General features: G+C 39.4%; 1 protein-coding gene across 1 annotated transcript; it reads left to right on the top strand.

Annotated features, from left to right (window-relative positions):
- Window positions 1-69,600: 69,600 nt before the first annotated feature.
- MCTP2 (multiple C2 and transmembrane domain containing 2) lies at window positions 69,601-235,761 on the top strand (the record flags this gene model as incomplete). Its single annotated transcript, XM_080913856.1, has 22 exons — window positions 69,601-70,065; window positions 81,847-81,909; window positions 83,437-83,545; window positions 98,341-98,483; window positions 99,255-99,331; window positions 99,697-99,808; window positions 103,597-103,632; window positions 113,479-113,643; window positions 115,799-115,929; window positions 123,884-124,070; window positions 125,768-125,861; window positions 140,424-140,526; window positions 142,414-142,516; window positions 160,703-160,804; window positions 162,053-162,127; window positions 164,065-164,184; window positions 193,161-193,283; window positions 196,331-196,372; window positions 213,612-213,721; window positions 226,308-226,417; window positions 233,429-233,526; window positions 235,693-235,761. The coding sequence occupies 22 exons, from the start codon at window positions 69,601-69,603 to the stop codon at window positions 235,759-235,761; spliced, it is 2,637 nt and encodes an 878-aa protein (XP_080769982.1).
- Between the last annotated feature and the right edge of the window lie 52,597 nt (window positions 235,762-288,358).

Raw genomic sequence — 288,358 nt, 5'->3', positions numbered from 1 at the left:
GCTTTTGTGTTTTTATCTACTTAGGAAAGAATAAGATAATATAAGACTGCCTACATGGGAAGGTGTCAACCGTGCTGGGGAGTCTGCGGAAATGAACAAGGCTGCCGAGGAGAGCAGAACAGCACATTCATTTCCATCAACTGGAAACACTGGTGGAGAGATGCAAATATTCACATGTATCTCTACAATTAAACCAGACACTCAGAACAATGAAAATTACAGAAGCCACTCTGCGTGATCAACACAGAGATAATGGGAGAAAATAGGTGTGCCGAATGTTCAGGAGCTGCTTCTGTGGCCTTTGGATGAGGGCTTGAGCATCAAATAAGATGGATGGATTTATCTGGTCCCCATTTATTGTGAATTCCTGATGTGCTCCTGTTGCAGAACTCTTCAATTCTCAGTCTCCTTTTAACAGCAAATGAAGAATGGCACCATTTACTCCTGAAGTTGTTAAAATTTGGAAATGCAAATGATGCTGGGCACAAAGACTCCGGGAACTGTGGGTAATATCATAATTCCCACTCTTCTGAAATCTTCATTGCCACCTTAGCAAAAGATGTAATTTTTCTTGCCTAGAAAGAAACAGTAGCTAATAAAAGCCCCACTCCATACATTTGCAAATGATGTATAACTTATTAGATGTGCATTTTAAAACAAGTTTCTGCAATATTCCATTCAGAATTTCAAACCAATTTGTACTTTTAAATTGAGAAGGATTGAGTTATTAAGCAGGGCTTTGGTGTCATTCAGCAGGTGCTACAGTACCAGCAAGCTGTAGCTCTCTTTCATAAGTCACATTCCCTTTTATGTCAAAATACCTCCAGGTCTAGTACTTTGCTAGAAAGGTCTTAAGGTGCATTCATATTTGTGGCTCTAATTTATAGAAGCTATGGACACAATTCTAAAGCATCAAAAGGGGCCAGTTTATGGATAAAAGTACAGAACAAACTGAGCATGAGGATCCAAGATACCCCCACCCCCAGTTCAAGTGTAGTCACAAAGGATGCTTTTAATTTTCTGGCAAAATACTATAAAGGAGCATGTGACATTACCTAAGATGGACTCAGCATTGAGGAGGGTATGGTGGTTTGATTAAGAATAGACCCCAAAGGCTCATACATTTGAATGCTTAATCATCAGTGAGTAGCACTTTTTGAGAAGGATTAGAAGGATTATCAGGTGTGGCTTTGTTAGAGGAAGTGTGTCACTGAGGGTGGGCTTTGAGGTTTCATAAAACCACAGTGATTGCTCCAGCAACATGCCTATTAGATGGCATCTCTGAAACTGTAAGAAATCTCACAACTAAATTTGTTCTTTTGCAAGAGTTGCCATGGCTTTGGTGTTTTTTTCCAGCAAGAAAACTGGGACTAGGACAGGGGTTCACTAGGGACTAATATTCCTGTACATCTCTAACCAGTACCCAGCCTGTCTTTCACAAAGGACAAGGATGGTAGTCAATAATGTAGTCAAGATTTTTTTTTCTTTCACTGATATTCCCTGAACAGAATCTCTACATGAAAAATTAAAGGTTCCCTGACACGTGTCATATTTTTGATATGAACAGCTCATTCACAGTGAACCATTATTAGTAATTAGAAAATTTCAGCAAAGCTCCCAAATCTGCATTTTCCATCTTGGTTTTGCACCAATGTCATAAAAAACCTTTCTGCTATGTTATATTTTTGATGCTATGCTTTGTGGGCAAAATAGTAAAGGATTATACTTTAAAGGTCAAACAAAGACCATAGCCATACCATGTTTTTCCACTAATGAGCTTTGATTAGGTATTACAATAGCAAATCACCTCATAAAAATTATGTTTGTCAAAGCTTCTTGGATTGTTGAATTTTGAGTAAGGAGTTACAGTAGTAACTCTTCCTCTCTTCCTCTCACTCTTAGTCTTTCCTCTGTTCTCTTCCTTTTATTCTCTTTTTCATTTAATTTCTTCCTGTCCTTTCCTTGCCTTTTTCTCAGTTTTATTAAGTATAACACAGAACAATCACAGAAAATCAAACAAGTGTAAGTAAAAGCATATCCTTACCCCAAGGTCATTATTCAAGGCACTTATAAAGTGATATGTATCTTGACCATTGATGATAAGTTAGAATCAAATCCTAAAGCAATGCTTCAAGTCACAAAACAAACAGCACAGCCAGTAAACTTTCATGGAAAAAGGAAGACAAAATGGAGTCATGATAATATGTACAAATAGCCACAAGGAAGATGTAAAAGGAAGAAATGAAATAAAAACAGAACCCAAGACTATAAATGAAAAATAAAAGGCAAGGTGGTAGATTTAAACTTATACTGTGAGTAATCACATTAAATATAGAGGACCTAAACAGACCAAGAAAAGTACCACATTGCATAGAGAAAAGAAGACCCCTTTTATAGCCATGCAGTCAGCTGTCACTCGGTCCAAACAAGCAAAGGAAGATAAGAGAAGAGGCTTCTTTGGAAAAAGAAGAAGAAAATTATTTCAGCCAGAGAGAGGGAGATAAAAGAAATTAATGAGAGACAAAAATGCCTTAAACACAGTGGGTTCATGGACTAAATTGTCAAGGAATAAATAAAATGATTTTTTTTTTAAACTTGAAGAACAAATTTAATCTAAGTGAAATGAAAGAGAGCAAATTATGGATATTAGAAGAAAAATCAATAGAATAGAAAACAAAACCAAGAATAATAGAGAAAATAAATGAGGCTAACATATTTGTTATAGTTAGTATCCCTGTTACCTTGACACAAACGAAGATGTACCTGGGAAAGAAAACCTCTACTGAAAAATTGCCTGCATTTGTATGGTCATGTCTGTGAGGCTTTTAATTCATTGCTAATTGATGTAGGATGGTTCAGCCCACTGTGAGTAGTTCCATCCCTAGGCAGGTGAGCCTGGGCTATATATGAAAATTATGTGAGCAATCCAGAGGGAAAAAACCAGTAAGCAGCAGTGCACAGTGGTTTGTATTTCCTCCTCGAGTTGATTTGGTCATGGTGTTTATCACAGTAAGAGAAAACAAACTAGGAAATAAATTGGTAGAAAGAGTAGGATTTTGTTGTGTTAGACTTCACCATGCAATTTTTAGGAAAGTTCGTGGAACTATTTAGAACTTTGAGCTAGAAAAGCTTAATGTTCAGAGCTTAATGGGCTGTCATGAGAACTTGAAAGATAAGAATCCTGAGAGAAATGCAGGCAATAAACATCTGGTTTGTGAGATTTCATAGGAAAGCAAAAAAAAAAAAAAAAAATTCTACAAAGGCTGTTTAGGTAATATATTGGATTAAGAATCTGTGGAAGTGAAATCTTTGCTTACAGATCAAGGCTGGTTAGTTGGGGGCTGAAGAACCTGCAATAATTAATGAGAGACCAGCATCACTGGTGCAAAATTTTCTGGGAAGGATTTTCTAGATTCAGCACTCAGAAGCTGTGATTCAAGTGGGTAAGAGTGGCCTTTGGCGACCAGAATTAGTAGTGTGTAAGAATCTATCATGTGGTACTGGTTTTGGTGGCTTGAAGGGTATTTGGTTGTTGGAGAACATGACTACTATGTAAGTGTTATCATGCTAGTCTATCAGATACAAGCAGGACAATTAAATTACAAATCATTGAAAGAACAATGACAAAGTCTATAGCTTTCAGAGTATCAGAAGACCTTTATAAACAATCACATCAGCAATTTCAACACTGAAGATGAGTTTGTTAATTCCTTGGAAGAAAAAAAAATATAGCTCATTCAAGAAGCAAGGGATGATTTACATGACTAAATGTATTAAGTAAATTGACAATTTTATTGACAAATTACTGGAAAAAAATCCTTAGCAGCTCAAAAGACCACTGATGACTGCTAATACACACTTAAGGAAGAAACAATATAAGTTAAGCACAATGACCTACAAGGTCTATAGCCAGTAACACAGTAATGGGACTCCAGATATTTCCAGCACAGGGTGTAGGCACACCTACTTTTAGGCATTCAAGAAAATGTTCATCTCGATGTTAGTATGAATGAATTAAATCTATAAATTAACAGGAAGGCTCTTTGCATTGGCCAACTCTGGTCTGATGAACCCTTTGACAATGGGAGTGTTCTCCAGCAGGTGACAGAGGAGACAATTAAGAATTAAAGCACAATGGATGTGAATGGTTGTCCTAAAGATGGGAGGCAGAAAGTAACAAGGTATGTGCAGACTTTAGGAGCTGAGCATGACACTGTGCTAAGGGAACAAGGGAACAGCTCTCTCTAGAAGAGAGCCAGCTAATGTATCACTTGTAACCTTACAGCATTCTGAGCAAGGGCCTTACCCAATTACTTGTTGGATAGCAATGGGAACTAATACACTTGTACCAACTCAGTCTGCACAGCTGGTGTTGCCATAGTGATAAAATAAGGCAGGAGGGGTCCAGGAACTCACAGAGAATGGTATGAAAATTCTAAACATAATGTCAATAAACTGAACCTAACAATGTCTAAGAAGAGCATGGCCAAGCAAATGGAAGCTGTATGTAAATTGGGCCTGGTTCCTCATGCCAAAGAAATGAACACAGTGAGTTGTGCCAACAAACTGAAAAGTTCATCTGTAATAATCTTGTTAGATGCAAAAAGTTATTTTACAAAAGATCAACTCAGTGCTTGAACCATGAAACTCAGTAAATGGACTAGAATGGACTGACTGCCTGATCCTGGGATGATATAATACATATCATGTTTAATAGTAAAAGTCTAAATGTCATTTCCTGAAGATTGAAGAAAATTAAAGAACCCTGTGATGCCATTTTCATTCCACACTATTTTTGACCACTAATATATTTGTTTATATTAAACACAATTGATGTCCTTTATTCCTAGAGCTCAGGGTGTATTGCTGTGTAACAATGGCTGGCCTCACATCTGTGTTCAACACAGGGCTGGAGAGTCTTCCTAGTGCCAAAGGCAAAATCAAAGGAAAAACTGACCCCATTTCAAATGCTAAGGGAAGGGCTGTTCCCTTCTTGGAAAATAGGAAGTTTTATGTAAAATTCTATTCTAGCAGAGCTACAAAAATGAAGTTTAACAAGATGTGTGTGTGTGTGTGTGTGTGTGTGTGTGTGTGTGTGTGTATCCTGGCAAGAAATAGTCAGGAATTAAAAATTTAAAAGAAATATTAAGTGCAATGTTAAATGAAAAATCTGGGTGGCCATGCATGTTATTAGGAATATAAAATACTAAACCAGTTTGGAAATTCTCTTTTCTTTTGTTTTATTTTTCTGCCTCTAAGCCATCATTTATTGATTTATAGAGCACCCATCCCATAATTAAGGTGCCTTACAGTACAGAAAACATCTCTCTCTCTCTCTCTCTCTCTCTCTCACACACACACACACACACACACATATGCCTTACATAGTTAATACAGTCAAGAAATTTCAGAACTAAAAACAAAAAGCCAAAAAAATGGAATGAAGCATCATTATGTCAAACTTAAAATGTTAAGAAGTGGAAGTACAGAGCAGGGAAACTCCACCATCTAGGGACCAAAAATAACAGGCACCAAGACCCAAAGAAAGCAGGCTTGTAGAGAATGAAAGAGCATGTAAATAAAGTTTCACAACTGAGACCAAGGGCCATTAAAAGATAATTATCACATCAGGTATCATAGAATCAAAAAATCAAATGTTCAGTATTATCTTCTATTGACAAGGAAACCAACTCCATGCAGATTTTAAACTCAAGAGATTTTAGCGCCACCAATATTATCCCAGTACAAAAACTGTCTAAAATTTGCAAACCTTACAAGAACTTGGGCAAATTTAGGCAACAGCCAACAATTCTATAATCTAAAGGATTCTGGGTATCTGATGGTTGGAAGACGTAGCAGGGGTTTGCGGTAGTGGTGGGACTCTTGGAAAATACTGAAATGTCTGACACCAGATGTGTGGGGGTCTCTTTAAATAGATGAAGTGCTGTGCTTCTGCTCCGAGCATACCAGTGCATATACAAATGCCCATACAAATAAGCATAGTGCAAGAAACTAGATCTTAGGAAAGCAGATTTCATTTACCTAAATGCATGGTAAGGGGAGAAAGCTTGGGAGAGCACGCCCCGAGGCCCTGGGAAACTTTGAAGAATGATGCCAGTGTGCTTGAAAAATATGCATTTCTATAATACTGCAGATGTTGAAGCACATATTTATTTATAAGAGCGTTATTCTTCCACAATATTTTTAAGTAAGTATGATAAATGCCACAGCGCAAGATTCATTCCTGGCAGAACCATCTTTAAATGAAATGACACTTGTTCTCAATGATATTGGTGTGAAGATCTCTAGCATTCAATAAAGAAGTATACTGACAGTGCTCTCCAGATTTGTCTATCTAGTTGAAACTGAATTCAACCAATCAGTATGATTGTTAAAACTACCTGACTTTTAGGATCTGGTTCCTGGGGAGTCATCCATGAGAGCCCTCCTAGTCTTCATTTAAGACTTTAAACATAGTAAAAGTCTATCTGTGGATAGCAGCAGGCAAATTACCATCCAACCTCTTGTAATTCTTAGAGGCACACCTCAGCTGCTGATGTATGCATGAGTGTCAGTTTATGAGGCACTGATACAGGGGAAAGCCAGTCTGATGCCACGCCTGACTTACACATGCCTGTACCTGCAACTGTACCTGTAACACGGGCAGTCATTTCCCGTAGCGTCTCTCCTAAAAGAAATTTTCTGTAGCTCTATTTAAAGGGGCTAGAAATTTTTAAAAGAAAAATAAAGCACACGGCATTTTCTTCTGTTTTTAATCCTTTCTGAAACTCACCCAAGGATAAAGAGTTGTGTTTTGTGCATCAAACTCCAAGCAGACATATTTCCTCCTTAAAAATCCGAGTATTTATATAGATGGTCTTCCCGTAGTGAGGCTTTCTGAGTGAAGAGAAAATCTCTATTTTTAGGCCATTGTTTATCTACCCTAGAATCTAGCACCTGCAGGAGGGCATTTTGGATAGTAGGTAGTCTCTTCCTTTAGGGAATCGTACAGCAGAGACTGTGTAAAACCCACAACGCTGGCTGGGCCCATCTGAAAGGCTTGAGTCCTTGCCTTCCAGTACAATCCTTGTCATTTCAAATCTTCGCTGTAGAGTTTGCATGATTACAATAGGTTATCTTCCCAGGAAGTCCTCTCCCACTCCGCAGAGCTTGCTGTAAGAGGCTGAGGCATGACTTAGCAAATTACCAGAAGCCAACAAGTTTGTTCGTCCAGCTCTGCCCTGGGCAGGTACAAACCAAACACTGTTTGTTAAGCTTGGTGACTTCACATGTCCGTTCCTGTTTGGAGAAGAGCATTGCCTAATGAAAGAGCCAGGTACCTGAATCAGGAGCTTGAAAAACTGTCAGAGGGCAAGGCAGAGGACCTGGGACTAAACTCTTAGACAGGTTCCTAAGTCTTCAAGGAAAATGTGAGCATCTACAGTGTGATCAAGGTGGATGTTACCAGCAGTATCCTATGAATGCCTTGGAGCTCCAGTCTACTGTGACATGAAGTCACCTCACTTGTACAATTTGTATGACACCTATTCAGGGTAAGATTGGACTTTCAAGTTTAATCATACTTTGAAAATGTGACAGAGCAATTCAAATAATTAACACATTCTACCAGACGTGTAGTTAGTCTTATTCAAAAGTGGGGAGGGCTTCGACAACAAGGAATGACAAAGACATGCTTCTAAACCAGAAGAGACCAGGGAACCTGACAACTAAGCAGAAGGCATCATCCTGCATAAGATCTTTATATATAAAGTGCTGCAGTGAGGGGGGAAATGGCATTCAAACAGAAACTAGCATTTAATTCATAGCAACTACCAGTGTCTCTTTCTTCATTGTGACTAATGTATCATGACATCTTAAGATATTAACAAGGGGGAAGAAATTGGAGAGGTGGCTTAGTGGATAAGAGGGCTTGCTGAACAGGCATGAAAACCAAAGTTCAAATACCCAGCATATAAATATAGCTCTAGAATGGGTTGAGTTGGGAATAAGCAATACATTGAGTATTCTCAGGGGCTGAAATGAGAAGGAAAACAAGGGAGCTGAGCAACATCATTCACTGGCTTCTCCTTCCTTGCTGCAGACAGAATGAGATCAGCTGTCTCATGTACTGGCTTCTGTGCCTTCCTTGCCCTCTTTGGTGATACCTTTAAGCTATGGCCCAAAAAAACTAGCTTTCTGTCCCAGCCATGAGAAACAGCAATGAAAGTATCCATCCCTGGAGTACATGTATTAGATGTTCATGGAGTAGAAGCAAGTCTGGGCTTCAAACACGTGGACAAGTAGAAGAAGGACATCTTATAATCTTGAGAAGAAGTGCCAAAAGAAAGACACTAAACTCTAGACTGAAGTTTTCCTGGAACTGTAGAGAAAAGAGAATTTTCTAGTGCAAAGTCAACAATATTTTTTTTTTTTAAGAGGCAGTTGTGGCCTCATCCATTAGGGCCCAGAGGCCAGCATCCCTAATCGCACCTCACTTAGGAGGAAATGCAGTAGCTTTGTGGCTGTGTAGCCAAAGGACATCTCTGCCATTTACAGGATGCTGGGAGGCTCTGGGCGGAGATGGTTCACCATTAGCTCATTAGTGGTGCTTCCTTCATGAGCTCTTACCCACCCACCCCCAATTACTCATGAAGTTCATGCTGTCAGTGTGTCTGTGTGAAGTACTGAAGACTGCAGCCTTTTCATGTCAGACCAAGTGTGGTATGTGCTGCTGGTTGCAGATCTTGGAAATCACCTTCATTAGATACAACCAGTAGTTACATTAGATTGCAACTACTCAGGGAATTGATACTAAAATTCTAGGAGCTCAAGAATTATGAGAAAATGCAATAAAAGACAACACAGATGTAGTGTATTTGTTTTAACAAGCATAATATTCTAAAATTCCCTTCCATTAATTAACACGATGTGCCAGCAGGCATCAAGTCCCTTCGTTCATGATACCACTAGAAGGAGAAACTTCTGACTCACCAAGGGGCTTTCCTACAACCATGAAACTTCCATCATTAGGCCCAGATGAATGGCGTCTAGACAGTTTTCTGGTTCAAATCTGTCTCAGCACTTTAAGAACATGGGTTTTAAGAACATTTAAGAACAAAGTGAAAAGACTAGAAGACACTGTATGTGTGATTTGTACTCTTAATAGAAATCCCTAAAGGTTTTTACAGTGCTACCTAGATTTCAGTGGTCTTAAAGGTGCAGACTTTTTAACACCTTGAATGTTTAGGCAAAATGTTTTAACTGAGCAGTAAAAAAAAAAAAAAAAAAAAAAAAAAAAAAAAGAATCACCATGCTCCACAAAATAATTGTGAGTTTCTAATCACAGTTCATTCCAGGAAAATGACTGTAATCATTTCACAAAAATTGCAGGGGTGGGTGAGGTAGCACACTGTGACATTTCTGCTGTTAATCATCAATATGGGAACAAAGCAATGGATCACTTTTACTACATTCATTTGGTGAAATTATTGTTCTGTGCTCTCTCTCTCTCTCTCTCTCTCTCTCTCTCTCTCTCTCTCTCTCTCTCTCTATCTATCTCTATCTCAGGCAGGGGGTGGGAGTGGGGGTGGGAATCAGTTACCTTTCAACTGCTGTGAAGAGATAAAATGTATGCTGGCTGGTTTTATGTTAACTTGACACAAGCTAGAGTCATCCATCATAAAGGAAGGATCCTCAATTGAGATGCAAGGCATTTTCTTATTTAGTGAATGGTAAGGGAAGGGCTCAGCCCATTGCACCACCCTGGGCTTGTGGCCCTAAGTTCTCTAAGAAAGCAGGCTGAGTAAGCCGCGTGAAATAAGCCAGTTAGAAACCAGTTAGCAGCACTCCTTCATAGATTCTACATCAGCTCCTTCCTCTAAGTTCCTGCCCCATTTGAGTTCCTGTCCTGACTTGATTTGTTCATGACCAGCAATATGGAAGTGTAAGCCAAATCAAGCCCTTCCTCCCCAACTTGCTTTTTGACCACAGTGTTTCTTGCAGCAATAGTGTTTTGTTGCACCCTAACTAAAACAGCATGACCAACGCAACTTTAAAAAAAGCATTTAATTTGGTGCCCACAATTCTAGAAGGTGGTAGAGACCACGATCATTATAGTAAGCAGCATGGCAGCAGACATGCAGGCATGGCTGTATATCAGTAGCTGAAAGTCAGAGAAAAAGTAAGAGAGACTGGGAAGCAGAGACAGACAGACAGACATACACACATACAGACAGACAGACACACACACACACATAAACACACACAGACACAGAGACACATATGTCAATACACTAGAGCAGTAATTTCACCAAATGAACAGAACACCCCTGCCAATTTTGTGAAATGATTGCAGTCATATTCCTGGAACAAGCTGAGATAAGAGACTCACAATTATTTTGCTGAGCACCGTGCTTCCTTTTCTATTGCTTAGCTAATACGTTTTGTGTGAACATCCAAGGTGTTAAAATGTCTGCAATTTTAAGACCACTGAAAGCTCAAAGCCCATTACCAGTGCTCCTAATCCCTCCCAGACAGCTTCACCAACTGCAGACTAAGAATTCAAGCACATTAACCTATGTGGCTATTCTCATTCAAAGCACTACATTGTGTAAGAGTCTTTATTTATAGGTCAAAAATTCAGAGTAGGTATATGGAGCTAGGAGAGAGACAAGGGTAAACAATCAGTTCCCATGACTCAACACCCATCAAAAGTACATATTGTTCTACGGACAAGGCTAATCTAAAAATGTTCTTAACAACTTTATTCATAACACCTCCTAGTGGGAAAAGTTACCTGTCTATCAATAGAATGGACAAATCATAAAATAGAATAGCATCAAGCAGAAAAAGAACACAATGAAAAAAGAGAAAAAAGTCAGCCTTACATAATAGAGTATAAAGGTGTTGTCCTATTTATTTGAAGTTCCAGAATAGGCAAACTAAATTGTGATGTAAAATATCAGAAATGTAATTAATACACTGTGAGCATGAGTCTCTTATTGTTTCTGTTTCTGTCTCTCTCTCTCTCTCTGTGTGTGTGTGTGTGTGTGTGTGTGTAGTGTGTATGTGTGCACGTGTGTGTATACAGACACTGACTTGATAGAAATGGATTAAGTAACTCTGGAGGGTAAAGAAAATGTCTTAATAGTTTAGAATTATACCTGTGCTTATCAGTTAAACAGTGAACTCTTTATTTTAGATTTATAAGTATGTATCATATGCAAAGAAAAAAATAAAGCTGACTCCAAATAATGGGATGATGGATGTTGTGCAAAGATACCTTCTGTTTAATGTGTCAAAAACTAAATAGAGTTGTAAAGAGTACAATTGGTATGGCACAAAATGCATAAGAGAATAAAAGTGGTGAATACACAGGTTAATGATCTTATAGGAGCTGCATGTTTAATAATTTTCTTAATAAATGCTGTAAAGATGAAATAAAATTAGGACTTGGGGAAAACAGCATGAACTTTATTCTTATCTTTAATGTTATCATTGCCTTATCCATGTGTTTAATTAATAAGGATCTGGGATCAGATGTGTTCAGATTCTCCTTACCCAGTCTTGATCAAGGGCAGCATGCTCACGTGTCAGGTGTGCTGTGTTCATTTATTTGCCTATTAATGGTTGCTTTTGCTTTTATTATAATTATACTAGATTCCCTGTGTGTGTGTGTCAGAATAATGAAAACAGTACAGAGTCTGGAGAGTCATTTTTGAAATCACCTTTGCTCAGATGATCACGTATAACAAACAAGCAAGGAGAAAATGATCATGTAAAAACTCGAAGAATAATAACTCTCTCCAAATACGTGGATGAATAGGAAATAGAACTCCTGGGACAATGACATTGCCATGACTGAATTTTTCTTTTAATGCCATAGATGGCAGTAGACATATGGAGGCCATATTGTTTGACAAGAGATATGATGTCATGATGTCGGAGCTGGGAAGGACAAGAGTGTCATCAGTCAGTAACAGTTTGGGTCCAAGGCATAACTCTTCTGAGGACAGGAATAAAGACACTTTGATGCTGACATATTTTCATCTTTCTCCTCACAAAGGAAAGATGCAGCGGGGAGCTTTGGACCATGAATCATAACTTTGTTTGCTTGCCAGTCACCTGGGGAGGCAATGTTGCTTAGCAACTCCATCCCCAAGGCCATAATAATAAAAACTGCAGGGAGATCTTGTCCAAGTAGAGAGAGGGAAAGAGAGAGAGAGAGAGAGAGAGAGAGAGAGAGAGAGAGAGAGAGAGAGAGAGAGAGAGAGAGAGAATCCGTTGCATTCTCATTATATTTAAAAGAGCAACTTCATGTGACCTAGAAAATTTGCTGGCTGTCATTGAGAAGTGTAAATTTCCCTGTGTGATATTTCAAGGATGGGTGACAATCAGGGTGAGGAGACTTGTAAGAGGTCTTAAGTATTATCACAACTGTAGAAAGATTCTTCTCATCTTTTCAGTACCAAGGAGAGGGCTTATAAAATTTAAGTGATAGACCCATAAGGCTTATTCTTAATGGAGAATGCCTACTGCTCAGCAAGTTTTTTTAGTATGTGGTTGTTTTACTCTGTCTGGAATTGTATTAATAGCGAGTTAATAGGGATAATTTCCTATCCATCAGATGACTAAGTGTTGGTAACATGACAAGAATTTGGAGTCTGGACCTTCTCATTAGAACAGGCAATAAGATATTCAGTGTCACTAGTTGGAAAAATAATAATAGTAATTACTGGCTGGAAACCACTAAAAAGGTTTGATATGGTTAAATTTCTTCATCAAACAGCCTGAGAAATGGCACTGTGACTGGCTGAAGACTGAAGTTAGGAACTCAGATGCCTCTTTTCTAGTGCACTTCTTTTGACTATTTTTAATTGATTTTTGTTTGTTTGTTTTCACCTAGTATCAATGTCACAATAGACATGGTTGAGGTTCAGTCAGATGCCTATAGGCTTAGACTTCCTTTCCTGGCAATAATAAGATAAGAAGGAAACTGTGCCTGTTCACCTCCACATTTAAGAGCAGCAATATTTACTTACATTAGATAGTACATAGTGCTAATCTCAGAAAAGGAAAGATACCCCAAGCTGCCTCATTGCTGACAGACCATTGCAGCACAATACTTACAGGACGCAATTTGTAATGGCCGTACATAGTCTGTGTTAACCCAGTAATGGTCTGTGCTTACCCAGTTGGGAACAACAGTGGAGTCTCCTAGGTTTGCAATGGTTCCCAGTCTCCGGTGTATCTAAGTATCACTGATACACTGCTGGGAGCTGGGAGCAGGAGTCTCTGGTCCCTGCTTCCCTTCAGGGCATCACACTCCAGGCAGGAGGGGGAAGGTAGAAGCTGGGATGGGAGTGGAACCGGGTCTGTTTCATGTGTGGAGATGAAGGAAGGGCTAGGAGACAGAACTCTGCTCCACACTCTTTGATGAAAAGATGGTTGTTGCTTGCTTAAACTGTTTTGTTAGATGGTGAATGCAAATGCAGATACCTTTCTCAGAGTGAACCAGATATTAAACACCTTTTGCATGAAGGGGTGCTCAGGATGGGAGTCTCATTGGCTGATTACTGGGGCCATCTAGATACCTCATTAGCATGGAGAACTCCGGGTTTAAATGCTTCTTGACTGATTGCCATGGTCTGCTCAGTGGGATGTCATGGTTCTGTGTTTCAAAGCAGGTAGAGGCTGGCAGTGAGTGGCCCCACTCCTACCTTTCTCTTATATTTTTGGTTGTGAGCCTAGCCTTTAACAGCTGAGCATCTCTCCATTTCTCCTCTTGCCTTCCTCAATTCTGAGATTCACTGGTTTTTTGGGTTCATGCAACCTTACCAGTTCTTTTGCCTGATGGAATGGTCCACTTGCCCCACTAAAGATGGCGGCTTTCTGGTCTTCCTTTACTTTAGAGCCTGGGGTGAATACATTTTGCAGTTCAGTGGTGGGGACATCAAGCAGAGCCTGTTGGCTTTCCTGAGCTCAGAGAAAATTCCTCAGGATACGATAGCTTTATGTTGTAAGGGAGAGTAGAGAAAGGGAAATGTAGGCAAACAAAAGGACTCAGAGATTGGATGAAACATGAAAAGATTGCTCTCAATGTATAATTAAAAACTAATTAGGTCAGGTGTCTTAGCCAACAGCTGTCAACAGTCTTAGAAGTTCAAACAGCAACTAGGCAGAGTTCAACACAATATCTACTGAAGAGTCTTAGTCGGGGTTTCTATGGCTGTGGGAACTGTCATGGCTAAAAGAGACATGAGAAGAAAACAGTTAATTTAACCTTACATCTTATAATCATTTATGAACGGAAGTCAAACCAGGAATTGAAGTAGAGGCCATGGAAGTAGACTGCTTACTGGCTTACTCACCATGGACTGGTCAGTCTGTTTTCTGATACCCCAGGAAACAGGGCTGGCTTCATTTATAGTGGGATGGCTCCTTCTACATTAATGTTTAATCAAAAAGTGTCTCACAGATTGGTCTACAGGCCAATCTGATGGGAACATTTTTCATTGAGATTTTTCTCTTCTTTAATGACTCTAGTTTGCATCCAATTCACAAAATTCTAACCCAATCATTATAGAAACAAGACCTAATGTATGAAGTAGGATCCCTCAGGGGTGTAACTCAGAGAAAGACTAGCTATAGAATCACTCAACAGGGCTCCCAAAACAAGCCTCAAGAGAAACTATTTTCAAGTAATGTCTTGGTCCTGTATTATAGAAAGAAGACCCTCACCATTTAAAGAAATGATCTCTTTAGAAAGTAAGCATTCAGCTGGAGAGATGGCTCAGTGGTAAGAACACCGACTGCTCTTCCACAGGTCCAGAGATCAATTTCCACCAACCACATGGTGGCTCACAACCATATGTAATGGGATTCAATGTGTTCTTCTGCTACAGTGTGTATTTTATATACATAAAATAAATAAGTAAATATTTTAAAAAATTTAGTCTTAGACCCCTTAAAAAAGTAAACGTGCAAAAGCAAAAAAAAAAAAATCATATTATATGGCCCCTCGTCAAGATACACTCTGCAATGAAGTTGAGGAAAGGAATTGTAAGAGGAAGAATAATTCATCTTCTGAACTAAATCCAGAAATGAAATGATAGGATTAGGAGATGGTGAAACCAAGACTACATGGTCAATATACTGTTCACTTTCACCAAAGTAGAGAAAATTATTAGAACAAAGAGAAAAATAAAGGTGAGGAAGAGACCCAGTCTAACTTTTAAAAATCAAAGTGTCTGAGATTCAAATTACACAGTGTGACGAAAATAAGAAAAGATGTTTCAAAACATGAATGAATCCCTCTGATTTCACAGGAATGTAACTATTCAAAATGAAACAGGAATTTGAGAAGAAAAGAACTGGCAGTTCCTGGGTGTTCAGTCAATATGCGATGTCCAACACTCTACTAGCATCTATCTATGATGGCTCTCTGAACAGAAATAAAGAAAGGGATGTAGAAGTATCAGGACAAATAATGCTTTTAACACTTCTCAGTCAACCTGGATTTGGTAATGATGATAAACCCAGATTCAAGATCTTTAATAAACTGTAAGCAGAGCTGTATCCCTTGGACGTTCATTGTGTGTCTCTCCTACTAATGGTATAGCCATCTCTGGGCTGGTGCCCTGCTGGTGCTCAATGCTACCCCTCCCCCTTGAACATTAGAGGAACTATCGACGTGAATGTAATGATTAGACTATGACAGACAGAACTGATTTCTAAGATTGTGTAACAAAGTTATGACTCTCCCTCTCTGTCTTGTACATTAAACGTGGGCTTCCCTGTGGGGAGGTCCTGGTAGCCAGGAATCCTGTTGTGCAGTCAACTAAGTGTATGAGTTTAGGGTCTTCAAACTTATTTTTAGACTCTAGGTGGACAATAACGATAGAACAAAACAAACAAACAAACAAAAAAACCAAAACAAACCAACAAAAAACCAGATTTATGTCCTTTTCAGTAAGAGGACAATCCTGAATTCCTGTTTCCCTGGTGACCTGTGTGTACAAGGACTTTCATGTTCCCAACATATATACATGAAGTTTTGAAAACCCTTATTTTTTTATAGGCTGTCTAGAACTGAGTTGATAGTCTAGGACTATATCTTAGAACTAAGAAAATCACAAGAGGTATCAACACAGCCATTTCACAACAATGGAAGTGGCTGCTCTCTATTAAGATGTTTTATAAGGTCACAGAATATATAAGTGCTTTGGAGCTTCTTGCATGAGAAGAATTGATTCTCGTTAGTTGAGGAGTAAGAGAATTATGGATGGAAAAATACAGTGATGAGTTTGGGTGTTGGAGGGGACCGAATCTCTTAATTTGTATTTAGCTTTTTTTCTCCTAACTCTGAATGTGACAGAATTATGTGGTGGTCAAGAGGCAGAGAGTCAAGGGCTTTGTGTGGGAAAGCAGAGAAAGAGACAGCGATGTGAGAAACAGGAAGAAAGACCAAGCAAAGACGCTATTTAAACCACAGAGACTATTGCAACTTTTATGTTTGGCTCGTGTTAGGTACTGTGGGTTGAAACAAAACACTGATTCGTACACATATTTCCTTGTAACATTTACCCTGCTCTGCACGAATGAGCATTTGCCTCTGAGCTGAAGTTAAAGAGATGAGCTACTGAGTGTCCAGAGCCTTAGAGAACAACACAGTCAAATAAAGGTGTTGTGGTAGCTCTAAGTCACTTCACTAAGCACAGGATTAGAGCACTTTGGAGTGTCAACCACAGGCAAAGTCTGAGGAAGACGTGATCTCAATGGAAAACCCACTGTCTTTTCAGACATTTTACAGCCTTGCACAGGATGAACTTTGATCTTATTGGGCCCAGTTCCTTCACTAGAGACATAAGCTGACCATTCCTTTTGGCTTACTTGTCTATCTTGTAATCTTCCCCTCTCCAGTGCTCTGCCTAAGAGTCACATAAACAAGCAGCTCCTTTACCTAGATCATTTAAAGTCTTGTTTGCTTTTCCTTGCTGCTCACTGCTCACTGTCTTTTTCTGTGGTTAATTTTCCTCCCTTTGTCTTCTACTTTGTAGTGCTGAGAATAAAACCATCTCCTGCCCCACCTTACACTGCCTTCATTTTGTAGAACTTCCTGTCCAGAGGACACAAGCCCCCTGCTGAGCACATCTTGCTAAAACAGTCTCAGATGACATTTTCATCAGCATTTCAAAGGGTTCTCTGACCTGCATTCAAATTCTCAGAGAATTAATTACCCTGTTATCTAAGGCCAAGCCATTTCTGCAATACACTAAAACAGCCTGCATGGGTGAAATAGGCTTGAGTTTTCTGGAGCTGCCCAAAGGATCACTAGGCTGTCGTTACTGGAGGAGAAAGATGGTTTGAAAACAGTGAGCGAGGCATTGAAGGTGATACAGACTTCCTAGAGGTCTGCATGAGCATGCAGCCTGCATTCCCTTCTAATGTGGTGTCCAGAGTATCTTTCAGCAACAAATGCTTATGTGTGAAGCATGTGCAGCCTTAACTATAGCCTGGGAATTTCAGTGAGAGGCACGGAAGGAGAACAACATCTTGAAAATTCATTAAAAGGGGATTCATTTCACTTAAAATCCATCAGGAAAAAGGATACAGGTAACAATGTGTGTGCGTATGTGTGTGTGTGTGTTTGTACACAGCAGGTCATATTTAGTAAAAACTAGATGACAAACTCTTCTCTCCAAATCATTTCAAGTGTATGTTGTGCTTGATTGACTAGGAATGTCTTCATTGCTCTTCAAAAGCAGCTGAACAAAAAGTTCAAATTAATCAAAGGTGCTTCTTAAAAAGAATATACCCTTTATAAAATACACTTTTCCCTTTAGTTAGATGTTTTCAGATAGGGAAGTGATGGAGTATTTATATGATGGTTAATCTGGTCAAATTCTTTGGGTTTTATTTTTAGATTACAATATAATTCCAACATTTATCCCCTTTCTTTCTTTCCTCTAAAGCCTCCCATATACCTCCGTACTGTTTGTCGAATGAATGGCCTCTTTTTTTTTTTTATTATTAGCTGTGATATCCTTCTCAACTATAAGCTGCTTAGTCTATATAATGTTCCTCTATATGTTTTCAGGACTGACCATTTGGTATTGAATAACAAATTGGTATGCTCTTCCCTGGGGAAGACTATTTATCCCACCCTCTGTGGTGCTTAGTCACTTGTAATTCTTTATGTGGAATTAAAGCCTTGTGGGTTTTTCTCATACACTTTGGCATGTCTGTTGGTTGTGCCCTATTCAAATCATGTTTAGGCATTTATGTTGTGTGAGGATTTTTGAGTGTAGCATCTGACATTACTAGAAGAGACAATCTCCAAGACAACTCCCCAAACTTCTGACTCTTAGAGTATTTCTGCCCTCTCTTCTGCCTTTGGCATGGGAGTATCCACTGGGACTGGGTAACACAACTCTAAATATTGATTGGTTGTCATTTTGTGCCATGATCCATCTGTTACAAAGACAAGTTCCCCTTGATGGGACTATGCTTATTGTGGCATAAGAAGTATTTTTAAATTGCTGTTAGGGGTTATGCAGGTTTAGTAAAATAATGGGTGAAGGTTCTCTCCTACAATCCCCACGACTTGACCATGACTGAGCAGTTAGCTAGGTTTCGTGAGCCAGCCTTGTCTCGCTCTTGCATAGCAGATCTTAAATCCAGCTAGAGAGCTGTTGGTAACTACCAAGGTATATGTGCCACCACTGCACCCACACATCCAGTGTTCCATGCTGCTTGTTTATGTGACTATTAGGCATCATAGTTTCCTAGGACCTTCTGTTACCATGAGAACTTGTCCCCAGAGAGGAGTTCTTCAGGTTAGTTCCACCTTAGGGGCCTCTAGGGTTTGCAGTCCACGAGTATCTTCAGCAATAGAAACTCAACTTTTACCTCTTGGGGGCAAACAAAGGCCTAGAAATAGGTTCTATGTTCGGAGGCTAAGGTTAGCCCTGAATAACAAATCAAAAAGAGGGTTTCTTGTCTCTAGTATTGGGTATTTTGTTAGGTGACCTTTCATTGTTAAAGGGAGCATTGTCATCCTCAATGAGAAAAATTCACTACATACTTATACACAGATTATATGTCAGAAGTATAATTCCTTATGACTTTGGAACATACTTATTGTTATTTTTACCATCCTTCCCTTCCTTTTGTGTTTTCCTCCCTCTCTATAAAGCCTAAGCCCTTTCTTATTTCCCTGATTGTCAACCTGATCGTACTGGAAAATGCAAAAGAGGCAAATAAAGCATGTTTCTGGGCCTGTCTCTGTGTGAGGAAATGTTCTGACATTATGTGTGAGACATTAGGCATGAGGATTGTACTTGAGGGGGGCTGTGGAGAAATTTCCTGAACATAGACTTACCCATCCCATAGGCAGAAAGGCCATGTGAAATAAAAGGAGGAAGGAGAATGCCAGCTGATACAGACATCCTCTATCCAGACACTCTCTACACACATCCTCTGCCTTTGAGTCCAAGTTCTTGTGATGTGAGCAGATACATCCGGCCCCTCTCTACCAGGATGCACTGAAGTCTTCATAAGTTAAAATAAATCTTCTCTGCCTTTAGCTGCTGGTTCATCTTTTGAGTGAGAGTGGTAGGTATTTGGAAATGTCAGGAAAGCTTGATAAGCCCAATCTAAATACTAGAAACTAATTTAGTTTAAGATGAAACTTCTATTTCATTTCATATTTTTGGTTCATCTTTTCTCAAGTTGTGACAACATTAGTTATTGTAAATCTACGCCTAAACATTTACTAAGAAAGTAATTGTACGCTGGGCTTGCTTAGAAATATTGTTATTATACACTTAATAAGGCTCCATGAATTTCCACACTACTTTATAATCACTAATTAGTGAATCTGTACTTTCTTTGTAGGTCAACATTCCAGCCAGTAATTGGAGGTTAGATACATTAAAACTTCCACAAATTACATGTCCTATCTAGGCAGGAAGGCGGACTGATGATATATGTCCAACATTTGTTAGTGTCTTTAGTTATGTTTGTTCATGTATACCCATGAATCTATATTTAAATGTTTTAATTTCTTGAGAACAGGTTATGGAGACATTCCTAGACAGTTCTGGCTTCATCTCATGCCTCTTGTTTGTCTGCCACCAGCTGTCTCAGTGAGGTTCTGTCCCTCATGGTCTTTTCAACAGCATCTGAGGCTGTCTGGAGTTCCTCCCTACAAATTCTCTCAACAGTGTTTTCTACATATTCTCTTGAACTTGATTCGGGGTATGCACTTTCTAGCCTTTTCAGGCTTTTGCACCAGAACTGTGTCCCTTCCACACACTCTATCTGATCATTTGATAATATATTCCACCTTCAGGCCAAGCTCTAGGGCTCAGAGGACAAAAGCCATTGTGGTTTTTTCTTTCTTCTTTTTTCTTATGTTCATAGCATTGATAATAGGCCTTGAATCACTAGCAGCACAGACTAGTCACCTGGCTTCTGTAGCCAGAACTCCAGATTTAGGAATGTGTGAACTTGAATGCTTTTGCCTGGGCATGCACTGCTTTGAGACTACATCAGTGATTATGTTGTTTATTGATGGAGGATTGGCTATCATGGAGGGCTGCTCATCACCCTGCTATTCCAGTCTAGAGACTTCTGCTTGCTCCATCTCAGACATCAGAAGATAAATACAGCCAGTAGTGGCTCCTCTGGACAATAAGAAAGGCCACATTCTTGTGAGATTGCTAGGAGTAGTGCACTCTGAGTCAGAGAGGACATCAAAGTCAATTGCTTCATTATAGAATCTATAGGATGCAAACAAGCTGGGCCCAGCTTAAGACTTTTGCTCCTTTAATAAGTGACAGCTTACACTTTGGATCACCTTAAAAGAGTCATCGAAGTTTGAATATATTGACCCTGACAAGCAGTCCAGCTATAAAGTCAACAGCCCATTTATCAAGGGTCACTTGTCACATGTCCCACAGCAAGGTTGGCAACATACTATCACAAGCCAGTAAAACTGAACAGGGACCAATTCTGTGAAGCCTGCAACCCTCTCTTGGTATGTTGGATTTTGAACAGTTAGCTAACTGGATGGGATTTAGTCACGAGATATGAAACCAGTGGAGGAGTTTTGGGCAAGGCCCGAAAATGGTAAGTTTGGTTCTGTATTACGGACCTGAGTAAGCTGATAAGTACATCTAAAGCTACGGCTATGCTTTCCGTAATTCCTTCCCTTGTCAGCCATCACTGGACACCCATCTTGTCCATCAAATTCTCATTCACACCATCCATAAAGTCTGATTTTGAGCAGCGTATCACCTGTGAACACTTTTAGTTAATCATCTTGCCTCGGTAGTCGAGATAATTTGCTATATAGAATGATTGTAAATTCAATTGGTGGGTTCAGGAGAAAAGTTTGGTGCTATGCTTTGTAAGCAATTCATTTTCTGTGAGGGTTCCTCCTTTACCCCATGAGGAGTGAAGCTTCAGGGGAAAACACAGCTGTGGAGGGCTGGAGCTAGCTAGGAGTGACCTGCTAAAAGTAAGGTCCACACCTGGCACTGGGGAAAGAGGATTAAATGACCATTATACAATAGACCAACGTCCTTGAGTAAATAGAGTAACAAACACTGTGTGCATTAGCCTTAAAAAGTTGCCACTTTCTTAGTACCATGTAACAAAGTGAAGTATTCCCTTGTTATACATCTTGGACAACAGAATAAATTTTTCTATGGTCTGCATCCTGACAGAGGCCAAGGGCTACTCACTGATAGCATGGGTAGCAGAACCAAGAAAGCTTTCTATTGGACAGGAAAGGGATTTGAACTCCGAACATCAGCAGCCTTGGCCTTCCCTCTAGATGCACAATGGTTTCTCCGGGGCAGGGAAGAGTCAAAGTTCTAGATTTTCCGATTACATTGCTTGTTGACTCTTTCTAAGAAGGATAAACTTTTTCCCACATTCAGCATTCTCCATTCTGGATAACTATCAATTATAACTTACCCCTTTAAATAGTTTTGCATCCTTCAGATCTGCACATCACACGGCTAAGGTTCTTTCTCTGCAGTGCTGTCTATGGACGGTACGTGATAGATGGTGGAAATATCCTTTTGGTTATGCATTCAAAGTCATACCTGGGCCCTACACAACGTGCATTTGCATTGAACATTTAAAAGACCATGAGCTGTTATGAGACTGTACTGCAGCCAGGCATTTAACGCCTAAGGGAGGAAAAAAGTGTATCTAGAAGTGGGAAATCTCCACTTCAGCAATCTCATTGACCACAAGGGGCTATTTCTTGAGAAACTGTGCATCTTATTGTGGCTATGAATTATGAAGGCCAGAGAGAACAGGCTGCCTATTATAAACTCAGGAGGTTTTACTTTTTTTTTTTTTTAAGTAACAACAATTACATCATTGACCAGTACCCATAAAGTAAGACTCCGTTCACAACCTGCTTAAACCAAGAAATTCAAAATAACAACAGTGAATTAAAAATTGATCAGCCGCATACAGTTTTAACTGTGGCCATGATTGGAGCAGTCGGAAAGCTCAAGTAGTGAAACAACAGAACCATTCTCAGAGAGAATCAAGACCAAAGGGAGGCAAGTAATACCTTCGGACAGATAAAGACAAAGCCAACATCAGAAGGCTCTGTAGATGTTCCACGTTCTACAGCATTTAATGATTGCAAAACATTTTCAACATGCGGTTGGGTTGCGGGAACCACAGAGCAGGAATTTCACTGGGACAGGAGGTAGAAACAAAAGTTTCTTGTGAGGCTTTCCTAGTGTTTTAATTCATGTGTATCTTTAGCCAGCTTTAAAGGAACCATTGCTGCTTTTTGCAGGATGTTGTCCTCTTGATTTTACCCCATTAACTTTGCTCTCTAGAGGGCACAGGACCTTCAAGGTAGTGGATACGCCACATTTTGCTTGTCGGATTCTTCTGGAAACTCCATCCGGGCTTTCAAGCAGATTATCTCATGAGTCTGGGCCAGTATCTTTGTTTTTAAATCAGAAATATTACGACCTGTCTCAAAGGTTTGTAAACATTAAATATGGTCAAGTATCTCATTACAAACGTCAAGAGAAGGACGAAGTTGACTTCCTCAGTGCTAGCTCTTGAGTTAAGCGGGCTTTTCAAGTGCAGGCATGCACTTGAAATGGTTTTCACTATTTCTTCCTACACCCCAACACTTTCTTTTTCACCCCTCCTCTCTTCTAGGAGACACAGACATTACCGTGTCTTTACTGAATGACTACCAAAGACCAGAGGTTTGGCATTAGCTTTAGAATTTCTCAGACCCTATGAGATAGCTATGTTCAAATTGAGATTTACTCGAGGGAGCGTTGGGTGATCTGCCTTGCCACAATTAGTGTTTTGGGGTCAGGATTTGATTTCAGAGCTTCCTGAGTTCAGAGCTCAGAATTGCGCCAATCACAGTCTGGTATGAATGCTAAATCTGGCTCACACTCAAGTTACCGGGTCTGGAACTCTTGTATCTAATTTCAAAACTGCTGTTTCCAGGAAAGGGGAGTCCCTGGTCGTCCCAGAGTCCTCTGTAGCCAACCATAGGCTCTCGGGAGCACAGGATGGAAATGCGGGTGGGGGGGGTGCGGGTGGGGGGGTGGAGGGGCAGCAAAATGGACAAAGCAAAGAAACACAGCCAGAAGGGACCAAGGGGAGCAAGGGGGAACACAAAGGAAAGAAACAAAAGGCAAGTATTTACTGAGGACCAGAGGATCAAAATCTCAGAGGAGTGTCTTTATGTTTCAGAGTCAGGATAGCTCCCAGACCATAGAGCGTCCTTGGAGAAGGCGGCAAGTCCCAGCAGATGTGGGTGACTGACTTCCATCCACCACCGCATCTACATGGCACAGGTTTCCTAGGTTTGATCCCTTGGGTAGCTAGCTCTTCCCAGGGTGTGGTAGTGAATACGGAAGCTGTTCTCTGCTTGGTGTTTTTTTTTCGGGAGAGACTAGGAGCACCGTGAGGTCTTCTGAGCCTCGGCGAAGAAAAAGTGTTTAGTAACTGCAAGTTTGCAAGACACACTCATCCTCTTTCCTTCCCTTGGACTTTTAGGACACACCTACCTTCCCCGTGAGCCAATCCAAAGAAATGATTTCAGAGTAATCGCACTCGGCACGCCCAGCTAGCCCAGCGAGCAGCCCAAATTCCTTCCTGTCACACCTGGGAGAGCCACCCGCAGCAGCCTCCGCACTAACTGGGAGGCGGCTCCGAGGTGACGCGACCGTCTCCTCCCCTTTAAGGCGGGGTTCACAAGGGGGCCGGCAGAGGAAGTCCCGCGGCTTTCGGGACGCTCCTGTGTCCTTTTCATCACGGCTACTTGGTGTTCTCCGGAGCAGCCACCACAGCCACAAGGAACAGCAACGGTGGATCCCACGCAAGTGAGGGGCGCGCGCCCTCCGCGCTGTGCTGGCCCGGGGACTCAGCCTAAGACAGGTAAGGGTGGTGGGTCACCTGGTCACGCGCTTAGGCCGGGTAGCAGGGTCCTGAACAGTGATACTGAGGATGGACATCGTTCTGTTTTAAATCCAAATGGGACGTTACCGATTAGGGGGCCCGATGGGATTTAATGACATATCTAACCCGTGGTTGCGGGCTCAGGGTTAAGAAGTGTCTTTTGGCCCAGAGACAGGCATGAAGTGTTGGTGAACTTGAGAGGGCAGTTTGACACAGCGTTTCTTAATATTTTAAAGGCCGCACAGCCAGGCTTCCCGGAGTCCAGTGGAGTTAGCACCCCATTGCTTCTCCAATCTGGACTTCGCAGAGGTCAGTCTTTGGATTGGATGGGCTCTGGTGCATTCCGAGTTCCTGAAGATGTTGTCTCCCGTTTCGCTTTGCGCTGACATTTGCTTACTTATAGGACCTTGGAAGCCTTCGAGTAAGCATAGGTTATGGGCTCTCAGCCACATTACCAAACAGCAAAAGTGATGACGACCTTAGTGAATTTGCAAAACGAATGTTTCTGCAGTTAGTTCCCTAACGTTGTTTATGCTGTCCGGTTGTTAAATAGAGGTCGGGTTTCACAAGATGCGTTTTCTCTGTAAGTGAACTAGCTCCTCTGCAGTATGAGGATCCCAGCTTCACCTGGCGGCTGGATCCTGTGTGCCCGGGAAGCTACAAGCCTTCAGACACTTCAGGTGCTAAAGAGAACTGCTCCACGAACCCTGGGACATCAATTAGAACTCTGGTTACTCCAGACATATGACAGTGCCGTCACCATTTATTCTGTGTGGTCTTTGGATGATGATACCATTAGTATTCAGGCCCTGATTGGGTCAGGAGCAATTCACTTAAACAAATATTGTGCACCTGCTAAAGGCAAGCCTTCTAAAGAACAGGCTGAGCTAGTGTTTGCTAGCCAGGTGTTGAGACAAAGGAAGGGAGGGTCTTAGAAAGTCTATAACTTACAGGTGGTGTTTAAAGCCTAGGGCCACATTTATGATTGCTTCAGCCTGGTCTCCTCAGATAAAAGGTGCCATAGAGGGACAATGCAAGTCTTAGAGGAGTGTGCCATAAGGCACATTGAAAATAACGATGAAACCTGTCAGTAAATAAAGTTAAGAATCGATGAGGACCAGTTATATGAAGGGCTCTGTAGATAAATAGGGCCAATTATATAAATAGACACTTTGTCTTGTGGCATGAAATAGTAGAGATTAATTCCCCCAATGCATATGAGAAACGGAGGCAGAGAATAAGCCAGTGATTTGGACAAGGAGGTGGACGTAGAAATGGAACGTGGATTCAGCTGTGTGCTGTTTTGACAGCTCATGCTGTAGTAAGATCAGGTGATGAAGACCTCAAAGATTGGCTGGAAAGGAGAATTCGGTTGTGTTCCCAAAATCTGCTGCCTCAGGTTAAAGTAGGCTGAAGTGAAAACCCAGTGGTTTTGTTGTTTTCAGTGTGTGACTTCTTTAGTCTATCTTAAAAGGACTAATACGTACAAGTGAGGCAGGCTGCTTCGTATGTATTCTTTCTATGACATGTATTGACACACTTCGACAATTTAGGTTCATTTCTTTCCTCAGCTGGGAAGTGAAAAAAGGTACCATTGTTCCTTGGGAAAGACCTTGTGTTTGTATGTAAATCCATCTCCTATTAGTAGGTGAATACCATTAATAGACTTCGTCTGTCTTTCCTCCAGCCTGTCTCAGGAACATGGTGCAGACCTGGAAAAGAATCCTTAGCGTCCTCACGTCTCCCTGTGGAGAATCTGTGACACCTCTGCTGACCACATCTCATAGTGCGTGCAACACGGAGCCTCTCGTTAAAGCGATTATGCTCTGTAAAATAAGTCAAACTAGAACATAGAATCCTCTTCATTTCCTGTCAAAGACAATGTTTGCATTCCTAAAACCTCTTCTGCAATTACTGTTGGCTAAGCACAGCAATCAAAGGTGTCCACAGTTTAATTAGTTTTAAGGTGTTGCCAGTTAACCTATGAGAAAGGGCTTCTGCCTTCATGGAAAGATCAGATCACACATTCTGCCTGGCTCCCATGGGTTTGGTTTCTCTATTTTCAGTGAAGTGGACAGGGTACCCTGAATTCCTCTTTATGAATCTTTTAACATCATCTGCAGGAGGTGTGTATAAACCCACACTTAGTTTGGTTACAGACCAATGGGGGATAGAGCCGGACCAGTGACAAGATGGAGAAATTTCCAGAATATCCAAAGGGCCAAGCATGTCCGGAAAGTGAGGCTGAGGGGGCTGAGGGTTCTGTGTATCCTGAAGGGCAATGCATTTGAGCACCCTCTTGGAGAAAAATCAATACAAAATTCGAGCATGAAGGTGAATATTTAAATGAAGATGAAATAGACAAGAACACTCCCTCCCCGTCTCCCCCCCCCACCGTTGCAATCTTATTGGGTAATTTATCAGAAATGTTTACAGAGCAATCCTTCCTGTTTGTAGTCTGGCTTCCTCTCTCCAGAGACTATTTAGCATCTACCAGCTGCTTGGACCACAGAGGCCTATAAAGTTCATAGGCTGAAGCTCTTGTATATGAGTGAGGGGTGACTTTGTGTTTGGGGGCCAAGGAATTCTAGACCCTTGAACAGAGAAGAAAGAGATGGCTGGGTGGAGTGGCAGAGACTCCTGGATTGTTGGAGACTCTTAGCGCCTCTGCCTAGTGAACAATCCAGATATGACCTCTAAGGTCTTCCAGGGGTCTATTGTCTGTTTAGTTACTATTCACTAAGAATTTCCTGTATCTTAAAGTGAGCTAAGGGCTTCAGTGCTCAACTCTCCTTGTCTCCAGGACAGGGCTTCACTGATCACAGTGCAGCTGGTGCCTTCATGAAGGATTTATGGGAGCCTTTGCATGTCTTCAGCGGACTGGACTGAGTGTGCAGTTGGTGGCATTACGGAGTCTAGGAAGGATTGTGTAGGTGTGCAGAAGGCTACAGGAAGCCTGAAGGTCTGTTGTTCCATGCTGTTTTCATTGACATAATGCTGTACCTTAGACAGTTCTCCCAGTATCCTTTCAGACCATCAGCAGGAGCATCCCTGAGAGCACTAGATGTGCGTGTGCTCAGGCCCTACTCCAGGCTTGGGAATCAGCAGCTCTGTCTACAGTCATGGAGGTTTTTATTGAAACACCTACCTGGTGATCTCAGGCATGCTGAAGATTATGAACCACTAGAGAATTTCAGACCAGAGAGCAGGCAAGAGATCCCTTTTGATTAAGAGTCAGAGGGAAGTTAATAGTAATGTAGATGGATTATTGCTGTAAAATGGGTTAAATATCTTCATTCTGAAGATGTTAAGCCAAGAAGGTTCCAGTATCTGTAACTTTTGAGAATTGACATGATGCTTCAAGGAGAAAATTACACACCACACGACTTTTTTATTGTCCAGGATTATTTAAAACGTTGTATAAGATTCCATGTACTGGGTACAAGTGAAACCCAATGAACTTATGGATGAACCTGAGTTCAATCTATAAGTTGTCTCACTGTACATGTGCAAATATTATAGTGTCTGAGAAATTATCAAATCACAAACTCTTCTGGCCCGAAGCCTTTAAAATAACTCTTACCAGAGATAAATAATATTGGACCATGTATTGTTTATGTGTATCACATACTTATACATTACGCCATTCATGCACATGTTTAAAGTCATTAAAGCACATGTCCAAGCCCAGGGTCCTTGTTTTAATGCAAAGACCGGGAAGCTTAAGAAAAGAGCAAAAAAGGCTTTTCTCTGCTCACAAAAGTATGAAAAGCAGTTACCATAGAATTCAGGGGAAGGCAGACTGGATCCAGAACCACCTTTCTCATCCTGCCTCAGAGAAAATTTAAAGTATGTCACTGTGTTGCATTGGTATTATTAAGAAAATTTGAAAGGCAGGTTCACACACACAAGAGAACAAAACAAACAAAAAACCAAAATCACCCTCATTGGGTCACACCTTTTAAAACAACTCTTTTTTGATGAGTACCTTGGGTTCCCATGAATTTATTTTTAAGGAGATTTTTTTTTTGGGGGGGGGGTCAGATTCCCATATTGGAAAAGTTCATCTAATTTATTCCTCTTGCAGATGATTAAAGTTTAAATGCATAAGTTACTTTCTTGTCACTGCTTGAAAACAGTGGGAAGAAGCAACTAAAGAGAAGACTTTGGTTTGATGAGGGTACAACCTATCCTGGCAGGGAAGGGATGCTCACTGGACTCTGAGCAGGCATCCAGTATCAGCAGACAGTTTGGGTAGAACAGAGTCAGCTTTAACTCTTAAGAGTTAAGGTTGCCACCAACCTAGGCAGCAACCCACTTCTTCCAGTTAGGTGCCACTTCCAAATATATTATACAATCTCCCAAAACAGTGCCACCAACTTGAGATCAGGTGCTCAAACATAATTGTATGCGGAATATTTTACACTCATGCCCCAATAGGAGTGCATGGGCATAATTGCATAATGTGAGAAAGCCCCTTCCCAGAGCCACATTATAGACAGTACATGCTCAGTGAGTTTACTTAGGACGGTCGTGGTTATAGAGGTTGGGCTTGTTCAGAGATGCTAAGATCTGGGCCTGGATTTGGGCTGGGCATACAACTAGGGGCTTCCTGCTGATGGGGCAAGCTTTTGATTTTAGACCCTTTTTAATATCAAGCCCTCTCCCCAGGCTGTAGAAGGCTTGACGATGAGGTAGTACACAACCATTGCTCATTGTAAGTTGGACAGAAGAGTCGTGCCTTCTGTACACACCTGAAAATAAATATTCATATTTAATCTCAAGAGATCTCATATTATCAGGCCGTATAAGCAAGAACATATAGCTACAGATGTAAGGATATTGAGAATGTTTAGATGTTTTGCCCTTGAGTTTGAACATCTGGTTACCTGTCTTTACCTCCGGCTTCAAAGATTGAGTTTACAATGAATAGCAACATCTAATTTGGATAGCTGCAGCGCTTCATGCGTGAATTTCCCATTGCATGTGCTCGCGTATTGCTTATCGTATTGTTAGGCAACTATGAGGTAAGGAGGAGACCAGGTCGAACATAATAACCTTTCTGGACCAACCAACAAATTTTGTCTCTTCAATGCCTCTTGTTCTGACACCATGAAATGACATGTCATTGTCATTCAGCGTTTCAGGCTATTTGCTTAGCCTAAGGCAGTGGGTAATATTGGAGGTGTGGGTAGATTTGTGAGACAAGTCCTTATAAAGGATGATCAAGTGAATGGGGGTGATAAGGACCTGGGAGGTCTTGGCCTCAGGAAGGGATTTGTACCAGTTTAGAGAGAACTATGAATTCCATGAACCTTGTATTTGAAATGACTGTTTGATTCTGAGGTAAAGGATTGGGACCATATAAAAGTCTGTTGTCTATAAGAGAGTTGGATAATGTAGAGATTTGGGAGCATAGCTGTTTAGGAAATAGCTTGATCCTTGACTAATTATCATTTGATTTAATAATGCACTCTCAGTGACAACTGAGTGAACAGATTGTATATAATCTACAACGAAATGATAGAAAGTGGGCAAATTAGAAGACCGTTGCAGAGGACAGGGGCATTCCTCCCTCTGGCTAGGAAAGATGCTACACAGTTCATTTCCTTTGAAGTTAGGGTGGAAGATGTTTTCTCCTGCCTTTCCTTTAGAAACCTGGAATGAATATTCTCACTGACCTTTAATGCATTCCAAAGCCTGAGATGTAGCTGGGGAGGAAACTCTCTTAAAGGAAAAGTAAAACAGAGGTGGCCAAAGCAGTGGTTGAAGGCTAAGTCTCAGAACCTGACTTTATAAAAATTTCATATGCAAATCCTATTTCTCTCTCTCTCTCTCTCTCTCTCTCTCTCTCTCTCTCTCTCTCTCTTTCTCTCTCTTTCACACACACACACACACACTCACACATAAATCATCTGTTTCGTAAAAGTGTATTTTTTATGCGACACGGATTGAACAGTGACAATTTATGATGGCTACTAACACATTTTAGCTCAACTGTTTAAACACAGAATGCATAGATTATCTTAGGTGCAGAAGTAGAAGTAAAAGACTGTTTGAAATATTCTAAGAATAAAATCCTGAAATAAGTATTTGTTCTCATTGGATCCTGTATACTAGAGTTTTAACTGTGACTGAAACAAATAGCTCTCCATCCCTTTCAAGATTATAGCACTGGAGGGGAGCCAGACATTTCTAACTGAGTGAACTTCAAGTGCTATTCAAGATAAGGGGCAGGTGCCATGGAAGCTAGTGGGGAAGAACAACCACTAGGCAGAACTACTGACCATGGCAGGAAACAACAGGAGGGGTGGTTAGGCAGGGACCAAAGGAGGAAGTTTGCAGGGCACACTGGATGGATGCTTTTGAGGAACTGCCAGCCACAGTCACTCAGTTTCAGCATTGTTAACAAAAGGAAGCAAATGAAAAACAATGTCCGTGAGAGATCAGTGAACTAACCAATGAAGCCCGAAAGGAAACTAAGTGAATTGTTGCGGTGAAGGCCATGTTCTGAGAAATGCTGCAAAGAGACTTTTCAGCTCCAAGAGACCACGGAGAGGGTAATAGATACTATAATCTCCTAAAAAGCAATAACAGAACCCCACAAAATCCTTCAAACCCAAACCCATACTGACAGCAACTGAATAATGATCATAAAACACGTTTGGGTTGGTGCATGTTAAGCTCTTTCTCAGCATTATAAAATATGCTGGCTGGCATTTTAGATCGAAAACCTCTTGATGTATCACTTATGAACATTATATTTCTTGAATCGCAATAAGCCACACTATTCCTATAGTAGCTTTGCTCAGAGTAATACATATGCATCTATTGATATAAATACATGAGCTCAGCTTCCTAGATGATGTTCTGGGTATGCTCTCCATGGTCAGCTCTTGTACCAGCTGTAGCTGTCCCATGAGTGACAGCCCAGAGGCAATGTAATTGTTTTCCTCCAATGTGGTTAGTTGCTGACAGAGCCTGTTTGGTAGAATTGCATCTGAACTTCTCAGTTTGCACGTCTGTCATTCTGTGCTCAAATGTCTCCTTCGTCTTGCCTTAGCATGCCCCATGATGATCTTGCTCTGCCTCTCCTTCCCTCCTTATCTTCTTTCTGGTATATAGGCATTCTGATTTTGTTTCACAAAGCCGAGTGTTTTGAATGCTGTAGCAATCCTTGGTAGAATTCACTCGCAGCATTTGGGACTCGTCTGACCAGGTAGAATTGTCTGGCACATCTTTGCTCCTCTTAAATCTTAGGCTCCCCGGAAGTTTTCTTTGTTAATATTTAATAAGATATGGGAGGGTTAGGAAGGTACATTATTGTTTTTAAACCCTGTTGACTTTTAAAGCGTAAAACAACAAAAAAGTTTGAACAAGCAGGTGTGAGTCCGGTCATTGCTAACAGATGGGCAAGTCTGATTTCGTCATCATCTACTTCCTCTCTGACATCCAGCCTTATTTCTGTTTCTAGCTTCATTGCAAATCCAGAATACCACCTCACTATTTGATCACGTGGCTTCCATGTTTCCTTGCCAATACATACTTTTCATTGGCAGGTTTCACATTTGTACATGGTGGGAGAAGTTACTTGTTTTTTTATGGATTCCCATACTGCATAGAGTCAGCTGGTGTGTTTTGCATTTCGTGTAATCACTCGCCAAAGCCTCTGCCAGGTGCAGCATTTTATTAGTCTTTCTACTCTGTAGGATACCTACTTATTAGGAACCTAATTATTTTCTCATTTGACTGAAGAGGAAACGTGTACAACTTACAGGTACAAAAGACCAAGTTGGTTGGTGTCCAGGCCAATATTTGCTTGTTCAAATATTTCTCCATCATCACATTTCCAAATTAGCTCTACTTTAGTCCTTCCCTGTCTTGCTTCTTACTGGAGTTCAGGATCCATAAAGGCTAATCACAAGACTTCCATGTCACCAAGACTCATTCCAACAAATATGTTAGTATTTCCTCTGCTTGTTGGATTTTGAAGAGGTTGGTTGGTCCATTCATTTTCAGGTTCAGTACCAAGGTGAGACTTTTCAAAGCATGAGAGATAGTGATGAAAAGGGTACCTTGGGCATCCTGCTGACTCTGTTATAGAGATGGGTATACGGGCCTTTGATTTTACACAACACACTCAAATGTGTATGTGCCTTTGTGCACATATGCATGTGCACACACACACACACACACACACACAAACAAACACATTTTTAGATTATTTTCCTTCTAGATTGTGGACACAGAAAGGTAAATATTTTTCAATAATCTCTTTTCTTAATCTGACCCAATGGATGTCATGATTCATGATTATTCAAATGAGTTTGTGTACACTGTAGTTATCTTCAGAAACACCAGAGGAGGGGGAGCAGGATCCCATTACAAATAATTGTGACTCACTATGTAATTCCTGGGAATTGAACTAAGTACCTCTCTGGGAGAATATAGTCAGTGCTCTTAACCACTGAGCCGTCTCTAGTTCCTCCATTGTTTTATTCTTGATTGTTTATGTAAGATCAGGTAACTCTCTGGTTTTCTTTTAGATGATATACACTTTTAAGTATGAACAGAGGCTGACATTTCAAAACTCTGAAAATATCTTTGCCATTGATTAGATTTCAGTGCTTATTTCTATATCCAGAAGTGTACGGGTGCATTTATCAAATGAGCCTTTTCAGTGCCTACAGTACACAGTTATGGTTGATGTTCTAGTCTTTCCAGTCTTAGAGGGTGGGCACTTATTCTCAGAGAGGCTTTGGAGACATAGCTCCAGATCCTTCCATTTTTGTGTCTTTGGAGACATAGTCTATAGCTTTTTAGGAAGCGGTGGCTAATAGAATTTAATGGGAAGTGAGATAAAATTAAAGCACCCACAACCCACACTTCAGCCTTGGTGTGACTTTGAGAAGGGCACAGCTTGCGGTTTGTAGTTCCTCCAATAAGAAGCCAGGTCACCTTATGGTGCGTTATGAGGGGCTGGAGAGGTGACTCCGAAGGGAAAGTGCTTGGTGTGCAAGCAGATGAGGACAAGAGGAACCCTGGATGTCATGTAAAGGCCAGGTGTGATGGTCCGTGTTTACACTTCTAGTGCTAGGGAGGTAGAGACAGGCAGGTCCTGGCAGCTGACTAGTCAAACAAACTTGTCCAAAGGATGAACCTCATGTTGAGTGAAAGACCTGGTCCTGAAAAAGAACAGACACTAAAGGAAGACACCAGCACTGACATTTGACCTTCACAGACAAATGCATGCATGTGTACATGCACACACACATGCACACACACTTTGAACTCTGCTTTACCCTCAACCTAAAACTAAGACCCTTTTTACCACCATGCTGTGGTAAAGTTAAAGGGGCACAGACAGTATGAGCCTCTATAACTGGCTCCCTGGGGTAGAAGTTTTTTAACTTGTCTACCCCATGTCTACCTTGGAGAACATTGACTTAAAGACACATTGAACTGAGAGAAACTTATTATTTATTATTATTATTAACATCATCATCATTATTATTATTACATAGCTATGGTTGATGGTAACCTTTTCTTTGAAATTTGTTTTACCAAACAGAGATGATAGACGTATGTTTGTGGGAGTCTGGAAGTTTTCCTTGGTTTTAACTGACCACCTGAATCTGACATGAGACATAGTCTATAGCTTTTTAGGAAGCTATGGATAATATAATTTATTGGGAAGTGAGATAAAATTAAAGCACCCACAAAAAAGCCATTTTTTCCTGTCAATTATTCTGTCCTGCCTGTGGCTGTGGGTGAGCACCGAGCTAGTGTCCATGAAACATTTGGCAGTATGTTGATTTCTTGATGCATGGCAAAGCATGGTTTAAAACGGCAAACAGTGTGCCCGCCTTTATACAGGTCTCCATACTGTTGGCTGGGGTATGCATATACAAACTCCTTTTCCTTTTTTCCAGATGTGAGCATTGGAAAATGTGTGCTTGTCCCTTTAAGGAGAAGGACTAGTTTGGGCTGAGTCACAGTTCATTGCGCACTTCCATGCACAATAACCATTTCCTTAGGCATGCCTTTCAAATAAATGTGCTCACTGTTAAATGGGCAGAGAGGTAATAGGCCATTTTTGCTGTCATTAATGTGTCATTTTAAAAAATACTTCCGGGGACTGGAGAGAAGGCTCAGTGTGGTTAAGAGCACGTATTGCTCTTTCAGAGAGGTTTTGTATTTGTTTTCCAGCACGGCTGGCTTCATGCACACACTTCACGTAGCTAACTAAAGCCTGTAACTCCAGACCCAAGAGATCTTTGCTCTCTGGCCTCCTCGGGCCTCTGGACTCATATGAACATACCTGCAAACGAACACCCATATGTGTACATAGTTTGAAAATAAAATAAGAAAAAAATCTGTGTCTGAATAAGTGTATAGTTAAAAAAAAAAACTTGGAATTTGATTAACATTTTAAAGCCTGAAAATGTCTGACATTTACTATCACATTCTAAGAGATTCGCTGAAGTCAGTAAAACTTGACCAGCTATGTCTGTTTAAAATAGAGGGGAAAAAAAATGTCTCCAGATTCTCTCTCAGCTCAATGTGTCTTTCAGATGGTGCTCTCTGATGTAGATAGGCATGGGGTAGACAAGATATAAAACTTCTACCCCAGGAAGCGGGTTATAGAGACTCACATTGTGCGTAAGCCCCTTGCATTCACCACCAGCATGGGGGAGTGGGAGAAGAGTCTTAGTTTTGGGCTGAGGGTAAATCAGGGTTCAACTGTCAACTATGGCAGGAAGTCAGTGTAGACATGACTGTGTAAACATTTCGTTCATAAATTAGTGCAGGAAGCACGTGGTGGTGGTGGCATCAGTAATGGCAGGTGGGATAGTATCTCGGGTTTGCTGCTTACTGCCTCTGCTCCTCTAGCACATGGGAGTTGGGGAGTCAGCTCCTCAGCGTTGAGCAGCATACAGAGACCCGGTGTCCCCGAAGCTTCTCCTCTAAGCTTAGAGATGTGTGAACCAGGGTTTTATCCTATGCCATTTTCTAATGCCACTAAATTATTGTTTTAAAGCTATAGCAACAGCAACACCAGACTTAGCTCCCTCCTAGGAGGCCAAAGTGAAAAGTTAAATTCAGTCCATAAACTCACCTTGAGGCCACCATTTTTGAAGATGAAGTGCTGGCTGCTGCTCTCCTAAGAACCTACCCAAACCTTTTAGATGGTTACCTTACTTTTAAGATTATATATATGACCACTGATGGCAGACATGAGCATCTTATCTAAAGTGCTGGATCTGGTGTCTTCTTGCTGAGTAACATATAATTTGGGGAAAGCTAGAGTCTACCCAAGCCAAACTGACCATTTCCTGGAAGATTAAACTGAGTCAGTAGCTTTGTTGGACACATACGCTTATTTCCCTAAATTCCAGGAAAGGCTTGATTGGCCACCCTTTTATGTTTGATGTGGGGCAAAAGTGAAAATAGAAATATCTCTTAGTCTCAACAGGTCTGTCTCAGATGGATCTGATGATTCAGCTGTGGTCCCACGTACGCAGGGGTGGGAAGCTGAGGCAGGAGGATTAAACTTTCAAAATATGTCTGGACAACTCAGTGAGACTGTGTCTCAAAATTCAAGCTCTTCAATGAGTCGAGGATAGCTCAGTGTTCCAGCATTGGTGGAATGCATACAATCCTCAGGTGAAATTCAGAAAGGAGAGTATGTTTCCCTAGAAAATTAGGACTCCTCTTATGACAGGCTAACCCATGGTACAGTCCTGAGGTGCAGAGAGATCTTTAAAGGCAAGTAAGCTGCTTAGACCAGAGAAGAGAGGAAATGGGTCCTGCTGGGCAGGATAGGAGGAAGGAAATGACACCCATAGGGGTTGCTGGAAGAGCCCTTTACTGTCCACCTGTCCCTTCCACAGCCGGCCTGGGCTGTACTGTAGAGAGCTTTGCTATGCCGTATGTGTTAGGGAAACACAATGCAAAAGATGATGTGTCACCTCCCAGGATCCAGGACCTTAGGTGATGGAGACCTAGAAAAAAGGCAGCATTATGATTAGGAATACAGAGCTGTGTGGCTGAGCCTAGATCTTGTCTGTGTGCCACTCAGCAAGTTCCTTATGGCTCTCTGTGCTTCAGTTAGCTAATCAGTGAGGTAGAGGCTGCTAACTGAGTCATGATTATATGACAGTATCCCTAAGTGATGCCAGAGGCATCATTTGCTCAGTGTGAGTGGTTTCTGCAGTCACTACAATTTCCCATTCTCATGATAAGAGGCTTATTTTAGCATTAATGAACCATCATGTGTCCTGTTGGCTTACATCAATAGATCCTAATAATTGCTTCATATTTAAAACTCATTTACAGCAGCATATCTCAGTGAGAAGATTTCTTGGTATGCTGCTAATTACTCCCAGATTTTTCCATGTGGATCCTCTCAGGGGCATTGCAAAATGCACACTTGGGAGTTATCAGTTGAAGCTGTTACATGAGAGGGTCCTCTTCATTGAACTGACAGCCACACTGATGGAATCTGAGTAGTACGGGAAATCAATGTGACCTTTCTGAATGATAAGTGCTTTTAATGTGGAGGACAGCATTCTACAACTTATTCCAAGAGATGCTGCTATAACAGGAAGCCATATAAATACTGTTCTGGAGGACCCACCACAAGCCTTGCTACTGAGTAGCTCCTTTGGTTGTTGGGGAACAGGTGACACGATCTTGACAAATGTCACTTGAATTGGCCTCTGTCAAATTGAGATTTGTCAGTGAACCACGATTCATATAAGCATAAGGCATATTCCCTAACTTGTATTTTAGAAAGTTTGGTGTATATGTACAGGTGGAGTGTAAGTCTTTATGTGTATGTGTGCAAGTGTGTGGGCACACACATGTGCATGTATATATACATGATTTATTTGAATCTATTTTCAGGCATTTTCTGGGAGGAGAGTAGAAGGTGTGTGCTTTTAGATTTTGTCATCATCATCTAGAAACTTCCTGCTTTCAGCTAAGAGTCTCTGCAGTTGGTCACCTGCAGAGGTAACCTTACTGTTGGGTGCCTTACCCTATTAAGGAAGTCAAGAACTCTGTGGCCCGCCTGTTGAGACTGCAATTGTGTACTGGCAAAACTGGGAATAGAGTGTTCAGTATTAAATGATTTGGAAAAATGCATGTTGGATGTGCAGTGGGTAAAACACACTCTACCCTTACATAACTACTGCAGTTCCTCCTGGGCATCTAATAGGGCTTTTAGAGAGATAATAACCGGTGTTGATCTAATGTCCTTAGATGTGTGCACAAATATACCCACACTGCTTATCACAGAGAAATGCCCTTTTCTGCAGTCTGTGATTTTAAAAGGTCTAATGGTTATGACACCTGCTAGGTGGATGCCATGCACTGGTCTCTAGGCAGGCTTGAATTTTATTTATGGTAAATACATGACACAAGTAGATCTAATTGTTGTCTGGATACACTCACCCCTCCATCCTTTTACCCCATCCATCTATCTATCCATCTGTCTAATTGAAGCATACCTCTGATGCACCAAGTACTCATGTGGACCAACACAATTCATTCTTTAGGTTCATATTTCCCTGGGATGGCAAGTAGATTGGGAGATTAAGCAGAGTATGTGATGATTTTGGAAATCAGGTCCATAGTAGATATCAGCAGGCATTTTAAGAGAAATTATTGGGCAGAAGTACTGCTTTATACTGGAAGGTGGGGTTTGGTGTTTGGCCTATGGGAGGGCACTCTAGGGATAGAAAGCTTTTTTTTTCTAAGACCTCAGAGAGCCAGTGTTTGATCTGTGCCTGTGACATGTAATCTAACCACAGAATCCTGTGACCATGACTTCAAAGATTTGCGCTTATGTTCTCTTTATTTCAGTACCACAGCATTCTTCTTGTGGGTAGGAGAGGACTGGGTTGGACTGGGTAGGGCTGGATAGGACTGGATAGGACTAGTAAAAATTGGAGTTTCTGAATCTGCCAAGCAAGGTCTTTGCCATGGGTCAGTGGAACCTTCTTCTCAGGTATAGCCAATGTCAACTGAACTTTGTACCTCCTGGGACCTCATGTGTGTTTACTCTCAAATGACAATGCTTGGGTAGGTGAAGCGTGAGCTGGGGTCAGGCTTGTGCTCACTTACCTGCCTGCCTAACACGTGGATGCTCCTGCCTGGCGCTCTCAGCTCTGTGCAAAAGTAGCATTGTCAGTCATGGGCTGTCAATTTCTCTTCCTCACATCAAGACACCTGCTAGAAATGAGAGCTCCCTCTATGTCCATTTTGTGCTTGTCAATTAGAGAGTTCTTTCTAGCCATTTCTATTATTAATGAAGTTTGAGTCATAGCATGTGTCTTTGGTTGAAGCTTGGTAAAAGGGCAAGAGTCTGAATTAAAAATCCTTTGGGACCTGTCAGTGAAGGAAACTCACCCTTTGTTATACATTGTGTTTTCAATGGTTTGGGAAGTTCTCTGTATTTTCTTAATTGATTAACTTTGTGTACGGAACATCATAATATGATTTTTTTTAAAACGGGAAGAAGTACATAGATTTATAGCTTTACAAGGAAGAAAAATTTACTTCAGGACTGAAATTCAACTTCTGCCTTATTTGAGCCTTTGAACTGTACAGATAATGTTTAGTTTGGGTCTTGCTGTGTTTCTGGATGGAGACAAATTGTAACACTTTCTTGCAAATAAGTCAGAATTATAGCAGGTTCATGATGAAACAGTTTAAGTAGGTTATATTCACCTTCCAGCTACATATCTGTATGTTGTTAGTAGCAATATTTTTATGAGCATCTTGTTCATTAGAATATGAAAATCTCAGATGATATACATGGACATCTCTGTCTTGGCTGTGGAAATAAAAAACTCATGAAATATGTTATGTTTTAATCACCAGTGTTTCTTACATTGACGGTTTTGTAAAAAAAAAAAAAAAAACCAGAATATTCTTGTTTTTTTTTAAATCAAAAGGATCTTTATTTTATGAAATAAATAATATGCAGTAGGAACAATTATGAAACAATTTTGAAAACTGTTAGGTAAGAATTACATTCATAATGTCCAATCCTTTTATATTTAACAACTTAAAGTATTCTATTATCTATACAATCTTGGTAAGCTCAGAATTTTATTCTTGATTTTTGTATAAAATCTATTTCAGTACTATTGAAAATAGATCCAGGCCACTTGACAGCTTCATGTCCTTGAAGTCACACTTCCTACTGAGCCCTGGAACACACTGACACGTAGCACCTTACACAGCGGCTTCATACCTCCCCATATACACATCACTGTGTCCTAATGGTTTTTATTTGTTTAAGATATGATTTACACACACACACACACACACACACACACACACACACACACCTGTACTAAAAAGAACAAAAGTCAGAGTGGAAAAAAAAAATCAAATATTCTCTTTTGGCAAGGAGTTAGCCATTATCAGGGGTTCCATATTTGTTTGCAGCTGAGCCTTGCTGGACAGCCTCTCACAGAATTGTAAATAGTGTTTAGTTGGGGCTTTGTGTGCTTTCCATTTGTAAATGTCATTAGTGGTTTTTCAAGTGGCTTCCTAGCACCTGAGGACACTTTCTAATGGCTGGCTTGAGAAGTGGACCAAGAACTTTTCTGTGTCTATTCGGGAGCCTGTCTCTAAGATAGTGCCACACACTCTTCAACCCAGACCAGGTCTCATTTGTCGTCTTGAGCAAACGCAGAAAGACATCCTAATCTTCACCCCTGACTGTGGAAGCCTATAAAGGTTCACATGGAGAGTGTGTATTGGGGTTTGGAACAGATGTTAGGAACTGGGCACTTTCATGCAGATTAAAAAAATTAATCTAAATATTTAAAAAAATTAATGTAAAACTGGTGTCTGCAGAGTCAACACTGGAACTATTTGGGGAACAAAATTTGGCTAAATAACATTTCCTTAATACTACTGAGATGTGAGGTTGTCCGTCTTTGGTTGTATTTCCCAGGGAGGGGCTTTTTCTCATATACATGAGATGCTGTGTAGATACTGTGTTTCCTGGAAGGGGAAATTACTCAGAAAATTAAAAGCAAAATGGCCTTAATTAATGCATGGGAATTTTATGCTTTTTAATAAAATTCAGCACAGCTGAACGGAGTTAGCAAATCCACAGCAGAGCCCATCTTTATAATAAAGATGACTCATCAAAACTGTCTCCATTGTGCTATGAAATGTGAATTGGAGTAGATTGATAATGTAGAGACCAGCAAAAATGTCTTTGTCATCTTGTTTAGGAAAACATTGAAATGAGCAACGCTGCATTGACTTGTCCTCTAATGTAAAGATGCCTGTGAGGCACATTAGGAAATAGTGGTCCTGTGGTCTACAAAGATGAAATACCTGTTGTATAAGCAAGGGGACCTGAGTTTGCTTCCTTATTACCCAAAAGCCAGGTGCCTCCGCATAGGTCTGTAACCTCAGTGTTAGGGCACAGAGACTGGCTGATACTGGTCCCTTTCTGGTCAGTCAGACAAGGCAGCACAGCAGTGATGACTAGATACAGTGAAAGCCATGGGCTCAAAACCAACCAACCAACAATCATAGAGGGTGATAGAAGAGGTGTCCTGACATTGACCTCTGACCTCTGGACACATGGAGAGGTTAAAAACATCCACATACAGGTGAACACAGAGAGGGAGAGAGAGAGAGAGAGAGAGAGAGAGAGAGAGAGAGAGAGAGAGAGAGAGAGAGAGAGAGAGAGGGAGGGAGGGAGGGAGGGAGGGAGGGAGGGAGAGAGAGACAGAAACAGAGACAGACAGAGACAGAGAGAAAAGGAGGGAGGAAAGGAGGGAGGAAGGACAGGAGGGAAGGAGGGACAGAGGAAGGGAGGAAGGGAGGGACAGAAAGTGGTAGCCAATGGTAGCCAGCCTCATTTGGGTGACACTTTTATGCCATGAGAAATTGAGACGCATGCTAATTAGAAGATGGGACATAGCTGTAGATAGAAATGTCTTGTTGTTTAACCAAATGCTCCCTCTTTTAAAGGTGTCATTGTCTAGATCTAGACATTCACCTCAGTTTAGCTTAAAAAAATCAACATGATAATTTCAGAATTTGAATGGAGATAAAGTTCCCACAGCATAAAATGTACTATGTTAAGTGCACTGCTCAGTGACTGGACATCTATATGGTCCGAGGACCACAGCATCTGTCTCTAAAATCCACACCTAGCATAATTGCAACATCTTGAAGGACCAACACCTTGGACCTTTCTTCCCTGCCCCCAAATTTTCTATTCCACTCTCTGTTTCTTGTATCTGACTACTCTATGCATCTCATCCAAAGAACTCAACACACGTTTGTGGGAGGGGTGGGGCCTGGTGTATGCTTTTCTTTTCTTCGAATATTTTTAAATTTAATATATTTTGATTATATTTCCTTCCCTGTATCCTGGGAAAGTAGAGCCATCTCCTGTAAGCTTTACTGTCAACCACTTCTTTCTGGTTTTCTCCACACCTTTACAGAGCTTTTGTATTTGTCTTTCATACAGAACCCCAAATGACTTAGGACATCAAACTGTGTATTTTATTCTTTCTTCCAATACCCAGGAAGGAATGAGGTCTTCCTTACCCTTACACTTCCTTTCCTTTCCTTTCCTTTCCTTTCCTTTCCTTTCCTTTCCTTTCCTTTCCTTTCCTTTCCTTTCCTTTCCTTTCCTTCCCTTCCCTTCCCTTCCCTTCCCTTCCCTTCCCTTCCCTTCCCTTCCCTTCCCTTCCCTTCCCTTCCTCTCCTCCCCTTCCCTTTCCTCCCCTCCCCTTCCCTTTCCTCCCCTCCCCTTCCCTTTCCTCCCCTCCCTCCCCTCCCCTCCCCTCTCCTCTCCTCTCCTACCCTCCCCCTTCCCTTCTCCTCCCTTCCCTTCCCTTTCTTTTCTCTTTCCCTTAACCTTTTCTTTCTTCTGCAAAACAGAAAATGGAAGAATAAAAAGCATGTGAAGGTTCCACATCTTTGCCTGTCACAGACGGACATGTCTAATATGTTTATATTATATTACATATATAATATAATATAACTCAACCAATAGATATAAAGGGCTGGAAAAGCAAGTCTTCTTGGGTTAAGATGACGAGGTGTTGCTGTAAGCAATGGTGGGTCCAACTGGCGTCTCTCAGACATTTGGCTCCTGCTCCCGAGCATGCTGCTTACCATCACCTTTGGAGATTCCAGTTTACAAGTATTGATGAGGTAAGGCTAAAGAGGCATATCTGATGAGGATGGGACAATGGTGACTGGTTAGAAAGCTCTGAATATCTTATTGGTACTTGGCAAGCGACGGCGACCTGTTTTTCTTCATAGGGCTTGGACATTCTTGAAGTCACTGCCTGTTCACTTCTGTTTATGTTGCTATTTTTCCCGTGGTAGGGGTCTTCAGTCCTATCACCTTGTGACTGGTGTTTGCACATTTCAGCCTGTACACATTTCCCCTCTAACCCCCTAAAATCGAGCCCCAAGTAATCCATTAGACCCAGGGTGACTTCCTCCAGCTAGAGATGTCTATGGATCCTAAAATGTAGCTAGAGATACTGAGGTAGGCAAACAAGGGAAATCCTGTCCTGGTACTTACCAGCTGATGACTTGTTTAACATTTCTAATCTAGATTTGGTCCCACATGAAACCAGGGTGATTTTATGTGGCTGGAAAATGCTCACGAAGATTCAAAAATATCATAGATTAAAAAAAAAAAAAAGATTGGGACTGGCAAGATGACTCAGGGGCTAAAGGAACTGGCAACATGTCTGTGCCCAGAGTTTGAATGCTCCAACCCTTTGAAGGTGCAGGGAGAGAATTAAGTATAGAGTTGTCTTCTGACCTCTAGCCCAGTTCTGATAGTGAATTGTAGAGTCATCCTTTGAATGGATGAAAGAATTTAAACTGTACTTAAATGGAATTTAAATGAAAGACTTTAACATGTCTTATGAGAGAACCCATTAACTTGTCATTGATGGCAACTTTGAGGGACTGACAAACATTTGTTTAGAAATTGATAACTTTGTTAGAGACAATTTTCAAACTGCTGTTTTACTAATAGAAACCATCTCCCTACATTATTATTCTGGAGCTTGCAGTTATGAGGTGCCTTTCATTTGGCAGTTTTATAGAAGATAAATTATGTTTGGGAAAAGTCAATAACTTTGATGCAGAGCTTAGCAATGATGGTTAATTTATAATTTATAATGGCAGAATGGTTTTAAAAGTCTCTTCTTGAGAGAAAGAACATTTATAAACATAATATTAAATACAATTATCAATTAGTAAATTAAAAACAGTTAACATTTTTATTATTCTTAATTAATTTTCCTTGTCTATTAAAGAATAAAGATGATCTCAGACTTGTGGGGGGATTTTTTAATTTTCAGAATTGGTCTCTCAGGCATTTCATGACATATTGTAGGAAGAAGATCAAAAGAATAAAATACAATCAGAGGTCTTGGTATTAGCCATAGGTGCAGATGCCTATGTACTTAATTGTTAATTTTAAATTAGAATATTACAGTAATTTAATATCACTTGATGTAACAAGAGTTGTAATAATTTTATTGGCACTCAATTCTAGGTAATATTAGACCCCATTGTGATAAAAATCCTTCCTTATTGTCTTTCAAAGTGAATTTGTACCATATCAGTGAGAGGTAGACAGGACGGCTTCTGCTTGTGTTAGATGGCTTTAAAGAAAGAACAAGGGGAGTCAGGAACAACTCTGGAGAGTTGGTGGGAGGAGTCTATCAGAACGGCTTGGTGTTCAGGTGATCTGTGGTTTAGACCTGGAGTCCAACTTTTTGCCCTTGTAGCATGATGTTTTGTTGAAATGCGTTGGGCTGCCTTTGTAACTATCCTGGGATGCAAGTGACCCTGAAGCCACAGGGTAGGCAAACCCGATAGAGAGAGGAAGAACGGAGTGGAGCAGCGCAGTTGGCAATAACAAAGTAATTGCTCCAAAGTGTACTCTGAGAGGGGGCTTTTCTTGTTTTCAATTCAAAACTCACTGTGGAATGTCCACATGAAAACATTTTCTATTGACCTTGAAAGTTTGTCTCTTTTAGTTAAACACCCCAGGGATATTTTTAAGAGAGATGACCCATGCCTTCTAAAATGTGTCACGAAGACTTTTGGGTTATTGTCGTCGTACCTAACAACTCTCATGACATATGTGGTAGTAAAGATTGTACCCATTCCCATATCTTTGGAATGTATCACTAACTTTCATTCTGTGCTCACTTTTGTCCCTCATGCCAGACAGGCACCGATGCTACAGTAAATGAGTAGGAAGTTTTACATGGCATTACTTAGACTGAGCGCCCTATTGTAGTATCACCAATGAGAGTCAGTGAGGCAGAGCTCTGTAGAGACCAGTGTCCCTGCTGCGTGAGCCTCAGAAGTGGGGAGAAACTAACTGAAAAGAAGTGAAATGTCACATCTGCTTCTTAGTTTCGGGGAAGCCCAAAGTTGGCAGCACGTAATAAGGTATGTGGATGGTCCATGGTTTCTTATTGCCAGCAGTGTGCAAATGTGAACAACCAGAAAGCTAAGCCTAAGAAACCACAATTCCAATAACTGTTGAGGTTTATGTCTTAGCTGATCTCCCTTTGCAGCTGGTGATGTGACTTGTCTGGCTGTGTTTTCCATGGTAGATACTGTGAAGACTTTCTAAAGAGTTACTACTACTGCTGTTTAATGCTACAAGGTTGAGAGGTGGATGCATTAGGGAAAATTCCCAAGAGTTGGAGGAGAAAGTGGGTTTTGGGTATCATGCATGAAATTCTCAAAGAATAAAACTTTTAAAATTGGCCTTAAAATAAAAATGACTGGTCTTCTAATATAACTCAGTCTCCCCTTTTAGCCACGTCGATCTAAACTCAATGACTAAATGACTTCTGGGGACTCTGCCAGCCCCACTCCTTCACCTCTGTGGTCTCTTTCCAATGACAGATGGCTTAGGTTTAGATTGTGCCAGATATGTTCATCTCCTTGTTATTAGGAGCAAGAAGCACGGACGTGGCCTCGTGGCTTAGTGTGGACTTTTTTCCTGCTGTCTTAAACTCTTCCTTACTAGTCAGTCACTTGCTGCTCATTTCCCTCTTTGCTCTAACGTGAATGTATCTTTCAGTTTTATATATCAGAAAATTAATTTCCAAATGTGTGTGTGTTCATGATACACAGAGATAGGACCTTGAGGGATATGATAAAGTAGTGAGTTGGGATAGCCACAATGTCATTACTGGATATATAAAAAACGAGACTTGAGTTAGGATGCTTTCTCCAACCAAATGACCTCTGTGCTATGTTACGATGTAGCAAGAGGGCCCTCATTAGGACTGGCACTATGCTTCATGGCTTCTCTAGACCAATGGTTCTCAACCTTCTTAATGCAGAGACTCTTTAAAATCATTACTTCCTTGTGTTGTGATGACCCCCAACCAGAACATTACTTTGTTGCTACTATTATGAATTATAATGTGCATATTTGTCAAATAGGATAGCGAATATGTAATCATGAACGGGGTCGTGACCCACAGGTTGAGAACCACTGCTCTAGTCAATGTAAGCCTCTATCCTTCATAAATTAATGCCGTATCATATTTGGTTCTAATAGCAGCAACAAAAAATTGACTAAAACACACATCCTCTTGAGTTTGTCTTTTAAAGATATAAATCTTCACTGAGTAGACACTTGTGTAGGTAGAGCCCTTCACAGGAATAATTCTCAGAGTATACGAACCTTTTCTCATACATATTAGAATTTTATGTATGAGATAAGGTTCATAGATGGTGTGTTTTCACTATAATAACATGGCATAAATATCAGGAAAAGGGGGCGATTTTTTTGTTTTTGTTATTGTTTTGTATTTGTGAAAAACTTCACAAATATTTGTCTTCATTTTCTCATATGGACCTTTCACAACCCTCAGAGGCCATCCTAATATTTGCTTACAGTGTCATGGTTACGGGAAGTGAACCAGATGTTTCTGTCCACACGAGATGGAGAGTGCTTTTGTTTACTCCTATGGGTCTGAAGGATGATGGTCTCCCATCTTAGCAGAGTTGCCCTTTTATTTCTTCATTTTGTCCCTTCCACTTCCCTATTACTTGAGGCCAGAGAAAGGCATCTAGATCTACTTTCAAAAATACAAATTATACAAATGGGGCAGAGGAAGCCAGAGGAAGCATCGTACAGTGCAGTTTGCAAATATCGCAGTGCACCTGAGACTAATGAGCTCACTTATTGAAATTAATGTCCCCAAGAGAAACACCCTCTTGTAGAGGTGCCAGCAACTGAACCCCTTATTTCAATAACACCTGCATATTTGGAAAGTTGATTGTTGTCTCTGGTTAAGCTCATCCTGTCTGGTTGACAAAGTGGTCTCTGCCTGATTTTATTTTCTGAAAGGAGAGACAAAGGTTCCCAAAATAGTCTTTCCCTAAAGGGGAAACCAAATTCTTTTCATGGCATTGCTACTGCTGCTGCTGGTTTTAAAGTTTGTTTTACAGAAGACTGAAAAATTTAATGATTCATCTTTTCTAAAACACTCTATATTTTTGTGATCATGGAACCTTAGAAGCAGACGTGGGAGGTTTCCTATTAACTTGTGACTATGTGCATGTAGTTTCAGCACGATGATGCATTATTAAACACACAGAAAGGAAACTAAGCAGGGGTAGCACCCATAAAGTAGTTCTGAATGAAAGTTCCGGTATTTTCTTCTCCTGCCAGGTAACCTTACTTCAGACATCCTTGGTCTGTTCTGGGGTACCCCCTTCTGCCTCCTAGAAGCCAGGACAGGTTTGCAGGTCTATTGAAAGGTGCCCATGCCCCACAAATGAAAGCTGAGAGGACAAGAATTTCTTACGATCCTGAACAAAACTCATTGAAAATTGACTCCTCCCACATCAGAGAGAACACAGGGTGTGGCCTGGTGCCTGGTGCCAGGTGGTGGTCAGAAAACGGAAGCTGGGCCTTCTGCATCTGTTTCTGCTGCTGGTTTGTGACTGCAGATGTTTCTCCCGGTTTATAAACCACTTACCCCCAAAAGTCAAAAACGTCTTAAAATGGAAAGTGCCTTTGTTTCTTACTGGCTATCAAGCTGCTACCTGAACTCCATGGGAGCTGTTTCTGAGCTAATCACTATGAGTGGTGTGAATTTTGTATGGTTGAAATGGATGTTTCCTCCATTAAACCTTGAATTCTGATTTTGGCAAACCTGGTTGAAGATTTTCATAGAAGGGAAATTCGATCTGTGCATTATTCTGTTGGCAGTGTGACAAGATTCTGTTGAAAAATCTCATGTTCTCTGACCCCTTATAAAGGAGTCTGCTATTTTGAGACAAAAATTACTCCTAAAGGTTTGTGATATAGTTAAGGTCCTAAATGTTCTCCAAAGACATGTGTGTTGAAGGTTTGGTCTCCACTCTGGTATATTGGGAGGTGTTATAAGTTAACTAGTGGGGGTTGAGAGGGTACGGATTACAGTCCTTTTGAAGTGACTATTCAGGCTCTGGTGCCTTCTTCCAAACTCCCTGTCTTTGATTTTACATTAGATCCATGTGAGTAGAATTTCTGGTTTTTGTATTCTCAGAAAAACACACTGTGTTCACATAGACCCAGAGCAGCAGAGTCAAAGGACCATAGACTTAAACTCCTGAAATGATATGCCCAAACAAACCTTGTTTAAGTTATTCACCTCAGGTATTTTGTTAGAGACAAGCTGACTAATAAAGCTTGTAAGCAAATAGGTCTCCACAGCTACAAAACAGGAATCACTTGCTCCTCAACTATAATGGGGATAGGTTGTAGCTCTACCTAAGCTGTCCAGGCCTTTCTTGGTGTAGTGAAGTGGTTGTTTCTAAATTCTGTTAACTATTAGTGAAGAATATGCTGACCTCTGGCTTCCTGGTTCTCATTTTTTTCCCTAGAACCTCATTCTTCAAGTGTGATTGATTGCTTTATCTCAGGAGTGTGTTAATGACTCTGTTTCCGTGTTCTTCTGAAGTGCTTCTGTACCATCCTTTGCCTGAACCCTTCAGTACTTTTGGGGATTCTAATTATGAACTGTCTGTTGTTCTCTAGAGATAAGGAAATGTGAGTTCCTTGGAAGAGTTCCTTGGAATAGAGATCTTTCCAGAACTTTTTTTTTATTATTAATTAATATGGTGGTTCAGTGGCAGAGGCCTCTACAATCTCTGTCACTGTTCCTCCAGACTTCATTCAGTCTACCTCCTGTCACTTGGCCCAGAATTCCTGATTTTTGGGTTTGAGTACATTTTTTTTTGATCATAAGGTGTATCCCTCATTGATAGGCTGGTCTGATCTCCACACTGAGGAGTTTGAACCAGCTTTTTCTCTGCTTTCTCTTCCGGTCTCCAGGCCCAGATACAGGTATCAACCGTACACAAACAAAGGAGAGTTTCAAATGCTGCCACACCACTTAGTCTTTCCAGTGTGCACTAAGTCTTCTCAGCTTTGCACTGCTCAGTAGTAGAGGACTGTGTGGATCTGGTTGCATCTACTATAGGGCCCCTGTGCTCTATCTATCTATCTAACTAACTAACTATCTATCTAACTAACTATCTATCTAACTATCTATCATCTATCTAACTATCTATCTAACTATCTATCTAACTATCTATCATCTATCTAACTATCTATCTAACTAACTATCTATCTAACTATCTATCATCTATCTATCTATCTATCTATCTATCTAACTAACTATCTATCTATCTATCATCTATCTATCTATCTATCTAACTATCTATCTAACTATCTATCATCTATCTATCTATCTATCTATCTATCTATCTATCTATCTGTCTGTCTATCTATCTATCCATCCATTCATCCATTATCTATCTATCATCTATCTAACTATCCATCAATTATCTATCTATCTATCTATCTATCTATCTATCTATCTATCTATCTATCTATCATCTATCAATCAATCAGTCTACCTAAAATAAATACAAATTCAAGACTACATTTCACTCCTGAATAATATCTTCAATGACTTGTCTTTTTGTATAATTCACTAAGTCTAGGCAGTACTGCCAATATATACATGGCTGGCAGCTTCATATTTTAATGACAACTCTGCCATCCCAAAATAGCTGTGGCAAGAATGAGCTATTTATTTATTTATTTATTTATTTATTTATTTATTCTTTTAATCTGCAAACTGAAGTTTTCTCATTTACTCAAAATGCCTGTGGAATTTTGATGGCTGTTATATAGATTGTCTTTGTGTCATGTGTTACCACATAGCATCTCTTTACTATGTCAAAATACACACAATTAATAACTAATGAAAAAAAGAGTTATTTTGGTCTCAACCTCAAGAGGTTTCAGTTGATGGCTAGTGTGGTTGCTTTGGGGTCTATGGTTGGACAGAATGTCACAGAAACCCTTCACAGGTGGCAGGAGAGGCCTGCTTACCACATAGGGAAAGAAAATGAGGAAGGGTTTTGGGTCTCAGTTTCCCAGTCAGCGAGCGGTATTCATTTAACACAGAATTCCTCTCACAAATCTTCCCCTTCTTTCTATATGACACCTACAACACAACGACCTTTCCCGGTGTATTCAAGATCCAGAATATTGTAAGTTATAAATTAGTGCATGCCAGGCGTACAGTACACTCAGAACCCCAACACCACAACCTATTCCGACCATGATCTGAACTTGAAATCCAGGCTTATAAAGTCAAAGTTTCTGTATTATAAGGAGACTCTAGTAACAGTCAAAAACCCATTGGTTAGTTCATGCTAATAAGAGACACAGATATCAGGTAAACCCCCTCTTGACTAGTACTTATTTTATCTTCTGTAAATGGATTCATGAATTCATATGGTACTTTCACTTGAACAGAATATCTTACCTAAACATATTTGAGGTCTGTGAGGTTTATTATTTTAAGGTTTAGATAGGCAGCATGTCCCTAAAGGACTCATGAGTTGAAAGTGTTGAAACTTGGTCCCCAACTGGTGGTTCCAGTATGACTGGATTATGAGAGATTGGACAGCATTATTAGTCAGCGGTAGAAAATAAGAAAAATAATAGGATATATATATATATATAAAGTAGGTCATTAGAAGGCTCCCTGAAAAAATGTATTATTTCCCTGGGCTATACTCTCTTCGCTTCATGGCCTCTTTGGTTAAAAGTCTTGCCTACCACATTCTTCTGCCATCCACATGTTCTACCTTGCCAGGGCCCAAAGTAAAGAGATCTAGCCAAATGTGGACTACAAACATCCAAGATGATGAACTAAAATAAATCTTCCTCCAAGTCTCTTCTCACTGGTATTTGTCAAAGCAAGACTAAGTCTTAAGTGATTCACTTGGCTAGGAAGCCATATTTACCCCAGGACTTTGGGAAAGCATTGTCATTTCACGTAAGTGTCAGTCTAATTAGATGCACATTTTAGGATTTTGGGAACTAAGTCAGTGTTTTATTTCTTTCTGTTCTGTTGTCTTCCTACATTTAATCCCAGGTATGTAATCAATCTATCTTCTTAGCTGGGATAATTTAATTGACTTTGGGAGATTAAATAAATTAAACTTAAAAGGCTTATAGTTGAAGTCACACAAATACTATGTATTATTAAGTACCAATCAGTAAAACTTTATAATAGTCCTCTTGTGCAATTATCATGAAATATGGGCCTTTATAATGGTTGTTAATGTGCAGTGTTTGCCAACAGGACTTCATTTGAAAATAATTGTTTGAAGATTGCAGGTTTAATTTGTGCATGTGTGTGCATGAGATTTCCCAGCCTGTTCTCTTAACAACCTATAATGCATGCCATTTCTTTTGGGATACACAGAGAAATTACCACACATATACTGGCCTGGAATCATTTATCAAGATCAATAGCTTGTTAGCTCACTCCTAATTTTAACTTCAAATGTGAAAGCAAATCTGAGAGTCAGTGAGTAGAAGCTGTTTTAATGATGTCTGTAACTACATAAACATTTGAAATACTACCCTCCAATGCATTCAAACATGTTTGTGTTCTATTGTAGTTTCAAAAAGATATATAGACTCGTGTGCGTGATTCATTATGGACAAAAATGTGGATTCTTATAATAAATTCATGACTTCATCATATATGCTCACAAACCACTTAATTCATTAAAGGACCTACATGTGTGGATTATCAGTCAGAGAAGGAATACACTCAGTTGTATTTGGTCTCTATGCTCAGGTATTGTATTCCACAAAGCCAATGGAAGCAGTGAGCTAGCAAACATGGATCAAATGAACTACTGTTTCTGGGAGAACTATAGAGTAAGGCTCTTAAAATTCTGTATCATTTTTATTTGTATATGTTTTGCCGACATAGATGCTAATTTATGTTGTGCATGTAGCGTCAACAGAGGTGAGAGGAGGCTATGAAAGATTTTATTAAGGCTGGAACTGGAATTTGTGAAGGTCATGATCCTCCCTGAGGGTACCAGGGACTGCACCTCGGTCATCTGCAAGAATCGGAAATGCTTTTAGCCACCAAGCAACCTCTTCTATAGCCACCTTCCTATGGTCACATTCTCCCAAATAGGTTCTTGCAAAACGAAGTCACAACTTGAAAAAAACTCAAGTTGCAACTTTTGGTTTCTCTGTACATGAGCATATTTTCCTTATGTTATTGTTAAAAAAAAACCAGCTTACACCTCATTTTGTGTAAACACACGTACATATTGTATCTGTATGGGATTCGTTGACATTTATTAACATTGAGCTTGTGGCCAAAGCACTGTGATCCATATGTGAATGAGGCTCATCTAGCATGTGTATATTTTTCCTACAAGGCGTATTACAGCCTTCTCCCCCTTAACAGTACGAGATGATTTGTCAGCCTTGTGTTTGGAGATCAGTTAAGGCAGCGGAATCACCATCCGAACCACATGCAATGTAGTGCTCAGTAGGCTGTGGCAAGTATAAATCATTTACAGCATCAGAACGGAAGGTGTTATAAATGGCAAGGCATCTTCTCCTCTCCTTTCCCATCATTTACCTTTTCAAAAAGAAAAATATGATCAAATATTCCATGGTGAGTGTTTTCTAATAACTTAATTGCCTGGCCAGAAAGAGCTCTGACTAGGACCATAATTTCCACTTGGGTGATGCTTTATCTATACTGTGCAGTATTGTCTTCAGTGTGTGTTTTCTTTGTGGTATGACCAAGCTCAGTCTGTCTACAGGGTCTCAAGGGAGGGAGGGAGGATTGAAAAGAAAAAAGAGAATTAGACAAAACTATAACATGACTCCAGCCCCTGCTGAGGCTGACGCGGCTTTACTTTTTCCCAGTCGGCTTTTGTATCAGTCTAGGTCCATTCAAAGAATACAGTCTGTTCTCAGATCAAAGGCAAAGTGATCAAGCAAAGTAAAGATCAAAGAGATCACACAGGTAGCAGTCTGTGGGTCTGGGGGCTTAACAGGATTCTCAAGACAAAAGGGAAGTCACACCTTCCTTGGCTGTGTTTATCTGGATTCTTGCATCAGCCCAAATGTGAATATTTTTATCTGATCAACTGAATCCAGTGACAAATATTTGCCACAGTATCTATAAGGGGCACCAGAAGCTCTCCACAGTGGTAAGAACTGTTTCTGATAAAATGGGGCAACATCTTAAAAGATCTGTAGCTGGCGTGTCAGGCACACACACACACACAGACGTGCGCACACACACCACCCACTACCCTGGAAGACTGCATGTACATGGACCCTGTGATAATGTCTGGTAGGACAAAACTCCCCATCTTCCTTGAAATCTGCTCTACTGGCTTGTGACTCACTGACACCTGGGTTTGGTAAGAGGACCACATTCTCTTTCCTTTCCTGGCAAGTTAATTCTTCATTTGCACCACTCGCTATGTGAATTACAGGAAATGTGTTTCGACTTTTAAAGACGTGTGTTAAAATTTCTTGTCTGTCTTGTCCTCTGTGGTGCAGACTCTCTGCACTCAGTGTTTCTGTTGCGTTTTCAGCTTCAGCACAGTGACCAAGTTCTTGACACAACTGCAGGCTGGCTGAATGTCACTAAACAGACAGGATAGTTTTCATATTAAAGTTTAACAACAGTAAGTGCTCCTCAAACACACCTCAACGCTTCAATGAAATAAAATGTGCATGGATGCTCTGATGTTATGTGAAGGCATCTCTGAGAAGGAAGCTGGATACATTTCTGCATTTAGTCCAAATGGAGAAAAGACAGTTGAGGATCTTTAGCCTGTCTGAGTAATTCGGAAGCTGGGATGTGGGAAGGAGAGAAATGAGACCATAGCTGTGTACGGTAAAAGGAAAACTGGGTGGTTGTCAGTATCGAGGACAGACAGACCTGGGGCTGCTGCTCTGCAGAGCAGGCACACAAGCTGCGGTGAAGGTCAGATGCCAGTCTGCTTTGGCAAGGGACTTATAGAGCATATTTCGGCCAGTGACCAGTTTCCTGGCATTTGACCTGAGGGTCAGAGAAAGTTTATGTCTTCCTCTGCAGAAGGGTTAGTTAGAAAATGAAATGTTTGAATTCTCTCCTCACCCAGAACAAAGGACATGTGTGGAAATACTGAGCAGAGTCACTGCTTAAGGCCTCTGAGAGATGCACGAGATACGGAAGTGCGGCTTTTTGATAGGATTGACGGGGATTGCGTGGATTGTTGAATTTCTGCATTGCACTTGTTTTAAAAGAACATTTTTACTTATTTAAGGTCCTGTTGATATTTTAAGGCTCAGGTTCATTATAATACTCTTCTGCAGTAAATTCAACATATATGTGCATGTGTGTGTGTGTGTGTGTGTGTGTAGTAAAATTACCATATATATGTGTAATAGCTGAGCTTGAGAGAAGAACATATACTGTCATGATCATGATGGAAAAGTTTACTTGTCCCCTTTTACAGTTATTGCCTTTTCTTCTTAAAGCAGTTAGTACTTTTATTTCTACCTTTATATTCTTCTTTGTTAGACAGGCATTAAAAGGGGCTGCAGAACGTATACCTCGTTTTCTATGTCTTCTTCCACTTAGCAGTACTCTTCCAAGTTGACCCTTGTTTGTGCATTAGACACACACTTCTCTTTCTTGCTCAGTATTAGCCCCTTCAGCAAATATACCACAGCTTTTTGAGGAATATGTTTCCTGGGTAATGGAAAGTCAGAGAATTTTATGTTAAACAATTTATCCAAGAACCTGTGTGGACAAGTCTCTCCATCTCCCTTGATAAGTAGTGGTGCTTATCTGTGAGCTTTGTCTCAGTCACAGTGCACGAAAATTTTAGGTTACCAGTCAGGCTCACCAGCCCTGTGTATTGTTAGTTATGCCTGTCTTTGCTCACTTGCTTTTGGCCATTCCAGAAACCAGTTTAAAGTGTAGCAGTGTGCATTAGGGTGCGTGTGCGTGCACGCGCACGCGCGCGCACACACACACACAATATTATATATTGCATCTACTATGACTAAATATTATAATGTGTGTATATACACACATTTTGGTGTCAGTTTGTATTTCTGAGAGTAGCTTTTCCTTTCATGACTAGCTCCTGTTGTATACAACAGGAAGTATATATACTTGGTGTTTTATGCCTCATCCAAATGGTCTGAACCTCTGCTAGTGTTTGGTGAACATTAAGCCCCATTTTGTTTCCCAATGATTTCTCATTGTTAGATGATAACCTTTATGTGCACATGACTTGTACTACTCTGATAAAAACCACCAGCAGATACTGACTTTTGGTGACAATTTCAGTGTATCTTCTTCTTATACTATCCAGTACTTTATCTAAAGTATCTATGAAAAGATCCCCTGTTGATGGGAGTGGACCCTGTCAGGCTGGGTTTCAAATCTTGCCAGTTTTCAAGCTCCCTTCAAATTTAGTTCTAAGGGAAAAATAATTACTTATTAAAAATGGCTATGACTCTAAAATCTGTTCTTTCCTTTCAACTATATATTCAGATTCAACGATATATACATGCAGATATATATGCAACTATACTGATGCATATACCAATACAATATATGCTTACAATTGTGTACCTGGAATCATGTTTTTGGTGATTGTTATAAACTCTGGAAATCAGAGAGTTCATGATTGGTTTTTAGTGTTCTATGTAAGCTTTTTTACGTGATCATGACAGCATTGTCTGGGGTTTATTAGATTCATGCATGCATGATTTGCTTTTGCTACAAAGTTCTCTAGTATTTTGTGCTATTTTCTCTATTCCAAACGTATTCTAATATACCTACAGTTATGAGTATTTTTTTCTTTGCTCATCTATCCCAGGCATGTTTCTTGCATTGCCACCTAAACAGTAGGTTCTTAATACAACAAGGACTCTTGGGGCTCATTTGTCCTCTAGGACTTACTATGTTCCTCCCTGGGCCAGACAGTTGTCTTCCAATGCTCATTAAAAATAGCATTATTCTATTGGAATTTGAGGTAAGGAAACATGTAATAAAAACATCCAAACAAATGGAGAAAAGAAGCCATCTTTATAGTGCCTTGTTCATTTACACATCTTCCTAATGACTCCTAGCTCCATCCTTCTCTCCTGCTGGTAGAACAATGTGACAGAGGCAGAGAGAAGTGACAGTTTGGGTGGGGAGAGATCTGGTGGCTCCAGCTAGTGATTTCATTGGAGACTGTCTTTGATTGTCATCATGGAAGGGGTATTCTTGATGTGCACAAGATGAGGACTGCTGACAATTTCATTGTCTAGGACATGCCCAGGCAATAAAGGTTACATAAGGCCCAGGGCCAATAATGCCCACTATTGAGCAATGTTGAGCCAGATAAGACCAGGGTTGATTTCTGGCGCTGTGAATGTGACCAAATCAAAACTTCCTCATATATAAAGCTGGCATAAAAGAATCTAGTGTGTTCAATGATTTAGAAGAATTGTTAATGCATGCAGAACAGTAAACATAGGGGGAGGATTCAAAGCAAAGACTAGTAAAGAATCCTAGGTACAATTTTTAATCCATGCTGTAGAACAGTCAAGGTCCTTAGAGTATCTCCCAAGGACATGCCTTATCCTTTCTCCTACTCTTCTTGGAGGGCCTTTGTGCTGGTTCCCCTGTTAGATGCTGCTCTGACTACACTTACCTGATTGAAATTTCTCTATCTCTCCAATGGCCCTGATCTTCTGCTTGGACCTTTTTGTGCATGGAAGACTCCTGACTATGACACGTCTCTCTCTCTCTCTCTCTCTCTCTCTCTCTCTCTCTCTCTCTCTCTCTCTCTCTCTCTCTCTCTGTTTCTATGGCGAGACTTTATACAACAGATGCGTTTGCAGTGGATAAAAGAGAAGTCATAACCTGGCAATTTGTTTATCCAGAGACACTCTAGCCTCTCTGCTGTTGTGTTTGTTCTTTCTCATCTCCTGGAATATTAACTATGCATCTATTTATTGTCCGACTCTTCGAAGTAGGATACAAATTATTTTGTAAAACCAAGAAGTCTGTTTTGTTCCCTGAAATGTCCTTAAAGGGGGAACATTCCCTCATTATTTAGATGCTAGCAATGTTTATTAAAGAAACCAGTATGTAGTAATAGGACGGAGTATGTTATGATTTAATGGTAGTGCTTGGTTGTGTGTGTTTGTTTGGAGTATGGATTTGTGTGAGAGAATGTTTATAGAAAGCTGTCTTTCTTATAGTTAAATAATGATTTATGTAGATGATAAAACTAATAATTTACATATTCCTTTCCATCTAAACAAACTAGCCATTCAGGGTGTGTCTTCCCACATCTTCAAGATCTCCAGAAACATTTCGTTCATGCCAGAAGCAGTTCTTCCAGGTGTTTCAAAAATCTAGTCCCATTAACAATGAAGATTAACCACCACACGAGGGGAATAACCATGTAACAAGTGTAACCTTTTGATACACTAGTATATTAAACTGGGGTTGTGAAGGTTGGCAGTTGCTTTGTAATGCAGTAACTAGGTGATTGTTTGTGTAGATCACAGGAAGCCAATGAAGCAAATAGATACAATGATGCAAAAACATTGACTTCTCTAACACTTGGTTAATACCATACAATTGATTATTGGACAGTGCTTGGCTAAAATAAAGATTGAAACAGTAGCTGCACAGCTGATCTTAACTTTGAATAAGGAAGAACTCTGTGTGTTTATGTTGGAATGGGAAGTCTACTGAGTTAACAAGAGATTACTGGTTGAACCCTACATTAAACTTGTATGTGCCTTTAGTGTACGAGCTTCTTCTACCTACTTTGCACATTCCCATGCCTCCCCAAGCGACCTACTTTTTCTTCTCCTTTAGCCCAGGTTTGGAGTGCCATGGAATAACTGCCTTTCTTCTCACCCTGTCCACGATATTCTCAGCTTACTCTGGTCACAGATGATTTTCTGCATCACTTCATCAAGACGACTCATACCATGACTCCTGATTCTCTTCATTTTGTCAGACAAATACTTTCAAGATTATTGCCTCTTGGTCTGTGTGTAACACTTGCTCACCACTTCCTCTACAAAACACCCTTCCTTTGGGGCTCCGGGTTTAGATTCTATTTCTCATAGGGATACCACACCTTTTTTTTTTTTCTTTTTTTTGTCTAAGTCTTTGTAGTTTCATTTCTGAGTTTATTCTGCCAAAACTGGCCACTAAGTGCTCGTTCCTTAAAGCCCATGCCAACTTTTACTGTATATTTTTATTTGTCGTCTCCCTACGTGCTGATCTCTCTATCACTAGGTCAGAGACACCACCCATCTTTTTTCTACAGTCATGAGCCTAGCTGCCAATTCGGCTTCTCCCACTGCATGTACAAAACACACAAAAGACAAGACTAAAATTAGGATATTTCTGTAAAATTCAGGGTCTTAAGGAAGAAGCTTTAGTTCTTCAGAAATCACTTGAACTCAACGTCAACATCTTCCTCCTTATTCCCTTAACTGATTCACGCCAACATCATTAATATTGCTGTGAGAAGAAAGCGACTCAGAAGAGCATAAATTTGAGCAACACATTCAACCAGTTATTGTCAGGCATAGAAACTAACAACTCAAAAAGAATTTATATTTTTATTATTTTTATTAGAATATTATACTATACAATACATTTCCGTATATATTTGTGGTTCATGTTAGCATTTAACATTATAATAATTGCAATTTCAAAATTGCTTGTTAAAATGTATTATTACTTAATCCTGGATAACATTTTGTCAATAGTGCATTCTAATGAGATGTTCTTATATTTATATATAATGCCTTGTGTGTTTATGGTATGCATATGTATATCTGTGCATGTTCTCTTTTTACTTATTTAAGTTTTGAGCTTTATTATATAATTACAACATTTCTCTCCTCCTTTACTTCCTTGAATTTTTTTTACCTCCTTTCCAGATATATCATATATAAATATTCCTGAACATAACCCGCTAAGTTCATATAATGTTTAGAATCCCAATTCTACAAAAAGAATTCTAAGCAACCAAGAAAAGCTGGGGGCAGTAGAGGTTGCCTTCCCTGGGGAAGAGCACAGCAATTGGTTGCTTAATATCAAAATAATCAGCCATGAAAACACCTAAACAGATGGAAGAAAACTGTTTTTGGCAACTCAATACTTGGTTATTTTATGGATTGCTAAATGAAAGGTATTTCTTCACCTTGAGATAGCTCAATGGATATTCAAATGCTTCCTGGCAGGATGTCTGTGACAGTTGGATTAGATGTTCTAACCTTGTGGAATGGGAGAAAAAAAAAAAGCTAAATGAAATGATTGTCACTTGGAAATGACTTGGTCATGGTGATTAACTGTCAAGTGGACAGGACCTAGGATCTCCTGAGAGACGTGTGTGTGCCATTATATACCCTGTGGGATAGTGTTGCTTGGGTTACTTATGTCGGAAGATCCACACTGGAAGTGTATAGCACCATTCAGTCTGAGCAACTGCTTTCATGTTTCTCTGCTTGCAGACCATGTGTGTGATCTGGGCAGCTGCTTCATGTCCCCATTTCCTTGACTTTCCCAGCACAGAAGACTGCACACTTGAGCTCAAATAAACAACCTTTCCCTCAAACTGCTTTGTCAGAGTGCTGTACACAGCAATAGGAAAAGAACTAAGATAGTTGTCTATCCTAGAAACTGAGGAGAATTTTAGTTTATAGGTGAATTATTAGTGTTAAAAAAATTTCAGTAAGATAAATGGAATTAGAGTCTACACACCAAGGCAGTTTCCTATATTCTAGTAACTTCAGTAAACGAAAACCATAATATAAGTAGCTGGAAATCTGAGTGATGCTCAGGCATTGGCAGCAAAATATGAATAAAACCGTTCACTTCGGAAATGTGTAAACTATAAATGAAGATTGCTGAAGAATGTACAATGTTACATAGATATCTTCACCCATGGGAACCAAAACTTATGACCACACCAAAAAATGACAAATGTATATTTACAGCAGCTTTATTCACATTGGCAAATAGTAGAAATGGCTAAGGTTGCCTTCGGTTCAAGAAGCGGTAGCTGTGGTACATCCACACAGTGAAATATTATGTAGTAATGAAAAATAAATATACCATTGATCTGCAAAAAATGGAGAAAGAAACCCTGGATACACTTTGCTTGGTAAAAAGAAAGAATATATATATATACACAAACACACACACACAAACATATTGAGATTTTCTATGTATACCATTCTGAAAACCAAAAGCTGGAAACACTCTAAGAAACGGTCAATGAGTTCAAGTGCACAGGCAGTGGATGATGACGATGGGGTAGAGAGGATATTTAGGTCACATAAGCTATTTTGTATAATGTTATAATTGTTTGTAAACAATGAAATTTGTCCAAAACCATAAACAGGGATAACACAAAGTACTTCCTCTAGGGTTGGGAGAAAGAAGAGAAAAGCTCATGGAAGGGGGAAGAAGGTGGGATGAATGATTATATTGCTCAATATATTTGAAAGAAGTTGTCTTTCAAATTAAACTCGTTGCTATGTTCACCGAACATATGTAGCACATACAGAAAAGTCAATAAGAAGAGGAGCGTGTTGTAGGGAAGGGGACTTAGAAGGAATAGACTTTACTTATGTGTTTTCCACCATATTGAGTATAAATCTGAACCTATTCTAAGCTTTTATGAAAATGACACGTGGAAAAAAGTACATTTGTGATGAGGTACATCAGAAAACCATTACTTTGTTTTTATTTGGAGATAGGACACCAACCATTGGGTGCTAATATTTACCTGGAACAGCAAAGAAACAGAAAACCAATTTGAAGAACCATGGCAGACGTTGTTTTACCCGTCTTGATATTAAACTTTAAGCCAGTAGCAAAAACTAATGTGTGTATAATATAGGTTCACATAATTAGTATAGATATTATGTATGGAACCTTTAGCCCAACAGTGACAATCATGGGGCACTGGGAGGAGGACAGAGCATTTGTAGTAGAAGATACTTTGAAATGTGATCTCTATCCTCAACCATGAAGCAAGGCTGCTGAACAGAATGACGGGTTAGAAACAGAACACTGGCTTTAGAAGGAGGTGCATGGAAGTTGGCTCGTGAGCTTGCATGAGGTAGGTATGGTCTGAAAACCCTCCTCACACACACAAAAGACAGGCACAAAAGGTAGAGGATAAGGGGGCTCATTCATAAAGGTAATTACTGGGTCCCTTTCTCCAATGTCAATTTGTCAATATAGATTATCTCCATGGCACAGTGGGTATGCTAATGTACACACCAAGGAGGAACGGTTTGGTAATACCAATTTAGGATACGCCTAGTTTTCACACCAACACTTCTCCGAGATCTGCTTCTCAGTGGTCCTCGTTTCCCATCTTTAATGCGCACATACCTTTTGGGAGCTACATAGTTAAAATCCTCTGTCACTGCGGGCAGAATCTTTAAGTTCTCATTGGTTGAAAGACAAACAGACCTTGATACTGTGAAATACTATCCAACTTTAAAGTGGCTTTCAAAGAGCTGTATCTTTGTAAATACCATTTCTGAGTGGACCATGCAATGAAAAGTGTGCAGTAATATGCCATTTACCTCAATCAAGTTCATAAACCGTCAGTTCATCACCAGTCAGTAATATGCAAATATATCCAGGAATTAGAAATAATCAAGTGCACAGATTCAGTAAATACAGGCTTAGGATAGTGACTGGTTCTAGCACAATATTTGTAAAAAGTTGTCAGAAAGGTATACATAGGAAATACAATTGCTTCAAATTTTATTTCCTGAAGTTAGTCATCAATACTTGTGTGCTCTATAATATTTATATCTATCCACATGATTGCTGAAAAAAAGAAGACAAAGTGTGAAAATAAGAGCATCACAATTTCACACAGGGACACATGACCTGACCACAGCTGGGAATCACTGAGTGTCCAGATTCTGAAAATGACTGAGCTGAAGTATATGATAATGGTATTGTATGTAAATGAAGGCTTTCTAAACCACTCAAGCAGGCAGTCAGGAAAGCTTGAATGACACCTCCATGAAGGCAAATGATGAAGTGATGTAGTCCACTTATTTTGTAAATACTTAACAATTCTGTATATATTTAATATTTGCAAAGCACTTTAATGCAGGTGGTTATTTTGGATTCAAGCCAGAATATTTGCCAAAAATAAATAGATCATAGATAGATACACACATACACATATACATATATGCAAATGGATATACATATATACAAATATATATGCATGTATGCAGATACTTAAATAGATGGATAGATAATAGACACATAGAAAGATAGATACATTTGTACATATATACATAGATCCATAGGTACATAGATACATAGATGGATGGATACAGATGATATGATATGATAGATAGATAGATAGATAGATAGATAGATGATAGGTAGGTAGGTAGGTAGATAGGTAGGTAGATAGATAGATAGGTAGATAGATAGATAGATAGATAGATAGATAGATAGATGATAGGTAGGTAGGTAGGTAGATAGATAGGTAGGTAGGTAGGTAGATAGGTAGATAGATAGATAGATAGATAGATAGATAGATAGATAGGTAGATAGATAGATTGGTAGGTAGGTAGATAGATAGGTAGATAGATAGGCACACTGAAGTGAGAAGGAAAATAGGTGATACTTGACATGGTTGTGAGTGACATTTTAGCTTTGTAACTAGACTCAATCTCTCCACACAAAACTAAAATACACTACCGGTTGTGACAAGTTTTCTACTAACAATCTCATGCTGAGTGAGGGTAGCCACTGAGCAGCCAATGAGAATTAGAAAGTCCTGAAACCATGAGAATCAGGCACTCCTCATGTAGTCCTCTCTTCACTGGGGTAAAGATAAAAAGATCCCCAAATTTGTGTTTAAGTGGGGCTTTTCACTCCACCAGAATTCTAGATAGAGATCTTTTGAGCAAAATAAGATATAGTAGAATACACTGCCTCTTACACTACCATATGGATTTATTTTTATGCTGTGAAAATAAACTTAAAATTCATGCTACAGAGCAGTGAGTGGTTCTCAACCTTCCTAATGCTCTGACACTTGAGCACTGTTCCTTATGTTGTGGTGACCCCCAATCATAAAATTATTTTCATTGCTACTTCATAAGTTTAATTTTGCTAATGTTATGAATTGTAATGTATATGATATGTGACCCCTTCGAAAGAGTCATGATCCCCAATGGGGTCACAACCCCCAGGTTGAAAATCATTGCTACAGAGGGGCTAGGAGAAGCACTTTGAGTCTTGTTAAACTCTGTTAAGCTCTTAGGGGAAAATGCTATTGTCTCTCTGAGCTTCACTTTCTTTCTTTATGATTCTGATCCACCTACTGAGATGGCTCAGGCTCAGGCAGACACTTTAAGGATCAGTGCTGACATCTTTTCTCTTTTTCCATTTGTGCAATTGCTAGTGGCCAACTTTGGAGAATGTCTGGAACCATAATGAAGGGGGTTACATCATGGGTACCTTGGCCTGGGCTGTTTCCTATACAGATCACATCCTGCCCTTAGTGGCTTTGAAAGGCATAAGGCTTAGTTTTACTTATGTAGTGAAAGCTGATTTTTTTGGGGGGTTTGGGGATAGCAGACACATTTTGTTTTGTTAAGAAATGAAACATTTGCTGTTACTTTATAAAATGTGAGTACATTCTTGCCAAGATTTTTAGCCTTCCTTCCTCATTAGTTGGTACACAGTAATTATTATATCTGATGTGCATTATGTGATTTTATGTGTATTATCTTCACACATAATGTAAAATGACCAGAGTTATACTTCTCTTTATATTGATGATGTTTGAACTACTCCATTTTCTATCTGTAAACACTTAATCAACTGATGGCAACCCCCCCCCCCCACCATGCAAAGAAGCTTGCATGTTTAACTTACAGTCTGCTGGGCGTTTCTTACAAGAGCCTTTTCAGCTGAGACTTCAGAGGAAGTTTAATATTTGGGTTTTCTTCAAATATTCTTTGAGATAAGGAATGTCTTATAATTTTTCATATTTAAAGAGGTGGGTGTATTTCACTGGGCTTTTCTTCACATGTAAGTCCTTCTTGGATTTCTTCTTTGACCGTTGCTTTATTCTGAAGTCCACACTACACATTTATGCAGTCTCTAATTTTAAAAGAGGCTGAACTCCAGTTAGCAGTACACCTTTAAGGACATAGGATTTTGTTTTTGTTTTTGTTATCATGTGTTTTTTTTTTTTTTTTCTCTCTTGACAAATATTTTTGTGTTTGCTTTTGTTTCACTATATTTTGTCCTGGTTACAAACTTTCATGGTGCAGGATGGTTTTTAATTTTGTTTCTGCAAAACTTATTCAGAAGAGTTCTGTCTCCAAATAAGATTTAATAAGATAAGAGGAGAATACCATCCACATTGAGATGCATCTGAGCTAGTCAGGAGTTAGCTTTGACTTTCCCCCAGAAACATGACAACTCTGGGATCACACCAGGCTAGTGGAAAGATACAGATAATTGTAAAACAAAACAGAAAAACAATGCCTTGGAAGTACCATTTAGACTAGAGCACCAGCAGCGAGGGGAGAGATTGCTTTTAACCCACTGCTGTTCTGTGAGCTGTTCTCCCGTCACTGCTAGGATCTTTTGTGATTGTATGAGAATTTTTGAGTAGTTTACTACCCATATAAAAATTCTGCTGTATTTTACTGTCATTCTATTACATTCACAGGACTTCAGTTTAGTATGTTTGGCAGTGATGTGTTTAGCAGAATGGCTAGGCAGCTCTGGGGAAGAATGAGTGTAGAGGAGCTGCATAAGCTGATTTTAACGGTCCATACTCTGATCAAGAGTGTGGTAGCAGAAAGTGATGGAGTCGTGGGTAAAGGGAACAGGATAGACAGTCCATGGCACCTCCCCTCACAAATATGCCATGTTTCATTGAGATAGCAGCTAAGTCATTAATTAAAGGAGGAATTCCTTAATTCCTTAAGCTTGGGCTAAATTGTTATTCATATATAAAATGAACTTTGACCTAAACCTAACCTTGTATGCATTAATTTTGTTAGAATGGGTCATAGCTCTTAATGTAAAATGACAAAACTCCTAGAAGAAAACACCAGAAAGATCCTTAGTGAATGGAAATTAGACAGTGGGTATTTAGATATGAAACCAAGCCTGTTGCATAGATCTGTTGACGTGATCATACTTGTAAAAGCTTACCCTTGCTAATTAAGAACTTTTGATCAGCAAAAGAAATTAATAACAATGTGACATACAAGCTACCAAACCGGGGTGGATATTTGCAAGTTATATGCTCACTGAGGCTTTTTATTCAAAATATATATTGAATTCTCATAAGCCAAGTGTAAGAGAACTAAACACCATATATATATATATATATATATATATATATATATATATATATATATATATATATATATATATATATATATAATAAAACAAATTGACAAATATCTTGAGCTGACAGTTCCAACTACATGTTGGAAATTAATGTCCCAAACAATTTTCCAATATCACACACCATTAGGAGAAATGAACATTTAATTACAAAAAACTAAATCAAAATACTAACAATGTCAATGCTACAGAAGGTATGAAACAAGTGAATTCCTCAACTTGTTAGTGGGAAATGAAAAAAAAAAGAATTTGTGCAAGCATCCAGGAAAAGTTCTCTTGCCTTATGACCCAGTAAAAACATTGTTGACTATCTGCTTCAGAGAATGGAAAATACCTCTGCACACCTTTATAGCAGTTTTAGTTGAAATTACTTAAGTTTAGAAAGGCCCCACCTGTCCCTCAAGCAAGATTAATCATTGTTTGGTATGCACACACCACGGCAGACTGCTCTCAGAAATCAAGAGGTAGTCCACTCCAGGGATGATATGGGTAACAACTTGTGTCAGTCTCAGAGTACAGCCAGAAAGGAGTCAACCCTGGAAAGTTACATACTGTATGATTCTATTTAGGAGATTCTTGAAGATGGTGCTCTCATGATAGAGAATAGGTCCATGGTTATCAAAGGAACTGCATTTCTCCAGAAAGTATTCTTTTATTTTTTTTATTGGTTATTTTATTTATTTACATTTCAAATGTTATACCCCTTCTCAGTTTCCCCTCTACAAGCTCCCATCCCCTCTTCCCTTCCCCTTGCCTCTATGGGGGTGGTTCTCCACCCACCACCTACTCCAGCTTCAGTGGCCCAGTGTTCTCCTATCCTGGGTCATCAAGTCTCCACAAGACCAGGGGGGTCTCCTCCCAGTGATGCCAGATAAGGCCATCCTCTGCTACATATCCAGCTGGAGCCATGGGTGTCCCCTGTAAACTCTTTGGTTGGTGGTTTTGTCTCTGGTAGCATTGTGGGGTTTGGTTGATTGATCTTGTTCTTCCTAGGAGGTTGAAAACCCCTTGGGTCCTTGGTTTCTATAGTCCTTGCCCTAACTTCCCCATTGGGGTCTCCGTGCTCAGTCCAATGTTTGGCTGTGCACATCTACATCTGTATTGGTCCAAAGAAATTGGTGAAGATGTATGTGTTGGCACAGGCACATGGATGACATTAGTGCTTTCCTGGATGCAACCTGCTCTTTAGGGGTGTGCTTTTAAGCACTACTACTGTCTTATTGCATCTTTTTCTAATTTAATAGATACAAAGGTTCCAAACCTTTCCTTTATATAAGCACCCACTTCCTCTCATAGTTTCTTCTCAAAACAAATAGTCTTCCCCACCAGGGGCATGCAAATCTCTTTAAAGACTTAGATTCTAAACAGAGATTGCCAGGAAGTTCTGTTGCGAGGCAGATTCTTGGGACTCAGGTTCATCTGAAATATTGGTTGGATTTAATTATTTACATACCATACACATTGTTAGGTTTTATTATAGCATTTTGAAATGAGATTTGTTTTAATACCCTCCTCAATGAGTCAGTTTCGGGTGGTTACAAGGGGCTTCTTTGAGAACCCCATGTGCCTGGGAGTGTGAACAGAAAGGTCACCTCTCTTTGCCCACCTCTGTCTGCCCCATTTTTATGATTTGTATGGAATCTTTAATGCCTCCTGCAACCCCTTCACATGTAGAGTTTGTCATTATAATCCAGTCATTGAGTGCTTTGTCTTCTACTGTTCCCAGTATGGTCTTGTTCGTGTGTATCGATGATCTCCTCGTGCTATTTTCTTCCAGACTTCTGCCTCTTATTGCTCTCCAGGATCATTGGTTTTATTGAGAAGTTACTGGTATCCGTCTCCATTTTCACGATTTTTCTTTAAAAAATAGCATACACACACACACACACACATACACACACACACACACACGTGTATGTGTATGTGTGTATGTATGTATATTAATCAGATTCTTTTCTCTCTCCCAGCCCCTCTCATATCCTTCCTACTCCATACCCACCCAACTCCATGGTCATTCTTTCTCTCTAAACCAGTGGTTTTCAATCTTCCTATTGCTGTGGCCCTTTAATACAGTTCCTCATGTTGTGGTGACCCCAATCATAAGATCAGTTTTACTGCTACTTTAACTGTCATTTTGCTACTGTGGTGAAATAGAGCGTTTATATCTGTGTTTTTAGTAGTCTGAGGTAACTGCTGGGAAAAAGTTGCTTAGGATCATGACCCCACACATTGAGAACCACTGCTCTTAACAAACAAACAAACAAATCAACCAACTAAAAACATAGAAATCTCACACACAAAATAACAACAACAACAACAAATCTGCAAAATCTGTTGTGTGTTGGTGGCTACTCCGAAGCATGAGGCCTACCATGGAATGTAGTTGATATACTTAATGTCATTTCATTTGAGAAAATAGCTTTGCCCTCTTACATTGCAAATAGCTTCTTAGGTAGGGGTTAGACTTGGTAACCACTTCCTCTTCTTTGTATGTCTTTAATTATTCATATCACGTGTAGTCTGTCCATCAGCCCATTTTGCCTGAATAAAGCATCACAGACTCAGGAAGACAAGCATTGCATACTTTCTCTTATATGTGGATATTAGCTTTTAAGTTTTAGGTATATGTTGTGTGTATGAATACGTGTGTGTGTGTGTGTGTGTGTGTGTGTGTGTGTGTGTCTGTTTCTGTTTACTTGCAACATACCAGAACCTCCTGATATTTGAGACTATTTCTTTACCTTTGTTCCTATTGATCAGAATAACATTGTTCAATGTTAAGAACTGTAGCCTGTTGTAATTACTATGCATTTAAGATTGATTATTCTCAGATGTTTCACTTGGGTTGGGTTGTTTTTATTTCTCTGATGAATCTCTGGAGGCTGTGACTTGTACCCTGGTTCCCTTATAGTACCTGTGAGATCGTGAATGTCCTCCATTAAGTCATTAGAAGCTTTTGGATGTGATCTCATTTTCTCTGACTATGTAATCTCATCCCCACTGGAGAACCAAGATAGCAGATAGAATATGATGGCATGACCCTGCTCCAACAGCAAGGTAACATGTAGCAAAGTTGAATTTGAACCCAGAGTCCATCTTTAGATCACAAGGACTTAGTGCTGGAGACACCAAGTGCATACTGGGAGAATCTCTTGCTTGTGGTGATAGGCAATAGGTTTGGGCTATAGCAATCCATAGTCTCATCTTCCAGGCTAATGGCCATGCGAACATTGACTTATAGAGATTTTTGAGTGTTCTCTCTACTACTAACTACTTTGTCTTGAAATGTGGGGGTAGATGACAAAAAGGCACCAAGGGTTGCTTTTGGAAAGTGCTTTCCCAACCCCAAGCTCTCAGCTTTGTTCCTCAGCCAAATGTGGAAACATTCCAGCAGCCTATTGTCCCCGATGCCCCATCGTACTCCAATCACATCAAAAGGATATTGGGAAGCATTTGGCACATGAATTAGGTTCATTTCTACAGTTTTGGTTTTTATTGGCTCTCTGATTGATCCAACCTGTTATATATCAAATCATCATGACATTTTTCAATGTGACCACATATGTGCCTGCATAGACATTTCCACCCACACACATGTGTACCTGCATGCTTTTCCATCTGTACCCCAGTTCCTGATTACAGCAAATACTCGGTTACCCTTCATTTAGAAAAGTGTGTGTATGGCTCCCCTTGGTGAAGAAATGCTATAGTAACTACCTTAGCAAATATCTTAGCTTTGATATCCCTAGAGAGGAATAGTCTTGTTCTATGAAGCTTAGGCTCAACTTGATAATCCCATCTTTTTACTTTTCTATTACTATTGATTTTAAAACTCTTAAATATTATGTGTCTTAAAAATTGCCTTTTAGGCTGGAGAGATGGTTCCACAGTTTAGAGCACTGTCTATTCCTCCAGAGGTACTGAGTTCAATTCCCAACAACCACATGGTGGCTCATAGCCATCTGTAATGGGATCTGGCGCCCTCTTCTGGTGCGTCTGGAGACAGCAACAGCGTACTCATACACATAACATACATTCTTTTTAAAAATTGCCTTTCGTGATCTTTATGAAAATATGACCTTAATGTTTCACTTCTTATTAAGGGATCAAGAGTAAACTTTCTGAGTCAGTTTCCTTTGGGTATGGCCTTACACAGCCATAGGTCTCATGTCCTTTCCGTATCTCTACTCTGTTTTGCAGAAGTCACGGACTGTTTTCCAGTAGAAGCACACTCTTTGGACGAGTGGAATTCTTGATTCTACATGCAGCTATGGATTTGGATAAACCATCTGTCTGGGGATCATTAAAACAGCGGACCAGACCATTGTTAATCAACTTGAGCAAAAAGAAGGCTAAAAAGGGCTCGAGCAAACCTTTGGATTTAAGGGTACAGCATCACTTGGACCGGCGCCTCAGCCTTTCGGTACCTGACCTCCTGGAAGCAGAGGCTTTGGCCCCCGAAGGCCGGCCTTACTCGGGGCCCCAGTCGTCCTACATCTCAGTACCAAACAGCCTGTCCACTGCGGGCATTGTCCCGAAGAGCAGCAGCAGCTCACTGAAGCAGTCTGAGGAAGAACCGGACTGGAGCCAGGAGGAAGCGAGCCATATTCCTGGGGTGGACACAGACTCTGAAGAGATCTATGCCTCTCCCGCGGAAGAGTGGCAGGCATTCAGCCAGAGTGGCCTGGATCCGCACAAACCTCCCCTTGGAAGGGATGCTCCCGATGAGCCAGAGGTGAGGTCTGGGCTCTTCCTATTTATTTGTTTGTTTATTTTAAGGTGCATTCACTGTCCTTGGGAAATTTTGGGTAAGAGTTATTTTGGGGTTGTCCTGGATGGAGAGTATGTCATTTACGAGAATTTAAATTAATGTACTATTGATTGCACCGGTGTTCCCATTTGTTTTAGGGCTGACCTCTATGTATTTAAAAGCTAGCACAACGGAACCTTCTAGGGCTCTTTAAGGCTTCAACAGCTCTAGCAGACAAAGTTTCTCTGTTCCATCTCCTGCCAAAGCCACTGAGCACACAGTTTGAACCTTTGTTTCTCCCCCTCTTCCTCCTCTTCCATTTGCCTTCAGTAGGTTACCTTTTTCCACATTGCGGTGAGGAGTAGCTATTAAGATTTCAATGCATATCATCAAACCTTTAAAAAAAAATCAAGTACTGTGAAAAATATATTCATATATATTTACCCTAAAATGCTTTTAATAATCTGTATATGTATCTCTGTGTTTTTTTTTTTTAAATAAAGTTGGAAAAAAGTAAAGGAAATCAATATAGCCATCCTGCGTTGCTAGCTTGCTCAGTCTTCTGGCCAATGCAATCAATGTGATTCTCTAGGTTCTGTAGACCAGTGGTTCCCAACACCTTTGAGAGTGTCAAGAGCTTCTCACGGGAGTCCCTTGTCAGATATTTACACTGTAATTTGTAACAGCAGCCAAATTACAGTTATGAAGTAGCTAAACTAACTTTATGGTTGGGGTTCAGCACAATTTGTGAGGAGCTGTGTATATGAATGGGCCACAACTGTATGAAAGGGTTGAAGTATGAAGAAGATTGGGAAACCTCGCTGTAGACAAGTGCACAGACTTCTTTCTAGATGGTGTGGATGTTTCTCTTTGATAACCAGAACCTGAAGGGGAAACTTTCCTCCTTGGTATAGGCCTGTGGTGTTTCTACCAGTATGTGTCCTAGGCTTTGAGAACTTTCTTAATTCTCAACAAAACATATGTTAGAAACCAGTGATCAGCTGGTTTTGTTGCTTGAGTGGTTTTTTTCCCCAAAGTTTTGTTGTTTCAGGAAGGCTAACTGGCCAGTGTAATCATGCAAAATAAAAAAAAAATTTTTTTTTCGTTTTGGAAGAATTTAAATTCTGGCACTAAATTCCCAAATCCAAGTTCTGATTTGATTTAATCAGCCCACTTGGATATTTTTATTTGTTTAAATTCCTTTTAATTAATGATGCTGAAATAGGTTCCAATGTTGAAGTAAGGGACTAATTTTTTTTTTTTTTTATGTATTTAAGATTAATCACAGAGTCTTATAAAAAGTCAATCTTCAGTTGAGGCTTTTGGGTTTGCTTTTAACTGAAATCTGTTAATCACGTGCTATGTCAAAACTTCCCTAAGGAATGGGCTCTGGAAATGGAGGTGCTCTGACCATGTTCTTTAGGACATTGTTACTCATCAAATAATGGCCTCAGTTCTTCACATTTTGACCTTAACATAAGACATTCTCTGGAAATTTTTATGATATTTAATATTTGTGAACTTGAAATATGTTTCCATTTTACAAAATGCAAATGAAGTACACTTACTAGGCCTGGTCAGTATGGGGAAGCAAATTGATTGATCAGATCTTAAAACGTATGTTCATCACCATTGCATTTGTCTGGGTCTGGGTAGATTTCTTGCCTTTGATATACTAACAATTTCAGACTAGAAAGCTGTTCAAGCTATGGATGCTTACCTATGTTAGCTTTTCTGTAGTCTGTTGAATAAGTCTAAATATTTGAGTGCTGTGTAGATCAAATATTGTGCAGGCTATTATTAGTGATGAATACCATATCATGATCATGGGGGTCTAGTGTGGGTCCTGCCCAGTTCTTGAATCTTTCCTGGTCCCTTCTGTAAAAGATGGATTTTTCCCACTCTCTAAGAGTCCGGAGGTTATCACATAGAAAGAGGAATTTCTCTCTCATTCTTTCCCATAAACTGTCTCTTGATTTGGAGACTGTGTGTGGCTACAAGAGAAATGCCTAATTTGTTCTTTGCTGAGAGCCTTGTTCTTTGCCCACAACAGCACGTGTTCGACTATATTTAATTTAAAAAATCATTGACAGCAATTGACCCAGGTTAATAGAGTTTTATTTGTGGGTTTTCAAAATTGATTTCTTACTAGCATTTATTAGTTAAGTAAAAATAAGCTTCATGGTAATCTTTTTTCCAATAGACATATTGTGTGCTCTGGTGGTACATTTTTATTTATAGTCACCCCACCCTTCTTGATTCTATTCCTTTTGTCTACTAAAATGTATCTACTATGTGGATTTTAGATTACATATATGTTTTTAGATGCCACATTTGAGAGGAAGTATGTGACGCCCGACTTTCTGAGACTGGCTTCATTTGCTTGCTATGTTCTGCACTAGGTTTCGCCATTTTCTTGCAAAGGGCGTGGTTTGTTCACCTTTGTGGCGCCAAGTTTCCTAATGTATATGTAAATCCTTCACCTGTGCCTCACCACTGGACTTGTTCCATGACTTATATTTTGTGACTAATAAAGGATTAAACAAGATGCAGGTGTATCCATTGCCTGTGGTCCTTTTTGTGGCTAGACTTTTGCTATTTGATAATAGTTCACTTTTGTTTTCTTAACTTGCTTTGATTGTTTTATTCATTGTGTATTATAATGACTTTCATTATAACACTTCTGTAAATGTATGTAATTTATTTTGATCCTGCTCGCCCATATCTTGTCTCTCTGCTCTGGGACCCCTTTCCCAACCCTCCCTGCCTTCCCATCTATCTTTGTTTTGTTTGTTTCTTGCTATTGTCATTGGTTTTGTGTTGAGCCATTAGAGCTGCTTATCAGAGCATTTGTGGGTGAGAGTTTGTTTTCAGGAACAAGGGTACCACACTGGCGGTTTTGCCTCTGAAAAAAATAAAAGTCCTCTCTGTTTCCTTGAAGTTACTAGAATTGTTAGTATTTTTATCATGAGTGGGTTTTTTTTAGATGTATGATTTAATGAAGCCAATGTGTTTTCCTGAAAAGATATTCTAAATGCAGTATTTTAGAAGATGTTAGGTGAAAGTGTAAAGAGGTCTAGGAAGGTGGAGATGTTCTAGTACAAATCTGCTAAGAAGTTAAAACTAGCAAACATAATACTTTTGCTTTCTTGACTGGGCAGCACAGTGGCTTTGGAGGCATGGCTGTGGGTGAACAATCCTGAAGGCAGGAGAGCAGGGAGCTGATGCTGATGCTGATGCTGCTTCTGGCTGATGCTGCCTCCTGCTGATGATGCCTCCTGCTGATGATGCCTCCTGCTGATGATGCCTCCTGCTGATGCTGCCTCCTGCTGATGATGCCTCCTGCTGATGCTGATATTGGGTGGCCTAGCAGGAACAGTTCTGTAGAGCTTGCACTGGATGTGTAGATAAGAGAGAGCCAGCAAGCTGACCAGCTCAACTACTACCCAGGCCTATATCCACTCTAAAAATCTATATAATCTGTGAATAATAGGGGCATGTGAAATGGCCAGTTCTGCTGATCTAAATACAAGATCTCCATGATACAGGATAACAACAGGATAACTGGGAGCAGTCCTGGTGAGAATCCAATACTGATGGTGTCAGAGAAACTAGAGACTTTCAATCAGACTAATGGCTCATTGCAATCAACACTGTGTGGACAAAAGAGCACACTGTGGGACATACTGTGACATACTACAGCTTGCCAAAACTAAGCTCCGTTTAATGACAGTAGAAATCCTGATGAATTCCTGTCATTGAAGTCTTGGCATGAGGTTATCAGTCTTCTGGATTCGACATGTTTTTCCTCCTTATGTGGATTCCATAGATATAACTTTGATGGGAAAGGAGAGAAGAAATAAGGATCGCACTGGTTGTCATGTGACCAGGCTGATATACAACAGGAACTATTAGAGGTTTTCCAGCATCCTTGGTGCATGGTGCATAGCTTGTAACTTCCTAGAGGAAGGAGGCAGTGAACTCTGTGGTCTGAAGAACACATTGTGCAGTTGCCTTGCCTGTTTGGTGTCGGCCAGAGCTTGTAACCTTGTGAGAACACCTCAAATATCCATCGTGTCTGAATTCTCCAGCCATTTTCCCAGAACCAACAGTGTCAGCAAGGAGAGAGAAGTGTCAGCTTATGGCCAGAACACACAAAGAGAAGACAAAGTCAGGGCCAGGAATGATCGAAGTGAATGGGTTGGGACATGGCATGTGAGAGTGTGCATGACAGGCAGCTTCGGATAGGGGTCAGCTGAGGGAGGGAGGGAGGGGCTATTGCAGGAAAAAGAGGTAGGAAAAGAAAAAAAGAGAATTAGAACCTGTGATGGCTGTCCCTGGGAAAATGTGTCACTGACTTGAAGTTAGCAGGCTGTGAGATTATGGTACTACCTACCTAGTGACCAGTAAACTATAAAGATTGACTTCTTTTTTTTCTTCTTTCAAAAATAATTTAATTAGTGCAAGTCTTTTAGGACTTTGTAGAACTTGTTAGGAAGACATGAATTTCAAGGCTTTGCTCTCTCTGAAAAAAAAATTCACATTTTTTTTTTGTTTTTCTTACAACTTTATTTTAAAAAAACAGAGATACATGTACAGATTTTAAAAAGCATTTTGACATAAAACCATATAAATATATTTCTGTCAGTAATTGATTTTTTAAAAGGTTTGATAGTATGCATTGAAATCTTACTAGTTACAATGAGCATAAAGTACATATAAAACAAAACGTAACATGGAAATAGTCAGAGTTTTCTTGGTGTGTAAAGATTAAACATGATTTTTAAATACCAAAAATTGCCTCAAGGCTATCTTCTTAGCTCTTGAGTTATTAATGATTTAAGATCTAGGTGTACCCCACTCTGAGATGAGCAGTCATAAACCATTGTTACAAAAGGGGAAAACAACTCGTTTACAATGAGAACTGACAAGTATATCTCTACTAATTTTTTTTTTCAATATAGGGTCTATTCTTTGCTTCAGCCAAGATACTTATAGTCAATTTGAAATCAACACGAACTTGGTTAATTGGTTGGGAGAAGCGTATGTCGCAGAATTGCAATATTATAGGGCAATTGTTAGGTGTGTCTTCATGCCACCATTAGTCTTTGCGAGAAATCCCAGCAGCATTGAGTGCTGAGTGCATGTGAGTCCCAGTGCAAGGAGTGTATGGCTTCTAGGAGTGCCATTTCTATCAGTGTCCATCTCCCAGTGAAGGCAGAGTTCCTGCACTAACATTGGTGCATCATTCATCTCTTTGGTGGGATCTGGCCTAACTGATAAAAATAAAATTCCTCATGCTTTGTGGCATAGGTTGCCGTTCCTCTGAGCTCACCTGAGGTCATCCAGCTATTTTTTTGTATGAAGTCTCTCTTCTAGTTGACACAATATTTGATTTGTTGTACATTGTCATTTATTTAGGCTATATATTAATTTTTTGTGTAATTTTGTTTTGGGTTTTTTTTTCTTGTTTTTATTTTTAATTTTCTACTTAACTGTTCTGTTTTTATAAACAGCCCCATGTATTAATTTTACCTCATGGTTCAAGTCTATGTCTAGTTGTGTGAAGCAAGCCACGGTGGAGTTCCTTAAGCAAAGCACACTGATCTACAACCAGGAAGTATGGGGAGATGAATGCTGATGCTCAACGAATGCTTATGCTCAACTCCAATCCTTCTTCACTTTTGGTCTGGGATCCTGGCCCATGGAATGGTGTTTCTCACTCTGAGTGGCTCTTCACATCTTACTTAACTTAATCAAGAAAGCCCTCCTAGATAGTCCCAAAGGCCTGTTTCTATTGTGATCCTTAATCCTATCAATTTGATAATCATGAATAAGCACCAGAAGCTGGCATACTACACAAAGCCCAGCAACTTATTGTCACTGTCCATGTCTAGGCTTTTAGGGGGAAGAGTGGTTGCTAAAGGTTGAGTTGTATCCACCTCTCTCCATTCATATGCAGTCCTCTACCCCACCATGACTGGAGTGGAGCCTTGGCATCTAAGAGAAGATAGAGTGGAAATGTGAGCACAGTCCTGGAGCCTCTCATCTAATAATTACTGACAATTTAATATCAGAGGGAAAAGCCTAGACATTTTTATCTCCAGTACGTCTAGACATATGGAGAAGGCAGCTGTCTACAAGAAGTAAATAACCTCATTGAGAACCACATTTCTCAGGACTTTGAACACAGACTTCCAGATTCTAGAACCATGAAAAAAAAATCAATTCTTTTTAATTTTCTTAGTCAGTGGCTTGGCTCTGCAGAAGCCTGAGGTGACTGAGGTGTCTTGCCTTCTTTCTCAGGAGGTGACTTCATTGTTCTTAACCACTAAGATCAGGGACAGAGGAGTTAGTCAATGAACCTTAGAATAATGAATAGCATGGGCAAACCCCACACACTTATGTATGTTATTTGTTGTGTAGAAGACTTCTGCTGTTGTTAAATTGTAGCTTCCCAATGACATTGTTAATCAGCAATAACATTTTTCTTTCCCAAGAACTTGTATAAATCCTGCAGAGATGTATGTATGTATGTATGTATGTATGTATGTATGTATGTATGTGTGTGTATGTATGTGCACACATATATGATAAATAGGTACATGCATAGATGAATATGCTTATGATGTCTGCATTTGCCTTTCAAGCTAAAGCCACGATGAGATGCTCTGATCCTCATTAAGTGCATCTCATGATGGGTTGAGAATGAGCTAACACCTGCTGTTCCTTGTGTTCTAAAGCCCAGCTTCTTCACTGTGGCATTACTTAATTGAATGCGGGGAGAGCAAACAATTTCACAGCAATGAAAGTTTCCTGGCCATGTAGAGACTTAAAATGAAGTCAAAACCAAGCAAGGTAATGAGGGCAAGTCGTTTAAGTCTCCGTGTTTGGAAATGTAAGAAAAAAATCAAAGACACAAAGAGCTAGCAGGAGTGGGTGTGAATCAAGGTCTTTCTGACTTATCCTTGTTAAATTAGTCTAAGTTGCACTGAGTTGGATCCTTGTTTATTGCTTTATTGCAGGGTGTGTTTGTTTTCCAGCATGTCTGATAAGGCGGCTGTTATATCTGCTTTTGACACAGTCGTGCTCTTGTGAAGAATAAAGCCCTAAAATCTCAAAGACGTAATTGTCTTGTTGCTTGTTAATGACTGTCTACCCTCCTGGCTGACTCTCTCTTCCTTATCATAAGTTGGTGACACAATGACAACCTTTGTGCCTTAGCAGAAGATGACAGTGTTTTTTTTTTTGTGAATTGTGAAGTAATCAGCAAATGCAAACAGGTGGACTGTTTTGCTAACACAACTGTTGCAAAAGACAAAAAGCTTGCAAGAATTTATGGAAGGTCATTTGCAAATGTTACTCATGGAACTAGTCAAGCACTTACATCAGAAATTGTATATGTCCCGGTGTTCACTGTGTTTGACTTTGTGGGTGAAAAGTTTTCTGTCACAGCTTGTTTCTGATGTTGTGGCACGGGGAACACAGAGATGAATAGCTGGAGCTGGAATTCAAATGAATGTCTACAAAAAGTAAACAGAAGAGCGTGAGGGCTGAATGTTGTAATAGGCTGAAGTTTGCTGAGTACAGTTTTATAACATCCCAGGCAGGTCTGTGCGCACATTTTATGTGCCGTGTTAAGTTAGATGGTATTCTGCAGCTTTGCTTTAGGGACAATCTTGGAGGTGAAAGGAAACTAAAGAGGGACCTTGACAGAGTCGCCAAGGACCTTCCAATAGTTGATGAGGGGAGTATGGGAAGACTAGATATGTGTTGATTGTTAGATGTCTTCTTATTTTTCATTGTTTCCTGCGACTGCTTAATGACCTCCCAGGCTTATCTGGCCCTCATATTCCTGTTGCTTATGCTATTAATCCTTTTGTCTAGTAGATGTTTGTATTTCATTCTGTATTCTTAAATATTCATAGCGTTGAAAGCCTAAAATGGGTTACAGAATTTAAATCATCTGCCCAATAATACTCAGGTATATATTCATATGCTTTCATGGATGAGTTTTAAAAATGGAACAATTGATATGAGCTACTGTTTTTCCACATTGCCAGCTTTTCTGCATGTGGGTGTATGTCTTGACCAACTGACACCAGGCATGACACAATTTGATTTGGTTCTTAAGTATATTGCACGGCTAGGTCTTCTGACAGCCACATGGAAGGTGACATTCATACAAGAGCACATTCAGTGTATAGAAAAGTTCATTTGCTCTACCAATGGTTTGCTTTCAAGATCCTTGTTGACAACTGTGTGTGTGTGTGTGAGTGTGTGTATGTGTGTCTGTGTGTGTGCATGAGTGTGTGTGTGTGCATGAGTGTGTGTGTGTGTGAGTGAGTGTGTGTGTGTGTTTGCATGTAACCATCCATCTCAAACCTACCTAAACCCTTCTGGATTTTGATGAATATTTTTTCCTTTAAGTTGGGGATTCACATCTAAAGGGGACACAAATTATGGATTAGCTTCCTATATTTGTTAACACTCTAAAATAGTATGGAGACATTAATGTAAACTCATGTGTCACTAAAGCCAAATCAAAGAAATGACACCTGCCTAAAGGCAGTATTGCTTTGCATAAGAGATGAACAGCCTCACGGGTACATTAGATAGCAGATGATAGGTCTTAATATATTTTGGTGAAATGTACTAGATTTTATGATGTTCAAAAGTACTCATTCTTTCCTGAATATGTGCTTAAAACCAGTCTGTTTAAAATCAATAGCTCATCACTCTGTATGCTCATGATACAGAATGTTACTTGGTAATTAAGGATGGAAATTTGGATGGTTTCAAAGGCATTGAGCAAAGTGAAAGATTCCATAGGTTGACACAGTGCATAATTCTTTTTGACAGGTTAATCTATAAATGACAAAATTACATGACAGAAATAGCTCAGTGATTGTCTTGGGTGAGAAAAAGGACAAAAAAAATTAACAGTGTGGTAGAAAGAAGGAGTTTTCTGAGTACAAGGAGTGTTGTGTGGCCTGACCTCAGAGTAGTTGTTCAAATCTACCTGTTTAAATTCACAGCATTCATAGCAATATGGTAACTTGTGATAAATTAAAGTGAACCCGGTATGCTTGATTACTGTTATTGAGAACATAAACAATTATATCTCCTGGCACTGACATATCAGCCAGTCCTTATGACATAATTTTAACTGTGCTCCATTTACTGAGACACAGGGAATCAGAAGCCACACATCTAGTTTGCAGAGGAGGTAAGACCACTGTGGATTCTGCTCAGTGGATAATTCTCTGGGTTTTGTGCAAGAGTGCACAGGAATAGTCTTAAGTTATGTGTCTCCCAGCTGCCGTAAGTTGTCCTCTTGTGCATATGGAATGCTTTCTGTTCTTATGGTAATCATTCCCCTTCCTCCCCATGTATATATGGGGTGTGACAGTTACAGTGGCTGTGGGAACCATAACTTTAAGTTCCTTGACTTCTGTGAGTAAAACTGGCCATAATGTTGAATTAATGTCATTGCTCACATGGAATTTCCCTGCTACTATAAGTGGGAAACTTACCGTGTATTTAAATAAAGGCTTGGCATTCATTTTTCAATAGTATATAAATTATAGCACATGTGTAGACTAATTTTATCACATAAGGAACATTACTACTAAATAGAGTAAGGGTAATAGTGAGATTATACACAGAGTACTATGCTTGGTATAATGTGCTTTAGCTCTCTACCAATTCAAAATAGAAGATAGGACCTGGGGCGATGACTTAGCAGTTACAAGTGCTTGTTGCTTTTACTGAGAACCCAGGTTTAGCACACAGTCTTCCCTAGGTCTAGTTTCAAGAACTCCAAAGAACTCCAAAGAACATAATTTTCTGGCCTCCAAAGGCACCAGGGATGCACATGGCACATGTGCATACATATAGGTAAGACACAAGCACATGCACTCACACATACACACTTGTATACACATACACACATACACAAGCTACACAGAAATAAATAAACAAATGAATAAATAAATGTTTATGACCCTTGGCTACTAACAAATTGAAATTCTGATCTCAGTCCTAGTAGCTTTGTAGGACTGCCTTCAAACAGGATTGGCCAACTGGAATATTGATTTATTTAATACAGTGAAACAGCTGTGAGAGACCTTCCAGGCTTCAGAGTACCAGAGAGTGCTGTTTATTATTGGTTCTAGGTGTTGAAACATTAGCATTGATAGAAGTAAATCAGGCAGAAATAGAATGGATTGGATAACATGCAACATAAAAGATGTGCATGGAATGCCTTTGACATCAAGAAGGTTGAGTAAGAATGGAAATGTTGGTGGCCCTTCCTGTCTTTCCTGGATGTGATTTAGAAACATCCCATTAAAACAAGACCAAAGACCTGAAGGATAGGTTTCTGGGCACTGGGCTGACCTGTTGTTGCACTTCTCTTGTTAGCCTGGGCACACAAAGGGTTAAAGACACCTTTGATTGCTAGGACAGTGATAGTCCCTATGTGGGTTTGGATGAAGTAAATGAAGTGTGTTGGCTTTAGAAAAAACTCAAAGTTCAGGAAATTTCCCTCCCTCCTTCCTAGGTGAGTTCATATGAATTGATCATGATGTTTTCATGCTCTGGGGACATTGGGCCAAGGGTTGGCAAGGATGAAGAAAAGTTTGAGAATAGTAGAATCCAAGAGCTTCAGGGTAACAGTGCTTCTTAGCAGAAAGCATACTGGTATGCAGGCTCATTCTGTACATTGTGATCTCCTGGATGTCACCAAATCCAGAAAGTGGTGGGTCAGGGAACGTTTGCTTGTTTGAAACTATTCACCCACCAAGTGGGAAGAAAAATAGCACTCTTGTTTCAAAACTGTTCCAGTGTTTAGAAGTCTTCGTCTTAGAGAAGAAGGATGCTTTACATATCACCAGGGGAAAGACTCATGTCATCGGTGCTTCCAAGCATGGCCTACAAGCCAGTGGATTTTAGTCTAAGTAATCTCTTAGGCCTCCTGCCTATCCCTAAGTTGATTTATAACCTTGGAGTGATCCATGCTATCTTTGTTCATGCAAGTGATTATCTGGGCTGATAGGCCAGGTAAACGGAAGCATGCTCAGATTTCCAGGAGAGGTACACACACAACCTGTCTTCTCCTGTCTGTGCTCTCCTGAAGGTGTTACCCTTTTACTACATCAGAAAAATTCCCAGCTATTCTAGATACTCCCTTACCTGTTCACATATGGACAGACAAGTAGCCTGCTTATCCTTACATTTTGTAACTCATCCCTTCTTGGACATGGGTGACATTCAAACTAGGAACCGTGTAGAATTTTTGCTTCCTAGCTTTATTAGCTATTGGATAGTTGTGGGGACAATGGAGTCTAGCTGGAAAAGGGTTTTACAAATTACATATTGAACTGGTTTTTGTTTGTGGACAAGCTGAGTTCTCTGGAAGAAGGGTGGTACAGTTTACTTTGTGGTTGCAGGCCAAGTAGTCCAACCAGGGAATGAACTTGGCTATGTGCCTTCCTGATCTTCAGAAGGGCTCACATTGTTTGCTCTACACATGGATATGTTCATAATCTAGTACCTGAGACATGCTCTAATAAAAGACTTAGGTTACAGAGGCCATGCCTGATAGATATGGCTGACTTCACTTCTACTTCACACAGCTAGCAAAGCTTCCCAGGTTCCTAGAAATAGGCATGCAAATATCAGTTTTCCAAAGGGTTGAGGAAGGATGCTGTCATAGTCAATATTCATGTTTTTCCTAAAACAAGCTTTTATTTATGTTTACAGAAGACTCATGGCAATGATGATTTGAATACTTCTATGACATCGCAGCAGTTTGAAGAACAATCCGTGAGTGACATTTCTTCCAAACTAACACTGATGTCAGCATTAAAAATACTTCTTACCAACTGTGTGTATTTATTTGCTTCCTTATTTTTAAAATATATGGCAGGCTGCCCACCTATTGAAACCTATCTTGCAACTTCCAGCTGAAAGAAATTAATTCAGGTTTATTGATTGGTCAGCCTGGAATAGATTTGTCTAAAAATACACACAGTCACTATGCAACTGAGTTTGGTAGGGAAGAGGACAAAGCCTTTTGAAGCCCTATGAAACTTTGTAAAGAAGCTTGACAAGGGTGACTGCAGCCACAGGATCAACTGATTAAATCCCTAATAAAGGAATAATAAACCATTCCATCTGTCCCCTTTGAAGAAAGACAGAAATCGGAACTCGGTCAAAGATGGCATGGAATTCATATGATTTCTAGGTATTCAAAGAAATAGACGTGGATTTGTGACCATGGCCCATGACAGTTGGTGATTTCCTCAAGAGGGAAATGACAGAGCTTAGGGGGTGGGAGGGGGTGAGAGCTTAAGTGGAGACAAGGAGAGTAGATACTGAAGAGAGAAAAGCCAGAGAGCATAAAGCTGAGATGCTCAACTGTGGTGGTGGGGACACAGGTGAGGACATCTTGGTGCCTGGTGGACTTGAACGCTGAGACTCATGCTAAGAACTGAAATTGTAGCCCATGTCAATGAAGTCTACTAGAGTCGGGAAGGACTGGTGGGAATATTAACAGGACATGGGAGATATTCAAAAGCTGAGGTGGATATACGGACACATCTTTGTGGGAACCAACCTTATCCTCGTCTCTTCGTGTGATTTCTTCTCAAGTGCTTTGTTCTCATTTTACAGATTAATTTATTCCCCAACCCACTGTGTATTTGTGTGTGTGTGTGTGTGTGTGTATGTATGTATGTATGTACATGTACATGTATGTATGCATGCATACCTGTGCATGTGGGTGAACTTGCCTATTATGCACCTGGAAGCTAGAGGGATATCACTTTCCAATTGGTCCTCTGAGCTAGAACCTTTCCCTGCACCAAGACTCACATTTTCTGCTAGGCTGGAATTTAATCAACTCTACTCTTGTCTCCACCTCCATAGGAGCTGTGTTTGCAGATATGTATAGAATATTTTTGGCTTATTATGTGGGTGTTGGGACTGGAACCCCAGTCCTCATAATTACATAGCAAATGCCCAATGGCTAAGTCATCTCTTCAGTCCAAATGTACAGTTTTATAGTAAGAAATCTCACAGTCAATAAAAGAGTTAAAGGGTTTTGGGCATTGAGGTATTATTCATATAATTATTGGAAAGTTTGTCTTGTGAATACCTCTGAAGTCAAGTGTAATCTCGTTGGGGAACATGTAAAAAGAATTATCTAATAAATCTCATCAAACCAAAGTGGGGTATGACAGCTGGGTTCCTAGTTGACCAGTATGACTATTGTCTTTGCTTGTTAGAGTAAGCAGTGCCTCTGCTTGGCCTTACATTTCAGACTTAGATGCCTTTTTTTCTTCTGTGCAGCCTCTTGGAGAAGCTAGTGATTGTGTGAGTCACCTCCCCAGCCCCTTCGCGTACCTCCTCACCATACATCTGAAGGAAGGCCGCAACCTTGTGGTCCGGGATCGCTGCGGTAAGGTTGGTCAGTTAGTGTAAAGGCCTTCTCTGTGCCCTGGTAGAAAGGCTTGAGTTGACAATGTCCATCCCACATTGATTAGAGAGGGAGCTCAGCTCTCCCAGTATGCCTTAGGGTCCCCCACACACATTTATTGTGCATCATTTAAAAGTGACAAATGCTGGATTAGGGTTCACACTAAAAACTCCATTCAACCTTAATAACCTCTTTCAAGCTCTTATCTCTAAACTCAGCCACACTCTGAGGAAGTCTGGACTAGGGCTCTCTCAGGAATTTCGGAAGGAAAACAATAAAGATTAGTTGTCAGGCAGTTTGTGATTTCTGAAGAAATACTGATATAAAATTTAACAGGAAAGGTGTATTTTTGATCAGAGTAGCAGAGATCTGGGTCCAAGTTCCTCTGGCTGCATCTGATTTGGGCCTCCACAGAGGCAGTACTCCGGGGCCCGTGGTCAATGAGGCTGGTCACGTCATGACAGACATGAAGCAGAAGAGGCAAAATTAGGAAGGGGCTATGGACACGAGACGTGGCCATCAAAGACACAGCAACATGGATTTGCTCCCTTCCACTAAGCTTTCGTCAGCTTCATGCAGTGCATTAAACTGAAACCTTGCACAGAAGTGATAAATGCTCGTATTCTTTTAAAAAGAAGCAATAGCAATAACATATAAAGCTATTTTAGAATGAAATATCCATGAGAATTTATATTTGGAATATGTCAATCAATCCAGAAAGGTGATCACCTGGACTTACTGCTTTACTGAAAAGAGTGAATGAATTTCAGAGATAACCCCATGTGATGTGCTGGTTGATGCAGATAGGGTTTAGACCTCTTCCCTCCCTCGAAGAGGACCCCACGGGATCCCAGGGGACCCCACAGAATCTCAGGGGACCCCACCGGATCCCAGCGGACCCCACAGCATCCCTCTAATAACTATGATCTATTTATCTTTTCCTTGTTTGCCTTTTGTTTAAATCTCTATAGATTTCCCATATGTATATATATTCTATATGTATATGTATTTAAATTATCTCGAGATCATAATACCCACATTGTCCCATAAGTAAGTTTTGCTCTTGACTTTACAGCCCATCTTCAAGACAGTCCTTGGTTTTCTGTGCAATATATTATCTCTCTTGAAACTTAATATGTTACTTCCTGCCCTTTGCATGTTTGAGTCTCTGAGGAGGCATGCCATCTTTTCTGTGTCCTGTGCCCCCACTTACGGATGCCATCTTCGTTCGCAGCAGCCTAGCTTCAGTTAAGAGGACTGAGCTATGCAGCTGGGCAGGGGGAACAGGTCGTACCTGTTGGGTTCTTCCCATTCTGCTTCTGACCAGCTCCTGCCAACTACCACTTAAGGTCTTCCTTTCTGGCTTACTGCGCATGCCGTCTGTTCCTGTTTGTCTACACATGATTGGCTGGTCCTCGTGTCACATCAGTGGCCAATGGGGCGTCGCTCCATCCTCCGTGATCTTCCTGCTGCAGCTCCTGTACGGATAGTGCACCATTCGCTGCCGCTGCTCACATCTGCTGCCTCCAAGCCTGGAGCCTGGCTAGCTCACCTGCTGCACACGGTCTCCTAGTCACCCCGCCTGCACCCCGGAAACCTCCCTACCGCCTCTCCACACTGCATGACTTCATGCTGGTCTTTTTTTCCACACATCTGCTCTCACCTACCTGGCTTGTCTGTCAGGGCTGTGTGAAATATATTCCTCCTGTCTCCTTCCATCTGGACTTTTCAAAAACAGGGTACCACATCGTGTTCGTCAGTATAAAGGTTGTTGCTCATTCAGTTCTATAGTTTATCTGTCATCCGAGTCTCTTGAGTTCCATATCTGTCATGAACATATGGATCTCGTGGTAATGTAGTGAGAATGGTCACCTAGATCGTCAGACCTGATAACATCTGAGGGACGAGATGGTTCATAAAGTGACCACTTACAGATGACCTGACTCGGGACCTGCTAAGTGTTCCAATGACCACTTCTGTCAAAAAAGGCCACTATCCAATCCATTTGGTGGCAGCTTCCTCAGATGTTAAGAGCATTCTGGAGAGAATGCATTTAACTTTGAGATCTGGTATACACATACTCACACGCACACACTCTCTGTGTATGTATGTATAGTTTATATATAGTATATACTAAATTATATATTGTATATATGATATATATAAATTTTTTGGAATTTTCTTCCCCCCAAGTCTATGACTCTGGGACAGTCATTGGCCCTGGATCATTTTTGTGAGCCAACTGCCCGTTTTCTGATCTTTTTGATTCTCTCTTATGTGTGCAAGTTCTCTAACCATCTAATTCTTGGTGCATCCTTCTAATACAACTGCTGCACATCCCTGCGCATTGATCAGTGCACCTCAGTGATGATGAAACCATTGCCCTGTCAGAGAGAGCACGGAACACTATTCATGCACAACAAGTTCATGCACACTATTTTCGTACTTCAGTGTTTCATTTTTTGCTGACCCATATTTATGGGATATACACACACACACACACACACACACACACACACACACACAAATATATATAATGAGGTATAATACAAATATATATACACAAATATATATAATGATCGTATCTGTACCATTGTCTTATACATCACCTTGAAAACTCTTCAGCTCATCACTGGGAGAACATTTCACCAGCTTTTCTGTCTCAAACATATATTACTGTTAGTTATATTTACTTTACTGGGCAACACAACCCCAAAACTTCTTGCTCCACCTAGCTGTACCTTTATGGCTGTCCCTAGCCTCTGTCCCCCTCTCTCTTTCCCGAATTCTTCTTGTCCTGTGGTATCACCTATTCTACTCTCTGTCTCTGAGATTCCACATATACATGCGAACACAGAGCCTTTGCTTTTCTGAGCCTGGCTCATTTCATTTAACACAGAGTCCTTCAGGCGCATCCCTTTACCACTGGAGAGTAGGTAGTCAGTATTCACAAGGGAGAGGTATATTTGTATTTTGTTTTGTATTAAATGCAGTAATAAATTTATTTTTAAACTTGAAAATCTAAATGCATCCAGTTGATCAGGTTTTAACTTTCAGCTATGGCGGGAGCTTTGCAAAGTATTCTGGTATTTTTGTCACCCCTTCAGCTCAGGGGAGCAGCTAGAAGTCTGTTAATTTCGTTGCCCCGTTTTCATTTTGTAGGTTTGGGTGATAGAAGTTATTTTTGGTGAATCATTCTTTTTTACTAAAGAGCTCAGTATTTTCTTTGGATTTGCATAAATCATTTCTATTTATGAAGCTTTCTATCTAGATGTAAGTTGTCAAACAATTCATACACAAGGCCACCTATTAACTATTTTAGACTTCACAACCCACACATTTTAACTGTAAGCCATTTAACAGATACCTGTAAAGAATAAATATCCAAACATGGCAATTTTCTGCTAAAACTGCATTAATATATACAAAACAGATAAATACAAATTAGACATTGGGACGAATTGAACCTAGATTCTTAAGTTTGCTGACCTCTGCCTACCATATTATGATCTAATGTTTGGATTCATCCTCCAAAATTCTGCCCTTAAAGGCATAGTGGCTGTAAGCACTGTCAGAGCTACGAAATGTATTGTTAAACAGTCATCTAGATCGGAAGTTCATGCTTTCAATAGAACTGTCTAGGTAGTAACTTGGTAAAAAAAAAAAAAATAGTGCATCAGTATCTGGAAATATTAGGCAACCAAAAGTCATCTTTTTGGTATTTCTCCAGGGTGGTGGTCTGAAAACTTGGTTTCAGGAGAAGACTTCTCAGACAACACCAAGAAAGCCTAAAGCTGTGCTAAAAGGGAGTCATGACCCACCCACAGAAATCAATGGGCGAGGAGCCTTCCAGGCACTCCAGTGCCCTCTAGTGGCCATGGTTGAGAAATACAAGCTGCTGATATTTAGCCTTTTGCTTCCACTTTGACAATGCTGAGATTTTTCTGGGATGCTTTTATGAAGTCTATTCCTATGCAGGTTTATCATGTGCTCTTCTACAAGATCCAATAAGGCGCCGTGGTCCAGAATGCTGAGCAGGTTTAGTGCTGATGTTCTCCACCAATCAGCTGAAACCAGGATGAGCTTTTCTGATGCTTTTTTTTTTTTTTTTTTTTTTTTTTGGTCTTCCTATGGTATCTCTCTCCCTCCCCTTCATTCTTCTTTCCCTCTTCATTCCTTTCCTCCCACTCCCCTCCTTCCCTCTCTATTCCTCCCTTTCAACTTGTAATCTCCTGTTTATCTCTGTCTAACCCCTCCCCCTACTTGTTCTTGGTTCACCATTTTACAATATTGAATTTCCTCCTTTACACCCCATGCTTCCTTCTTACTTTTGGCCTGGAAAACTGCGTCTGGTGTACTGGTTTTGAGCAAGAAGCCTTGTCTTTTTATTGTTTTGTTCTGGACCTAGGCTAATATTTTAGGTCACTGAGATTTCAAGCCAAAGGGATATAACGCGAGTATCTATTTTCAGTACAACTGCTTTGTAACTTGGTTGATGCATGGAGCAAATTAAATTCTGCCCTAGTTTCCCATAGAAAGGAATGTGACTGTGATGATATTTGGTATCACACTGGTTGAGCTCAGGCCCCCAGCCTTACCTTCCACACTCATAGAGATCCCAAATTACTAGTATAGATGAAGTCTCTTGACCCTGGTAAAGCTCCCATCTCATGCCCTCTTATACTTTATATCACTAATTTCTGGAACTCAACACCCTCCGTGTTAAGGTTTCTTTTCTTCTGACTTGTGGCTAACCAGTTACCCAAGTCCAGAGCGATGATCTAAAAGAATACTGTGTTGCTGGTGCCCTCTTCTGGCTACTCTTGGATATTGCAAAGGGGGAAGATGAAATTCACCATAACAACCTGAGGCCCATAGCCATCACTCCTGCTATGTTGAGGGCTAATAATTTTCTTTGTGATGCCATTATCCATTATTATTATTATTAGTAGTAGTAGTAGTATTAGAATTGTTGTGTGTATATGTGTATGTGTGTTCACATGAATGTGCATGTTTCCATGATGTGTGTGGACACATGTATGTATGTGGAACTTAGATAAGAACTTTGTGGCAGTCAGTTCTCTTCATGTACTGGTTCTGAGGATCCACCTCAGGTCATTAAGCTTGTATGGCAAATATCTTTACCCACCGAGCCATCTTGCTGCCCCCCCCCCATGTTTTAATATTACAAACCATGCTTCTGTAGATGTGCCTGTGTCTTAAACTGTGTATCCAGCTTCGGTCAGAGCTTCTTGACAAGTCAGTTATAGATTTGCACAGGTTTCCTTCAGTCCCGCGATCACCTGATTTGCTCTGTGCTCTCATTACCCAAGTGGCAGTTTGTTCCTCAGAAAGGCTTCTTCTCACCGGAAGCAGTGAGGCAGCTCACTTCTATTAACTTCATTGACTCTAGAGTAACTTGGTTAATTGGCTAGAGGACAAGGCTTAGCCTCTGTTTGCTTAAATCAGTGCTTGCATCAATTATTTGGGACATTTAAATATGTGTGCTGAGATTTGCTCTTTCACTTTTCGCAAATCCTCTTCCGTGTGGAATGGCCCCTGCTTCTGCAGTTGGCTGGGCGTGTTCACAGATGGGATTGTGAATTGTGTTGGTTGTGAAAATGTTGCTAGTTTTCACTTCCTATTCTGAAGATGACCTCCATCTGTTTCCACATCTACAGAGGCCTTGGCCCCTTGCTTGAGTCACATTAACCCATACATCTTCTCTGTCTGCTTTTCTTTCTCCTTTTCATTGTTTATTTGTTTCTTTCATCTCTTTTTTTTTTTCAATTTTAGGACCCAAATAAAAACTTAGCTTCTCTTTTTCCCAAAGTGACTTCTAGATGACCAAGGACAAATCTTTCTTTCCCTCATGACTAGATTGCCTGTTTTCAATGACTATACACGCATGCCTGCTATCAATGACTATACATGCATGCCCGTTTTCAATGACTATACATGCATGCCCATTTTCAATGACTATACATGCATGCCTGCTATCAATGACTATACATGCAAGTGCCATGCATTCCAGTGATGCTTCCTCTGCTTCCGCTGGATTTCTGCAGATGTGTTCCTTAGTGCAAGAGTCTGGTGCACATCAGAGTGTGACTTCATTCCTGCCACCCGATCAGCACCTTCCACCCCTTTTGCAAGCTCTCGGCTCTGCTTCTCTCTGGAGTACCTTCTCTGAACACCAGATGGCATGAGATCCTCACTATGCATGTGCAGCAGGACAAAAAACCCTATGGGCTGCTGTGTCAGAAGCAGACCTGAAAGCTTGTTTGGATGCAAACCCCATCCAGTGGTGTGGGTGCCTTCCTTCATGCCTTACCCATGTTGGAGCTTGTTAAAACAGTAAAACAAATGAACGCAGCTGAGTTTGGAATCTGTTTCTTTGGGTCCCCTTCCCACCCTGTATAGATCCCACAAGACATGCTGGTCCTAAAAGCCTTTGTGTTTATCCATTTCTGGGGGCTCACTGGGAACTGTTGGTGCTTTGTTTTGAGACTGTGTACACCCCCGCCATACTTCGGATGTTTGGTGCTTTGCTACTCTGCTGAGCCAATCTCCACATAATCCTTTCCCAGGGCTCAGAAAGGAGCAAGGAAAGTAAGCCTGGGATGAGTCCTGTGTTTTCTGCACCCATTTTTCACCACTGACCCGGATTTACCTTAGCATCCTTTTCATCTGTTTGTGTGGGAATTCTCTACGTTGGTGAGGGTGTCTGTTGTCAGACATGGTGTGGTATGTGATTTGTCCCCTGTTAGTGTACCATATGCACATATGTATCATGGATATAAAGGACACATATATGATCTGGATGTTTAAAAACACTTTTGAATGTATTTGGGTTATTAGCAATGGGTTAGGAAGGCCAAATCAAAGTAGTCTGTTGTAAGTATTTAATGGTTGGTTTAATTTAAATTTATCTTTAGTTTATCCTTCTAAGTGTATGCTTTGTGTATATGTATGTGCACCTTGGGCATGTCTAGAACTCAGGGAAGATGAAGATCCTGGAAGCCAGAAGAGGGTGTCAGGTTCACTTAGAAATGGAAGGAGGATGGGTGTGGGGCTCCACACAGGTGCTGTCAGTTGAACCCAGGCCATCCTCCAGAGTGCTCTTAGATGCCGAACTCTACAAACTCCAGCTCTATACAAAACTGTTATGCAAGAAAAATGATAGGTACAGGGTATGTTGTAACATAAGCTATGGAGTCAAAGGAGCGGGGGACAATGGTGGAAAAGATGAAATTGAAAGGAAATCCAGGATGTGAAGGCGACAGATTCTCTGAAGGTAGGGACGGATGGTATGGGATGTGGCCAGAGGTACTGTATGGGAGGTCCTCTGGCTAGGAGAGTCCAGTGGTCCTTGAACTGCGCAGTGTCTGCCTTATTACAGCATTGATGGATCCTATTATTTATCTCATATGGAATTTTATGCATTTCATAAAGTTAAAGGAATTTTCTGGCAAAAGACTCTCAGATAATTAATTCTGCGATCAGTTGATTTCTGGAACACTGTTCAGTAAAGTGGATATCTGTGCTTATTTTTACCATACACAGGCTATTGTATTTCAATGTCCAACCAGGGCCAGAATTTACTCCAGGGACCACTGGAGGTCTTATACTTAGGTGATCCTTAGAGGAGGGAAGTTTTCCCCATTCAGTCAGGGCAGATACATTAGCAAAAGGGGTCTTAAGAGCAGTGGAACAGTGAGGAGAACACAGCTCTTCTGGGCTTGGAAATGGGAAAGCAGATTCCAAAGGCAATAGCTGCCGTCCAGAGAAGGAGCCTGGCCGGGACATGTCTATAGATGGCTGGAATTCCTCTGAACTCATATGCTGTGTAAGACATGCCTCTTCCTTCTCATATGAACAAAGGACACTGCTCCCTTTCTTTCTGTTACCCCTCTGGTTTCTGAACAGAACTGTTCAGGATGCAGTGTGCAGGCTTTGTTCTGTCTGCCTGACTCCATTGTGCTGCTGTTGGACACATGGTCTTATGCAGTTGTCATAAGTGACACATTCCCCTCCCATTTTATTTTTCATCCTGGAAGTTGTCTCGTCTTTTTTTATTTAACCAGCCTCAAAGACCGAACTCTTGAACCCCATACTGCCAGGCTAGATTTCTAGCGTACCCTGAAATCCTCAGTGTATTACCTCTGGCTTTTTAGATAGAGAAGAAACCCGTGTTCTTGGGGATTTCAAAGCTTAAATTTTGTATATGCCTCTTTCCTTCCAGAATACCTAAGAATGTTTCAGAGAAAATTTTCCTGAGTGTATGGAATTTCTGAATTACTAAATAAAGAATTTAAGATTATACTTTTTCCCTTCATCTCCTTAAACAGAAGGTGATAGGAAAGACCATGCCTTCCGATGTAGCAATAAAGAAACTTTATAGGAACGAGTTAGTCATGTGAATTGCCTTGGACATTAAAATAAAGTAAATGGGCATTAGAGCTACATAAATGGTTATTTGCTCTTCCATTTTTAAGCTTAACTCAGTTGTGATGCTAAAAATAGCCCTTACAAGAAGGCATTCTTGGTAACTTCTGGAGCTGGCTGCCATTTAAGTAGATTGGCTTGTTTGTTCTCAAGGGACTCTTTTTCGAATGGTAGTTTTACGAATTATAAAGGATTACAATTACTTTACACAAAAGTGTAAGGAAGTTGAGTGAATTATTCAAGATTACACAAGATGTTTGTGTACCAACTTCAGCATTCCTGTGTGTGTGTGTGTGTGTGTGTGTGTGTGTGTGTGTGTGAGTGTGTGTGTGTGACATAGGCATATGCCTTTCTTTCTGATAGCTCAGATGTGGATGGATTTAATATAACATTTATAGAGATCCCAAGCACCTTCTAAGAGTTCTAAGTTTTACTTATAAGACTGTATCTGTTGGTGAGACTTTTGCTTACTATTGTGAGCTATTTTATTTTGCGTGTGTGTCTGTATGTTTCTGAGTATGGCTTCATGTATGCTGAGACATATGTGTAGCTCAGTGCATGGTTTTTGAAAGTCAGTTCCTTCGTACTAAGAGTACTAGGGACCAATTTCTTCAGGCTTGTGCAGCATTTTTATTCACTAAGCCACCTCACTGTTCCTGCTAATGGAGTTTAATATTTCAGTGCATGTTTTAAAAATTTCAAGCGATAACATGGAGGAACCATCTCAAATGGCTCTGGTGACACACTCCTTTCATTGTGCAGAACACCACTTTAAATGACAAGTATGTCTGGGTACTTGTTTTTTTATTTTCCATTTCTAAAGGTATTTGTGTATGTTTTGTGTGTGTGTGTGTGTGTGTGCGTGTGTGAGTGTGAGTTTGGAGGTCCCAGGTTGATGACTGGAATCATCTTTATATATATTTATGTGTATCTATATATTATATGTAATATTATGTAATTTATTAAACATGTAAACATATCATTATAAATAATACATATAATGGTATTATTTATTATCTATATAACATGTTCTATTTTAAAATATATTTATTACAAATTATAATTTATCATAACAGATAAAATTCATTGTAATAAGTATATATTAAATATATTAAAAATTAATATTTCTTTTTGTTCTTGGTAGGGCCCTTTAATTAGAACCAATGCTCATACATATAATTAGTCTATTCTGGGATGCCTGCTCTTGCTCCCTCAGTCAGGAGCTGTAGATAAGATGCCATGCATACTCTGCATAGACCTGGTTCTGGGGATCTGAAAACATTTCTCAGCAGGTACTCTAACTGCTGAGCCCCTACCCCATATTCCATTCGCCCCCTTCCCACCCCCACATGGGGTTCTGAGGGCCTGATCTCAGCTTTCTGCTCTACCACTCTCAAGCCATCCCAGCAGCACTAGGCTGAGCTACCAGATGACCTTGCTTTGTCCCCTTCTCCTTGATTCTAAATTATAAGCTGCTGTCAGATTTATATGTGCAAAGCTTGGCTCAGATCATTTTACTCTCCTCCTGAGTGAACCTAAATTTCCTTCCTCTTCATACTAAAATAACTCCAGATGGACCAAAAGCTTAAGTATAAAAAAAAGAAAATGTATCAAAAAGAAAAGAAAAGAAAGAAAGAAAGAAAGAAAGAAAGAAAGAAAGAAAGAAAGAAATCAATGGGAAGAAACACTGCTGAATTAATTTAAAACCTTACAGCTAAGTGGGGGAATATGCTTCTAAGCAGGATCTGAAAGTACAAAGCCAGAAGTCACACCATGGTTAATCTCATTAAATAAAAAGCAAAAATAACTTATGGCCAGTAATAACTTGTTAAATAAATTCTGGCAAGCTCTACAGTTGGTGAGCAGTTTCCATAAGGAAGCATTCAGTCCGGTTGTAGGCAGAAGATGAGCAGAGGCCACAGAAAGATAACAAAGGGATTAGAACAGCCAGCTGATTGACAGACACAAGTAGATGTCATAATGGCAGGCAAGCCACTGAGAGGGCTGAAGATAATGGGAAACAGGTAGGTTTTTTTTCTTCCCTCACCTGCTAACAGATTAGTTTAAAATATTTGTGAAGGAAACGTTGTTTGCTCAGAGATTGGTAAGTGTTGAGAAGGTTGATTTCATATTTATTTATATGTTGGTGTTTGTCTCTATATGTGCTATGCACATTTGTGCTCCCAGAGGCCAGAAGTAAGTGTTAGATCCCCTGTGAGCTGCCCTCAAGTGAATGCTGAGAACCAAATTGGGGTCTTTGGGGTTCTTCCACGGAGCCAACTTTCCGACTGCTAAGTTTGATGAGCTTTAGAAAGCATTTCTGTAATGTCTGTTAGATCCAGAATGAGCCTCTGTCATACTTCGTGTCTTACAAACCACTATAGAATTGGGACTCCAGGACAGATATTGAAGCCTGCCAGGTGAACTCTTATACACAATCAGTAAAATCTCAACTGCTTGCCCACACTGATATAGCACAGCAAGGGTGTGTTTAGTTGGAAATACACCAGGAGGTACATATTGTTGGTGTGACCCCAGCTTCAGGGCCTATAACTTGAGAAAATGCAGTCACTTAAAATGAATCTTATTATATTTTCCTGTAAAACATCCAAGAAACTGCTTATGGATACCACACCAGACAAATAGGATTGGGGACCAGTAAGAGGATGTGGGCTTTGTTTCATATTGTACATTTCAAAGTTGTGGGCATATGTTACTTTTACTTTAAAAGGGGGGGTGGTTGGAAACAGGAAATAAAACACCCACATTTTTAAAAGAATAATAACTAAGCTTTTATTGTACATGTTTAGGGCACTTTGGTCTCTGACTTAAAACAGCCTGTTGTAATCTATTTTCTTTTTTCTTTCTTTTTTTTCTTTTCTCTTCAATTTCTGGGTTCACTGAAATGCTTGCTTAACATTATAACTATAATTATTTTGGGGGTCTCCCGTCTGCTCCAATGACCCCAGTCTTTGTTCCTGTTTGTGCCCAGGTTGATTTCAACTCTTGCCTCCCTAATTTGAGCCCTCACTGACATGTGAGGTAGGAACAACATTTTCTACCTACTATTGAACAGAACTCTGCACCATGTTTATTTCTTTTGACCCTTACCCCCTGGGACTACGAGCTATGTGGCGGGGTGTACTTGCTATCAGATTCAGAAGAGCGGGATCTTTTGTTGATATGTCTTTACAGCACCTAGGGTATCCAGCAAGTAGCAAGACTTGGAAGAGACCAGAGGTATTTGTGGTCTGGCGGCCTGGTTGACAGGTACATCTGAAGGGAGAGTGAGGATCCCTAGGTTAGTGGGCTTAAGCAGGAACAACTATGATTCAAACAGTTCTTTGGAGGTGGATTTTTTGCCTCTCTGCTGCAGGGTCTATGACCAACTACCAGTTTCTCTTGCAGATACCTCCATCCCCAGGGACATGTGTCCGGATAGTTCCAATGTCTCTGTTTATTCTAAAATCCACAAATACGCAAGTCCTTTATATAGAGTGTTGTTTATATTCTGCTGTGTATGTGTGTGTGTGTGTGTGTGTGTGTGTGTGTGTGTGCGCGCGCGCGCGCGCAGGTCTGGTCTTACATGTAAACTATCATAAAAGTTCTGTATAACCTACATGTATCTATCTTCATATCAATGCCATGTAAGTAAATCGCTGTGTGGTTTGTGGGACAATAACCACGGCAGGAGTCTGTACTTATTCAGTAAGGACTCATTTCACATATTTAAAAATATGTTGCTGCCCATGGTTGGTTGTACCTGTACATGTAGACTTACTTTCTTTCTCTCTCTCTCTTTCTTTCTTTCTCTCTCTCTTTTTCTTTCTTTCTTTCCTTCTTTCTCTTTCTTTCTTTTTTCTTTTTCTTTTTTTCTTTTTTTTCTTTTTTTTAGAAAGCTACAGTCCTTCTAATGTGGGAGAAAGTGACTGGCTCTCGGCCCCAAGAGTCATGGTTTGGGGCCCTAAGGAGGCACAGCCTAGTCTCTGGTCCTTGCTTCTTTTTCCACTAAAAGTATCGACTACCATAAGAAAGAATCTCTTTGTATCTGAAGCTCCCAGTGAGAAAGGTTAAAGTCCGCCCTTTCAGGTGTCAGCTCAGCATTTGAGCATTTGCAGTAGCATTCCTGAGCTACTGGCCCCCTTTCAGAACCTGCCTAGTTGAGATGCCACTTCCCTGACACTCAAGCACTTAGGCTCAGAGAGAGAGAGAGAGAAAAAAAAATCACCATGCGCTCCCCCCTCCTCGAAAATTTTCCCTAACAATTAACACTGCACTAACTTGACACCCTCTTTCCTTGTTTGGCTTTGTAAACCCTGGTCCTTTTTTTTTTTTTTCCTATTAATTCCAGACATTAATATTTTCTTTCATGCAACTGCCGCCATTCACCCGTGAAACAGTTTGAACATTATGTAGCTGTCAAGATGCTTGGGGATTACCCAGTATGCCTTGCCTGTGAGAAAGTGACACCACGGAGGCACAGTTTTGAGATGTTTATTTTGAGAGTACGCTGACAAGCATGAAGGTCTGATCCCAGAGTGGCAATTTCATTTAATTAAAGGCCCCTTTTTATTATAGTTTCCCCCCCCACTTTATATATATATATATATATATATATATATATATATATATATATATATATATATATATATGGATGATTGTCAAAGCCAGACTAGCCAGAGGTGTTCTCTCAAGCTGCTGAAGGAGGGGTGAGCAGATGCTCACTCACCAGTGAGAATTCCACTGAGTGGCTGGGAATGCATTTATTTTTACTAGCCCTCAAGAACTCTTCAGCATGGGTACGTGTTTCAAACCAAGGCTGGGCTTCTGTTCCTTTGCTGCCAAACTGTGGAGGGTGGAATTAGACACACATGATTTTTGTAGCTTATTTTAATTTCTTCGTTTAAAGTTAATGCCCTTTTTTACATGGATGCTAATTCAGAAAAACTCCTGCTTCGGTAAAGCTATTGGCACCGAATAATATGTCCCCTTCTTGTTCTATAGCGAAGCCACCTCCCACTCAAATAGCTGGGAAATGTATTCCACTTACTTTCAATGTTTTTGACTATTAGAGCCACATGGAAATTTTAAAGGTGCCCAAGCATCAGACTGTTAAGGAATGATAGTCCTTAATGACATGTAAACATTTGCAGCAAAGTAGTAGAATTAATTTATGAGATATTTGTACAGGGTATTGAATTGACTCTCATATCAGAAATTCATTTCAGGAATATTTTTGCGGCCTGTCTGAGCCCCTGAATTTAACAGTAGGGTCCTTGCACGCATTGTCATAGTGCTGGTTTTCACGATAGACCACAAGGCCATAATTTTACAAGTCCCAACTTATTCATTAGTAGCATTTTGAACGGGCCGTCCCTATCTCCCTGCTGACTGGTCATTTTCTCTTGTGTCTTCACTGACACAGATGAGCAAGTCTATCCTTTGCACGCTGGATGATGCACACATTTGTATAACACACAGGCACAACACAGAATTCATGTATTATGTTTCTAAGCTCCTTTGGTTTTAAATGATCTGAGAACTGTGAAGGACGATCTACCATTGGGTTTTTGCTTGGGGGTGGGGTTGTATCAACTTGAGGGATATTGTTCATTCTCTTTGGCTTTCATTTCAAAGCTCCCCAGGAGAGGCCACTGGGGTCAGCTGTGTCAGCTCTGAGGCCAGCTGAGGGCCTGGCTGATGTGCCGTTCAGCTGGCTGTGGGTGTGGACAATGTATGCAGCTTTGGTGCAGGTGTGAGGAGGCAGCAGAGAATGCCCACCCTGTTGATTTATTCTCTATGCCCTGGGTTCCAGGCTGAGTCCCCTCACACCACCTTTTGAATTAGTGCTTGCAGAGACTGGTTTATTTATTATGATTATATTTTAAGGGATAAGATTTTGTTGAATTGGCCATCTGCTAAATATTTGGAAGTGACTTCTTTTTCTTTTCATGGACTTTATGCTGATCCTAGGAGGGGTGAGCCTCTCCCCGGGACTCCTGACACTCTCTTGATTTTTTTGAATTTATTTTGTGGGCAATTGAGGGGTGACATTTGCACAATGAAGCCACATAAAAAGCTCAAAGAGCCCATTCACATTCAACCACTGAAAGATAAAGATGGAATTAGTCATTTGCCCTTAAACTGTAGCATTTCTCCCTTCCCGTGACACCTCTAGGGTTTCCCATCCCTGCACAAAGAGACACTGATCTCTGTGTGTTCTCTGGCTCAATTCGGGCCTGGGGACTGTGGGGAGCATCTTGAATTGATAGAGATGCTAGATTTTTACATGTATTTTAAAAATTCTGTCCTGTTCTTTTCTTTTAAAGGCACGAGTGATCCATATGTGAAATTTAAGCTGAACGGGAAGACGCTATATAAAAGTAAAGTGATCTATAAAAACTTGAATCCGATTTGGGATGAGATAGTTGTGTTGCCAATACAAAGCCTTGACCAAAAGCTTCGTGTGAAGGTAATAATGCCGACAGCTTTCAGACCAGCTCCTCTCTTCAAACTATTTATTCTTCTATAGTTCTCAGGTCTCCTTAAAAGCAAAGTTGCCTCAAAGAATCTCTCCATTAGTCTCTGAGGCTGGATTAAAATAGTAATACTATAGGAGGAATTAGTTTTTTGACTCTTTTTGAGACTGTGTTTCTCTCAAATCAGGGAGACACATATGCTACAAAGCCAACGTGTACCGTGTAAATAATGTCCTTCTTGGCTATGTTTAAACTGACTTAGGGTGGAAGAATTATTACTGGCCCTGAAGTGGTTACAAGTGTGGACTCTGTTCTCATTAGAAAGAACTTTATACGTAATAGCGCTGCGAGCTACCAGGTGTAAGCATCAATTACTCCAACATCTGGGTTGAACACAGAATAGGATGGCGGAACAATGGTTAGCAAATTTCCATTTAATTGGCAGCTTTGCTCACCATGGAAAATGGTAAGTTCTAATGGGAGGCCAATTAAACCACAGAATGAGTCCATGGTGTGTAATATTTTGTTGTGTTTGACCACTGCTTCAAAAGTCGTTCTTGTTTCTGTTTTGATCATGGCTGGCAAAATAGGCAACTTGTTTCCCTGTATTGGCTGGCCTATACTTTCTTCTGCTTCACTGTGCAAAGTCCTGTAGTGATTTAAAGATGAATTTCAAAGTCTCTAGCCTATTCTGTATGTTGGTCATGGGATGAGTCCATCTGGTTTGAACAGCCCTGTGTGCTAACGCCCAAACTCTTTTCTAGGTGTATGATCGTGACTTAACCAAGTCTGATTTCATGGGCTCTGCCTTTGTCGTTCTCAGGGATCTTGAACTTAACAGGTATTGTATTTTTACCTTGAATCATTATCAATGAGATTTAGAGAAACCCACATTCATATTAAATGGTGCTTATTTAGATTTTTAAAAGGTCCAGAATTTGACTATCTGTTTTTATACTTTATTTTTGGTGTTAGAGCAAGAAAATCAGTAAACCAATGTTAACTATGATAATGTCAGAGTCTTTTCCACCAGAAAATTTAGTTTTACCAAATGTGGTTCTCTATCTGCATCCCGCTCCCCACAAACAACTCACCACATCTAGCCCTTATGCAGATGAAGTGGGGCCTTTACCATGAGCTCCTGATGTACCAACATGTCCTATTGCCAAGTAGTGTTCAAAATCACATGCTGTGTTTTGGTTACAGGACTACTGAACACGTTTTAAAATTAGAAGATCCAAACAGTTTAGAAGATGACATGGGAGTGATTGTGTTAAATCTGAACCTAGTTGTCAAACAGGGTGATTTCAAGAGGCATGTAAGTGGATCTTTCTGTTTAAACTCTTCACTGTAACAGTTTTTTGAGGACTGTCCAGTGGAGGGTGGCTGTCAACTGGATATTAAGGGGGAGAAGTAAAGCATTTGCATCAAGTATCATGCGTGGTTCTCTTTGTTCTCTCTCTTGAACCACCGGACAGACAATCCAGGTAATGAGAAGTTTCCTAACTGACTTAAGGTATGGTTAGGATTGCTATTAAACTCACAGACTGTTTGGCCTGATTAAGCAAACCTTGGAGATACTGTTTTCCTAGGTATCAGAGTTTTCCTTTCGTTTTCCTTAGATTCTGGGCGACTTTTATATAGTCAGTAATGTGATCAGTTCCCAAAATTTAATGTTTGCATCATGGATCCTGAGGTGAGAAAGTGTCTGCTTACAACACGTCAGGTCCTTTGCCTTCTTTACTTTCTGTGGCTTTTAGCTGCTGGCTTTTCCAAGGGGTATTTATTTGTGAAAATGCAAATTTTAACATTTTCTCATCTACCACAGGGAACTTTCTCATTAGCACACTATATAGTGGTGATGTCTTCACCATCAGTGAAACATCCGATTTCGTTAAGATAAAACAGAAAAGTGCTCTTACAAGTAAATATGCTGATGAAAGCTATAATCTCATTTTTATATTCATAGATTGCACATTATAATTTCAATAATTAAAATAGAAGCACAGGGTGTTTGATTACAATTTACTGAAAGATTAAAAAAAATCTAAAGGAGTAATAGAGAAAGAATGTTTGTGTTACATTTGAACCTGCAGAGAATCCAATATGAAAATCTGAAACCTGTTCACAAATTAGTCTTCTAATAATACCTTCTAAATTAAAGTAAATATTCTTCATTTTAGCTATTGCCTAATCTTTCTGTTGGAATTTATTTCATAATGAAGACCATAACTAATTTACTAGTAAGCTCCCAGAAGCTAGCTAAAAGTCATAGGAAATGTATACTAAGAATTTTTCAATTGTCAGAGTGTCTACTAAACATTTTATCTTAAAATTTGAATTCCTTAAGATAATTTGCTTAAATATGACAGACAAAAATTCTATATATATATATAAAAAGGAAACATACAAGCTTGAGACCTCAGTGAAACTGTCACTGGGTGGAAGACGAACCTTGCTTCTCTAGCCCCTCTATCTGGGGCTTTTCTTTAGCTTCTTTTTCATGCTGCTGTGGTTAATTCAGAATCTATGCCCCTAGATTCATATCCAAGTGTGTAGTAGGTGTCAGGTAACTTGAGATGCAGGCTAGACTAAATTAATATGTAATATGAATAAGTATTCTAACCATGTGCCCATAGTGGGACATTTAAAAGCCATTGTTGTCTTACAATTTCTTTGGTGACTTTGGTAAAGTTGGTTTCTCCTCTGAAAATGGCTGCACCTTTTGAATTTTTATACATCTTGCTAGACCTGTGCTCAGCAATAATACTGCATTTCAACTGCATTTCAGTGTCAGCAGATTTGGAATCTTAAAGTAGTAGCAGTTTGATTTCAGTTTATCTCCCACGGCAGAGCAATTAATGTAAGAAGCAGCTTGGGTTTTGAGAATGTGATGCTTTCTGTCTTCATCTAACTGAGACTGGCCCCTCTTTATCGTGAGCCCCATTCGCTGCCGCCTCTGTTGAGGTTGTTAGAATCTCTGCTTACTTGTGTGCGTGCCCTCCTTGTGCCCAGTAGAAGCCAACTGTACAGTGTATTATATATTCTCTGAAAGTAGAATCACAGAGGACTGCCTATCTCATTGGCTTTCATTATAATTTCTTTTTCTGCTTTTTATAATTGATCTAACATCACCAATGAAGGGATGGTTTGTTTTTTGTTTTTGTTTTGTTTTGTTCGGTGGCATATGGCTTACATAGTCATTTGACTTACAGGACTATGGTGGTCCATTAGGGTATACTAAATAGAAAAAAAAACTTTTAGTTTTTATTAATATTAAGTGGATAATAAAAGGTATTTTTATTCGGGGTTTTTAATGTAGAAATGACTTGCTCTCAGACCTGGAGGGCAGTAGATTTATGTAATTTATATATGCTTGCTCTATACATTTCTACTAAGTGTAAACTGAGTTCTGGTTCGGATTCTCAGTTTTGTACTCATTTTTTCTCCCTAACACAGTGAGTCACACTTTATGGCTTTAGAAGCAAGGATTAGCAGCTTGTCTCTGAGTCTGAGGAACTTGGCCCTGGCCTGAAGGCCGAGAGGATGGTACTTCCCTTTTCTTGGAAAAAAGCAGGATCAGAATTAGTACCGTGGGCTTTGTCGATAAACTATGTCTGACTCCCAGATCTACCGAGACTCCATCAAATCTACAGGCTTATTTAACCCTTCGGAGGTGTTTCCCTCGTGTATGGGATAAGTGTGAAGGCACCATCACGGGGATTGGCAGGATCAACTATGTCTGCCAGACCTGGTAGAAATACTCTGTGTCTGGGAGTTTGTAGCATTGTAGTAAGGAAGATATCATGTTAACAACCTAATCTGTTTTATCTCCTTTGATTGCTTAGAAAATCAAGTGTTTATACAAAACAAAACAACCTAGTAAACTTTATGCTCCTTCTAGGTTATCATAAATTTCAGTGATTTGATTAAGTGAAAATACTTGATACTTTTCTTGAGAAAATATGTGAATATTTTATTTGAAAGCACGGTGGTTAGGTGCACAATGCTGAAGTCACCATTTCTCCAGGACGAGTACTGTGAACAAGAGCCTTAAGGGTCTCCCTGCCCTGCCGGAGCTGCTGCTAGTGAAACGGAAGCTTCTCTTGACAGATGTTCTTTCTCCCATTTTCTTTTGACTAAAGAGACATATTAGCAAAGGAGACATGCCATTTACCTGCATTTTTTTTCTATTAATTGAGCATTATAGTAGATGTGGTCAGCTGGGTTAGATACATCATTTAATTGCTGAACCATGTGTTTTGCCACACTTTAACAAGCAGGAAGCTAGTGAGTGAACCAGCCCGAGCAGAGCATTGTGTTACTGCGTACATACTTCAGAGAGGAGAAGGATTTTCCTGAAAAATAAAATTCAACTGTACATAAAAGTGAGCAGCTCTTTCAGGACAAAGGGGGGAAATCAGAAAAAAGAACAGTATGAAATGTGTTAGCCTTCAACCTTTTGTTCTTTCTTCACACTTTTGTTTGAACAACTAAATTAATTTAATCGGACAATAATGATTCTAAAGTTTTTTTGGTATTTTTTTAACTAGCTTACAAAATACCAGATTTCCATGTGGCATAAGTTCTGCATACTTTTCTGTTAATTTGACGATCAAAGTTTAACCTTTGAAAGTAATAGAATTATGTTTTCTATTCAATAAATTTATGGATGACCTAAACAGGAGCTGACATTAGTTAGGAATGTATAGATTTTCAGTGCTCACTAGGTGTTGTCGGTAGAAGAAATCTGATGCCCTCCTTTTTGAAGATGAAATTTTACTATTTCATTTATTTACAAATTATACCTACTGAGATTGAATGGTATTTGTCTGCCAATGCTGGTCCATTCTGAATACTTTTGAGGAAATGATTAGTAAGCGACATATGTAATATTTCTTTGTTTCTAATTTATTTTTTACCTGAGCTTATTTCTTTTTATGGGGAGTAGAATGATGGGTAATGCTAACTTTCAGATTTGGGAGTAATAATGTAAATATAATGTGCATTATATGTAACGTAAAATCATTTAATTGCGATATTAATGATCCATATTAATGATTCATTGTTTTTCTTTCATTTTGATATCTTCACTGTACACTGAAGCGTTGGACAAATCGGAAGCGGTTAAGTGCCAGCAAGGTAAGTTTGCTTGTTTTTAGAGAATTTGGATAAAAACTTCATATTTTTGATAAATGCATCCATATATATAATTATTGCTTAGACTGGATGTGTAACAGCTTTCTTTACTTCTTGCTGTTTCAATAAATACAAAGCGAAGGACCTTTCCTTAGAGTTTCATTAAGTTAGGACATGACCAGATGTTGGGACTTGTGCCTGTTTGAGTGGTGACATTTTATATGTACTGGGCATGTTAGAATCTTACACTTCATTAAGCTTGGAGCACATAGAATGTGGCACGGTTAGCTGCTGTCCCTTCAGGAAGTTATTTGCCATGAGAAGCTAATGTGGCTGCTGCAGGGGCCACGGGAAGACTGGGAGAATCTGTGGTAGCCTTTGTAAGTCTCAGTCATACTTTCTGGAGCAAACCTAGTTTTCAATTGTTAAGTAGAAATATTTCTTCAGTGCTGGTGGATCATAGATAATTAATATGTCTAAGTGATTGTATGCTACTTTATAGTTTATGCAAGTAGGAATACCAAGGAGATGTAAACTCTTAATAAGTTACTAAGTTACAAAATTAAAAGTTAAGGTAAATAAGTGGGAAAATTAGTCGAGAAGTAATCCTCCAAAATATTGTTAACTTAAATTAGCAACTCTTGATGTTTTCTGAACATCTAATTAGACTTCTAGTTAAAGGGTGTAGCACTTTAGGCTTTTGTCAGATTTGATTCCAGAATGTTGGAGCTAATTCATACCTGTAGTAGAAAGAGGTTCTGCAGACAATCACTTGAATAACCATGTATGTGTGTGTGTGTGTGTGTGTGTGTGTGTGTGTGTGTATGCAATTTCTAATTATAAGCATACAATCCCTCACTTAACTATTTCCCTATATAATATGGAGTCTGCATCCAAATCAAGAATTCTTAATATTTTTGATAAAAAGAGAGGAACACACAGAGAAGGAGAAACATGGACACAGAGAGACGGAGGGATAGAGCTAGAGTGAATAAGGCTATCTTGCTCCGGAAATCGGTAGGTGCCGGTGATCTGTTGGCACACGCTGATCCCCACGTGCGTCCTCGGCATTTGCAACGTGTTAACAGAATTATGAAAAGGTGCTCGCTCCTCCTCCCACCTCACTCGGCTCCTTGCACTCTGGTCCTGGTTCAGAAACAGAAGAGGGTGTGATGGCTGCGGTGTGCTGCCATCTAGGGCCTTCTCTACCTTTGCCTGATTCCTGCACAGTCCCCGGAGGGTAGGAGAACATCATTTCTCACCACAGAAGGGAGTCGGCTCTCGCTCTCTGTATTAAGAGTGGCTGTAACCACCCGAAGCAGTAAAGGTTCCCAGAATGCCTTGGTGAAGCCTGACAAAGCAGTATTTTCTCCTTTATTGATTCGGCTCCTGCACTAAAACACCGGTACTGTACATCAATAACCATCTTTACTTAGGGAGCTTCAGTCTGTGGAAGAGCATTGGCAGTTTGTGGGAAAACATAAAGGCAAGAAACAGAAATTGTGAGCCTGGGGAATATTGGAGTCGAGGGAGGACAGGAGAGGTTATGAAACAATGGCCAAAGGAATGAAGAGGAATAGAAAAAAAATGTTGACGGCTTGGATAAAGATATCAAAAATATGAAGGGGACAGAGGATCCAGAGAGCAGTATTTATATATAGACTCGACAGGGTTATGTGTTGAGGCTGAGCTGCGAGTCTTATTTTTCTCTTACTTTCTGGAATTTTGACTGCAGTGTGTGCTGGGCTCAGGAATGTAATAAATGCCCAAAGCCAGTACGTATGTTTACTAACATTTCAGACAAGTACGAATTTGATGAACATGAGAGATACTCATATGTGAGTCATGAAGAGTATGCATTGGTGAACACTTATTGGTGATTTCTTTGCATTGGAAAGTATGCCGTTTAAGGAGGAAACCGAGAAAGCTTGCAAATTGTATTATGTGGAAGAGTCACTGGAGAATTATCCACCCACTTCCATTAACAGTATTAACATAGATGAAGTTCTCTGATCCTGTCCCTTTTGATATTTTAAACCACAAGTGTCTTTAGTTATTTAAAACAATATTTTGTATGTATAAATGTTTGTTGCATGCCTATTTGTAAGAACCTACACAGGCCTGGAACTTCTGGACTCAGTGGGGAGAAGTTGGATCCCCTGGGGCTGGAGTCCCAGGTGGCTGTAAGCTGCCGTGTAGACGCTTGGTATTGAACGTGGAGGCTCTAGAAGACTGGCTCTGAACCTGTGGGTTGCCACCCCTGGGGGGGGGTCACATATCAGATATTTATCTTTTGACTCATAACAGTAGAAAATTTGTAGGGATATGCTCACCATAACATAGGAAACTGTATTAAAAGATTGTAGTGTTAGGAAGGTTGAGAATTATGGCTCTACAAGAAAAGCCAGTGTGCTTAGCTCCTTTACCATTCTCCACCCCATACAAACTACTTTCTTAGGGTTTTCATATTAGACTTCCTGTTGGAAAATGTCTGCTATGAAGATTAATTTGCGGTGAATATTGAAAAATAAACTTCTGTGCTACCTATGGCATAACAGGGATTTTTCACCTCAGCCTGATTTGACAGTGCCTTTATTTAGATGATTGGTCCCTTTTCTTTATAACTTTTGCACTTTGGGGTAACCTCAAATGTTCCTGCATAACAGTGTCTCTGCGGCATGTTTTAAAATGTATCTTTGATATTTTGCCCTAGATTTCAATGTGATAGATATAGAAGGACAGCTTTTTTAAGGTAGGCTTAGCTTCCATCCAGCAAATCTTTTACAATGTCCATTGAATGGAGAAATCGGGGTTTTTATATAATAGATCACAGACCAGCGTCTACTTCTGTTTCCATTTCTGCTGTGCAGTAGCCACCGTGGCCAGGGCTGCTCCAAGACTCACATGGCTGTATTTCGATGCCTGTTGTAGCTCCACATAAGAATACTCACAGCCGTTCTGGCCACCAGACAGTCTAATGCAAGAAGGGACACAACAGTAACTAGGGATAGGGATAAAATATCCATTGTAGTACCTAGACCTTGTGTAGCTCTTGTTTTTCTGTCTCTGTCTCTCTTTCTTTCTCATGCATGCGCATTCACACATAACCCACAATTGTGGGGAGGGGCTCACCTCCTCTGGTCTGTAAAGATGTCTGAACACATGTTCTTCAGCTATGGATTTCCTGTGCCTCCCATGCATTTTCCGTGGGATGAGGACATCCCCTGCCACGTCTCTTCCTTGACCTTCTGATTCACACATTAATATGTCAGCTACCAGAGATAAGAGAGGACCCACACTCGTATAACATTTTTATCATCTGTTATGAAAGTATGACTTGACTAGTAGTGCCAACTTCTGGCCCTGTTTGGCTTTGTAGACTTTGATTGCCGTTTCTGTGTGTTGTGGAGGCTGAGCTCTGTGGGTTACACTTTCTAGTTCCCCTTAATCATCTGTGCTCCAGCTGGCTTGGTCCGGGGAGAGAAATTGGCACAAAGCTTATTTGCTGGAGAAGAACTTAGACTGGGGGAGGATAATAAAAGAATTTGAGGGAACCCCTGTCTGTCTGCCTGCCTGCTTGTCTGGCTATTGTCTGTCTGACCAAACCTCACCCTGGAAGAGGAGTGAGTTTAATGAGTGCTTTGTCTGTTTGTAGTTAGGGTAAAAAAAAAAAAAGTTTCTACCCAAATGGTGGCATCTCTCCATTGACTGGATAAATGGGTCTTACCATATACATTTCTCTATGTGAACGCCCCGTGTCGTATTGGCGTGTGAGCCTGGAAGTAGTGTGAAGGAGAAACATTCAGGGGGTCCAGGGCACGGTGTGTTTCCTAGCACACTCTGGTGAGCAGTGTGCTTTCGGCTTGTTCATTTGTTCATTTTCATTTGTACGCACCCTTCAGCGTCTGCTCAGAGTAACATGATGGCACTATCTGCTTTTCTGGTTAGACTCATGTGATTGGAATTACATGTTCAGACTGCCAGATATAACCTTGTTCATGAATCTGTGTGTTTGTGTGTGTGTGTGTATGTGTGTGTGTGTGTGTGTGTGTGTGTGTGTTTATGTTAATCTTGTGGATCTATGTATTTCTGTCTTATTCTCCAAAGTATGTATTATCTGCCATTTAGCACTGTCCTCGATTTTTTTTTATTGTTGTTAACTCTTGGTGCTAGGAATAGAGCTCCAGGTCTTAGGCTAAACACATGCTCTACCACTGCACTCCACCCTTGCTCTGTCCCTGTCTATTTGCTGTCTGTAAGTCTAGTTGTGGCCCTGCATAGACTCATGCAGAGTGTCTCAACCCTGACCCTTCTGCTGCCTTTTAAGAAGCTGATGTCCGCATGAAACAGGGCCCAGGGACTTCTGGGATTTTCCTGCTCTCTGAAAGCTGCAGCCATGTTGTGGTCAGGCCATCAACCCAATAGAGCTCCAGAAGTGTCTATGTGGTCTGGGGCAGAGAGTCAGGGTACCATCTCCCTAGCCATCTGATCCTATCTGTCTCCTCAGTAGCATTAGACTTAGTCTTGCACCAAGATTTGTCACTGAGTATTATCTTAGAGCAGGAATTCTGTCCTTGACTGTAAGTGTGGATTGGAGAATTTGAGTGTGTGGGATGAGTGAGTCTCCAAGACCATATCACAGGACCTAGTCCTGCATGGGAGTAGGGAGGGGCCTGAGGTTTCACACAGGGAAGGTTTTGAGAAGACTGGAATGACTGAGTACACCAGACACAGTAGCATAGGAATGTGGCCATTCAAATGAATGGAGCCACCGGAAGGAAGCAGAGATCATATTAGGGTTCAAACAACCTGTTCCTAAATATAATTCCGGAACCTGTCACATTTTGAAATTGTTATAATTATTTTTAAAGTCTATTTAAAACTGATTTTTCTTGATAGGTTTGAGGCAAGACTTTATTATGCAGCTGTGAGTAACTTGAAAACCCATTGTTTGGATGAAATTGGCCTCAAATGTCTACTGCTCAGCCTACAGCAGTCTCTTCCCCACCTCCCCGGCAAAGACTGAGATTATGGGCAGGCACCACTGTGCTCATCTTGAATGTGATTACTTAATTCCCTGTTAATACTAGAAAGTGCACTTTTCTTGTTCCAAATTTATAGCCATTGACCATGTATAGTAACAGTCAGTTTATTAAATCTTTTCTTAACTTAGTTCTTATTCTTCACATGTAAAACATGAGTGGTGAGATTTCCTTATAACTAGGAAGACAAAATGAAGACAGCACCCTACAACTCTAGACACAGACAGCATTTGCAAAGTTGGAGCTTTTGATACAAGTCCATCTACAGATATCAATCTCTTCTTCCAGGTACATGTGTGTGTATGGGAAACAGAGAAAGTTTTCTTTGTATTCCGAGTTGAGGATTTTTCATGGTTCTGGCATCCAGTATGGCCTGGAACCCTCTTTGGATGAAGTAATGCGTTGCACCTGAGGGTTTGTTCTAGAAACTGGTTCCTTGCATGTGCGGATATGTTCTCTGTGTACTGCAAAGCTGCTGACAGGAAGCAGTAGTTCTACATGTTGAAAACACATGAAAAGCATATTTCAGTGAAGGCTTTTATTGACTGGGTCCTTTTCTTCATCTTTGCAAAGGAATGGTCAACAGAGGTGGAGCCCTGCTTTGCCGGTCAATTTCCAGACAGTGGTGAAATTTTTAATTTTTTTTTATGCATTTGCTTCTGTTGGCTGTGCTGTCACAGAGACTTTAGAACCAGAAAAGGCAGATAGGATGTGTTGGCAACTCCAGACATTGTCATTCATGTTTGTTTATTGTGTGTGGTATTTATATATGTGTGTGACTGGTGTGTGTGTGTGTGTGTGTGTGTGTGTGTGTGTGTGTGTGTGTGTTTGCCTGGAGCTAATCTTTTGGCCTAAACTGGCTGGCAATTGAGCTCCAGCCATTTTCCTTTCTCCATCTACATTTACACTGCTAGCAACCAGATACTCATGGCCATATGGCCATGCATGTCTTTTTATGTGGGTGCTCTGCTGGGGGATCCAAACACCTGTCTGTAAGCTTGTGAAATACATGGTCATAACCACTGACTCATTCCCCCTCCCGACCCCATATCCTCCTGTGTCTTTCATTCCCCTCCCCCCTTTTGTATCATCTCCTTTATTTTCCAGTATCCATTGCCATGTTCCATTCTGAAGTTTGCAGGGAACAGTTGAACATAGTCTTGCTGTTGGTGGCCACAGATTTTCCTCCTATCTCCTAACATCAGGGCCTACCCTGATGTCACTAGGCTGCAAGTCATTATATCAACCCTGTATAAATGCATTGACTTTGAGAGTCCACTCCTGTATGAGACTCTTTTGAGATTCCTGAAATGAATCTTGACCCCCCCCCCCACCTTGAAGTGAGCAGAGGTTCCCATTGCATACAGACTCCTTTTCTCCTAGCTGAACCTAGGTGTAGTGTTATGGTGACTTAGACATCAAAAGAATCATTGGAAGGGGGTTTGTCTCCTTTGCATGAAAACCAGTATGCTTAATAATCTGAGGACCATACCCTGTCTTCATTTTTGTATTCATAATTGACAGATGTACTTTCTATGAAACATCACTTTTTCCTTCTAAGAAGAGTGAGTGTAGTTTATGTGAGTGGGGACCCAGACACAGAGAGATGAATGGATTGCATAGAAATACTAAAAGGTTCTGATCCTTGGGGAGGAAGAAGAAAAATAACAGAACCCCGATGCACTATATTTTATCCCTCCTGTCTGGGGAGGAATTAGGGTTAGGACCTAGAAACTTTGCTCTATCAGCCGGTGTTTGTTTCAGCTCAGGTGGCGTGGGTTCCCCCTTTGATGGGTCATTTCCTTCTCTCCTATCATATTCCAGGCTGTATTAAGATGACAAATCTCCCTTACAGGCAGGGACAGAGACATGAAAACCCACGTGTTCGGCTGAGTGAGTGAAGATGAGTCAATTTATTGTGTGGGAGAAAGAGGATGTTTGAAGAACAGAATGGATTTCCCTAACCTGGTGTGCAGTAGAATACACACTGGATGCCACTGTCTGTCTGTTGGTCTGTCTGTCCTCAGGAAGGAATGCTGAAGGAAATATAAAGAATGTCTTTAGATCACACACACAAATGCATAGATGTGGGGTTTGCAATGAGATGTTTAAGGTCAGCTGAGCAGGATAAAAGTTGTACTTTCGTTCCTATCAGTGAACTCCGCAATAAATCATCCTCTTCTCCCACCCTGCCTTTCAGAGAAATGGGAGAAGGAAAAGAGAACTTGGCTAGTGCCTGAGCAAGTCTATCCCATCAAACATGACTGTGTTAAATACTAAAACGTTCAAAGTCCGACTGAGATAGATAAAGGCTTTGATGGAGAGGGGCTATTTCCCAGGGACATTACAAGCCATAATCCAGATGTTATGGTGTAACACAACGAGTGTCCATGGATAGATCAGGAACTTCAGCCAAGCCCTGCCTAATGCAGGCCTCTGCTCTGCCCTCCCATGCTGTTCTGCCATATGGAACCCATCTCCAGCCCCCTTAATAACCAGCTTTGGATTCCATTTTCACAGAGCTCACAGAGCTAAGTGGGGCTGCTTTATAGACAAGTTAGATAGAGGCCTTTCCAAAGTAAACATCCAATTTGAAATTAGGACATACCACACTGCAAAAATTATTTTAGGGCATATTTCATGGACATGCTGCCATTTTTCTTAGGTAGTTGCCAGACTGGAGGATGCCCTTTGATCCTTTGTGGACATTACTCCCCATTTTATAAAAGGGATTTTGAAATAGTTGTAGCGTTGAGGGAGGAATATATCTGTCGGAACTTTGAAGCATGGCCGTGGGACAGGTCATGTTTTAACTCGTTGGTTAGGAGTCAAACTTTTAAGAAGGAAAAAAAAAAACAGCAAAAGAGGGAATTACAGCAGAACATATGAATCAAAATCTCATTTTTTTCCTTTAAAGGCAGACATTTCAACCCATGCACTCAAAGCTATAAAAAGTGTAAGTGCATATTCTGTGTGTGAATGTACATCTGTATGTGTATGAGGATACACATAGATGCATGTCTGTGCTATGTGCTGCTTTTGTGATGTGGTTTGAACAAAGTCATTTAATTCAAACTATTTTGCATCTCTTATTCTTGAATATACTGTATAGGAGACCAAGGAATCATTAGGGCTAAGAAACCATCTTTGTCTTCTTGGAGAAGAGTTTCTCTCCTTTTTCATTGTTCACCCATCTGCATGTTCTACTCTGAATTTGTATCCCAAAATTATTCTGTCTCTCTGTCTCTCTGTCTCTCTGTCTCTATCTCTCTCTCTCTCACACACACACACACACCTGCATGGAAGAAAATAATTATGATAATCATGGACAAAAGTTGGGAGTACATCCTTCTGTAAAAGTAATTTTGTTTAACATTAACACAGAATTTTCAGCAAAACATACAGAGTGGTACTGGTATGTCATCTCTTGAGAACGACAGAGAGACAGAGTTGGATCAATTGAGCTCGTATATTATTAATATGGACCCTACTTCCTCCTCGTTAGGGTAAATTGTATCTGCGTGGTGTTTGAGAAGATTGGGGGTCTACATGACCACAGAGATACAGGAATAGCTAGCTGCACAGGGCTAGCAATGCATTGGCTTGTCCCGATGCTCAGTTCCACCTGCTTTCTTCAGTCCAGGGAGCCTTTCCTTTAAAGAAGACTATAAGCTCTTTCTAATTCACTGGTCAAGCAGAATTCGACGATGAAGTCTGATACCTCCATGCGGCACATGGATAGGTGGAAATCCCAACTTCCAACAACTAAGTGTGAAGAGACCGAGAGATGAGTGCCAGGAGAGCCCCACAGGGTGGTCCACACTGCTGGAGTGTAGATGGGGGCTTTTGTTCAGTGTCATGGTGGCTTTCTGGTACAATAGAAACAAATATGCATTCCTCACTAAAGTGTTGTAGGAAGACATGGCTAAGGGAGGGATGGACTGAGATGTGTGGAAAGTCGATGGTAATGAGGGAGGGCACAAAGACTGGTTCTACAGCTTTTCCAGGTAATTTTGTGGGAGCTGAACTGTGCATAAAAGGGATTCGTTTAGAACAAGTACAGCCGTCATCTTTATTATTTCATAATAGATTTTTGTCTTCCGTTTATATTATGTTTAAGGGATACATAAATAAAATCTTTAAGACAAAGAAAACAATAGATTGAATTACCTTGCCCTCCTGGTCTTCTCTGAAATAAACTTTATCCTCTCCTTCCCATCCCAGCCTGCCCCACCTCATTCTCTAGATCCACATACCTTATTTGGCTGGGTAGGCCACTCCAAGCTACACTTAGAGCTGTGGCTCCTCTTACTGGCATGGGGGCTTTTAAAAATAAGTACCAGCCTGAAGAATTAGGGGAGACAGGATAAGTGTGAACATGAGAGATAAAATCCAGTCATTATCGTTAAATCCTCAGAAGTGGGTTTTTTTTTCTTTCTTTTTCTCTTAGCGCTCTGTTTTCCAAAGTGCCTTTCTCCTCTTCAAACTAGTGAAACATCCAGAGCCAAGTTCAAGGAATTTTGTGTAAGAGCTCACCAGTGTGGGAGCACAGACCAGAGCCCAGCCACATATTACTTGCATCTATCTTTTGCAACAGTGGAAGCAACTCATAGAATGGGTAGCCGGGTTTTGCAAAACCAAGGAATACTAATGCTTTTCTCCAAACATGAAGGAGTTCAGACTGAAGGGGAGTGGGGGGAGGGGACTGAATTCCTGTGTCTGTGTCTGCCAGACTCACTCTGAAGAGCAACCAACATTTATTTATTTATTTACTTATTTGTTTGTTTGTTTGTTTGTTTGCTTATAGTCCTCCTTGATCCGCAACTTACGCCTCTCAGAGTCCCTGCGGAAGAACCAACTTTGGAATGGGATTATTAGTATAACTCTGTTGGAAGGAAAGAATGTCTCAGGAGGGAACATGACAGAGATGTTTGTCCAGTTAAAACTGGGAGAGCAGAGGTACAAAAGCAAGGTAAGTTCTGTTAATTCCACAAGGGAGGTCATCGACTTTCTGAGCTGTAAAGATGAAAAAAAGTCTTCCCAGTCTCGATTTCTCAGGAGTGGAGCCCACTAACATTAGCCCCCGCGCCCTCAGCCATGTTAACTAGAATCCCAGAAAGCAAGGCAATAGTCTGGATGCACTAAACTACCGTGGGGGCTGCTTAGTGAAATTCATTTTCACATGTATTTCAGAGAGAGGGAAAGTTTATCAGCCCATGGTTCCTCATATACAACATCTTCAGTTTGAGCATAAACAGTGTGTGCTTTGTAGGCCACAGGAAAGGGTGTTCTCCATATCTTACGGGTGTTCTCCAAAGCTCTAAAAGGAAGCAGCTTCCAACTTGAGGACATTAAAATGTTGGAGAGAAGTAAAAATAGTTTCAAAATTGTATGTCCTGTAGTATCTTTCCCTTGTTTGTCTGAACACCAAAACTAGACCTGATGTTTCTGAGTTTTTATTGTTTTCTTAAAAAAAATAATAACATCCAACTGCATAAAATACTAAAAATAAGTGTTGTTTTAATAGTTTTATAAGAATAAATTGTCTGATCTTGTCAATCCAACCTCCACATAGTTTTTAATTTTTGTAATTTGGTATAGATTGAATTCAAAAATTGTTATTTTCAAATCATGGCAATTAATTAGTTATTTTTTATATAACTAATTTATAACTATCGGATAGGAATAGGTGACATGTTTTATGAGTTAAAGGGGCTAGGGTAGTTGAAAGTTATGCCACTTGCAAGAAGCCACATTAATTTTTTTTTTACAGTAGGGTTTCCAGGTACCCCAAAAGCAACAGAGCAGATACAGACAACTTGGGAAAGGAGACAGGAATGCAAGAGGCTGTGTGCTACCCAAAGTTCAGTGCAAAATAAAAAAAAAAAAAAATTCCAACATTAGATATCCTTCACTCCAAGGCACATAGTAAACAAGAGCATACTAGATAAATAAATGAATAAAGTATAAATCAACATGAGTGGGATCTGAGATGTACCGAGAATCTTCTCACGTGGATCATTTTGGGCAGAGCCTCGCACTGAGTATTTGGGGATGATTACTTCCCTCCACTGAATCGTCTTTAGCCAGGCACAGTCAGGCTAAGGATCTATAGAGAACTTTATCCCTGTGAACATTTTAGCTATTCGGTGGGAGGTAATGTGTAGATTTGGATCAGTGTCTCGCATATTCCCTGTGGGAAATACTGCATTGAATTTTTATTTCTAAGACCTCTTTTTCTCCCTGGGATCTGAGCTCTGTTGTCTGGCATGATAAAAGTCCAGGCGTGATGTGTTCATATGACATGACAACAGCTAAGGTGTGTGTGGGCTGCTTGCTCATCAAACTTTTTTTTTCTGCATAGAAACAGTTGGTGGTGATTTAAGGGTTGATCTGTAGCATTAGAAGCCAGACCGCATCGCCAACACTTGAAATATTTATTCCCAAAATCATCTCCATAAAAGAAAGGGAAAAAATGGAGGGCCTACCAACAAAGCCACCCCATAAGCAATTTGGTCACACTTAAAACACAGGAACATGTGTGTCCCTTTTCTAAAATTATTGTTAATGTTTCAAGTATGGTAAAATAGAATTTTCTAGTTTTCCCCTTTGCCACAGTATTGGGATTTAGTATCTTTGGACTGAAAATTAGACCAATGTATGTTATCACATAGTATAGAGTTCCTACTTAATGTGTGAAGAAGATTTTAATTGAGCCAACAGACTGATCGTTTATGTGATGCTTCAGCCTGGTCTGATATACACCAACACAAACATCACTTGCATTAGACTTGACAGTTAATGCTATTTTCTGCAGAAATGAGCAAATGCAGGCTCTTCATTCACCGCCTGTTTGTGTGGTTTTGCAGTCCCTTACGTTAGTCTCTTTAACTTGATGGGAAAAAAATTGCTACATTGGGGAGGGGCTCATTTAAAAGAGTCTCATTTTGCTAACTAACTCCCAAGTCCATGAGGGTCCCCCCTATTCCAGAAGTTAAGTATGTCTTGCTAAGAGACCAATCTCATTATGGTGACTTCCCACCCTGTAGGCAATACGTGCATGTGTAGCTGCTGTGGCCATGACCTACCTTCTGAGAAAGTAAATCCTGTAACTGCATGTTTTCTAGACACTGTGTAAGAGTGCAAACCCGCAGTGGCAGGAACAGTTTGACTTTCACTACTTCTCTGACAGGATGGGCATTTTGGACATTGAAGTGTGGGGAAAGGACAGCAAAAAGCATGAGGAACGACTGGGCACGTGAGTCACTTGGCTACTCTTGGGGTGGGAGCTCCTGATTGCACAGGGCTAGTTCTGAAAGAATACCTTATCTGTTTGGGTTGAGAGTGTGGACCCATATCCTAAGAAGCCACCAGTAAGCTGGGCAGCCACTTAACGTGGAAGGGGCATTCATCACTTTCCTAATTGACAAAGGATATTCAGTATTCATAGCAGGCTTTAAACATAAGTGTTCTTCCTCATTTGTAGGGAGCTCATTTGAGGAACTCTTGATGATAATAATATACTTAGCGGTTAAAGGGAATGGGAACTGCTATCATATTTGCATTCGCATCCCACAGATACATATACAACTTTACTGATTCTTCTCTGTATTACAAATAATACATAATAAAGGTAAAAGCTATGCACATGGCTGTTAGATCCCAAAATGCCTCCATGTGGTTATGATGGGCATACTCTTTAAAGTAAGCATTTTATCCAAGGCTGGTTGATTTCATACATGTAGACTCTATTCATTCAGAAGGTCCACTGCAGTTGTGTGAGTCTGGAAATCTCCATAGGACGTTATGTGTTGTCTCAGACCATTGGGATGTATTTGTAAACATGTCCAAGATTTCATTTGAATTTCGAAAAGTAATAAAAGAAGAAGGTGAGTTGTTCCTCATGATAGAAAAATGCCAATGTCCTTGCTGGTTTTTTGTGACAAACTATCATAGACTCTGAAGCAGCCAAAGTGATTCTGTTGTTTATTTCTTTACTTTGGACTCTATCAGCTCAGTTGAGGTGGTCACCCATGGGTAATTGATGATAACATCAGAATTATAGTTTCTTTCAGGATTGTAGCAAGGGATCCAATAAAACCACAAGACCATGCCTAGCTTGAAATATGTATAAAAGAAATGTGCTGGCAGAAGCTTGCCTCATCTCTGATTTCCGACAGCAGAGCATCCCCAGTTAGGGAGAGCAGGTTATTCTTCGACCTGAGAACCGTGAATTCCAGAGCTAGCATTTGGAGCATTATGGATCCCATCTTTTATGTTATACCATTCCTTTTTATTCTTCCCCTAGATGTATAATTTGTATAAAAATCTTAAATGGGAAACAAAAATGTTTAAGAGGGATGGCAACAGCTATTGGCTGTCTTCTTCTGGGCTGGAGCCTGAGCTTAAGGCTGTATGCTGACCCACTGCTGATGTGTGAGAGAGGCCCTTCCACCTATGGAACCAGCACACCTTGACCTTTGGGATCCTAGTCAAGGACAAGGGCTATTTATTTAAAGTTAAAGATTTAAATAACTTATTTGCTCTAACCCATTCATTTGACAGTGTGGGTGTGTGGGGGTGCAGAGAGAACAGTAAGGGGTTCAGAGAGAGATATGGCATGAGGCCAGTTAAGCAGTCCTTCCCAGAACACTTCTCTCTGCAGTTCTTGATGCAAGGTGCGAAACCCTGCAATGCAATGTTAGCCCTTCCTGCTACCTGTATCTCACCACTCCCAAGGTAGCTGCAAGGGAAACTTAGCACCCCCAGAATTCCTCCCTTCTTTCTCAGCACAGCTAACTTGTTACATAGTGTTCCCTGATAAGGAACAAGACACCTGTAGCAGACTGGCTTTTATTCATATGATAGCAATTATGCTCCACAGTTATATGGCAAGAGGGTGCACCTTTGTATACTGTGTCTACTCTTCAATAGACATGGCCAAGTTTCCACTAAGACTATGGCAGGACTATCTGCCTTGCCCCTTGCACCTTCTTTGAGGTGGGCTTTGCTTTCAAGTCTTCTTGTGCATGCTCAGCTGCCTTGTCTGGTTGGAAGCACTCGTGGCTTTGTAAGGTCTGGTTGCATTTCATACCAAGCTGGGTCATGTCACCTAACCCAGATCCAGAAGTTGTGGGCTGGTGTTTGGCGGTCTCTTCATGTCTAGTTATTAGTCTGGTCTTGATTTATTTCTCCCCTCACCACACATAAGAACTGAGATGCCGCAGACATTTCTCAGTCCCTCCAGCATCCTCATCTCTCTGACATACCACAGCTCTGACAACATAGAGGGCAGTGGGATCAGAAAGTCATGACAAAGGCTAAGTTAGGAAACCCGGAGAACTCTGTGTCCCAAAGTGTTATCAGCACAGTGGGCATTTGGGCCTCCCGTGATGAATGGCCCATGGTTATTTTAGTAGGTGCAAATAATAATGCCTTGAATGTCTCATGTCAACTGCATTGTCATGTTTCCGTCACATAATAGGAAATGCTTTTTTAAAATGAGCATTATGTGGATTCTCAGAGACAAAAAATAACCGAAGACGTCCTGTATGGTCTTTGCTTTGTCATTTGAGTATTCATTTATTATTTTAGAAATTTCCTGTTTGTAACTGAGATGCCTACCTATCTGCTGATCATTCTGTCCTTCCTCTTTATGTGTTGGAGAGAACAGTTGTTTCTTTTTTGGGTATCCTTTTCCTTTTTCCCCTCTTGCAATGCAAAAAATAACAAAAGTATCTCTTGGGAGACCCTGCTCTGTAAAACATTGCCTTGCAGAGAACAGCAAGTTTTTATGCACATAGAATACTGCTTCTTGGATTTAACGTACAGATGATGCCCTGGTGTTTTGTAATTCTAATATTTGGGAGGATGTGGAGGGAAGACTATGAGTTTGAGTTTAACCTGGCTACACTGCCAAACTGTCTTGTAAACAAAAACAAACAAACCTTTATACGAGCATATAGTTATGTCTGACAAGTTACTTCTGTAGTCATCTTTTTCAAAATTTCAATTTAAAAATATTACTTCTCTGTCTGTCTGTCTTCCTCCCTCCTTTCCTCCCCCTCCCTCCCTCCCTCCCTCTCCCTCCCTCTTTCCCTCCCTCCCTCCCTCCCTCCCTCCCTCCCTCCCCCCCCCCTCTCTCTCTCTCTCTGTGTGTGTGTGTGTGTGTGTGTGTGTGTGTATGTATGTATGCCAGGTCACTCATGTGGAGGTCTAGTTGAGTCTTTCCCTTCACCATGGGTTCACATGTTCAAATTCAGATTATAAGGCTTGTGAAACAAGTGCCTTTAAAGTTCCTATACCTGTTAAGTCACCCCACCAGCCCAACATTTCAATAATTTTACCTCCACAGTTTTCTTTCTTTGTACTGTCACTCTAAAACAGCTATTCCTACTTCAACTATTGAAAAATAGAAGACTCCCAAGTTGTGTTAAGAAATGCTCACTGTCTCCTGAGGCCTACTTTGTATTTTATTTTGGAGAACATAGTCATGTTAATACCTTGAAAACCCTGTAAGAAAATTCCCCTTGGTGAAGCTTCCCATTGTAGATAGCTTGATATGGTGGCAAAACAACATACTGGGGGGAGGAAGGGTTACTGTGTGATTTGGGCAGTGAACCCCCTCTGTGTCTTTCTGTCTTGTTACGAAGTGGGGTCCATGATCAATGTCCAAGTAAGAAACTGTTAATTATTTTCTAATTTTTCTGTTTGGCAAGTATAGATATTTAAAATGAAAATTATTTAATTCAGGTAAATTAACTGGAACCAGTAAAAGTCACTGTTTGATTTTGTCAAAACAGAGACCTTATTACTATTGTTTTTTTATATAAGTGAATGATGGGCATGTTCAAGACTATTTACTGACTCTAAGATGAGCTGTGACATTTCACATTACAGATGGTAGCCTTTGTTCACAGGAGCTAGGCTCACACAATGGCGATCTTTACATTGCCTTTTCTCTACATCTGTGTTCTGAGGCTCTCTGGAGTTTGACTTCTCCTTTGCCACAGCAATACACCCACAGGTTTTACCCAACCCTCGGATAACTTCAAAGATGGGGTAAATGGAGCCTCGAAGATGAATATGCTTTCAGAGGAGCCAGCCTCCCTTGAGGATACGCTGCCTAACTCATTGTTTTTTATTGGCAAAGCAACTATAAAAAGAAACCATCAGATGTGAGGCAGGGAGAGTGAACTTTCACAGAAAGGAAGACATAAGTCCAACAGTAACCAGTCCCAGCCATGTGTGCATCCGTTATAATAAAACTAACGATGCTAGCAAGTGACAAAGCACAGGGATCCTGTCGTGGGCCCCCAGCACAGAGTTAGTTGTGAACCCTATACCCAGCTTTTGTTTGCATGCTGTGGATCTTCCTGCTGAAATGATAATCGGTTTACCCACCCAGTCATCCTCCAGCCTCTGTTGTTAATGAAATGAAAAAAAAATGTATATATATAAAGAATAGGTGAATATAAATTATCCATTTTGCGCTGTTTCAAAGAGATCATTTTCTTAATGGATACAGTGCATTTCAGGGTGATTGGAAGGACCCTTTTGTAGAATATTCTAAACTTAAGTTTGCAGAGGTTGAGAATGAGATTTCATGCTCCCGTTTAGATCTGCCACACAGTCATGTCTCGGTCCCAGATGGTGTCTTAAAGTGATTCTGACAACCTGCTGGTTTATTAGTGGCTTTGAGGCAGTGAACAATCCGAGCTGGAATATTTCTCTGGACAAATTGCAGCCCACATCGTTGATCTGTTTTTACAGCCAGGCTTGACACATCCACCGTTCCTTCCTGTTCGCCCACTTCCTCAGCCTCTGAGATTTACAGCTTTTCAAAGGACAGCACTCTTTCCTGCCCCTTGCATTTAAGTTAAAAGCTGACCAGTCTGTAATATAAAACATGGAATTATGGTAATGAGGAAGAGGTTAAAAGCTATCACGGCAAGTCAGAGTTGGGCCGGTTTGGCTGACTGATATGGTGAAATTATGTGCTGAATTAAAACATTAAAATGTTGTGGGATTAATGGAAAAAAGACAAGAACAGGAGGTCAGACAGAATGCCAAGTCAGCACTTTAACTGCCTCTGGTGAGAAAGGGAAGCTTTAGTAAGTGTCTGTTGCCAGGGGGGAAAAATAAAGTAATTTAGTCTCTTGTTTCCTTCAGGTAAGTAGAAGTTTAGAATTCTCAACCTCAGATCCAGAAAATCCATTTAGTTTGGTTGTTTGCTATGGGGGGCGGGGGGGGGGGAGAGAATGAAGACCGTGAAACAGTTAACCAAAGAGAAAGCTTTTATCACTTAGGATTTGGGGTGTGTAGTTTTTCTTACCCACTGGCGATGACTTGTTTGGCCATTCATTTTATTCACCAATACTGACACCTTTTGAGTGTCAGGCAGGCTTCAAAGCAGTGATGGTTCATTTCCAAATAATGGAGGTGAATCTCCTGCCCTTTAGTGCTAAATTTTGAGCAGCTGCAGTTGGCTTCCCATTGATATGAAAGACTGTGGATCCCAGAGACCATACACATGAACTTGGTCATCTGACAGAAGAGGAGAAAGTTCTGGACTCAGGGTGACATATACAGAGATTTGTAAAGAGGAGTCCAGAGAAGGCAGGGGTGACAGTGCAGGGGACCCGGTGTCTTGTCACACTAGCAGGATGAGTTCAAATCCAATAACCCAGGAAGAGGGCAGAAGCTTGGCACACATACTTAGCCAAGTGAGCACAACAATGAGCTCCTTTGCTGTGAAGAAACTTGATAGGAGATAAGGCTGATGATGGCTCTGGATGAAGTTGGTGGGCAGAACAGGGCACGTGGCCATGGGATCCCCTGTCAAATGGATGGATACAGCAGTTTCTCTCTAGGTGTGCACACACAAGTGCCCTTTCTGCCTTTACTGCCACAGATGAACCTTAGAATGGTACCAGTATTCCTGTCACCTCAGTTTGCTAGGATCTGAGGAGATTGAGCATTTTCTGAAATCCCATGGATCCCAGGGGTTGAGTACCCCAGTTCCCCACAGATGGTCATAAACCTTGCACAAAGAGTGAGACTCCGTACCTTGTGGACAGCAGTACTTCCTTAATGCTCATTAATCGGGTTTCTTATAAGGAAGGTCTGAGTGGTTGCACTTCATATGATTTCTTACAGCAGAACAATTTTATAATAGTGTTTCTTTATTTAATTTTATTAATAAACAGCTTCATAAGGTGTAGTGAGATTTAAAAAAATATTTTAAACTTCTTAGGTTAATGTCTCTGATGTCTTCCTTGATGAATTTGTATTACCTTGAAGCAATCCTGGCAATTAAAAGTACTTTTGTTGGTGTAATTTACCACAGCTAAAGCAATAGCATTTCTCTACTCCAAGACTGACAAATAGAATCCAGGAGTCAAAGCCCAGTTTTTGAGTTAATAGTTTTATTACTAAGCAATCTTACATATGCAATATATATTACATATATTAGTTATATTGTATAGATATATTAGTTACACTGTAGATTTTATGTTATAAGAAGATAGTTGTATAGTTTCAGTAGAAACAATGACCCACAAACCTACAAATTATCACACAAAGAGTGTTCTTCATGACAGTGTATCCTGGGTTCTGCCCATAAAAGATTGACAGATTAACCCCAGGACCTTCCCATAAGCGGCAGAGAGGTTAATCTTGTATCCTCCTTAGAGCTGGTACAGGTCAATCCTGAATCTTCCTGTAACAGGTAGCAGGGGAAAAGAAAACACAGAGAACCTTAGAAAATACCAGAAGCTTTCGTTGAACCTCAGTAGGGAAGAAAACCTAATCAAAATGATTGTTTATGTTCTGTGAGACAAATGCAAACTATATTTGTATTATAAATTATCTCTAATATAAATATTTGTGAATTTAGTACATCTAAAATAACCAATAACCCCTTCTACAGTTGGATTCACTTTATATAAATAGCAAGTAAAAACCTATACATGTTTAATTTTAACTTTAATATGTGAGTTGTGGCCCTGTATTTAAAACCATGAGTAGACTGGTAATTTACTTCTTGGTTGAGGGAGACCACAGTTGTGCTAATGCATTACACTGGAGGAATTTTGGTTTTGTACCTGTGTGGCCCCAAATTGCCATTGCTTTCCTTAGAGTATAAGATTACCTATCTCTAGCTATCTGCTAACACACAAAGTCCCTTGAAAAGTTAATACAGAAATCTGCTTTAGCTTATTGTGAGACAAGGGGGGTGCTTCTATTCTTTCCAAAAGTCTTGAATATTCATCATATTCATAATTGTACACAGTCTCTGAGAATTGCACAAAACAATTAAATCTCAGCACTTCTATAGCTCGCCCACTTTCCCCCAGTGCACTCCTGGCTTCTCCACCCACCTGCCTTCTCAAACTCAGACTGTGGAGTCCAGGCAAAGCCAGAGTTTTCCAGTGTGGAAGCAAACACAGCTAAGTGCCCCTCCCCCGCCCCCTTTGGAGGGTTCGCTTCTGTTTTTCAATGTGTTTTCAGTGTTCAGCAGCTCTACACCATTGGCTCTTAGGCAGCAGAAAACCTGCAATTTCTAGCAGATGGGCACAGCCCTTCCTGGCAGTGAGGCAGAGATGGGATCAATCAACAACACTTCATGCTCCATTCGTCCACAAGGAACTCACCTGGGGAAGCCTGCCTATTAGGAAACGCCTTAAACGTGTTTCTGTGACTAAACATTTGCCAGTTGGCTTTTGTCAATTGGTGAAAAAAATGGCTTTTGCATTCCCTCTTCCCCCACATATGGTTGTCTTGACTTTTCTCTTTCTGTGTGTGAACGCAGATCCTTTACTTAGGGCAGGGAAGACGCAGGGAAAACAGAATCCTGATGCTTTCCTCCACTTCATGATCCACTTGCCAATAGCTCTTGGTGGCACTGTCGTTTTATGAGCTTCATTTGGCAAAGACCTAACAACTTTTTTTTTGTTCCTTATCATACCTCATACCGAGTTCTTGCTCTTTTTTTCCTCATTTTCTTTAATGAAAGCAAGTCCTTAATTTAGAGCCCATTAGGCTGAGATACTATCCTGAGACAAGGGAGCTCTGGCAACCTTCCCCGATCAATAACCTGTGTCCAGAGTGAAGTTTGGGGCTGAGGAAATATGCATGAATTGGGGGCTGTGGAAGTTCACTATGGCCCTGAATTAATCTCAGCTTTCTGCATCTCCTGAAATGTTGTCTAGGTGTAAAGTAGATATCTCAGCGCTCCCGCTAAAGCAAGACAACTGCTTGGAGCTGCCTCTGGAGAGCTGCCAGGGGGCTCTCCTCATGTTGATCACCCTGACGCCCTGCACTGGAGTCTCCATCTCGGATCTCTGTGTCTGCCCTTTAGAGGACCCCAGTGAAAGACAGCAGATTTCCCAGCGATACGTGAGTGCATTAAACGTCATCACGCTAACCCTTCCCCTGTCTCTGTCCAGCCACTTGGAGTTTTACCTTGAAACTAAGTTTATGCAGTGGAATTAAAAAGTAGCAAGAGAGATCACTGTTGCAAGTTGAATTCCCTGTCTCATAAAACCAGACAACAGACCTAGGGGTCGATGTATTACCAAGATGGCGAAAGGAAACTTGGAGTGTGCCCTGCTATTTCAGAAACAGAACAGACAAAACAACAACAGCAGCAAAAATCAGTTTTTGGACATTGTTGTAGGATATTGGGATTCTCTCGACTAGCCTGTCTGTGGGTATGGGTGGAAATTTAAACAGAAAGAAGTTTGTTAGAGGAAATGTTGGAAGTAACTTGAAATGCGTGTTTTATATAGAAGAATTTAGTAGGGTGAGGGGGACCCTGTGTCTAGATAAAGTATGGGATACGTGGGAAGGACTTTATTTTGTACCTCCTTGATGGTGACATCAGTGTATGATTGTCTTTTAATACCGCCATGGTGGAATGGCGTGTTCAGCCTTTATTTGTCGACTTGTTTCTTGTACTATGGCCTTCTGGGTGTCTTTATCCGCATCCCTTTTCTTAGTGTGTTTCTGATCCTCTTGATAAATCAACACATGATCATTATTTCTATCCCCGGAAGAAAGCAGAGGTCGAGAAATGAACCAAGATAAATGTTTATTGAATGGCCTCCTTGTTCTCAGGATAGTGTTTACTGCTTCCAGAAGGCTTCATTGTGCAGGTACATTGGTAAACTGAATAGTTCTTCATCTTCATGAGGGAAAATTCTAGACCTATACCTTATACAAGCACAGGGTCTGTCTGCTGATGTGTTATAGTCAGATGGAGTGTAGGCAGGATTCACTGTCATTATCTTCTCTGAGCACTTTATTTAGGAGAATGAAATATGAACACAAATATTTTGCAAGAGGACAAGGTTTGGAACTCGTATTTTCTTTTCCAATAGGTGTGATAATTGGTACTTGCTTATCTCTGATACACGGTTGTTTGTTTGTTTTTAATTTGGATGCTGTAGAGATGTCCAAACAACTGCTGTGTCTGCTTCAGAATCTCAAGTAAATGTACTTTATCTATGAATCACGCTAATTAAACACTAAAGAGAATGTCACTACAGGGTGGGACCAGAAGCCCATTTCCTCATTTAGGGACTGGAACAGGTTGATTCACATATCTGAAGCCTGTCTCTTTCTGTCCCCGATTTCTTTCTCTTTGTAGCCAGCATTTACGATGGGATGAGGGGTGGTCCTATGGTATCCATAAAGTTTATAAAATAACAAAATCAGCTTGATACTGCCTTTAAAAGTGATTTAAAAGTTGCATTTATGAGAAAAGGCAGTGGAGCATGAATGTAACTCCACCCACACACTCTCCCTATGGGATACCTATGCTAGCACCAGGGGGCAATGGTAAAAGCAGATTGTGAGTGTTTCTAATTTGTTTATTTTGAGGCTGCAGTTAATTAATTCTCAGTTAATTTTCTTCTAATCTGGCTGCGATCCATGCCTAATGGCCCCTGGTGCCTGACTTAAGACAGCTTCCCAACTCTTCTAAGGTTTTTTTTTTTTTTTTTTGAGTGAGGAGTAGATAAATCTGAAGCACACGTCTGGGGAAACTTCAAGGCAAATGCTTGCTTGTGTTTAAACTTCCTTTGTCTTCACAGGCCTTACAGAACTCTCTGAAAGATGTGAAAGATGTTGGGCTTCTACAGGTGAAAGTTCTGAAGGCCGCAGACCTCCTGGCAGCAGATTTCTCTGGTAAAGAACAATAAGGGCTTCCCTTCACTTCCGTTTTTTGTTGCTTGTCTTGCTTCAAAGTGAGCTTCAGGCAAAACAAGACTTCTAATAAGTAGAAATAACTATCATGTCCGGTTGAATACATGGGAGGAAAAGTACGCATCTTCTCACAATGTGCACTTTGCACAAATTAAACCCTGTTCAAATAATCTTACTCCGATGTATTCATGTAGTAGTTCATTTGAGATTCCAAACAATAAGGGATCAATAGCCTCCCTGTTTGAGCTTTGGTACGTGTATCTGTCTGTATCGTACTTTGCTACCACCCCTCTCGTGGCTCTCGCCCCTTCACAGCCCCCCCTGGGCTCACTTTGCTGGTGAGCAATGCTGTTTCCTTGCCAACAGGCAGTGCTGAGTACTGGTTGGTCTGAGCATCACTGTGTTTGTGACCAGAGTTAAGGACTTGGGATTGCTCTTCACTTTTTGTTATGCATTAGGAACAATTGGACTTTCAGAAGGAGTGGACTTTCTTTGTACCTCAGTGGGGCTCTTCAGCAAGTATGGTATTCTAGACATGGTGAAGTCCAACCAATCACTTCCCACCCATGACCACATCACATCAATGCCAGGTGAATGGCTGGTGGTGTTTAATCTCCTGGACTTGAGAGGTAGCCTGAATTTCTTGAGGTGGGTGCTGGAAACAGAACTGGGTTCTCTTGGAGAGCAGAAAATATTCAACTTCTGAGCCATCTGTCTAGCTCTGCATGGGGTTTTAATAAGCAGAAAACTCACAAGACCAGATTTGAAGAAGCTTAAACTTGACAAGAATTTCAAATTTTTAAGCACATTCTATGTCAACAGTTTTGGAAACTGGGAACTTAATTTTAAAAAGTTTATATCCTGCTGCAGACAATGAAAAGAATACATTGAACTTATAAAAAGGATTTATCCCCACCCCATTCCAGTGATTAGGTTTAAAGATAAGTTTTTCTGACCTACTAAAAAATCACAATTTTAAGTCTTAAAGATGAAACACTCAAAATAATGCATTTTTTAACAGGTGTACTTGTGTGGAATGTGTATTTGCATGTATGTGGGTGCATTTCTGTGTGTGGGTACATGTGTGTGCCTGCATCTCCCTACCCTGAGAGACTGTGTGTGTGTGTGTGTGTGTGTGTGTGTGTGTGTATGTGTGTGTATGTGTGTATGTGTGTGTGTATGTATGTGTATGTGTGTGTGTGTGTGTGTGTGTTTATTGTTTGAGGCTGACTTGGGATATTATCCTTAACTGCTAGCCACCTCAGATACTGAGGCAGGATCCTTTGTTGAGCTTCAAGTTCACTATTTTGGCAAGTCTGGCTGCCCAGCTTACACTAGGGACTCCCGGGCTCTTCCTCCCTCATGTTAAGATTGCACACCAGTTTTTACATGGTTTCTAGGTATCCAAACTCTCATCCTCACACATGTGCAGCAGTTCTTCATTCACTGAGCCATTTTCTCAACCCTCAAATGAATACTTTTAATATCCACTAATATTATTTGAAATGTGAATGGTCTTATGAAATAAGAAACTCTTATTCGTGGCTTGAGAAAACACTGTTTTATTTGTGCCTTTTTGAGTATTCCTTTTATTCAAGAATTATTTTAGATTAGTAACCACTGATGGGTTTCATTACAGTATTACTATGCATGCCATTGGGTCATGTGTGCCATTGACAGTACTTAACATGTGCCTTTGGTGTTCTTGATTTTGCCATAAATGAAACATACTTTGTCTAATCAAGACATTTTCTAAAATGGATTATTTTTGCTTCTAAGCGGTCAGATTCAAGTCTAAGTCCATATTTGTCATTGTCTTAGGAAATGTGTTAAGTCTAAGAACTCACTCATGCATTTGAGCATATTGTTTATAAAACTTCTTTCTGCATTTATAGATTCTGATCCCCAGCAACATGAAAAATACATCCATGATTTTGTTGTTTGTGAGGTCTTGCTTAGGTGATGTCAAATCTGAAAACAGTGTATGGGAACTATTCCCTCTCCTGTTATTTGATGCTTATCAAAAGGATGAATTTCTGGTGGATAAGTCTTTCAGGCTATTAAACATTTTTCAAACAGCACTTTGGCTAGTTAGATAAATAGGGATATAAGCCTAATATGAGTCTTTGTAAATACCTGGAGTAATGTGAAATTATAAAATGTTAATTAGTAAGGAGATGCTATTTCACTTTAAAAAAAATTTCAAAGTAGTTAGTAGATCATTTTGGAATGGTGATGGAATCACACAGGATGAAGAGAGCAGGAATACTGAGAGTTGTGACTAAACACTCATGTTTTCTTTCTGTGTATTATTGATGAGCAAATTATAAACTATCCAAAATTGAGACAAAGTCACTTGTCATTACATAAATGTGTGCTTAGACCACATGACTTTTTGCTTTCAGAATTAATGAATAGTCTGTTTCTTATGCTGCTGGGATTTACACTCACTGCACTGCTTTTAGGGGACAAAGGGGACCTAACCCATAGCTATAATGTAACTTTGTGTTGGTTTTCAAACAAAACCCAAAAGCTTGTAGCAGAGGCTGCCCTCTTCCTCCCAAGCTATGAGCTGTGAGCACCTCCCTCTATTCTTGGTAGAGCGTAAGTGTTCTATGTGAACAAAATGGATTCCAGTTATAGTGGAGGGTACAGTCAATATTTAAAAGAGGCCAGCAACAAAGACATACAGTGGAAACTCAAGTATTATTGTCATTATAACTATTATCATAAGTTACCATCTCCGCCCATATAGAATAGAACAGCAAAGCAATGGCATCTCTTCATCATGGGTCAGATGATTCACTCAAAGTCAACAGTACTAAGAGAAATGGAGAAAGAGGCAACTACTTATACTTTACATCCAATAGTAGCCAGTCAAACTTAACTTTATTGTGGCTGATCAGAGGTGAATTTTTGTGTACAAATTCAACTACTAGCTGAGAAGCTGCTGATAAGTAGTAGGTGCTGAGGGAGAGGGAGAGGGAAAGCCCCACTGCTGATACCTATTTGGCAACATAGCCAAGTATCAATGCAGATAAGAGAAGACTCAAAGGTGGAGAGCTAAAAGTCAAGGTCAAGAGGGTGAGTGTGGGCAACATTGGAATGATGAATATGATCAAATATATAATGTGATATTCTCAGATAGTTAGTAAAATATTTAAATACCATGCATATTGATTCTGTTTGCTAGTAACATTGCCTGAAGAATGAAGGTGTTCATTTTAATCTCAGGGTGAAGGGGACCTTTCTTTCCTTCTCACGGGTTTTCTGTCTATCTGTCCATCTGTCTAACTTAATGATTGCTTATTACTTAAAAAGAATGCTATGAATCTGGGAGACACTTGGAATTTGTTTCCTCTGATTCAGAAGTCTGGATGAAGCGGAAGCCGAGGTGGTTCACAGAGCTCCCTTAGCTGTGTTTGCAGTGAGTAGGGACCCCTGGACCATGGAAGGAGCACGGAAACACAGCAGAGTCTGTAGGCAGTTCTCTAGGTTCACCGCTACCCTCCTCTTTGTGAGTAATACTGGAAATTTGGGTCACTAAAATCTCTTGTTATCAAATTAAAATACTTGGAGCTTGCTATGAATGGTTATGTAGTTATAGCTAATTAAAATAAAGATATTAGTTTTCAGAATATTGAGATCAAAACATAAGCAGTGAAGTGGATGTCTCATAGACCATTTTCTTACATAAGGAGCGAAATCAGTGGATAGGTTCTCAGATGTCACAGGAGGGATCAGTAACCATGGGTATATCATCAACATACCGTCATTGTCACCTAAAGGTATGGACATACACCTTTTGATCACTGCATTCTCAAAGGAATTTTAAATTTTATTCATTGTCTATGTATGTGTCCAGGGGTGTAACTGTGTGCACGGCTGCTCACGAGAGAAAGAGCACCGCACATGCTGTGGTGTGACCAGAGCTCAGTTTTTAGTTGTCATTTCTTTCCTTTTCCCACATGAATTCTCGGGATAAAACTTGGATCATCAGGTTGGAGCAGCAAGCTGTCTTACCCACCGAGCTATCTGTCTATCCCTGTTAATGCATTCGTTTGTAAACTCTTAACAGAGAGGGTGATTAATGTTGTTCATTAGTAATGAATTTAAATTTCCATGTATCTTGGTTTCGCTTTATTCATTTATTTTTTGAGGTGTTGAACTTTCTTTGTACATACTTGAAGACAGCTGGGAATGGAGCTTGGGGCCTAATTTGCATGAAGCTCTGGGCTCAGTCTTCAGCACTGCAGACACCAGCTGTGGAGGGGCAAGCCCGTAATCCCAGCCCTGGGCAGGGGAGGGCTACGGGACTAGAAGCTCCATGCTGCTCTTCACTAGACAGACAGTTCAAGGCAAACACGGGTTACAGGAGATCTGTATCAGAGAGAAAAGATTTAAATACAAGTGTACTTGAAACACATGCATGATGGAGCACACCTAAAAATGTCCATCCTCGGAAGACTGAAAAGAAGAGAACAGAAAATCGCAAATTTGAAGGCAGCTTGGATTACACAAGAGAGACCATGTGTTAAAACTGTGAGGTAGTAGTCTGTCTTAGATCCCGCCTCTTAAAAAAAAATAAGTGAAAGCTGTTTTTAACCTTTTGAGGTTGTGCTAACATTACCTCCAGATGTCTATAAGCAGCTATTCTAATACGGAGCCTGTTGGATAGTTTTATAATCTCATATAACAAATTTTGTGAGCCTAAGGAAGCCTAGCGCTTTAGAGCATTGGGCTATGTAGACTGCTGTCCTTACTTGTCTAGCAACAAGACCACAGCCTTGAGTCCTGAAACAAATAATGCACTGCATTTTCTACTCCAGATGAACAGAGCTAGGTGTAATGTTTGATAAGGCAATTTACTCAGCTTTGTAGAGGAAAAATATAAACCTATAAACTAATGACTTAAAAGAGAGTGGTAGAGAGGCTCCCCTGCCCCCCACCGTCTTTATTCCTGGACAGAGCTGAAATCATGGCGGTCCCTGTCTTATAGCTATAATAGAAGACCCAACAGAGACTGGTGTGGTAGGTTCTCACCTGTATGGGGCATATCAAATGCTGGAAAACGGTTAAGGGATCATGCAAAATGCATCTCATAGACTTTGCAAGTAATAAAGTGTGGAGTATGAAGAATTTTCCAGCCGGAACAATATCAACTAATGGGACTACCCAGAGCTTCCTGGGACTAAACCACCAACCAAAGGGTATGCAGAAAGGGAGCCAGGACTCCAGATACATATGTAACAGAGGATGGCCTTATCTGACATCAATGGGAGGAGAGGGAGGCTTGATGCCCAGCATAGGAGGATGTTAGAGCCATGAGGCAGGAGTAGTGAGTGGGTGGAGGATCACCGTCATAGAGGCAAAGGGGAGGGGGGAAAGTGGGGATGGGATGGGGGAGTCATGAAGGGGTAACTCTGAAGGGGATATCATTTCAGTGTAAATGAATAAAATGATTGATTAAAAAAAAAGAATACTTCTCTTACATTTGCCAGAGGTCAGTGCTGGACAGTAGAGAGCAAGCAGTCTTGCATGCTCAACCCAGGTGCTCAGTATGATTGCGGGGTGGTGTAACCTGAGGAGTCAATTCAACAAATCAGTCTAGAAACCATCACAGGTCGCCTTTGCATAGCACACAGGCATGGATTCAACATTTAGTCCTGGCTCCTCTCTCCTACACATCTACCTTTCTGTTGATTAAAGATTCTCTTCATGAATTTAATTATTCTCCTTGTTTTTTTTTTTTTTTTTTTTTTTTTTTAAGTTCCCCAGATGAGATATTGTCATCTCTCTATGTCTTACCCTTTGTGCTCCCACCTTGTGAATGGCGAATGGCACTGGGTTGACCCGTGAATCGTATTCTAATATAGGAGACAGGAACTTGAAGGCATCTCTTTGCCAGAGTGATCATTCTGTTCCTAGAGGAGAATGGAGCAATGCTGTGTAGTTGGGTGATGTCGCACAGACCTTACTGTGCTGTGCTTGCCCTCTTTCTGCTGTATGACCCTGTCCTTGTGCTGAGCTGCACATCTGTGGGTCTACAGGAGGCAATGGAGGACCCAGAGCTGGAGTTACTGTTTTTACCCAGTGTTGGCACACACTTGCCCTTCAGCAACCTCGCAGAGCACTTTACTTTATTCTCGAGAGATTTGAACATATTCTGTCATAAAAACCAGCCATAGGCCACAAAAGGTTCCCAACTATATCTGCCAAATTAAATAATGGCCAAGTGCATCTGTCAGAGGAATATAAAGGACAACATGTCCTTGAGCGAGTTGTTATGAGCTGGCCTTGTTTGATGACTAAGCGGGTTAGTAGCAGCGGCATGACTGAATGCAGCTCTAGGATTCAGAAATGGATTTAATTCCATGTGGCTTCTGCTTTCCCAGGTACATAGTTTGGCTTCCCCACAGGTGTCTGAAGTTCAACTCAAGCAGAGCAAAGTCAGCATGCTAGCCCTGTGGTGACTTAACACTTGACCACCCAATGTCTCCCCTAGGTGGACAGACCCCTAAGAACTTAAGATCTTCAGGTGCAGCGGGGTCTTTATGAGCACTCCTTCTCCTCCACAGCAGAATTCCAGATGTAGGGGACTGGGTGTGTCACCTATGTCAGAAAGGAGCCCGCTGAAACAGAGGGGCATCCAGTTTGCTGGTTTCTTGGTTAGGCCATTAGGAGGAGCTCTTGGCACATCCAACATGACCTACGCTCCCATTAAATTGTTGAGACACAGGCTTCCACTGGCCTAAACCATCTGCCTAAGCAAGCCCACACAATTCACTGATATATTTATTGACGATGACAGTCAATGCACGTGGGTTTTTTTCTCTTGATTTTTGTGGGTTTTGCTCCTCATTTAAGCCCACCCTCTTTATTAGGAATGGGATACATAAAGAATTCCAAGTGGTAGTTGGTTCTCACGCTTATTGGCCTTGGGTCCACTGTGAATTTTCACGTTCTTGTGAGTACTTTTAGGGTTAAATTAAAGTCTAAATGAACAAGCCCGCTATGTAATTTATATTTAGTTAATGATTTTTTCCCATACTTTATTACATTAATTTTATTAGTGTGTAGCTGACTGTGGGAAATGTCAAAAGCTGTCTTCTTAACCTATTGTTTACACCTTCCTTGATTTTAATTAATACTGGAATTATAAAAGTGTTCTAATCACTTTTAGCTTTTCAGTCACTTTCAGAAATGGGCAGTTGTCTTTCTAGAATCCTTTATTCTTTTTATTTCTGTTTCTATTAGCTGGTAAAAATGAAAAAAAAAAAAGTTCCACAGTAAGGAAGTTCTTTTACTAAACTTTTGGAAACCTGTGTTTCACACTTTGATAATCTGGGATAATCATTTTATCTACAAAACATGTTTGTTAGTTTAGCAAATTTTTATTATACATGAAAACACTTTCCCCATAGAAAATTGTTGACGAAAACACCACATTGAAACGTCACAGTACAAAGCCGAAATCTGCCAGTCATACATGGTATGACTTTTGAAGCATTTTTGTAAATCATAACAGTGCAGTTTTTATTTTGTTATGCTTATGTTTTTTTTAAATCCACTTGTATCAGAAGAGCACGCCTGTAGTTACTGTTCACTGGGAATTGTAACCACCATGCCCATTTTATGGTTTGTTTTCATTGCTTGTCTCTGGGATCTGTATCCATAGCAATACTCTTCCTCTTTAAGGATGCTCTATTTTCAGGGGGACAGCTATAGTTGGAGTTTCTAGAAGCTCCGTGGTAGTGATTGAATGCTTTTTATTTTCATGAGATCCTTCTGGACAGCTGAGCCCAAATCGAGGACTTTTGAAAAACACATTAAAAATTATACAAATCTGCCTTTGGCAGCCTGTCCGTTTTAACTGTCTGCCAAAGAATGTGGACTCCAGTTGAAATAAAGTGTGGGAGGATGTAGAAGATTTGGCAGTTGTAACTTAATGGTGCCACAAGTTCCAGCGAACTCTGCTCGTGAGTGGCATCCAGTGAGATAGTGTAAGTCACTTAGGTTTTAGAGACAGGATCTGAGTACATCCTAACTTATTTTAGTGGGTGCTTCTGTGTGAGCCCCTGTGATGTCCCAGTGATGTAGTGGGGATAGAGACAGGTTCCCATCCTCAGCAACAGCTGTTGGATTATCATTTTGCTGCTGAGGTCGGTGCAGAGCCTCACTGAAGAACAGCCAACAGTGCCCTACAGAAGGTGAGGTGTTACACTGAGGTGCAGAGCTGAGAAGGAGCTGGCAAGCAGAAAAAATAATTGGGCATTTCCCCCGTTCCAAGCCTGTGGAGGTCTGTTAAGGGTGGACAACATTAAGTGAGACCAGAAAATAGATCCCGTAGGGGAACTTTGCCAGCATGAGGCTACCAGAGGGATCACTTGGAAGTCAGAGAAAGAAAATGGGAAAATAAAGGAAAATTATAAATGTACAAGGTTGTACTCTGGCAGCTGTGGCCAGCAAGGCTTCTGCAGAGGTTCGAGGCAGTGGACACAGAGAAATGTAAGGGAAATGCAGAGGATGCTGGCATGTATTGGAACTTGGGTAGCATGGACATGAGATTGAAAGGAAAACTGACTCCCATCACAGTTCCTGGCTGTTGTATGTATGTTTTGGGATACTAAACTCCAAGGAACTTAACTGAACATCTTTTCAGAAAAATAAAGTCCTCCTCGTTTTTTTTGCTGTCCTCATGGTACTGATGTGGCCTTGGCTCGTTCTAGATCACTGTCACAGCAAAGCAAAATGACCTGTGCACTGCAGAGTTCTAAAGAAGTCTTTTTTTTTTTTCTTTTCTTGAGGGATCTGCAACCTAGTTGAAATGCAGGGTATATGTGAAAAGCCCAGTGAGGCTGGAGATCATTGTTTTCCTTGGATGTGCTGGGGCTGGAAATTTCAGACTGTTCATGTCAAAGATATCTGTCCAATCAATGAGCAGATATATTATATAGGAGGCATTATAAAACCTAAACTGGTGGCTATAGGAATTTGGGGGCCTCCCTGGAGATTGGAGGGGGCATCCCATGAACAGTTTATATTGGAATTAGACACAGAATGGTGAACAGTTGTCAGAGTATTGCAAGAACAGTTGTTCCCCGTGAAAAGTAGACATGAACCCTGTACCTCTTGGGTCTAGACAGGGAGAAAAACCTGGTGAGGAGCATGGTAGAAGAGAGACTCCACCTTGCTGGACAGTTGATGAAGAGAAGGTAAATCAGGACAAATTACAGGAGGCAATTGTTGGACACTAGAGATTTCAGAACTGGCAATTAAAATTTGTTTCAGTCATTGATAATAAGGTTTACAATAGAAATGAAGCAGGAAAACAAGCGTCTCCAGAAACACAGTCTGAAGGGTATGTGTTCCCTGCCCCTCAGTCCCAGCTCTTCCGATGTGTCACACCTGGCCCTGGAAATTATCCATCCTCAGAATCTTCTCTTCCTGCTTCACCCCTTGCTTTGAGCCATTCATATGTGGGCCCTTAGGCTGCTGGTTGGCTACAATGAAGCCCATGAAGATTATTGGTCCTGAAATTTAAAGCCAGACTTTCCATTTCCTGGTTGCTACCATATGCCTGTTCGCAGTCGTTCCTCTACACATGTGGACAGTTAATTCCAGGACTCCTTCAGCACTAGGATCTAAGGCTGCTCAACTCCCCTTATATAAAATGTGTAAATTTTATAAAACTATGCACACACATTCTCCCATATGCATTCGATAACTGATTTCTATCTCACTAATACATAAACCTGGGGCATGGGGTCAATGGCGACAGAACTATTGAAACAGGTGAAGCTCTCATAGGAATAATTATCATATTATTCCTGCTTGTTAAACCCACCAGGTAGGATATGCCAACTGTATGTGTGGGTGCATAAACACCTTCCTGATGAATTTGTCCACAACTCCTCAGGAAGGATCCACTTATTTCTCCTACAAAATATCTTCCTCTGGGGAGAGCCCTTGCAGGTAGAGGCTTGGGTGAGCTTTGTGTATCTGTGTCTCGGTGGTCAGTGTTAGGAATAGAGTAGGTGTTCAGGAAATAGTTTCCAAATGATGAATATCATTTTCAAAATAGCAATGTATGACATTGGGTGCCTACAGATAAAGTAAACTATCAAAATGCAAAATTTTCACTTGCTGTTTAAGGAACATAAGTGAAAATTAAATTTAAAATAAGAGCTGAGTGGCACCCCCTAGGAACCTGAGCCACTAACGTCATGTGTCGTGATGATAGGCATCTGCTTATACTAGAGGTAGTTTAGAGGCTTGACAGCAAATTTGGGTGTAGTAAAATGCTCTGAAACATGTCCAAATTTCAGTTGGCCTGTCATTATTCTTTTAGTATCAGTGGGAAGCATTTGGATGGTCAAATTTTATGACAGAACATTGTCGTCAATACAAACACTCATCATTTAAATTGTGGGGAATCTGGTTCTATAAAAGAAAGACAGTAACCTCTGAAGTGTCCACAAATGAGTCTATAAGCAATGGTCATGTCTTTGTTTCCTCTTCCCTCTGCTTGTTTATACCGTAATATTAATAAATGCAGCATTTTAATGAGCTTTGACTGAATTATCTTCTGAGAGTTGGTGCAGTACACTCCTCAGAGACACATAACTGAAGTTTCTAGGTTCTGGAGAGGAGCGTGCTCCTCATTAGCTAGGACAGCTAGACACAGGCCCGCTCAGGAGAGCCAGGCCCAGCTCGAGCCCACCTGTGCCTCTGCAGGAAGGCAGTGTCTCTGCCCTGCTGTGTACCAACTCAGGGGCTTTCATTAAAAGTGTCAGACGCTTTCCCCAGAGCCACCACTGATGGCTTGTCATGCTGCTGTCTCTAGAGGGGCAGTGTTGACACCTACTAATAGTCTGACAAACGGTTAAGTAGCTAGTAGCTGTTCCAGCCGAGGATGGGGAGGGGGTGTGCTGCTGTTCCTGAGCATGGCGGTGTCTTCCTCTTGCACTTTTCCCCTAGAAGACTTTGCCAGTGGAACAAGACCAGAAGTTAACAGGACTGGGGGCTGGTGGATTTCTGCATCCTTGCTATTTTGCCAGCACCTCCTATGTTTGGGATGCCTTGTGCCACATGCAAGAACAGGTTGAAGACACATTCATTCACAGCATTCTAAAAGCCAGAATTGGTGGGAGGAAGAGCCACAGTCAAGATGTAGGGACAAGAATGGCTTCTCTGGGTTTGAATCCTGGGACCTCAGGGGGTAATTCAGGCTTTTCTTTGGACAAAAGTCATGTTTGACTTGTGTGCAGTGGTTATAATGTTAACAATACCTATATCATCTATGGCTTGTGTGTAAAGGTTGATAATGTTATCACTACCTATGTCATCTACGGCTTTTGTGCTTTTGGTTGGTAGTATACATAGTTTATTGGCCTGGTTTTCTACATTTTGTTTTCAGGAATCATAAGACTATGATATTCTTTTTTTTTTTTTTTTTACATTTCTATGAAGGGGAGACAGGCCCTTCCCATTGTTCACTGATGAGCGCCCTGAAGCTTCCATTTGTACCCATGGTTCGTTCCACTGATGTAAGGGCAGTGGGATAATGGAATTGGCTTTTAAAAGTATTTAGTCATGAGTCAGTGCAATGGGAGTCTTCTGTTTACTACTAACCCTGACCCACACTTCTACAATTTATCCTTTTTTGCTGTTTTTAAGTTTTAATCTTACCCATGGGTAGGCTCTGAGACAAGTTAAACTCTGTATGATTATCCAGGTCCTTAGCACTCCTGGTTATTTATTTAAGGGTATTAGATGTAAGTTCAGCAACTTGAACATTGGCTAAGAGATCCAGAGGCCTGAGCATGCTTTGTGGTAGGCCCTGCCTACTTGTTAGGTAGATATCTATATTTAAGCCCTGCATGCCCTGCTAATGTCATATGGACATTCTGTAGTCTTTCATTCCCTGACAAATTAAATGTTAAGCCTCCATGCCAGGCCCAGTGAAAGGTAGTAGGTTTTTACTTGGAGACTGTCAAGCTGATTTTGGATCAGAGGTGTTCTTGCTTCCTATGTGTGTGCTTTGGGAAGATCGAGGGAGATGGGATGAAAGGTGAGAAGTGAGTTAACTTGTGTGTGTGTGCATATGTGTGTGCACCTGTTCCTGTATGATGTGCCTATCTATGTACAAGTACAAACACAAACATGCCACAGTGCTATATGAAGGTCATAAGACCATGTTAGGTGTCAGTCATCACCTTCCATATTGTTTTAAACTCTGTGGGTATGTGTCTCTGTTTGATGGTGTGTTGTCTGTGTGTGGGAGTGCGTGTCTGTGTGTCTGTTTGACTTTGTTTTGTGTTTCCCTGTGTGACTGTGTATTTTGTGTGTGTGTGTCTACATGTGTGTGCGCGTGTGTGTGTGTTCCTATGTCTCTGTGTATCTCTGTGTGTTGAGTATCCCTGTGTGATTGTGTATTGTGTGTGTGTGTGTGTGTGTGTGTGTTTCTCTGTGTCTGTGTGTATGTTTCTGTATATGTGTCCCTCTGTGACTGTGTGTTGTGTGTCTCTCTGTGTATTGTGTATATTGTATGCATGTGTGTCTATATATGTTTTGTCACTATATAGTATACAGCTGGCCCAGAACTTTCTGGGACTCCTCTTGCCTCCACATCCCATTTTGTCCATGTTTTGTGAGTTCTTGCTAATAGAACTCAGGTCCTCATGACTTACAACCCTGTGGGATGAAAATTCTAAGTGAAAAATAAGCTCTAACCTTACTTAACTAAATGGTATTTTGTGTGTTTCATAGCATCACAAACTTTAGCATACTCCGTCACCTATGAAAATGTAGGTTCAGGCCTACTTATTCACTTAGGGCAGAGGTTTAGTTCAGAAGAGCATTTCTCTCTATATTTTTTTTTTGTATATTCTCTCACAGCCTCATAGATGTTAATATTTTCATTGATTTCCAAGCATAGGAGAGTTATTATCTGTATTTACCTAAAGAAAGTTTAGAGATGTAAGAGTGTTTATTGCTCTTAGCTGGCATATAATCTCAGTGTCACAGAGCATGATGGTTTTCCTTTGCTTTGTCCATGGTGTCATAAATTACTTAGCGTATGTTCCATATGACATAGAAGATCCTAAATCCTTTCTTCTAGCTCTTTAAAAAGATTTTATACAATTTTATTAGCTATATGATACAAGGGGACACCAGCATCCAACCCTTTGGTCCAACCATAACCTTGTACATGTGCACACATATCTCCATCCACCCCTCCATTTTCTTTCTCTAGCATCTTGTATCAATCTTTTCGCCATGCTTCTGCCTGGTGTTTTGGGATTTGTTTTTATTTTTTACATCTCTGGGTATTTTCCTGTAAGTACATCTTTGCACAACCTGCTTGCCTGGTGACTGTGTGAGCCAGAAGATGGTATCAGATATCCTGGAACTAGAAATGGTTGTAAGCTGTTATGTGGGTGCTGTGAATTGAACCAGAGTCTTCTGCAAGAGTAGCTAATGCTCGGACCTGATAAGACAGCTTTTCAGTCCATCCCTACTTCTGGATTCTGTACTGCATATGAATGAGACCTTGCAGTATCTAGTTTTCTGTGAATTACATAACATATTGCCTGACAGGTTCATCCGTGTAACTGTGAATGACATAATTTAATTTTCTTTATGGTTCAGTCCTCTTTATGCCTGGGCATTATTCTGTCATCTATAAGTAACCCATTTGCTTCCTATGCTTGTCAGGTTATAGACACCTATGTTGTCTTCATCTTTGGCTATTGTAAGGAATGATGAGACAGACATTTCCTTTGGATATATACATGAAAGTGGAATTGCTGTCAGATGAAATATTTATGAATAACTGTTAGCAGAACCAGATTTTTCCATAATGGCTTTACTAAGTGATTGTTTCACTAACAGTGCCTAAGACTTCCTTTTCCTCAATTATTTCTGGTGTTATTCTTATCTTTGTTTCTGTTTTCTTGAAGTACTGGAAATCAAACACAGGGCCTAGCGTGTGGTAGGTGCTTTCCCACTGAATATATCTCCAGCCCAATTGTTGCCTGTTTAGTAATAGGCATTGTAACTGGGGATAGATAATCTATCATTGTGGCTTTGATTAGCACTTTCTTAAAGATAAATGATGCTGAATAAGTTTTTACATGCATGGCGCTTTTATGCCTTTTAAAGTTTTTCACCTGTTTTTAATTGGGTTATTTTATTTTGCTATTGAGTTCCTGTTAAAGACAAACAGGAAAGTAAGGACTAATCTACACAGACCTGGTGCCCCCTTCTGTGAGAATTGTGATCCTGGGACTTCAGAGCAACAATTCATCTTGCTCATCTGTGTGGATCCCAAAATAAGTCAAAGATTGAACACTCATGGCCTTTCCTACCTTCTTGAATTCTCAAATGTGGATTCAGCAATCCTGCGGAGAGTGTTTTCCCTTCCCTCTCTTCCTCTCCGTTTTCACCATTTTATTGTGAAAGTGCAGAGCTTTTGCTCAATTTGCTGTGTCCCTTTGGAGATACGTTTGCCATTGATGGCTGTCTGTGTTCTTTTTCCAGGGAAGAGTGATCCTTTCTGCCTATTGGAGTTAGGCAATGACCGACTTCAGACACATACCGTCTACAAAAACCTCAATCCTGAGTGGAACAAAGTTTTTACATTGTAAGTCTGTCATGCCCTGGGATCCTTGGAGCAGCTTTAACTTAGAGAGCAATTATCTCTGATGTGTGGGGGGCAGGCTAGGGGCTCTTGAGGGGAACTTTCCACCCAGTTTTATGTGCAAAGAGCAAATTTTATTGTTTTTTTTTCTTCCAAAAACCTTTTATCTTTTCATTTTATAGTATGGCTTAATAATAGAAGAGACCATTTGGAACTGTAAGGGACTGTGAGGAGACATTTATAAAGTAGATCTTTTAGTGACTAAATTAATCTGCAGATAGAAGGAAGCTTCTAGATGTCCAAACTAATCTATTTCTGGGTTAAGAAAAGTTACAAATGGAGTCCTGTCTTAAATTCTAAGCACTTAAATGTTATGACACTGTCTTAAATGCGAGGAGCTTTATAGTCTGCCAGAGTCTTTTGGAAAATACAGATTATATGCAACTCCTTAAAGACCCCCAAAGGCTCCTTATATTCCCTTCTATCAGAGGGGCTGGCTCTTTTGGACAGCCCTGTGTGCTTCATCAAACTTGGGCTTTTAGGAGCTGGGTATATGGTTTCCTCGTTTGTCTTAGATTTCAAGGTGTGTGACTGTGGCATGGAGGCCTCCATTGCTCTGGGGTGAGTTGATGCTGCATCACCCCACAAAACTGACCTCTTACTCTGTGCTTGTGAGTGAAAAGAGGCAAACTTGCTTCCAGTGTAATTGGTGGTATTCAAGGGAGGTCCTATAAAGCTCTAAGGGAAGTGGATCAGCTGGAGACACATCAGCTGAAGACACATTAAAAAAAAAGTAATTTTAAAGCTGTAGATTTTTTTGTACTTTATGTTTCAATTAAAGCAGGCTCTCTGCATACTTCAGTAAATAATGAATTTTATCACATTTTCTTAAAAATAGTTTTAAAATATTTATTTGCTGATGACTCATTTTTGTGTTTGTATATACCTGTGTGGGATTATGTGTATTACATTTGCATTCAGAAGACCACAGAAGCCAGAAAAGGATTTGGAATTTCTTAGAATTGGAGTTACAAGCAGTTGGGAGCTACCAGGTGCTGGGAACTGAACCTGGTCCTCTGCAAGAACACTAGGTCTTATGACCACTGAGCTGTCTCTGTAATGAACATTCATTCATTAGTTTTAAAGGTGATTGTTTTTAACAATTTTTTTTTTTGCTTTTCTCATTTCAGTGACTTTGCAATCCTGTTCCATTCTCCTCTGATTTCTCTCTTCTCTTTTCTTCTCTAATCCTTCCTCCCTCCCTCCCTTCCTTCCTTCCTTCTTTCTCTCCCTGCCGACCCCCAGGCCCCCAGAGCTGAGGAACAAACCCAGAATCTTGCACTTGGTATCACTGAGCTAAATTCTCACTTTCTTTGTTTTCTCTTTTCTTTCTTTCTTTCTCTTTCTTTCTTTCTTTCTTTCTTTCTCTTTCTTTCTTTCTTTCTTTCTTTATTTCTTTCTTTCTTCCTTCCTTCCTTCCTTCCCTCCCTCCTTCTTTTCTTTTCTTTTCTTTTCTTTTCTTTTCTTTCTTTCTTTCTTTCTTTCCTTCTTTCTTTCTCTCTCTCTATTTCTCTTTCTTTCTTTCTTTTTCTTTCTTTCTTTCTTTCTTATAGCCTCCTTCTTCAAAAGTATCCCACTGGAGTGCACACATGTGTGGAAAATAACACAGTAAGAAAGTTAACTTCGTTCATCATGTACACATCTGAATCTTCCATGATGGTTGTTCTGGGAATACAGTCAGTTTGATTTAATTTTTAGAGTTTAATTAAATGATAGTTTTATACTCCGAGGACACACAGACTTAATTAGTGCAAGTGTTTTCAGATCTTCCTGAAGCGAATGTCACTCGTGTGTTTTTTTGTGTGTAATACCTGATCTCTTCACTTTCAGCCCTATTAAAGACATCCATGATGTGCTGGAAGTGACAGTGTTTGATGAGGATGGAGACAAGGCTCCGGATTTCCTTGGAAAAGTCGCCATCCCCTTGCTGTCTGTAAGTCTTCTGCATTAATCAACAATTTGTAAGTCAGAGTTTCCATAGTCTAGACTCACTGTATCTTTGTCGGTCTTGGAGCTACTATGGGAAGTACTATTTATGCTTTATTTAGATATAAGGAGACACTGTCTTTTGTGTGTTTGGCTTAATGCTTATTCAGTCAACCAGGCATTTTGGCCAATCTTTCAATGCACTCTCAGACCTTATTCCACCTCAGACTGGCACTTTCTGTCTGACTTCAAGGAATCCAACTCAGTGGTCAGATTCCTACAGACTACTGCGGAATACTCATGGATTTCTTCCTTCTTCATCGGTGCCCACTTTGTTCTCAGGTCTCCTAGGGACCCTTTTCCTCAAAGTTCTCTCCATTGTGTCTGCTTGAAAATATTAAAATAAAATATTTTGTGGAAGACAATAAGGAGCTCTCTTGGAAAAATCAAGAGCATTTCAATAATCGAGGTAGGGTCAGCAAAGGTAAAAGCCAGAAGGAAGAAAGTGGTTAGAAAGGGCAGCGGAGAAGGCGTCCCAGCGTGCTTACCAAAGTGAAGGGGAAGTGGCCTTTCATTTATTCATTACTTCGCATCTATTTTTTCTATTGATTGGACACTAATATATGTCCAATGAACTGGACAGAGGCAGAGATTTCAATTTTGTAAATTGATGTACAGTCATTAAGGTTTCACCAAAATAGGAAAGTTTATTTCTTCTCTCATAGTTGTGTTTTTTTTTTTTTTTTTTTTTTTTTGTATTCTCCCCAAAGCCATTTGTACATTTTTGTGAGTTGTGTGCTCTGTGATCTAACCACAAGCTTCATCTTGCTCACATAATGTTTACAGGGAGGGGGACACTGTACCTCTTAATATCTTCTCATCTGCTTTTGATCATTTGGTTAATTTCTCCCCGAGTTCTCATATCCCTGATGCTCCTCCACGAACTCACATGCAGCAGCTGCTGGGCTGCTGCAGCCGGCCCCTGCCAAATGCTCTGAGCCCTCTGTGGCAGACACCATTGCTCATGGAGAGAAGATAGCAATTTGGGAATTCCCCCTTTTTATTACAACTTTGTCAGATATTCCTGAAAGAATACACATAACCAGAATCAGAATATGGGGCACACTTTAAAAGAAGTCTAAAGAGAGCTGATACAAAGCCAAACCATCTTCTAATCCAGTGTCTGTACATGTGCACAAACACCTTTTTTCTCTCTTTCTCTCTCCTCTCTGGCCTCTGTCTGCCTCACTCCTTCCCCCTTTCCTCCATCTCCTTAGGGCTCCCCTGATTCACTCTCTTCTTTCATTCCTCTCCCCTTTATACTTTTTAATGGATAATTTAATGACATATATTTTATTCCTTTATCTGTGAAAACACTTAGGGGGTTTAAAAACCCTTGATCTTTTTTTCTTTGTTCATAAAACTTTTGTACACTGGCTTTGCTTACCCACTTCAGTTCAAGACCTCTGTGTCTTTGTCTCCCCTTCAGTCCCTCGTCAGGGGATCTAAGACTACATGCAGCTACATCAGGATGACCCAATCCTAAGGCTGTTGATATCTAGAGTCATGACACTTGTGTGCTAAATGGGGTTTTCCTGTGCATTTTGGGGTACCCAGCAGATTCCTGACTTCTCTTGGTGACTTGTCTGTCTCTACTGTTGTGAAAATCAAAGATGTACCTAGACATTGACGAAGAGCCTGAAGGGGCACTGACTCTTGGTGGACACAACAGTTGATTAAAGTAATGGGTTATTTTTTCCAAATATCCATTCCCATTTAGAAAATCAGTGAAAAACACATCTTACTTAATTTCTACTTTAAACACAACCCAAACACTACAGTCAAATTTCACATGATGGGAACAGTCTGCCTCAGATTCAGTTTGTTCATTTATTTGATTAGCAAACATGAGGAAGTTTCACTGTGTGGCTGGCAATTTTAGCTACCAGTGTCCTGGTGCTGGCCACAAACAAACCTCCCTCTTCCCTGGTAGCTTATTCCATGCTTTATAAGATAGGAGGATACAGAAAGAAAACAAAAGTAACATCAATATGCAATGTTACATGATAAGAACACAACCCTGTGTCACCCATAATATAAGGAAGTGGAGATAAGTTCTCCAAGGCTGGGTGGCAGTGAGGGGTACACAGAAAAGGGAACGTTCAACCAGCAACCTGAGGAGATGACAGGGAAATCAATGTGAGTGAGTATCTGGGAAATTTAGAGGCAAGAGATAACTATGTTTAAAGGCTCAGAGGTAGAACTTTACCTGTCAACATCCTGAGATAGCTAGGAAGACAGTATCAGTGGAACAGAGGGGACAAACACAGTGACATATCAAATAGAAGTGACCCACAGGTAGGGAGGGACAGAGGCATGCCTTGCAGGGCCCTGTATGTCAAGAGCCAAGGTCCATAAAGGCACTGAACTTTTTATTCAAGGAGTTGGTGAGGGATGGGGAACCACAGGTTTACATCATGTCTTAGGGATTCTATAGTGGTGATAAAAAGCAACGTAATGGAGGAGGGTCTTTATTTCATTCTACAGTTCTGAATTTGGGTTCATTGCTAAGGAAAATGGGGGCAGGAACTTAGAGTAGGAGCCCAAAGACAGTAGAGCAGAAGCCACAGGAAGGGTCCTGCTTACTGGCTTGCTCCTCATGGTTTACTCAACCTGCTTGTAGTACCCAGAACTACCAGCCCCAGGATGCCACTGCTACAGTGCGTTACCCCCTCCAACATCAATCATTAATCAATCTGGTTGGGTATTATCTCAAATGACATTCCTTTTCACAAACAACTCTAGTTTGTGTTGAGTTGACAAAAAGACTTCCAAGACACATTATTTCTTTTAAATAAAAATGGCATGTGATACAATCAGAAGAAAGGTCCAGTTTAGCAGGCTCTGCTTATATAATATTATGGCCAGGTTATAATCTTAGTTGTTCTGGGGACCCTCCATGGCACTGAGTGGCAGGCTCTGCTGCTGCTATTCCATACAGCTGACTTGACTCACATTAACTTCTAATTCCTTGACTGACAGATTAGGTACATGGCCAAATCCTAGGGTAAATCTTTGTCTTCTTGACATCAGGTGGTCTACCTGCAACAAATTGACCTTTTCAAATGAATTTCTTTCCTAATAGAATGTAGATTATAAGTGTGATTTTTAAATGTCATGACTCTTACTATAAGTGAAAATCATAATCCAATAATTATATAATATTTGTTCTGTTATCAAATGATACCAAATACTTACTATATTTGGGGGATTGTTTAAAGATCTGTTTAGCCATATTTTTTTTCTTTAGTTTATGTTCCTCGAGGGTTGCATGATGACAAAATCAATGCAGTTAATATGCTAAATCATTAATTTTCTGACAACTTAGTCTTGCATATTTATTCTTGGCAATTTACAAATTAGGAAACAAAGGCCCAGAAATGAACCTGTATTGTAGCTGGTTAGTAAGCAAGATTTTAACATAGACAGCCTCCTCTTGGAGTCTGAGCTCCCCAGAGTTTCTTAGATAGTGGTTGTGAGCATGCTTTAAGCTTCATGCCTTAAGGAAGGCTAGGACTGTGTTTGTACAATTGTGATATGTACACTTAAGACCATCAAGAGAGACATGGTAGGACAGGTATGGGAAACTGGGAGGTATCTGTGCACTGGGCACAGAAAACCATAGGAAAGGAACAAGATGCTCTGAGAGATAGATTAACATTTGAGAAGACATTAGGAAGCAGGGCTTTGAACTGGCCCAGGAGGGAGTAATGCTTTGACTCTGGCTTGTAGATGAGCAGGGACAAAGATGGAACATAGGCGCAGAAGAATGGCTGTAATGCAGAAAGGACCACCCAAGATGAAAATGGGAAGGCTTGTGGGGCATTTGATATGTCTATTAGCAGGGTAAGATTTGACAGGAAACAGTGACTCTAGAGCAAGTAGCCTACTAGGACCACAGGGTGAGACCATCCTAGAAATTCTGTTAAATCTCCACAACTTAAATATTAGTGAAAATGCTCAGAGTTTATATTTTGTATTTCTTAGGAAAAGGGCTGATTCCTGTTTGTTTTTTTTTTTTTTTTTTTCAATTATGTGAAGGAATCTAGAAATGGGAGTCAGTGATACTTATTATTTACTTGATAAGAGAATAAACCTTCATTCAGTGATATATGGTTCTATCTTGATTTGGTAGCACAATCCATAATCCCAGAGACATAGGCTGAAACAGGGAAACTACAAATTTAAGACCTAAGTGGGATGTAGAGTCAGTCATTGCCAGTCTGGACAATAAGGGAGATCCTGACTTAGCACAAAAGGAAACCTGAGGCTCGAACTCAGCGGTGGAAGAAACATTTGTGGGAGAGGTACTAGGCTCATTGCTCCATACTACAAAAGTATCAAAATTTATTTTATATTTAAAACATTTTATAACAAGCAACATATTAACTACTGATTTTAATTATTGATTATTAATTATTGAATATTAATTATTGAACGAGAATATTTATATGCAGTTGTCTTCTCTTTACCTGCCATAATCTAAAGTTCCACTCACCATTTGGTGTCTTACGTTAGGATTCTAATTGTATGACAAAAAAAAAAAAAAATCCATAAGCAAAAATAGCTTGGAGGGAAGGGTTTATTTTAGCTTATAATTCTTTATCACATTCCATCACTGAGGGACTCAAACAGGGCAGGAAGCAGGGGACAGGAACTGGAGAAGAATCTGGGGAAAAAGTACTTCCTCTGTCTTACTCCTCATGGCTTGCTCAGCTGAATTTTTTTAGAGCACCCAGAACTACCAGTCCAGGGAAGGCACCACCAACAAAGAGTGGGGCCAGCCCACATCAATCACTAAGGAAGAAAATGCACTGCAGTGTTGCCTACAAGTTAGTCTGGTGGGGGCATTTTATCAACTAAGATTCACTTTTTCCCAAAAGACTCTAGGTCATGTCAGGTTCACATAAAACTAGCCAGCTCAGTCAGTTAAGGCACTGCATATTAAAAATACTCAAGTCTAAAACAGAGAGTGTGGCTCAACTTCTCATTTTACTTTGTAGTAATGTGCTTAGATCTGCTGCTGAAGATCCTTTAAAACTGTTGAATTAAGAGGCTGTGTTAAACTTAACAACAGGATTTATTTTTATTTAAATTTTGCTTTTGTGTTTTTCTTTTTGAAATTAAAATATAATTTCAACATAATCTACCTCTTTTCTCCTCCCATCTTTCTCAAATGCCCTGGGCCTTTTTAAATTGGGGTGAAATTAGTACCTGGAGAATGGCCAATTAAATAATTCAAACATTGGGGCTGGAGAGATGGCTCAGTGGTGAAGAGCACTCTCCTCTCCCAGAGATCCAGTTCAGTCCTCTGCACTCACATAGTGGTTCACGATCATCTGTAACCCCAGTCTCAGGAGATTTGATATCGTCTTCTGGCCTCTGTAAGTATCAGGTTTGCATGTAACACATAGACTTAATACAGGCAAATTGCCAAAACACAGATCTATTAAATCTCCATCAAAATTTTAACACAACTCTCCACAGAAGTGGAAAAACCATTCTTCAACTTTATATGCAAAATACACACACACACACACACACACACACACACACACACACACACACCAGCATAATAGCTTAATAATCCTCAATCATAAGAAGAGTGCAAGCGATATTGTATTCTAAAAGTTGTACTATAGAGTCATAGTAATAAAAACAGCAAGTTATTGGCAAAACAACAAGCATATTGATCAGCGAAATAAACAGAAGATCTAGACATGAGATATGGATAACTGGATTTTTAAAACAAACAAACAAAAAAGGGCCCCTGAAATCACACTTAGAAAAGACAGCGTTTTAAACAAATGATTGTGTTCAAAGTGAATGGCTTCATATATAACATTTCTCCATTGCTGGTGGGAGTGCAAATTTCTATAGCCTCTGTGAAAATGAATAGATCTACGTCAAGATACAGATATTCCAGTCTTGGATACAGATCTACATTCCACTACAAAGACACTTGCTCAACTATGTTCATTGCTGTTTTATTAGTAATAGTCAGAAATTAAATAGCCAAGATATCTATTAACAAATGAATGGATAATGGAACATGGTATATTTACACAATGGGGAATTATACAGCTGTTCAGAATGATGAGTCCACAGGTAAATAAATGGAGGTAGAGAAGAACCATGAACAATGTAACCCAGACCTCAAAAGGCAAATATGTATTCTCTTCTGTGTGGATCTTAGCTTTTAAGCTTTCAATGTGCGCACTACAATCTGAATAACCACAGACATCAGATGCTTAGTAAAAGACTGCAGACAGGAGGGGATCTTCAAAGGATAGAGAAATAGATAAATTATTCCTGTGGACAGGAAAAGTGAAACTAGAATAGGAGGGCTAAATAGGGAGGAGATTGGGAGAACAGGTTAAAGGAGGAGACAGGGAGAGACAACTGATACCAAATGTCCTTTGAAAAACCAAATGAAAACCTACTATTGGAGAAGCATCATGAAATATGTGCTAGTAAGAAATGAATTCAAATGAGGTCACCAAATAATAGGGAGACAATGTCCCAACTAGACATCTTTTGTCACCTAATAAAATCTTGAGGAGCACCTTTATGGAAGCAAGTGGAGGCAAGGGGAGATGGGAGTAGGGGGAAGGGGAATAACATTTGAAATGTAAATATGAAGAATATCCAATAAAAAATTAAATTAAAAATATGCCCACTGTCAAGGATGGGTTACATCTTTCCTAGTTGTTGATCAATGGGGCTGTATGAAAACCCCCAAACAACAGAAGCTCTTATTTTCTCTCCAGGACCTAATGGCAATACCCTATTTGTGAATAAAGCCCTTATTTAAACCATTGTAAACATTCAAACTGGTGCCTAATCAGAAGCTTCATGCCTAATGACTAGGGTTCACAGCACTGGAATATTCCCTAAGAGATACGAAAAGGGAAAGTTAATCATCAAGAGCACCCCTATAACACCCTGTGATCTACAACAGTGTTCTGCCTGGAAGATATACAGGTTCAACAGTGCCACAGATGTTATAGGAATAACAGATAAGTTTCTCATTGAAGTTAAGGCCTTCTCCATGAGATGGAACCTAAGATTAACTAGGTCTGATGAGTCTAGGGGCAAAACTACTATTATTCTGCTAAAGTCATGGACGAAATGACTCCTAATGAGATGCCTATAGATCAGTGGCTCACTCAACATACAGCAAAGAAACTTTGCAGAACCTGGGAATGAACACAAAGACCCATGATTGGGAAATGTGCAGATAGTGAGAGATTTGGAAGCATACACTCCTAAATGGGATATTTTCATTAAAACCCTCTCCTGGAGGCCCAGGGAGCTGTGCAAGAGAGGAGGCAGGAGGAGGCAGAGGTGATGGATAACTCCATACATAGTGTCTCCCAGACCCAACATGACGGATGCACATATGACTCACAGTGAGTGTGGCAGAATGCAGAAGCCCTGCCTAAGTCGAAGGCCAGCACTGAGAGGAGGAAGTGGGCAGTGGGTCCCACCCCTAAGCAAGAAGCTGTTTACAATGGGTTCCTGCTAGCAAAGGAAAGAATCAGTTTTCTCCAATGGAACATCATTGGTCATGAACCACAGTTTAGGGCAGCCCAAGTTCCCAAGTCAGCCAATTTGAAACAATTCAGTGGGATTTGTGTAGAGTTTTATTTCATGTTGCTTTTGTTTTTGTCTGGGTTGCTTTGTCTTTATTTGGAAGGTTGTTTGTTTTTTGAACAAAATGGAGAAAGAAGTAGAGTTAAGGTGGGGAGGGAAGTGGAGAAAACATGTAGGAGGATTGAGCAAGGGAGAATATTATCAAAACATATGGCTTGCAAAATAATTTTAATAAAATTTATAGTAATGATAAAACTGACAAATATATACAATCTTTTGATCAAACACAACCCAAGATTTCAAATTATTGTTAGTATATACCATAATCTGATAGCTAATACTGAATCATTTTCATTTTTCTCTGTAATCCCTAATCAGTATCATAGCAAATGCAGGGGATGGCAGTAAGCACTTTAGAGTTTTGAAAGATTTGGGACCAGTGACACTATCTCATAATAATTAGGTTTATTTACTATTTATCTCTTCAATGAACTGCACCCAGTACTCTTCAAACTAAACCAGATCCTTCTCTAACCTAAGATTTCATCTTCCAAGTGGAGCTGCTCTCCAAGGTCATCTACTGGGACAATTGGTACTGAGTACAAATTGCTTTAGTGACTCAATCTGAAGGATAGCCATCTTAGTATCTGCAAAAGGAGAGTTCACACCTAATCTGCATAGTTAGGAAAGGATCCCAAGTACTCATCAAAGAAAACACACACAGAGAGTATGTTGTAGCTCTAAACATTCATACAGAAAACACAAATGCACACGTGTCCATCAAAGAAACAGTGCTATAACTAAAATTACATATGGACTAGTATATATACTTTTATTACTTTCTAATACCCCCAAGTGAAAATAACTATTGTCTCAGCCCAATGAAATGCACTTTGGAACAAACTTGCTTCACCTTATGCAAGCCCAGCCCATTAGATCAAAGCAACCTATAACCAGAATATGATCTCAAGTGTAGTTGCTTGGGGGGGGGACATATGTATGTGCTGTGAGGAACTATCTACTTAACAGCTTCACTTAATTAGCTTTATGGGACAAATTTTCTGTAATTACTTGTGCTGAATAAATACCATACACATCTCTATTTGCATTTTCAATGAAGTTTTCTGTGCAGTGGACTTGCACGAGGTAAGAGACATGAACAATCATAGATTTTCATTTTTGTTCATTTGTTTGTGTTAAGGTGAAGATGGGATTTTGTCCACTAAAGTAAAATAATAATAAAACTATAGATTGCATTAACAAGTTTATGATCAATATAAACATTAGAAGTGGAAAGATGCCAGAGTTTGGTTTTGGGTGTAAGTTTGGTCTTTAACTCAACAAGTGCAGTCCTGGAGGCCAAAGGAAACAAAGAGCACACAGGAGATTGCATGTGCAAACAGGGCAGCAGCAGATAGGATAAGTCCAAGTACTAGTACACACTCTAAGAATATTAGTGTAATTGACAAGCCACTTACAGGATTAAAGAAAAAAGGTGTAGGTAAAAGGGGACACAATAAACAAGTCACAGTTATGAGTACCAGCCCCAGTTCTCAGTGAGACCAGGAGAGCAGGCCAAGCTGTGGAAGCAGATGTTAGGTGGCTCAGTTGCTGTGCAGATGTCTCATCTCTCCAAAGGAACTGGGAGGCAGTCTCACACTTGGGAGAAAGAACGTGTAAAAAGGACCAAAGAAAATTATCTTTAAAAGTATAATTAGAGGGATTTGGATATCAGAGAGTGTATATGTCACTTAGCGAAAAAGATCAGTTATGGAGAGTTTTAGAAAACTTTTCAAATGATTCTAACCTTTGTTTTCTATGCATTGTCTTCGCTGGTCATCATGAAAATAACATAATAATTGTGTTTCAAAAATCCCAAGGGGGGATGAGTACTTCTGATACTATTTAAATGCATTCTGAGCAGGAAAACTGGAAAAGTATTATATTATTTCTTTTAATTGGAGTAAGTCATAAGAGATTTAAGAAACAGAGAAATGTGTGTTTCTTGTGTATGAGAAGGGCTCATGACATTAGGATAGTAACTGTGTAATTGGTAACAATGATGTATTAAAATGAGATGTTCCACAGCCGTCTCACTAGATGTAGAAGGGAAACTTGGAAAGAGTCTATCCCCACTCTTGATTATGGATACAGCAGTCCAATAATTTATCAGTCATATTAGTTGTTTATTTGATACCATAACCAAAATATATGCTGTAGCCAAAGAAAGCAAAAAAATACTTATTTTGGCTGCTGGTTCAGAGGTTTCAGTCTATGGTCTTATGGCCCCATGCCCTCTTAAACAAAACAGTGTGATGGCAAGATACAGGCAATTAAAATTATTAAAAAAAAAACAGTGTGTATACCTTAAATAAGAAATCTTATTTTACATAGAGGGTTATCTAATAATTTCAGAGATCTATAAATATATATAGTTGATAAGTAACAGAACATAAGACATCCGTGAGATACTCATGAAGAAAGCAAAATCAACTGTCTTCATTAGAAAAATAGAAACTTAAAAGCACCAAAGACTAGACCATAAAGCAAACAGAAGTTCCTGTCTAAGTCTATGTCCAGCTAGTCCAGAACTTCACTGAAGGCTAGAACACTAATTAGTGATCATTTAACATTAAATATTTGGGCAGCATGGCATCTCTGTGTAAGAAATAAAAGATGTGGTGAGGGACTTACAGTCAGCTGCTTAAGGGGTTAGGGTAAAACGTTGCACTAAGAACAGTGACTTCAAGATAAAGAGTGGGCATTTAATAGTATGCACGCTCTTTTCGATTCCTCTCAGTTACCATCAGAACTGTTGATAAGACTTCATTGCTGAAGATCCTACATGCTTTCCTTACCAGATAGCTTAACTAGAGACTGAGCTAGAAGCTTTCTACCTGCCCCCAAGCTTCCATTTTCACGAATCGTGCAGCCTGCTGAGGATGTTGCATATCCAGCTCTGGACCCCATGGACTATAATAATAATCTGTCAAGCAAGATGTACCCACTGGGGCAGTAGGGGCATGATTATTACGGTGGTAACCAACTATATTCTGCTGGTATATAAGGCCCATTTCATAATTCATAATCCTATAGCTGGGGAAATTTTAGGCCTTCAAGGTGATTTTACTGCTGTTTATCAGAATTGGCACGGTACTAAACATGCCTTCTAAAGAAAATGGTACTCCCAACCTTAGTAAGAGATGCTTCTCTGAATATAGAGATGATGGGTGATTAATGGGTTATCTCTGTGTATAGACCTACATACATCCTTTGTACCGTGTCCTTTCTGGATGTAGAAGAGGGGGCAGGGAAGAGGTAAGAGTTGGAAAATGGGGAGGACAGTGAAATGCTGTCTTTCTGGAAGTGACATAAGTCAATGTAGTCATGATCTCACAGCAGCTGCAGTGGTCTGCAAATGGCACAAGACCAGACTCTGTAAATAGTTAACTAGGGAATCTGAGAGGGGCCCCTGTATTCCTGTCCCTTCTCCCTTAACCATGGGATAGCAGTGGATGCTGAGACGGGTATTAATTGCATTCAGCTGTGTGTCCACTGACAAGCCTACCATGCTTCAGTGAACAACTCCAATCCTATGGTCAAACATGTGATGCTTATTAAAAGTGGTCAGTCTAAAAACTAAAAGGCATGACTGTGGGGAAGGGAGTTAGTCCTCAGCGAACAAATGGAGAAGGAGTAGTAAGAAACAAAACACCAACTGCTATGGAAAATTGAAAGACCAAAGATGGAATGGATAGGAAACAAGACAAAACAAAACAAAACACCAGAATTCTAGCCTATGAACACAACTTCGCAGCCAGCCTGGACTGTCTCTAATTACTGAAGTCTAAGGCAAATCAACCAGGCAGAAAAGGTAACCCAAAACAGAAAGCCTGAGCCCAGAAATGCCTTATCTAGTTAGGGGCTTGGTGGTTAGGAATGTAGCTCAAGCTGATAAATCAGGGACTGACCCACTGGCTTCTCATGAAACTTGGCTCAGTTTTTACAAATGGCTTGAATTCTTGGTCTTCGATTACTTATTGCTGACATGAAGATAACTCTTCCATGGAAACTGAGGGGAAAATAAACTGGCAAACACAAAACAATTAGCCCTTGCATACTGTGGCTCTTCATCATCTTCCTTTACTTTGTGTTACAGTGTAAATGCACCAATTAATTTAAGAAACAGGATTATCAACCCTGGCTATGGGTTTTCATCATTAAAGAGAAAAAAGGGATGCTTTAAAGTGATCTGGAAAGAGTTACTTGGATTAAAATGTTTTAGAATATCACATACGTGCATCTTGTACATTTATAGTCTGGGTATCTATTTTAAAGAAGAATCCTGGGCTCACTGATATGAAATAATTGTGTACAGTCGCACAGACACAGATTATCAGAAATGAAAACAGAGCCTAAGTCTGTCTGTTTTCACAAAGTAGGCTCGTTGGGCACATATTATATACCAGATACCAGCTTATTTCTCTTAAGCTAAAATGTCCTGAGCTGGACATTGCAGGGAAAAAGACAACCTTCCTCATTTGGAATGTAAATCTGGAAATGTAAAGCACTAAAGGATTTCAGGTTATCAACCTGGTAAGACTTATTTAAACCTTAAAATTACTACACCCCATGACTCAGCAATTCTATCAAGGGTTTGTAGTCAGAAATGAATGAATGGTACAAACAGCTATGTATCAACAACTCAACACAGCCTACAGATGCTTAAGAATTTAAAGAACCATAACAATTCATCAAATTACTCCAAAAGAGTATATTTCAAACCAGGCTGTGGCCTGTAATCCCAGATACTCTGAAGGCTGAGGCAGGAGAATGGCAAATTCCAGTCCTCCATACGAAATGAGCTCAATGCCAAGCTAAACAGCTTAGTAAGATCCTGTTTCAAACTAAAAAGAGAAAAAAAAATAACTGGGGGATATAGCTCAGTGGGAGCATACTTGCCCAGACTGTCTGAGGCTCTGATGTTACCAATATATTCAAACACTTATCTTTGTATTTATGTATGTAAGTATAATTCCTGTGTATATGAATTAAATACAAAATGAGAGCGTAAACGCAGGCCACCTATTTAAAAATTCCTATGTGACTGGCTGTTGTTGATATATTGTACCTCCAAGATAATGTAGCATTATTATTTATAATTTAAGAATTAAAAACAAAAACTGAGGAGTTAGGTATCTTAAACAGTTTTTTCCAACCTGACCTTGAAGTGAAGCTAACATGTGATTTCAGTTAATCTATTCCTAGGGTCTAGCCCAGACACTACCTATCCTATTTTAATTTTTTAATTAAAAGTTTTTATAAAGAAGTTATAAATAAAACTACAACATACCAAAAGTCTCTAAACATATAAATGTATTTGATAGAGTAAGGATAAAATCCAAGAGAAAGCTCAGAGTAGGTATTCTGTTTAGAAAGTCATTGAGATGCATGAATTACTCTTTTTATAAGAGACAGAAATAATTATTTAACATTGGAAATTATAGATGCAAAGATATTGATTCTGTCTTTTTCTTGTGAATGTTATTTTTTATAATCTTTCTCATAACATGTAGCATCATTTGGAGTAGCTCATATTTTAGGAAGAGTGGCAATGAGCAGCCCTAAGCAAGTTCAGATCTGGGTTTGCTTTCTGGCACAGGACTAGTTGATTCAGAGATAAGTGGGGTGAGAGGTGTGGGCAAAAGAGGGGGTCTGGGCTCCTTTAGCTCCCGAGGAGCCATTTCTCTGCTGGGCTAAACTACTGGACATAATACTCCCTCAAGCTAATTGTAACTCGTGCCATTGGACCCACGCCTGATTCTAAGCTGCATGGAGAATGGGAAGTGATCAGATAACACGTATTAACTGTGCTCTTGACAAGCCATGAGCCTCTCCTTGTCATTTTTAGTGGGGAGCCGTTTAGCATGTGCCTCGGCTGGGCTCAGCTGCTATACCATGCTATAGTCACACTCTTTGTTGTTGTTGTTGTTGTTGTTGTTTTGTTTGTTAGGTTTTGTTCTGTTTTGTCACATGGAATGGAGGATAGTTATTTGATACAGGAAGGTAGCCTACATCTAAATGTTCTGCCTCTTCTAGTTAGAAGGTCAAATGGTGACAGAATAATATGATCTTTTCACTCAGGATTCTGATCTTGAGCTCTCCTTCATTGACCCTGATTAACTTTGGTAATACATCGCATCAAAGAGTCCCATAGTGAATCACAATAAAGAGAGTTGTTCTTTGGATAAAGTGCGATTGGGAAACTTTTTCTTTGTCGTCCTAGCTACAGTGTGTTACATTCAGGTTATGGCTTTAAAAACAATGCATAGAGCATTCCTTCCTTGGACCCAAAAGTCTTATCTATCAACCTTTTTAAAGTTTGTCATATTTACTGTGCTTAAGTATAAGCAGAGGTAATAATCTTTGATGTAGAAAAATGTTAGTTTAAGAACTATTATGGTAGTTATTAAAATACTTATTTTCTTAAAATGATAATTTGTAAGTTAATTTGTTTGCAGTCACACCCCCCCCCCACATTTATGCTTTGAACACATTGCTCTTATCTCCCTGCCACCATTTTATCCTTCCTTCCTTCCTCTGTACAAATCTGTCTTTCATGTTCATGTCTGCCCATGTGACTGTGGCCCACCAAGATTAACCAGTGCCATCTGTGTGATTGTCTTTGGAGCTGCTCCTTGGGGCCCTGTGTGCTCGGCAGAGGGCACACAGCTACAGGAAGTGACTTCCTCTCTCCCCAATCTGTGCAGACCCACAGTTCAGAGGAGAAAGGAGGGGCCCCCAATGCCCTCTGTCACTTCATGGGCAGTTATAGGCTGGCCTTATAACATAAATTTTCATAGTAATTTTTTCTTTGATCCCAAATCTCAAATTATTACTTAATAACAGACCTCCTAGAGCTTTAAAATCTTTGGATAATTACCAAAGAGTTACCTTTTACCATGCTCCAGATGGATGATTTATATCTCACACAGAAGGGAAAATAATCTAAGGTAGGTAGAAATACTCATTTTGTTCTAATAATGAAAGATTCTATTCTAAACTATGGAGAAATGTATTCCTAATAATTCCAGAAGTATTCTCACTTATAAAATGTATATTCCTAATTAGATTACATATCTTATATATTTCCCTGTAAAGATGCCTTGAATTATGGTCTAAGATTTTCTTTCTTACCTACAAAATTGAGTATAAAGTTTATAAAATAAATCTGTTTCAAGACTTTACCTTACAGAACTGAAATTTAATATATTAGCTGGATTTTTTTTTTTTAAATCTGAGAACTTTAGTTGATGGAAATGTAGTCTTAGCAGATGTAAGCACAAAAGACTCTCCAAATCAGCATGGGGACCTTTTTCCTTTCGTTGTGAATTTAAAATGATTGTTTCTTCTGGATGAAATGAGTGTGGTTTCAAACTTTAGCTTAGGCTTCAGCTATCTCAATACTAGAGGAAAGAACTCACAGATTCTCACCTCTAAATATTCTTTTGTCTGTGTTTTTAATTTTCCAATTGTTAAATTTCAGTATTAAAAATAACCTTTAGAACTCTCACTATAAATCCTGACTATGACCTTGCATATGAAATGTGCATGTTTAGCGTTCATGTAATGCTATGATGTGGGAGTTGGGCAGACGCACTTAGCATTTCAGACAAACGCTTGATCCTGTATTCAAGTGTTGATAGTTCATTGACACAAGAGAATGGAAAATATTTTCCAGAACATTCTCTTCTGTTTTAGTCTCAGTATTTACAGTGACAGCACATGTGTAAAAGCATCAAAGTTGATTTTAATTTTGACTATTATATAGCCATAAATGGGGGCATATGTAAAATGATTACATTGAAATTACATTGGTAGCTATAAAATGAACTTATAAACTTCATGTAGTTTAACATCTTTTTTATTATCTTTTAATCTTTTTAAACAGTCTAGTCATTATTCCCCTCCTAGTCTACCCTCTGACAGTTCCTCATCTCATTCCTTGTTCCCCAATCTCCAAAAGGATGCCCCCACAACCCCATCCCACCCTACCCTGCCAGGCCTTCCCACTCCCTGGGGCCTCAAGTCTTTCAAGGGCTAAGTGCATCTTCTCTCACTGAGGCCAGACCAGGCATCCTCTGCTGTATATGTGTCTGGGCCTCATATCAGCTGGTGTATGCTGTCTGGTTGGTGCCTCCTGTCTGCGAGATCTTGGGGATGTAGGTTAATTGAAACTCTGGTCTTCCTGTGGGGTCACCTGCTTCCTCAGCTTCTTTCAGCCTTTCCCCAATCCAACCACAGGGGTCCCTGACTTCAGTCCATCGGTTTGGTGAATGTATTTGCATCTGCCTTGGTCAATTGCTTGTTGGGCCTCAAAATTTAAATATGTTTTAATTCTATTTTTTATGATTATAAAGCTTCAGTTTTAAAAAAAAAAGAATTAGATGTGTTCCAAATTCTATTTAATTCCTGATCCAGAAAAGGGACTGTGATATTTATATTGTCCAAGAGGAATACAGGTTTTTAGTTTTATAATTTTCAAGCACTTAAAATTGTGTATTCTAGCTTCATTTTCTATTAAAGTAGTAAATGTTACGTTGTATTTCTGTTTTTGACAATATCTTTAATGTTCCTACATAGATTCTGAGTTTTGCTGACACAATGGTAGGGACATTGAGCAACAGGAAATGGTCATTTACCAAATTTACAAAAAAAAAAAAAAAAAAAAAAAAAACTCCTACGAAATATTTTTATATGGACACTTGGTGTTCTTTTATTGACCTTCCCTCACCCTTAAGAAATCATGGAAATTTTAAGATAACATTACAAAAATTGAGGAGAGAAACAAATTGAAGTTGGAAGCACTTCAGCTTGGCAAATTGACTTGCTGTTTTTGTATTTATGTCTTTCAACTTTAACACCCACAATTTATTAAGTGAACCTCTGTGCCAGAGCGGAAGCCAAGAATCCTGTTTGGACACCGTTGAGGAAGGAAGCCGGGACTTTATGGGGCACCCCCTTCCTCTCAGCCACTGACCAGGAAAGCCATCTTTCCGTATGAAAGCTATTCAATCTGAGAGGCGGGGTGCTTTGGGAAGGAAGATGACCTCTCCCATGTAAAGTGGAACTGCTGTTTCCCCACCGTGACTTACTCAATGCATTTCCACCAGTGTTTATAAGAACACTTGTGTGGATGATTGTGGTGACAGCAATAGTCATTTGAAATATGGCTCAGATTCCTGGCCTTCCAAGTTCCCAAGCTATTTGAATTATTAAGCATTACAATCACAAGTACAATGCTTGATAAGCTCAGGTTATGCAGAGGCTCGTTTCGAGTAGAATATGGTTCCTAAATGCTACAAGTTTCCTCAGCAGATCTACCACTATGGCTCTGAACAAAAAGAATGGTTGCCCTCAATCTGAAGGCAGACCAAGGAATAGTTGGGTTTCTGAACTGCTATGGGACAGGTTTGCTTAGCTATCAAACATTCTGGGTATGGCAGGCATCTAGCATACTGCGTGAAGTTCTGTGACATGCAGGACAGAGGTCAGAGGAACCTGGTGCTGTCAAAGTTGGGTAGGGATGGTGTGTCTCTTGAATGATTTGGGACTTGGGCCTTAACTTCAGCTAAGCTTTGATGGAATCAATTTGAATTGTTTGGGGGCCAAAGAGCCACTGATAGTTTTGTAATAAAATATTAGTTTCTTTAGTCATTTCTTTATGATTCTTCAATCTTCTTTGGGAACAATTTTATAAGTAAAGTAAAACTAGAGAAAAGAGAATTCTCTATTTTCTTCCCTTGTTAGCATCTTATGTGACCATGAAGCATTTGCCAGCACCAGAACATTACTAACAGTAATATGTTATGAATAAGTAAAGTCGAGCCTTCATTTGGATTTTATCTGGTTCTTCATTAATATAATTTTTTTCTCTTCCAGGAATGGGTCCACGGTACTACATACATTTAACAATTCTAGAGCCCTAGCCTTTTCTGACTCATAAGAGTTTTCTGCTCTGTCATTATTTTCTCCATGACTTGACAACTTTTAGGATTACTGGCCAGAAATTTTGGGAAGTTCCTCATATTTGAGTACATGGAAAAGTATAGTCTACATAACTGGGGTGGTTTCCTGCTATTATGTTTCCTGCTATAATGTGGACCACTAGGTTTCTGTCAGCATACCACTTTTAGCTTATGGCAGTTACTTTATCTTCCCGTCAATTATAATGTCTCTTTAGATTAGAAGTTGATTAATCTTACAGTCAGTACCTGCCTAATATCTACTTCATGTGTAATCATATGGTAGCAAAAAGAAAATGAGACCAGTGAAAAACATGTAGAAAAATTACCAAATCATGATAGTAGATACAAAATGAAGTGTAAAATACATTTTTTTTTGCAGAGGCAAAAATTAAATAAATAAATACCTTTACAACTTTGTCAAAGTTAGTTTTCGTTTTGCCATATAAAACACATAGATCATATAGCACTAATATATCTAATATATTCTTTGCCCTTTTTATTTCTAACAGATTAGAGATGGACAACCAAATTGTTATGTGTTGAAAAATAAAGATTTAGAACAAGCTTTTAAAGGGCTTCTTTACCTTGAGCTGGATCTCATATATAATCCGGTAAGTGTCCTCAGGATGTGCCTCCCAGCTTCTCAGTACCTGAAACACAAGGTGCTCAGCCTGCACAGACTCAGACTAATGTCACAGATTTCAGCATCGGAACTTGAGACTAGATGCTGTTCTGTTTAAACCTCAGTCATAAAATCCATGCTGAGTGTCCCAGGTTTCAAAGGGTTGAGCTGTCAGGATTGATGAGGCTTAAATTCTCAATAGTCTAAATGCCAAGGGAATAATTAAAAAGAAAGAAAAAAAGTAGTCTTTGCACATCTACAGGACATATATACTTTGTATATCTATATGTTATCTACAGATTACATAAAGAGAGGATACGTTATACAAAAATTAATCCACTCTAGAAACACAAAGTTTATGTCACACACAATCTACATATAATACATAGTCTATCTGTTTATTCTATGGTATGCAAGCTGTGCATCTCTAAAACAATGTATGTCATAGCTTTCATGTCTCCCTTGATGTCCCTATAGTCCTAAATTCTTAGTAGTGCTGAAATAGTCATCCATGAGTGTGTTCTTCCCAGTTTCTTCCTGTTCTGAACTGTCTCTATGGTTTGCAGGATAGGCGACCTCTCCCAATTTACTAATTTCCTCTGGGAAGCACTTGTGTATAGATTATATGGAGATTATGTTATTTAGCCAAGATATGAGTGCAGTCTCAGGTGGAAAACATGTTTGGTCATAGACACAGTGGAAGTAGGTTTGGGTTTCATTTTTTGAAAATTTCCCTCACTCCAATGGTTTGAACAAGTCAGTATATTCCCTTGGGGCTTAGTTTTTCCCTTGTAAATGAGCTACCAGGGCCCATTTTCCTGCTTTCTCAGGTCACTGGAGGTAATGGGATTGCTGTGAAAATGCTGTTTTTTTGGACTGAGCACTCCCTTCCTCTTTGAGGTACAATTGCAGAAAGTTTAGTTCAGATATGAGAGAAGAAAATTTCATCATTCAAATTAGCATGAAGATGTAGGAAGCTCAGTGTTGGTCCTGGTTTGAAATACTTCTGTGGATTTAGCCAAGTAGTGACAAGACCCCCCCTCCCCATGATCCAGCCAGGCTTAGCAGTGACTGTATGGCCCTGAAACTCAGAAAACTGCCCAGGAATGATTGGATCTGCCACTTTCTGGTCCATGACTGTGGCCTGTGGGTTATAAGGTCTCATTGTCTGTGTGCTCTCAGCTACTCAGAAAGTGAAGTCTGTGAATGCTGCCCTGTAACAAGCATGTTCTTCCAGGTCAAAGCAAGTATCCGGACCTTCAGTCCAAGAGAAAAACGCTTTGTAGAAGACAGTCGCAAGTTGTCCAAAAAGGTAGGTGGTGCCCACCAAACTGGCTTTTGAGCCCCTTTAGCAGCCAGAGTCCAAATACTTCTCAGTCATGACTGGCTGATTTTTCATTTGTCCTCTCCTCTCCCACTCCTTTCTCATTTGGACTTGTTCTTTTTTTCATGTCTTTCTCTTGTCTTCTCTCTCAAAATGGGTCAGGTCAAGGAGGAGTGGCTTAAGCCACAGTCTTGGGAGGAAGGAGGGGGTGTGAGCTCTGGAGTATGCTGAGCAGCTCTTTAAAAGAGACACCCTCAATTCTTTGCCCCTTTCCCTGGTGGCATTTCTCTTTCTCCCCTTCACAGCTGAGGGCAAGTCCTCTCTGATTTTTCCCTGGATGAAGGAATTACCCAGGGGTCTGAGGAAGCTTTTAGCCTCAGGGCTGAGTTTACTCCCTATGTTTAAATTTAGGGTGTGTTTGCCTCTTACCGAACATGGAATTAGCTGACTCTTGGTCTGCTCCTTGTCTGGAATTTTTCTCTTTATCAATTTAACAAAAATAAATAAATAAATATCCAGGACTAGGGGGGAGATCTTCATATTAAAACCAAGGAGAAACGAAAAAAAATAAACCCAAAAGCAGATGACCTCCGCATTTCTGTCTTCTGGGCCCCTCCCTGTCCTCTTTAGATACAGGCCAGGATTTCTGCCAGTACCCATTGTTCCTCTGGAGTTGTGTAACAAAGAACAAAGTGTCCCCCTTTAAAAGTGTTTATTACTTCCACAGCTTCCTCTGGGTTGAGCAGCTGTGCATGACACAAAGTAGTTAAATATAAAGCCATCTTCTCTTTTGTTTCCTGTGACTTTCTGGGCACCTTGCTGTAGAAGGACCTTAGCCTTCTTTGGGGGAAAATATCGAAATGTTTTGGTTTGGGTACTATAGTCATTTAAGGGCAGTAGTTACTGTGTGTAATCCAAGACTATGTCTTCATTTTTATTACTGCTGTGATTATTATTCTCTTTTGTTCCAGTTTACTTGAAAGTTAAAACCTCCATGGAGGTAGGCAGGGAGACAGCTTTGCAAGCAAATCAAAATACTGTGCCTCCCAGTGGGAGAAAAGACATTTCCTTTAGAAAACAATGTGACCACTGAGGTGGCTTTGGCTCTGGGAATAGACAGGGAGATCTGGGGCTAAATTCCCTGGGTGTGTCAGGACCCTCCTTCAGTGCTGTACAACACTGGGTCACCTGAGGTTACAGAGCTGAAATTTTTACTTATCAAGCAATATTTAAAAACTACCTGTTGTAAGATATACAGGCAGTTCTCTAAACACGTGAATTCTCATACCACCTGTAAGGTGAACAACAATGCAAAACCTACCTTGTGAGAAAGGTTCAAAAATGTATCAAAGATGGCAGAGCTGGGAACTGGGGGTCTGGATTCCATCTCTACAACTACACTGTTTGGACTAACAGAGCGATGCTATTGTCCTACTAGTGCCTTTTCCCTTTGCATCCATCCAAACAACAACTGGACACTCATTCCAACTCTGTCTTAGTTTTAATCTTTCATGCTGTCTCTATACATACCCTGCCTTTCCACACCATGTACACACACACACACACACACACACACACACACACACACACACACACACACACAAATGTATGTGCTCTCCCCTTCAAGTGCATACACACAGCATACAAATATACCAAATGCCAGGTTGCCACAGCTCTTGTCTGGCAGCTCAGTCTGTACAGAATACTATTAAAACAGGCTCTGCTCCCTTTACAAAATGAGGGACACCACAGGTTGGATGTGCTTGTCACCTATGGAGGACAATAGGACTTTATATTTTTTTTTTTAACAATTGGTACTGTACACAATACAATTTAAAAAGTTACAGCAGCTGATCTAAGGGACTATCTAGAACATGTAAATCTAATCTAATCTGTCTGTTTTCCATCTTAAAAACAAAACGCAGATATTATCGAGAGATGTAGACCGTGTCAAAAGACTCACAATAGCAATATGGAGCACAGTACAGTTCTTCAAAAGCTGTTTCCAGTGGGAGTCCACACTAAGGAGTACAATAGCATTTGTGGTAAGTCTTTTTTTTTTTAATGTTCACATTATTTTCTGTTTACTTCTATGCATTTGTGTCTCTAAAATGTAACATATGAGATTAGCCCTTCAGAAACTGTATCTAAGTAAAAGTTACCCATAAGAATTCTTTTCAATTATTCAAAAACTATCATATTATTTCTTGCTGAGCTGAAAAGAGCCAGTATCTACATGTTTCCATGGTGTTATTGAAGCATATTTATATGGTCTTTACCTGGCCAGTAATAAATTTATAAAAACCAATGGCAGCTGGAAATAGTATGACTAAAAATCACAACTAAATGGTTCTACTTTAGTTTTTTGTTAAATCATTTAAAAATTCAGTTTTGAAAACTATGCATTCACATTAAGCTTTAGATACAAGAGATCACAGCCACTTAATATAGCACTCAAGTCTGTAATTGAGAAACACTTGTATATGTGAGATACATGAATTTTTTCAGTACATTGCCCGATTCTCATGAGCATCGTAATATATTAGCATCAAAGGGCTGCAAGAGATTGTAACAGCTCCTGAGTTCATCACTGAGAGTCCATGAGTCTTTGAAGAGCATCCTCACTGCTACCATAGCATTGCTTAGCATCTCTGGTGTGTTCTCTCTCAGTTGTAAAGGGACTGGTCCTTATGCAGATTGATAATGTCAACCATCGGGGAGAGATTAAGATTCCCGATTCCTTTCCTGTATTAACAGCAAATTTCTATACAGTTTCTATACAGTTGGTAGAGGATTACAATAGAGTTCTAGACTATATGTGCCATGACCCATGGCAAATCAGATTCCACCTGTCTCATGTGGACAGTACATCCTCAATGTTTTCTTTTGCCTTGCATTGGATGCTTATCCTTAATTTACATGATGTGTATATTATATAAACATATATATGAGATAAAACTGGTAGAGGAATAAAATGTAAATATAATGGTTTCATATATACATATCTTGTATTCACAGATACATATGTGTATTTACCTAACGCATGCAAGATTTTAGTATTTTATTGTGACCTCAGAGTTTTCACATTTTTGATAGAGCCAATGTCAATGCCATGAGAGAATTTTTCTCTGACAGTGGGTACCATTTTGACTGGAGTATTGTCGTTTCGCATCACGTCAGGGCACCTATGTGTCTGTCATTGTCCTACCATTTATTTAGCCATCTGATGGCTTCATATGTGAGGTTCCTCTTCTACCTCCCCAGGTCCACTTCCTACCCAGATTTCCCTTTCAAAACTTTCCATGGACTGTTATGTACAATCCTGGCCCTCAGAGGAAAGTGAACACAGTTGGTGTCTGCTTCCAGCCAGCACTTTGGCCAGCTGAGTGTGGAGTAAAGGATTTCCCACCCCCTTCCCCCCCCCTTTTTTTTTCAATTGAGTTCTGGCTCTGAGACTTTAGAAAAACAGATCTGTTGTCCTGGATTCAGAAAGGGAATGACAGAAATGATTAATGGGTTGCCGGCCTGTTCTGAGGAAAGATGAGAACAAATGAAGGGAAACAGGTTGTCGGGTACAGAGTACTTCTGGACAGGAAGGGCGCTGTGACAGAGGGCCTCTCCACTGCCTTGGGCCAGTCCTCTCTGCTGGGCACCGCCTCAGGGAAGGGCCTGCACCAGGCTGTTGGAAAGGAACTGCGACAGTGTTCCTTGGTAGCAAGGGCCCCTGGCCAGATGACAGAAGCATCATCCTCTCCTGTTTATCCTAGTGTACAAGGACACATGGGCGTACGAGACTGTGGCAGTCTCGACTGTCTGCGTGAAAGGTGTGTCTACTTCAGTACCTGCCTGAAAACGGTTAGATCTAGTTGTGCCTATGTCCTCAAACATCACACAGTCAACCAGCCACAACCTAATCCTTAAAAATTGTGTGTCCGCACTAAGCAAGTACAGACATTTCTCTTGTCTTTGTTTCTCATATAAAAGAGTATCACAGCTACCTACATTTCATTTTCATTTTATTTCATATTGTAAGCAATTTAGAAATACATAGGCATGTGTGTGTGTGTGTGTGTGTGTGTGTGTGTGTGTGTGCTTGGTATGTGAGTGTGTGTTTGTGTATGTGACAGTATGTGTGTATGAGTGTTTGTGTTTGTGCATATATGTGTGTATGAGTGTGTGTGTGTGTATGTGTGTGAGTGTGTGTGTTTGGGTATGTGTGTGATTGTTTTTGTGTGTGTGTTTGTGTGTGAGTGTGTGTGTATGTGTGTGAGTGTGTATGCGCTTGTGTATCTGTGTCAGTGTGTGAGTGTGTGTATGTGGATATGTGTGTGTATGACTGTATGTGTGTGAGTGTGTCTGTGTGTATGAGTGTGTATGTGAGTGTGTGTTTGTGTGTATGTGTGTATGTATGTGTGTGAGTGTGTGTTTGTGTGTATGAGTGTGTGTGTGAATGTCTATGTGGTTTGTGTGTGTGAGTGTGTATCTGTTTTTGTGTGTGAGTGTTTGTGTATATGTGTGTACATATATGTGTGAGTGTGTGTATATGTGTGTAAGTGTGTGTGAGAGTGTGTGCTTGTGTGTGTGTGTGTGTGTGTGTGTGTGTGTGTGTGTATGTGTGTGTGTTTGTCTGTGTGTCTGTGTCTGTGTACAAGAATTGTCTCCTCTTCGGCTTTTCTTGTTTAAATTACATTTTGAGGAATTAATCCCGTTTTGGGAGGCACGTTTTGTTTATTGATTCTTCTGCAGTTTGTTAGTTGCCCATAGAATTTTATTGGAACTACACCCAAAGGGACTGCCACTGGAGATGCCGTATCCTCTGGTATGTGGAACTCTGTGATAGATGGTCTTCCAGCAGGAAGTTATCTCCTCTACTATGTTGAGCCAGAAAGCTGCAATGAGGCTGAGGGAAGGAAGCTCAGCATCCTTTCAGTCTGAGCTTCCTCACAAGGATGATGTGCATAGCATCACTGGTACCCACTAATGGTTCTGCTGTTGTCTAGTCTGGGCAGAGTGCTGCTGCTGCTACTGATTAGTCGACTTGACATGCTTTTCAAGTTCCACCTGATGGCTTGGCTGTTACAGGGCAGAGCAGCTTGGTGCCTATATGAAGCACTGGTTTAATCTAAGAACTTACTCCACAACTGATTCTGCTTGAAAAGCTCTCATGTCCTACTAGAAACAAGGATAAAAGATAGTTTTTGGCTAATAGAGAGATGAAAAGAACAATTTTGGCCAGCTTATCCACATAGAATTTTCTCTACCCAGGCAACTCATAAGAAGTAATGCCAGCACATTACATACTAAGGAGAGAAAGAAAAATACTTTTATTCTCTGTTCAGAAAACTAACTTCATATTCTCTCCTGTTCTTCGAGATGGGACAAAGTCTGTATATTGTAGAATTATGTTTAGTATAGGCTGGTTATTTGTTAAGATCTTAGGGAAGCAAGCCATACATTTTTCCTGGGACTTCAGTGAGTATGTCTGCGTAGATCATCCCAGTCAGAAGCTTCGGTTTAAAATTAAACCAACTTTTCAAGATCTAATTCCAGGGAGTCTGGTTAGAAGTAAAATAGGCAGACCAGGAAAAGTTTATCATGCTAGATTATCTAAGCATAAACCTGATTACTGTCGGGCTTAGCCTTCAATTCAGTGTGTGGAGGATCGGGGGGGCTACATCCCTAATGCTAAGGGCTGAACACAATCCCAAATAATCTCCTGGTACCTGCTACGTTAGAATTGCTGTGCATTGTTGAACTTGCCATTGCAAAAATGTAAATCAAAGAAGTGTCCCTGAGTTTGAGAGAGCTGACATTGGAGAGCAGTGGAAGGAAGGCATATGAGTAAGGAGGCTTTCGGAGAAGAAACGGAGTGGCCAAGGGGAAGCAATGTCACTATACTTTAATTTAATGTACATTTGGTACACGATTTTAATTAAAATACAATATCAAGAAGAAAAAGATGTGATAAAATAGATTTTGTAAATATTAAATCTTCATTTTAATGGGGAATGGTCAACACATTCCACGCCACCTTTCTTGCCTTTGTGTGTGTTGTTAAGCAGAATATTTCAGAGAAAGCTCTTATTCTGTCTTTAGAGATTTCTTTTTCCTCTTCATTAAGGTTTGCTAAATATTTCGGTTCATTGTTCTCTCCAAGCCTTACACTTATCATTCATGCTAAATTAACTATATAGGTTATACAGTTAATTCTTCAACAAGTCCCATTTTTGACTTTCTCAGTTGAAAGCCAATATAAAGTACTAAGTTACTGACAGAGAACAAACAGGCAGGCCTATTAGATAGGCGCAAGTAATCTGTCTGCATACTGCTCTCGGAATAGGTTTCTAAATATGGCATCTATCCATGTGCACGTGCTTATACCCACATGGAACTGGACTCTGGAGATACTAAGAGCTCAGGTTGCTGCCTCACTCATTGGTTGTAGGAATGCCAAGCCTTGCTCAAATGGTAACCCAGTGAGTACTTACAAATGCCTGCAGATGTAGACGCAAATCTGGGCCCTCTCTTTCCCACGTGAAAACTGGAGCCTATGAAGTAGAATGTTGTCATTTGTGTGCTTTCAGGAGGCAAAGTGGGGACTGAAAGTCGGATCAGCTGGGTTTAGAAGGGACCTGCTTCATTCCAGGACTCAACGCAGCTTACCATGGGTGGTTACAATTCAGTGCCACTGCTGTCTTTGGTTTATACTCAGAAACACATGGACATCATATGCATGGTGGAAACACTTCTTCCAAGGTGTTGAGAGACAGATGCTTACCTGCATGGGCTGGTTCCCCATCAGCCATGTTGTTTGGAGTGATGCGGCTAAAATTATGTAAGATAAAAATGTTTATGGAATAAAATTAAATAACATAGAGAATGCCACTGGAAAACAGTTTCAACCATGGGAATTTTGAGACCTGTTTGGACTTTGGAACCCATGTTCAGGGTTTAAAGAACTAGTTCTATATTAATCCCCAGTTGGAATGCCATTTCCTCAACTTTGGGAGGATAATCCTCGATGATCCACAAGTATTTTCAGAGAAACCATGAATGAGGATTGGGTTAAACTAAGGATCATGAAGGAAATTTGTACTTTTCAAGTTTTTTTTTTAAACCTTAGTTTCAAGACATTTAGGAGGGTATACAGTAAGTTACATTCACGTTCAGATTATATCTTGGTATAACCAGTAAATAAGCAGCCATTTCTGATGATGACTCTTTACCCATAATGTCTCTATGGTGACACATCATTTGATAATGGATTAACTCACAAAAAAATTAGTATTGCATTGTGATATTATATAGAATACTGTAGAATCAGTTATCCATATTGAATTTTGCTTTTTTGTTGTTTTTCTGTAGATTTATACATTTATCAGGACTCTGTTAAAGATGTGAGTTTTGTTATCACATAAATATATTTTTCATGTGATGAAATAGTATTTACTCAGAGATGCTATAATCACAAGGCTACTTTAAGTAGTGAAGATCTCATGGGGCTTTGAAAAGTAGGGTTGCCTTTCTGGCATTGTGTCTTTTCAACAATCTTTTAGAAAGACACCTACTGTATTGAGAGGCTAGTATGCCTAGGCATTGATGGATTTCTAGTTTTATTAAATTTTTTCTTTAGACATTTGCTGTTAGAAAGTAATCTAAATCTACCATATATCAATGGACATCTTCATAAAGCTATGGCTTTAACATCTGTGACTTTTCCCCCAAACTTTTGAGTATAAGAAAATGAGGAATTTTTCTTAAGCTGACAGGGCTGGTAATATGATATATAATTTAAGTGATCAATCAACACCTCAAATAAGGTTCGACGTACAACTCTCCATTTCTTAGTTATAGGCCATATTTAACATTTATAGAATCCTTTGCAATGTGAGGAGCTAGCATATTAGGAAATGTAAACTAATTTTAATTTGAACTTAAATGCAATAGAAATAATGGAGCTAGCCATTCCAACATAAAACGGTGTAACACACACAGACACACACACACACACACACACACACACACACAGACACACACACACACACACACACACACACACACACACATACACACACACACAACAGAGGGATCTTAGGAAGTGAACAGTCTGTTTTGTTGAGCAGTTTACCAGAACAGTTTAGCAATGCCTTGAGGGGCAACTATTAGTAGCTTTACTTACTGCTGTAATGAAACAACCCAGCACGAACAATGTAAAGCGAAAGGGGTTTACATTGACTGGGAGTTGAAGGGTGCTGCTGGACATTACATGGAGGGATTCATGGTACTAGAAACTTAAAGATGGAGCTGATCACATGGCCTCTCCATCCAGCTGACAGGAACCAGAGAGGGATGGATGCTGGTACTCAGCTCAGTGCTTCTGTTTGTTCAGGCAAAGGCTACGTACAGCCCATGGAATGGTACTATCCATAATCAATACCCCCCTTCCTCCAGAAATGCCCAGACGTTTGTCTCCTTGTCTGTTTAGAGCCTGTTAAGTTAGCAATCATTACTAACCATCACAGTGACCATGATTCCTCTGGGGCATTGAGATATGTCTTGATTTGGACAGTAGGTACAGTTCCACTTTTGCTTTTGGTGTTGAGCTCCTTACATGGTGCCATTCAGATGGCTTTTTGACAATTTGGATATGGCTTTACAGTATCTGAAACACTTAGCTCCCTTTCTAAGCATATCGATAACTTCTTTGTAACTAGCTTTACTCTGTTGGTGGCAGTCTCCTTACCTACTGGAAGCCATCACTGTTCCTGTGGTCCATGCCTACACCCTTTGAATTTAAAGATGAATAATATTGTTATAAGAGAAAATGAAAATTATCATAAGGTTTTAAGACATTTTCATTGTATCTATACATATAACATGTATCTATATAATATAAAGTTTATATTTTTGACACATCATTTTTTTTTAATACTAATGCAATGACTTCTCACATCTTTAGCGCGGAAAACTACCTAGCATGCTTCCAAAACACTTTTAAGATTTTTTTTCTCCAACAATTTTCAAAGGAAGAACAATTCATCATTGCACATCATGATTATAATTTTTACAACATAATTGCACCTTCTATTGACAACTTCTCAGGCATTAACTAATTATGCCATTTAATAAAATTATAGTAATTGCATTTAAAAGATTATCCATGGAAGATATAAAAGGACACTATTAGCTATTTTAGCATATTTTCATGTTTATGTTTTCAAGTTTATAATTGAATTGTGCTACCAGACAGAACCACAGAACATGTGAGCTGAAGTCACTTGGTATCTTAGAGCATGCTAATTTTGACTCATAAGTACCATGTTTTCATTATTCTAACCCTAGAGCAGTACACACTACCATGTTCACACAGCCATGCTAGGTAGCAAGAGAATAATTAACTGCATCACTGTGATTTTTGCACTAGACTCTACATTAAACCTCTGACATTACTGTTACCCGTTTAGATTCTTCTCTTGGGGCGAACTTTGAGCAGCCTTTTTTTTTTTCCGAAGTTGAAAACAGCATCAGATGTATATACAAGGACAAGGTGCATATTGTGCGAGTGCTCACGCACACGTGCACGCACACACACATGTACACACACACACTCACTCATTCACTCACTTAACCATCCTGAGAGTTTTCTATTTAGAAGCATCTTTCAAATCCCACTGATTGCAAGCTACTTAGGTCTAGTCTCCAGGAGTATGCTCTTGTGAGCTGGACTGTAGTTCTCATGTTAGAACCTTTAACCTTAGGGTAAAGATAAGATTTTAGCAGCCATGTGCCTCTTTTGTGTATCTAATGATCAACTGTCTTCTCGACCCTCACTCTCCTTTGCCATTATACATCCTTCCCTTCTCATTACTGCTGAGGATCCAGCGAGTTTACTGTCGTTACATTTGGAGAGGCAAAATAAACGTGTCATACTACATAGCCCTCGAGCCAACAAAATTCCCTCCCCTATCCTTTTTATCTTCCTGTGTCTCTTCTTCCTTACCATTCCGTGTTTCCTTCCTTTTCTGCCTCCCAGCTTCTTCCGAGAATGCCTCCCCTCTCATTTGTTCCTTACTTTCTATTTCTATTGATGCAATCAAATCCTCCTTGGCAGATGGAAGAAAAGGTTCCGACTGACTTACCCTTGAAGGGCACAGACCATCCTAGCAGGGAAGTCAAGATAGCAGGCACTTGAAGCAATTGGTTACCTCATATCCCCAACCAAAACACAGTCAGCAGTAAATTCCTGTGTCCAGTTCTCTTTCTCATTGTTATATAGACCAGCATCCCACCAAGAGAATGAAGCTACCCACAGTGGGCGGTTCTTCCCACTTCAATTAATACACTCAAAATGATCCTCCCAAGGCACCCTTAAGGTGCCAACTCCTAGCTGATTTTGGATTCAAGTCGACAACCCTAAACAACATACTTTGCCTTGCTGCTTGCATTCTTTTACCTTGCTTCTTCCTTAGCAAAAAGTACTGTTTTGACTCTGAAACTATTTAATGAAAAAGAATCCTTGAGAACCAGTCTGGCTAATAAGCATAGAATAATTATTTTTTTAATGAGATAAGTCTCCAGTAATGGCAGAAGTTGTTGCAAATACTAATGGGTATTGATGTTGTTCTTGCAAAAAGCTTTATTTACAGTGTTCCATTGTGTAGTGTATGTTTCGAACTAACAGATGCCAAGATCCACAGTGATCAGTTATTTCTCCACTGGTGAAATGAGCCATTTCAAGCCAGATTAGATTATATTAAAGCAGATTTATTGGGAAACTGCTCTTGGGTGCGTTCACTGGTACCAAGGATGGAGGCCAGGGTAGTTGGGAGGGGGATGTGGGAGAGGAAGAGTGCACATGTAGAGAAAGAATGAAAGGAAAAGGAGAGACAGATTGAGAGAGAGAGAGAAAGGCGGGGGGGGGGGGTTGGGGGGTCTGGATTATATAAGGAAGCACCTATGGGGGAAGGGCAGCCCAGCCTCTGGGCTGGAAAGTTCAAGGTTGGGGCAGGGTATGCCCAATAGAGACAGAGGGATGCTGGGAGAAGCTAGAGACCAGGTCTGCTTTTACATGTAAAACATACACCCCAGTCCTTTGTCCCAGTGTCCAACACCAAACACATTTTATGTCCTGTAATGAATGTTCAAGAGCTAATTGCTTCCAGGAACTCATTAATTTGCATATAAGCTCCAAATCTGAAAGCAAGGACCACCACCCTCCACCACTCTCCACCCCCACCACCCCCATCACCACTCTCTACCCCCTCCACCCCCACCCCACCCACCATTATCTTCCACCCCCACCACTATCTTCCACTCCCCTCTACCCTCCTCCACCCCCACCCCACCCTCCAGCACCCTCCACTTCCCATCCACCACCCTCCACCACCTCCTATCATCCCCCACCACCACCCCTCTTCACCCCCTCCACCCTCCATGACCCTCCACTACCCTCCTCCTCCACTACCCTTGAGGCTGTGGTAGCTGTCTTCTTGCTTTCCTAGCTAGAGCTCTTCACACCAAAACCAGGTCATATATGGTGTGTTTATTTGCTACATGAAGGAATTATGCAGAGAGATACTGTATGTAACATATATGGTAGATCATGCTTCAAAACTGCAAAAGGCTTCATCTTAAGTTCTTACTGCTGTTCATAGTGCTTGGTACACAGTAAGGGTCTAAACCTTGCTTCCTGGCAGAATACTAGGACCCATGGAAACCATCTGTGATGTCCCTTTTATTCCAGTTCCTCCTATGCAACTTCTCAGGTACAAAAAAAAAAAAAAAAAAAAAAAAAAAAAAAAAAAAAAAATGTGACATTCTGACAACTCTATTGTCATCTTGTCTGATATGCATTTTTTTTCTGACCCTGCCTGTCCAGGGTAGTGCTAATTAGCAGCAAAATGGCCAAAAGGGAGCCAGCCACAAGGGCAAGGGGGGGGGGGTGAGGGAAGGGAAGGCTGGGTCTCTGACTGGGAAGATAGACCTTGAATCTTGTGGTATTTATTTATTTATTTATTTATTTATTTATTTATTTATTTATTTATTTTTAAAGGGCAAGAGTTTTCTTCCTCCTCTCCATCTGTTTCTCTAATGTCACACCTGGATATGTAAACATTTGGAGTGATGCAAAAACTAGAAAAGAATATCTAGAAATAGAGGGATTGAAGGGGGTGGCTGCAAACAGCCACAGCCATCCCCTGCCTTGGCGTTGACCTGTTGAAGAACACTGCCCGGTGCTTATATTTCTGCCTAATTTGATATTGCTTTTCTGTTGCAGTCTGAGCTTTGTTATTTGTTTCTAAGCTGTCATTTTTATTAGTCTCTCTGGCTGATCTTTTGGGGCTCCCGCATCAGGTGGCATGTGCTCTCATTGTCTGGCAGGGCTCAGCAAACGGAAGGCCTTTTCATTGCTCTGTGATGTGGGCGTGCTTGCCTGGGTAGCCTGTAATTAGACCCACCACAGGTGACAGTTACAAGAGAGCCCAGTAATCATTCTAGCTGCCTGATCTGATGTTTATGGAGAGCAACCTGCTTTGTGGTCTGGTTAGGGTTTACTGCTGGGTTGCACTTCTGCTGTTTGATTTATGCTTCTGAACAGTGCGTTCTGCTACCTCTCCCTACAGCTTGAGGTTATGTCATTAGCTTTTCAAAATAACAGATCTCTCTCTCTCTCTCTCTCTCTCTCTCTCTCTCTCTCTCTCTCTCTTTCTCTCTCTCTCTCTCTCTCTCTCTCTGTGTGTGTGTGTGTGTGTTCACTGGCCTAACAGTTCATATCTCACTTACGAAAAAAATACATATAAATAGGGGAGAAAGACCCTAATCAAATTCTTTGTACAGTCTTCCTAGCCATGTTCTTACTCAGGGCTCACGAACTGTGCTGGTGTCCCTGGGATTTTCAAACCACTGCAATTCATATTTTCTTTCCCATGGCCCTTTTGGGATGAGTTTTCTATTTCAACCTAATCTCCTTAAAATTTCTGTTTTTAACCAACTGTCTCAAAGGCTTCATTCTTGTCAAAGAAATAAAGGGAGGAAGAAAAAGACCACAAGGTGGACATCAGGACAGAATGAGACGCCCAGAGCTGATGTTTGCATCTGGAAAAAAAAAATGGAACTACAGAACAGTAAAATTGGAGGGATGTTTGTGTTCCACAGAGGGGTTGAAAGGAGACCTCCCTTAGACTTTCCAGAGTTTTAACTGTTTACTTCCCAACCCCCGAAACATCAGCACTACACCATTTTTACAAAGTGTGACTTTTATTGGCCCTCACTTTGCTATTATGGTTTTAGTTCCTGGGGATGAATTGCATCTACACAGCAGCCACAGAGCCCGAAGTTTTTGACAACATAACATTTTCCCACTCACACATTCTGTTGGCCATGAGTTTACAAGTCAGTGGAGTTGCTGCTCGGCAAGGTAATGCTCCCAGGAACATAAATCTGAACCATTGGTTATGTGCATTTGGCTGAGCCCCTCTTTCAGCAAATGGGTCTCTACCATGACTTGAATGTAGCGATGCAGATGGTGAAGACACAGTAGCCTGGGGTCCTTGTGTTTCCACGGGATTCTGCCTTTAAAACCTGTCCTTCGCTCATTGAGCTACAATAACGACGGTTGCAGAATATTTTAAAATGTGTCTTGCATTTTTATAGCAGCAGAATACTGAATCTGTGTTTGCTAATAGAAATATTGTCCTGGATGGATCTAGGTACAGCACTCAAAAGTATTTTGTAAACTATTCCCAAGCATGAGCTGTTTTCCTGGGAGACGAATATAGTCTCTCTCTGTAAAGAAACATCTATATGTTGTCTACCATCCCCTATTCGACTTTGCAAGATAGGGTAATAAGACATATGTTCTGTTGTTTAAAAGTAGCTGTGGAAGCTCTCCTTCATCCAGTCTTTGCTAGGGTGTTTAACTTGGCATGTTATTGTGTTTTTTAATTTTGTTTTTAAATTTTCTTTGTTTTCTAATTTTCAAAAATGTATGTGCTACCAAAACCCACTATTTATTTATGGTCATGTAACTCCAACCTCCTGCACACAAACACAGAAAAAGACAAGAGGAGGAAACGGAAAATATAAAGCAAAATGAAAAATAAACCAGAAGCTTGATTCTTGTCTACATTGCCCAGAGTCCTGCAGGTGGCGACAGAAACCTACAAATGAAGAAAATCCCAAGGCCCTTTTCTGTTGACTACGTGAGGATTTTAATTCCAGCAATTTATTTTTAATTTGATACAATAATCTGTAAACAGAAATTATTACATCCATTTAAAAAATTTAATTTCCATGTTGTGTAATTTTCTGCTCCTTTTTTTTGTAATAATTTTCTCTCACATTATGTAGCCTGTTTATCTCCATGAAGAACAGATAAAATCTAGATTATTGTCAGGTTAGTCCAGATTTCCTGTGTCAATTACACACCCCCTATATTTGTATTACCTTTTATTTTTACGTAACTTGTAGGTAAAGTTACAGATTATTGGTTGCTTGGAAAATCCACTATGTCTGAGTATGTGTATATACGTACAAAGACACACATTTAAGCTATAATATTATATCCAGTTGCATCAAAAGGCCATTTGTTTTTTGGCTTCTTAAGGTTAGCTTTGATGTGCTCAGAATCGCAGATTTTTTTAAAGGTATTATCCAGTGTTAAGAACACAGCACAAACAACTGTCCTCCATTAGAAAATGTATAGCAGATAGAATAGCATTTCTGTTTGTTTCATTGTTTTTTTTTTTTTTAAGACATTACGAACTGTAAAGGCAAAATTAATGATACAAAGAGTGGAGATTTCTTTCTCTAATGCTGCCTAAGGTTCAAAAGTTCTTAAATTGCAATTTCTGTAAGGACATGTATCCATTTGCAGTTTTTTAAGTTTCAGCTTGAATATACTGACTCTGGAATGATTAGCTTAAGCATACAACTAATTTCCGTTCTCCTATTTTCTTTTAGTCTCATTAAAAATAAATAAATAAATAAATAAATAAATAAATAAATAAATAGCCTGGCAGTGCACATTTTCTAAGGGAACTGCCATGATTCTAAGGGAACATAATTATTTTGGTTTAAATGCTTTAGGCTTTAGTAGTTGAGTGTCATCAGTGGACAGCTGTGATAGTCCTGGGGACATTATATGAATTTCTGACATTGTCATTCTACAGAACTGTCTGCTAGGTCACATGACAAAGTTCAAAACCCAAAAAGGTTTTGTCTACTTTTCCCTCAGATCCGGACCATCTTGTAATAAAAAAACATTTATATGTGTGTATGTGTGTGTAAAGTGGTAGGGAGAGGACGGGAGGGGGGGACTTCTTCTATTCTGTTTCAATTGCTCTTTCAATTACTCATGAGGGAGAACAGTGGAAGGCAAGTCTGACCCCCTGAAAACCTATTTTTCAGCCGTCTTATGAAGAATATTCAGTACTCTGCTCTGTTAGCAGCTGACCAAAATCTAATCCATTCAAAATATATCGTGGTAAGCAGTTCTCAAAAATGTTTATATGAGATTAGCAGTCAGAGAGAGGACAGTGTTCATCAGGAAATAGGCTACTGCTGGACCAGTTGTCTTGCAGAGTAGCCTGCAGGACAGAAGGGGGTTTAAAAGCCTGCAGTGTCGTACTGCATTTGATCCCTCCTCCTTTTGCATATAACCTGCATTGTTTATCACTCACAGGAGGTTTTCATCAAGTGATCTATTTTGAAGTTAATTTTAAGAGCAAAAGCATGGCACAAAATGTTCTGTGGGGGACAACCCCATCTCTGTCCCATGGCCATCAAATGACCTATGTCTCTATTACTGTAACTCATTTACTTTGTAGATGCAGCTTCAGAGCTTGGGAAAGGGTGGGGGTACAGATTTGGCTACAGATTGTGGTGATAATCCAGCTTTCTGCTTTATTGAAGTCCAGCTTCTGCAGTGGACACCAGTGCCCATGAATAATGCGTTGGAGGTGGATGATACCTATAGTATCAGGGGCTCCAGTGACTAAGAGATCAAATGCACTGGCTAAAAAGCCTTAGGGAAGCATTATGTGTCTGTGGTCTGATCTATTGTCTCAGAGGTCGGAGGAGTGTTAATGCACTCTGCAAAGATTACACTCCCTCTCTAATTGCTCACACACTTCCTTAAAGGATTTAAGCAGTCAGGAGATGTGAGTCAACTTGGCAGTTTTTTGTCTTCTAGTACAATTGAAGTGTGTTCTGTCTTCCCACCTAGACCACTAGATCAAGTATCCTCACTAGGCTGGAAGGCCCACATTCCTAATGAGGGATGAAAGTAACCAGAGGTGATCATTTTTACACAGTTCTCCTTGCTTTTTAAATACCCTGAAGTTTACCCTGTGAGGACAGAACCACTGTGTCCCACGGGGCACAAAGAGTCCAAAGGTCTGCATTGATTTTTTTTGGCCCCATGTTTTCATCATCTCATCCCAGGGCTGGAACACTGCGTGACATTTTATATATTAGGGTTATATCAGTAGGTGAATTAAACAGGCAATCTCACACACACACACACACACACACACACACACACACACTCAGACACACTCATGTACTCAAATACACACATACATATATATGTACTCTCATAATGCTTATACTCTGTGGCACATGCACACTCACATACATGCACACAAGGACACACACTGAAACACATGGGACCTATGTCCAATCAGGAACTGATAGCTTTGCACAGGATTTCATTGTAAACTTCAGAAACATACAAACAGGTTTCTCCAGAGCTCTCCTTCCCAGCTTTGGAGTGTTTTTATTAAGTTTTCTATAAGAGCCTGTGAAACGATACAATCTTTCCTAACTGATAGAAAAACAAACAGGCAAACAAACCTAAAAGGAAGGCTTGGCAAACTCATTCACGTGGTAGTTTAGGGAATACTGGCTATTTGTGTGTTTGGCAGAGTACAGCGAGTCTGTTACATTTGTGATCACTGTCTGTAGGAGTGGGGAGGGCAGGTCTGCGCCTATCTCTGGATGTTTTCTCCCCAGTAGGCACCATTGCGTCATGGAGAGGTAAGGATCGAGGATCAGTCCAAACTATGAATACAGATTGCGCATGTGGCCTGGAGTCTGCAGTATGTTTATCTGGTGTGTGAACCCTGGGAGGGTTCCCCATGATGCATGATGGTCCTGCGTGATGGGTGTGGAGGACCATTTTGAAAAAGAAATCCTTCTTTGTCCCTTGGGATTTTTCACACTTCTGAGCCCACAACACAGTATTTTACTTGTCCCGTATAAAGCTGTCAGTGTGTGCATTCTGTGTGTGTCTTCAAGACTCCAAGCAGAAGATGGGAACAATTGCTGGAGGGAGAAAAACACATTGGAATGAGAATCTTCAGAGGCGCACTTCTCTAGGATCCCTGGCCCTTGCATCTACGTCGACAACGACTTCTCACACGTTTTTTTTTTCTTTCTGTGTGTTATCTCACACCGTTGGTAGATGGCACTGAATGTTTCATCTGTATATAAAAATTAAAAATTCAAACAAAAATCTGGCCCACATGAAGAACAGGCCCTTTGGGCATATGGTTCATTATGCATATTCGTTTAATTACTAAAACACTTGTGATGGCTTTTCTGCCCTTGCTTTCAACTTCCAAAGTTGGAGCTCTTCTATTGCTCAGAAAGTGCAGCACAGAATTCTGTTTTGAAGTGGGGGTGGGGGGGAGGATAAAACTCTTTGAAGAAATGATGTCATTCACTCAGAAGACCAAGGTTTCTCGATATGAAGCTGATGGGAGCTGACATCCCTCCCTCCTCTTGCTCCTCAAATACCTTTCTCTCTCCCTCCCAATACAGTACTCCCACCTCCCCCCCCACCCCAGCCCAGTACTAGCTCTCACAGTGGTTAGTTCATATCGATATGAACTGGGAGGTAAGGTGAGACTGAGGATGTAGGTTTCCAGCATGTTCCCTCTGAGTAACTTGGAGACAGGATGGTGGAGCTGTCTGCATTTTATTGGCTAGAACTTGGCTGCTATAAAAATGTGACTTTAATTGATTTTTCAGGGCAACCAGGTGGTGATGGTTTAGACGTTCCCTGGTCTCGGTGCCACTCCTAATTTGAAGCTGTACATAGAATAGCTTTATTAAAATAAACAACCTCCTGGCTCTGGTGCTACCTAGACATCTGCCTCTTGGCTTTTAGAGACCCTCTGGAAATATTTTCATTTCGTGACCCTTTCAAAAGTTTCAGTTTCTGAGTGGAAAGGGGACTTTATTTTCTATTCCTGCAATTAAACATAGTAATTTTTTTCTTCTTTAGTATAACATGTTGGATAGAATTCAGAAGATGTATAAATAGGATCATAGTTGTCTCTGTAGGTTTAAGCAAAGGCACATTGTATTTATATGAGGCAATAGATTTTTAACATGCTAGGTCACAAGGTGAATATTCTGTTTTGCCTTAACTTGAAATTTCATGTTAGTGGCAAAAATATTTTTGGTTGAATGTATACAGCAGTATGGGAGCTGTGCTGTAAGACCTTTTGGATTTCTTCCTGATTTACAAGGACATCTCTACCTTACGAGAAATTTTCCTGAGCTCCTGTTAATGAGAAGAGATTCAAAACATCTATATGTGCCTGCCTGAGAAAGGTGATTCCGAATCTTAACAGCATCCTTGCCTTCAGTAGCAGACATGGGTGGCTCTGCTGGCAAGCACGATTTTGCTATTCAGTTAAACAAATCAGTCCTCCAAGAGAGGCTCTCCAAGACACGGGTGGTGGGATTGCAAGAAAAATATTCTACTTTGTTCAAAATGGCATCTCTCATTGCTCACTCTGGGAGAGGTCTTAGGAGTTAGAACACGCGAGTTTGCTTTTGGCAGCATGAACTTATCCGAACAGGTTTGGAATGAATGCCACACAATCCTGATGTTCTCAGTTCCAGAAACAAAACTGCAAGTGTAGATCACTCAAGTGAGGACAACTCAACAGAGGGGACCCATTTGCTCTCCTGTTATATTTCTGCTCATCAGCATCACCCGTTTAATATCAGGTGCGCCCACACCTCGACTTTATTCTGATTGTCTTCTGAATAACAGAGCCAATGATGGTTAGTGGTTCAACTTCAGTCTGAGTTATTGTGTGCTGCTGTCTGACATTACATAGACAGCCCTTTCACAGCAGGCCTTGTTGGAGCACGGTTAGAGTGTGACTCTTTCATCCTTAACTATGGGGATTCCAGCAGTTAATAATGCTTCAGAAAGGACTTGAGACCCTTACCAGTTCATGTAATGAAACTATTGGCTTGTTTTAAACTCTTTAGATACTCAGCTTTATAGAAGAATAGAGATATAAGAATGCCCAGACCCTTCTTTGATGAGACCAGAGAACTTGCTGCTAATAGTGAAAAATGTATTTCCCCAAATCAGACTTTCATCTGTTCAATTACAGGCTTTGGCACAAATGCATAATGAGAAATTTATTGTCTGATTGTAGACTTTACATTATGATGATTACAGGGGAAAAGCCAACAGTAACTGCTCATTAGATGCATCTTTTCTTTCCTTCAGTTTAGTGTCTCGTACTTCACAAATTTGTTGTGCGTCCTTTATGCCCAACATGAAGATTGTTTTGGGTCTTGGGTGAAATAGAAAAAACAAAATCAAGAAATGTAAATCACACAAGGACCGTAAACAACATGCAAACATCAATGCTATTTTCAGAGAAGGGGCACAAGAAGACTATTTATGAGAAATGAGCCCTGTGTGGTGGCATGTTCCAGTAATCCAGCATGTGAAAAGTGTATGTGGATTGTATGCATGGGTGATTGACTCTAAGTCACCAGTAATATACTGGTGTTGCATTAGAAAAGAAATCAAAGCTCAGAGTCATTTAACCAAGGGAGAATGCACATCTAATTCTTCATGCTTCCTATGTCTTCTGTCCTCTGTCCTGTGAAATCTGAATCTGTGTTTTTGACTATCCCCATATGTCTGTCTGAAATGGGATACTTTACTGAAATCTTTAATAATGAAAAAGTGACGAAATTACTAACTCCACCTGATCCTATCTGATCTAGATGACCAATGTCAATGTTTATCAACCAATATCAATAAATGGTTGCTTCCAACTTTCCTGGTAGGTTGCTTTCAACCTCTGTATTTGAAACTCTGAGTAAATGATACACATGTATTGTCTGGAGCAGGGGCATCAGAAATCCTTAAGATTGTAGCTACACATTAGCTTAGATTGTAAAAGTTGGTCACATAGAAATCCAAGGCAAGTAAGGTTGATTGTTACATTGTTCCCTTGTCAAGTTAAACAAATGGGCTGAGTAAACAGGAGGGCAACAGTATTAAGCCTAAGTGACTACAGTGTTCTATTAACTTTGGCTGTGTGATCCAACTCAAGTTCAAGTCTCTTAGAATGTAACAAGCCATTGTCAGAATGTTGAGTCTCCATAGGCAGGCAGAGAGAGGCTGCCTGGTCTATATAGTGGTTGTAAATTTGAGACTAGCCTGGTCTATATAGTGGTGTCCCAGGTCAGGTAGGGCTACAGAATCCAGCTGAAAATGGAAACTAGCTGTATATTGGCAGGACAGTAATGGCTGTTCCATGGCAATGCCTACTACAATTACTAATTTCCATACCTAAAGTCAATTCTGAGTTTTAAGAAAGAGAATAAGAAAACAATCTATCCCCCTTTAGTATTTATTTTTATGTGTATCTGCAGTTTTAGTGAACTTACATCTGTGTGTGTTATAATAGGTGAGAATGAATAAGAAGTAGAAGGAGAGAAGGATAATGAGGAAGACAAGATGGCTTGGTGGTTAAGAGCACTGGCTGCTCTTTCAGAGGACATGGGTTCAATTCCCAGCACCAACATGGTAGCTCACAACTGTCTATAATTACAGTTCCAGGGTATCTAATACACAGATATATGGGCAAAACACCAATTCACATAAAATAGAAGTAAATATATCATTTAAAAACAGACAGTATTTTTAAAAATGAAATGAGTAATGTAAAAGACAGTTGATTTTTGTCTATCCAAAATTACATATATGCAAACGTGTGTATAACTATACATATTTTCATACTTGCATGTATATGCAATCTGTATATGAATACACACATTTTCACTTTGATGCTTTGCTATTCGAAGGAACATCAAATTCCATCATAAGCTAACTGTCTTGATATCATCTTGTGTCACTCCAAAGTTGAATAACAATGTGACATCATCATTGTACTGATAGTATCTTAATGTTCTACTCTGAATACTCACACTGTCTAGATTAACTAGTCTCTGTGGCATGCCTATTATTATAGAATGCAAAAATAAAGTAGCCTATACTTTTGCATGAGCAGCTGTACCAAATTACATGCATTCACATGGGGTTCTTGATTCCACTTAACATTACTTTTATGAACAATATATAAGCCAAAACATGTGAACTCTAATTTTTTTAATAATAGTTATTTTTTTCTTCATTTTCACCATTGTGGTGGTTTTGAGTGTTATTAGGAAACTTGATTTCCTATTTTGTTAGATATTCCCTACTTTGGAATCTATTGTCAGTTAGTAGAAAGAGATAATCTAAAGACAATTTCAAGGGAGGAGATATAAAATGATTTACAGGAATAGCTGTCTTTAGACTTAATGTCTCAAGTTAGATACTTGGAAGTAATCTTCTGGAGTTTATTGAAACTATTAAGTTGGTTGGTACCTTTGTTGGTTGAATAGTTGGATACGGAGTTTCTTGCAAATAATTTTTCTGTAGAACCATATAGACACAGGCAGATTTGATCATTGGACTCTTCCTGACATGATATAATGTCCTCATGACATCCCTAAGGAAACAGCATCCAGCAGATGCTAGTATGGGAGATTTGATCATACCTCATAATCATTCAGGTTAGTGCTTTATAGATAACTAAGAGACACTGAGCCCTTAAGGTATTTCAGTCTTTATGATTTTCCCTAGAAAACAAACGCAAAGTCTCTTTATGGGTGTTTTTGTTTGATTGTAGTCTCACTATATATATTTATGTCAAATTTATATAAGTAGATAAATGAATTTATCAATATTTATTTATTGCATATTGTGTAAATGTGTATGTGTGCATATGTGTGTGGAAATGTATATGATATAGCCTATATTTACAGACCAGAGCTCATAAAAGTTGCCTTTCTCCTTTCTTCATGTTGCTCCACATTTTTAGTTACTGAGCTATATCTCCGGATCCTGCAAATTAATTATAAAGCAGAAATTATTTCTGGTAAAAAAAAATTGAGAGAATTTTTTAGTTAGGCATGGTTCAGAGCTCATCTCATCTTCAGTTTGAATAATGAAAGATCCCAGCGAGATGTACATAGTAGAATTGCTTCCCTAGTGTCATAAACCAAACTCCAAGTAACAGCAATGTGCTTGTATTGTATATTTTGTTGCATGGGTGGGTTATATTTATTAATATATGAATGTACACCCATCCCTGTATTTTTGGATAAAGCCTACATGTTCATGGTGGATCATCATTTTGATGTGTTCTTAAATTCTGTTTGCAAGTCTTTTGTTGTGAATTTTTTAAATCTCTATTCATAGTGCAGACTGATTTGTGAGTTTCCTTGTTGGCTCTTTGTGTGACTAAGGTATCTTAAGTAATTGTGGCCTTGTGAAAAAATAGGAAATGTCCCTTTCATTTACGTTTTGCAGAATAACTTGAGAAATATTGGCATTAATTCTTCTTTGAAGGTCTTGCTGACGTGTGAGCTAAGCCTATCTGGCCTTCACTATATTTTGGTGGTGGTGCTGGGGCTGGTTAATAAACTTTTAATTACTGATTCTATTTCACTAGGGGTCATGGTTCTGTTTAAGTTGCATATCTGACCTTAATTTAACTTTGATAAAGGGTATATATGAAGAAATGTATCCATTTCATTTTGGTTTTCCGGATTGGTGGAGTATAGACTGTTTAAGTATGCCCTCATGATTCTCAGAATTTCCTTGGTGTCTGTTGTGATGTTCCTCTTTTGTCTCTAATTTTATTAATTTGGACATTTCCTCTCTGTCTTTTAGTTAATTTGGCTAAGGATGTATCAACCTTATTGATTTTTTTCAAGGATCCAACTCTTTGTTTTATTGATTCTTTGTTATTTTTTTCTATCTTATTGATTTTAGCCTTGAGTTTGATTACTTCCTGCTGTCAAATAATGTATTTTATGTCTTCATTTTCTGGCTTTTTGGTGTGTTCCTAAACTACTAAAATGCTATCTTTCCAATTGTTTGATGCAGGTACTTCGTGTTATAAACTTAGTCTGTAAAACCACTTTCTTTGGGTCACATAAGCTTAGGCATGTTTTGATTTTCACTTAATTCTAATATGTTTATACTTTCTGTCTTGATATTTTTTATTCAATAGTGAGTCACTCAGTTTCTATGATCTTGTAAATTTGTTGTTTTTGGATATCAAACTTGAATTCATGGTGGACAGAGAGTGCAGAATCTGATTTCAATTTTCTTATATCTGTTGAGACTTTCTTTATATCAAGTTTGGAGAAAGTTTCCTGAGATGCTGAGAAGGTATGCTGATCTGAGTTTTCTTTTAATTTGTGGAATTAGGAACATTAATATTGAGAGTTATCTACAAGCACTGTGAATTGATTTTATTTATGTTATTAGGGTGTGAGTTTCCCCCTTATTTTGATTTACTGGTCTTTATAAATCCTTTTTGCTTCCTTGGGGGTGGTTAACCTCTTTAGGTTGACATTTTCATGCAGGACCTTCTTAAGAGCTGGGTTGGCAAATAGATACTCCTTAAATTTGGTCTTAGCACTCTTATTAGAATCTGTAATCTCCTAAGAGTTTATAGAAAATCTGCCCAGGCCCTACTGGCTTAAAGTTTCCGTTGGAAAAATCAGGTGTTAATGTCACTGCCTTTATGTTACTTGTTCTTTTCCTCTTGCGCTTTTTAATATTCTTTCTTTTTTAGGTTTGGTGTTTTGATTATTATGTGTCATAGGGATGTCATTTTCTGGGCATATCTATCTGGTCTTCTGTATTCTTATGAATTGATATAAAATGGTCTTGTAAATTTATAAGCATCTTTTTAAGTTTAGAGATGTTTTATGATTTTGTGAAAAGTATTCTCTGTGTCTTTGACCTGGTTTCTCATTGTCTCCCCCTTCACCCCACACACATACCTCAAGATTTAACATTCCTTGACTGAGGTTTTCATTTCTTCAATGTCTGAGGGTCTTTCTTCCATGCTTTGTACTCTGTTGATGGAGTTGACTTCTAAGACTTTTATTAGGCTTCCTAAAGTTTTTACTTCCCGTTTTATCTTGGTTTGATTTCTTTTTGGTGATTCTGTTTCCACTTTCATGTTCTGAAATGTTTTCATTATTTTACCCCACTGTCTGTATTTTCACAGGCTTCATTAATGGGTTTATTTGTTTTCTCATTAAGGTTCTTGATATATTCATAATTGCTATTTTAAAGTGTCTGTCTTTTGCTTCATGTATCTTGTATTTCTCAGGGTCTACTCTAGTAGGGTTGCTGCGTTCTGGTGAAGGAATATTGTCTTGGCTGATAATGTTGGTGTTTTTTACACCAGTGTCTAGGCTCCTGAGGATGGGATGATTAAGCTGATTCTAGGTGTTGATATGTGGTCTTATCTTTGTTACGTGAGTGTTCTGTTTCTTGGTTTCTGTTGGCCTTTCTGGTTCTTAACAAAGTGTAGAGCCCTTGGGGTGTCTTGTAGTAGACCCCATGGGTTGTCTTCTAGAGGATACTTCTGCAGGTTGGTGGGTGTCAAAGAGGAATAGAGGTAGGGTGTGAGAAAAGGCCAGGTGGGACTTCAGGAAAGAGCTAAGGGGATCCTGTCCATAACAAGATCCTTTGTCCCCAGTGAACTAGGGGTGTGGTGGTAAAAGGGAATCCTGCAAGTAGATTGAAATAAGGAAAATTATAATCTAGAAAGACAGGGATAAAAGGGCTGGGAGGACCCTGGGTCTGACCCAAAAGTTGGAGTGTTCATTGAAGAGAGCAGAGACAGATAGTTACCAGGCTGAGTGAGAATGGAGAGATTATGATGGAGGACAGAAATAAGAGAGTGAATGAATCACTTACCTGAATGCCTGCCAAATGTGATCACTGGAAGTCCAAGGTAGAAAGCGTTTCAAGGTTTTTGGCACTGACAAAATGGAATCGAGAAAAACTAGAATAGATGAGGTGATCCAAAGAGGGGAGGCAAGCTGTTTCCACACTAAGATTAGGTGGAATTGCCAGGAATAGAGGTTGTATAGGGGAAGATAGAGTGTAGAGAATATAATAAAACACCAGAAGGATAGGAAAACTCACCTATCTGAGTCTAAGCCTGGTATGGCTTTTGAGAGTTTCAAATAACAATAATTTCTATGTTGTTCTCTGGTACAAGATGTAAAGAAGAGAAAAAGCCAGATCCACCTAAGAATTTGGTGAAACCCACTGGGACTGGAGGTAGGCTACAAGGAGAGGTTCCTATGAGCAGTCTGCTAAAGGATAGAATAAGATTCAAGCTGTGTCATGTTCAAACCTTGCAAGAATAAGTAAATATAATATCTGTAAGTTTTTGCTAGTGTCTCTTATCAGATTGGTGAAATTCTTCCTGTTCATAATTTGTAAGAAAATATGGAAATCACTATTTGTCAAATATTTTCCTTTATCTATTAATATAATAAAAGATCTTTCTTTTTTTATTCAGTCAAAATGGTAATTTACATTGTGTTTTTATATTAAACCACATTTTTCTTGGGGTTATTTTTTTTGTACATATTCAATTTAGTCTTGATATTAGTGACTTTTCCTTAAGGCTTCTCATATATCCCTTGATATTTTTTGTCAAGGGCTGGGGATTATGTATCTTGTCAGGTTGGCCATTTGATTGTGATTTTTTTTTTCTAGTAAGAATTTTGACAGGCTTGGGTACCACAGGAATAACAACTTTATAAAATAACATCTGCAGGTTTTGTTTTACTCTAATATTCTTTCAGTGTTTAAAATAAATTCAAGTGGCATCATTTGAACCTCAGATTTTCTCAGTGGACATTTCTTTATTTAATCATTAAAGCAATTTATTTTTCAGTCCTGTTAATTTTTATTTTGATATAATTTTTTCCTTTATTTATGCTATTGTTTTTTCCCATAAAGTTGTTTTTTATCTCTGCCATTTTTGTTTATAATATTTAGTGCATTAATACTTAGTGCAGTTATTTTATTTTGGAGTTAAGTGAGTCTTTCATAGTGCAATTATTGTATTTTGAATTTAAATGAGTATTTCATTTTCTCCATTTTTGTGTGGTTTCTCCATTATTTTACTTCCCTTTTCTTTAAATTTACATTCAAATAACAAGCTAGAAATCAATTTGTATTTTTGAGCAAAATTTCTCCCCTTAACCCTTGATAGTCAGCATAAGATCAATATATTTTACCTGCCAATATGATGTATATAAACAATGCTTCTTGTCTCAGTTGATATGCCTACCCTCCTTTTTAATTGAATTTTCATGTTTTCTATCCAATACATTATAAACTGCATAAGAGATATTGAAAGATGCCTTGCTTTGAAGACACATTGTTATTTTAAAATGTTGCTTTACGTTAGAATTTTTCTGTATAATCTTTTTGAAGTGTTATCACCGACCGGTGCCACCACTGTGACTGCAATAGTTCTTAGGTCAAAATATCAGTATTAGAGTTTTATATATGTATATATATGTATAGATATAGATATATATGTATATATAGACATAGATATAGATATATGTGTATATATAGATATAGATATAGATGTATATATGTATATATATAGGTACAGATATATATGTATATATAGATATAGATATATGTTATATATGTGTGCATATATGTGTATATATGTATATATATGTATATATAGATTTATATATATATGCATATATAGATATAGATGTAGATGTAGATGTATATATACATATATATGTATATATGTATATATGTATATACAGATATAGATGTATATATAAGTATATATGTGTATATAGATGTATATATACATATATTCATATATAATTGATATATTCATTACATGTAATTTGTATATACAATTATATGTAATTATCCAATATAATGGATATATAACTTGGATCAATATCAGATAGATAGATAAATAAATAGATGGATAGATAGATATCCAAAGAAAATAAAATAAATGAATGTGAGAAAGTCATGTCCTACACACGGAGAGGTACAAACACATACCTATAGTGTTCTAAAATTCTACACTGAGTAATGATTCTCTTACAATTATTTCCTGCTGAAGTGCCCAATAAAATATCATGTATAAGACAGAAGCAACAATGTAGAGATAAAAGAAAGTTGTGGGTTGGTACATAAATTTAGTTGCTAAAAGTGACCAGTATTATACTTCAAAGGGAAAATTGTAAACTGTCTACTTACTTCTAACTATAAAAACATCAAAATAATAAGAATAATATACATGCAACTATCATTGAAAAGAAAAATAGACTTATTTAAGAAAGAAGATTTTTGCATTAGAACAATAAATGCTGAAGGCACAAACACTGAGGTTACATGTGTGACCATCTTTAAAAAAAGCTGCACATCATAATTTTAACCCAAGTTTGCATGGATAAATTATGTAACAATACATTGAGAACTGTCATTAGAATGAGGAACTATCATAGGTTCCCTTGTTTTAAGCATAAAGAGGATGTATGAGTTTTTATTGAATAAAATATTGTCATATCTCACAAGTTTTTAAGAATATACTTGGACAATATCTGTGTATATCCATTTAAAAATTTTATTGGTTATTTTATTTCTTTACGTTTCAAATGTTATTACCCTTCCAGGTTTCCTCTCCTCAAACCCCCACCCCATGTTCCCTGCTTCTATGAGGGTTCACCCCACCACTCTGTCCCCTGCTTCTCCACCATAGCACACTGGGACATCGAGCCTTCACAAGACCAAGGGCCTCCCCTCCCATTGGTGCCAGCTAAGACCATCCTCTATTATATATGCAGCTGGAGCCATGGGTCCCTCCATGTGTATTCTTTGGTTGATTGTGTATTTTATAATGAGTACCCAAAGGGTCCTCATTTGCAAACGACTTTCCATTTTTAAAAGAAAAGTTCTTTGGAGATATGTGGAATATAGCAGAGGAAAGAGGTACCTAAAGTGCCTATTTTTTGAGAAAAGAGTCACAGAAGAATGACAAGAGAAATTCTCAAGACTTGGGGGGGGGTGCATGTATTTTTGTCTTAAAACATCTGGGTATATAAACTATAACATATATCTTAAAGTGCTGAAGAATGCTTATGTGATATCAAAACAACATTAACTCCAAATTTTGATAATAACACAAAAATCAAACAATATATGTCAACAGAATCCATGGGAAGCTGTTTTGTTGTTGTTAGTGAATGCAGTACAACAATATGTATTAAGTAAAAGGGCTTGCCCAAGAAATAAAATCAATCCTTCTTTTGTGTAAATGTATTCCATTAATTTTTAAAACGAGGAGAATAAAATTCTTCTTCAGAAAATGGCAAAACAAATGAAAAACAAATAAACAAAAACCAACCAATCTACTACCATCCATTACTGATTTAATAAATAACACTCATAAAAAACCCTTATTAAAATGCATGAAAATCTTATTTTTTTAAAAAAATATTTCATTAAATTTAAAGTGAATACAAAGTAGTGCTTTTAAAACATTTGATGTCAGCAGTAATAAACTGAATACCTCAATGAGTTTTCTCATATTAAAATTGAATGTATTTCTATATATTCTTAATATGATATGATTTATACATACATTGGAAACTAAAAGTCAACATTATACTTAATGGTAGAAAATTAGAAAACCAGAGCTATTAAAGCTTGTAATTAAACAATAATATCTCCCCCAATATCTTTTTGTACATTGCTTTGTAGGAGCAATAAAATTAAACAAGAAAAGCTAAATTACAAATACAAAGAAACAGAAGATATTTCCTATATATATTTTATATAAATACTTTAGAAACTCCAGAAGAAATAATTTGAAACAACAACAAAAATTCAGCAAATTTGCGAATCATAAAAATTATGATTATTTTGAGTATGTATTTATGTATGTATGTATTTATGTATATATGTATGTATGTACGTATGTATGTATGTATTTATTTATTTATTCTGTGTGTGAGATGGGTGGGTAGATGGGAGAGTACCCTTACAGAGGCAAAGGGAATGGGGGAATGGGGTGAGAACTCTTAGAGCAGGTATTGGGCAGAGGGATAACATTTGGATTATAAATAAATAAAACAGTTAGAAAATGAAATGTTAAAAATAAAAAAATAATATATTCAAATTAAAGTTGTTCATGCAAATTATAAGAAGATTTTTGAAAATATTATGAGTAAAATTATTTAGTATGCATAGTAAACAAAAATAAAAGAATTGAGCAATATTTAATAGTTATATGCTTTAAATTTTAATGAAAACCATCTTCAGGTCTAAAACATTATTATTTTTGCATAAGATGTTTTTATATTTATAATGAAACATTCTGCCTTTAGTTTTTCCCACACACTGGAAGTTAAAACTTACAAACCTTGTAGCTGCTTCACGCATGTGTCAAAGTGGTTCAAGTATTTCAACAGTTGCCTCCCAAAAGAAGTCTTGGGTTCTCATGTTTTGTGTCCTTGGAGGTAGCACCCCTGTTGCTTGCATGCATGTTTGTCTATCCATCTCTCTCTCTCTCTCTCTCTCTCTCTCTCTCTCTCTCTCCCTCTCTCTCTCTTTCTCTCTCTCTCTCTATCTCTATCTCTATCTCTATCTCTATCTCTATCTCTATCTCTATATATCCATCATCTATCCAACCATCCGTCCGTCCGTCTGTCTGTCTGTCTGTCTGTCTGTCTGTCTGTCTATATGTCTATCATCTATTTATCATCTATAGCTTCTCATCTTTCAATTACCTTCAGTCTTAGTTATCCTTTCCCCAAAACTGGTTCTCTTCTCTCCTTTCCCATCCCTCTTTTCCCTTTAACCTCCCTCCCCTTTCTCCTTCACATTACTTGCGCTCTAATATTCACTCTTCCCTAAGACATCCCAAGCCCTTCAACACATGGTCCTTTTGCAATGCCATGTTTTCTACAGTAGGGACTCTGTAGGAGGAACAGAATGGTCCACTGCCAGGGCAGTGATTGCTACTTCATAAAGTTGGTAAACAGTGAGTGGGGCTGTGTAGCCACAGAGGCAGCTTCTACCCGAGAGCCTAGAGATTGGTGATGCAGACAATGGCAGCCAATCCGGAAATGCCACCTGAAGGACTCACTTGCTTGGGACCAAACCAATGGGATGCAGGTAGAGGGTATAAAGGATGCTCCCCGAGAATTAGTAAGTGAGCTTGTTACTGCATTCTCGCCTGCTCCAGGAGTCTGAGCACCTTCTCATCCACTGCTACCAAGGAGGGCACTGGGAAGGACTGGGGCAACAGTACTCTAAGTTAAAAACACCAACCGAGTGAGTGAGAACATGGAACATTTGCCTTTCTGGGTCTGGCTTGGTTATAGTCCCTTTTCCCTTTCCATTCATTTACTTGTACATTTCACCTTTCTTTACAGCCGAATAGAATTCCACTTTGTATAGGTAGCGTGGTTTTTTTTTTTTTTTTTTTCTTTCCATCAGTTAATAGACATCTAGGTTATTTTCATGTCACAGCTATTGTGAATAGAACGCAGCTATAAACACGATTGAGCACGTGTCTCTGTAATTGGAAATGTCGTCATTTGGGTATATGCCAGTGATGATATAGTTTAGTCATATAGTTGATGTGTTTTAAAGGTTTTTTAAAGAACTACCACGCTGTTGTTCATGGTGGTTATACCCATTTGTGCCTTCATCCTTTTTGATCTATTCCTAAAATTAATCTTTTTTTATGCCAATGAATTAGCAATGTAAAATTTGTACCCTCTGTCCTATCCAATAATCATGGGTCTTTATTTGTCTTCCTGATAGGTGTTTTTGGTCACCGTCTGGAATTTTGAACTCTACATGATCCCTCTGGCATTGCTGCTTCTCTTCCTATACAACTTTCTCAGACCCATGAAAGGGAAAGCCAGCAGCACCCAGGACAGCCAGGTAAGCAAAGATCCTCAGAGTTCCTTCAATGTCCTGGTGGGGAAAACAGCAGCAGTTCATTAGTATGCGGAGACCAAACCATGCTCTAGCCTACCCTCTGAACCATGAAGAATTGGCTACAAATCACGTTTGCAGAGCATCTGCTTTATCACACATCCTAGATCTTCCTTTTTATGATGTCTTATAGTCCCGCATTTTGGTTCATGTTCTCAATAAGATAGGAACCTTTTGGATATTGACCCACTCTGGATATTTCCTCCCTAGCAATCTGAGCACGTATCTGGTTTCTGATAGGGTTCCTGGAAATTACCCTAAACACTAGAGGCTGATCTTTGATAGTTTCCTGGGCCCCTCTAGCACACTGTAAAAGCCTCTAGAAAACTGGGTTAGGCTATTCTTCACCTTGAGGCTTCTCCAGGTATTACTAACTTCCAGGGTGCTCAGGAAGTAGGTGAGAATAGCCCACACCCTCTATTCCCACATGCCATGATTATTAGGCATTAAAATTCCTTCATGTGAAAAGGCACATGTCCCTTCTGAAAGAAATCCTGTGGTATCCATTTTTCTAACCCTCCTGACAACCTTTGTCCATCCCACCTCAGGGCATATTATTTTTTTAAGTGAATGGTGTGAGGTGTGACTTGAATTTGTTTAATTGCTTTAGGATCCGACTTTCCCATTTCTGATTAGGAAACAAGTTTTAAGATCAAAGTTCTAAAGTTTCTGTGCCTGCTAAATATCTTCCTAAAACCATGATATACACATGAGTTTTTCCTTAATTCGAATGCAAACTATTGTCATATGTTTTTATATCATCATATTTTAAATTGATGTTAAAAGAATAGGTGTTGAGGGACATTTCTGGTTTCATTTAGGATGGAGAAAAGAAGAAAAATGAGCACATGACAGAGGCAGACCCTTAAAAAAAATCTCAAAGTTCTCTTGTACTTGATTTTGATTACCTATTGGCATACTCATGGACACATAGCAATGAGATAGAAGAACTAACTAAGAAAAAATAGATTTTTAGTTTGTGTGTATTTATAGACTATATTTTATTTTAATATAAATTAGGGAAACATCTTCAGAAGGAACAAATCTGTAATAGTAAATGTCAGCTCACACGGATGCAGTGTTTAGCCATGTTTTATTTTGACACCGTATGCATGAGATTCTTTTTAACCTATGGATTTGTATGTATATGTACGTGAGTACAGATATTCATAAGTGTCTTGTTAGGACTTTTTGATTGAAGAAGCATATTCAATCCCACTGCTTAATTTAGTTAAGGCAGATAAGGCAAGGACTTCTAATTTCATTTTTTCATGGGTATAATAAAGGTTTAGAGCCACAGAGCGATGACCCAATGTCACAGGGACAAACAGCAGAAATTACATCTCAGGATGATGATGTCTAACTTTCGCAAATGTATCGTGTTTAACCCTCAATTCCCCACCAGCCACCAACCTTTCTTCACTGCATTCCTTTGGCATTTATGAGACATGAATGTTGCCAATAGTGGATAAGCTAATCTCTTGTACAGTCAGTGAGCGTCCTACAGAGCTGAAGCTAGTGAGGCTTACTGGAAGTGAGAAAGCTCCAGCCTGAGTAAAGTTACTTCATGACTGCTCAGAGGTTTGGTCAGTTTGTAGTCACTTCTTTTAACAGTTATAGTACAGAGAATTGCTGGAAACTGGTAGAACCTCAGTAAATAGGAAGTCTGATCTCCACATGATGAAGCAGGAAAGTAACTCTTCCAGTTGAAACAATCTCTGGTTCTCTATACTGACTCTTCTTCCCCTGCTGCTGGACCCATCTGATTATAGCAACTGGTGGTTTTGGTGCTGGTGCTGGTGCTGGTGCTGGTGGTGTGGGTGTGTAGTAGTTTTTTGTTGTTGTTGTTGCTATTGTTGTTATTGTTGTTTTGCAAGTGAGTCTCACTTTCTATCCCTGGCTGTCTTGGTGCTGGCTCTGCAGAGTCCATTTGTAAAGTCACCTCAGTCTCTGAAGTACTGGGAGTAAAGGCATGTGGCCTCACATCGGACCAATGCTCACTTTTAGACATTGCAATTACATGCTGGAAACTATTCTTATTACATAGAAATAACATCTAAACTGCTCTAAATGAACGCAGGAGCAACAGGGCTGCATTCCAGCACCGGTTTTAATGTCACTCCTGTTGTGAAGATCAGAGTCTGGGCTCCTTTCCTTCTCTGTTCCTGCAACCCCAAGGGGGAAAATGTAGCATTTTTTTTAAAGCATCAGCACTTTTTACATCAATTGAAAATAGGTTTAAAATATAATTAAAAAAATAAAACAGCAAAAGTAGCAAAAATATATGACTTTAAAAAATTTATTTTAATTTTTTGGGTTTTTTTTTGTTTTCATTTGCTTCTTTGTTTGTTTAATATATAGCAACTGATACCTCCCAGCCACCAGGAGCATCTCACCCAATGGGTAAATCTCTAGTAAGAACCCTTTTCAAAAGACATGTAAATATATGCTCAACTTTCTACATTTTGTGGTTTCTTCCTTGCTATGTACAAAGCCCCAAGTCTAGGGGATTCTTAAGGAGGATTATATTTAGACAAATACATTTTCCATTGTAGACTTCTTCAATCATGGCTGCAAAGGGAAAAGAATGATCCTTATAACTATAAGTATTTTCAGATTTAACAGAAGTATTTTCAGATTTAACAGAAGTATTTTCAGATTTAACAGAAGTATTTTCAGACTTAACATAGCAATTTGACTTATCAGCCAAACAAGAACAAAACTGTTTACAGAAAGGATAAGTTGGCTATGCATTTTGAAGGTAGATGCTGTCAAAGATCACTTGCCCAATAGAATTATTTAATACTTTCAAGTAGGTGATACACATTGTTTATAACATTACCACAATGTCTCCGAACGTTTAAAGTGTGACTTTTTAATGAGAGGATGAGTTTCAGCTCTATAAGAAAACATAAAAATGCATGTTTTATTTTCATTAGGTAATCCCAGTTGATTGTTAAACTTAACTGACAAGTTATGTGATTTCCTTTCAGGATAGCACAGACGTAGAGGAAGAAGAGAAAGAGGAAGAGAAGGTAAGTGGCATATTAATGTCAGATCCTTAATAGGAACTAATGTTGGCCATTCTGTTTTTCCGGGTTGTGTCTGTTTTGATGTTTTAGCCTTATGTAATATTATAGAAATATTATGATTGAAAAGGAATCAGCATCTTTATTATTTAAAATGAAATGGTGGTGGTAATATCTATTTTTTTCTGTGATGTATGTCATAGTAGTATAACTCTTCACCTCCCACTGTGATTATTTCCAGTGATAACATATGTTCATTGTTCTGGTGGGTACTGAGGTACTTAGTCTTTTCTAAGACTGTTCAAAAAGGAGAAGGAAAGAGGATTAAACAGCATAAAAAAATCCCTGAACTTTTCTAAGGGCCAGGACTCAGACCAAGATGCTCTGCTTTCTGTCGCCGAAAAGACAAGTCAAGAGCAAATCAAGGGAAGTGGCTGCTCCTTTAGGTTCCCATCCGCTCTGTGGGGTGGTCACCCACTTCGGAGCCTGTCACTTCCCCAGCTGTTGCTGGCAGCGTTCTCTGCTATACGTCTGCGTACATCTGTCCTTTTCCTTCTCCTGGGACAATCTCTCAAATCTGCTGCTTCTGTTGTCATTACACTTCCAGCCAAACCTTCTGGAACAAAATGAAAAAAAAAAAAAAAGAAAAAGTGAAGTACCAAATGAGAGGCTTTGAGTTTGATGGACTTCCAGTCCTGGAAAATCTGGGTGTGTGGGGGCCATGGTGGTGGAAAGGAGGAGGCTTGTGGGAGAAGACAGGGCAAAAGGAAGACCTGCCGAGCAAGTGTGCAGGAAGAATGCCTTCGGAACACATTAATTCAGAGATTGGTTCTGCGACACCAGAGCCTTGCAGTTAATTGAGGGGACCAGATGGTTTTGCCCATCTGAAGCAAATGAGTGTATTACAGAGCGAATCTTATCTGTTGTCTGAAGGTGATCATTATTAAAGATAAAATAGAATGAAGCATCGTGTCTTAAAAAAAAAAAGTCTCTTTCCAGAGTAAAGTGATAGTTAATATAAGCTTGTTCCTAATAATTATTGATTAACTGAATTGGATGGTTTCTGGATGATCAAACCATTGAATGTTAGGTGCAGACCAGGTTCAGCACGTGGAGGGATCTTTTGCTAGACACTTACAAGTGGTCATTTTTAGTTTGTCTGAGGCCAGTTGCAAGGCCCCTCCTTGGACTTCTGAAAACCAGCTGTAAGTTGGGGTTCCCATAACCTATCTCTGGGGTTTACCAAATTTCTAGAATCTCTCACAAAACTAAAAAGAATACTTGCTCCCCGTCTTGGCTTATGATAAATGACTCAACTTGGGAAAAATCAATAGAAGAGACACAGAAGGACAAGTATGGGACAGGGCGTGGAGTTTCCACCTCATGTCCAAGCTCAGGAAATCCTTACATCTGTATGGACAGAAGCTTTCTAACAGCGCTTGGTACTTCTAGTAATGTGCATATGGATGTTTCTCTATCAATCCAAGATTGATTAGGTAAGTCAGTCACTGCTGGTGACAGAGGATTCTCTCTATGGTTGGAGAGTTGGGAGCTTGAGAGGGGGTACCGCAGATTTCAGTCCTACCATCACATGCCTGGTTCCTGTGGTGTGATGCTCCCCCAATCAAGGTTTTTTTTTTTTTTAGAAGACCTCACCCTCACTTAAACTTGGTGTGAAGGAAAGGGCCTTGTTCTGCATAGCAAACGGTTCCTCTTCCACCTCTCTAGATCTGGACCTGTTTTAGGAACTAAAGACAAAACACATTCTTGCCACTCTTATCACTTAGCAAAGCTCAAGAGCTTTAAAAATTCTGGCCAACAGCCAGGACCCAAGGCAAAATATGTATTTCTTATTATATCACAATATCACACTATGCAAAATTTAAAGTTTTTTTTTAACAGAGCTTAAAAGTGAGGCAGATTTTGTTTTATCTAAATCTGTTAAATGTGCCACCCATAAAATAGGACCACATCTACCCCACCCCCAGGGACAGTAGTGATAGAATATCTTTATCATGTCCCATTTTACAAATCTTCCAATAGGAGGGAATGAGCCAATTCATGGTGGTTCATAAGTTGCAATCCCAGGCTTTGTGAGGCTGAGGCAGAAGGATTGCTGTGAGTTTGAGAACAGGCTGAGGTAAAGAGTGAGACACTTCATCAAGCAATCATACAGAAAACACAAAGCACTGGATGAAAAAGTATTTTGTGAACACTCACTGGACAGATGTAAAAAAAAAAAAAAAAAAAAAAAAAAAAGGCTTCACACCCATGATAGGGCTCCAAGTGGGGATGTTGGGGGAAGATAGATAAAGCAAACTCTCAGTGATCAAACCTGGAACCTAAATGGTTTGTGGCGATTATTGTAGAACATGGGTGAGGAGTTACTCATAGGAACATGGGTTATCCCAAATCAGATGCACTACTGAAAACGTTTCCCACATAATGACAACTTCCCCAAAGCTGCATAGGTGAATACCCTACACCCATCACATGGCTAACCTTCCACAGTCTATGTCCTCTAGTATCTCCAGAGCATATAGAGGCTGTGAGAAACCACAGGAGAATCACACACAGCTGACTAGGAAGGGATGGCTCGAATCCCAAGTGAGGGTCCGGTGACTCCGTAGCATCTCCTTTGCAAGTAGCCATAGCTACACTGATGAAGATAACACTCCCATGTGTTCTCTGGCAGGCTATCAGGCTGCCAAGTCCAATCTAGAGTCTATCCCAGTGCATGATCTCCTCAAGAGTTGTTCTGGAGATGAAACCATCTGTGCTGCATTCCAACTAGTTCTGGGCAAGGAGGAGTGCTGAAAGCATCTAAAAGGGGCATCCACAGAAATGGTCCTGGACTTAGTGTGGAGCTCCAGACAAAAGTATTATCAACCTGTCCTGTGTGGAGAGGATTGGCAATGGGGCTGCCCTCCCCGACTTTAGGGTACATTCAGTTCTGAGTCTTTTCCATGAAGGCATTTCAGTATATTGTTTTCATAGTTTGGTCATGACCATTGTATTTTGTTTCCTTGGTTTTATGTTTTAAAATAGCTTTCTAAAGAAAAATCCAAAAATGAGAAAAAGAAAGCTATCTTTGTTCTTTCTGATAAACACACCTTTCTGTTGCTAGGGAGCCTGGCATACATTTAGTTTCTGCCTATATCATGTCACTCTTGCTTCTTGTCTTAGGGTTTCTATGGCTACCGTAAAGCATCACGAGGAAAAGCAACCTGAGGAGGAAAGGGTTTGGTTTATTTCAGCTTACACTTTCACAGAAGGGCACATCACTCAGAAACATCACAGTGTGAACTCAAGTGTGGCAAGAACATGGAGGTGGGGGCTGATGAAGAGGCCATGGAGGGATGCTGCTTCCTGGTTTGGTCCTTATAGCTTGCTCAGCCTGCTTTGGTATAGCACCCAGGAATACTAGCCCAGGGATAGAATCAGACTTGATGAAATGGGCCCTCCCACCTCCATTATCAATCAAAAAAAAAATGTCCCATAGTCTTATTCACAAGCTAGTGTGTTCAGAACATTTTCTTAACTGAAGTTCCCTTTCTCCTAAATGAGTCTTGCTTGTTTCAAGTTGTCATAAAACTAGCCATAACTCTTCTCGTGGGAATTTGTGAAACTAAGACTAGGTTTGTTAAACTTCAAGTTCAGCACTAAGAAGTCTTGAGAGCACACCCCATGTGTGTTTCAATGCATCATTTTTCTCTCTGTGGACAAGACCCCAGAACCATAATGTACATGTCTGAGACTGGGCCAGGCAATGACAGGGTGACTCCCTACCACAGGGGATTGTTGAATGATCCTCTTCACAGAGTCCTGTGGTTTCTGTTGTGTGTTAGACATGACAGAACATGCTTCTGGGATCTGTAAAACACCCGATCCAAGAAAAGCCATTTACAAACGGTAAATATAGAGCTATTTCCTACAAAAGCAGAAGAGACGGAAGCTACTCCATGCCACCCATCTATCCTGAGCATGACACACCTTCATCTCCAGTTCCCCTGCCCAGCAAACGCCAGCACAGTTGACTGAGGATGAAAGGGTGTTTGGCCCAACTTCTCAGGGGAAGAATGTACTCCCATCTTCTGTCTGTCTCTGACTCATAGACCAGGATATGCATGGTCTGGGATCTCTCATACTTTTATTGTCTGGGATAGAGATGGTTGTGAAATGACACCACTGCCACCTCTGGCTCCTTCCCATTTTTAACAGCACACAGTCGTTATCTATGTTAGAAACCAGATTGGGTGTCACAGTTCTGCCTTCTCTTCTTTTGTGATACACATACATCTTGCAGTTAACTATATTTTTGGCTTTTAACAAACAAAGTATACGGACTAAACTTTGAAGAAAGACAAAATTCTTCTTTCTTATACAGGATGGTCCATGTAAGAAATTGCTAGTTGCAACTGTAGTTTTCTTGAGACCTCGGTACAAACAGATAATGACTGAGTTCAGCCAACAACAATCAGTTAGAATTTTCTATTTTTATTAAATTTCCTATGTGGAATCCTGGATGTGTACCTTATTTGTACGGATGGACTACAATGAAAATTGCATTAATTTTCTACACAGTAAAGGTCAGTAATTGAAGCATGAACCAAGAAACAATTGTGTAAAATGGTGTAACCCAAATTTATGAAAGGTCATATTAGACAATAATATCTTGTTTTCATTGTCGAAAGTATAAATACTTTTCCAGAGAGTTTCGTTCTTGTTCCAACCCAATGGTTTCTTACATAGAATATCCCAGCATTTGCTATTAGCATCAGAAAGAGGGAAGCATAATGGAATGTAATAAAATTTTAAAAAAATTCTCTTCTTACTATCCGAAAAAATGAAGCCTGCTCTGATATTTGCAGTATAGGTCAGTTTTTGTATAACTGGATGTCAGGAGTCTTGAATGGCTTCTTCTTTCGGGGTCATTGAAGATGGCATGGATACCTGTCATTGTTAATGAGAAAAGAAATCCATCCATTTATATCAGTTATGAATAAAAACCAGATAATGGATATCTTTCTTTATACAAGAAATGTCTAAGAATTCATTGAGGAACATTATGTAATAAGAAAAGATGAATGAGTATGACATGTACAGTTACTGATTAGAAAACTCAGCATTCTGACACTTAAGAGATGCTCCAATGGTTGAGAGCACTTACTGCTCTTGTGGGGGATGTGGACTTTGTTTCCTATACCCACATCAGGTGGCAAACATATATAAATCTGATTCCAGGGGGAATCTGTTACCCTCTTATGGTCTGTGTGCACTTGTATGCAGGTGATGAACATATATACACTCAGACACATACATATACATTAGAAAATAACTCCTTTAAAAACTTTGCATGCCGTTATTGTCGGCATTTAAACTTGTTTTTCTTCCTGATCTGCACGCATGTCATGCATCTGGGAGTTTCTTTTAAAATTAACCTACAACATCTTTTTGATGTGAGTGAGGCCCAGGGCTACCAGGGTTAATTCCTAGAGAGGAAAATTGTCTGTTCCCTTAAACTAAAGAATATTATTGACCATGGATTGTCTGTCTGACAGTGTATCAGAAGAGGAGTTTGGCTCATTTTCTTTTGTGTCTTCTTAAGAAAATAAAAATAACAACAGCAGTATGCACCCATACATACACACAGAGATGGATACATACAAATATACATACATGCATACATACATAGAGACACACATAGACACAGACAAAAGCACACATACAGACAGACCCATGCACATACACAGACAGACAGAAACATGCCAACACAGATACCCAGACAGACAGAAACAGAGACAGATGGACAGACAGGTACATTCACTATGTAGATCAGTCAGTGATTTTTGTTAATCATAGTAGACAGTGCCAGTTCATAATGAAAAAGTATGGTATTGTTAAGAAAAGAAAAATTCCAGTGAGCTGCTTTGAGTGGTTTAGGTATGCAACCAAGTGTGCATGTATGTGCACACAATTTCTGAGCAAGCACAAACCTCTCGGCAGTATATATAGTTCAGAGAATCAAAACTTCCAGGGTATTGCGGTAAATAGTCATTCTGATTTAAACTTGTTAATTTGATTGAATGTGTTTTATATTGATGTTGTCATTTTACTGCTAGGTTTGTACCACACTGTACTACTTTAAGATTTTAGTGGGAAAATGGGTTGCAGCCAGTTCTTAATGACCAGTGGGTATATGCTTTGAATCACAAGAAGGTGAATTCCTGAGTCCCCAGACTTTGACATATTATCTCATGTACATTTCCCTTTTGAAATCCCAGTCTCCATTCTTCAAAGGGTTGAGACTTCATTTTCTTCAGAAGAAATCCAAAGATGATCGTAACTTGCTCCTATGACATTATTCAGGTACCCTGCTTGTTATGACACCGAGGAAAGAGCCCCTGGTACTTGAAGATGTTTTAAAACATGCACTGTATGGGTTGTTCTCTGAATGTGCTTTCAAACAACTTGAAGGAAGACACAGCAGGCTGTGAATTCCATGTGTCTCCTGTGCTGTTAGTTATTCACATTACTGTCTGAAAGCACCGAGTCCAGTGCTCTGTTTCTTCACTAGTCAGTGCTACATCAGACTGATTACTTCCCCGTGTCTAAAAGTATCCCATGAAGCTAAGGGAGAATAAGCTGGACACTATCCTTGTTACCCACTGACCATTTTCCTTCTCAGTAAATTTTGTTCTTTGCCAATGTCTCACCAGTGAACTATGCATTATAGCACTCTTTCCTCCCCCTCCTACTTCTCTCCTACTCCTGGCGTTCCTTCCTCTACACCCTAAAAGGCATTTCTGTGTTTATTAGTTGTGGTTTCACTAAATTTTCTTAATAGTTTTGAAGCTACCTATGTTGACTTAAATGTGAAACTAACCATCAGGGCCTGGTTTTTTTTTTTTTTTTTTTTTTCCTTAATTGTAGTAAAGATGACTCTTGTGTTTCCCAATGTAACTGCTTCAGTGTGGCCCACCCCACCCTGATTCCCAATTATCCAGGAAGTTTGCCAGATACAATTTAGATTTGTAAGTTGATAGTTTATTAAAACAAAAATGGTAGGACTTAGAGTTATCACAGTTTTCCTACCAGAAAAGTAATGCATGAAGAAATGACTGTGAAAGTATTGATTTAAAAGAAGATGGTAAGACTCATGGCAACATTAGTGACTTTATAATGTTCAAGCACTGCAGCCTTTTGTATCCTTCAATTCATTCAGAAGTCAAAATACGCTCCTGGCTCTTCTGTCCTTCATGCATTAGTTAGCAAATTTCATTGAAGGGAATTGAACCCTTTGGAGATTTCTCTGCCAGATTCACAGTGGGAATCAAATCCAGGTCCTCCAAACCAAATCTTACTGGTCAACTCTATTACATTGTTTGGAAACAGGCGTGACAGTCTTCATTCGTTTGTCCATTCATCCATTCCATGCTGAAGCAACAGCAGCACTTTTTTTCCTCTGTAGTGGGTTCCCTGTGAATATAAAAGTTGTGGTCACAGAGGTGCTCCCACAAAAACTACAGGACTGGACAAGTCATCTTCCCAAAGAGTTGGGAAGTGGTTGAGGCTGTTGGAGAGAAATGTTGAGGGGATAAGGACTGGTTATAGGAGCTGATGTTTATAGTGTAGGAGCTGAACTTTAGCTTTTGAAATATATACATATACATGAAATATATACATCGGATGTATGTGTGTTATTTACATTTCTTGTGGGTATGTCATGCATGGGAACAGAGGTCAGACTTTTCTACCTACTCCCCATTTACTATTTTGTAAGAAAGTTTCTTACTGAACTTGGAGTTTATCAATTCAGCCAAGTGGGACAGCCAATCTTGCCTTTCTCACTCCCACTAACTCCTTCGCAGATGAGTTCGCAACATTCCTGGCTTTTTATGTTTATTCTGGGACCCAAACCAACATCTGCCTGGTAAGGTGACAGGTTCTTTACTGAATCATAGCCTCAGTCCTACCTTTTATTTCTCTTAATCAGATGACTCTCTTACCCCTTAGTATCTTCTTTTTCCTACCTACGAGGATGGCAAAGGATGCACACAGCAAAGCCCAAACACATCACTCTTTGTGCACCAGCCATCAGCGACTCCAGGTACAAGAGCCACTGGTCCTCTCTAGCTTATGGCAGCATCTGTTTGTCAGCTGGTCCAGGGAGTCAGTTCACCCAGCATTTGAGTCCCAAAGATTAAGGATGGCTGCTTCCTTTCCATGTGCCTTCCTCAGGATGTCAGGGATTGTGATCTTCCCTTTTCCATCCTTTCATTTGACACACACCAGGCAAGACTTGGGTTACAAGGCAGAGGCACATGTTGATAAACAGAAGGGCAGAGCTCTTTATCAGGATCAGATGGTTACAGCAGGGTAGTGGTGCTTAGGTCGGGTATTGATTCCAAACAGTTGTGTATTCATTTCTCAAAGTGAAAGATCTGCTTAAGATAGAGGTTCTCTCTAGAAAGCACATGGATTCCATTTTCCCATTTATTAAAACATAATCTTTGTGGCTGTAGAGATGGCTCAGTGGTTAAGAGCATCAGTCAGTCTTTCAGAGGACTTGCTGGGATCAGTTTCTGGCATCCACATGACAGCTTGCAATGGCTGTCATGGAACTGCAGTGTCAAGAATTCTGATGCCTTCTTTTTCTGTTCTACACAGACATACATATGAAATAAATAAATCTGACATCATCTTTGTGCATGCATGTCTATGAGTAGACCTCTAGATGTGTATGTGCCACAATACACTTATGAACATCAGTTAACAACCTTGGTTGTTGGTTCTTGCCTTCTACTGTGTTTGAGACAGGGTTCCTTTGGGTTGTTATAGCTGTGTGCTTTGGGCAAGGTTGCCCATGGGCTTCCAGTGCCCCACCTCAATTTAGTAGCATGCCCATAATATTGACTCTACCTGTGCACTCCTAGATCATGAAGAAACTAAGGTTCCTAGGGAACAACTTTTAATATCATGTAGCAGAAATACTGGTTACAAGCTCTTTGTTCCCACAGAGATTAAGGGCCTCTCTTTTTTTTTTTTTTTTTCATGCTAAATGCCACTCAATCAATTTCTAATGTTGATTATTCAAGTTTTCAAATTATAGTTCTCTCATACTCAGTGCATCAAAACAGATAATGCATTTCCCTTGGCAAAAACCCCACTGTTGCATCTCTCATCTGGGCAGCTGACATGACTAGGACATTACTAGGAGAATCTTTAGATAAAAATTTTCTCTTCATCCTTTGGGAACTTGTGAGCATTCTTTGACAAACACCACTCAGTTTTTAAGCATGTCAAAAAAAATTTTTTTTTTGTTTCTTTCCGGCCAGGGTTAATTTTTAGAAATATCTCCCTGATTTTGCTTAGATAATTAATAGAGAAATGAGTGTTTTTCTAAACCAGAACAAGAAGGAAAGATTTAAGTAATATACTGATTATGTAATTAATTCTCAGTTGTATATTCATTTGACAGTGTTAATTCTGTCCCAGAGGCTCAAACCTCCTCCACTGCACCTACAGAGCTGCATTCACTGGAGACACGAGGTAGCCAACAAGGCCGTAAGGAAGGCAAACCAACCTGATGTATTCTGTTTTTTTTTTTTTTCACTTTAATAGAATTAACAGCTATGTTATGCCACAGGCCTATTATTGATCCTTAATTCAGCTTTCTATAAAACTCAGCCAAAGACTCCACCTTCTAATGCCCTAAAACAAATGTAAAATTTAAAAAAACAGTGATTTTTGCATTCATCTATACATGATAAACACTTTTTTTAAAAATTACTTTTTTTTCACAGTCTACCTGTTGCCCCCTCCCACACACAGTTCATGGTTCCATTCCTCCCTCCATGCCACCTCCAAGAGGTTGCCACCACTACCCCACCTCCTGCCAGGCCTCTTCACTCCCTAGGGCATCAAGTCTCCCAAGGGTTAGGTGATTCTTCTCCCACTGAGATCAGACCAGGCAGTCCTCTGATGTATATGTGTGTGTGTGGAGTGGGGAGGGCTCTGACCACTTAGTGTGTGCTTCCTGGCTGGTGCCTCAGTGTCTGCAACATCTCAGGGGTCAGGATTCACTGAGACTGCTGTTCTTCATATGGAGTCACCCTCCTCTTCAGCTTCTACCAGCCAAGAATTGGAACATGTTATTTTTTTCCCCTTACTGACACTCATTATTATAGTGCATGAAACAAATCAAAGCAGGAACTGGTGAGCTGGAGCAATGGACTAAAAGTGGCTAAAATAATTGGTTCCTCAAGCATGAGGATCTGAGTTCATATCTCAGCACACACATAAACAGCAGGAAGGCAGAGCAGGCCAAGTCAGATACCCGCCCATGGGAAGTAGAAACCCAATTTAGCAAAGCAACAAGCCCCGGACTCAGTTAAGAACCTCTGCCTAATACATAAAGGTTGGGGACAATGACATCAATATCTGGCATCCACTTTCATATAGCCCACATGTACCCATGCACGAATGTTCACACAAGCATACATACGACATGCATGCATATAACCGGAAGGACCCTTGTGAGATTAGATTCTGGATTTGAAATCTTGGTTTTCTTCTGTGCTATGGATAACAGGTCCTTGCACATCAAGTAGACCTTTGGTCATGAGGAGTCCACTTAAGCCTCTATCCTTTTGCAGGTTCATAATCACAAGGAAGACCCTGCTGTGGCTATGCGGTCAGTTGCAATCACCTTGTTCATTTGTGCAGTCACACCAATGGTCATCACTATTTTTCTACCCACAGTTCTCTGTATGAGCCAGGAGCCTCTGGGATGGGAGGACCAGGGGCGTGCAGCCTCTGCCTGCCTTTCTGAATGAATCACTCTTTCTCTTCCCAGGCAGTGTGGTGTCAGCAGCAGATGCAATGTTGTATCTGCTAAGCTGTTATCACCACATTCCCTGGTTCAATCTGAGATGTGTAAATAAAGCCAGTGGGGTGCACATCCAGCTGCTAGACGATCTCTCAGAGCATCAGGGCAACATGAACAGACTTGTCCCAGAAGAACCCTTTTCTAAGAAACCCAAATGCATCCCTGTATTCTTTAAGTTAGACAAAAGGCTGTGAATCCTTTGTCCTTTTGCCAGCTTGAAGGGAAGGGGTTCAGGTAAATGATGGTACCAGGTAGTTTACATATGTCATAAAGCTTCTTTCCTGATTTTTTAAAAATCAATGTTATACATACCTAGAAATATCTGAGAAAAAGGGATCTTAATCAAGAAAATACCACAGTAAGACTGGCCTGCATGGAAGATTATGGGCTATTTTTTTTTTTTAAAGGAATCGTTGATATAGGAGGGTCCAGCCCATTATAGTTGGTGCCAGCCCTGAGTTTTTAGTTATAGAATGTCTAAGAAAATAGGCTGACCAAGCCAGTGAGCAGCATTCCTCCATGGTGTCTGCTTTAGTGGCTGCCTTAAGTTTCTGCTCTGGATTTCTAATATGATGAACTGTAAGCTATATACCATTTCTTCCTGAAGTTGCTTTTGGTAGTGATGTTTTATCACACCGGTAGAAAACCAGCTAAGACTTCTCATCTTTGCTTCCCACCACAACCCAGGTCACAACTGTGTGAGTTTTAGTTTTCAGAACTGCAACGAAGATTCAGATGTTAAATGTTATCATGCTTGCTGCTAAGGAGAGTCTCTGATTCCTGAGTGTGCCAGTCCTGGTCCTCATGTGTTTGTGCAGAAGCAAAGCTAATGAGATGTCATTATGGCAGCACATCCAAGGAAGGGATTATAAGACCCAAATTAAGTCTTATCTGAGGCTCCCTTGAATGATACGAAACATCATGGATCAATTCGAAAGCAAGAGGTTTATTCATCCAGTGTACTGGGGTGGCCTACATCCAGAGGAGAGACAACCCCAAAAGACTCTTACAAGCAGTTTTAATACTCTTTAGGGGTACAGGTTACATCATCAAAGTTATGATTGGCTAATCGTATTAGCCTTTGAATCTGTTGGCTAGTAAGCATGTCACAGGGCCATGAGATCAGAGGGTCAGGGTCAGACTATCAGTCAGCACATTGTGCAGTTTCTCAAGAATGTCCCTGCTCCTCCCAAGAACTGTGGGTGGAGAATGGAACTTGGCCTAGCCTTGACCTGAGGCAGCAGGATTAAGTCTGGGGAAAGCTCCTAGGATCCTTCAGAGTTAGTGTTAGTCTTATAGGATAGAATGTTTATTCCTGAAAGTAATTATTATAAAATGAAGGCACCCTGAAATCTTGGGCCATTTTGCAAAGGTTGATTTTATTTTCTCCTAACTAAGATGCCAGTACCATGCTATTCAAATCTTTCAGCCATGGGAATTGAAAGCCAAATAAACCTCTTTATTTTATAAATCACTTGCCTAGTTTACTCTGTCATAGCAATCAAAGTGAGTTAATGTTAATCCAAAGCTCATTCATGTTATTCAGGAATATACCTTTGTTTTTATAAAAATACAAATAATTCTAAAAGTTTTATGAGCATTGTTTTATATATATACATGTACATATATATATATATATGGATGCTTTTTATTTTTAAAATTATAAAATTAATATGTCTTATTTGAAACATTTTTACCATGTAGGAGCAAAAAGTTGGCTACTATAAAGATAAGTGTTTCTAGAATGTGCATATATATATATATATACATATACACGTACACGTACACGTACACGTACACGTACATATACATATATGTGTGTATACATATATATGTGCATATATGTATACATATACATACACATAGAGAGAGGGGGTACATCTTAGGAGTTGTATTTTGTGTTTTCTCCGAATTTTTATCTATTGATCTAAAAATCGTTGAATACATATCAGATTCTTAGGTGAAAATGGGAAGAGACTTTCCCTTAAAACATTGCCAAAAAGCATCAAATAATACACATTCCTATGAAAGCTGCATAAGAAAATCCTGGAGGGCTGGAGAGATGGCTCAGAAGTTAAGAACACTAGACTGCTCTTCCTAAGGTCCTGAATTCAATTCCCAAAAACCACACGTTGGCTCACAACCATCTGTAATGGGATCCAATGTCCTCTTCTGGTGTGTCTGAAGATAGATACAGTGTACTCATACATGAAACAAATATATAAATCTAAAAAAAGAAGAAGAAGAAAATCCCAGAAAAAAATGGGAGGGAAGAATGCTTAGCAAGAGCCAATTTTTCAAGATGATATTTTGTATGGAAATTAGAAGAGAAACCCAGAGACACCAAGAGAGTAAATGGAAAGTTAAAAAACAAAAGTACATAGTGCACTAGGTACTTTCTCTATGGAGTGAGACCTTCTTAGCATCCAGCCCCAGATTTAAATCCAGTGCTACATGTTTGTGAACACAGACCATTTCTTTACGGAGTCTATACTCATCTTGGAAACATCTTGGAAACAGAAGAATTAGTATTGGTGTCTATGGGACTTGTCCTCTGCAGATTAGTGGCTTAAAGATAACTTCAGAAGTACAAAATATGTAAATGTTAAGTACATTCAAATTTAATTCATGCCACAGATAAGATGACAGAAAACTAGCCTGGATACAAGATAAGGTTTTATTTCTCTGGCTATATTTAATAATATGTACCTTAAAAACTTGCATAATGTACTTCAGTATTTAAATAAGAATGACACATAAATAGTTTAATATATAGTTTAAATAAACACAAACTTATAATTTAATTTTAGGATACCTATATAATATACATATATCTATATATGTATTTAATAAAAAAACAATGCTCTGTTACTATTATCCTAATGATAGTTGTTGGGATTCTGGCTATAGTTTAGATTGCTTGGTGTTGCTATAGCAAAATACCCAGGGCTAGGATAGGTAGCCATTCTGAGGAAAAGCCTATATATGTCATAATTGTGTTAGTAAGGAAGACTGGTAACTTATGGAAATTCTGTTGTTATATCGCAATGTGGAAGAGTAAAAAATTGACAAGTATATGGAAACTATCACTTATTTCAAATTAGGATACATCTATTTGAACATAAAATATAGCATATCTAGAAATATAAAATAGCTAACCCATAGTAATTCTGATAAGATAATCAAGTATAGAAATACCTTATTGGAAGCACTATCTTTAAAAATGTAGAGAAAGTTCATAGCAATGGATATTAAATATATCCTGTGTGTATAAAATTGATATCACAGCATGGAATTAATGACTTCTTCCATCTGTCACATTTATCGTGAGTTTTCAGGGTGCCTAAGTACTTGTTGAGAAAAATCGCTCTTAATTTTGTCTACAGAAGTGTTGATTAAGATGCCAGATTAATGTCCATTAAGTTCAACTCTTCAGATGGTTACGAACAACTTTATGGATATTGGAAAAGAGAGGATGAGTGTGGAGAGATGGCTCAGCAGTTAAGAGCACTGACTGCTCTTCCAGAGGTCCTGAGTTCAATTCCTAGCAACCACATGGTAGCTCACAACCATCAGTAATGGGATCCGATGCCCTCCTCTGGTGTGTCTGAAGACAGGGACAGTGTACTCACATACATGAATAAGTAAATAAATAAATGAGAAATAAAAAATGAGAGGATAAAATAAAGGTCTGCAAAATGCATGACCTCTGACAGGCTGATAGAAAAGAAGAGGGGGAGCCACAGACAAAGGGTATTAGTTGTGTGCATCTGAGTGTTTGTAACATGTGTGACCATTCCACCTGTGTCAGTTTTAAATATTCATGTAGTCAGCACAATGACTTTTTTACTTTAATGCATATGTACTATATATTTTTGTTCTTAACAATGTATTATAAAATAAAATGAAATCATTTTTTATAATTTATCTGATAGATCAAAATGAGTTTGATAATTCAAAATGTACAGGATTTTAATTGCTCTGACTCTTAAAAATATGCAAATCTGAGTCTCATCTGTGGATACCAAAGACTCAAAGCAAAACGTCAAATTCATATAAAAACTGAAAGGAGGCTGTCACAATCTTTCATTAGTTTCGTACACTAATTAACACTTAAGTTTTGGTTCTTTTATAGAGGTAAAAAAAAATGTCAAACAATATAGGAAGTTTCTTAGGAAATTGAGCCACACAGAAACTTGAATCCTCTTCCAAAAAATTGTTTTGACTTGAAGTCAATGCTGCTGCAAAGAGGAAGCTCCTTTGCCCTTTGGGTCAAGCTCCCCAAGTCTTCAAATGCTCCTTTGTAAACACAGGGTTTATGTGGCAGACAGAGATGGGTTTTGACCATTGTGATCATTCACTGGCAATTGTGGAATGTTGGGTAAGAATGAGGTCGCCTTGGCAGCTTGTCTAATTTTTAAAACAAACTGTGTAAAGAATAATAACAAGGGGAAATTAATTTAAAAGTTAAGGATAGTGAAACTGTCTTGCAGTGTTGCCACTGCAAGAAGGAACAGGCTTCATGCTTCCTTTGATACCAATGATGGGATTGGGACCTACTTAAATGAGTGAGTTGATTACACATACTGGTTCTGTTGTTGCTTCTACTCATAACTACCATGGGGAAACACTGGTATCCTCATTTCATTCATGGCTCTTTTTAAATGAAGCAGAAATAGAACATAAAAAAATTAGCCATTTGTCTTTCTTTATTCCTTTGTTTGGTTTTTCTTCCTTTGTTCCTTTGTTCCTTCCTTTTTTAGTGTGGAGGGTACCCTAGGAGTGGTCCCATACTGAGTGATTCATCATAATTCATTTTGTAAAAAGCTTGGGTAGTTTATGTGTTTACATTTCAAATGTTATCCCCTTTTCCTGCAGTTTCTCCTTCTTCCATTCCTCTCCCACTGCTTCTATGCGAATGCTTCTCCTTCCACCCACCCACCCACACCCACCTCAACATCCTGGCATTCCCCTACTCTGGGACCAAGGGATTCCCCTCCTATTGATACCTGATAGTGCCATCCTCTACTACATATGCAGCTGGATCCAGGGGCTCCCCTATGTGTACTCTTTGATTGGTGGTTTAGTACCTGCAAAAAGAAGAATCAACAAATCCAAGAGATTTTTTTTTCCAGAAAATCAACAAGATATATAAACCCTTAGCCAGACTCACCAGAGGGCACAGATACAGTCTCCAAAATTAACAAAATCAGAAATGAAAAGGGAGACATAACAACAGAAACTGAAGAAATTCAGAAATTATCAGATTCCACTACAAAAGCTAGAAAATCTGACTGAAATGGGCAGTTTTCTAGACACATACCTGGTACAAAAGTTAAATCAGGATCAGATAAACCATCTAAACAGTCCCTTAATTCCTAAAGAAATAGAAGCAGTCAATAAAAGTCACCCAACCAAAAAAGCCCAGGACCAGATGGATTTAGTGCAGAATTCTATCAGACCTTCAAAGAAGACCTAATGCCAATACTCTTCAAACTATTCTCCAAAGTAGATTCATCATAATTATAACCCAAGTAATAGTCTCTTGTTACTTGGTTGTAAAGATTGCAAAGACCCTTACTGTATGTAGCCAGCATAGTAGGCTGAGTTGATGCAGAGATAGGAGAGTAGGGAAGAGGTTAGCCAAGAAATACAATAAAGATACATTATAGCACTTTGTATAATAATTTGCATAATGACTAAATTGTATTGTTATAGCTACTTAGCACAGTAAAATATATTGATCTTCTATATAAAACTTAGAGGAGTAACATTCTTAGACAGTGGACACTGAGGAAGCTAAGAGAATATAGTACACCAAGATCATGAATAATTAGCATAAATACAGTGTTATATCTGCTTGCTGGCTGTGTGACATATGGGCCTCTACAGTCCAGCTGCCTATGGTGTGTCTTTGATGCTTGATATGTTTCTGACAGTTGCCAAAGGCTGGCTGAAGTGTTTCAGGTGGCTGCAGTCTATTTGGAACATGATTACAGTGTAACAGTTTGTGTAAGAGTTCACAGAACTTGGAAAGGTATTGTGCATGCTCCAGAGTGACCTGTTCTTACTGTGGTGCCTATGTGCAGAGAGGAGAAAACTGCTGGACTAGATGAAGTGATTACAGTGTACTCTGCAGGCTCCTGAAGCCTCTCAACCCACTGAACTTCTGTTATCACTTTTGGATCCTAAGATTGTGACGAGGAGCCACAGTATGTGTGATAGCAACCAAAGTAGTAAACTGGCCTTTATATCTTGGTGCCAATAAACACTTGTGGAAAATGTGTTTGTTGTCTTAAATTAACTTTTGTTTTCCAAGTAGTTAATATAAATCCTGCCTTTTGTGCTTCCTAGGAATCTGAGAAAAAGGGAATAATTGAGAGAATCTACATGGTCCAGGACATTGTTTCTACTGTCCAGAACATCTTGGAGGAAGTTGCTTCTTTTGGAGAAAGGATTAAGAAGTAAGTTCTGCCCATGTTCAGTGGTGTGTAAACTAGACCTGGTACCCACAGCATGGCGGGGGAAGGGGCTTATAGGATCCTCTAAGTGATGAAGAAAGCAATGGGATTATTCAAACTGGGGTTGGTTCATCTGCCTTGCCCTTTGGGCTTGTCACCATGACAGATGTGGGGAATGTCCGAACACGGATGACAATATGGCACTGTTTACATGACGATTTTTTCACTGTTATTAAAAATGGATTTTTGACTGAGCAGTGGTGGCACATTGCTTTAATCTCAGCACTTAGGATGCAGAATCAGGAAGATCTTGAAGTTTGAGGCCACCCTGGTCTACAGAGTGAGTTCTAGGACAGAGAGAGCCTTACGGAGAAATACTGTCTGGGAAAACAAAAGAAAAACAAAATATTCCTTTCTTACATAATGCATCCTAATTATGGTTTCTCCTCCCTTCACTCTTTCCAATTCCTCCCCACCTCCTCTCCCACCCAGATCTTCTCCTGTTCCATGTTCCATTAGAAAGGAACAGGCTTCTGAGAGAGAACAACCAAACATGACAAAACGAAATACAATAAGTTAAAACAAAAGCAATCACACTGAATTTGGATGGAAAAAAAAAAAAAAATACCAGCAGGAAGAGAGCCCAGGAGAAGAAACAAGAATCAGAGACCCAGTCAATCGCTCTCAGGAATCCCAAGAGAACATTAAAGTGGAAAGCCCACAGATGATGAGAGCCTGACGCACTAGAATAAATTTTCTTATTTCTCCAAACTTGGTACACAACTAAGAGTATAGTAGGTGGAGAGGCATGAAACGATCTGATCACCACCACCTCCATGAATATCTTAGGAAAAGTTTTGTTTGTTTGTTTGTTTAAGACAGGGTTTCTAAGTGTAGCCCTGGCTGTCCTAGAACTCTCTCTGTAGTCCAGGCTTCTGCCAAACTCAGACATCTACTTTTCTCTGGCTCCCTAGTGCTGAGATCAAAGGGGTGTGCCACCACTGCCCAGGAGGACATTCCTTAATGTTCTAGAGAGTACATCTTCTTTCTAGTAGGCCCTGCAACTCTGATAGAATTATCCTATTGTTTAGTATTGTTACGTAAACGAGCGGGTGGGCTATGTGCCCAATACAACTTTACAAATACAAGCAAAACCAAATCAACAAAACAAGCCCAAACAAACAGACAGGCAGAATGCATTTTTCTCAAATCCAGCCGTGTACTTTTGGTACACTTTGTAAATGGGGGCTTTGGTTTTATTTTGCACAGTATTAATGTGTACAGATGAATCTTTATCTGGTACAATGTGAGTTTTAAACCACTTTCTTTGGGTTTATAAATATGTTTACCCCTTCTTTTATTCAAAATTCTATAGCTATGTTCTGAGTTAATGCTTATCACATTGGCTGTGTCTATGTGTTTTTTTTTTCTAATTACTCAAAGAAGATTCTAGTTTTGAAACTGTAGAAGTAAAGAAATTATAACTCATGTTAAATGCCCAGTTGAAGTTCCTACATAGAAATACAGGTAAATCCCCAGGGATGGCTAGCATTAGGGAGTATATATAATAAACATGTATCTTCTATGAATTCTGTTTGTTTTCAGTTGGATGTACAAAGGTGTTGTCACTGAATAGCCTTTTATTATGAGTAGAGTTGTTCTTGTTGTTGATTTTTGGAGATATTGTCTCTCTGTAGCTTAGGTTAACTTGAAACTTACTGTGTACCCAAGTTGCTGAGACAAGACCATGTAGCCCAGATTGGCTTGTTATTCATGGCAGCTTTCCTGCTTCAGCCTACTGAGTGCTGGTATTGCAGGCATAAACCATGTACCTAGATGAATGCATGTTTGATTACAACTAAATCAAAAACAGCTTTCAGGGGCTAGGGAAAGGGCTTAGTGGCTTAGACTGGTTTAGAGCACTTGCAGCTCTTCTTGAGGATCCAGTTTCAATTCCCAAAACTCACATTAAGTAGCCAACAACTGCCTTTAATTCCAGGGGATCTGACAGCTCTGGCCTTATTGGACCATCTTCCAACACTCACTTATACAACTTATACACACCTATAACCAGATCCATGCAAGCTCACATCAGCATATATTTAAGAATAAAAAAAAATACTGAAAAGAATTCAACACACAGATTTAAATTTATAAAATATATTTTCATTCTTAATATCTTAAGAGAAAAGAATTAGAGAGCGAGGATTTTTTTTTTTGCCGGCAAATGTTAATACCTTATCTGATTTGTTTTCCTATGCTTCACATAATGAATAAATCATTCCTTAGATTAGCTTTGCCAGTGTGTGACAGCAGCAGTTGGAAGAGAGGCACGTGACAAGGAGAGCAGATCGTTCTTTATCAGCTCAGTTTGCTGTATGATGGTGTGCTCACACTGGCTCTGATCAGAGTAGCCATGGCCAGGTGGCATGCTGTCCTGCCAGTGCTCAGTCATTCATAGTGCTTGTCTTGTGGAATCGCCCAGTGTTGCACAGAGCAGCTCCTAGCAGACCATGGTAAGGATTTCCAGTACAGCCTACAATACTGAAGGCTGTGATTAAGGATGCAGTCCAAGGTCACAGTCAATAAACCTCAGAGCTTGGATTTGAACCTGTGTCCTTCACACTTAGACTGTAATAGTATGACTCTCCAAAACTACTTTTTCATTAACGAAGAAAGACTGCAATAGGAAAACAGAGCTAGATAGGTTTAGTACATAAAAGCTAAGTAGGATGCTAGATGAATGCAAGATGTGACTTAGAGAAGAGAGGGAGCTAGAAGGCGAGACTGAACTACTTCTAAGCAGTACCAAGAATGGGAGAAGATGGTTTGGCAGATGGTGGAGGGGGCTGCAGCAGACGGGCACCCTGCACATGGATTCAAATCCAAACTCCGTAGAAGTTACAAGGAGAGGTAGGAAGCAATATATTCATGGGATAGGGAGAAAAGTGGGGATGTTTAGAGATGGGCACATTATAAAAGGGCTTAAAGAGACAGAGGGAAAAACGTTAATGAGAATAAAAAAGAGTGAAGAATGTACTGAGGCCAGGAGGGTAAGAGGATGTGGAGTAGGGGCAAGGCTGAGGAAGGAAGATGCTGTGTGGTACAACTGTCTGCATTCTGGGACATCTCTGAAACACAACTGTAGCTGTTGTGTGGCTGATAATGTGCAAGGAAATGTGTGTGAGGGGAGAAGAGGGTGGTGTAGGCTCCATCTCTACAGTGCTTTTGATGGGCAGCTGTGAGCAGCACAGCTGTGGTGGCCATGCCCGGAATGTGTTTGCAGACCATAAACAGAGCACTGTTCTACCCAGCTGCAACACAGGAAGGCTAATAGGCTAGACTCCTATTAATTCCTCGCCCATTCATTATTACAGTGACCTTAAACTCCCTTCTGGGCCTTCAAGTTGGGTGTCATTTCACTCTCTTGGAATTCTATTGTGATTCTGTGCTTAGAAACCAGGAAATCTTCTAGCCAACTTTTGCAACATAGAGCCTTTTGCCTGAAACTCTTTGAGCAATTGTTGCCACGGTTGTGTGTACAGGGAAGAAGCTGTATTTTATCTTTCCTATTTATCTTCTATCACTTGTTATAACATTTGCAACTTTCAAATGTGTGTGCGTATCCCATAGGGAATTTTAGTCTGCCCTGCACTCTCCTGGAGAGCAAGTCAAATGTTTCTGAGGAGCTGAGTGTACTGAAAGTCATGGAACAATGATTCCAACCCTGTTTCTTGAGTATCTAGGTAAAGCTTCAAGGAGGAGTTGGAGAAATTCAGAGATCCTAGGAAGGTAGAGATACACTGCTTTGGATGATCTAGAGTATAGAAGGTCCATTTGTATAAATTAGGACTCTCCTCAATAGGAAGCCATGTAAGGAATACCAGTGCCGTGCAGTTAGAATCCCAGGGAATCCATCTGAATGACAGTGGCACATTTTGTGTTTACCCTGAGAGGAGTATGTTAAATGGATCAGATTAAAGAACAAATGCCCAAAAGAGTATTAGCAAGCTAGCCTGAGAACAACGCACATGCTAAATGAGACCATCTTGTTGGATATGCCATTGAGAAGAATCTACAGGAATGTGTAGCCAGTAGCTTTTGTTTCTAAGAGAGCAGGCATCTGAGGGCTTCATTTGTCCCAGCCTGAGACAAAAGGGTAAGCATTGAATTGTCATGAAATAATCCCAAGACAGTGTAGAAATGTACTCATGTTGTTGGATGCTGCCATAATCATTTTTCTAAGTAATTAACAAAAGCAATATTTAACATTTCCAAAGAAATATCCTCACATCAGGGTAGGCTTGTGTTAAATTTAGCTCCCCCACCAACCCCCATGATTAGAATTTGGAGAGTTCCCAACTCAGGAAAACTACTCAAGTCTATGAAAGTATTTCTTTAATTGTTTAATTTCAAGATGGAAGAGCCATGATTGACCAAGGTTGTTCAACCTTGGCTGTGCAAAGAAGACTCACTAGAATTCTGGCCTTTCCCATGCATACACAATGTATACTTTCAACTGGCACACACAAATGTTAGTGTCACATGAATTGAAGTCTTCCTTCTTTTCCAACCATTTTATTCTTCATCTTAGATATTTGGTCACTCAAGTGTGCGTGTGAGAGATTGATTCTCAAGTCCTTGATGTGTTTGTCATTGCTCTCAATTACATTTTTTTTAAAAAGAAATTTTAATTTCTACCTGTTCCTTACTGGTGTTTAAAAGCAAAATAAAACATCTTCCTCCATTTCTATTGACTTTCATAGGTTTTCTTACTGCATCTCTTTTTTAAAAAAATTAATTTATTTAATTTACATTCCATCCTGATCAGAGCACCACCCGTCTCCTCCAAGGCCTCCATTACAGGACCTCTCTCCCACCTTTTCTCTGAGTAGGGGGGAGGCCTCCCATGGTTCCAAACCACTTTGCACACCAATTCACACTACTGCAGTTCATACATGAGAAGGATTTTAGATTTTCTATTAGATCTTCCTGTCATTTAAGAAACATTTTCATCCTTTCATCACCGCCCCTGTGCACTTCAGTTTGGGTTGGAGCATTGGTCAAGGATAGAAGACAACATGGACCAGAATTTGGTGGGTAGAGATCACCCCATGTCAGAGTAAGAGCTCCCTGCACTGTACTGCTAGAGAAGACTTCTGCTATAGATTACTGTAAAGCCGTTTTGGGGGATTTAGAAGGGCTCCTTTGGTGCTTCATTATCACTCAGTTTTATCATGCACCTGAATTGCATTTGTCAAACACTCTTTCTGCATATTCATCATTCATCGGGATGATCCATGTATCTGCTCCTTTCTTTCTGCTTATTTACAGAAGTGATATGGTTGACTTATAGATGGGATGTCACGTTCACCACCCTGGAATAGACTCTGTGCTCTGTGATACATAGTGTCATTGTGTACTATTTGAGCCTCTTTTATTGCTGGATTTTCTGATGTACACACATGCCTAGGACTTTGCAGCTATGATGAATACTGTGGCCAGTTAATTTTGTGTTTTTCAAAGTTCCTCACAAATAGAGGACTCCAATTGGGTTAAGTTTCCTCTGTTCTGTGAAAGGGATGATAAAGGAGGAGAATTGTCATTTCCTTCTATATCTGAGAGAGCTTGTTAGGGAGGCATCTGGGAGTATAGTTTTTTCTTAATGTTTTTAATAAAATATTCATCTATTTATGCACATATACAGTAAGTCATACTATTTTTCTAAAATTTATGTTTCTGTAGACTATAACCTTTCTATAACATTCTTCTATAAAGTGTAACTACTACGAGTTAACGTAGTTGGAATGTTCTACTCTTCTCTGTGTGTGTTCATAAATATGTATGATGTATAGATATTGTAGGAGGGGATGAAATATAAAGGACAGAGCATAATGTTCATTGTATTTCTCTATGGACTAATGCCTTATTGTCTTGAACAAGTTCTGCCACTGAACTGGAAGCTTACCCTTTCTGCTAGGCTGGTTGACCAGCAAGCTCTGGGAAGCTGCCTATCTTTACTCAGATTTGGAGTTACAGGGACATGCAGCCATGCCTGACTGTCATGGTGCTAAGGATTTGAACTTAGGTTCTTATGTGGCCCAACAAGCCCTTTTCCTGCTGAGACACCTCAGTCCTGCTGTGGTATGTGTTTGTAGGATCTGCAGCTTCACTTTCCAAGATACTTGATAGTTATTTTCCTTTACTTTCTTCCTTAACAAAGATGTGTATTAGTCTTTAGAAGGTTATATTAGTCGTTGGAGGGAGCACATGTTTGCCTTCATGAATCTGCTTTGCCTTCATGCATCCACTTCCTATTTTGTCTTTCCTTGGCTACTTTCCCTTGTCAATTTTAGTGGTCTTCATTTATTATTATTTTTGTGAATCTGGGCAGTTACATCACTTACTTTTGATCTTTCTTGTAAATGTGAAGATTGACTCTTCTACACTTTCTGGTAAGCAGAGCTTTAATGCCATGGCAGACATTTTGGGTAGTAATAATAATCTTTCACATTTATCTCTAACCATTCTTTGTTTTTTTTTTTTTTTTTTGGATTTCTTCCTTGGCCAAGAAGAGTGTTGCTTAATTTAGGTTACTATGGAAATTTTCTGTACATTGTGTTGCTTCTAGATTGCCATTACATTCCTTTATGTTCAAAAATTGGTGCAACGATAGCTCACTGTCATAATTGTTCTTCTTAATCTTAATAAGTAGATCATGGGATGTATGGTACTATGTACATTTCATAAGTTCAAATTATTATGGTAATATCTTGTATGTGCACAAAATTTTGTTTTTGATGAATTTGTTCCAATAGTCACTCAGGGACCTTATAAAATAGTCCACTGTGATTAAGAACTATCCCTCATTGAGTTTTGTTGATTTTGGCTTTTATATTCTTGCTGGTTTTCTTTTTTTTTTTTTTTTTTTACTTTTTATTGATTCTTTGCAAGTTTCACATCATGTACCCCAATCCCACTCATCTCCCTGTCTTTTTGTATCTACCCTCTGCCCTTGAAACCTCCCAGGCAAAAGAAAATAAAAAGCAAACTCAAAACCAAATAAAACAAAGCATCTCAGCATGGAAGCTGCAGTGAGTCACACTATGTCACACAGTGTACTATTTGTCCACATTTGTACTATTTGTCCATATTCTTTACTTGTGAATACTTGTTGCAGTGAGTCACTGATCTGGTTCAGGGCCTCTGGTTTCTGCTGCACCATCAATACTGGATCCTCACTGGGACCGTACTAGAATATCTTGTGTCATGGAGGTCCTGCAGCTTTGGATGTATAGCACAGGTCCTTTCCCATGTTCCAGCAGTTCATAAATGAGGTAGATGTTGGGGTGGGCCAACTCAAAGCCTTGGATCTGGGCATGGGTCCTAGCTGAGTTCGGCAGCCCCACCAGCTTTGCAACACCCAACCCAGCTAGCTCACCCAATGCTGCAGCCCACAAGGAGCAGAGTTAGCTCTCAAGCCCAGATCCTGCTCTCTTGAGTGCTGCAGTTGGTTAAAGGTGGGACCGTCTTGCTAGAACACTACAGCCAGTGAGGGGCTGGACCTGCTCTGTACAACCCTTGGATATCAAGTGGTCCCAGGCAGCAACCCAGACCAGGGAACTCTGCATGGTTTTTAATGGTAATACGAGCCATGAACATCGAAGCAAACCCCTGCAGCTGCATGGCAATGAACCCAAACTTGAAGCCAAGTAGCGGCATGGGCTGGGATTGCATCATGGTCTTAGGTGGAAGGGCAGGCTACTCACAACAGGCTCTTTGTCTTCACCCTCACATGCCCAGTTCCACCTCTCTTTGAAATGCTCAAACGGTTTTGCTTTTCTTTTTCTCCATCTGTCTTCCACATACTTGAATATTGCAGAGGCTCCCATAGCTAGCAGGCTTCTGGGTGTGTATAGCTAGTCTCTTAAGGCAAGCTGGCCTGAAATCTTCCATCTCAGAATTTGTTTTCTACGGTTCCTGGTGGGGCTTATTTATGAAACCAGGTGCCCCTTGGTCTCAGAAGCAAGTTGCCATTCTTTGGATTGCTATGTTGGGAGCACTCCGCTATCTGGAATGGTAGTATTTACTGCTGGAGATTCTGCCATGGCTCAGCTTGGTCAGCTACCAACTAGTGATTCATGATTCATGATTCATGATTTTTGTTTGTTTGTTTTCCCTTAAAGGTTACTCTCAGAGCATATATTTGGTACAGGTAACCTAACCTCAGATTGTAGTCCTGTCTTCCTGAACCCCAGGTCCTGACAGTGTCTGTCTACTTCTTCCTATCAATGTCTGTAGGTTTTCTCTCTGTTCTTTCTGCTTTCACTCATTCTGTTTCTCACTTAGCCTTACGGAAAATACATAGACATATGTTTTTCCCTGTGGTTTTCTATTAAATATTTGATTTGGGGATGCCCTGAACTATTTGTTTTGAGTTAACTTCTAGCATTCTTGTATTATATTTTATTTTTATTTTTGCCACTATATTATTTTTTATTTCTATGTCAGCTGAGTGGTGGCCTAGTTTCTTTCCATAAATAATATTTTTCTCAAACTATTTGTCTAGAACTTTACTCACTTTTAAGAATACTTATCCTTAATCTTCTTTGACAATCCACTCCTTATCTCCCTCCTGGTCCACCCTCTGACATTCAGTTCTTCCTCCCTCTGGTCTCTAAGAGGATGTCCCCCCACACCTCACCTCAACAGGCCTCCCCACTCGCTGGGGCTCAAGTCTCTCAGAACTTTACTCTTTTAAGTATAGATATTATTGCTAGAAAGGAAACTATGAATTGTATCTCTTCGTAAAAAAATAAATCCATGTGTAAAACATTGTATTATCATCAGACTGCTCTCTGATATGATTAGATTTCCTCTCATATTTATGTTACATTTGCAATATAACAAAACAACGCAAGCAGCTAAAGTGTGTTAAATAATTACTGTGCCATGTGAGGTTTTAAATGCTTTGTGTTCATTGATTCACTGGCCAGCATTGAGTATCCCTGTAAGGTAGGTGTGGTTCCTTAGTTTTGTATCTATAAAATGGGAATGACACAGAGAGAAGCTAGGTCCAATGTTAGAATGAGAAATGATTTTTAATCGGGCAGTCCTAACCAATAATCTGCAAAGAACAAAGCTCATATCTAACTGAGAGAGAGAGAGAGAGAGAGAGAGAGAGAGAGAGAGAGAGAGAGAGAGAGAGAGAGTGTGTGTGTGTGTGTGTGTGTGTGTGTGTGGTGAGGTCTGCTCATTTTCCCCTCCATTAAAATATACACAAAAATCACAGTTTGATATTCACATTAATTTTTTTTCACAACATATCAATTACAAGAATCACACATACCCAGTGAAAGTCTCCTAATCGTGCCCCAATGGCTCGTTTCTAAACTCTATTAGACGTATCTACCATTAACTGTTTGACAAATATCCTTCCAGCTATTCATTGTCACATAGATATCTATTGCTACAGTGTCTCCATGTAGGTAATAATTATATGTATACACTGATGTTTATATTTTGGGGTTTTTACTAGCTTTAAACCTCCATGCATGGGGTGTGCTATGTGTGAGGAGTTTTTGTGTGGTGTCATTGCTTTCAAATTTATTTGATACTACAAAGTCTAAATATAATTCAGTTTTTTTTGTATTTGTTTTTGTGTTTCTTATTTGTGTCTTGTGTTAGGCTTTTATTGAAAGATTTCTGTGTTATTAATAGACAGGTGATTTTCTAAAACATAAGTGCTGTGAGCCATGCTCTGGTAGCCAGTCTTGGAGCCTCAGTGTCCTTGGGTAAGGACAGTTCTTGGATGCCTTTCTACTCTGTGCAGTATCACGTGTAGAACAGAGACAACAGTGGCAAGCATAAGGCAGGAAGACAGTTATGAGTTGGAAGCCAGCTTGGGCTATGCACTGAGTTTCAGGCCATTATGAGACTGAATTGTATTGCAAAGATCAAAACAAAGATAAGAGCAAGATGCCTTGCCAAATGTACAAATTGACAAGAAAAACAAGGATAAATTTGGTAATGAAAATTCCTATTTTTATTTAAAAATTTTAAGTAGGCTAAAATTAAGATACCATATAACTAGCTACTAAAATATAAATTCTTGCTTATTTAATCCCAGAACTATCTATAAGATACGTACTAATAATAATGCTATTTCACTGAGAGAATATTATATTTAAGATTTATTAGATCAGTTCTCACAATTACCCAATACTAGAGTTGAACTAAAGCCTAAGCCACTTGGCTTATAATTCAGTGTTCTTATACATCTTTATAAACTGACTCCACGCAAGAAAAAAAAAAAGGCAACATTGAACATGAGATAGTCAACAGGCATGCTAAAACCTACAAAACTTTGGCTTTAGGGTCTTTCCTCAGCTCAGTGTCCAACTTCAGTTTTTAGGGATGGTGTTTCATTCTCTAATTACATTTTTGTTTTTTGAGATTATAGCTACATGATTTCCCCTTCTGTTTCCTTCCTCCAAAACTTCTATGCACCCACTCTTTTCTCTCTTTCAAATTAATGTGTCCTTTTTCATTAATTGTATAGATTCACTAATACATATATTCCTAAATACAACCTACTCAATTCTTACAATGTTATTTATGTGCCTATGCATTCAGGGTTGGACATTTGGGATTGGATATCCTGTTGGTGTGTTGTCTTCTAGGGAAGACTATTTCTCCTACTGTCAGTGTTCCTCAATTACCAGTAGTTCTTCATATAGACTGAAGCCTCATGGCTGTTTCCTCATTCACGTTGACATGCCTGTTGTTGTTTTCCTCCTCCTTCTTATGCTTAGGCAGCCATGGTGGTGAGATTTTATAAGCATAGCTTCTGACATTACACCATCTCAGCGACAAATTTTCAGCTCCTTTGACCCTTAAACTCTTTGTGCTCCCTCATTCCCAATGCTTCCTGAGCTTAAGCATATGAGTGGTTTCTAGATGTATCCATTGGGCTTTACAACTCGGAATTTTGATTGACTATCGTCCTCTGTAATGGTCTTGTTCTGTTGTAAAGAGAAGATTCTTAGTGAGGGGAGAAGACTACCCTGGTATATGAGGATTTGGAGCTAGGAGCTTCCGATGGAGAGGAAGATCAAATGGTTATCCTACTGAGCTAACACTATTTCAATTTCATTCTGAACACAGGAGTGAAAATACCCCCTCCCCACGCCTGGGGGCTTCCTGGATTTCCTTCTAACCTATATATGTTTTTCTCTTAAACTCTAGTAAAATTACCCTTTAAGATTCTCCAAAAGCTATACAAATTTGCTTAATATGAAAGTACTTAAAATTGCATATAATAAATACTACACCTCTCACTAGATTAAGATTTTTTAATAAGGTTGATAACAGTCTGAAAGAGAGGGTGAGTTACTTGAAGTTTGTTAGGATTGGAGAAACCCAGATTATTTTAGTGTATGAATGTGGGATACAGTGTGTGTGTGCTCAGTGTGTTGTAGGTGCATGTATTAGTATGGAATATGTGTGCTGAGCATCCAATGAGATCCTGGGTCCAGTTTGCAGTCATTCCCCAGTGTGTTCACAGGGCATATAGCCATGCCCATTTTTTCTCCTTCTCTTTCTCCCGCTCCTCATCATCTTCCTTCTCCTCTTATTCCTCTTCTTTTAATGTCATATCGCAGGTATGAACTCAGGTCTGCATGTTTGCACAGCAAGTAGAGTGCACAACATACAGACCACATTCCCAATGCTGACCATTGATCTACAGAATCAGTCTCAGTTTGTTTGTCTATAAAATGTGGCTCGTGCCTGAAGGGCAAAATTAGTAAGAAGACTGCAGTCCAAACACATGAACGTACTATCTGATACTTAATGCCTGAGGGCTAGTGTATTTTCCTTCCTCTTAAATGATCCACTATTTCTCCCCATTCACTCCAAACAGAGACACCAGGAGAAAACAGGCCAAACCAAACAAAATGTTCTCTGTTTTCCTAGTACAAGTCACGGCATCAACAAATCATTTATGCATGAAGATGAAGCCACTGATGGGAGACAGTCTAGGCACAGCTTGACTGCTCAGGGGCAGGCAGATCCCCAAGAGTGTTTAATGGTGTGTCCTCTGTATGCACATCTGTAGCCCAGGTTCTAGGGCCCCATTTTCACACAAAAGTGCAAAAAAATATTAATCGCTAACTTTTACATTTTCTAGCTATTATAAGTTCACTGAGAGAGAAACATCCACCTTGAAATGACTTACCTGATGCAAAGTTTTCACGAGTTGTAGCCACCAAGCTGTTATGGTAGCCTAGCCATTCCTAATCACAGTGCAATACCTGAAGTGTTTTATTTGGAGCTGTCACGTGAGGAAGGCGTGTTACTGATTTTCTGACAAGTGGTGCTTTTTTTTTAACTGGGTCCTCTCATTGTCCCCTCATTAATATTTCTCGGGTGCCCTGTCAAATATGCAGTCAGTTCAGCACAATTTTATCTTAAATTTATATATATATATAATTTCAAGGAACTTTGCAAATTGGCCTTATTTTGTAACTATCCCTAAACTACATGTGCTAGGACGACTTTAACTGACACTGGTGTGGTTTGTCCGCAGCATGTTTAACTGGACGGTCCCCTTCCTTTCACTGCTGGCCTGTTTGATTCTGGCCATGGCCACCATCATGTTGTATTTCATCCCTCTGCGGTATATCATTCTACTCTGGGGTAAGTCTGAAACAGTCCTTTGGCTGGTAGGCAGTTCGAGGTAAGAACAAATTACTCATTTTTAAAGTACAACCATAAACTTTAAGTGTGCCCCTGTTACCAATTAAGCATGCGATTAAGGAAAACATTTGGGGGAATGAAAGCTTCCAGGACCTTCCTGCAAAGGCCAGTTTCATGAGGTCTCAACATGGATATTTAAAAGCCCGGTGCAGAATCACAATCAAATGAAACTGTGATCAGCCTTGCCATTTCCCTTTAGGCTTTCCTGGCCGTAAATCCATTTGAATAATATATGGCTGTGGACTAGTCACTTTCTGGAAACACTGTGGTTCAGATGGTGGGCAAACACCTGCTTCTTGCCCTTTATGTATAGTAAAAGTGAGTCTAGCCACTACCTCATGGCTTCGGACAAGCTATCTCCAGTACTGGAACGAAATGAGCTAACCTTATGGTTCAATGGAGAAGCAATGGGATGAGGGACGGGTATCTATGATTAACTAAGTAGTGGGTGAAGAAGAGAAAGCTATTGTTAGCAGGGGACTTGGGATGCTTGCATAAAGTGTAGCCACTTCTTAAAAATTCAACACAAAAGGGGTCAACTTGACATGTCATGCTAGATTTCATATCCCAGGAAGGTGCTGGACAAAATAGAAGCCCCTGTGTTACCCTGTACGTCTTTTGGGGATGACAAAAAGAATGGACTAGGAGCAGATTAAGCTTGTTGCTAGAGAAGCAAGCAGCCTTTGTGTTAGAACTGTTACTGAATCTCACATCTTCATCATTTCATGGGATCATACACATCAAGATATTCAGGAAAGTCCCAAGCATCAGAAACTGCTCAGATGAATTCACCCATAAGCAATGGCAGAGAACAGGGAGATGAATATACGAGCCACAGGTATTTCTGGAACCATCAGGAAATCTATGAAGATGTGAGAGTGGCAAGAGCCCTGCTGATGAAGAAAGCCATAGTGGACATTTGGAAACGAGAGGAGTTATTGGAGAAATGGAATGACTCTTAAGAATACCCAACAGCAAGGAGTTTGGGAGGGTAACCTTGTCATTTTCTGTGAGGTGTAATGTTTTTTATTTGCTTGCTTGTTTAGTTTCCCATTAATTAATTTATCCACTTTACATCCTGATTGCAGCACCCTACTCATCCCAGAACCCCCTTCATAGCCCTTGTCACATCCCTCCTCCCCCTTTCCTCTGATAAGAAAGAAGGCTCCTCTGGATACCAACCCACCATGGCCCATCAAGTCACTGTAGGACTAGGTACATTCTCTCCCACTGAGACCATACAAGGCAGCCCAGGTTAAGGAACACAATCCACAGGCAGGCAACAGAGTCAGGGACAGGTCTGACTTCAGTAGTTGGGGGACCTGCATGAAGACCAAGCTGCACATCTGGTATATATGTGTGTATAGTGGGGTTAAGTCCAGCCCATGTATGCTCTTTGGTTGGTAGTTCAGTCTCTGAGAGCCCCAAAGCATCCAAGTTAGTTGAGTCTGTTGGTCTTCCTATGGAGTCTCTGTCCTCTTTGGGTTCCTTAACCCTTCCCCCAACTCTTTTGTAATACTCTCTGAGCTCCACTGAATGTTTAGCTGCTCATCTTTTTTCCATAGCTGCTGGGTAGAGCCTCTCAGAGAATGAGAGAAAAGTTATGCTAGGCTCCTGTATGCAAGCATAACAGATTATTGATAGTGTTAAGGACTTTTGCCCACTCAATGAGTTTCAAGTTGGGTCAGCTATTGGTTGGCCATTGCTTTAGTCTCTGCTCCATCTTTGCCCCTGTACTTCTTGTAGGCAGGACAGATTTGGGGTAGAAAATTTTGTGGGTGGGTTGATGTCCTTATCTCTTCATTGGGAGCCCTACCTGGCTATGGGAATTGGCCACTTCAGGCTTCATATCCCCCACTGCTAGGAGTCTCAGCTAGAGTCACCCTTATAGATTCCCTGGTGCCTCCCTCATTCCAAGTCTCTGACATGTCTTAAAGATACCTCCCTCCCCCATAGCAGCAGGTTTCTGTTTACTCTCTGGGCCCTTTCTCCCCAGGTCTGGCTATTGCAGTTTCCTCCCTCTGTTAACCTCTGATGACTATTTTATTTCACCTTCTGAGTGATATTCAAGCATCCTGGGATGTGTAATCTTAAAGAGAATGTCCTGAAGTGAAGCCAGTCAAAGGAAAATATATTCTAATTCTTCATGGAAGTCTTACTTAAAAATTAGACATGACTGAGTATCAAGTATGAATTGTATAAATAAAATAATTTTATTCTTTCTTCATTTCTACAAGTATTCCTTTTCAAATCCAATTTTGCTCACATTTAGCTTGTAGATGTAACCAGATGTGATTGATAATGATAGGCCTTTGACTACTCTCTTGTTTGTGCTGAGTTAAATGCTATGCTCAGCTGTTAAATACTTTGCATAGTTGATAATTCTTCTGTGCATCCTTTATTCTATGAAGAAGGCTGCTAAACTCTTTCCTTTATTTCCTCTGAAGGTTGTTTTCATGAATTGTTGGAATATGTATACCTCTAAATATTTAAGTCTCATATATAATGATGTATTATTTGTCTATAACCTATTCATACTCTCCTCTGTGTTTTAAAACACTCCTTCATTACTAATATATAAAACTATACAAATGTATGGTAAATGATTACCATATTTTATTTTTAGGGAATGAAAAAGAGAAAGGTCAGCCTAGTTTCATGACAGGCATTGTTTTTGCTAATATTTTTGACTCCTGGTTGTCTAATATAGGGATCTGGAGTTCAGACATGGAGAAACTGCATGGTTGTCTTTACTTTTCTGATTGTCAATTTTGGCAATCCCATGCCTCTTTTCTCTTCACCCCAATCACTTTGCTTCCTGATTTTATAGTCACACATCTTGGAATCTTTCTAACATCTCTCTGCATTCACTTAACAAAATATTTATCTACTTGTTTTTTCACTTTGTGGCTATTATTAAAGAGTGTGGAGTTTGGTTTACTCTCATTGTCCCAAATAAATCTTTTCAACTTTTCATCCTGGTTGCTTAGTTCTGTGGTAGACAATTTTGGATAGCTTACTAATGAATTTACTAATAAGTAATAGGGTTTAAGCTTTATCCATCAATACAGGACAGCTCGCCTCTTTTCCACATACAAAACAGGCATTGCATTTTGGAATGTATTCTGCAATCCTATTGTGAGCCCTCCTTAGTTAAGGTGAGTTCATTATTCATTAGCATAGGCTCAGAGAATACTCCTGCATGTCTTTTAAATATATCTCCTGTAAACTCATACTTTATCGCATAGAAAAAGTTACATGTAGATACCTAAAACTCTGGTTGCTCCTTCTGACTTTTTAAGGTTTACATGACTTATTCTAAAAGTTACCTGTTAACTTGTGTTGATTGCTAAACAAGATGAGTTAGTGTCAAAAACAGATTGATGGCTTTTAACTTTTTTTTTTCAAAAAAAAAAAAAAAAAAAACAACTAAATTTACATGCACTAGATTATGTATTATGTACACCAAATCCTTTTGCACAAGCATTTCAAGGACAGAAATTATTTGAGATAAACCCATGAAAATGGCTTAATTTCTGGACCCTCATGGGAAATACTGCTGAAGTCAGAAAATTCACTGTGAGGTTTCACCAGGTGAAATGCCGCCCCTTTACTCTTTGGTTCTGGACTGTGTATTGGAGGTATGTGGGTATAAACAGTATGTAAGGAGAACTTGAAAATATGAGTAATTGACTCTACAAACTCATAACTGTGCTTTATAAAGTGACCTGCTGTGGCCCCCACCACATCTATACTTAGGGAGAGTGACAATGGGAATTGCCACAAATGGTCAATTATGAGGAAAATCTAAAATCATCTTTTGGAATCTTTCTTTTTGGAACATTGTTGACTTGTATGATAAATACGTTTCTGAAATCTCTAGGGGACTTTGTTGGCCTGTGTGATAAGTATTTTAAGAAGGCCATACATTTTCCACTGTTCAGTTTAGTGCATGACAGTCTTCCCCACTTTCTGAGATGTTCCCCTTAATTCCTTTGATTCTTTCCTCCATCATGGATGCCCTCATTAGTACTAACCAGTTCTGGTCTCACACACTTCCACTTTTTACAAGGTAGATAGAAACTCTCCATACTACATTCTGAGCTTTGTATAATGAGGAACTCTGAGCCATTCATCTTGTATTTCCGTTTGAGAACATGACATCTGTCACATGAAAGGAACTCAGCATTTGATAGGATAAGCCCGGCTCCTTGACCTACGCTCAACCAAAGTGCGATACTTGGACCTGCACACTATGTACCCACGTGCTTGATAGGCCGTGACATTCTATGCCATGTACTTGTTATTGTGTTATGCAAATGCCAGGCAGCCACACAATTCCTTCTGCAGACTTCAGCTCCATTAACTGATCTATCCGCTGTGTAGTCTGGGACCACTCAACAATGCCATTACCAAACATCATACCCCATGATCTGTACCTCATTTTTTTTTTTTTGTTTTTGTTTTTTTTGTTTTTGGTTTTGTTTGTTTGTTTTTCCTTCTCACCTAACAGTATTTACAGCAGTGAATCTCTGTCTATCATTTCAGTTTAAAAATAAAGCCTACAGTTAGGAGTAGTATTCACTGGATCAAGATACAACTTCCATGTTTGGGTATGTGGTCTCAAAATAGTATGGGTGATGCATAATAGCAAAAGGAACTTTCTTTTCTGTCATTACCTCCTTGGGTTATTGTCTAATTAATATCCACAGCAATGAGTTCAATTACTCTCTATTGTTGGGTAATGGCAGATTTATAAAATATTTGCCCATATTACTTAACATGATTGTATAATCAATCCTGGAAACTACAGAGGGACTGTTTTTATTATGAGGATTTCATTGTCAAAAATCTTGGGCCCAGTGGTATTAAGTGATGTTTCTGAATGGGAGCCCAGGTATGCCTGTACCATTGCTGTTGACCTATTACCTGATAAAGTTGACCAAGAGCCTATGATGTCCTCTTTCTACTTGATCTCAAATAACAGATAATTTAGTAGAATATCTCAAATCATTGAACCCAAGATACCTTAAATATAAGCTATGCTTCTGAAGCATGCAAACTGAATACCTTGTGGTTTCTATTCCAAGTTTTTCAAGCATAGTCTCACTGCATTGTGGACTACTTCTGCCTTTATGGGTGCATTTGAGCTGCTGTGCAGGTTTGTAATCTCCTCAGTGACTAAGAATGCAGTGTTTTGATCGGCTGTGATATTATCCCTGCCTTGCTGTTCGTTGTAAAGGCTCCAGATGCGCACACTATATATAATTAACAATAGAAGATACATCTTTTCTCAATACGTCTTTGTCTCCCTTCATCACTTTGCCTTGTCTGTTTTCTTTTGCCAAAAAGCCCATGCTACAATTAAATGTCTTTAGAATAACACAGTGAGAGTATTTTAGTTTAAAGGAACGCTGGGGGGGAGTTTTAGTTCCAAACACGAAGCTTGCTGTGGGGGTAGAGGGAAGAAAGGGAGAGTGCAGCTTTGACTTGAAGGCAAGGGGGACACTACTGAGATCCTTCCCCAGCCTAACCACCAAGCCACCTTTTACGAATGAACAATGGCTGGCTCCCATTTGCAAAGCAGATGTAAATCTGACCCCCCAAAGAAAGGACTGGAGGTTGTCTTTGTGTCAGGTACAATGCCATGCAGGAAGTCCAGTTCTTAGATGAAAGCAAAGTCATATTTAATGAACAAAGGGAAACATCAAACCTTTTATGTGATGGGGACTGTTGAACTTGGCTTCTGAGTAGGAGCCATTCAGAGCACAACTAAGCTAAGCATTCATTCAGCATCATTGGGACAGGCGGGCCTTCAGATACTATCCTTGTTAAACAAGCACCCCGTGGCAAAACTTCAGAAGGCCACCTAGTCTTTCTGCATCTAAAACTCAACATGAAAAAAAAAGGGTTGACATTTGGTGAAAAGACTATAGCTAAGAGAGATCTGGATAAGGCAGAGTAACCCCAAGGAACAGAGTAGAAGACAAAAGAAGATTGGGAGGAATCTTTTTCTGAAGAAGAATCCATGTCCTGGGCATGTCCAGGAACTCCAGATGCACAGCCCAAGATTGACAGAGGCTGCAGGGTCACTTGGCATCTTGAACATTGAACCTCACTCTAATTACCACTGTCGCCTTTCTAAGTTAGTGTGGACTCTGTTGCCTGGACAAGCATGTGTGCCCGAGCTGAGGTCCATAAATGAAGTTAGTCACTGCAATAAGATAATTTTCCAATAATAACTTTTCACAGTTTCTGCCAGCAACGTGCAATCAACATGTCAAGTTCTGTTCTGCACTGAGAGAAAAGGAGCCTGTGAAAATGAATAAAGGGAGCGATTGCTGCAGTTTCTTTCTACCCACCGAAGCTTCCACCCTCCTCTCCCCACAGCTATGTTTGGTCCAGAGCATCCAAGCAGGGACTTGTTTTGACTAGTAGAGGCCTTTTCCCATCTGGGACATTTGTTTCCATAGCAGAGGAGGCTCTTAATCAGTGGTTACCAGAAGAACCAATCAGTTCCCCTGTTTTCGCGCATGTTTCTGCAGCTCCGCTGCTGACATTGTAATGGGATTTTCAAACTGAAGAAGGCAGAGCCCTCCTTCCACAGCACGGCCCTCCATCCTTTCAGGAAGAAGTTGTTGTGAATGATGCCACATGACAGCAACTTGTGCACAATTGGGAGAACAGTAATTGTTTTCACACTAATTTTTAGTTGTGAATATTTCTCCTCCCTCACTTAGGCATGTTTTCAAAGATAGATGGTGGACAGATAGGAGGTAGGGAGAGAGAGGGAGAGGGAGATGGAGACAGAGACGGGGAGAGAGAGAGAGAGAGAGAGAGAGAGAGAGAGAGAGAGAGTCAGAGAGAGAGAGAGAGAGAGTCAGATAAATATAGATACATAGAAATAGGTAGGTATATGAATGATAAATGCATCATTTTTTTGTTTTGCAGGAATAAATAAATTTACTAAGAAGCTTCGAAATCCTTATTCTATCGACAATAATGAGCTCTTAGACTTTCTCTCCAGGGTGCCCTCGGACATTCAGAAGGTATGTGATGATAGTTGACCACCTACAGGGGCACCAACACTGAGTTCTTGGCAGCCCTAGAGAACTGGAAGGCCACATGACTATGCCTGTGTAGGTAACTGAGATAAAGAATCAGAAAACGTCTAAAGATCTCTTTCTGGGAGGTGGGGCCCTTAGTACAAAGCATGAAGTGACCGATGGAATTTCTCCTGTAAAAGAGCGGCTTAGGGCTGGAGCTGGAACTCATCTTGAGCAGCTCTGGGACTATGAAGTGGGTCCTGTTTTGATGACTTCCCTCCCTAAAGAGAGCAAGAAGAGCTGAGAGGAGTTTCCTAGGCTCTGTGAAGGAGGGGGTATGTCTTATCCTCTCAGCTCTCCAAAGGGCAGGTAATTTAGGGAAGTAGGAGACAAGAGGATCATTTGTATTCCTCTTTTACCCCAATTATATCTTCAGCCTCCTCTCTGTCCTCTTTCCTTGAAAGACTTAAGATTGCAGAGGACAAAGCCTCTACCTTCTCTAATGCACACAGAGGAAGAAGTGGTAGGAAATCAAATTTAAGATCAATCACCAGTATTATTCCCAGGTAATGCCCACTTTGTCCAGCAGTGTCTCAATTTTGTGGCTGCATGGAGATTAACAAAGGCACCAATAACAGAAAGTCCTAAAGAATGGCCTCATCCAGGGTCCTGCAGATTTGTCTGCAGCAAAGCCAAAGGACATCAGGCAGGCAGTGATTTCTCTAATGGAAAAGAGTGACCACTGAATAGGTAAAGGGGGGTCTCATGGCATGAAGTATCATCAAGGTGATCAAAGGCACAGTTTTTTTGTTGCCGGAGAGAACCCCAAATCAAGTATTGATTTTCATCGTTGGACCAACCTAGCATAATTGGTTTCACAGCATCTTCAGGTGGATTATAGACACATGGGGCTTTTAGGTCTCAAGGGTCTCTTCATTCTACATTCTAGGGATTAAAATGTACTCTACGGTTCTTTTTCTTTAATTGTACTTCATGACATGAACCTGCAAAAATTACTTCTCTAAAGATATATCTAGTCTCTAGCATTTACACGACATAATTGGAAACAATGACCTGGTCTTTATTTTGTATTTAATTTTAGCAGCTACATTACCTTCTGTCCTCCTTGTGGGGGGGGGGCTTTCACAAAACACAAGATGGGAAGAACTTTTTATGTAGGGGGGAGACTTTTTTTGTTTGTCTGATATTGGCAGAGTATAGGCTACTATAGGACTAGATATAACATTCTTGGAATGTTAATGGGCAGAAATGCTAAAAGTAGGGAGCACATGTGACCAATAACACAATAGTTTAAATAAATCCATTCAGGCCCCAGCATATCAGACCTACACGAGATAGTATATGCTTGCAATATATTCTAACATGGGTTACCGTGCAAATTCACATGACATCCGTAAATAGAAATGTTCATCAGTCCCATGGTTCTGCCACCAGCCCTTGGAATGTGTCATCCAGGCATATTTTGGCGTTATGACAGAGAGATACATATGACAAAGCATTTGAATGAGGTTATTCCACGCATTAGCATAAGCCTCCGTGTCCCATCAAGGGTGCTTTCTAATGACACTGACAATTTGCCTCTGAGGACTCCACAAGTGCCCTGGTTTATCACAGATAATCTAGCTATTACACTGTAAGTGAGATTACTTATAAGTAACATCTATATAAATTTGGGCCTAGCATCAATTTCAGTACTTTGCCTCCTCCTGTATAGAATAAATTTCGGTAAGACACTGAATTTCTCCTCATCATTGTAGGTACTTTGAAATGAGTAATACTCTTTCATTGTCTAATGCTGTAAAATCAGCAATCCCAGTAGGCAGTTACCAAGCTATTTACAGTTGAAAGCTGGAATAAGCAAGACTAAGAACAGGCAGCAGTGGTGAGCTATAGAGGGATCTAAAGAAACCCGTGCATCTCATTAGAAAAAAATAATCTGCTTCTAATATTTTTGGTTTCCAGAAATGGTGCATGACTTCTGAAACCCTTCCTGCAATTAATCCCCCCAAGGCCCCATGTTTAGAAAATGATTCATTACCTTTGAACCTTCCTTCCTTTGCTTTGCTGTGTCCTTGGGGAGCCATTAACACACTCTGTGGTGAGCTAGGGTTACCCAACTGCCAGCATCGTGTCTGTTTGTTTTCACAGGTGCAGTATGCAGAGCTGAAGCTCTGTGGCAGCCACAGCCAACTTCGGAAGAAGAGGAGTACTGTCTAGGGTTCACAGAGACTAAGGACTCTAGCATCCACTGTGCAGCCAATCCGACTTGGAAGCAGGCTGCTCTAGTGGTACCAAGGTGTCCTGAGATGTCTGTGCAGCCTTTTCATCCTGCTCTCTTTACATACCCAGATGCAAGCACATCTGCAAACAGGTCCTTACGAATGGGTATCCCAGATGCCTAGACAACCAAACCATCAAAAGGCAGCGAGTCTGAGACTGTGGGAGCCTCTCATCCATTATTAGGACATAAAACAAAGTGTCCACATGTCTGAACATCATCCTGGAGAGCAGCCAGGGGAACACTTGATTCCAGGATGATGCTGAACTTATTTCAATATCTTCAGTGAATTTTCACTAGGAATCAGTTATTTCCAGTTGAGGCTGGTGGCTCACACCTTTAACCCTACAATGAAGAGGCCAAGGTAGGATCATCCGAGCTCAGTGCCAGCTCAGGAATTGTGCTATGTCAGCCTCCACTCTGTAGTAAAAACTCTGTCTTAAAACCAACAATCAACAAAGGTTGGGTTATTTCCAGTCTCTATGCCCCGACTTGTTTCATGTTATTTTGTTCTCCTCTATCTACCAATAATGTACATTAGAAAATAAATGTTTAGTGATTTCCAAATTAACTCAAATATTTAGGAAGCTTTCAGCTGTGATTACTACAGACATGCTATTTACTTATTTTTGGCGACCCCTTAGTATTAGATGCCAGTTTGAATCACATCTCAGTTGTGTTGGCAAGGGCTATCCCTGAAGGTCCCAAGGAGTCACTCATTGGAATTACTCATTGGAATAATAAGGGTTTATGATAGTATTATGCTTCTGTGAAATGCCATTTCTTCCAACATCACTTTTTGCTTATAACTAAAACAAGATGTCAATGTGCATCCTTAGAGATGCAGGAATTTGGGGCAGATGAATTAGTAGATTCTGAAATTATTTAGGAAGGTCAAAGTATGAAGGGGGTTACTTAACTGAAACTCTTAGTAAAATATAATCATTTCAGTTGCCCAATGTTTCGGGAAGACCTTTAAAACGTTTTTCCTCTCTAAATTTGTCTTTTATTTTTCTAAGGGTCAAAATAAGATGCAGACAATAGAAGCTTATTTCAAAAATCTCGTTCATACTGAGCAACCACCAAAACAATCCTTTGTAGATAGTATGTGAATCTGGGGTACCCCACAACACCACAGCTCACCGTGCCAAGTTTAAAAGTTACATGCATGTAAAAATTGTACAACTATCTTTTTGTTAAAATGATATTCAAGCTTTAAAATCTATATTTCATCGAAATACACTTGCTACATGCACGTTTGAATATGTATTGTAAAGAAAAGATGAGGTGAGAAGACACAATTTACTTGTGCTTAGCTCTTTTTTTTTTTTTTTTTTTTTTTTTCTTTTTGGTTCTGCATTGTAATTCAATAATCTTCAAACGAAGTGTTTTACAAAAAAAAAAAAAAAAAAAAAAAATGCCAAAGATTCTAAACTTTTGTCATCTCATGTCGGTTTTAATTCATATTCTTGCTGGTTTCTCTGTGGCAGCGCCTGATTTCTGCACGATTTGATTTACTTCAAGTTAATGAAGCTGGCTGCAAAAGAGCCTTGACGAGATTCTAAAAGCCCCAGTAAATCTGTTAGTTGTGCATACAATAGATTCCCGAGAACATCTTTGTCTAACCAGTTACTCAATCTTCTGTGTAAACAATACCTCATTGTCTTATTCCTGTCATCCAGTTTAGCATAGTCTGTCATTTAGTAATGACCCAAGGCAGACATCTCGAAGCCGTCATGTGAGATATGATCAGCCATTGGAATGAAGACTTTAGGGAGCCAAATAACCCCTTATTTATTTAAATGTGGCACCCATCCTTCATGGCTGTTCCTTTCCTTTAGAATTTTCAAATGAAATAATTTTCCCAACAGGAAGGTATCATTAGTGAGACTTCTTTCCTCTATAGCCCCAATAGGGCTCACAGCATTAAATTCAGGACACAAATGCCAGCTGGTATTTGAGAGCAAGACAGGGCCAACTTTTTCTGCACTCCCTACAGAAGACAATTTATAGTTGATGAAATCAACATTGCTTGTGAGCAAATGAGTATTTGTTGGAAGTAAAATGTTAAGATTTATACAATTATTACAGTTGTACAGGTTTCATCCTTACATGCCTTGTCTTAGCCTAGCATCTCAGAGAGTGACAAATCGTATAATGTAATACTTTATTCCATCTTGAAGAAGTGCCTGTCACAGTGCTGTGGGCAGAATTATTCTCCTTGTATTCATAGGACCAAAACTAGCATGAACTTCTTCTTCTTTCCTCCACTGTTTGATATACAAAAGAAAGATTTGTTCTACCCCAAAATTTATGAACTGCTGCAAGATTTTTCTCCTTTCTGAGAATTATGGCAATTTAAACTTATAGAATGAAGTCCTTTGGCATGTCCAAATTTGCCAGCATGACAGTTTGTATGCATTGAGACAAGTATTCAGTAAAATGCATGTTACTAAAGCACCACAGTCATAAATCTGATAACTGGTGGCCACTCTATAAAACAAAAGAACCAAAGGAAAACGAAATTCTCACACAACTACAGTCCAGCCACAAGTGTTTGGAACTTGGTTTCCTAGTGACCCAAGGTCCCTTATACAAACATCTGAAGCCTAACCCCTAAACACTCACAGCACTTTTCACAAAAGGCCGGACTTTAAAGCATAAATTGTGTTATATGTTAAAACTTGCTGTTTAGCAAGGTATCAAGAAATTTACTTGTCCCTTCAGATATGGGCCAATCCAGGAGTCCCACAATGAAAGGACCAAGTAATTTTTCCTTTTCCTGCAAGAAAATAACATCCACCTGCTTCTGTGAGTGTGGCATGATTTTCTCTCTCTAGAGTCTCACTCTAGAAATTGGAGTGTATTTCAATAAATCATCTATTTATGTCTTGGTAAATTATTTTATCAGTACACAACTGTCTTTCCTATATTGGTTTACATTGGGAACTCCTCTGTGACTAACAGGCAGATAGTATATGCAAGGTGGGCTACGAGATGCACAGTGCAGATCCATTATTGAGAGAATGTGATAGCCACTTAATAATTTTGTTGAAATTAGTATATTACTTAGTAACACTATTTGACTTAAAGATAATTGATTGGGAATGTTAAAGTCTTGTGAAGTGTTCATGGTCCCTTCCTAGTTCTACACTCACCATTTTAGAACTGCTAAAGGATAGTCTTAAAGGCTTGTCTCCTGGTCTGGGGCCAGGGTTCTCTTGGATATTGTTGTTTTTAGTCTTTGTTCTTTCCCTCATCAATAATCATATGTATTCTAGTCAGTCAGGAGTAGATGAGTTATGGCTTCTATCCTGGTGGCCATGTTGCATAATATTTCATGTGTCATGGGAAGGGTAGTGATCTTATTGAGCTGGGTTAATTTTCATTCATATTATCCTTTCCACCTGTGATGACTTTCCCCAAATGTCTAAGTAGATGCTATTCTCCTTCCAACCATTGGAAGTTCTCCTGCTCTGATGATATCATCATTGTCTTTGTGCTGTATGAGTTTCTCCTTCCTGATACAGCATAAGATGAGGAAGGCACTCGTTAATTGGTGAGTCTTCACCCACATCTCTTAAAGAACCCATATGGTCATTGTGAAGTCGCTTCATCCTTTCAAAGCCCCTACCTTTGGAAAGCATTAGCCAATAATTTGAGATGAAGGTTTGAATAAATTCATTCCAAAGGATACACCAAAATATCAATAAAAATCTTCTTTAGCTCTAGTATAAGTCAGACCCTGCAGAGGCCTTGACCCCTCTGTGCTCTACTAGAATTACCAGACTATAAGCTACTCAGAAACAAGCGCCTAACAGAACAATCATGGACCATTTGTTTTGGAGTCTTTTTATATCTTGCTTTGGGGTGGGGGCAATAACCCAGAAAGATCAACGGTGTTTATCCTGGACAATAATTACTTGCAGAAAAGAATGCTTCTTTTCTGTGATATATATGGTTTCTGGATATGCCAGTGACCAACTACTTAATTATGCAATGTCTTACATTTGGAGAAATTCTTACATGGCAATAGAAAATACAGTATTTCTGAACTTTAAAGTGACATTTTGATTCTTGTTTTCTTGTAACTTCCTAGTGAATATTGAACACAGATTGATACACCCAATCCAAACAGACAACATTCTCTTGATGGAGCCAGATAATAAATGGATACTTTCAAGCAGCTAGCACACTCTTTTCAAGTTTCATAAAACTTTCAATCTAGTTGGAGTGTGTGCTTTAGCAATTAGGTTGTGCAAAAAAATTCTCTAAGCAGTAATCCTGATATAAATGAATGGTGTCCTAGACTTTTATATCATTGCATAGTGAGAAAAACATATAAAAGTTTAATTGGGACTCATAAGAAACAAATGAGAAATTGACATCTACTTGACCAGGAAGACAGCAAGGTGAAAGATGACTATTTGATTCAAGCAAAAAAAATAAATAAGTAAATATTGAGAATTTACAGCTTTCCTCCAAGTCTAGAGAGAGAACAGGTATTGGGCACAAAGTTGACAAAAAAAGTCAAATCATGGATAGCTTATACACAAGAGATAAAAAGAAATACTATATCAGATGCTATATCATTTAACTGCACAATATCCATTTATGTAAAATGGTCTTGAGCTATTTTAATATTTTTATGGATAAAATAATGACCTCCTTATCTCATAGACAAATATAAGTTTAGCAAACTCAAATTTTCAAATATTTTTAAATAAAATTTAAAAACTTTTTAAAACTTAAGAACTTACTTTCACAACAACGCATGGAGATAAGGAAAGAACCAGATGTGAGAAGACCAGTGTATGGGAGCCATGGAGAAACAGCAGAATCAGTGTTCAACCTGAGGAGCCTGAAGAGCCTCCAGTGGGAGGAATGAGTGGGTAACACCATATGAATCAAGTCCTCAAAGTAGAAACACTCCATATCCAGGAAGAGTACACTTCAGACTAACACTTAAATTCAGTAAAGGCTTGCTGTTTAATTAAAAAAAAAATGTATCTCTATAACAACATTCAGACATATAATCATCAAATGGTCAAGAGTGTGACCAGTAGGGCCGTGTGAATGTCTGATTTGTCAAATTAATGTTGTGTCAGCATGACGATCATAATTGGATTCCCACCTCCCACATAAAAGGCTGGGAAATAGAGACAATTGGAACCTTGGGGTTCAGGGGATTCAGTCCTAGGGAAAAAATAGGAGCACTGAATTCATTGGGAGACCTTGGTACCAAATGTAAAGGTGACTGGAGATAGTGAGTTCAGCAAATAAAGGTGTGGGTTGCCAAGACTGGTGTCCTGAATTCAACCCTAGGACATACATTGTGGACAGAAATATCCAACTTTCACAAATTATTTGCATCCCTACAGATTTGTAGTGTGTCACACCTGGGCCTAACAACCCACACAGAAAAATAAATGAAATGTAGCTAAACTTTAATAGAGGTCAACAATAGAAGTTTCCCAGGGTTGACTCTTGACTCCAAACACACACACACACACACACACAGAGAGAGAGAGAGGGGGGGGGGGAGGGGAGGGGGAGAGGAGAATAAGAAAAGAAAATGAAGAGATTTGTGTGTGTGTGTGTGTGTGTGTGTGTGTGTGTGTGTGTGTATGTATGTACCAGGTATGACCAGTGAAGTCACATAAGTTGAAAACAGAGTAATATTTATAAAATGATATGGTCTTTTGGGAGGATCCTTGCATTATATGGGATAAATAAAAAGCTGGTTTAGATTGAAGAGCAGATGTTGCACAACTGGACATCTCAGTGGAGGGAACTGAGACAGAAGGGGGCAATGATTAGAATCAAAGATGATTCTAATGAGGAAAAATGTGTAGCTGTGTCATAAATTCTATGTCTAGCTATCTGCAGCAACAACAAAAAACCTTCACGTTTAAGCAGTATTAGCCATGCTAAGTAACTGAAAGGATCTCTGTTCCAGCTTGCCCATTTCCTACACACTTTGGAAACCAAACAGCTGAAAATGCCTCCTTAAAGTATGTTGATTAGCTGACTGATAAATCAACTAAAGCTGAAATTCTAAAGCAACAGTTTAAAGCAGGCTTGTGTTGTATGGAGTTTGCTACACTTCCTTTACATGGACTGTCTAAGACACACATTGTTAACATTTTAAAGAACATACCAAATGTGACTGACTGGGGTGCTTTAATAATGGACGTAATAATAGATAATTTAGGATTAGATTTCTGTCTAAAAACTTAAGATGGAAAAACACCAATTCTTTACAAGGTTGCCTGGATTATACGTAGCTAAATGTATGACATTTATCCACATGTCTTAAAGTATAATCATCATTCCAAACTTTAAGACATTTATTAAAGAATGGAAAAATATTCAAGAAACTCCCTGATGCTCATAGGTGCAGAGTAAAAGTTATAGAAGCAACTACACAGAAAACATAAGGGGGGTCATACGTTAATATGTGTTCATAAGTGTCAAAAGACTGAAGGCACTTCTGATGAGTTATGCAGAAATTGATTAGCTGATTCTAAGACCATAGAGAAATTTAGCATCTCGAGAATAAAAAGGAAAATCCTTTAAAAGTGAATTTTAACAGATAACATGACATGGGCACAAAAATTGACAAATAGAGAAGTCAAGAACTGGTTATAAACACAGGACAGTAAACTCACTATGTCAGAGGCCACATCATTTCGGTGCAGATGAAATGGTGTGTATAAAATGGCCCCGGATTATTTTAATGTTAATGTGGAGAAAATATTGGCCACTATCTCATCTCACACATAATTAACAGTTTAGCAAGAAAAATTTTTCAGGAAGACAGAAAACATATTTATACTTTGTAATAAGGAAAAAGGTCAAGTTATAAACAGAATTTTAATTCAAAGGGAATACACTAATGCTTTGGAGAAGACTAGAATTACACTTTTCTTCAAAATACTTCTAAAAATGGAAATACATATATAAGAAATTATCTTTATGTATGTTGCATTGTTTATATATTATATATAATAGTCTATTACCTATATTTACATATATTCCAATAAATAATTTTTATACCAAATATCACAAAATGTCAAATACATATCTCAGAAGAAAAATGTGAATAGGCATTTTCTGGGAATAAGCATAACATGGGCCAATACCTTTAAATATCAGAAAAACAAAACTTGAAATTACCAAACAAAACTATATAAAAACAGCTACCTGGAAATTTAGTTGATGCTACTACCTTGGAAAGCTGTTTGACAATTTCTACTAAAGCTGATAATGCAGACCCTGTGCCCATTTCTACAAGATAACCCTTTGGCACATAAGCCCAACAGTATGGGTATGTGTAACCATTCATGATGCCAACACTTGGATTTTTCATGAACGAGAAGGTCTATTCCCTTTATTATCCATGTCGAGGCATAAATTGTAACTATAAGTGAAGCCGACAGAAATTTCCTGAACTGCTTTATGTGTAAAAATAGAAATCCACAATTTCAAGCCCAGAAGACTCAAGGACAAAGAGGTACAGAGCATGACTTCGGTTGCCTGAAGTTAAGGTAGGCAGGACACACCCTGAATTGTAGAATAGAAAGGGAGGGATGAAAGGCTAAATGGCTGAGTCTATGTCAGTGCCCTTTGTATTAATCAGTCTACTATGTAGCTTTCTGTTCTACTTGTATGAACTTGTTTACTGTACCAAATTCTGCACTGCACACTTATGACAATATCTGTGTTTCTAGTTGTATGAAGAGAAAAAGTTATAGAATAGTATGGCTTATTCCTAGTTCAGTAAAACTGAGGCTAGTTATTAGTATTTAGAGCATGAAAGAGCTCCAGTCGTAGCTCCCATATTTTGAATGTATTTTGAATCACCAGTGCAAATGCACATTTAAATACATTTTAATTTTCTGTGTGAGTCACCTTAAACAACAAAGCGTTCTCACACAGTCTTGCTGTGTTTGCATATTTAATTCCACTAATAGTGCGGATCATCTTTCATTTTTTTGGTAGAAGGTTTATTAAGGTGACTTCCCCTAACTGAGCACCCACTGCACCCTGTAAAATTGCTTTCTGGACCGGGACTGTCTGAGGTAGGTCGGTGGTACGGCACGTGCCCAGCAGACCTAAGATCCTGGGTAGAATGCCCAGCGCTCGACCATGAAGCATGCCACCTTGGTCTGAGGATAGGGTTCACTGCAGCTTTACATGAGCAAACTGCCCGATACAACTTCAGGATCTGACATGTTCCAGAAAGTATCCAGTTTCACAGGTTGTAGCTATGATAACATACTATGTCATCCTGGGGAGTTTGATATGTGAGATTCATTTCATCCTGCCCCCCAACACCTTCCACACATTAAACTTTGTCCAGCAGCAAGGCTACTTGAAACATGAGTACTGAAAGAAGACTGTTTTTCCCTCCTGTGGGAAATAATAGGTTACAAAGAATAGGCAGACCCACACACATATAAACACACATGGCACACATGTTTGTTATACATATAGACTCATCACATTACTAATTTTGCATATATCTAAAAAAACAAAACAAAACTGCAAATCCAAGACTACAAGCTAAACCATCAGGAATCTAAGTTTTCAGCAGAAATCCTCAGTTTGCCTTCTGCTGCCTTCCAAACCTTGCTAGCAGCTCAACCTCACTAGGCACTCAGTGCCAGAAGGCAACGCATCATTATTCCAGCCAGCCTCTCTCTCTCCGGGATGACTTTTATTATGATGTTCTTTATGCCTGACAAATCCTGGGATGTCAGCTTTTCATTCACTTAACTCACTGGGATCCAGTCTTGTCTCGCGTGTTCCCGTTATTACCTCCGAACAACTGGTTCAAGAACTAAAAACCACACAACATTTGCTTAACCGCTTGACAGAGAAAGTCTGCATCAAATCCATAAAGCCAGTCCTCAGCTAAATACTGCTAAATATTGGTCTTTCCTTTGTTTGTTTAACCCCCTTCCTCCCGAGGGCCACTGCAACATGAGCTCATAGGTTGCTGAGCTCCACATAGTTTATTCAAGCTGCATGCTGGGCTCAGGCCAGGGCTGGTCAAGAGGGCTTGGCGGTGGGATCTGATAGAACCAACAGAAGATGGTATTCATGGATGTTTGACACAAGAGTTCTCTGCACGGGCAGAACACCTCAGTGTCAGTGTTATCTCAGGCTCCCAGAGCCCTCATTTGTGCTTATTGTCACCCTCAGGTGCAGTAATTTTTGAACATGAGGACTATGGCTACACAGAAAGTCTCAAGAATCTTTCTCCCATCGCTGTCACAAAATGTGTGTGTATGTATGCATGCATGTATGAATCAATGTCTCTATCCTTGTCTGTATCTGTCTTTGTCTAACATGTACACAAGGCCAGTCAGCATGTGAGCCTCCAAGGACTCTTCTGTTTCTCTACCATTCTGTCACACACTGTAACATAGGTATGTTTGTCCTGTGTGAGCGTGTGTGTGCATGTTAAAAGCATACCTGTGTTTTATGCCATGTCTTCACATTCATTAATAATTATGTTAGATTAGATCAGCACATAACATCAGAAAACCTTTCTGTGAGTGGATTTATTAGCATTTATGTGTAGTTCCACTTTAAAAATATAAATAGCTTTCAGCCCATCAGTTTCTCTTTTATTTTGTTCAGTAAGAGTTTTAAAGGGAGGTGACATCCCTAAGTCATCTTCACTTGAAATAACACAGAGATCTGATAGTTTCCGTAACTGCCCTCCTCACCCTACTGGCCTCAAACTTAAGCTTCATGATTTCTTTCTGTATGTGAATGGTGTGTGAGCGCATGTATATGTAACCATATGGGTAGGCGTGTGGGGGTACCAAAATGCAAGTGTAGAGATCAGGAAGGTCCTCACCTTTCACCTAGTGTGTACAAGTCTGGTATTCTCCCATGGATTCCCCCTTTTCTTTAGCACATCTTACCACATAAGTGTTGGGATTGCAGACTTGTGTTACTATACCCTGTGATATGTACATTCTAGAGAATCAAACCTGAGTTCTTACACCTGAGCTGTAAGCACTCTACCCACTGAGCCATTTACTCAGCTCCAGCCTCATGGTTTACACTTTTTGAGTCAGGGTCCTGTGATACTTATTTGGTCAGTTACCACTTGCTGATGCTCATTTACATTGAGGACTGGAAATCACAGTGGTAATCATGTTTTTTTTTTTAATATTTGAATAATTAACATGGTCTCACTAGACCTAAGAATTTGAGCTTGCTTTTACAGGCCTCATTAAAGGAGAGCCACCGGCCTACTGTTTGGCTGCAGAGCCCAGTGGTTGGTGGATGCAGCATCTCTGACGGCCATAGGACAAGAGCCTACAGCTGAACAGGAGGTGGAGATAAGAAAACCAGGCAGAAGAGGATGAGGAAGGTTTGTAGGAGCCAGAGGCATTGAGGGCACCACAAGAACACTGCCATCAAAGTGAAATAAACAGGGCTTGGGGGGGGGGATTCAGAGAGTGTAGCGTCGGTCACAGGCCTTGTTTGGGTCTGCTCTAGGTCCCCTGCATATACATTATGCAGCTGGGTGTTCTTTGGGGACTTGTAACAGTGAGAGTGGCAGCTGTCTCAGGACTCTTTTGCCTGCCATTGGGACCCCCCCCACACACACACACTGGGTTGCTTTATTCAGCTTTAATTTGAAGGTTTCTGCCTAGTCGCACTGTAACCTCTTATGCTATATTCAGTTTGTATCCCTGGGAGGCCAACTCTTTTTTTAAAGGAAAATGGAAGAGGAATAGATGTGAGGGAAATGAAATGTGGTAGTTAGGAGTAGAGGGAAGCAAAACTGTAGTTGGGATATAATGTATAAGGGAATAATAATATTAATACAACAACAACAACAACAACAACAACAACAACAACAATAATAATAATAATAATAATAATGAATAGCCATCCACTGCTCAGGAGTGGCAGAATACTCTTATATTTGGTGGTTTTAGAATAGCTGATGTTTTAGTTTTAATGATGACTTAATATGATAGTCCTTTCCCTTGCTTCTCTCCAATGGCTTCTTACAAATTCGTTGAGCTGCCTCAAAACAAATAGTGTGTCAACTTTTGGAAATGGAAGCCTGCTCTCCAAACCCATATTAGTCAGGGTTCTCTAGAGTCACAGAACTTAATGAAAGGTCTGTATATATTAACGGAATCCATTGTAATGACTTACTGTCTGTAGCCCATCTACACAACAGTGGGCAGCTATGGATGAAAAGTCTAAGACTCTAATGGTTGCTCATTCCCATGAGTCTGGTTGTTTTAGCTGGTCTTCTGTATAACCTAGAATCCTGAAGAGGTAGGTTTCACCAGATAAGCTGGTAAGTAAGTGCAACAAAGAATGAATCTTCCTGCTTTCAATCAACTGCTATAGGCCTCCAGCAGAAGGTATAGCCTGGATTAAAGGTGTGTGCCACCACCCCTGGATTGCTTTGTCCCAGGCTGTCATTGAATTCAGAGGTCAACTTGCTTCAGTCTCCTGGGACAAAAGGGAACTGGTGTGTGGAAGAGATGCTTTCTTGGAACCAATGGAGCATGGGAGGAGGGTATTGAAGGAGCTTGCAGCATACTGAAGAATTTCTCACCTGCTTCAGGAGTCTGAGTTGTTGATTCTGCGCCACCTTATCTCCTACCTTCAAGGGCAGGTAGGGTCGGGAAATGAGTAATCCAGGGCACTGGCAGCAAAAGTTCTTATAAATAAGATTATTAAATATATGAAAAAATGTTCCTTGTTCTCTCTACCATGCAAAGTTGGCATGAAGAGGAAGAGTCCCCTCCCCAGATGCTGTACCCACAGATTCCTTGATCATCAAATCATCCCCTGAAGTACAGTGGAAAATAAACCCTCATTGCTTATAAGCCATTCAATCTACAGTAGTTATTTAAGCTGTCTCAACAGAATAAAGAAAATCTCAACTTGAACCACAGCACCTGGAGTGTGTGGCTGCTTAGAAGCACATTGCTAGGGAAAGGTGACAGGGAATATGTTAGAAGTCCAATCATAGAACCAGACACATTAAATCATAAATTCAAGAAAACTCTTCAGACCTTACAGGATTGAAGTCCAGCTCACTTAGCAAGCTCCTCTGAGTGCCTGGACTGTCCCCAAAAGGAAACCTACTTATATCCCTTATCTTGCAAAAGCCAAGGCACAACAGCAGCCATTGCTGGATATCATCTTGCTATGGGTATTAGTACCAGAAGCTTTGGCCCACTGTGGTTTACAGAACAGAGCACAGACTACTGAGTATCTTATAGTTTTAAGGTTATTAAGTGTCATAGTCACAAGCCATATCTGCATGTTGGCAAAATCTATTATGTCTTATTTACAATACTTTTCAATGCGCAGCTTTCACACTCCATTATATATATATATATATATATATATATATATATATATATATATATATATATATACATACATACATACACACACACACACATACACACACACATATATATATATATATCCATCAGGAACTGGTAAGGGTGCTGGTCATCTCTATATAAATATATAAATAAATATTATGGCCACCATTGCCCTGAAAATCCCTAATACAATCTGGATTCACTCAATGAGAAAGTTCTTTGTAGCCCATGGGCAGAAATGTAGCAGTGGCTGCAGAACACCGTAATATCCGCTACACTTGTCTCTAGAGCAAGGAAAAGTCCCATTTATAGGCCCTGCAATTTCAGTACTGTGGTCACTGGACACCAGAGGTTCTCCTGCAAGCCTTGGGAAATTTTCCATTCATTCTGCAGCGCTAGAGCCATAATCACCAACACCACAGTTTCAGCTTTACCGAAACACAATCCAGGGGGCTTAAGTAGGACATTCTCCACATCATATCCACATCATAAGGCTGGGTAGCAGCACCAGAAATGCAGATTTTTACCTGCCTATGCCAAAGGCATAAACTTTGGACAGCCCAAAGCCTGTCCCAAGTAACACACACCTTCCATGAGGGTACAATTCCTAATCTTTTCCAAAGAGTTTCACTTACTGGGGACCAAGTATTCAAACATCTTAGTTTATAGGACCCATTGTCATTCAAACTACCACCACTAGCTAATTAATGCAGCTAGGGTATATGATGTAAAATTACTATGCACTACAGTGTAGTAACTTACATTTCAATAATTAATTTGATAAAAATTTTTAAAATGCCCTTGTAGCCACCAACAAACTGCTTGGGGTTAAATTTTATCAAGGAAGTGAAAAATTTATATAATCAAACTTATGAAAGATTGAAAAATTTATAAAAAATGCAAAAATATGAAAATGTACTGCCAGGTTTATATTCAGAAATTTAATACAAATTCCATCAGAATAACAACACTGCTTTTTTTCAACAGAAATTTTAAAAAGCTCTCTAAAAATCATATGAATACCCCCAATGACCTAGAAAGAAGTGGTGGCACACATCATTAATCCCAGCAGGTGAAGCTCTATGAATTTAAGGCCATTCTTGTCTATATAATGAGTTGTAGGTCAGCCAAGGCTACATAGTGAGAACCTGACTTAAAAGAAATTAATGAGATAAAACAAAACAAATGAAAAACCTGGAGGCTCACAATACCAGAGAAAATAAATCCCTGTAATTATAGTAATCCAAACATCATGGTACAGAATAAGAAACAAAGCCATAGACCAAAAGACACAAATAGAGAATCTAGAGGTGAATTTATATTTATACTGTCCACAGATGTTTGACACAGGTGCCAAGAACAGACAGTGAAGAAAGACACGGCGAAGAAAGACAAGCTCCTCAGTAAAAGGCCATGGCTACACTGGGTATTTTTTTGGACAAAGAGCTGAAATTCATATGGCTTCCTATAGGTCACTACTCATTGTTGGTGGGATATTTAAGGACACCTATCATAGAAAACAAAAAATTGAGAGCATAGAAAGTATATAAAATTATTATCCATAAAAAATACTTGTCTTCTCTTGTTTACTAGAGCATTATCCACAGACCAATGATTTGGTAGCAACCTAGATGCTCATTTATGGATGAACAGATAAAGAAAAGATGCACACACAGACACACACAAACTAATGCAAATGTATACACATGTATATATACATGCATGTATGTATACAATGTCTACAGCATATAGGTATCCCTGTGTGTGTGTGTGTGTGTGTGTGTGTGTGTGTGTGTGTGTGTGTGTGGTCTATAACACACATAGCACAAACATACACACACACACACACACATCAAATACTGTCCCTTAGCAAGGGTGGAACTGGATAGAGATTATGCTAAGTGAAATAAACAGATTTAGAAGGGCATATAGCACATGTTCTCATTTGTAGAAACTAAGAAGTCAGTCTTACAGAAGAGAACTGGAATAAAAACTTTAGGGGCTTAAGACATGGCTATCACAACTGTCTATAAATCCAATTCCAGGGTAGGTATCCAAATAGTCTTCTGACTTTGGCAGGCATCAGGCATAACTCCCATATACATAAGATAAACTTATTTTTAAAAATTAGAAAAAGAACACAATGTTTTGTTAGAGACCGTTAAGTTCATGGGCAGCTGGGATAGAGGAAATGTCCTCAATGAAGCAGCAAAATACAGAGATGAAGAATTAGTTTTTTTTTCTTATAATGCAGTAGAGTGGTGATGGTTTTTCTTTTTCTATTTTTAAAGTTTCTTGTTATTATATGTGTATGAGCATTTGTCTCCATGTAAGTCTATATTCCACATGAATGCCTGGTGCTCACAGTGGTTAGTAAATGCTTTGGATCCCCTGGAAATGGAACTACAAGTGGTCATCAGCCACTAAGTGAGACTTGAGTACCAAACCCAGGTCCTCTGACAGAGCAGCCAGTGCTTTTAACTTGCTCAGCCACCTCTTGAAAACAATTGTAAAGCTCTAAGTGGCCAGAAAAGGACAACATGGACTTCAGACACATAAAAATGCCCAAGTAAAGAGGTAGAAATACTTATAACCACAATTTTCTTGTGCATTGTTTAAATCTATAGAATTGCTACAGTGTACTCAACAAAGATAGTACATTGTCTCAGTGAAAACAGTTACAACCAAAAGAAATTTTGAGTCAAAATTATATGGGCTAGGTTCACTGATGGGATGTTCGTCTCCATGAATAGGGGTCCCAAATACCTTGGGTTCCCACTTCTCCCTTGCTTCTATTCACTACCACAGATGGGAAAGAACCTGAATTCATCCATGCTTAGGAAACCATGGGTTGTGTTTATTAGGTCTTTGTTAACTGTACACACTTAAAACTTTGAATTATTCCACTGGAAGTGTAATCATTGCCATATTGACTATTCTGAGGAGAGATTTGAACGTCTTATGATTAACCTTAATATGCTCATAATCTACTCAATTTGGTGGGGAATTACAGCTGAAAAGGAGATCCATTATGACCTTATGTTATACAACAAGGAAGTTTAAGTCAGAACTGTTAAGAATTCTTTTGTAAAAATATCTATTCTTATTTCTGACTTGAATTATATTCCAAGTCTTTGTATTTTATGTATTTATATGATCTTGGTGTCTCTTAAGCAATCACAGTCAAACATTTTCATAAAATTCCCCAATTGTAGAATATTGGTTTTCCTGGCTTACTTCTTATCATCCAAACAATGAGGATCATGTTATCATTAATATCTTTTTCTATCTTATCTAATTTTTATGAGGTACAGGCTAGATGGGGGTTCACAGAAATGGATATAGTTCTTTTTAAACATAATAATTAACATGCATTAGGTCACTCATTCATAAAAATGTTCAATATGTTATGAATGACTGAATCTAGATCATTGCATTCATTTATATGGCAGTATAGAAATATGTTAAATTTAGTATTTCTCATATGTCGATTTGTTTGCTTTTAAAAATAGAATAACGTTTTAATACCTTGATACTGTACTGGCTGGTTTTGTGTGTCAAGTTGATGCAAACTAAAGTTTCACAGAGAAATGAGCCTCCCTTGAAATACCTCCATGAGATCCAGCTGAAGGAATTTTTTCAATTAGTGATCAAGGGGGGAGGGGGCTTCTTGGTGGTACCATTACTGGGTTTTATAAGAAAGCAAGCTGAGCAAGCTAGGTCAAGCAAGACAGTAACATTCCTCCATGGCTTCTACATCAGCTCCTGCTTCCTGACCTGCTTGAATTCCAGTCCTGACTTCCTTTGGCGATGAACAGCAATGTATATGTGTAAGCTGAATAAACCCTTTCCTCCCCAACTTGCATCTTGGTCATGATATTTTGTGCAGGAATATTAAGTAATAATACTTATTTGACTAAGACAAGACAAATTGTTAGCAGCATAGTGGGGTATTCCTGTGATAACCTGACATGTTTGGGGGAGGACTGTGGAAGAACTTTGGAACTGAGAACTAGAAGAGCCATTGAGTGTTAAGAGCTCTGTGGGATGTTGTGTAGAAGCTTGGAAGATAATGTTAAGAATAGTACAGGCACCTGAAGCCTAGAAGACAAGGTATGTGCTACAAAGGCCAGCTTAGAACAGAGCAAGTTTTAGGTGAAAAAAAATTAAATCCTAGCTTGGTGGACCATACCTTTCATCCCAGTGCTTGGGAGACAAGCATGCAGACCTCTGCATTCAAAGAAAGTCTAGGGAGCAAGATTCAGAACAGCCTAGCTTAGGCAGTAAAGGCCATGGAAAAAAGGAAGCTAGTGATAATGTAATAGAACCAGGGGTCAATGCTCCAGCTCCTGAAAATAGCAGAACTGAGCAGCTTCAGCCATGTGGCTCTGACTTTATATTCAAGAGAAGGAAGAGACTACTGGATCAATTACCAGCACCATGGGATGATCACCAAAACCAACAGCAACAGTGTAGTAGATCAACCTGGGTGATACAGAAGGCAGAGCTGGCAAAGTGAAGCCAGCCCTTTGGAGGAGCCCAGAAGATCATGTGTGGATCCCAGATATTGAAACAAGAAGCTTTCCATTGTCATTTATTCTACAGATGAAGCTTTATGTCCTATGACTCACATCTTCCTATCTGGCTCCTCCCAAACTCTACCTTGGAATACTCTGTTCTTATGCTCCATTTGTTTGTTTGTTTTATAATCTATGATCTACATATAAGTGAGACACTGCCAGATTGTGCATGCCAATGTGTGTGTGTGTGTGTGTGTGTGTGTGTATACATGTGTGTGCACATGGACGTGTACATCTTATCCCACTTAACATAAAATTCTTCTCATACTTATATGTTGCTCCAAATGGAAGATATACTAGTAGAGGTTAACTAATATCCCATTACACATGCTTTAACCATTCAGCCACTTCAGTAATTTTCATGACCTGGGCTATCATTATTTCTGCAATGAGCATAGGGCTGTGGATATCTTTTTGAGGTAGTAAGCTCAGTGTTGGCCCAGCATAGGAGAAAAAGATATTTTTGGGTTTTATGGTTTCCTTGCTGGATTTGTTGGGAATCTCTACACACTGATTTTCATGGTGCTTACATCAATCTGCATTCTGAGGAAGTGTGTCCAAGGTGAGTTAAACACTTCAGGTTTCATCTCACAGGCACTGTCTGCCCCCCCCCCCCCCCCCCCCAGTTAGACCAGGCAGTCTCTTCCCTTTCTGTTTTCTGCTAAGAAGACTCAAAGCTTGCATATTTGGGAATGTATATTTGCTTTGCGGCCTCAGGCCAGGCTAAAAAGGTTGACACTGTCATGCACTGGAGCATTGTTAGTCATTATTTATATGCCTTAAAGGTGAGTCTGTACGCCAGCTTTGAATTTTCATCATTGATGGACAGATGTCCCAATGCTGGTGATGAATCCAGCCATCTAGTGTCTTCTAGTGCATAAATTCAGTCAGGCTCAAGGTTGTAGGGAATTTTTAAATGCTCTATAAAATCTTAACTCCTTGGCAATTTAATCTGAAGTCAACTAATCCCACCAAGCTTTGATTTTAAATCAAACATTTTAATGGAAATAAAGAGAAGAGGAGGACAATAAATTTTAGTGGGCTGGACCCATTGAGGCAAGGTATTCTGATATCCTCTCTCTTCAGCCTATTGTTCACTGAGAATAAAAAGTGAATGTTTGCTAATTAGAATAATCTACATTACTTAACATGTACTTTTGTGAACAGTGAAGCCATTCCAGGTTAGATAAGAACTTTCTTCGTCTTCTTTTTCAAATCATATGACTCTCTTGCTCATATCATTAACTTTACCCATGTTTCTGCACTTTTGTATCTAAGACCAGAATGCCACTGCCCCTTCCCTTCATTCCCAACTTCTGCCGTCTCTCTCTACTTTGACATACCTGTGTCATCCTTTCCTTAACCTTGTATTTCAAATCTATGAGTCTAGGGTCCACCTATTTCTATCTTTATTTTTCTAATTATGATAAGATACACCTATGTAGCAGTAATTATTCTAAAAATATTTTAGAATAAAAATTATTCTAAAAATATATCTGCCTCTTGGTCTCACTCAGCCAGCCCAATTCGAGTATGAAGCCACACACAATCTCACTTCGTCCACATGACTCCCTTTCTTTGGCAGTTTTCCTCCACATATTATTGCTTCCATCCCGGGGTGTTTCTTTACCCCAAAACTCAACACAAACTCAACTCTATTGCCTGATAGCTTTTCATACAAGTTTATATATCAAACTCTCAATCCACAAACCCTCTACCCAGTAAGATTACATCAAATAGACAAAGATACAAACTGCCCTTCTATATGAGATATTAGACCTATAAAGTCCTTAAATGTTCATAGCTACTTAACACCAATTAATCCCACCTGGATCTAGTTTATCCTTCTGAATCTCCATCTTGGAGTTTCCTCTTTGTCCTCTCCCCTCTGATCCTCTCTCTCCACCTCCCTTACCCTGCCCAATTACTGGCTCTCCTTTATTTGCTAATTAAAATAGGAAGGTTCAGATGAAGTCACTTCATGACTATATGACTAGGCAGCCCTTCTTGAGGAAGTGGAATTAGCATTAAAATATGAACATCTTCAGGACAGTCTATACACCTACAATGTCTTTTTGAAAGAATTCATTGGAAGTAAAGGACTAGAGCCTTTTTCTACCTGAAAAGCTACTTAGCATTCACACTTCAGAAACCACTTGGAGCTCGTCTTGAGTTCCTCAGTACTTTCCCTTGAGACTATGGGTATACAAAGTCTGGTGGTTGATTAGAAGTTGATCAACAGGCTAATTGTACTGATGTATTTTTAGGCTTGCAAAATAGTTTTCTGTAATCTGTACAGTTCACTTCTTGCATTTTCTTTCTCTCTTAATTAGATGACTGTAGACAGAAACCAGTCATACTTAAATAATCATTTCTTTAAATCTAGTCCTGCTTTTTTCTCATATTTTTTCCTTGGCCTACAACTCTTTGCATTTCTTTTCTAATCTTTCTATTGGCTATTTAATTTGATCACAAGAAGTTCAAGCATCATAGCATAATACATCACAGCTATGTTTTCTTTAGACTGTCATCTAAGACTGAACATAAAAGTGATTTCCTTTCAGGTTCATCTGGCTTCCTTCTCAATTTATCCATTTCTTTCTATGTCATATCTTTACAATGCATATGTTCTTCAGAGTCATATAGCTCCATTTTCTATTTCACTCTTTTGGAATAGAGAATAGAATAATTATTCTAGAGAACTGTATATATGCGTTATATTCTATGTATATGTACTGGATATATATGTATATGTACTGCTGCTATAATTTGTCTGGATGACCAGTTGTTAAAGAAGGCAGTGTACACACTTGATAGACTAGATAAAGCCAGTTTCTAAATATGGGTCCTTCCTAATTCCAGAATAAAAAAGACTTGAGTTGGATTTACTAATACCACATTGGACATGTAATTAATATCAAATAATTTATTAGTCTTTGAGTATATCAGAACATTGGTGGGTAATGAGATTCTAACTTGTATCTTACATAAAAGGCTGAAAGCTAACTACCAAAAAAAAAAAAAAGGTAAAAACAGTATCTAATATTAGTTGACATCTTAGTTTCTGCTGATGAATCACCCAACTTGTGCTTCTGCACTGTCTCTGTGGCTATACAAGGTCCATTATGTCTCAGGGATCACTATCAAAACTGGTTGTCTCCCAGACCAAATTTATAAGAGATAATTTTAGTTAAAAATCTGCATATCAAGGAAAAATTGATACAAATAATTTCCAAATTTCACTATGTATGATCCCGGTGACCTTCATAATTGCTGTGGACACATGTATTTTGGTTAAAGACTCCTACAGTCTTTGCCAATGCTGATTTCAACTGTGAGAGGCATGTAGAGATGCTACTGCCATGACGTTACCCATTTGGCAGCTTCTGCATTTTAACCTGATTGGGCCCTTAGGTGGGCAAGGTCTTTCCACTCCTAATCCATTTGTAACTCTGTCTGTGTATGCTTTGTCACTTGAAACTGTATTAATGCAAGGTAACAATAATATGAAAATAATAGGAATCAATATATCCCCAAAGGGGTACAGTTACCAACACCCCAAAAATAAAGATCTACAGACTTTCCAACACAGAACTAACACTAATTATTTCATTGCATTTAAAATGTGTAATAATACAGGAACAAAACTAGAGACTAAGCAGAGAAAGAGGACCCACAAAACACAAACAGAACTTGAAAAGCTAAAGAATAAAGTTGATGGAATGAAGGTGTCATTGAAAGCATCAGGAATGAAATTGGCTAAGCAGAAGAAAAAGTTCATGGGCATGAATTCAGGTCCTTCATGAGCATAAAAACAGTTCCTTCATGAGCATGAACATTTGTCCTTTATGGGCAAAAGTACAGGTCTTTCATGAGCAAAAGGTCATTCAAATACAACACATTAAAGGAAAAATAAAGAAAAATCAATAAGAAGGAATGACTAAAGTAAGTAGAACTTATGAACACAATCTAGAGAATAATTTGATAGGTTTAGGATGAGAAGAAAACAGGGAGAGTTAGAGGAAGAGAGGGTAAGGTAGAGAGGAAAAAAGGAAGAGAGAGTCAACATGATTATTTAAGAAAAAAGTATCTAAAATTTTTTTTATACTAGGGACTGAATGATATTTTAGATATGTAAATCTTAAAGATCTCTAATCAGTTCCAACATAGAAAATCGTTCACCATGACCAATCATTGCTAATTTAAATATATAACATATCAAATACATAGAAAAAATTAAAAGCAGGAAGAAAAGAAAAAATGCTTACACTCAAAGAGCCCAACAAGGGATTCCCTGCCCTTAATAAAATTGTAAAACAGGAGAGCCAATAGAACTCTTCATCACAGCTTCATTGCAAAATGTGCTAGGAAGCCAAAAATGGGCATGATAAAGAAATAAATAGCATCCATAAAACAAGGAGGTTGTTAAATTGTTTTCGTCTGTAGATGATACATTCCTACATTTATAGTTTTCCAAATATACCACTAAAACACACAGTAGATGACCAAAGTTACCAATCAAAAAAAAATATCAAAAATCAGTTGGCTATGATCAACAGCTTTGGACCGGATTTAAGAGCCACTTAGCAAGGGAGGAATAATGCCTGCCACTGGACAACTAAGCAACTATTCAGAACTAGTAAAGTCATAGATCTAGGAGGAGAACCTAAAGCTGCCACTCTGCCTAACCATTACAAGCCATAACTACCTTCTTCATATTTGTCCTAACAGCCAGAGCTAAGTGTAGCCCACATCTCTCATCAAGGAGCCTTCTCTCTGCATGCACCTAAGGCTCAGGGATCATTTCAAAAGAGTGTGAAAGCCAGATCGTCAGGGAGATTTCTGAGTGATTGTATCCCCTTGGAATGTTAGAAACTACTGCTATATGGTCTCACCAACAATACTATCCAGTCATGACTTGAATAAAGACAACAAAAGATATGCTGATATGAATGAGAGAAAGCCTAAGAGACCTCAGTCCTACACACATTCAACACACACACACACACACACACACACACACACACACACACACACACGCAAAAAAAACAAAAGGTATACAGCCACCTAAAGAATGCTCAGGGTAGGAGAGCCTTACCCAAGGGAAAGCACAGCAGTGAGTATCTAAGACTAAATAGTTAGCCTTGAGAACAAACATATGAGAGACATTATAGAGACTGAGAAAGTTGTACTTATGTGTTTGGGAATGTATATGTATATGCATATATGCAACAAAAAAATAAAGAAAAAAAGAAGCCTTTAGTTTGAAAGAAAGCAAGAAACAGTATAGGGGAGAATTCAGTGGAAGAAAAAGAAAAGGGAGAAGTGATATAATTATATTATAACCTCAAGATATGAAAAAAAAAATTTTTAAATATCAGTTGCCAGCAAAGTCATATGCTAACAGTTATTTGAAAAACAAATTAGGAAAATAACACCTACAGTAGTATTAAAAGAAAATAATTAGGAATTAATTTAACTAAGAAGGTAAAACTCAAAACAAACCTTAAAACCTCGAGAAAAGATACTGAGAGAGATATAAACAAATGGAAGGCTAGGTGCTCACAAATTGGAAATTACCTTTATAATCAAAACATCCATATAACATAATACAGTCTATATGTTCCATGAATTCACTATTAAAGTTGTAGTGAGTTTTTCATGAGATCAAGAATAATCACAAATTTTTTATTGAATCACAAAAGGTTTTGAATGACTAAAGCAATAAACAAGACCAAAGCTGGAAATTTCTAAAATTTGCAGTATATTACAGACTTACAGGATCAAACAGTATGGTATTAGGAAACAAGTATATGAACCATGGGGTAATAGACAATCTAGACATCAATCAAAGGCATACAGTCGATGAGCCTTTGAGAAAACCTCCAAGGTTATAGAAAAGGGTGTACTCTCCAATAATTAGTGCAGGGAAAACTGTGTATTGTGTGCAAAATAATGAAAGTGACAATTTCTTTACCCAAACAGAAGCTAAAATGGATCAGGTGTTTGAATCTGAAACTTTAAAACTTCTGGAAGGGAGAGGAGTCCCCCCAAAAGAGTTCTATGCATTTATCATGGATACGGATTTTGATTTATGGTGTGAAAGCTGGGAGAGAGAGAGAGAGAGAGAGAGAGAGAGAGAGAGAGAGAGAGAGAGAGAGAGAGAGAGAGAGAGAGAGAAAGAGAGAGAATATCAACCCAAACACTCGAAGCATTGGAAACACTCAAAAGTAAAATGTAACCCAGGATATAAATAGAAGATTTTGTAAATCATTTGTTCATTACAGTTATTAATATTTCAGTGTGTGAGGGATTGTTTAATTTTCAATGGCGACTTGACTATATTTAGATCAGCTAGGAGAAACACACTGGAATGGCTATGAGGGAGTTTCCAGAAAAGCTTAACTAAAAGAGATAACTGTCAGTGGACAACCATCCCATGGACTAGGATCCTAATAAAGAGGGGAAATGGGGGAAGAGAGGCAAACAACAGAACTCAACCTGGTTGAGATTGCCCTGTGACCAGCTGTTTGGACTGATGCTTTTTTGCTTCCCCTCTATGACAGACGGTGTCCCTGTAAACCAATAGTTAGATTGTACCCATTTTTCCCTAACTTGATTTTGTCTCAGCAATATGAAAAAGAACAAAATAAATCACTCGGGCAAATGAAAGAAAAAAAGAACCCAGTTTAAAATGTGTTAAAGGGACTTGAATATATGAGTTTCCATCTGATGTATGCAATATTATGCATCAAGAATAATGAGGGAAATGCAAGTCAATACCAAAATGAGTTATCAGCTGGTATCAGGGAGGTATTGTGGGGAAAAAACCAAAAGAAACTAAGCACAGTGTGCATACAAAGAAAGGGAAACTCTTACCCATTACCCATGGTATGAAAATGGACAGTCACTGTGGAAAATGGCAAGTGGGCTTGTCAAGGAGGTAGAAGTAGCTACCTTCTAGAATCCAGAAGTCTAGTCGCAGAAGTTGTTTTTCATGTTCTTTACAGCTATATTAGTCAAATGTGACGAGGCTGTGAATTTATCACAGTGATAAAAAATGCTTGATACAAGCACAGCCTTGGAGTCAAACACCTACATAAATTTTAAAAAGGAACAAAAGAAAAACAAAATGCCACCAACTTCAGTGTCACTCTTGATGTCTGCAGATAAACAAATGACAAGCCAATGATTTGCCTGCAAAGGTATAGATTTGTCATTTGTGAAAACACAAATAAATTGGGACAACTTTAAAGTAAGTGAAATGGGCCAAATGGAGAAAAAAATTAATCTACAACCGCTTTAATACTTTTCCAGGTAGAACTTAGAAAATGCAAATTTGGAGACGTGTTTATCAGAGATGTGGAAGGGCATTGAGGTTTCAGGAAATAGGTTTGACTGAGAAGTCAGTCAAAGGTCACAGAAGCTTTTGGTTATAACATGAATCAATTACAAAATGCCTAATGCATAATGTTGTAACTTTAGTTCACAACAATGTATTAACTATTTGAAATTTGTTAACAAAGTAGATAATAAATATTATCATCTCACCAAGTATACACACAGAAGTATTTGTCTATTATATGCTGCTAAAGTAGATTGTGGCAATGATTTCATACTGTAGTTCTAATTAAAACATCATTGTATATACTTTGAATATATTATGTATTCAATATAAATATATCAATATCAAATATAAAATATTATACATTATATATAAAACATATATAATCTTGTCAGTAATACCTTATAAAATAAGTATTAACCCCAAACACAGGTATTGCAAATCATACCATTATTTCATCTCTCACAGTTTATATTCATAAAAACTAAGAAAAAATGGTAACATGAGCTATTCAAGGCCATACTCTGTTGAGTAACACAGATGAGCTATGCAGCTAACAAGACTATCCTTGCACACTTGACCTTCAATTTCTACTTCAACTCTCTTAAAAAATGTGGCTGACATTTCAAAAAAAAAAAAAAAAAAAAAAGCAAACAAAAAAAACCCCAGTGACCTCTCGTTTTATAAACCGGGGTTGCTTTAGCTATGTGTATCTCCATATGAATGACTGGCGAGTCTTCTTGGTCTTAACCATTCCCTTCACGGCTTCCAAGTTCAGACTTAAGACTTTCTAGGGTCATTAAGGTTAAGAGAGTTGGCTACTTCACTCCACACTGTGACCCACCTTCAGTGTGATCCACCCCCTTGTCCCTTCTGCAGAGTTTGCTTGCGATGGCTCATCTCCCTCTCCTCTTTGTATGTGTGTATTCTCTTTCACACAGTTCTGTGACTTACTGGATTCTCATGACTAGACAGACTTCCAGACTCAGCTAACCGGATTTGAAGACAGTCAAACTAATACAATTTACAGCCTATATTTTCTTCCCCATTTTAAGTCAACCTACACCAATTAATTTAATAACATATTCTTCTCAACTAGGACTCCATTTCAACTGTCCCCACATAGTCTAGAAGTAAAAATTGGAATTATTTTAATTACTTTCAATAGGCCTAGAGTTTAATTTTTTCTACATATAAGAATAAAATATGCAAAACATGTGTGAACTCACTTTAAATTTTATTCTGGACAAATAGATCCTACTGTGTGTGAACCAGCATTGATTTCCAGGGCTATCTTCCATTATGATCTCATATTGAATATGGCACGGTCACTAAAGGAATTTGGGGTACCAAACACACTCTCACAACTTTGTGGGAAACCTTAACACTACGGGTGTTTCTCAAGTTTTAGAAAATTTATTTAAGTTTTTAATATTTCTCATTAACACCCAAGTATAAGCCAATGAAGTAAGGTCTTGAACAGTCAGGTACTGAGTAGGATTTTCTATGAGAAAAAAATGTCAGGAGTGTTAGCCAGGAGCTTTACTGATAGTCAGTGCCACCCCTGTGCATTTATCAATGCCAGTGTTGCTATGCATATGTTTCTGGTGTTCGCCATGCATTGTTAGCAGTGATTGTCATGTAATTAAATCACTGCTCATCATGAGAGCCTCTTTTTATGCTGAGATAAGCATCTGCAGCCTGGGGTAGGATCCCAAGATCAATAAAGATGTTCCCAGTAGGATTACAAAGATGCTGGGGTTGAGTAGGGCACCAGAATTAATTAGGAATGATTTCTTTCTCTTTCTACTTTCAATATATTTTTAATTGTTTTTCCATTTTCACTGAGCTCTAACCCTGCTTCCTTCTAAGTTCTGCTGATATCCAGACATACCTGTCCAGAGACCTGTCTGAGGCTAAGCTCACAGTCCCTCTCACTTCTCCAGCCATCTCCCATAACTCTAACTCCATTTGGTCCCAGTGATCTCAGGGTTCAGAGGTTTAAAGAAAACTTTGGAAACAATGTCACTTAAACAGCCATAAACCAGCTTTCAACTATGTGGGACTCTGTGGTTGTCTGTTTCTGCTTTTAATGATAATTTAAGTATAAAATAGATATTTTCTTATGTTTATTTTTTCTTCATTTCAAAGGATCCCATGTGTGGTGCTTCGAATAAGAATGATCCTATATCCTCATGTATTTGAATCCTTAATCACTAGGGAGTGGAATTCTTTAAAAATATTAGAAGAAATAGGAGAAGTGTATTATTGGACATGGGCTTTGAAGTTGGAAAAACTAATTCTCTCTTCTCTCCTCTCCTCTCCTCTCCTCTCCTCTCCTCTCCTCTCCTCTCCTCTCCTCTCCTCTCCTCTCCTCTCCTCTCCTCTCCTCTCCTCTCCTCTCCTCTCCTCTCCTCTCCTCTCCCCTCCCTCCCTCCCTCCCTCCCTCCCTCCCTCCCTCCCTCCCTCCCTCTCTCTCTCTCTCTCTCTCTCTCTCTCTCTCTCTCTCTCTCTCTCTCTCTCTTTCGCCAAGATGTAGATTTCAACTTCTTCTACTTCCAGTTCTCCACGTCTGCCATCAATAACAATGGACTCATCTCTGAACCAGTAAGCAAGCCCTACTTAAATTCTTTCTTTTATAGGATTTGTCATGGCCATGGTGTCTCTTCACAGCAATAGAAAGGTGACTAAGACACCTTGTCATATAAATTTGGATTAAATAAATGTATCAAGCTTTTCTGTCATTAGCTTGCTTTCCAGACATTTTAACTGTGACCTTCATGAAAGAGAGGAAGAAACCACCATATACAGGACAGTAAGAGGACCCATCTTCTGCTTTTGACAGATGACTAAAAATCTTGACTAAAATCGGGGACAGGGTGAGTGAAGCTGAGACTGCCTGGGGTGGTAGGTAGGGCTAAGTACTGGTATTCAAAAAGTAAGAGTTGATGGAGTGATCTCCAGGAATTAAAATTAGGTTTTAAAAAGGAAATAGCATCATCAAATACTGCGGTTGGCAAATATCCACAGGACCAGTTTAACTTAAGATCAGAAAAAGCAACTGACACATTAAAAATAAAAATCAGAACCTTTCAGGGGTTTCACTTATAGACGTTGGAAAGGGTTGCCTGGTTTGTTTTCAACTTGGAAGGCTGGAAGGAGCTACTCACAGCTGTCTTGTCTGCCAAATGAGCAAAATCAGTATGTAGGATGTAACCTCACAGAGACAAGAACTAATATGGATTCTTGTGCGGCATGTGACTAGAGTAAGAACCTTTCCAAGATGTCCCTGAAAACTGAGCCAGTAAAGACTCCTTCTGCATAATTTACACTGCACTGACTTCCCTTCCCCACAGCAGCATTCTAATTAACACATTTGATCATTCAAAACTACTCCCTTCTACTAATTTATCAGCCTTTCGTTGTATAAAATACTGAATTTATATTTATGTTTGTTGGATATGACTATTTCTCCCCCTTTTAACTTTTTCCTCATGGTATTTGCCCATATTTGACAATTTTCTTTTTGTTTTACGGTAACTTTTTATATATTTAGAATACTAGCCGTTGGAAATGCCATATATACTGCAAATATTTTTCCCAGGCTGCCATCCATCTTTTGACTGTGACAGGTTTCCTAGCAAACAAATGTTTTCCTTGTACATTCAGCTTTTTGGCTTTCTGCTTGAAAGTACACTTCTTAATCCAGGAGTGTTTAAAATTCAATATTCAACACGAAATTTTAAAAGCAAAAGCATCTGTCCATACTGGGAATAATGATTCAAATAGAAGGCCGAAAATATTTTTAAAATAGCAAAAGCCTACAAAATATGAGTTCAGCCTAACAGGGAATGTGCCTGCCTTTTGAAAAATAAAGGGCAGAAGAACTGTTTGGTGAAATGAAGAGACACTTCTTTGCTTATTGGAACAGCAAAACCATGAACTTCATATTGACTAATATTCATTGGATGATTATACAATGCCTGGTACTCTGAAGGTTTTCTCTTGTGCCTTGGTTTGTTTTTGTTAGTTGAGACAATATACTCAAGGTCTGGTACTACATTCTGTAAAAGAGGTCCATTTGGCTTACATGGTTTTGGAATCTAAAACTGTAATTATTAGGCAGTACAGAGGTTTGATGAAGGCTGTATCACAACTTTGCAAATATCAGATGAACACTCTGGAACCGGAGCTCACAAGAAAATGCAGACAGCTAGATATCTAGGGTCTGAACTTGCTCTTTGCATAATATTTCATTCAGTCTTTAGAGAACTATGTTCTCTTCTGAAGGCAATGCCTCCAATGGCCTAATTTCTTTCTTTCAAGGTCCAAGTCTCAAGGGTTTTTCTGTCTCTCACCACCACCCCACTGGACCTATAATTTTGGTACCACAATCTCTGGGTTACATGCACACTGAACCCAAATAAAAAGAACAGCACCATGTATTAACATTTAAATATCTCATTAACCTCCAATAGTATTATCATTACAAACATTAGAGCTAGTAATTAATGGGGTTGGAGGCTATAGTAAAATCGAGGAGGAAGCAATGAGCTGAGAGACAAATAAATAAAATGGTAAGAGAGCATATTGCACCAAATGAGAAAGCCAAGAATGCAGAGTATTTTATATTGTAAGTTCTCGACATCCAAACAGGACAAAGAGGGAAACAAGATAAAATTATGGTCTTACACAGTATTCTGATACTTTTAACCCTTTATTTTGATTTGTAATATGTTGTGATAAACTTAGCCAATGACCTAAATAGATTTAGTTAATAATCCATTCTCTTGCACTATTACAACATGGAAGATTATTTTATTTCATGAATATATATATGTATATATTCATTTCATGAAGAGAGAGAAGGACACACACACACACACACACACACACACACACACAGAGAGAGAGAGAGAGAGAGAGAGAGAGAGAGAGAGAGAGAGAGAGAGAGAGAGAGAGATTGATTCCTGGTGGTTTTTCTATCCTAGTAATCTGTTTTTATATCAGGAATGAAGCAATGTCAGGTTTTTCAGATATTTTCTCTTTCACTTTGTTCCCAGGTCTTATCACTTTTTATTTCAGAATTTGTGTCCAGACCCTCTGCTTGATAGTGCCCCAGCCTGGACAGTCATACTCCTGGATACTCACACTCCTGGATACTCACACTCCTGGACAGTCAGTCACACTCCTGGATACTCACACTCCTGGACAGTCAGACTCCTGGACAGTCACACTCCTGGATAGTCACACTCCTGGATAGTGGATAGTCACACTCTTGGATAGACACACTCCTGGATAGTCACACCCCTGGATAGTGGATAGTCACACTCTTGGATAGACACACTCCTGGACAGCCACACTCCTAGACAGTCAAACTCCTGGACAGTCACACTCCTGGATAGTCACACTCCTGGATACTCACACTCCTGGATAGTCACACTCCTGGATAGTGGATAGTCACACTCCTGGATAGTCATACTCCTGTAAGTCCCATCCAGCTCATCCTTTATCCTGCCTGTGTCTACACTTGATCTCTTTCAAATCTGTCCCCATATGCTAGGAAATAAAAATTCAACCAATTATGTTTCCTCTCACCTCACCGATGAGGCCTATTAGAAAGAGGTGTACTAGTTAGATAGAGTCTCCCCCACTTTGAGTTAATGGGGCTCTCTCCCACCCTCTCCTCCTCTCTCTTCAGCCATCCTTCTGTGCGGATCCTTCTCAACACTGGACTCCTTTTTTATTTTCCAATGGGCAAGATCGTACTGTTATAGTTATAGAACTACTCAGCCTATTATCTACTGAGAACTCTCTCATCCCTCCCATCTCTGACTGCACCTTAAAACCCTTTCCTCATAAGCATGCCATTTCTATGCCCCTCCATGGGCACACTGTCTTCCAATCCGAGTGAAGAACACTCTGCCACGCCAGACACTGCTTCTCTACAGTCCATTCCTTTCCTTGATAAAATTGCCATTTGTGTTAAGTATTTCCTATATGTGTGTCATTGCCCTCTCTCTTCCTCTTGCACTATATCATAACTTCCTTATATGTACAGACCGTGCTTATCCACAATCACTGCCATGAGAGTATGATGCACACAGTAGTTCCTCAAGTATTTCTCCGATAACTAATTGACATTTTACTGCTATCTGAACAAGTGTGTGACTTCCATCATTCTTCATATTCAAACACAACATGGTCTCCACATGAACTCATGTATATGTGACGTGTGATGAACGTGGAACATGGACATATATCTAGAAGCCAGAACACGCCATTAGAAGTCTTCTTTCATTATGGTCTGAGTTATTGACTGAAGAAGGGTCTCTTTGGGTATGGGAAGTCCACACCATTCCTAGGCCAACTAGCCAGGGAGTTCTGGGGATCCATCTGCTCCTGCCCCACAATTCCAGGGTCGCAAACATGTATAGCCATGCTTGGCTTTCTATGGGAATGGTGGTGATTCCAACTCAAGTCTTCACCCTTGATGCACAGGTGTGTGTGTGTGTGTGTGTGTGTGTGTGTGTGTGTGTGTGTGTGGAGGGAGAGAGAGAGAGAGAGAGAGAGAGAGAGAGAGAGAGAGAGAGAGAGAGAGAGAGAGAGAACTCAACCTCTTTAGTTCCTTATTTGAGGCTTTTTAAAATCTGTGTACATGATAAGACCACACTTAAAAGACCCATCTCAGCAGAGAGCAGTGCCTCCTGTCCCTTTGTGCCCAAATAGAATCACATGAAGGTTATACACCCAACTTTGTCATTATCTAGAGTCGCAGGGATGTGACCCTTCCTCCTCCACACTCTCTGAGAACCTGGCAGTGTTCTCCCCTGCATCCTTGGGTGTCTGTCATCCCAGCAGCCAGCAGAAAAATCATTCCTCACTTTCAGAAAACCGATTTCTGTTTATGGAGCAGCTGGCAGGAGCATTCCAAGGCCAGGCGTTCCCTGAGAAGCAAGCCTGCTTCTCTCAGCTGTCAGGGGCTTTTAGAAATAACACCCTCCTCCGAGGAAGTCAGAATAGCAACAGGAAAATAAGTAAAACCTATTATAAAACAGTTGTCCAAGAACTTGGGCACGGCGTGGGGGAGAGATCGATACGCTGTGAAGGTTAAATCTATTTTCACACTGTGTTCTATTTCACAGTTTAATGGTGTTTTAATGTGTCTGTCACTGAGCCTCCTTCATGTTACACAGGTAGAGCCTTTATAGAGGAGAAAGAGCCTGGCTTTTCAAGCTTCACTGTAACATCTTATTTACCAGCTGCGATCTGACACTCTCTTTTCCCTTCCAGAGAGACAGCAGGTCTGGCTCTTCCTGCCACCCCTCTGCCACTGCATTCTCTTCCCTTTCTTACTCCTAATTTTACAGGAGGCAACATCAGGACCCTCTGAGTGACTCTTAGATATCGTTTTGAAAAGCTCCCCAGGACACATACCTGAGTCAAAAAAAGGAAGCTTACTAAAGCAAATCTGACCCTTCCACCCTGCGCCCTGGATTGGCATCTTTCGTTTTGTTGGCGTCTCCAGCTGGTTCTGTTCAATATCGCCGCCGTCCCCTCTGTTCTCCGGACTCCTTGCTCAGTCTCCAGCTTTGTCTCTCTCTCCCCACACTTCGGGTCACTGAGTACATCCCAGTCAGGAGCCTTCTCCCTGCTTTTCAACCCCTTTGGGGAAAGATCCTGATTGCTTATTAATTTGTACCCAAGTAAAGATTTTGGCTTATTTATTTGCAAACATTAAGCTAAGCATTAGTGGCTGCAGACTACATAGGATAAAACAACAAAGTCAGGTCCAAAGATAGAGGTAGTTGTCCAAAATATGATGTTGGGAAGTTCAGGCCCACCTTCTCACCCTCTCCCCTCGGCCCCGTCCACATTTTTTCTTAGAAATAAAATAAATAAACAAAAACAAAAAAAGACTGGATCTACATCTTTATCATAGCTTCAAGCATTACTGGCAAATGCAGGTATTCCTTAGCTGAAGACATTTTACCCTAATGTCTGCCTCTGTCACCAAACACTGTAGCCCCCACAATGATGATTTGAGACTAATTAAGCAAACAATGACCCCATTTGAAACCATGGTCACAGTCCAAAGTCCTGACAAATAATGGACAGGGACATAAATGTTTTGTTAATTTCATCAAGACACAGATGGATGGTCCAACATTTTTCTGTATATTTCTATGGGGATGCTTTTGAATGAGTTCTATATTTACACTGGTTGACTTGGGAACAAACATACTGGTTTCAATACACGGTGAGCTTCACTGAAGGCCTTCACAGTACAAAGATTTCCTCTCCTGGAGCCAGGTGTAACTGTTCTAGCAGAGGGCATTGTAACTTGAACTACACTGACTTCTCGTCGACTTTTGGTCTCATAGTTTAACCAGCCAAGGTCACATTTGACAATCTCCCAAACTGTGTAACCCAAATGATTTTAGAATATTTTTTTCTTTTTATACACAGGCACACAGATACACACAAGCCGCCCTACCTTTTGGAGAATCATGATTAATACATAATCTGCTATGATTTTTGACAAGGTGTGAGTGTGGGCTCTAAGTATTGATATTTAACACCCATGCTGTATTTGCATTTAGAGGTTAGGCATAGGAAGGAAACTGGATTAGATGAGGTCATTAGGGCAAAGCCCAATAATTGAATCCAAGGATGATTATAGGTGGAAGGAGAGAGAGCAGAACACACACAGACACACACAGACACACACACACACACACACACACACACACACACACACACACTTTTATAATATCTTCTCTCTGATGCTATAAGGCTCTGACCACCAAGAAAGCCACCTTCATAAGCCAGAGACATACATGAGTTAAGATGGCTTTTTTCACCTTTGTAACCACTGTATAATTACAATAGGACAAATAGACTGTCCAGTGTATTACAGAGCCGAGAGAAAATGCATCAAAGGCAACCTGTAAAACACATTTATTTATTGTCAATAATTGGGGACATATGTTATACACTTAGATATCTGAATGAACACAATGGAGTTGGCATTACATATCTCCTGCTCTGATTTATGAAGGGCCATGTTTTTTATGGAATTCAGAGTACAGTGGGCTGGAGGTACAGACCTAGGTATATCTTATAACAGAAATTCTCAGATTTGAGGATCATGAAGGACTTTGAGATACGTTCGAATGTCTATTTAAAAAAGTCGCCCTACCAAGTGCAAGGCATTTATTGATTATTTCATTGTATTGGCATTTGTACTGATATCACAAATCAAAATTTACAATGGTAGGTAAATCTGTTATAAACATTAACTAAATAACACTAAACATTGCTTTTGTTACCTCCTTATATTATTAATAAAAATAGCAGAGGGAAATATCCCTTAAAATGTGTTTAAAGATTATTTTCTGATACAAAAATGGGAAGTTTGTATGAAGTACATCTTTTCCATATGGAAATATATTGGTTATTTTTAAGAAGAGTGCTTGAAGTTGTTTGTTACTAGATAAAACTTCTATTAGTGGTAAAAAAATTTTGACTTGCAAAAACAATAACTCTGAAGACAATGGAATTGTAGACAACATGTATCTTTCACTCTGAACTATAGAGTAGCTGATTGATAAGATTGTGCTGTTAGTAAATAAACATAACATTGTAGTATTGTGCATGAAACATATAGAAAATTGAAATGTTAATCTCATATTGAACCCACATTTTCTAAAAGACAAAACAAGATATTTCAAAATATTGGTCCTGAGGGGGAAATTGGGTTAGAACTATTTATGTTTGGATGTCACCTGCAATACAGTAAGAAAACTGTATTAATTTGGAATAGAAAAGTAAAACATTGAGGTCCTAAGTGACTCACTGCATGCTCAGGGGTGGTACCAATATGACATACAGAGGAGTTACATAGCGTGGTACAGATGGGAGGTCAGCTAATTCAGTCTCAAACTTTGGTTGTGAGTTTGAACATAGCATTGGGCAAATTGGGATTGTAGAGTTAAACATAGCATTAGGGGTTTTTTTTTTCCTGAATATATGACCATATTTATTTAGCTTCTTCTTTAGACCAACAACTGATATTCTGTCACTAAGTCTCTAAATATTAGATTATATCAAGAAATAAAATTTGAAATTAATGAAATATGAATATACTTCTTTGTTCTGCTTATTTGGGTTGCTATAGGATTTTATTTATTGTTATCATGGGATCTGATAATGTAGGAGATGCTTAAGGCCCCTGAGATGTTGTAGACATCTTCTTTTTATATGCTTTGAAACCATAGTTAGTCATTCTGGAGCAGTGATTCTCAACCTTCTTAATGCTGTGACCCTTTAATACAGCTCCTTATGTTGTTGTGACTCCCAGCCATAAAATTGTTTTCATTGCTACAACCTCACTGCAATTCTGCTGCTGATATCAATTGTAATATAAATAATTTGTGTTTTCTGATGGTCTCAGGCAACTCAACTTCCAAAGGAAACAGTGTTCTTTACAGGGTATTGACACTATTCTGTTACTTGAATTAGGAGCCGGAAGACCCTAATGTGACTCGTTAGAGGATTAGTTATATACTAACTGTCCCATCATAGAAGATACTGTTCCTTGTCCTTGCTGGGTTATGTACTTGTGTGGATGGGTTAGCCCTACTTCAAGTAATGCTTTTAGCAAAGCTGCTCTCTGAGTCCTCTCAGAGTACTTACTTGCTGGTTGACTTATTCCAAGGATTGTTTCTCCAGAAATGGCGGATTTCTAATTTGATGAACACGAGAAGAAGAGCTTGTAGTCAGTTGTTTAAATGAATGTGGTTCAGTCTACAGTTTCTGGAAGAAGGGGGAAACTTGGAAGCATGAATACATGAAAAGTGCTTGAATCACAGTGGAAGAAAGAAGAGGAAAGGCAACAGAGAAACTTCCAGAACAGAAGACAGATTAACCTTGAAAATAACCCAGCTAACCATGCAAAAGAAGGAGGACTGTTCAGTATTGTAGGGGTAGAATAGCAAGTTGGTGGTCCATGTGCATCATAACTCCACAATGCATGTGGGAAAGAATGGGTCTTCCTGTAAATCTCATTGTGTTCCAGATAGAATCACACCTACTGATGACTCACCACACAAACAAATGTGAAAAACATAGTAGGAACTTTGTGTAAGTCGGACATATATGAAAATCTACTTCAAGGGGCAGAGGGCATAGTAAAGGCTGAAAACTGAGGCACCCATTCACTAAGGGACTATAATTACATGTATGTGGAAGTGACATTAATTTGGGCACTGAGAATATAAAATTTAATGCAATTTCTTTCACAACCTGAACTAATTAAGGGATGCTTTGATTAAAGAAGAAAGCAGTAAGTGTTAAGATCAGCACTTGAATTTTCTGTGACCACAGAAAAGAGAAAGACCAGACAATGATGAGTTTGATTTGTTGGGCCCACTGACACTCAGATTCTCAGTGAATGTGAATTTGGGAAAATTAACAACAACAACAAAAATGACCAGCTCAGTGAACTCCTGAGACATTCTGAAGCATTATCATTTCTCTTAGAATTAAGACACTTTTTAATCTCCATTTAGTACTTTCCCACTGAGGTTATGAACCAGCTGCCTATAGAGCAGAAATATTACTTTCCAATTAATATTTTGGAAGTTCTGACAGATTACTCTAACCTCTTGGCTCAGCGGTCTGTTCTGGGTGTCTGATCATACAGGAAGTGGGATAAACTCAGGGCAGGCCAGTTCACTGGGTCCTTGACACCCAGAGCAGAGAACATTCACCGAAGTCTGTGAATCACAGAAGGCTGTAGCAGGGGAATTTACATCTGAATTATGAATATTTAAACAGGCTTATTAAAGCTGGGTCCACAGAGAGCAAAAATGCATTTGCTTTTAAAACAATTAAAACTCTAAGGAGCAGGGTGGATCCAAATGCATAAACTCTAGAGCCAGAAATCTCAGGCTAAATCCCTAGGTCCAGTGATTCTGAGTGATATGGCCACATGAAAATCAATTCCCACTCTCTTTTGTTCTTAGTCATGTAACTGTGTCTCTGGAACCTACGTATTCAAACTCTGCCTCTCCTATTCATTGTCAGGTCATCTGATTTATGTATCTAGGTTTGGCCCACTGCAAGCAGAGCTATGGCAGGTCTTGATGTTAGAAGGAAAATGCTGATGAATATATTTAAGAGAAATGTCCGGGGTCTTCTCTGGATATGATTAAATATAAGTCACTGATATGAACCGGAAATGTGCTGAATGGTGAGACAGTACAACAAGGTAGATGGACTTTGCTCCCAAGTAGATAATCAAACACACAGTAACAGGAGAGGAATACAGTATTTAATAAGGAACCTTTAGTGTTGCAGATGTCCATATGTCAGTGCTGACAGGCCAAATAAGGCTTCTGCAAAGGAGTGCACTGTGAAATATGGCAAGAAGATAGAAATGAAATAGGTAACACACAAAAAAGTATTGCTGGTGAAAAGAAGACAATGAGGGAGGAAGAAATGAGGAGAAAGGGGTGATGAATGAGTGGGAGAAAGAAGCAAGAAGAAAATCAAAACAAAATTTATACTTGTTTCCATATGGTACTCTAAAGGTCAGATTATGATTGGCCTGGGAGTAAATATCATAGAGACTGAACTCCACCTTGCAGGCACTGGATCAGCCAGGACTGGGTGAGGATCTTTCCATCTGGTCTGGTAGGGGTGTAATGGGTAGAGTGATGGGAGAAGATCATAAACAAAAGCAGGAACTAAAGGTGGCTGGTGCTGCAAACCCATTCTGCTATTCCGTCTTGTGCAATGATAAAACAGAAAATACGTTATCAAAACCCTTTTCAAAGTTGAAACCCAAGGACTATTAGATGACTGGCTGTCTGGGTCCAAAGAGCTCAAGTGTTATTGGCTAACCTTGACTGATGGCCTGTACAATAGATGTATGGTGATCATTTTCCCTAACTTGAGAGGACATCAGAAGGAGGCTGCATTCAGGATGGAAGATACAGGAGAAGTGAATTTATTGTGAACCCGCTGTTTGGGTGAACAACGCCACAACCGAGCAGGAATAAGATTAATGCTGGAGGCATTGGGATCCATTAATATAAACATGAGAAGAAGAACAAGGCAGGGAATGGAATGAGCAGGAGGGTGGCTAAGCTAGGAAGACCCTGGAGCACAGCGCTCTGTGAGATAAGCCAAGGAGAAGCGTATTGTGGGGAAAAGAAAATGCTGAAGTAGAAAGAGGAGATGGCGTGATGGCCGAGGAGTGCTCAAAATAAAGGATGGGAATAAGAATTAGTAATCTTTGAGATGGGAAGCCAAAGGGAGATCAGGAAAGAAGCACAGGAAATGGGGCTTTAAGGCACTTGAATACTAGGAGCTTCCAAAAAGAGAGAGAAGCTGGAAGTTACCACAATAGGAGGCAGGTGACAGAATTTAGAGCAATTTGAGAAATGACTCTTTCACATACAAATAGATACTGGTGCTTTGTAAAACTGGATTAATTCTTTGGATGATACTGAGTTTGTATTGACTCATAATCATCATACGTGTGTAGGAGATACAATATAAAATTGAATGTATACATTGTGAGGTGATCGACGGAGGGCAGTTAGAACAGCTATGTCTTTGCAACCCGATCATTGTAAGTGCAGCCCCATTCTCTTCTGTCTGAGAGACATGACACAGTTATTACTAAGGCTCAGTGATTGTCCTCATGTTCTTGAATAGAATGCAGGAATGCATTCTTGTCTAACTGTAATGCTGTAGACTTTGACCAGTCTTTTCCCATCCCTTCACTTCTTAACTTTTATTATCTCTGTTTTTAAATTCAATATCATGAACATTAGGTTCATTATCTCGAAAATCAACTAACACAGTACGTGTCTGGTTTTTTTTCTTGAGAAATTTTATTTATATTATTAATTATATTGCCCCCAGTTCCAGTCACCTTGTTCCAAGTGGTAGAATTTTATATTTGTATTTTATGTATTATGTCATCCTTTCTTCATTTATTCTCTGAAGGATGTCTAGTTTGCATCCATATTTTGACTACTATTAAATGATAAACCACGATAATGTTTGTATTTGCCTGTTATGTTCAGTAGTGGGGTTTCTGGAACCTATGTTCATTCCACTAACAGTTTTTTTGATGGATTTCCCAATAAGCATTCTTTAGTTCTATTTTTGAATAATGAACTTTCTTTATCAGGAGTTTACATAGCTCCAAAAGAATACTGAGTGCTGCTATTTTTCATGATATTTCCCACCGTTCCTGAGATTACTGACCCTTGCTCCCAAATATGGTTTTATTAGTTTGGCAGCTAGATATGAAATTAAATTCAATATATCTTACTGTTTTTCTTTCAAGTGCAAACTTTTCTAAATGCTTGCTTCAAGTTTTATATTGAATCTTATCACATAATGATACTTATTGAACTCACATAAATCTGGTATGTAATCTGAGTTATATATTCTTATACAGTCCTGTTTTTTATATGTCACTGTGTACTACCCTTCAGATACTAAACTCTTCATAATGTTCAAATTTATGTCAAGCAGAGACTTGGTTCTTTTTCTACTTACTCTGCAGTCTACTTAGACTTACATATTTTTTTTCATTGAACAGATAATGCAAGTTACTTATACCCCTGGTTATTTTATGCATTACCATAAGTTGTTTCCCCAAGTACCTACCAAATGTGATTTAGATAGTTAGTTTACATCTATAATATTTTATATTATCATTAACATAAATAGAGCATAGGAGTCAAAATGTGTGCCTGCCATTACAATCTAGTGCTTGAAATGGTATCATATGCCATTAATACTGCACAAATAACTGTTGATGTATAGACTACTAAACTCTCAATAATGCTACATTTAAATCCAGAATGGACAACAGAAGGCAATAAAGACAATGGCAAAAAAATGAGGAAGCAAAACTTGAGAAAAATTCTTCCTCACAGTATAATTGTTTTAGAGTATTATTTGAACAGATGGAAAGGCTTAATTTGTAATGATTAGCTTTGTTGGCTATCCTAGCAAATAAGAGTGGCCTTTAGAAAGAGTACTGGGAGATAATAGTGGGTTTCCTATAGTATGTTCTGTGTCATAATATCTATTGAGGTTTCTGGTTTTCTTACCCTTCAGATTTTTACCTCACAAATGATAAGGCTCTCTAATAAGATTTGCTATTTCTTTGGATACAAGTATATTTCAACTAAGCCACACATACTGCACTTATGAGAACCTGATCATATTCTTAAGCTTTTATTAGCATCCACAGCATTGTCAGGAAAAGAAAAATACCTATTTGAAGCAATGTATTTATGACCTAAAAAGAAAGCTACAAGTCAAGATTGGGAGGAAAGTATTACTACTACCTCCTGGCCTTAGAGTTTCTTGGGGCCAAACTATTCCACAAAATAGAAACAGAAGAAACAGTACCCAATTCCATCTATGAAGCCACAATTACGCTTATACCTAAGTGACACAAAGACCCAACAAAGAAAGAAAACTTCAGACCAATTTCCTTCATGAACATCGACACAAATATACTCAATAAAATTTTTGCAAACTGAATCTAAGAACACATCAAAATGATTATTCACCATGATCAAGTAGGCTTCATTCCTAAGATGCAGGGATGGTTCAATATATGGAAATCCATCAATGTAATCGATCATATAAATAAACTCAAAGAAAAAAACCACACGATCATCTCACTAGATGCTGAGAAAGCATTTGACCAAATTCAACACCCCTTCATATTGGAAAAATCAGGAATCCAAAGCCCATACCTAAACATAGTAAATGCAATATACAGCAAACCAGAAGCCAACATCAAACTAAATGGAGAGAAACTTGAAGCAATACCACTAAAATCAGGATGCCCACTCTCTCCCTACCAATACAATATAGATTCATAATCTTGAGCTTGGTTTTCCCACAAGATAATTTCTGAGTCAAGGATCACTGCTTCCCCAAGAGCATCAGTAGGTAAAGATTGAACAGACAGAAAAAAATGAGTCAAAGAAACACATTAATGAACATGGTGTTGTGGAAACTATAATTGCATCTTGCTATGGAACTTTAGAAAGAATATGGAGAGCCGGAATGGATAGATTCTATTCTCTATTCCTCGGTGGATAGAAGCTACTTGGAGGGAGTGTTAAGTTCTAAGAGTGGTTATTATAAGATAGTTTGTGGGAAGATATGTGAACATGAAAAAGTGTAGTGAGATAATACTAAAGTACTCTAATAGTAAGAACTGAGGGCTATGGGCAAGGCAAAGATCAGGTCTGTGGTCAAAGTAAGAATGAAACCAAATAAAATCCATATATCACTGAAGACACTCAAATGACGATTGTCTATGTTTCTGGGATGGAAGATAATTTTAGTTTTGTCTGAAATCAGTAAATCTTTTGAAAACATGTGTCATATAGCTATTTCTTAGGAATCAAACTTGTCCTTTCAGCTGAGGCTCTTGAAACACAGAGAGTTAAAGAAATGTACAAGAGTTAGGATTACAAGATTCACAATGTCCTGATGCACAGTATGTAATCCAGAACAGATTTCCTAAGAGAAGAGAGTCTCTCTGATGGAACTACCTGCAAGCTATAAGGCTGCTTGAAGACTGAAGCCCTCGTGACTCATGAAACCTGTGCTACAGTACATTTCTCAGTGGTGAAACTGCCTTTGAGTCACTAATGTACTAAAGTTTTTTGTTTGGACCCCCAATGAACTATTTCTTCTCTAGCTAGACATGGGTGGAAATGTCTTTTTCTGTTGTGGTTCACTTTTCTAGAGCAAATAGATTTGTTTACATTGTTCTATGATACATTATATAAAAAGATAACAGATAGATAGCCATACACCCATTCGTGCGTGTGCTCCCTCTCTCCTCATGGAACTGGAATTTAAAATGAGGGAGTTTGGATTATTTTAACATTGACTTCATATGATTCTGAGATGCATACAACTCCAGGTAGAATTTCAACTGTTTAAGTTTTAAAATTTAAAAAGGACTTAAATTGGTTATAAAAATGAGTCATTTTCTTTTTTTTTTTTTATGTAGGAACCAAGCAACCAGGATGATTTTAGCACCCTCTTTCTTTTTTTTTAAACATATTAGATTCTGTCTGACATATTCCGTCCCATTTTTTTTTTTTGTTCAAGGCTGGTTATGGATGAGGAGAAATAATTGCTGTTTATAGTTAGTCCTTAAATGGACACCATAGCATGGTTTGACACACAGAACTAAAATTTCTTTCTTAAGAAGTTAGGAGAAATTAAAATTAGAAGATTGTCAAAATGAATATTATGGATGTTACTTTAAAGTCCTTGGACAATTAGATATAATGAGATATGGACATGTTTTGGCATATCTTAAGCTTCATGGTGTTAGTTTTGCCTTATTAGCAATACATTAACATATATTTCAAAATATCTTCTAGAGACGTACTGTACCCATAAATAAAAATTAAATAGATCAGCCAATTGCCACAGCTATGTTAGCCTTCCTAGCCAAATACAGCAAACATAGCTGCAGTGCAAGCAGAGAGAAATTCTTAGGATACTTTGATGATGACATTATAGTGACCACATTTCTCCTAAAAATGTATCAAGGTTGTACTGATGAGGTGGTGTGGTTATTGGAGAAAGCGTGATTCAGTTCTTATATGTGTCCTTGGTCAAAAAAGAAATTACAGTTTAGAGAAGGCAGGTCTAGTCAAACATTCTTAAGCCAGTATTGTTAACTAGAAGGGGAATTGAAGGGTAATGATAAATCAGCAAAGATCCTCTCTTAAACATTAAACCTTGGTAGTTGACATTATATTAAACAAATAACAACTGAAAGTTTGAGGCATAGGGAACTCTTTTCTCATTTGTGTTTCTCAACTGTGTCACACAGTTGCCAGTGTGACATTTAACACATATTGAGCATATGGTGGCTTGAGTCATAGCCTGTCTTTATGTACCTTTGCATGGAAGGATGAAACCCTTGTCTTAAAGCCCAGTCTTTGCTCTCTCCCTGTAGAAACTCCATGGCCTAGCACCCAAAGGAAGCCTTGACAATCCTCTTCCTGGATCCAGCAGATACCACAGTGGCAGTTGCTCAAATTGCTCCCTCAACCCATTCTATTCTTCTTAAGAATCACCCCAAGAAGGAACCTGTTTTGTCACTGTTTTGGCAGACCGACAGCATCATCATTCATTTAATTGAAAGTCATTCAGCACTTGATCGACACTTGTCTATGTGACAATAAATTGGCCAATAATCCCATATTTATATTCTGCCTTTGGCCAATATTCTAACATTGTGGGGGGATTTTCAGGGATGGTGGCTTCATCTTTAAGACGCTAGCTCAGTGGGTAGAGGGTTTTGTTGCAAGCATGAGGACCTGAGTTTGGATGCTTAGCATCCACATCAAAAAGTGAAGATCATGAAAGCATATAGCTATAACCCAACTTTAAGGAACAGAGAAAAGTGGATCCCTGGGACTTGCTGACCAGCAGTCTAGCTGAAATGGTGAGCTTCTAGTTCAGTGAGAGTCCCTGTTTGTAAAATAAAATGGAGAGTATCGGGGGGCAGGGGACACTTGATATTGATCTCTGACCTCCACATGCATGCACATATATGTGCAGAGTATACCTGGACACATGTAGGCACACATACACACAAACAAGCATATATGCACACATTCATTAAACACACACATACAGATACAGGCAGCAATAGTGACTTTGGGTTAAATATACTTGAAGAGTTCCCTCACCTACTTTAAAAATGACATAGAATTTATAAAATGTAGAATTAGTATGAATAACAATAAAGCATGGGGCTTTATACATTTTTATACACCAATTTTCCTAAGGAAAATTTAAGACACTGGAAGATGATGGGACTTGCCCAAGGCCACAAAGATAATCTTAGAGACTTATTTGAGGTAAGCAACCCACACCTGCCACTCTATTCCCTACAGCCCACTGATTTAATTTCTTTTCTCTTTTTCAGTCTCTAGAACCACTTACAGTCCTTGTTTAGCATGAGCTCTACTCCCGAGTTACACCCTTCATCCTTGCACTAGCTTCAAAGTACGTTGATAATAAATGCACTGACGTTATAAAGCAAAACCCACAAAAATATGGTGCAATATGAAACCATAAAATTAACATTGGACAAACATTCACTAGTGGCCTTAGTTTGATAAACAATGAAATATGATAATCATTAAATAATTGTTAAGAATTCAGAAAAGTTTAAGGACAAAAGCAGAAAAGTATGTGAGTTTTAAATATTCAGGAATAAATATAAATTTAGAATTCATCCCAAAATGTGTGGTTTTATAACCACTAATGCTACGGCAGTACACTAAGTAGGGAGTGTGGTTCAAGTTCTATTTCTGATTGTGAGTGCTGATTACAAGAATGTATTTTCTGAGGGGAATGCCAGGATGCTGAGGTGAAAGAGTGTGGGTGGGAGGGGAAACATCCTTATAAAAGGAGGAGGAGGGGGATACGAGAGTGGAAACAGGGAAAGGGGATAACATTTGAAGTGTAAGTACATTGACTATCCAATAAAATAAAGGGCACCAAATTCCCTCATCAGTTGTACTGTTCACTATGTTTGAACTCAATGGTTTAGTCTTCCTCCTGTTTATGAGACAAGCTGTACCCAAGATCCAAAAGCAAAGCTGTTAGTGTTAATTTCTACTTTATGACTATGGGAAAATTAGTCTCGGGGAAACTCTGGAAAATTAGATTTATGGCCTTGATTTAAGGAATTCTGTAGGTTCTGTCACAAACCACTCAATTCTCTGAGAATGTATGTATCTGTGAAAGGAAGTTAAGTTTAAGAGTCTTTTTAACTGTTAGATTCCATACAATCTTTGGTTAAATTATTTACATCTTGGACCTGGGATGTATAAGATGGGTCGTACGGAAACTGAGTGTCGGGCATGACTGGAGAACTGAATTCATCCACCTGAATCCAGATAAAAGGATGGGGCTACAATATTGCTGCATCGTCACAATCCTGAGCAACTGATAGAAAAAGATTCTTGACCAACCATTCTGCCAAATAGGTGAGCTCCAGTTTCAATGAGAGACTTGGGCTCAGAAATGAAGATAAATATCCATTGTGGAAGACATCAGATTCTGACCTCTACCCATACATGGACTCATAAAAATCATTCAAAGATTAATCACTAGTTAAATGTATCTAGCATGTTGGTTAAATCCGTGTATAAAGGACGAGGAAAAGATTTTGGTCCAAATCCTATCTACTGAGTATGAGCAGATTTATTATCCTTGTCTAATAGACCACTGTGAGAGTTCAAAGCCCAAGTTACTTGATGAAGGATTTTAGTTGTTGGTTGGGGAACTTGTATCTGAATCATCTCTGTATGTAGACTGAGACAACTGAGTTAAGTTCATCTTACGAAACAATGGGAAACCTTACCAAGAAACAGCAAAGACTCAAATGCATATGTTCTCCTTGAAATCTTGGCCCTTAAACTTGTGCCTTGGTTTACTTGAGTGGTTGTTTTGAGACACTAAGTTTTGGAATGTCTTGTTATATAACAAATATATGGGGGAGGAGCATATAGAATTATAAATGTTTAAATGATGCTATTTAATGTCATACTGTCAAAGACACCGAACTCTCTATGTATATGCACAGCAATCCAAAACTACATGGGAAAGAATATACAGAAGGCACAGCTCTCTGGCATGTGTCCTAAAGCCACAAAGGATATCTGGTTCTAAGCCTTGTTGGTAAGTTTTTCAGAGAAGCATTTTGAAACTTTTCCTAGTAGCATTTAGCAATGTTCGATTCCCTGAGAAGGTGATTTCATGGTAATTTGTTGATAGTTGTCTTGCATTGGAGTGCACAGCGTAAGAAATACTGAGACACACACAATATCTGTACTGTTGAAAAGAGACATTGTGATGCCCTGAGAATGGGAGGTTTTGCTCACAGTTGATTTTTGAATCTGCTTTATGACAGTATTCTAGCTGTAAGCGGAGCACATGTTGCTGTTTAGGATGAAGCAAACAGAGCAGTAAACAGGGGTGGTGCCTGCTTTGTCATTCAGATATTTTGTGGCAGCACCATTTTTTTTTAAAGATTTATTTATTTATTATATATGAGTACACTGTAGCTGTCTTCAGACACATCAGAAGAGGGCATCGGAGTGAGCCACCATGTGGATGCTGGGAATTGAACTCAGGACCTGTGAAAGAGCAGTTGGTGCACTTAACTACTGAGCCATCTCTCCAGCCCAGCAACACCATTTTTGCTTCAGGCAGAATGATATGTCTAAAGCACTTGGTTGGAGAACAAGAACTCCCAGGTTGTTTTCAAAATGGGATCATCTCTGACCCAACCATGTGTTAAATGGTGACATATGAGCTACCCAAGCTGAATGACAACTCACAGCAGTCCCCAGGCTTCTCTAACCATAGAAGACTTCATCTTCAAATACAGCATGCAACACTCATGACATAGCTAACATGTCTACCTTGGTTCTATCATCTAAAATGGTATAACTTTCTCTTTCAGGAAAACTTCATTTAAGGAAACTTTGGGGTTCACAGTGTGCAGAAGAGCCTATGTTGGCTAATTTTGCAACCATCTTGGGTGGTAAGCTCAATAAAGGGTAATTACACTAGCTCTTAATATCAGGTCGAATTTACTTCTCTACTTTGCCATTTTTTCTTCCACTCGACAGCATATTTTTATACCAGTGTGGAAGCCTCCACCCCATGTGGATGTTGGTTTCCATTCCCCACCCCTGACTCTTCTAAGTCGTTCCCTGGTGCCTCCAGGAATTAATGCTTCCTGTCGTTTTAAATAATGTGACATTGAAATACAATTTTTTTTTAATGTGCTGGCATTTAACATGTCACAATATTTCAGTTATTCTGCATTCATTTGGGTGCTCTCCTGTTGTTACAGCTGCTATGAAATTCTGACAAAGAGGTGCATTTCCTTCTTCTCTCCCACCATAATTGCTCTTTGCTGCATCTCTGACGTAACCATGGCGATCTGCAACATTCATCAGAGGACCTCTTGTTATTTCCCCTGTGTGAATGAAAAACAAAGTGATATAAATATATGAAGTTCTCAAAAGGCAGCTTTTCCTTTCTTTCTCCCATTTTTCTTTCCTTCTGTATTTTTGTTACCCACCCCCCACTGTGGAAGATCTATTGAAAGGAAATTATGTTTCATGGCTTGAGAGTGTTAATTAATTTTTTTTTAAAGGAAGCATTCTCTATACAGAATCATTCTGTGGTAGAAATACAGACAGAAATCTCAAGCTATTAACTTCAGGGAGAAAACAGCACTGTGATCAATGAATAAAGGAAGGAAGCAAGTTAATCTTCTCAACTTTGACTTGGGACAAACAGGAACTAGACTGAGTTCTTAATATGGGATTGCATTCCCACAGTGGAGGTATTTGGGCGAGGGCTTAGTTTGCCCTTTTTACAGTAAAGACTTTGTAAGGTCTGGACTTTTGATGTACTTTAAACTGTAGGAAAAATTTCAGATTGAGGGAAAGTAGAGTGGACACCTCACTGTCATTTTTTTTTTTTTTTTTTTTTTTTTTTTGGCATAGTCTCTGTCTCTTCATCGGAACTTCTGTGCAGTATTGAAACTTTAGATAAAGTAGCTGCACAATTCCTGTAATGTGTTCTGTGTGAGCATCTTCTGTAGGTAAACTGACAGGAGCTTCTTATGTTGCTACACCAATACCAGCAGTGGACTGACAGACCCATCTAAAATATTAATTGATTCCCAGTGGTGCTTCAAGATCTCTTATTTAAAGGTAAAGTAATGTTGCACCTTGACTAGCATATTATTTATAGATTTTCCTAGACCTACCTCACTTTGTGCACTATTATTCATCTGACAATTTTTCTTCCACAGCTGCAACTATGATTGTTTTTAATTTATATAGGATTTTGCAGGAAAGGCTCTGGATTGATGTTGGATCTAGGAGCCTATCACTAATTTCCTCCACAGAGGAGAATTGAGGCAATGAGTACAGAACTACATTTGGAGGTGAAGGACCATTGGAGAACACTAGAGACCCAAATGAGACAGGCCGGAAGCACATGGATTTGCAGATGTGGAACAGCAACACAGAAAACACTCATACATTGGCCACTGGGCTCAGACCATGAAAGGCGATTTCCTCCTTTCATGGGAGTAAGGATAAATGGAAGTCCCCTGGGTGAAGGTAAAACTCCATAATTACCAACACGGACCACCTTGTCTCCTGGAAAGTTCCTCAGTCCTTGGTAGTCCACTTAGCTAGATCTGAAGAGTAGTTGTAATTTTTAAAAAAGAGTTCACACATCATCTCCCAGTATACTGTAGAGTTCTGTAGACAGGTCACCTGAAAATTAAACTATTACTTGTAGTGCTCTAAGGCTCAGAAACTGATGCATAATTTCACCCTCTGAACCCCTCAGATATCTCACTACTCAGGCATGAGAACATACTGCCTTGTGAGTACAACTAGGCCTTGTAAAGTGGCTATTATCTAATCTAATCTGTATTCAGCCCCACAAGGGACAAGGGTACCAAAACAGAGAAGATGAGCTTTCAGAATGAGGAGATCTGAGCACGTGCTCTCTGAGATCAAGGGCATGGCCTCGTGACTGAGTGTATTCCCACCAAGAGCCAAGGCAGTGCCCATGTGGCTGCTTCTGGTCCTTCCATATCTGTCATGTCTAAGACAGCATCACATACAGGTCAGAAAAGCATCATAATTATTGTTTTTGCACTGCTTATAAGGATATACTAAAGGCACACCAGCTTCATAGCTCCAGGATTTGTCCTTTCTAGACATATGCTATATAACTAAAAAGCTGAAGTGGGAAAAGTGCCATCTAAAATAGTTTCATAATCTCCAGATGTGTGAATCTTAAAAAAAAAAAAGGCTAAAGAGAATTTTGCCTGGTGTCAACCATAGTCCTACTCTGGCATGTATGGGTAGTTGCAGAAAAGGATGTCAGCTCTTGCTACTCCCTCACTCCACCATTTCTAAATGTTTCCTAACTGTTCATAGATGTCAGAATGTGATGAGAATGCCTAGAGACAAAGCTGTGGCTCCTCCCACTGCCTCTCCCCATGCAGCATCTGGACACATCCATACCATTGATGGTCAGAAGGCAAGTGCTCCTGTGTCCTCATCATTCCGGGGCTGTCAATGTCAGAGGACCTTACCAACAGAGTTAGCACCACCAAGAGTGCTTGAGAACAATCTTGTAGCACTCAATAGAGGTCAGCAGCCCCACAGTAGGGACAAGCAGCAAACTGGGTAGCTCACACACACTGTTGTCTGCACTGCAGTTGCCCTCACTAGCACACTAGCTGAACTCTTGCATCGCCTGCAGAGACAGCAGATTATGTGTGTCATAGGTCAATCCCATTTTGAGTTTGTCATTTTTAAGATTTCTCCTTGGTTATTTTATATTTTTCCTTTTGCTGAACTTTTGTTTCCCACATTGTTTTACTACTTTAACCATGTACCTCTATTGTCGTGAATCTTGCTAGGCTTTTCTTCCCCTCCTTTGAGCTTTTTCAAGATCTGCCATCATGTCCAAATCCAATACTTCGTTGCTTGAGACACGTTGTGTGTTCTGTGTGGACAGTCATGAATCATAATTAAAATACGGGAGGCAGACTATAGTATGCTGCCCAGCTCGAGATAAAGTTGTCCTGAGAAAGTCAGGTACAAAGTACATAGTAAAAAGAGTAAACATGAAATATACCAATTTAATAATAGGCACATGAACAATAGGCAAAATTTAAGTTGTTGGATGAAAATTCTATAGTCAAACTGAGTGTAAAGCACATAAACAAAACTGTAGCTAATGATCACCTTAAAGGAAATAGAAGATTTGTATCCAGAAATAGGGGAAGATAATATCATGCCTTCAAGAGATTATTATAACTCTCTAACACTGGCATAAACAAATGCCTGATAAAGACCTTTTAAAAGCTCAGAGAATTATGACAAAAACCACATGAAATGATTAAAAGAGAAAAAAAAAAGTTCAAGAAGAAGCAAGTTATAAAAGAAATATACTGAAATTACTGAAGAGATGTCTTTTAAGATGTCCCAGGAAAAGCGGAGAATGAAAGAGTCAAGAAGGCATTTAAAACCTTTGAGATTCTATTGAATTAATGACTACATTTGCAGAGTAGTCAACAGGAAGAAGAAAAGCCAGTAGACTAGAAAATACATTCAACAAAATAATAGCAGAAAACTTTTCTAATCTTGAGAATAACATTAGCATCTGTATCAGTTATTTTTCTGTTGCTATGATAAATATCCTAACAAAAGCAACTTAAGGAGGGGAGAAGGCTGTTCCTTTTACAGTTTCAGGGTATAAGTTAGCATCATGGAGAAGTTAAAGTGGCAGAAGCTTGATGTGTCTGATGATATTGTGTCCACATTCAGTATGTAAAAAAGAACCAATACTGTTACTCTGGTCACCATCTCTTTGCGTAGTCTAGGAGCCCAGCCCAAAGAAGAATCTCACCCACAGTAGATTCATTTTCCCACCTCAAGTAACGAACGAAATCAAGATAATCCTTCACAGATACACCCAGGGAATTTTCTAACAGAGATAACCTTTCACAGATGGTACCTGAGTTCAGACACCAGTACCCCCATAGTAGCATGACTATATGAGATGAGAAGATAACATTACTGCTCAGGAAGCAGGAAGGTTCTGGCAGAGGGAATTGACTGGCTAGTCAGCCTAGCTGAAATGGCAAATTCGAGGCACAGTATTAAACACACACACACACACACACACACACACACACACACACACACACACACACAAACAAAAAAAATAAAAAAACTAACATTAAAAAAACACGACTTCAAAAAATTGCTATTATAACTGATAGATGAATTCAATGACATTTCAGGATACAAAATTAATGTACAGCATTGTTTTCAATATAGCAATAACTAATACATTGAAAAAGAGATTATAAAAATAATCTAGTTCACAATAGCTAAAAGTAAAAGATGTATATACTGAGAATTGTGAAACACCAGTGGAGCAAATTTTGATATGAGTCTTTAAGACACAGAGGTCACTATTGCCAGCAGAGCATGCCATTGACACGAAACTAGACACATGGACCAAAGGAATATAATTGAGCTCCCAGAAATTATTAACCCATGTTTCTATAGCCAAGCAGTTCTTGACAAAAGTGACCAAATCCAGTTCTGAAGAGAGGATATCTGAACAATTCAAGACCTCTGCACATGCAATTATCTCCAAAGTATAAGAAACAAAAGCACACACACACACACACACACACACACACACACACATACACACACACATACAAATAAAAAGGGGGGTGGCTTCAAAGCCTCTGCACAGCAAAGAGGCAACCTGGAGGACAGGAAAAATACTCAACAACCATTCAGCTGACAAAAGTACACTGTACAGGAGAACTGAAGAGACCACAATACAAAAAGGAAAAAAGATCCAAGTAGTCAGGTTTTAAAAAGGGATAAGTTATCTTTGCCACCATTTCCTTCAGAAGGTTTAAAGAGCCAAAGAGGGTATGAAAAATCCCTAATACTCATGAGATGTTTCAGCAGAAAATCACATTGGTTGCTCTTGCACAGGACCCAGCTCAATCCTCAGCATCCACATGGTGTCTCAACCATTTTCTAAGCTAAATACCAGCGTTTTAGGAAAATGGAAACCAAAGACAAAGTGAAACACCAATTCTCCTTAACAGAATAGCTATTATCATAAATAAACACACAGAGAAAGAAAGAGAGAGAGAGAGTGGGGGGGGGGTAGAATCTTTCTTAAACAACACTGATACTAATAAAAATTAGCACCACTATTATGGCTGACAGTATGGAGGTTTATTTTTTAAATGCTTTTTTATGTATTTCTGGGTCTGTGTGAGTGTATGTTTTGTATGTGCAGGGGGCCAGAAGAGTGTATCTGATTTCTTGAAGTGGAATTACAGGGAGTTGTAAGATGCCCAGTGGGTTACTAGGAATAAAATTTTGGTCCTCTATAAGAATAACAAGTGATATTAGTAGATGAACCATCTCTGTATCTCCCACAGCTATATTTCAATGAAAAATTGCTTTACTATATGTTCTAGATACCTTGCTTTGAGACTGCTATCTTTGTTATTCTGATTTTTGCATTGCTGAGGTAAAAATACTTATGAAAATAAGTTAAGGGAGAAAGTATCATGAAGGCTGGAGCTTTGGTGGAGCAGAGAAATTCACATCTAAGATTAAAAAAATTTTTTTTATTAAAGAGTTTTTTTCCTTTCCTATTTCAATCCACCACGCCCCCAGAATTGAGAAGTACACTGCCCACATGCAGATAACCATCTCCCATTAGTTAGTTAAGTCTCCCTCAAAATCCCACCAGGAACATGATCAAAACTGTGCTTTACTAATATAGAATTAGTTCCAATCATATTAATAATCATGATTCCCTATTAGAAGTCTACACTTGTAGCTTTGATACATAGGTATAACTCCTTAGACAAGTACACCCAACCGAACATATGAAATGGTCCTTGTCCAGCTCATACTGCAAGAACCCTTCAGTCTATCTCAATAAATGTAAGCACTTCCAACATTATTGAAAATTTCATGTTTGATACTCCCTTGAAGTTCAGCACCACTTTTAAGGCATCATACATTACCCTTATAAGGACTGCTTGCAGTAATTCTGGCCCTACCAAGCATCACTGGGACCTCCTTTGAAATGTGCATATAGGGTTCCATAACCTTCTCAGTCTTGTATCTGAGAGCAAAAGGAGCATCACCAGGATCAACTGTCAACTTTCTTAGTACCTGGGCCTGAAACCCATCTTCTTGACCTGTGGGAGGGAAGTCAGTGTGTAGTTTAACATGACAATCACAGCAACTTGACCTGAGATAACAATGATGGTTGAGTGGGCTTCCTGTCTTCACTACAAACATGGTCTTCATTTACAACCTCCAAGTCTTCAGCCATAACAGAAACGTGAGCGGATTCTACCTTACACCATAAAGTGATATTTTTTAGAATTGTTTATATTCAAAATCCTAGTTGCAAACTATCAACATTCAGAATTCAAACACATATAAATTATGTGACACACACACACACACACACACACACACACACACCTATATTCACAGATTGT

Source organism: Micromys minutus (assembly GCF_963924665.1).
Source record: "Micromys minutus genome assembly, chromosome: 3".
NCBI classification, from domain to species: Eukaryota; Metazoa; Chordata; class Mammalia; order Rodentia; family Muridae; genus Micromys; species Micromys minutus.
Note: the sequence above shows the minus strand (reverse complement) of the source record. Positions and strands in the feature narration are given on the sequence as shown.